The sequence below is a fragment of the Triturus cristatus genome, chromosome 2_1 (genome assembly GCF_964204655.1).
Source record: "Triturus cristatus chromosome 2_1, aTriCri1.1, whole genome shotgun sequence".
Taxonomy (NCBI): domain Eukaryota; kingdom Metazoa; phylum Chordata; class Amphibia; order Caudata; family Salamandridae; genus Triturus; species Triturus cristatus.
The window spans coordinates 519,184,279-519,472,636 of NC_140581.1; positions in this window are offsets into that span (position 1 = coordinate 519,184,279).

The following is a 288,358-nucleotide window of genomic DNA, read 5'->3' on the forward strand; positions in this document are numbered from 1 at the left end:
TTTATTTTACTCTCTGGAAAAGGAGACAAACCTCACTTGAGAGTCACAGCGTGCTCCTGGCTGAGCCCAATGCTGTGTTACACCCACCAGTGCCCGTCGAGTGCCACACACCTCTGTGTTGTATTCCACCAGCTAGTGCGTATGATATGACATTCTCTAGCCCATGTGCACTGTAACACCACCCCGTGAATATGTCATGCCACACTTGCCTTCGCACGGGTTATATTGCCCCATCTAACGTGCCTTCCTCGATGCCTATGTTATAACGCACAGTGCTATGCCATACATATTACAATCTGGGATCCATATATTTGTCACAGTGCATATGCAACGTTACACTAACCATCACATATTTTATAGTACAACTTTAGAGACTAGTTAGGTTACACAACACTGCCCTGTGCATATTACACTCCAAGGCGCATATCGCATAGCACGCGCTAGTGCCTGTGCTTTCTCGCGCTCTCCAATGAATCTGTCATTGCGCACAATGTATTGCATATTATATTTCACGCCCGGTTCATCTTATATCACACTTTTTGGTGCAAAGTTGATACCATATACTATATCTAGTTTTCATTTTCAATCGTGCTCTCAGGACTATGTTCTACATAACACTGCGTCCACCTACCCTTTTCACGGGCATTACATTTTGCGGTGGAGGGTCAGGGGGTGTTTCTGCCAATTGAGCCCGGAGTCACAGCCACAAACGTCCTCTTCTTCCTGAATAAAAGTGAGATTATGCTGCATACTTGTTTATATTTTAAGTAGTTCGCACAGACACACATTTTATAAACAATAAAGTTCCTAATAACCCCCTTCTCTGAACAGCTTGCTGCCCCATCCACCTCCTCCCTATCCTGTGTTTTCTAAATCTATGGACTAGACTCCTCCCTCCTGCCATGCATGGTCTGATGTGCTGCCACTGCCCTCCATTTAGCATGACGTACCAGTCCACTCCTCCTGCCCTCCATTGCCCAATTTTATGGCCCATCATTGACCTCCTGCTTAGCCTCTGTGCTTAGCTTGATGCCCCTATTCTCCTTCCCCCTGCCCTCCGATGTCTTTGTGCATGCCCCTGCTCCATCCATTTTGCCCACCATGTTCCATGGACCTGCCACTCCTATCTACTCTGAGTGTTCTGTTGAGCTACCACTCCCCTACCACCTGCCTAGCATTTTCAGATGACTGTAACCTGTCCCTGCCACCTCCACCCTGCCTGTCCAGAGGCCATGCCCCTATCCCCTTCCTCCTGTCCTCCATGGTCCATTTTACTGCCACACCCTTCTGCCCTCCCTGGTCTGTTGTGCTGCAACTGCTCCTCCTGCCTGCCCCGCGCGGTCTGTTGTGAGGCCCCTTCCCCTGAGCTCTCTTGTCTGTGCCCAGGTCCTGACCCTCCCTTCTATCCTCCATGGTCCTTTGTGCATGCCCCTGCACCCTCCTTCTTGCCCATCATAGCCATTGCGCTGCCACTAACCCTCCCGCTTGCCATGCATGGTCTTCTGTGCTGCCATGGCCCCTCCCACCTTCCCTGTGTGGTCAGCTAGCTGCCCCTGACCCCCTCCCACCTTCCCTCCATGGTCAGTGTGTATGCCATCATAGTCTCTTTGTTGCCCTCCATGGTGTGTCTTGTTTCTAGTGCCTATCCTGCCTGACCATGGTCATCTTGCTGCTTCTGCCCTGCCCTGCCCCTTTCTCCCAGCCCTCTGTTTCCATGTGCAGAATCCTATTCCCTCCCTCCTGGGTTGTCTGTTCCATTGTAATGCCCCTGATCCGTCCCTCCTGCCCTTTATGGTCTGTTATGCTGCAGCTTTCTCTCCTGCCTGTCCATTATGGTCAGCTAGCTACCATTGTCTCTTTCCCCTCTGTCCATGTGCATGGTCCTTTCCCCTCCCTATTGCTTTGAATGGATTGTTGTGCTGCACTCCCGTCTCGCATGCCCTGTGTGGTGTATTGTGCTGCTGCAAACCCTGATGCCTGCCGTGTAGGGTCAGTTTGGTGCACCTCTCCATGTCCCTCCTGTCCCCTGTTATCCGAGTCCATGTCCCTACCCCAATTGCTCCTGCCTACCTTGATCCAATGTACCATACTTGCGAACATTATGAACTTGGTAAGAGGGAGATTTTGAAAAAAAAACTGGGGTATTGATTTTCCCCTTTGAGTTACATTGAAAAAGAGGAGATTGTAGACAGGAGACAGATCAAATAAAGCCCATTTGAGCTTAAAAACATTGGACGTTTCCTGGCTGAAACGGGTCTGTTGGCATGTATGGTTGTAGTACCACTGCTTCTTCCTTCTGCCCACAATGGTCTCTTAAATTGCCACAGCCTCTCTTGCCAGTCCTGTATTGTTGGTTTGTTGCCCCTGCCCTCCTTTCCACTGCCCTCCATAGTCTGTTGTGCTGCCACTGCCCTTCCTGCCTGCCCATTGAGGTCAAATTGTTGCCTCTGCACTCTCCTACCTGCCTTCAATTTTCAGAGTCCGTGCCCCTGGCCTCTGCCTCTCAACAGTATCCCAATGAACAACTAGATTGCTAACATTCTATATTTATTACAAAAGTGTGGAACGCCTGACGTCATCGTGATGTGATCAAAAATGTAATACCTAGAGCATTTCCTTTAGAAATTACATATATGAGAGGGTCTTATTTGCATCAAAATTATGGTTAGTGCTCTAAAAAACTAAAATGAGGACATATTTTCTGAGTTTTCAAATAGCGACAAAGAACTTTTAAATTATTTGTAATCTTTATGTTTTTATCCAGTTGACCACGTGATTAAATGTTGCACCTAGGGGAGAGGATGTGGTGTTACTCCAGAACTGCAGACTTTGCAACTGGGGAACCAGGTTGGAGTTTCTGCTTCAGCTCAACATTCTGTGAATCTGGTCAAATCACTTAATCTCCCCATGTCTACAACCATCATGAATTTGATCTTGTGTGATGTAACCAATGCTCATGTAAAGCACTCCAATACCTGACAAGTCTGCACTATATAAAACTGCAAATATACAACAAATAAGTGTTTTGCACATTTCTGTCATTGGGCTACATGTGGGCTACATCTGGGTGATATTTGGTCTGCATTTGGGCTCTTTTGTCTCTGGTGGCCATCTTGGGAGATTAATTTGTTATGAAGTTTCCTAATTTCCTCATTGTGTTACTTTTTAAATTAAATATTTTAATTGTTACCAGTTTATTCCAATAAAGATGGCTTCAGGTGTGCCATACTTTTGTCATAAGTAAGACAGTAAGCGCTCTAGTTGTTCTTAAGAACACTCTGGGACATTCTGTCATTGGGCTATACTTGGGCTACGTCTGGGTGATATTTGGGCTACATTTGGGCTCTTTTGTCTCTGGTGGCCATCTTGGGAGATTTATTTGTTATGAAGTTTCCTAATTTCCTCATTTACTGCAGTCTCCTCAGTAGGAAATACTTGCAGTTTTTTATTTTGGTTCCATCAAGAATGCATTCAGATAAGTCACACATTTGCCATACATTCTGAATGTTAGCACTCTAGTTGCTCATTAGATCACTGTAGTAAAGCTACTGCTCACCAGGGAAGTCTGCTTGTATTCAAAGTGCATGTTTCAGTCTGCATGTCAGAATTTGTTTATGACATAGAAGAGGATTTGAGAAGTCAAAATGTGCCCTAATTTTTCTTTCTGCAGCACTGATCATAATTTCTATGGCAAAATGAACCCCCTCATTTTGTTCCTTTGTAAATTAAATGTTTTAAGTGTTACCACTTTATTCCAATCAAGATGGCTTCAGGTGTCCCATACTTTTGTCATAAGTAAGATTGTTAGCGCTCTAGTTGTTCTTTGGAACACTCTGGAAAGCTGCAGTAGAACACAAAGGAATCAACTGACAGTCTCTGCCCTTGTTGGATGTACATGTTTTACTGAGAATGTCAGACTTCATTCTCACATGACTGAGAAAGATAATGTGAATTTAGAGAAAATATGCTCACAGTTTAGCTTATAGATCACCTCTGTGGGAAAAGCATGAGAAAATAGTTTTCTCTCAAACATGATTCATGATATCGCAGCAGGAGGCTTTTTCACAAGGTAAAATCACCTTCGAACACACCACAATTCCTAAAATGAGTATGGTACCATCAACAAATGATTTATAATGTAACTAAAGTCTTAAAACCTTCTATTAACTGCAATGCTTTTTAATGAGGTGCTATAATGCATATTGGTCCCAAGATGGCTGCCAACACTTCTTGGATGAAGTACTGACAGCCAATCAGATCTCATGATGAGATGTGTGGTTAGGCTCCGCCCAGATATATCTATCTTTTTAACTCTAATTTTCTCAGGAACTACTCAACGGATTTACACCATTTAAGCAAAAGGCATGAGTCTGAACTGAGGACTACCTTTTTGCCAAATTTGGTGTAATTCCGTTCAGCAGTTCGGGCTGTAGCTGCGTCAACAGGTCCTATGGGAAAATGCATGGGGAAAACGTGTTTTGGGACCCCCCTTTTTTCTCAGCCCCCGCGTGTCGAATCACCGTGAAATTTTCAGGATAGGAGCGGACCGGAGCTGGCCAAAAGTTTGGAAAATTTCGTGAAGATTCGTCAATCGGCGCCAACGTTATTCCAAATAGAATGTTGCGGATTTCCTATGGAAAATAGGTCCTAACTATAACTACCTACTGGCGACTGCCAGTAGGTAATATATATATATATATATATATATATATCTTCAACGTACGTAGATGTGAACTTATGAATAGTAAATGTACACCTACCTATTTGCACTTACCGTCTCGATATTTTGGTCCTCAATATTTTTGACACCATATTCTGTTCACATGATATCTGTGTGTCCGATATTCTGTGAGTGATCCGGGTTTTTGAATGCTTGTCGACTTGAACCTAGCCCCTAACTTTCAGTCACACTGCTCATGCAACTGGAGCTCTAACTGTTGTTCCTTCTTGGCATGTGCTAAGGCTGTGTGAGTGACTGGCAGACATGACACAGCACTGTGAAAGACAAAACAGACAAAGTAGTACAGCAGATACTGGAACTCCCCAGAATTAGGCAGTGAGGGAGACTGCTTATTTGGCCCCTGTACTTTAATATGGGTGCCTCATGCATTTGGAGAGTTGTAGTTTCGATATATTTGACCCAAATGGATGAGCACACATAATAACATTTAACATGTAACATGAAAACCAAATGTGGGAAGCAAGGTGTATTGGCAACAAGAAGCTATGTGGCAAGTTTAAAACAAAGCTCTAACCACGAGATGCAGAACTAAAATTCACGGAGAGACCTAAAATGTCACCTATGTTAGCTTTCATGTGGGAACCATTTAATTGGGCACCAGACTACCAAGTATGTTCATCATCATGAAGATCACATCTGGGTTTTACCACTTTTAAAATTCACCAGTCACAGATTAAAAAAAGGCGGCATGAATGTATAATTGTCTGTTTCTCTCATTCCTCAAAGTGAGAAATGGCAAGTGCATTTCCTACTGACAGAAGCGGAATCCAGCATTCTCAGGGACTTCGCACTGTTATGATCCTAATATTAATTGCATTAATTTAATTGGACTGGACAGCCCATGGCAGTGTTTGCAGGTAACTTCCCCTGATGTGTGTTGGCTGCCTGCTAGAGTGTCAATAGGAGCCCTATGTCTCACATAGGGACCCCTTCTGGGGAAGTTATTTTAAGACCAGTGTCAGGGACACTAGCAATGTAATTACCCCAATGCCATTACTATTACAGTTGTCGGCCCCTTGACAGTTTTATTTATTTATTTCTCTTGTTGGATTAATCCTAATTTCACTCCTCAGGAGAAAATAAAAAGGGGGAGGATTACACTGCTTTGGTTTCAGGGCAAAACACTGCCACGTCTCTAATGGTAACAACAGTTCAATCAGTAATCTGAACCTCGGGGAATGGCTTGAGCCGCCAACAAGATGGCCGCACCCAGCTGAGGCTCCGCAACGTGAGCGGAACAGTCTTGCTGCTCGGAGCCGTTACAGGACCTTCAACTGGCCATGAACCTGCTGTAGTAGGGGAGCAGACGCTGGGGCACAGGTAGCTGTTTTTTTCCTTCATTTTAAGCTGCCTAACGCCCTGTTCCCTTCCCGTCACTCTTCTCTCCTCACCGCCAGCAGCGCCCGCCATTTTGTTCGCGGCGGGTTGCTGCCTTACTTTTTCTGTATTTTTAAATTCCCGCATCGCTGTAGGTGCGGCGTGGGTTTCATGAGGAAATTAATAAAGCAATTATTCAGTGCTTGGAATGCTTTATGTGAAGATTTATGTAGCATTTATGACGCTCTTGCGAGGCCTCTGAGAAGCACTTATAAAGCTTATGTGGAACATTTATGACGCATCTGTGCAGCTTTCATGGAGAATCTGTGAAGTGTTTGCAACGCTTTTGTGCATCTCTTGTGCAACATCTATGAAGCATTTGCGAGGCCTATGTGATGCATTTATAGAGCTTCTGTGAAACATTCATGACACATTTGTGCAGCTTTTGTGAATCATTTGGGAAGCATTTGTAAAGCATTCTTTTTCATCCTACGCTGGAAACAATTCATTCTACACTATGGATACTCCGCCTTTTTCCATCATTGTAGCTATGCTGCGCACCTGTTTTTCCTGGTTCTCTTTCCTCCCATATATCCATGTGGAACTTTCCTAACATATGGGCCTCTACAATAGCAGATTTCTTTACTAAGGCAACTATTACAGCTTCCTTGTGACCAAACTGTACTCCTCAGGACCACCACACTCTGCTTGAGTCACCGTCCATCCTTGTGGTCTCTTCTCATTCGGGACAACTTTGAACAGGTCTGCTGTTCATCTATTTAAATCTGAGGAGACTTTCACTGTCTTTCAAGCTACCAAGCTTCCTGTGACGCAAGTTTTATTATTCAGTTGGCTGGATATTTTTGTATCTCAAGTTCTCTTTGCCTGCCTGGTTTGCCTTACAAGTTTGAGGTCCACTGTCGTTGTTATTGTTTCTCTCGCACAGATCGTTTTTTACAGCACGGCCTTCCTGTACCTATCCTTACGGCAGGTTGTATTGTTAGATGATACAACTTCTTCCTTCTTTCTACCAGTATATCCTTGGTTTTCTTATATCTTCATGGATCCTTCTCCTTCCCCTGTTCCGAAAAATATTTCTACAGCAATGTCATCTCTGCGCAAGGACTCTACTATGGCTGCCTCCTCCAAGCGCCACAAGAAGGAGCCTAATTCTCCTACTAAATCACCACTTCTGATCACTATGGAGGACCTTATGGAAGAACTCAAACTCATGAAGCCTGTTGTTATGGACACTAATGCCACCATTCAAAGGCTCAAAGAGAAATGGTCTAATCCAGAATCCAGGGTCTCTGAGGTGATACCCAAGATGTGATTCCTCACGTGGCAGCCATGTCTAAAGAAATTGCTCTACTTAAAGCGCAGACTGAGGACTTGGAAAATCCCAACAGGCACAACAACCTTTGCATTTATGGTATTCCTGACGGAGAGGAGGGATCGGACATGCTTTCCTTTTTGAAAACCCACATCCCCAAGATTGTTCGTCTTAAGGATGGCACTAACCTTAATTTACAACGTGCTCATTGCATTGGTCCACCATCCGGAGGTTCCTCATCCACTTCATCAACTAATCGCCATCATGGCATAATTGTTCTACATTTGGAATATACCGCATTATTAATGGTCCTCTCTGCTGCTAAACTTAGAAAGCAGATATTATGGTTCGGTAAAAAAAATCTTCTTTTCTCAAGATGTGGCCCGCGCAACTGCTGCTCATCGCAAGGAATTCCTCTCTCTTTGCCATGCCCTTCGAGCAATGAACGCCAGATACGGCCTGGTGCATCCCTGCTTCTTCAAGGTCACTTACAAGGACAGCTCTTACTCCTTCGATCGTCCTGAAGACCTACGTCACTTTATATCTCGTCATAAGGGAGAGGAGATGGACTTTGGAGGATCCTGAACATTGTTTTTTCCTGTATTATTTTGAATCTGTTGCGTTCTCTTTTTTCATTAGTCTGTTACGAAGACCTTGTCTCCCTCTTGTTGCTGCTGATTGTAGTTTGCTGTTTCACAGTTGACTGTTGTATTTTGTTCCTTCTTTATAGGTGGTCATTTCTCACCACTCCTTGTGTTTTTCTCCACAGGTGTTCTCCCGTCAGTACAGATTAATTCCCTTAATGTTTCCTCCCCCTTACCCTGCCGTATTGCCCTCATTGTTTACAGTTGTCTCCGCTGTTTAGTAAGTTTTCCTGACCCCTTTCAATTTTTTTTCCCATTAGTTGCCTCTGTCAACGCGCTGAATTGTTTCTTATTTATAATGACTTGTGTTTCCTTCTTTCTATTTGTCAGTTCCTTTTCCTATGCTCTTTTAATACGCTCATTTTTCTTCTTTACTTTTTGGTCTATCTGTTCCCTTCGTTTTCTGGTTTCTTTGCTGGCTCTGCCGTCTGTCTTCCCTTTGCGGCTCCCAACCTCCACCTATCTTTCTTTCCTTTGGAAGTGTATTCCGCCACTCTTGACTGCAGCCTTCTGGCTACTTGTCAACTTTTCTTTTGTCATCTTTTCATCCTTTTTCTCCCTTTTCCTTTTTATTCTTTCTTTCTTTTTTCCTTTCCTTCTCTATCTCTCTCTCTCTTTCCCTTCTGCTCTATCTTTATTTCCCTATTCACCTCATTTTTCGACATACTATCTTTCCAAATTATGCATCTCTTACCTTCTATATTTGTTTCTCCTTTTTCACATGTATATTCATAATTTCTTACTCTTATCTTACTCTTTGCATTCCCTCTTTTTTCACTTTTTTCATACTCCTTTTTATGCTCATTTGCTTGCTTTCCAGTGCCTTAACCTTACAGCTGTTGGTTGTCTGCATATTGATTTTACAATTTTAGTGATTTTAGTAATGCTCTTGTTGGTATTAATGCCTTTTTTGCCTTGCAATGAATGATAATGTTCGGATTATCTCATGGAATGTTAAGGGATTATGCAACTCAATTAAAAAGCAACGGGTACTTACCGATCTCTCCAAGCTACAATGTAAAATTGCAATGCTACAAGAAACACATCTTAATGACAATGATGTTAATTCCCTTAAAAAGCAATGGGTAGGTCATGTTTATAGTTCCCTATCTAAAGACAGGAAAAATTAAGTGGTGATACTTTTTCATAAATCCCTATCCCTAACAATAGAAAAAGAAGAGAAGGATGAAAATGGACATTGGCTTTTTCTTCATACTATTATTAACGGATACCATATTTCTCTGCTTAACATTCACGGCCCCACTGACATCGATTCACACTTTTGGCAATCCATGTCACACACCCTTCATGCATGCTCTGATTCTAATCTCATACTGGGCGGTGATTGTAATCAGGTCATGGACCCTTTCACGGATAGGAAATCCTCTTCTAGGTATATTCCTAATAAAATGCAAAAGACGTTTGCCGGGACCATCCGTGAGAGAGGCCTGGTTGACTCCTGGAGGATATATAATCCTGACAGTTTAAAATATACGTTTTATTCCCCTACCCATAACTCTACCTCTAGAATTGATTATATATTTTTAAGCCCACACCTTCTTTCTAACCTCTTGCATGCAGAGATTGGCTCTATTCTTATTTCTGATCACGCCCCTGTTTTGATTAGTTTAGACCTTCCTTCCCTACCCTCTAAGTCTCGTCGTTGGCGTTTTACCAATTACCTTCTTAAAGACTCCTCCTTTATTGGACGTTTCAAAGAATTTGTTTCCAAATTCTTTCTTCTCAATGCTAGTCCAGATACGCCCTTTCATACTCTTTGGGATGCGTTCAACCCAACAGCCAGAGGTTTCATTATATATTACGTAGCTGGTAAAAGGAAACAATACCGTGGGTAATCTGCTGCTATGCTATTCTCTATTAAGGAACTGGAACATGCATATTTTTCTTCGAAAAATACCGACACTCTCAAGACTTTGGTTTAAGCAAAACTTGACTTTAATAGGAAGTCTACGGAAGAAGCCTCGGGGACGTTATTAAAAATTAATTCTAAATTCTACGGTGGTCTTAATCGAGCAGGTAAATTGTTGGCAAACTATTTGAAGATTAAATCCCAAAGATGGAGAATAGTCAAAATTATTGATGATCATGATATTCCCCACTTTAAAGATGAAGAGATATTGAATTGTTTTACAGATTTCTATAAACGCCTTTATACTCCGGAGTCTTCTCCTTCAGATGCAGATCTGGACTCTTTTTTATCTCATTACCCCTTCGCTTTTCCCCTCTTCCTGATTGTTCTGTTTTGGAAAAAGATATATCTTTTTCTGAGATTAAATTGGCTTTGTCTATGTTACCTAAAGATAAGGCCCCTGGCCCTGATGGTCTAACTACTGAATTCTATTCCTGCTTTTCTTCCATCCTTCTACCCCATCTTTTATCTCTTTTTCAACATTTTGTTTTTAATGGTGGGGCTAGAGGTTGTTTTCTCAAGGCTATGATTTGTTTAATTAAAAAAAAAGATAAAGACCCGTCTTGATGTGCTAACTATCGTCCTATACCATTGATTAATCTTGATTGCAAATTATTTGCCAAGGTGTTAGCTCTACGTATTAATCAGGTACTTCCTGATTTGATTGGTCCAGAGCAAATGGGGATTGTTAAGGGAAGGACTATTGCTGACATTTCCAGAACTTTCCTTAACATTATACATCTTGCATCTAAGAGCTCGTCCCCAATCGCTGCCATAAACCTTGATGCGGAAAAAGCTTTTGACCGCGTTCATTGGCTTTTCATGATGCGTGCCCTTAAATGGCATAGTTTTGGTCCCTCCATTCTGTCTCTTATCAATCTGTTATATTCTTTTCCAACCACTTCAGTTTTTGCTAATGAATCTCAATCCTCTTATTTTCCTTTACAAAGAGGTACCCGTCAGGGAAGTCCTCTTTCTCCTTTACTTTTTATCCTTTCCCTTGAACCATTTCTTCATTCTCTATGACGGTCTTCCATCTTCCGAGGCTTTCAACATAAAACTATTGAAACTAAAATTACTGCTTATGCGGACCATATCATGTTATATGTTTCGGATCCTTCTACACCTTTACCTGCTTTTACCGAACTTCTTTCTCCCTATGCGGCCTTGTCTGGTTACAAGCTGAATTTTTCCAAATCTGAAGTGCTTCCTTTAAATAAGTTCTGTTTATGGAGTATGTTTGAAGGAATTGATTTTGACCACTACTAATATTACTTGGGGATTAAGTATTCTTCTTCCATTGCAAAAACAATTCAATTTAATTTGGACGAGGTTCTTTTAAAAGTTAACAACATGATAGGTAGATGGTCCCCCCTTTTTTGTCATGGTGGGGCAGATTGGCCACAATTAAAATGATGTTGCTCCCCGTCAACAACTTTTATTTGTACATGTTCCCAGTGAAACTTCCACTGAAGTTTTTTAAAACACTTAATGGAGTTTTGAGTAGATTTCTTCTGAATGGTCGGAAAGCTCGTATTTCATTAGCCCTTCTCTCTGCTCCTAAGGATAAGGGAGGTGTTCTATTTCCTAATTTCTGACAGTATCACTCCTCCTTTTTAATTCGTCAAGTATTACCGTATTTATCCTCTTTGGAAGGCACTCCCATTTCTGTCTGGCATAGCCTTTTTCTTTGTTAGTTAGTTTTACCCATCCTCCTCGCTCTTTTAACTATCCAACGATTTCAAAATGTATTTCCACTTATCATCCCATTAAGTGTAAATCTCACAGCCCGTTGCAGATATTTTTAGGCTCACCTCTCTGGCACAACAAATCTATTAAGCTGTCAAACCGTACTATTTTTTGGAAAACATGGGCTGCCAAAGGGATCCTCCTGGTTAATCATCTAATACAGGATTCCCGTGTTCTCTCTCTACAAGAAGTTCAATCCACTTTTGACCTACCTGTTTCCTCATTCATTAGATATGATTCTTTACGTTTGCTCTTGATGGATCAGCTTTCTCTACTTTCTGGATCTTCCATCCCTTCTCGGGACCCCTTGTTTGAACCTTTATCCACTTTCCCTCTATTCCAGCCTCTCATATTTACAGACACCTTCATTTTTCTTCTCCCAGCCGCCCTAAAAGTAAAGTTAAGCTCTTATGGGAAACTGATTTACAACGTACCCTCTCTGTTCACACATGGAACTCCATCTGAACACGCATACATCACACCTCATGTACTGCTTTTTTATTTTTATCAAAGGTTATTTTTAACTCCATTAGCTCTCTCCAAATATAGCTCAACCTTTTCTCCGAACTGTTGGGCATGTCACAATACCCCTGGCTCTTTAATGCATTCCTTTTTTCTCTGCCCTAGTATCTCCCGATTTTGGTCTAAGTTCTGTGAATCAATTTCCTGCATTTGCTCTGTTAAATTTCCGTTTGATATTTACGCCATATTTTTGGGAAGTAGCTCTGCAAATTGGTTTGGATCTCGCAAGGTGGGCATATTTATGGACTTGTTAATCGCTATTGCTTTCCAGGTAATCACCTCTAATTGGAAAGATGCCTCCAAGTTTCATTCTCTGCCTGGTGGAATCTTCTTTGTTATCTTCACAGACTGGGTAGAGCTTCAGCCACCACTTCTCAACTACTTATTCGTAAGGATGCCTTTTGGTCTCCACTTACCAATTATTTATCTTCATCTGCAATGCATATTTGGGACAGTTCCTTCGTTTGTCAACCACCATGAGTATTTTATTCTTTTCCTCTATTATGCAGTTTTTATTAGTCAAAGGTAATAATATTATTCTGTTTTTAGGAATTAATATGATTACTATATTGTTGTAATTTTAGTATGATACTTGATGAGGATACTACTCTACCTTCTTTTTCTCTCTTTTCTTTGCTTTCTTTTCTCTCTTCTCCCCCCCCCCTTTTTCTTTTCTTTCTTTTTTGCTTTACTTTCCTCTGGAAAATTTATTAAATGCTACTTTGTTTTTAGGTACAATTTTTTAATATTGCTTTTCCTCTCTGGAATATCTTTATATTATTGATAGATTTCTTGTGTTCTTTATTCCATTATATTACATATTTAGTTTGTTACTTTTTGCTTTTTTCATTATCACTATTGTTGTACATCGTACCTATGCCCTTATTTGCTTCAATAAAGCTCTTTAAACTAAAAATTAAAAAGTAATCTGAACCTCCAATAAATGTGTAATCACCAAAAGTGTTGGCCGCTTGGTGATATGGAGAAGTCCCCTGCATGGTAAAGGTCTACCGACCATAACCACAGTTAAGTAGCACAAGCGCCGCCTTGACAGCATCTCAGTTTTTGTGACAGTGATCAATACGGTGAACAGGTCTACAGGCCCACTCGTGCAAAGTTCTGCTGCTACATACCTAACTCACTCTTGTCCTATATTATGTTAGTATATAGCACTGTGCAACATGCATGCAATTGCATGTATGTGCATTGATGTATGTGTGCCTGTGTATTGTGCATTACCTGGAAGACTGTAGGTTCCATATTGGAAACTGAGGGTCTCAGAAAGACAAAAGTTGGAGTAAAACATTCCAGACAGATATGTGAATTGCCTGCATTCCTGAGAGCGGGGTGGAACACACAATAGAGGAAGGAAGAACCAGGTTCTCTGGTGCACTTAAGAAGGGTTCAGTACCTCGCTAAAGGTCACTGGTTAGTGGTGAATGGGCACTTCACAGGAAGAAATGGCACTGATAATGTGAATTATAAAAAATAGGGATGTCATGATTGAGCCCTACATGAGCATGGAGAAACATAGCATGACGTCTGCCTGATGTGACCAGGATTGGGGAATGAGGTTCGCCAGTCTCCCAGCTGGGAAAAGGGACATCACTAAGGAGAATCAAGACCACTATCCCTGGAGCCTTGGGCACTAGTATCTGCCTGCCTGCCTGCTAAGACCACAGACTCCTGTGAGGAGGAAGAAAACACCTGCAGGGAGCAAGTGGTGATCCTGTCAAATGGATACCTGAAGTAGAGTGTGAGATTCTTGGTCCATTTTGAGGACAGTTGCACCAACTGGTCCACCAGCCTGTGTGCTGCTCGTTGCAACCCTCGTTGACAGGTGGGGATAAGGGTGTGTCACTATGGTAGTACACTGTGGGAAGAAGTGGGCTATCACCTGGCCAGTGTTGTGACCCGAAGGGGCTGCCCCCTTATATGTGATGCAGCGGTTCTTGTTGCCAGGTGAGGATTAAGTTGAAGTTAAGGGCCATCACCCTGGTGCAGCACACAGACATTCACCCATGCAGTGTTGTGACCCAAAGGGCCTGTCACCCAGAGTTCGCAGTCCACCTCTCCAGTATGCCAGGTGGGGGCTGCAGTGAAGACAAGGGCCACAGCCTTGGTAAAGCACTGTCACAAGGAAGAAGGCCATCACCCAGTGCAGTATTCCAATTTTCATGACCCCGGTAGCCAGTAGGGGGGCTGTGGTGAAGAAGACAACCATCACCATTGAGCAGTATACACTAGAGCAGCATAGCAGGATGTAATCTGCAAGAGAAGGGCACCTATTCCATCACCCAAACCCAGGAGTACCTGAGTCCAGTCGCCGGACACTGCATGATTGCAGGAACCCTGTGGACACCTGCCACGTTGCTGTAGCCGCCAAGCTTCTGCTCACTGCTGAACTGCTCATGTGCACCCAGAAATGCCGAACCGTGCCTTCAACCAAGAGTGGGTATGATTGATTGCTGGGACCTAACAATTCTAGGGGAACTTGCTCTGAATAAAAGAGCTACATTGCTGAGACACTTTGACTATTAAGAGGCCTTTGCGGAACTTCTAATATTTGTACTTTCTAGTGGAGCATGCAGAATGACCACCGTCCTTAGCTGAGGATTTGGACTCAGGAATGTTCCCAGACAATGCTAGAGTGCCAGCCTTACCAAGACTGCATGTGTTAATTGTTGTGTGCCACATTTCACATTGTGTTCGTATAAACATACTACCTTTTTTTCATAAAAGCAAGCATATGGCTGGCCATTCATTTAGTGGGATTGCTGGGCATTTTTTAAGTTGTGAGTCTGTGTAGGAGTTATATACTAATTACCACTCGTTAACATAGTTTTATTTCAAAATTGATAATGTGTGAATTTCATAGTCTTGTGGATAGATTTTGCAAAAGAAACTCAAAAGATTAGCTTGAAGAACAGGCAAGTTAGATTTTTTTTCTGCGTAGAGAAGAAAAATCTCACTGTTGGAAAGTTAACTGACTCATAAACAACACAGCATGTTTCTTGTAAGCAAATGTACTGAGGGTATGTTTTGTTAGATCAGTGTCTCAACTGGACAGAGATCTCTCCTAAATGCAGAATGGTATACTTCCTGAAAACAAATTAATCATTCACTGTGTGTTAAAAAAGATTGTGTGTGCAAAGAGTAAGTATGGTGCAGGTTGTTATGTTCATGGCTCTATATAAAGTATTGGCCCCGTAAAGAAGGCTAATCTTCAAATTATTGTTTCACATAAGCCAACATATTGGTTTAAAGTAAATGTTTATAAAAGTCTGTGCTTTTAGATTTTCCTGGGTACTGTGCTGAGAAAAGTCCAAATTTCTACACCTACTAAAATTAATAAGGACAGTGGGGTCCTCTATTTGTCCCAGCACATGCTTCCTTATGTAGAAAACTTCCTTCTTTCTCTGAGAAACTGTTGTTCACAAATAGACATTTGCTAATTATTGACATTAAATACAATTATTAATTGTGTCTGTTTTCCTTCATGTGACATATTCATTTATTTTTCAGAGACTTTCATTTTGTGATATTCAAATGGTGACAAACCACCTGGTGCATTTCAAATCTCCCAATATTAACATGTATCAGAATTCAGAGCAATAACTCTGAATTTTAACAACTCAACAATCCTTTATCTTATCCTAATGTCAATGCAAGCCTTTTGTCCATCTACTACATTCAACCACTTCTAATTCTCCAGAATCAATTCCTGCTTTACATTCATTTCCATTTTAACTTGCTCCTATCACCTCTCCCTAGTTTATTTTCTTTCTTTGATTTTGACAATAGTCCTTATATTTTACTAAGTTCATAAAATGATAATTAAATCCTGCCTTTCATTGAAACCCTTTTGGATATAGAGGCCCAAATTTACTAATCTGTTAAGCTGGCTTTGCATTACTTTTGTAATCCAAACCCTGTGCAAAGTCTTGGTGTGGTATTTACCTTCCAACACTAATCACATTTTACATTGGAAGACTGGACAAAGAAATGCAAAAGAACACTATGTGCTACTTTGCATCAAAGGAGTATTCCGTGGTTGGTACATGGGCATTTCCATGCAACCACCTATACAACAACCCATGGGTTTTGGGTAACAATTGCAGAATGTTACGCCTACTCAGGCAGGCTTAATGGATGCAAACTGTATTAATTTCTCCATTTTTTCCAAACTGCCTTTTACAGCATGCATACCAAGTGGCAAAAGTATTAAAGTATAGTTTTTGTATTGGAAGGTTCCCCTTTCAGTAATAAATGTATGCTTGGCAGAAAGGGTACTGCAAGGGTGTGTGCATTAATGGGGAAGAAAAAACATATGTAAAGTTTGAATATGATTCTACACTTCTCACTCAAGAGTTTTTGAAACACACACAAAATATTCCACGAACATTAAGGACCCGATTCACAAAGGTAAACTTATACTTTTGTATAAGTTTACTGCTTTTTTTGGTATTCACAAACTACAAGTTAATTGTAAGTTTACAACTGCAGAGACTCCACAGTGAGAGTGGAGAACACTGCGCATAAAAAGCTAAGTCTGTCCTTCCCCAAAGAATTGTAAAGTTACACAAAAGTGGAAGTTTACCTATATGAATCAGACCCTAAATATTTTACCCATTCATGGGTATAACGGTATGTTCTACACACAATTCTGCACAGCCTGTGATTGGAACTGAACAAAAGTATTCTGCAGCTTGTGCTACAAAGCAGTGAGATAGTGAAGATGGTGACTTCAAAAGGGCTACAGACACACACTAACGTTTTAGGTGACTCAACTGCACAGCTAACAAAAATACATGCCTTAGTACCTGCCCTTCAGAAGTCTAGTTCGTAAGCTCCAACACTTATTGTGCCAGATTCAGCTTTCTTTGTGCAAGACAAAAATGCAGATTTACAGCATCAGCACTTAAATGGATTAAGAAACTCAATGTGGAAATCAATAAAAAGTCAATAACTTTGGGGAAAGGTAGCTGTTTAATAGGATAAGCATCCTTTGGTCCATGTACAGTACACCATGGCCCAAAAAATGAAGGAATTCACACAAAAGGGTACTGAGCAGCAGATCTGACTGCAAAAGTAGCCTATAGGATAGCTGTTGTAACTCAATCCCAAAATAAGACTGATACATACAATTTAGTGGACAATACAAGCAATGTTGAAAGGAGAGCAACATCCTGATAGTTTCCCCTCCAAATAATATTATATATTGTTCTCATACTTTTTATACATGGGGTAGATTAGGGTAGGTGACAGGCATATTCCTAATGAGTGAGCTGCGTTTGATCTAGTGAGGGCAGCTCATGAGGGGATAGCTTCTGTTCATGCTGGCATTAGCGCTACTGTATCAATGCTACAGCAACAATTTTGGTGGTCATACTCACCAAAACCTACAAAAGAATATGTGCATCAATGCAATATTTGTCAACAAATAAAACACTCAACTATTGAAAAACCAGCACCTAATCCCCTTACTATCTCAATTAACCCTTTGGGGTGATTTTCCTTGACCTTATTAGGCCCCTCCAGAGTGTAAATACATATAGATACATATTGGTTGTGATTGATTCATGCTCTAGACTCCTTTGAATTTGTTGACAAAGGCTGCCACTGCTCATGCATTCATAAATACTTGCAGTGTCTGGTAGCAATGTAAGCAGTTCATATCTTTCACTCAGATGATGGTATTGCACTCACTACTAATGCATTTATGGATGCCATGTCTGCTCTGGGAATACTTAGGCATTTCACCTGGAATTGAATGGCATAGTAGAATGAGGTAATGGTAGCCGCCAACAAACCGTGTCTTCCTGTTGTTGTTGGGGAGAGGGAGCCATGGCTAAAACCATCGCACCACTGGGGACTACGAGTCCTGTGACCCTCTTGGACCTCACACGCGCTTCAGAGTGTGATGTAGCCCCACAGCTGAGGTAGCTGCCAACAAACTGTGCCTTCCTGTTGCAAAGAGGAAGCCATGCCTGATACCATCGCACCACTGGGGACTACGAGTCCTGTGACCCTCTTGGACCTCACAGCGCTTAAGAGTGCAACACAGCCCCATGGCGCGGGATGCGCCCGGGCCAAGGGCCGGCCCGTCCACACCCATCGGCCCCCGGAGGAGGCTGGGCTGGGACCCCCTCTGACAGGTGGCCTGGGGTAACCAAAGTCATCACATCAGAGGACAACTGGACAACTGGATATAAAGTATGGGTAAGAGAAAGCTTGGACTAGAACAAATGTGAGGGGGGATTGTCATTATTCTGGATGCCTTTCTAACAAGGGCTGTAAATATCCTGTCACAAGAGATCGAGTTTACTGAGAGCCGACTTTCATTGGAAGAGGGGAAATGCATTACGGACCCCATCTTGCCTTTGCTTTTGCCTGGGGTTTCCATAGTATCACCTGTAAGGAGAGAGAGAGAAAATACTGCTCTGATCCCCTCAAATGGTCCATCTGCGAACGCAATAAATTCTGCCTCTCCTTCTTCACCTAATTCACTCACCCAGCCCGCAGCCAAAAGGAAGAGAGGTGGGAGAAATCTGAAGCATAACCCCTTGACAGCCACTAGGGCGAAGAGAGCGACTACCGCAACAGAGTCATAAAATCTTAAAGTGCAACCTAACCATGATACTAGCATATATTCATTGAAAGATGATGCTGTGTGGCAAAAACTGGAGGAGATGGTCTCCGGTTTATTCCAGCCCATCCTGCTTAGATTAAATCAAATGAAAGAATGTCAATCCATTCAGGGCAAAAACTGACAAACTGGGACAGGCTGTAATGACATGTACGTCAGGCAGGGGCTTTGCAAATGCTATGAAGAAAAGCAGAAGGGGAACCAGATCAACATCCAGATCTTCACCCTGATCTTTACCCAGAGTCTATGGCTCAGCCCCCAGATGTACCATTTGACCCCAACAGAGGGAAGACTAAATCTGTTCCAAGACTGACATCTAACACACCCTGTAGCGGTCATAAGGGGGACCAACTGCAGGATGAGGGGGCTATGGGGGGTGAGCGGGTGCCCTCCATTAGATCTAGCTGACCCACCTGCACACGAGCCAGAGTCAAGCATAAAAAAAGTCAGATCCTGGATCTCCCGCCAGCAGCTTCGCCACTTGCCCTGGTTTTGGTAAATGTTCCGCTGCTAAAAAATTGCCAAAGGGAATCCACTTTACAGCTCATGGATAACGACCTACATTGGCTATTGGCTAAGCACACCCTTGGGCTCTGCAATACTAGGTCCAAGGGTCTGTATTGCCACATTATCATGGCCACGAGGGTCGGAAGGGTGAGCCCCTCACAGAAAGTATACCCTGGTTACTGCATGGTAGTAAATCTAAACGATCAATTAGTAGGTAGATCTCTTTTGACCAGCTTCATAAAAGTACCTTATTCAGGACCCATATTTTTATTTCGCCAATGGAGTATTTTTATAACCATGCCTCACCTCCCATGAGACCATCGGGCAGTATTGCTTCTGCAAAGTTCTCCGCAAATTCCCAATTAACTAATATGACCAATATGGCTAATTTAGGTGACTTAAGACTGAGCTTGAGAAATACATTTGCCCTGCTCACAGATCTGGAGGCTTACGATTGACTACACATTTCAGATCCCAAGCATGACAAACAAGGGGAGATATTGGGGGGATCCCTGGAATCTAAACAAGTCAGGACCGTAACTTCTAATTGATGGACTGGGTTCCATACACTTAGGGTGAAATTAACCTCTTGGAATTTGGCAGGTATAGCCACCAAACTTGACAATGCTCCCTAGCTAGAACTTTGACAGGACTGGATATCTTATGTTTCCAGGAGACTTGGTCTCCAGAACATATCTACATAGACGGGTTCCACTCGTATCAGACTAATGCAGTTCCACCTTCTGCGGGCAAAGCAAGAGGAGGCCTGTTAACCTTAATCTCATATACCCTCCAACTTAAAATTAAAAAATGTGTGTCGCCGTCTCCACAATTCCATTTATTTATTAGTGGAGGAAAATAGCAACCAGGACTGGCTTTTAATGCAGTTTTACAATAATCACTTTGGGGATCTACAGTCAGTGGTGGTCTCTCTAAATTTAGAGGTAAACAAAATTATTAGAACCTATGGGAACAAAGCTATTAATTTAGTGTGGGTGGGAGATTTTAACACGCAGCTCTGCAAATATGAATTGAACAAAATGTGTGGCCTAGAAGGCACTCAGGGAAATCCAATCTACCACTTCACTCACCATGGTTATGGAAATAGCTTAAATAGGATTCTTCATGCTAGAAACCTGGAAATTCTTAACGGAGTGGGCCTATCCACAGGAGAATTTTACAAGACTTTTTCTCGTGGGGAGTATGAGTCTACTATCAACTATATAATAATATCTGATTCTATGCGGGGAAGAACTGAGCATATAGATACTCAATTTTCACCCTTTAGCGACCATGCAATCATTTTTATTTCAATGCTAATAGGAGCAAAAAAGAATAAGTCAGTGTTAAAAATTGCGAAACCAATCTTGGCAAGAAAAAACGGTTACCAATTAAAATGGTCCCAAATAGATAAGACGGAAATGGTTACCCAAATTGTAACAGAAAATATGCAGCTGATCCTAAAATGCCTGGAACCCGAGAGCAATCCTAAGTCACTACTGGTCCTCTTTGAGAAATTCTTGGATGGTTCAATCATGCTTGCTCCAAATTATTAAAAAATCTGCTTATAGCCCTTAAAGAACAACCTGGGGATAGGAAATGGATTACGTCGCTCAGAAAAGTTTACGCGGTGGCAAGGGAAAGGGCATTAAGAGAAGAAGCTTGGGAAGATCTTGAGATAGCATCAACCTCCAAGAATAGTAAAGACTTCTGGAAGGTTATCTATGCCCCTTTTTTTAAAAACAGTACCGATCCCACCTAAGATTCTCATGTTAGTGAAGATCTATGGGTGGCACACTTTGAGCAGATTTTTGCTTCTGGGGACACCCTTGCCATCGATTTACTGACATTACAGCCTGCTCAGAGAGAGCACTTGATATTTTAAGTACAGGAGGTCATAACCGGGCTGGGCAAGTGTACTAGGGGGAAGGCCCCAGGGCAGGATGGGGTTCCCATAGATCTTTTTCTTGAACAGCAAGATCTGTGAGCCCTACTACTAACAAATATCTTCAATGCAATAGCAAAATTTACCCCATTAGACTCTTGGAAATCCAGCATTATTGTACCTATTCACTAAAAGAGTCCTAAAGATAATCCCGGAATTATAGACCCATCTCACTGCTGGATACTACAGAGAAGCTCATGGGGCGTTTATTGCTCAACCAGTTGAAAGAGTGAGCAACCGAGAATGACATCTTGATGCATTCACAGTATGGCTTTCAAAGTGGTAGAGGCACTATAGACCAGTGCCTCAACTTAACCCTGATGATTGATAAATACACAAGAGCTAAGCCCGGCCATATTTATATGGCGTTTATGGATTTGACCGCAGCATTCGATTGCATGAGTCACTCTAAACTATGGGTTATAATGGAAATGATGGGGGTGGACTGAGTAATAATTAGCTTTATTTGCCAAATGTATTCTAACAGCTCTGTCCTCATTAGATTTGGTAAAGATGGAGAGTGCATATGCTCATTTAAAATCCAAAGGGGCATTAGGCAAGGCTGTGTCCTTGCACCTTTTGTATTCTCTTTATGTACAAATGTTGTTGAGGCAGTTCTTGTAGGAGTAATCCTGATGTCCCTGATTTTGAGTCTCTAACTATACCAATCCTTGCACATGCTGATGACACTGTATTGATCACTAGGACGGGGCGGGCCCTTCAATAATTAATAACGGCCTGCTACTCTTTTATGTCCTCACTGGGATTCAGAGTGAAAAAAGCAAGGTCCTTTGTTCTCATTACTGGGTCCCCACTGTTAAAGAGAACACCACACTTTATGATAGTCTCACGGAGACTGTAGGTAGTTGACTCCTTCCCGTACCTAGAGGTCCATTTCAACAAAAAACCCTTCTGGGCACAAATGGTGAACAAAAGGGCCTCAGTGAAAGAGAGGAGTATGGAAGCCATCATGACCTTTGCCAAAAGATTAGGTTCAAAATCCCTTCCAACAATAAAAAATGTTTACCATGCAAAGACAATATCCATAGTAACATATGGGGCAGGCGTTTGATGCACAGTTTTGGTAACTAAACTCCAAGCACTTGCGGACATATTTTATAAGAAATTACTTTCTATTCCCAGTTCGTTCTCAAATTTCATCTATCACCTTGAACTGGGATTACCCTATGTGGCTGATAATATCAAGGTTGCCCCGGTACTTATGTGGCATTCTATATTATGCAGGGGTACTGTAAACTTAACCCAGACTATAATGAAAAACTGTCTAGATCTGGACAACACTTATAAAATTCTTTGTCTCCAGTACGTGAGATCCTCTTTGAACGCACTGGGCCTGGAAGAATTATTTACTACACCCAGTGAGTGCAATAAGTTCTCCAACAAAAACCTGAAATCTATTTTCTTATTTAAGTAGGCTTATGAGCGCCAAGAAGTAAATAAGTTCTAAAGGAAACAGTGATGTTGTATTATCTACCTCCGCAGATATTAATAGGGGATTACTAATATTTAGAGAGTATTGGTAACTCCCAGCCTAGATATATTTGATGAGATTTCATCTGAATCTAATTCCCGTGATGGTGAGTTTCCCTGCATGGAAGTTTAGACATGAAGATCTGTTGCCTTGACCCTGTGATCAGGGATCAGAGCAATCTGACCTCCACATATTCTTTTTTGTGGTTTTTATGAGAAGGAATGATCAAAATTTTTACTCCCAATTTTAAAAAAACTTCATATAAGGCAGAGCCGTCCCGCACAATATGTTTTAAAGAAACTCCCCTGCCCATTTACATGCTTTTAAATAGCTAGCTTTTTATTAGCGTGTTTAAGGAAGAGGAAATTTGATTAATGTAATGTTTAATAAGAGCAGCCATGTGTACTTACGTCCTCTAAAAATACCATATTTAAAGATTTTATATAACGGGGGTAAAATGCTGTTTCTTTTATGGGATAGTTATTAATTCATTTTTGCTGTTTCAGAGACTCATGATGAAATTTGCTTTGTCTCAACCTATTAAGTATTGAGGATGTATGAATTCCCTGATTGTATGTATAAATTATGATAATATTTTACAGTGGGCAGAAATCAAAATCGATTGTAATCTGTGTTAATGTGATTTGGTTCTTTTAAGATGTTTTTTGTACTTTTATGATCTGTATTTTAAATAGATCGAATAAAGTGATTAAGTAACAGAGTAACTGCAGGCCTAAACAAGTCTTGACAACTAGGGAATTGGATACAATATTGACTTGTCTACATAGCCTTTATGAGGTCAGGCAACTCTAAATCATTTGCATAAAGGAGTATTAGGTGGTCACAAACCATACAAATTACTCTTCAGAGTACCAATGTCTGTGTCTTATCTTCAAGTCCCTGGAGAGGTAGCAGAGTTGAAACACCTGATGCTGTTTCTCATTTGAATCTATTGCAAAGCATTCAAGAAACTAGAGCTAAGTTATCCAATGCACACAATTCTGACTGCCATCAACGAAGATAAAGTACCAAAGCTGTTAATGGTTGGCTCCTCAAAGTGGGAGAGCTAATTGGGGAACATAACCAGGACATGCAAGTATTTGGACCATCGTAGAGATCACCTCTCCCAGTCCTTGTGGTAGAAGGCACTTGTAATTTTGCCACCAATTCCTAGTGCAAATATAGAGAAAGGTGCTGATCGATCACATTAAAAAGCACTATGTGGGCGGTTCTGTTCAGCAGATCCCCATCAACACCAAGGTGCTTCCAGGGTAGATCAAGACATCCTCTCCCTAACCTGGATTAACTACCCCAAGAAGAGATCAAATATCAATGCCTTTCTGGGAATACTGAGCCTGCTGTGTCTCGAGCTTCACACCTAGCACTAGCTTCAACAAGTGAACCTGCAAAGTCTACAATTGCAACCTCTGCAACTGTGGTTTATTATGAGCTACCAGCAGATCCTACATTAACACACCTACAAGAAATAGTGTTATACCAAAAGGCTCAGACACAGATTTTGAAAGAAGAGAAATAATCAACACATTTCCAATCAGTCAATGTTACAGATGGCATCTTGTTTGCTGGTAAAGTCCATGCCGTGCAAGAATTGGTGAGCATGGGTACACATGTTATGGCTCCCTGTGTACATCCAGAGGGCACAGAGGCACCTGGGGCCCTGTAAGGCCTCCTTTGTTTCCTCGGGGCCAGGGTTTACATGGATAAGAACCGCCATGAAAATACTGGTGGAGAAGAAACTCCTTATATGCTTGGTGCAACTGCGGCGGCCCCGCCTAGCATATGGATGCCTCTACACCACCGCAACACCACCAGTGAACGGCGGCTCCCTGGAGGTTGCGGCAGGGCAATGGCTGTCTGACCGTTGGAGTCATAATCAGGCAGTTGGGAGACAGCCACTGCTGCGCCCCCATGAGTCTGGTGGTCTATGGACCACCAGACTCGTAATCGGGGGCCTTAGCTCTTTTGGCAGCTGTTTCAGTCAAAATATTGCTCATTGCTTCAAGGTTAACATATGCAATTCTGATATAGCATAACATAGCATGTGTATTTGTAAAGCGCACGTTCACCCAGAAGGGTTTCTTGGCGCTGAATAATAGATGCTTATTGTTGATTAAGAGCTAAGACGAGGAGGAAGCTGTGCTAAGGAACTCTTATTTCACTTCTCTTCCAGTATAGCACAACTACAGAAACACAAACATCTGAAGTGACTAGAAGCATGTCACAAAACATAAATACACATCATAATCAAGTTAAAAAGCACTTGTGTACAAGTACCCTAATCCTTTCCCAAGTATAACCTACTGTGTCAGGTCGAGATGAACGCCATTTGGTCAGTATGGTACTACACTATGCCATGCTGAAATGTCAGAAAAACTTCAGCAAGTGTTGTTTTTAGTAGGGGAGTTCTTGTACCTTGTGCATAGGTATACCAGAGTAGGTTTACGGAGTATTGTTTCTCCAAAACTTGGAGATCAAGTTATCATATACCGACAGCATATTGTGATTTACTAAAATGAGGATGAGTTTACACTGGAAAAACATCAAGAGAGTTAAGTTAAGTTAAGTATGCATTATTAATTTGGTTAACCAGTAAATTAACTGAATTCTAAAGTAAAGAAAATTAGCTTCAATCCATAATGCATCGGAAAAAAGAGTTATTGTAGTATTTACCAGTACAAGAGCAGATCTGCTGCAAGTGCTATCCCAAAAAGGATTTGGTGAAAATGAGTTTTGTTTGGCACCATGCTATCAAGGTACCGATAAGCTTCTAAAAAAACTAAACATACAAGTGAACTGTGTTTGTGGAAATAATCAAGTTTTAAGATGGTCAATTTTTTAAAATCATAGAACAGTGAAGAAATAATATATAAGTCTTGCCTTCTTGAAAAAATGAAATGCAGGATCCTAATGCATTAGTTCCCCGATCCATTATAAAGAAACATGTTTTGAGTGTTATAAATCTGTAACTTTAACAAAGTAATTTTATGTGATTATATTAGAAACTGAAGTTAGAGTTAAATATAGACTACACTTACCATGCTATGCATGTTCAGTTGTAGCATACAAGGAGTAGCTTGTGCTATGTGTTCACAACAATCATGCTGCAGTAGATAGGGCTTTGCACTTCCTGAAATGCTGAACAGAGATTACAGTACGTTTAACCAATTGTCATTCCCACTAAATTAGTTTCATTGGGTATTGAGTTCTAAGCTTAAAGATGGATACATCTCTGCCATAACCCTTGCAAGCTGAGTTTGACCTGACAGGAGTTTAGGGGTATGAGTTCAACTCTCTTACTGGTACTGAGCCTCAGAACTGATATTGCATTTGGACTGTGTTACATACTATTACCTTATTTCTACCCACAGTTTACAGGTAAGAAAAAAAAGAACAGTGAAGATAGTATATGTGGTGTCAATTGATAATTAATACTGCATTATTTAAAAAAACAAAACATAAAACAAAATGTATAATTAGAGTGCGTTTTTAAATATTCAAAATAATACTGTAGTACTGTGTCTTTTACGCTACCTAGATTTTTCAAAATCAAGGGTGACTGCCTCTTTGAAAAAAAATTACTATTTTAAAATTGTGGAAATTAGTAGAATGAACAAATTGAATTATTACTGCATTTTGTGCTTTTACAAGTGAGAACGTATGTAAATAATATTTAGTAGCACTATTTTCATCATCTTATATTAATGTGGTAGTGATTTTTCTTCATGTGGGAGTATAGCACTTAGACCAACTTATAGAGGAATACTGTTATTAAACATGTCACAGTAAGACTGATGAGCAGAGAGTTACAGAGTTGTGTTAGTACTGTGTTCTATATTTGAAATGTAGCTATTAGCAAGATGGTGTTGACTACTGGCGCAAGAGATGGTAGATACAAAGTGGCTTGAATATTCAAAATTATGTCTGTATGATCTTGTGAGTCAAGCTTATAACCTAAAGTATTTTATAGTTCTAAGAGACTAGGCAATGTACAATACATATTAAAGGAATGCAGTTTTGTAATAGTATGCAATGGCACTGTACAGTATTCATTTGCAATGTACCTTGTAATGTGGAATGTTTCTGATTACATTTGTCTGTTTTGTACAGCTCAGAGGTTATAGATTATAAAGATTCTAAACGTATTGTGATGTAGCAGGTGTTCAATGTATGTCCATGTTTTTGCTGTGTCCTCTCTCTTCTTCCTTACAACCTTCCATTATATTCTATATTAAATTTATGACTTTGCTCTCCTCCCTTCTCCTTTTTAGGTCGAGCCTAGGCACCGTGCATGCGCTGTCTGCAATGCTTATTGTTATCTCCTCTATCAGCTTTTGGAATGCCCATGAATTGCCATTTGTTCATTGCTGTGCCATTTAGATATACAGGGTTTTATGGTTGCATTGGGTCTGATTCTCCCTCCTTTGCGTGCTTGGGTCACGCTCAGGCAATTTCACTCATTGTTTGCTTGCATTGGCCATCCCAATATGTCTGCGATTCCTCCTGGTCACCCTAATCTGCCTTTATATTTTGTAGCCTATCAACATTGTTTTAGGTTTTCAGGCCGTTTCACAGAGCAATGCTCTGTTTGGCACCTGCAAAGTGGCAATTTCTGTCCGGTAGCTGTTGAGCTATGCCAATAGCCCTAACTCAAAAATATGCGAGATCTATTGCATTTCTAATGCTTGTTTCTTCTTGGTATTAAGAGTATGTGGTGTTTGAACAGTGTTGACTGCCACTGTGCATCATTTACTTAAAGTGTAACTTAATATACGGAATGTTTTTAATTATCTTAGTGTGTAAGGACAGTTACAAAGTCACAGGTTATAAACATTCTCATAGAAGTTATTCACATTTTTGCTTTCTCTTCTGCCCTCTGCCTTACACTGTCCCATTCCCAGTATACATATATCGTTTTTTGTGCTTTCTTCTCTTCACTTTTTCTATCCCTTTCTTTCTCAAATTACTTTCCTTTAAATTCTATCATCCTACCTATAATTTTTCCTCTCCTGTGCTTTTCTGTGCTCTCTTCAGCTCAAACATTTCTTCGCTCACCTCATGGAAATAAGAGGAAGCTGCTGATCAGTACTGGTATGAAACACAGATGGGAAAAACGGTTTTCATTATTCAAAATGCAATAGTTATCTTTCATCGGGATTTGTGACCAGATTACTATACAAATAAACTAGGGGCAGGATCTTAAAGTTACCAAATTTGGTGTACCCTTGCTTAAAAGCCCAAAGGAGATCTCCAACAGCCCTGGGATTTCTGAATGTGGCAATAACACAGTCCCCAGAGAATTCTTTATGCATCTTCCCAATTTAGCCAACTCGTCATGCCATAACTATCTCTGGAAAAATTTAACCCCTGCACCTGATGTTCACATGGACTCAGTCGATAGTATTGTTAATCAACTCTACAACAGACTCATTGGCTTGGAGATGTAACATAGAAATATCTGTTGGAGCAATAACATAGGGACATACAGCATGTGGCAGATCACAGCGATAGACACTTTTCTGCATTGGACCCACCTGGGCGGGAGGCAGATGAGGAACGCTCAAGATATTTAGGCCCCCAGAGGTGGATCAGCCATCACAGGTTCTCTTGGGCAACAATCATCACTAGTGTAGGGGGTAGAATTGTCAAACTAGCTGTGCAATTGCCCCCTTCCATCATCATCTGTGGCCATGGATCCATGCCTGACCTTGGAAGCCCATGTCTCATTGGCAAACAACGCCCTCCAACAGGACCTATTAGCCATCCTCACATCCTGTTCGATAGATTTCACCTCAAAGCGCTGATCAAACAGCCCTTATAGCTTAAAATCAAGACGGTAGGCAACCTCCTTAGTAAACTGAGCCAAGATACCCCTCATGACCTCATGACCTCTTAATATCAGGTATTGAGGCCCCAGGGCATGATGGCTTATGTGGGTTAAATGTATTAACTATTTGTGCTTGAGGCAACGCACATTTCTGTTTAGAACGAGGTAATGAGACTTGCTTAATAGCCCTTATATTGCTGTCAGTAACACATTTATTCCCTAAGCCCCCACCTACACACCCTGCAGCAGGAATAACAACTGAAGTGTCACCCTCTTTTGGCAGAGTTACTATGGATACTGTAAAAGACATAGATAACCTTCTCTTGGCAAGCAAAACTTATTTTTCTATGTACCCATTCAGTGTGCCATTTTGTTTTTGCTACAGCCCCCTCCATGTTCAGACCTAGCTTTCTTGTAGCCATTTTAAACACACACAGTGCAAACAGGACGTAGCTCAAAGATCAACTAGACATACTAGGGGAACATTAAACAGAAATACTGCCAGGCATTAGAAGTTAATTTAAAAAAAGTAAACAAGTTGGCTGAAAAACAGCCTACTCGGCTGTTCACAGTAGCTTTAATGGTGGCAATGTCAAGAGGATTGGCCCATCCCAGTCTCCTCCGGGCTAGGACGGGTATAGACGGGCCCACTCTTGGCCGAGTCTTCGCCCAGGCATGCCTCGCCGTGCAGTGGGAAATGTAGAGTGCTTAAATGCTTTAGGAAATGTCATGCAGGCGGCTCCTCGACAAATGCAATAGCACTGGATTCTGGGGGAGGAATTCCCACCACAGCCAAATGATTTCAAGGCTCCCGCACCACAGGAAACATAGAGTGCTTACATGCACTAGGAAATGTCTCTGGATGATAGGGGACTAAGTTTTACCCCAGCCAAATGATTCCAGAGCTACTGCACCATGAGAATGTAGAGTGCTGAAACGCGCTAGGAAATGTTGTGTGGGTGGCTCCTCGGCAAGTGCAGGAGCTCTGGATGCTGGGGGATGAAGTACCACCCCAGCCAAATTATATCAAAGCTCCTGTTCCGCGGGAAATGTAGAGTGCCTAAATGTGCTAAGAAATATCACATGAGCGGCCCCTTGAAAAGTGCAACAGCGCTGGCTACTGGGGGATGAAGTACCACCCCAGCCAAATTATATCAAAGCTCCCATTAGGACAGTAACTACCAGAAGCATAGTTTCTTCTTTGTTTTTGATAGAGATACACATGTATATAAGATGAAAGAATGTACATCTAAACAAAAATTAGTGTCTGGAAAGACACAATTAGAAATCAGGTTTTTCAAAGACGTCCGCCAGCTCATGTTTATGAGTGGCTGTGCAGTAATGGTGGTAGCAAAGGACAGTAGTCAATTGAAAAACAAAGATTGTTCTTAAACAAATATACCAGAGGTATAGCTAAGAAGAGAATGTAGACTTTTACAAACCCTTGATCCATGTAGACGAAGTAAACTTTCTAATTTAGAAGAACAGTCTTTGGCCTGTTTGTCAAAAGAGGTGTGAAAGCACATTCCATCATATTTGAACACTAATAGTTCACCACAGTAAGATGTGTAACCTAGTCAGAAAGTTGTACTTCATGAAAAGTCCTGCTCTTCATATAGAAGAAGTGAAAAGTGCTCTATTACATGGGACAGACTGTGATGTAACAATAATTTCAGTAGAAAATTCATATGAAACACTTCGGGCCAGAAAGAGAGAGTGGGGAAAAAAGTAATAGTGAAGATTGACAATGATAGTATAACTTCGGAGAACGTGTTAGATTTGAATGATATTGTTGAATTTGCGGAAATTCCAAATACGGTATGTGTTTGTTGTTGCTGTGCGAACTACAAAGCTCAGATTAAAGACAAATGTCTGGTACAGTGGTTTAATCTAGTTCTTTAACTAATAGCTGAAGAATATTTAGATTTATTTGACTGCAAATACTGCTTCAATAAATTAAATGAAGATAAAATGCACGAGACAGGCATTCATTATAATATAGGAATTGCTCTAATTCCTGCAGCTGAATGTTTATGAGAGTATTGTTATTCAAACTGTGCACACATTCCAAGCTGTAGCTCACCTGCAGCCAAGAAGTGTTAATGTAACACTAAGTGAATTATTGAAAGGGAAAGCAGTTTACCTTTCTCTAGGCTTGAAGGAGAACAGGGTAACATTCAATTTAATCCGAAGTTTGCTGCACCAATTTATTATTCCGTCATATATCGGGTGGCAATGGAAGGACATATTCCGTCATAGATCGGGTATAAATGGAAGAACTTCCATTGATATCCGATCAATGACAGAATAACAAATTGGTGGGACGAATTTCAGATTAAATCGAATGTTGCCCCATTCGATACTACCCTTAGGACTGTGTAGAGTGTGTCCTTTTCTGGAAGCAATTACAGTTGTGCAGTGAGTGGGTGTAATCTGAAAGCTGTCACCACACTAAGGGTGGGCGTAGTTCGCGAAGTAGCACTTCGCGAAGCTACGCAAAGTGAAGTTCGCACTACGCGAGCTACGCGTAGCACTTCGCGAACTGCGTAGTAACATGTTCGCACTGTGCAAGATGTTGTTTTCAATGATTGCACAGTGCGGACAAGCAACCGGCACTGTGTAATCATTGAATATGACATCTTGCACAGTGCGAGCTGTAGTTTTCTGCTGCTCGAGTAGATTTTTACTCGAGCGGCAGCTTTCTCCACGCGAACTGGTAGTTTCTCATCGCGAGCGGTCGCGAGCATACGCGACCCCTCGCAATGAGAAACCTGACCTCCTCGCGTTGGGAATCTCGCCGGGAGGTTTATTTTCCATGCTCGCGATCGCCAACTTGATGTTGCTGATCGCGAACAAGGAAAAAGTCTCGCCGGGATGTCATTTTGCTTGCTCGCGGTCGCCAACTTGACGTTGAGGACCGCGAGCAAGCAAAAAATGACCGCAACACTATGCAACACTACGCTACGCGTGTTCGCACTGTGCTACGTGCAGTTCGCGTAGTGCGAAGTAGCTCGAACTTCGCAAACTACGCGAGCGTAGCGTAGTGCTTCGCCCAGGCCTACACCACACAAGTTCCGATTTTTGGAGGTCATTAATTTCTCCATTTCTGTGACTCATCATTCAGATGTTTTGAGCATATTGTTATGTTTGTTTTGTTTAAGGGTCTTCAGTCCACATAAGAACACTTCGTCCTGAAGATGGTCTTATAGATGTTAGCACAAGACAAGACCGAAACATCGACAATCTAATCCTTTTTAATTTGTAAATGTCTTTCCAGGAATTGTTCATTGCATTTTCAATTATGTTTTCCTTATTTTAGAATAAGAGAAATGGGTTATAGCAAAATATTTTATGAGAAAATATTTGTCGTGAAGAATATCCATGTCAGTCACTTTTGTATTTATGTGATTTATATCTTGTACCCTTTTTTGTAACACATTTTTCTACATACATCTCTAATCTTAAAGTATACACCCATTTTGTAATTTCTGTTCCTGTTTCCCTTTTCCTGTTGTTGATATACTCGCGTTGAAATAATATAATTAATTTTGCAAATTTAGTTACCAAAAGCCACTAATTAGGGCTTTAAAAAAATATTTTAGATTTTATAAGCTGTTTTGACAAAATAATCTCTTTTAGGCATTCTTACCAAATATTGAGCTTGTGTTACCCAGCCTTCAAGGGTCTACTGGGATGGCTATTTCCTTGTTTCGTTACATTATTTAAAAGCAGAAAACATGTTTTACAAAAACTAGGACATTGATCAACATTGGTCTATAGTTGGTGCACAGCCTGCAAAGTCAAGAGAGAATGATTAGTTTCAGAGGGTAGATTCTACTAAAGCAGACGATATCTATGAGTACTACAGTATTCATCTAGTACACTCTGGAGATGTAATGGTTGATTCCTTGGAGCAATATCAAAGGAGAATGGCAAAAGATCATCTAATTAGTGTGGGAAAAGAGTTTTGAAGCCCATCGCTTTCAACTTCTCCTTCTTACATGGGGAGGAGGTCATTACAATGATATTTGAATACAGATCCCTTGCTTTTGAGAATAGGTCGAATAGACTATGGGCCCAATTTGCAAACGTAAACTTAGACATTTTGTCTAAGCTTAGACCAAACATCTACGTTTACGACTTAGCACTCGTACATTAAACATTAAATATCTTTTTCATCTTCTGTTTGAAAGTGAACTGGTTGTTGAATGCTATGCAGTAGTACATATTTTAAAAAGAGGAGTGTGATTCACTAACATGAGTGCAAGAGAGTTTATAAAAAATGTTTTTGGTGAAGATGAAATTGTATAGTGCAACTTGGTGAATCTCATGGCATGTAAACATGGTAAAAATGACGACTGGCACAGGATGCATGCTGAGTTAAAGTGCATTTTACATAATTTAGATGATTATACCTGACTCTTAACTCTCAGCTCTGCAAAGTATTCTTGGGATGAACTCATCTTCAGGCAAGCAAACTCAAATATTGTCAGTATCAATTTCAAGACACTTGTATACTTGTGTCAATGGATACAGCAAAGGTCTGGAGTTATGTCAATCGCAAAGAAGAAGAAGAACCACTATAAGATGGCCAGAGATAAATGGCTATGAGATGGTCTGGAACTCATGAATATAAAAAACGCAGTATCTTGTTTTGAAAGATGAATGAAATTTATTATTTCAATACGATACCATAAATAGTGTGTATCTCATATGGTTAAGATGTGGACACAGATGAAAACACAGGTGAAAATAGGAGAAGAGTTTGCTGGCTTTGTAATAGTATATTATCTGGGATCTAATTTATCTCATACTGTCATTACCATGAGGTCACAGCCTCATACCACATAACACTGCTTACTGGTTCAAAAGAATCTTTTCTTATGTTTTGATATCTTCGTCTTGAAATGTTCTGCAGCGAAAAGATCAATTAATCCTTCATATAGGACTATACACAGAAAGTCTCCAAATTGTTATAGCTTATATGTATTCACTAGTTTGTACACCATGTCTGTCCATGAAGAATAAAATGTATGCTAAATATTACGCAGACATATTTGCACTATATTATAAAGGTGTCTGCATGATGCGGTGAACCCTCATAAGTTACCTACTCCATAGAACACAAAGAACCTATATATCATAGTATATATGATCTTTACCTCTTATTAATACTCGTGGTAACCACCAGTCATGGACCTGGGGTTGAGGGTGTGGTCACCCTTTCTTCTTTTGTGCCTTTTGTGGAACGGGTTACTCCGTCACAACGTGATGGATCTCCCATCCGCCGAAACATAAACCTATTATATCTTATGGGATTTTTATTTAGGCGGACTGGATATCCGTCACTGTTGTTACGGAGTAACCAATCCGCCAAGATCTAAATCAGACCTAAAGTCTCCAAGTCCTCTAATGGTGGCTGCAACATGTCTAATGTTGTGACCAGTCAATCAGATTTTTTGGGTTCTACAAGTCTGGAGCCGCTCCCATGCTACTGAAATGGACAATGGGAAAAAAAGCTGACCCAACCAATCAAAAGCAGCTATTTTTAAATTGTTGGAAATGCAGGTCTACTCTGGGAGTATAGCAGTGCTTTAATGGAACCAACCATCCAGACAGCTCTAACTTTTTTAAGGGTTAATCCTTTCATAACTAACAAATGCCACTCTCTTAATGTATTAATTTGTCAAAGAAGGATAAATAGATTTGACCCAGATCACAAAAAGTACACTTTCTGAGTAATGTTCTAACATAGTGCCACATTTGATATAATTCTGCTCATCTGTTTTTGTATGTATTGAAGAGCACATTTCTTATGGGAATTATAAACGTAAATAGCAGTTTTAGACCCCACCCTGTTTTTCATCCCTGTTTGATGGATCAAAGTGGACCACATTTTTCTTAAAGAAAGCTTTATGCACATTCATCAAACCCTGCCAAACTTATTAGCAGAACAAAACATGCATTTCCTTTGGAAATTATTACCTAATTATGTACTGTGTAATAAATAAATAAATATATACACATAACTTCCTAAACAGACTGACAAACGGACGTCCTGAGATATACTGTGTGTCCCGTATCAAGAGGAAAACTAAAAGAACAAGCATTGAAAATGCAATAGGTCTCGCCTTTGATTAAGTTAAAGCCATTTGCTTTGCTAATGGTTTTGTATAGCAAAGCAAATGGCTTTAACTTAATGAAAGGCGAGACCTATTGCATTTTTAATGCTTGTTATTTCTCCTCGAGAGTTTAGTGAGTTTTCGCCTGAGGACCGTTGTTTTCTATTGTCTGATTGGCTCACAAGGCCTTACATCACAGAGGTGGGTGTTACATGGCCATGTCGACAACAAGATGTTGGCAGCATCTGAGAAATGCATCGTTGTATCATTGTTTCTGGTCTTTCTCTTCTCCGTATACCCAATAAAAGATATGGAAACATTCAGAAACGTTCCTTTATTATTCCTACTCGCATGTGTGCATCAAAGGTGGCTGTTAAGTCTCATTAAAAAGACCTTTATCATGTTTAGCTCTGTGTCACTGCGCAGGATCTATTCACGCCAGATGAGTTTATGAGACTTTCTAGGAATTAAACAATGGTTTCACGTTTGCTTCTCCTCTTCGGAGATATTGGGCAATAAAGCACACTGAAGGGTGAAGAACACATTAGTGGCACTTGTTTTCTCCGGCTGTTTATTTCATAATCTGCTCGTTTGGTTATTGGGTGATGCGAAAATTCATCCTCAGATGGGTTTATGTTTGCAGCTGATGACGGAGTATAAACCAACTGAGCCGGACTTGCCTTAGGCTCCTGACATGGCTCTCGGCTCTCACCTCTCAAGGGGCAAGCTCTGGAGAGAGAACGAAAGAGAGAAGAGAGACAGCGATGGGAGATACAGAGAGAGGAGATACATAGAGATAAGAGACAGAGAGAGGGAGAGAGAGAGGAGAATCAGAGATACATAGACACAAGAGAGACAGATTCAGAAATGCATACAGACGAGAGAGAGACAGCGATGGGAGATACAGAGAGAGGAGATACATAGAGATAAGAGACAGAGAGAGGGAGAGAGAGAGGAGAATCAGAGATACATAGACACAAGAGAGACAGATTCAGAAATGCATACAGACGAGAGAGAGACAGCGATGGGAGATACAGAGAGAGGAGATACATAGAGATAAGAGACAGAGAGAGGGAGAGAGAGAGGAGAATCAGAGATACATAGACACAAGAGAGACAGATTCAGAAATGCATACAGACGAGAGAGAGAAATAGAGGCGGAGGGAAACAAGCTCCCTCTCTGAGAGTTTGTTGTTGAAAAACAAACAACGCTTGGGGCTTGGCCCTCCGAAACATGGTGGATGCTCACCAAAGTTGTGTGTATTCACAAGAGCTTCTATGATGGAGGCTCCTGTTAAGGCACAGAGATGGGAGAGGTGATCCCCTGGTGTGGTAGGCGGTGGTCTGCCAGGGTGGCATATGTCATGTCCCCTCCATCACCCTGTTGGACGGAGGAGCACCGGTCAGTCAATGAACCAGGCCCTTAGCTTCTCTGAGTAAGAAAGTCACAGCTTGGTTTAAGGTATTTTAAGACCCTGATTTGTGTAAGCATCATAACAAGAAAGAGCAAAGAAAGTAAAGCCGATAAAACTCTGAGGCTTGCTGTTTTCCACCAGTGGAGGGAGGTGAATATAGGAATTATTCCAAACTATACAATGATAAACCACAAATCTCTCAAGCATTCTTGCAGCCATTACATTCTCGAACTCAGGCGGGGTAATGGCCACTCACATCAATAACGGTGTTTGATGGGAATTGAACACAAGCATTTACAATGCAATGGTCTCGCCTTTTGCATAAGTTGGAGCTATTGGTATTGTAAATGACAAACTTTTTATTTATGGGTTGGTTTTGAAAACAGATAAATAAATGGCATAGTCATTTACAATGCCAATAGCTTTAGCTCTCGCAAAGGCGAGACCTATTGCATCTATACACACACACAACCCGAGCCCCACACACACAATCCTTTGGTGAATATGTAGTGTTGGAAGGGGTCCACAGGGGGCACAGTGGTGGGGAAACGAGTGGGACAGAGGGCAAAAGGGGCACAAAAGGGAAAAAAACGAGTGGCGCAGAAGGGCACAGAAAAACGAGAGGAACAGAGGGCAGAAAGGCACAAAAAACGAGGAAAAACGAGTGGCACAGAGGGCAGAAGGGCACAAAAAAACGAGTGGAACAGAGGGCACACACAACGAGAGGAGCAGAGGGCAGAAAGGCACAAAAAAAGGGAAACGAGTGGAACAGAGGACAGAAAGGCACAAAAAAAGAGTGGAAAACGAGTGGCACAGAGGGCAGAAAGGCACAAAAACGAGTGGCACAGAGGGCAGAAGGGCACAAAAGACGAGAGGAGCAGAGGGCAGAAAGGCACAAAAAAACCAGTGGAACAGAGGGCAGAAGGGCACAAAAACGAGAGGGGCAGAAAGGAAAAAAAAAGAGGGAAAACGAGTGGAACAGAGGACAGAAAGGCACAAAAAAAGGGAAAAACGAGTGGCACAGAGGGCAGAAAGGCACAAAAACGAGTGGCACAGAGGGCAGAAGGGCACAAAAACGAGAGGAGCAGTGGGCAGAAAGGAACAAAAAGAGAGGGAAAACGAGTGGAACAGAGGACAGAAATGCACACAAAACAAGAGGGAAAAACGAGTGGCATAGAGGGCAGAAAGGCACAAAAACGAGTGGCACAGAGGGCAGAAGGGCACAAAAGAGCCACACACCGACCCACACACACACAATCCTTTGGTGAATATGTAGTGTTGGAAGGGGTCCACAGCGGCGGGGAAACCAGTGGGACAGAGGGCAAAAGGGGCACAAAAGGGGGAAAAACGAAGGGAACAAAAAAAATGAGAGGAACAGAGGGCAGAAAGGCACAAAACACGAGGGAAAAACGAGTGGCACAGAGGGCAGAAGGGCACAAAAAAACGAGTGGAACAGAGGGCAGAAAAAACGAGAGGAGCAGAAAGGCACAAAACAAGAGGGAAACGAGTGGAACAGAGGACAGAAAGGCACAAAACAAGAGAGAAACGAGTGGAACAGTGGACAGAAAGGCACAAAATCGAGTGGCGCAGAAGGGCACAAAAGACGAGAGGAGCAGAGGGCAGAAAGGCACAAATAACCTGCCTCGGTGAGGAATCTAGCTGGGCATGCGGGGGATGGTCCTCTCGTTCTCCAGCTGAAGCGCAAGTTACAGGACATGCAGCCGGACCCCTACTCCGCGGTCCTGTAGAAAACAGCGCGTGCAAGAGATGCCATGAGCGAAAGACTCGCCACGGCGTGCGCGCAACACTCACCCAGTCTGTCTGTGATTGGCTGCCCATGTAGCACGTGACCAGGGGGAGTCACGCGCTTTCCGGGAACCCGCCAGGTAGGACAACAAAACAAACCCAAGGAAAGAAGCGTGGAGGGTCCCGGGCAGCGGAAGCAGCAACGGAGGGGGTGAAGAGCATCACCGGAGAAGGGCAGACCAACAGCAAGTGAGTGCAAGGGAAACAAGAAATGATATTTCGGGAGGGTGAAAGGGACCTGCCGCCAACAAGACTATTGTTGCCGGGAGACAGACCTGGGCAGGAGCCGATTCTGGTCTGGGCACACTGTGAAGCGCGTTCACAAACCAGAATCGGCTCGTGCCCGGACCAGAATCGGCTCGTGCCCAAGTCTGTCTCCCTTGAGAGGCATCACGGCAACAATAGTTTCTCGTTGGCGGCAGCGCTTCGCACTGCAACGCCAGCGAGATCTAAAAAGGATGAAAAAGAACTAAACTATGTTCGAAATCTGAAACAAAGACACTTTGGATTAAGAATACCAGGGATAATTTTTTACTGAAGATATAGAACGAATGGACGAGAAAGTTGGAGTAGGTTTACAAAAACATGTGAAAAAAGGACCAAGAAAAGCAAGAGACAGAAGAGTGAATTAAAAGTAGAAGAGATAATAAAATGCACAAAATCAAGTTTATTTGGAAAATCTGAAGAACGAAAAAATAAGAAACTCTGTGGAGCGTGAAACACGTGTTAAGAATAAAAAAAAGAATATACTACGAGAAAGACTGTTAAATGTGTTGGTTAACACTAAGAATTTCTTTTTTGGTTACATACTTGTCAATATACTGGTATAAAAAGCGCTGGGCAATTTTCCTACTACCCAATACTTTTTGATATACATATATAACACAGTACATAAATGGGTCGCAACCACCTGCCACATTTGGCTTAATTCAGTTCAGCAGCATCACATTTTTCGTTTGGATTGTATATTATGTTGGCCGCCGGCTGCAACTAAATGAAGACAAGAGTAACTGCTTGAAGGAAGATTCACTGTGGAAAAACGGGAGGCCTGTCTGGTTATAGTTGAACTTTGAAACATTTGAACAGTCAGGGTTTGCGTGGGTTAACATTTCCCATTCAGATGCCAGGATGGATAATTACGTACCTGTTTGGGCACGAGTGACAGATTTGACATCCCTTATATTCCATAGGATGCTCACACACTCTTAGCCCTAAATGGAATTGGATTCTCTGAGGCAAGATGAGGCTTTGTGGGCTAACAATGGACTAAAGGTACGAGACTTTGTGGTATGTTAATCCAGAGAAGTGATGGATCAATTGGTGTTACCGAAGCAATGCATGATGGATAGTGTGGTTCGTGGTAATTGATGTACTATATGGAGTGATTATAATAGGTTTAAAATCAAAGTATGGAAGCACCAGTGGTATGTAGTATGATAATTTAATTGTCGAAGTCAAAAGAAACCTGCACTGAGCACTTTTCCAGTGATTTATTTGTTAAAACCACATGAACTGATATGACGCCATTGTGACTGAAGTCTCTCTATATAGTGTTTATGCGCCTCAAGTTTAAAAGGGTGAACATCTGACTGCTTCACATTTGCACATGATTAAGACCGATGGCAGATCGAAACGGGTCATGCATCTATGTTTCTTTGCAATTAAAAGTTGTTTTTTTACTGACTGGCTGGTGGGCTCGCTTTCGCACTGAGGAAGGTGTGTTGAGTTTTCTTATGGAATAGATAGATAGATAGATAGATAGATGGATAGATAGATAGATAGATAGATAGATAGATAGATAGATAGATAGATAGATAGATAGATAGATAGATAGATAGATAGATAGATAGATAGATAGATAGATAGATAGATAGATAGATAGATAGATAGATAGATAGATAGATAGATAGATAGATAGATAGATAGATAGATAGATAGATAGATAGATAGATAGATATCAAAGCCACACAAATGTGGAGCACTCACGGGACACTTTCAATTCGATTTTCATTGAGCAAATGAATTTCAGCGTTCTGCCTTCTTCAGTGCTCATCCACTCAGCCCCAAACATAACGCAGGTTTAAATACCATCAAGAGTACTCTCATTGGGGAAACACAGAAAAATGGCCAGCAACGAAGGACTAACAAAGTCATGGTCCCAATACCAGTCTCACTGGCTGCCATGTTGGTGTGTGTTTTCTTGTTTCCAGCATTATGGTAAACATTTCATTTTTCATATTCCCGGTCCCTCATAGACAATTGAAACATTCCCTCTTGTATAGAGGGAAGAAACTCAAATGCCTGATGTCACTCACACACAGCAAGCCCACTCCCTCATCCCAAAAAGAGGAAAACCACTACTAGATTGATTGACTTGCATTGATACTGGCAAAACGTGAATTGACAATGCATTGGAAGTCTACGTGAGGCCCTCGAATGATTAAATGATAAGGAGAACTGGTTACCGCTCCCTCCTGAATGGATAGCCACCGCCTTAATGCAAATCCCTGCTTGCCGTTGCTCCCAGACACTGTATTACTAAGACCTACCTCCTCCCTGCTCTTTGACCCCTACCTGCCCCCCCCCAAAGAGGTTCAACCCAAGACAACATGCACTCAATGAGGTTATCGCAGGACTCACGTACTACCTCAATGCTGCACAGCACACTAGGACTTCCGAACCAATATGTATAACACTGCTCTAATGTATGACTCTTGCACAAAAACTGTTGTTAATGCTCCGATACCCCGGGTCCGGCCAGCGCTATATAAAACTCCTTGATAAATAAATAAATAAATTCAGTCAGCTGGTCTAGAGAGTAATGTGTTGTTCCGAGAGCTGAAAAGTGGGCGGGGATACGATGATAGGGCTAGAGCATGGTAACACCTTGTGGATTGCTTGTTGGCCCCGAATGATGACACAGGTATGTCAAATAGCTCCATTATTTCTCAGGAGGACCTGGAGAGTGGTAATAATTTGTCCTTGCATGGATCAACTTGTCCAAGATTTTAAGTTGCTGTGGTGAACTTTGAAGATGTTGGCCACTGTGACGCACTACATATGACAGCATATGACAGCTTGGCAAGGGGTAACTGTAGATGGGGGAGTACACAGTTGCTGTTTGCCAGTTAGAAGCTGTAGTGGTCTCATGATATGTGTGAATATGTTTTGTACTCAGACTGCGCATGTCTGCATGTAATTTCTATCCTATTTATTATATGTACTTGCTTAACTGTAATTCTTATCCTATTATTTTTAACCTATTTACTATGTACTGCTGCAGTGAATTATTCAATTTTTGTAGCGAATCCTGGTAACTAGTGTTTTATGTTTGAAATTGAAAAATATACAATTTTGCTTAAAATAAACTAAACACCAAGTCTACTCCCAGTGGGCAGGAGCTTCAAAAATGCTCCTGCCCACTAGGAGTGAGCTTTTGATCTGTTTCCCCGACCGCGGTAATGCAGGCAGGGAAACAGATCAAAATATTGTTCCCACCCACAAGGAACATGGTGGGTGCCTTGGGTGGGCAGGGCTGAAATCAGATTGGTCGGGGGTCCCATGCCCCCCTCTCTTTAACATAATGTCGGCTCCTGGGGATGGGGTCCATGGGACAAAATCAGGCCATGAAGGGGGGCATGCAGCCCCCCTACCTCTATACATAAAGTAAGGCCCGGGTTATAGGGTCCCTGGTGCCGAAATTGGTATGAGGAGGGGGCAGCCTGCTAAATACTTATAAGGTCCCAAAGGCGAGACCTATTGGCTATGCCAATGCTTGTTAAGAACTGGGGGCAATGCCCCAAAACAAGTGCAGCAGCCCCCCTGCCGGCAAGTACATGTCCTGTTCAGAAGAGTATTTGTGTTGTATTACAAGTCTGTTGTGCCAGTGGAGAAGTTCATGTCCTGTCCTGGTAAAATGCACAGTAGCCTCTCTGAGAACTGCAGGTACTGTCCTTTCAAACCCAGGAAATTCCCTACGAAGAGGTGCAGGTGCTCTCTTAAGTACTGAGTACTGAGAATCCCGTACTGGGAAATCTAGCAATACCCCAATAAAATGATAGAAAGCCTGCAGAGAGCTACCTCTGGTGTTACAAAAATCCAGTACGCTGCTGAGTAATGCCAGCACTGGTCATTTGCAGATTTTAAGCCCCACAGCAAAGTGCCAGAAATTGTATTAAAACACAGCAGCCGCGCTGGGGGTGTAGCCCTGCTGAGAAGTGGGAATATGGCCCCATGAGAGGGATAGCGGCCATGCTGCCAGCTGATGGCACTGTGCTATTGAGCGTCACCCTGTTGACACATTGATACTGCCTCATTGAAAGCAAAAGCAAAGCAGCTATTTTGGAATGTGCAATACTGTCCTACTGAGAGCACAACAGTCTTGCTGACAAGTACAATACTATCACATTAAAAGTACAGCGATGCTGTTGATAAGTGAAATACTGTTCTGTTGAAAATCTAGCAGTCCTGCTGGCAAGTGTAATACTGTCCCTTTTCATTGAAGTGCAATAGCTATGTTGACAAGCACATAATATCCCCATACTGTCCTACTGAAAGCATGACTGTCCTACTGACAACTGCAGTAGAGTCCAATTGAAAGTACAGCAATCATCTTGACCCATATAATGCTGTCCCATTAATACTTCATACTCCCTACTGACATGGCAATACTGTCTCTTTGGAAGTGCCGCAGCCATGTTGACAAGTAAATACTGTCTCCTGAAAGTACAGCAGCCATGTTGGCAAGTATCACACAACGCGTTTAATCTTAATACAATCTTCCTGCTTGGTGCCCCAAAGGAAAAAATACAAGTCCGACAGCCAAGATGCATAGTCGTCAAGAGAAGGCTTGGGTTTAACCACAGGGCGGACACGACGAGCTAAAAGTGAAATCACTGGGGAAAACAAGAATCCAGACATATGCAAATCTCGCAAGAAGATCTCTGCTTAAAAACACAAATATAAATACATCCTTCTTCCGGATCCGGAACTCTGCGATAGGAATAAATCTTTTAGCGCGAGCTTTGAAGTTCTTTGTATGTGTCCCTACTTGGGGAGGGATGGCGGACACAGATATTTTAAGGGGTAAGCAGGGGTTTGGAAAGAATAAAAAACAAGAAGCGCGAGCAACAACCCGGGAGTTCTGTGCATGCGCACACGCTAAAAAAAACACGCAAGTGGTGCGCACAAAAGAAGGAGAGGCCAGGGCGCTGAAAGCTGGCAGCTGCGCGTGTGCACGTGTGCACATGCGCATGAACGCAAGCGCTAGTCCGTGTGGCAGCACTTTTAAAAGCTGGCTCAGGCGAGACCTAAAAAAGCACACAAGGGGCAGGTTAGGAATACTCAGACTCTCTAATCCTGGTGGTGGGGTCCCAAAGGGACCCTGGCTGGGGCCATAAATGTTTTTTTAAATTTGCAGCAAATCTACGGAGATTCCGCAGCAATTTAAAAAAAAAAAAGGGTGGGCTCCCGCACTACTTTTTCAAAGCTTCGTGGGTGGGCCAGGTCCAGGGGAAACAAATGTTTATATTTTGGGGAGGAGGATGTGTGAGGCCCCTCTCACTGCGTCATTAATGGCCCTGGGAAGCCCACCCCTGGGGCTGGCTCAGCAGCTGTGTTCTGGGGTGGACAGGGAGAGGGATCAAGTGCACCCCTTCCCCAACAAGTAAAACTAGGGATGGGGCCCCAGGGGCCAAAATCAGCATAGGCATGGGGGCCACATGCCCCTTCCCCTAGTCTGAACACCTGGCATCGGGGGATGGGGTCATCAGGGCCAGGGCCTGTGGACAGCCCCCCCCCACCATGCACGACCAAAGACCCTGCGCAGTGTGGGGTTGGCTGACTTTATGGGTGTCAGCCATGGGCATTGTTGCCAAACCCCCACTGCACAGGCTGTGCCCAGCATGGGGTTAGATTTATGTATTGTAATTTACTTTACATTAAAAGAATCTAGAAATTCACTAAAAACAAAAAGTTAAAATTAACGTTATAGTTAGGTGAAATGGTCAATAACAATGTAACATTTTAAACTAAAAAACCATAGAAATTGGCCAGTTATAGTTAGAGTTATCTTGAGTTACTATTTTTCATGCCCTAAGGTAACTATAACTCGCACCCTCACCATGCACTGCTAATTACCTCACATGATACATCACCCATAGCATTATCACATCATTGATAATATCACTTTTGAAGTGCAATTATTAATGAAAAAATTGTGCTTGGCGCTGGTGAGAGTTATAGTTATTTGAGATAATTCTAACTTTTTCTGGTGAATTTCCGTGGTTTTTAGACTTTAAAACGTTACAGTGTTACTAAATATTTTGCCTAAAAATAACCTTACTTTAGCAATTGGTTTTTACAGTGAGTCACCAGTAGGTAGTTATAGTTAGGACCTAGTTGTTTTGCTAATAACCGGTGCCGTTTGATGAATCTTCAAAGCTAGTACACACCTGAATTGAGCTGCTGAGTGGAAAGTTTCACGCTGATACATCCCCACTGGGGCAGAGAAAAATGGGGGTCCCAAAATGTGTATTTCCATGCAATTTCTGAATTTTGAACAGAATTACAGCCCGAACTGCTGAACGAAATTGGACCAAATTTAGCAGAAGACTAGCTCATGGTCCAGAAAGAGCCCTTTCAGACATTTGGTGCAAATCCGTTCAGTAGTTTCAGAGTTATTAAAGAAAAATGAAACATATGCATCTAGGTTAGCAATTCCCCCTTTGTAAGATCTGATTGCCTGCCAACACTTCAACCAGGAATTTTTGGCAGCTATCTTGGGACTTGAGACTGAGACCGAGTCCCAAAAAAACACAAAAAAACAAAAGGGAGCAGGGACACCCAGACCAGCTAGACCTGATTATGGGGTCCCAAAAACATTTTTTTTACTTTTGCAGTGAAAATCACAGCAGATCTACAACATCACCTCCCCGGAGCCAAGCTGTTGTAAATTATTGGAAAAGGTCATGATGGCCCCTCCCCTTGCCCTTTACGGACCCCAGGACTGCCACCTTCTCCGGGCAATGCCTATGTTTACAAGGGGAGGGGGGCTGTAAAGACCTCACTCCTGTACCCTTTTCTGCTCCATGGACCACTCCCTCCCCGGGGTCAGGACGATTATTATTAGGGGGAGGGTACCCATGTGATCACCCTCATGCACCATTTTCAGCCACAGGGACTACAAACTCCCCAAGGCAGGTTGATTTTGACAAGGGGAGGGGCACAGTGTGGGTCTCCTCCTGGGCTTTTTTCAGCCCTGGGGACCACCAACTCCCTGTGGCAGACCATGCAATTTGAATGGAGGGGGCCCACGCGGCCCCATCCTGGAGCCATTATTTGCCCTGGGGACCACCACCCCCAGGACCGGCTCCCTTTGTCCTGTGGTGCCTATCCTTAGGACATAGTTGTTTGCTTTGACTCAGCTGCAGCTCGAACTGCAGGAAAGAATTACACCAAATTTAATGGAAAGGTAGATTTTGTTTCGAAAAGCACGCTTTTTGTTGTTTTCTTTAAACCCCTTCCTTAGTTTTTGAGAAATTAAAGAAAATTCAAATTTGCATATCTATGGTGGCGAAGGTTTTGCAAATAATGACAAGCTCGTGCAGAGATTTGCAGAGCTCTGATCGGCCTCAAACACTTCAACCAGTAAGTATTGGTAGAAGCCAAGCCCCATGTACTATGAAGAAAAGGAAAGGGTGAAGGGCAAGAATACCCTAACCGCAAGCCTTGGTCCTGGAGTCCCATAGGGACTCCAGCATGGCAAAAAAGCATTTATTTAAATTCATGGTAAAATCCACAAATATTCATCAATGGTTTTGTATGAGTGAAATCTGAGCCTAACTATAACGTCCATGTAACCTTTGGTTTTTCCAGTGAATTTCTAAGGTTTTTTAAATTCAATTTCCTAACTATAACCTCTCAGTTTTTTTGGGTGAATTTCAACATTTTCTCAATTTTATTCCTAACTATAACCTTTGAGAATTCATTTGTGAGTGATTGTATAGGTAGGTGAGTGGGTGTGTGAGTCTCTGAGTGGGTGAGTGGGTGCATGAGTGTCTGAGTGGGTCTGGGATTTTTTGTGTGAGTATCAGAATGGGTCTGTGCGTGGGTCCATAAGTGTCTGAGTGGGTCTGGGAGTAGGTGCATGAGTCTCTGAGTGGACCTCTGAGTGGGTGCATGAGTCTCTGAGTGGATCTGGGTGGCACTACAGGAAATAGCAGGCCCTGGGGACCACCAACCGCCAGGGCCAGCTCCTGCTATGTTCTTGGCTCTAAGAGGAGAGCCACCTGCCCCTATTTTCTCTTTTCATGGGCCAGCCCAGGTGAGGTGGTGGTCCCCAGGGCAGTGTATGGCACGGAGGGGTGCCACACCTACCCCTCCAACATGAATTATACTTGCTGCCCTGGGTAGGTAGCGGTCCCCAGGATGTGGGGGATCCACATGGCCCCCATTAAATATTCATATTAAGCCCCAGGGAGGTCCCCAGGGCTTAAAAGAGTCCATGGAGTGGGGTCAGCATGACCCCCCCAATATGTAAAGAAAGCCCGGGAGAGGTGGTGGTCCCCAGGGCTGTAAGAGCCTTTGGAAGGGGGCCCAGTGCACCCCCTCTATTTGTAATTAAATTCACCCAGGACCTGGCCCACCTGGGGGGTCTAATCAACATAAGCGCGGGCCTGCACTCTGTTTTGTTAAATGCAGAATCATGGAGCTATTGTGTTTCTGCTGCAATCATGTATTTTTAAAAGTGCTTTTTGACCCTGTTGAGGTCACAGGGGGACCCCAGGACCACAGTTAGGCGTTCAGGGGATTTCTATCCTGCTTCCTTTTTTATTTTTACTTTTTTTGTGGGGCTAATGGCTGACAACAATTTCTGGTTGAAGTGTTGGCAGCCAATCAGATTTGAGCACGGGACAGTCGAATCCTCTGAGGAACTGCATCCCTATATATCTAAATTTGGATTTATTTTAATATCTCAAAAATTACTGAATTGATTTACACCAATTCACAAAAAGGTCCATTTCTCAAACAACAGCTAACTTTCTGCCAAATTTGGTGTATTTCTGTTCAGCAGTTTGGGCAGTTGTCATGTCTAAAATCCCAATAGGAATTTGCATGGGGAAAACTTGCTATGGAACCCCCCATTTTCTCGGTCCCTGCTTGATGCATCTCCCTGAAACTTTCAAGACAGCAGCTGTGGTGAGTGTTGCACTCGTTTCGAAAATTGCCCGAGGATTCGTCAACCAGCCCAAAAGTTATTGGCAAAACAACAAATGTTCTTCCTATGGAAACAAGGTCCTAACTACAACTATCTACTGGTGATATATATATATATATATATATTCCACAATCCGGAGAAAACGCTGATGTTGCAAAATCAGGTACGGACCACTCGGTAGGTTATTCATGATGCAGTGCTTTATTATCCAAAGACAGCAGCATGACGCGTTTCGACCGGGTAAACCCGGTTTTGATCACATGACATGCCCAAGACCAAACGTGTTTAAATACTGTAGTGAATTGAACAAATGCTCCTCCTACTACCTCATAGAAAGCAACAAAATACTATAGGTAACACACATTAGCACGCTTCAATTATAGTGTGGCCAGCAATAAGTATAGGTAATGGGATTCACATATCCAAAATGGATCCGAAAATTTCACCACACAAATAAATACATCACAGAGATGAATATACAAAATTCTCGATACTTGTAAGACATAAAGGGCAAGTGCCCAATTCTGTGCAATATAAGAAGCGTATAATACATTGAAAGTAAAACCCAATAGTCAAGTTCACTTAAAGTGCAAGTAGCCATGAGCAGTAGAGAACACAACAGTAAATATTAGTGCTAATAAAGATTAAAATACACAAATCAAATTATTAAATCATAATAGATTCTCTCAAAATACATAGCCAGACGCCAAATAACATTATCAATTAAAAAGAAAGTGCACAGTGCCTATATAAAGTGCAAAAAAGTGCAAAAAGTTAAATGAATACATTCAAAATTCTTAACCAGGTACAACAAGAGAGTAAAAGGACCCATGAGTGCAAAATTCCAATATAATGTGCAAACAGTCACAAAGTTCATGAATAGAAAGGACTAATATCTGTTATCCTTCCAAATAAATGAATAAGACAATAAAGTGCATTAAGTCCCCTCCTGCGCAGCCGATCAATACCCGATCCTCACACCTCAGAATTACTGAATTAAAACTAGTAAAACTAGAAAACTAGTAAAACCAGCTAAAAGTCCGATAAAACCAAGGCATAAAAAGGAAACAGATAAAAACCAACCGAGTGAAAAAAAGGACTTAAAACTCACTCATTGTCTACATAACAGCAAAAAGATATCGCTCATCAGTCATGTAGCTCAGGTTACATGATATAACAAGTCAAATAAAAAATGGGACAAGCCTGCCCCATAGACTGGTCTGAACAATGAAGGACCTTATAAAAAGTTGTAAAGATCCTCTCCAGTATTAAGACCATTAGGAATCTTCGTGTCCAATAGTAAGATATACTGACTCTCTAGCTGCGGTAACTTTCTTTCCCTGTCACCACCTCTCTTAGACCATGGGACTGCGTCAATAACAAAATATCTTAATTCATTAAGATTATTGTGGTGTACTAATTTAAAGTGACGTGCCACAGGGTAGCTGGAGTCAGAATTAACAATGGCACGGAGATGCTGCAAAATACGGTTAAAAACCTGGAGCTCAGTGCTCCCAACATACTGTAGATGGCATGTGCATCGTAATACATAAACAGCATGATCTGTTTTGCAGGTAAACAACCCCTTGATTTTACATAGTCTGAGAGAAAGCGTCTGGATATTCTTGGGTATTGACCCCAAATTTACAGGCCCTGCAGGAACTGCATTTATAAAAGCCAGATCTATTTGAGAGCCAATTAGAGGATTTAACAGTTTCTGGACTGGTCTTAACAAGAGCATCCCTCATAGAGGGTGCCCTTCTAAAGGTGATAGCTGGTAACTCACTTAATAACGGAGCAAGATTAATATCCGTTTTGAGTATAGGCCAGTTTGAATTAAGTATATTCCTCAATTTCATCTCATAGCAACCATACGTAGTAATCAACCTAACTGCCGTATCATCCCTAATAGAAGAACTAGCTTTATTAGATATTGCAATAGCAGTGTTAGTAACATGGGGTGATTCCTTTGTTGTATTATGCATTTTGTTCATAGCAGCCTGTAAATCAGTCATTTTGTAACCACGAGCCAGAAATCTTTCTACAGATTCATTTAGACATTCAATTAAGTCGATTTCGCTGCTGCAGATTTTTTGAATCCTTAAAAACTCCCCATAGGGGATGCTTTTAATGAGGTGACGCGGATGGGCACTAGAAGCATGAAGAATCGAATTTCCAGCCGTCGTTTTCCTATGAAGTGTAGTATGTACAACATTCTCTTTTACATAAACTTCAACGTGAAGAATCTCGACTCTCTTATTGCTAATAGTAGCAGTAAATTCCAGATTGAGCGTGTTAACGTTAATCTCATAAAAAAACTTCTCAGCAGTTTCCCTAGACCCATGCCATATTATAAACACATCATCTATGAAATGCCACATATGGATAATACCTGTTTCTCTAACTTTCTCCAGGGTGTGACCAAGAACATGCTTCTCCCACCAGCCCACGTGTAAACACGCGTAGCTGGGGGAGAAGCATGCCTCCATAGCCACACCCCGTAATTGCTGGTATATCTCATTATTGAAAAGAAAATCATTATTACACAGACACAACTCGATCATTTTCACTAACATTTTGTTATGTTGATTAAATTTAACAGCTCTTTCTGATAAGAATTGCTGAATAGCATACAATCCAGCTTGATGATTAATAGAAGTGTAGAGTGAGCAAATGTCCATTACAATAAATTAAAACTCCGAGTTCCAAGGAACCTCCTTCAATTTGGTGAGGAAATGGCCAGTATCACTGATGTAGGACGGAAGAGCTTCCACATATTCGCGTAGGAAAAAGTCTACATATTTCGACATAGATTCAAGTAACCCATTCTGAGCAAAAATAATAGGACGCCCAGGGACAGGTAATATACATTTATACACTTTGGGTAAGAAATAAAAAATAAAGGGTCGGAGTAATAGGATGATCCTTTTTCAAGAAAAAATACTCTTTTTTACTAATCAAACCCTCCCTTTTCCAATGTGCCAGCTGCTTATGAACCTGATATATATATATATATTATCTAATGGTGGTCGCCATTAGGTAGTTTTAGTTAGGACCATGTGTCCATAGGAAAAGCATTTTTTGACTTGGCTATTACTTTGAGGTCCTTTGACCAATCTTCATGAAATGTTCCCAAAAATAAAGTCAAGGTGGAAAGTTTGGGGGTGATCTGTGCAGTGGGGACCGAGAATTTGGGTGGTGAAATAAGGTTGCATTTGTAATGTTCATTCCCATAGGAACCTTTAGCCACACCTTCAGTCTGAACCGCTGAATGGACTTTCACCAGATTTGACAGGGATGTAGATGGTGGTTCATGGAAGTGCCTTTTGCTTATTTGGTGTAACTCAGTTCAGTAGTTGTTGAGAAATGTTTGTTAAAAAGTATAGTGATATCTCTGGCCATGGATATTTTGCGGAGGTTTCGCATTGAATCATGAATGCACGCACCAACAGGAATGCTAGGATTGGCTGGACGCAACCTTAACAGAAAGTTGCGGCCGCCATTTTATCTATCAGGAATGGTTCCCGAGGCTGAAAATGTGTGTGAAGGACCACATAAGGGGTCAGGGTAGAGATACTCTGACCCCACTGTTGAGCAATGGGGAGTTAGTGTCACAATTTATATGTCCAAAATTCATTTTTTTAATTCTGTGCGATATTCGCGATGACGCTGTGACTGCCAGCACTATTGAATTCCTGCTTTTTTAAAAATGTTTTCACGTTGTGTCCAGGGGGATCACGATTACCAATGTCATTGTGATCTCTGGAGTCACCACAAAAATATAAAATAGGTTTTAGAGATGGTTTTTATAGAAAATTTCTAGAAAAACATGAGTTTGGAGACTACTGTAAGAAACCCTAGTATGTAAAATTCTGTAGTATCCGTTGAAATATGTGTTTTAGACTTTATGGAAATGGCACAATCATTGCAGTTAACAACAGTTGCGGCCCGTGGTGGGAGTGCCGCCGGGCGCTTACGTGGGGCGGGGCAGGGGCAGGGTGGGGGTAGTAAACTACGGATTATGGCCGATTACAGGTAAGTAAACATGTAAATAAATAAAACGAATTTCGTTGCACGTGCTGCATCATCAAATGTGATGCAGCACGCGCAACAAAATTCATTTTATTTATTTATATGTTTACTTACCTGTAGTCGGCCGTAATCCATAGTTTACTACCCCCCACCCTGCCCCTCTCCGCCCCATGTCAGCGCCCGGCAGCACTCCCACCACGGGCCGCAACTGGTTAACAATGTCATTGATAAGTCCTGAATAACCAGAAAAACTGAATAGGTCTGAAAGATGGTTTTTAAAGAAACTTAATTGGAGTTTAAACATGCTTTGAAAGAAGTATGAACATAGTAATATGATTAGTGCAATGTTTAGAATGGATGTTTTTTACATAATACTTTTGGATGTGTTGGTGGCCATTGAGTGTCTGTTTTTGTTTTACACTTTCACGATGTGTCTGCGGGGATCACGACGTCATCACAAATATAAAAAATGTAAAGAAAAAAAACAATGCTTATTAATCTGCTGAAAAAAATACAAGCTTAAACAAATACCCCTAATAGAGCCATTTTAGATAGAAAATACAATTTGAAAACCTTAAAAAATCAATAAAAAAGTCAAAGGTTACATGGATGTTATAGTTGGGAAATAAAATCTGAAAAACCTTAGAAATGCACTGAAAAAAACCAAAGGTTACAGGTACGTTATAGTGAGGGTTTAGCATTTAATTAACCATAGAAATTTGCTGAAAACACCAAATGTCACTGGGGCATTATAGGTAGCTAATAGAATTTAAAAAACATAGAAATGAATTGAAAAAAAACAAAGGTTACAGGGACATTATAGTTAGGTTGATATTTCACTCATACAAAACCAGAGAATTTCATCAGTTATAGTTAGCTGAGCTAACTATAACTCACACCCTCACAATGTACTGCTTATGACCTCACATATAACATCACTCATGACATGGTCAGTGACATCACTGTTGGCATCTCAAATGACATCACTGATGACATCATCCACATAATCTCTAACACACCCACTCACACCCCATATAACCTTTCATTCACCCACTCCAACTTCCACACTACCATTCTCAAAACCATTGACACACCCATAACAGTACTTACACACCTACTCTCTGATTCATAGGTCTACACACACATCCACACATCCAGTCAGTCACCCATACATCCACTCATATACCAATTTGATCACTAATACAATCAACCACTGAATATCCACTCATGCATCCACATAGCCACTCACACACTGTCAGTCATTCATAGAGCTGCTCACACACATACAGTCACTCATATACTCCAACACTCACCTATACTGCCTTTCACATATCCAGGTACTCACCCAAATACAACTGGCACATTCATTCACTCACCGACACACCCATACACACACTCAGTCACCTCTATAGCCCCTCACCTACACACTCACTAACCCAGCCAGCCACTGACTCACTCATCCATGCAGGCAGTCATACACCCTCTCACGCAGCCATGCAGACACTTGTATAGCCACTCACACACTGGTACTCATACAGTCACTCACGTACCCATTCACCAACCCAGGAACTACTGAACAGATTGACTCCATATATGCAAAAGGCACATCCCTGACCTGAGGTCTACCTCTCTGCCAAATTTCAAGTGATTCTGTTCAGCCGTTCGGGCTGTACCTTCGACTAAAGGTCCTATGGGAAAATGCATGGTTAAAACGCGTTTTGGGACCCCCCTTTTTTCTCGGCCCCCGCTTGACGAATCCCCCCGAGACTTTCAGGGTAGGAGCTGAGCGGAGCGCCCCATTAGTTTTGAAAATTTCACGAAGATTTGTCAACCGGCGCCAAAGTTATTCAAAATAGAATTTTGAGATATCCTATGGAAACACGGTCTAAACTATAACTATCTACTGGCGACCACCAGTAGATAATATATGTGTGTGTGTATGTATCTATATATGTGTATGTATCTATATATTCACTGAAAAAACCATAGGTTTCACACATGTTATAGTTAGCGGAAATTTTACTGATAAAAAACCAGTGAAATTCCCCCGTTATAGTTAGTGCAGGCAACTATAACTCACGCGACCGCAATCCTCTGCTGATGCTAATACTGTATTTAGACACTTATTTGCCCATGTCTTCTTCCATACATTTTTAGCTATACATATATTACAAATATTTTTTTTTCATAAAGACACATATGTCATCAGCAGAAGATTGCGGTCGCGTGAGTTATAGTTGCCTGCACTAACTATAACGGGGGAATTTCACTGGTTTTTTATCAGTAAAATTTCCGCTAACTATAACATGTGTGAAACCTATGGTTTTTTCAGTGAATTTGCAAGGTTTTTTAAATGCTAATTCCTAACTATAACGTGTGTGAAACCTATGGTTTTTTCAGTGAATTTGTACGGTTTTTTAAATGCTAAGTTACTTTATGCCATTCGTGGCGTGCGCGCCCACTTAACGCAGTTCGTTCCGTGCGCGCACAGTAAGCACGCGGTGCGCTTCGCGCACCGCGTGCCCACGTTACGCTAGATGGGCCATGTACGCACGATGCGCTTCGCGCACCGTGCGCACATGGAGGACATATGATGCACTTCGTTTTGAAAGGTAATATTTTAATTTTTCGTAATTTTTATAAGCCATGCACAAATGGTGCCCTTCGGGCACCATTTGCACACGGGGTGGAGAGAGTGTGGATAATTTTTTCTTTTATTATTTTTGTTTAAAATATTATAGTTTATCACACCTCGGATAAGCCATGCACAATTGGTGGCCTGCGGCCACCAATTGCACACGGGGTGGGGAGAGTGTGGATAGTTTTTTTTTTTTAATAATTTTTTACCGTACGCGTACGGTAAGCGTAATCGGCGAAATTAGCGAAAAAATAAAAATTGCATTTTTGGCCTTGGGGGATCTTTGGGGACTCCCTCAACATGGCTATGTGTGTGGGAGCTGTCTTAACAGCACCTTAACATGTTTTTTGGCTTTATTTTAAAACCTAACTCTCAGTGCGAGAGAGAAAATGGCGGCCGCCGCTTCCTGGTTTCGGCCGATTCGAATGTTTACTAAGATCTAAGAGCCAATCAGAATCGCGCTCGCGCACGCCACCGTACGCGTACGGTAAGCGTACCGTAAGCGCACCGTAAGCTGGCTCAGATATATATATTGATTTAAAGGCTATTTTCTCAGAATCTACTGAACAGATTTACACCAAACCTACAAAAGGCACTTCCTTGACCTGAGGACTACCTCTCTGCCAAATTTCTAGTAATTCTGTTCAGCCGTTCGGGCTGTAGCCCTGTCTAAAGGTCCTATGGAAAAATGCATGGGAAAAACGCGTTTTGGGACCCCCCTTTTATCTCAGCCCCCGCTTGACGAATCCCCCCGAGACTTTCAGGGTAGGAGCGGAGCGTAGCGCCCACCTATTTTGAAAAATTCGCGAGGATTCGTCGACCGGCGCCAAAGTTATTCAAAATAGAATGTTGAGGATTTCCTATGGAAACGTGGTCCTAACTATAACTACCTACTGGCGACCGCCAGTAGGTAATGTATCTATATATGTGTATATATATATATATTTACGCACACATATATATAGATACATATACAATTGCTGCAGTTGTGTCTTATTCCGAGTGCTTGGCTGTAGATGTGTGTGTGTATGTATGTATGTATATATATATATATATATATATATTCACTTAAAAAACCATACGTTTCACACATGTTATAGTTAGATGGACATTTCACTCGTAAAAAACCAATGAAATTCCCCCGTTATAGTTAGTTCAGATAACTATAACTCGCGCACTCGCAATCCACTGCTCATGACGTCACATATTACATAACTCATGACATGGTCAGTGGCATCACTCATGACATCACTGACGACATCATCCTTGTGATAGAGTGGCGGTCGCGCAAGTTATAGTTATCTGAACTAACTATAACGGGGGAATTTCATTGTTTTTTTACGAGTGAAATGTCCACCTAACTATAACGTGTGAAACCTATGGTTTTTTAAGTGAATATATATATATATATATATATATATATAAGAAAAACTATTCCCCAATCTCCTGTGATTGAAGTGCCAGCACTCGTAATCATGGGTATTTGCATGGTTACACTGACTCCACACACAGACACTACAGGGACGCCTTTCGGCAGTCTTACTGCCTTTCTTGACCTGTCATGTGCCATATCGGTGCCTCTTCTGAAGCTTTACATTCATAGAAATAGAAAATGCCCTTTCAACATTAAATGTGTATGCATTTGTATTTGGGAAAATACTAACTATATACGTGCATGTTGCAAAGCTTCAATTACAAGGAAAAGGATCCCAACAGAGTAAAACCTGCAAATACGATTGCTGCAAGGTTTTTTGCTTCCTGTGCCACTACGAGTCATGTCCTTCAATTCGTCTTTAAGGTTTTTTTCCCATCGTACATTTTCATGTTACGCGCAAAACCCGAACAGTCACGCATTTTCTGTCTATTTAGACAGAATTCTTTCCAGCGCAGTCACCCCATCCTTGTTATCAGCTTCTTCCCTGTACTTCCGTAACCAAGTGCATTTCACTGTTTTACTCGGAAAACCACTAACTCGTACAGTACAAAATATCCAAATATCAGGGAAGAGGACTTACAGTGGGGACTTTCTGCTGCTGAAATTTCAATCCGTGAGTTTAGAGTAAACAGGTTAAATAAGCAGTAGTAAGGTCCCATGATACCACCGCTTATATATATTTATATATTCACTGAAAAAAACATAGGTTTCAGGCACGTTATAGTTAGAAATTAGCATTTAAAAAACCTTAGAAATTCACTGAAAAAAACACAGGTTTCAGGGACATTATAGTTAGTTGGACATTTCACTCGTGCAAAACCACAGAAATTCCCCAGTTATAGTTAGTTCAGCTAACTATAACTCACGCCCCCGCAATGCACTGCTGATGACGTCACATATTACATCATTCATGACATGGTCAGTGACATCACTGCTGACATCTCAAATGACATCACTGATGACATCACCCACGGGAAAATCTGATCCACCTCCTCACACTCCAATATAACCTTTGATACACCCACTGTAGAATACAGACAACCATTTTCAAAACCATCAAGACACCAATACCAGTTACTACATACTCACTCACTGATTCCTAGGCCTCCAAACATATTCACTCATTCACCCATACAATCACTCATACATGCAGTCACTCATCAATAGAACACTATCACATGCGCTCAAAAACCTATACAGATACTCACACACCACCCCTCATCCAGAGTTACTCTCACACCAAGTCAGTCATGCAAACAATCAATCACACTTCCATTTACTGCCCTATACAGTTATACACACACCACATCACTTATTCAAACAGAAACAAATGCATACTTACTCTCTTCTACAATCACTGATAAAAGTACACACTCATCCATACAGCCACTTTCACAATCAATGACTCTCACGTATAGTCATTTATATACTTCAACTTTCACATACACTACCTTTTACATAAGAGTTACTTGGATATGTACCATCGAGACATCCATTCACTCACCAACACACCCGTACACACACTTACCTACCCATACAGCTGTTTCCACATGCACTCTTGAACTCATACACACAGTGAATTAACCACTCAAACATCTATGCACAGACTCACACACCTCCCACCCACACATACACCCAGACACCCATACAAATACTCAGGCAACCAATCGATAACGCAGATAGACACTCATGTAGCTGACCAACCCATGCAGCAGCTTATACAACAACAGACAGACTGATATAGACATTCATGCAGTTTAGTCACTAACCCATGCATTTAGTAAGACACGTTTAATCACTCACTTAAACAGTCAATCCCGCACCTAGTAAATACTCCATTCAGACACTTATACACCCACTCATTCTTCAATACACCTTGGCATATATATAATAAATATTTAAACTTTAAAGTAAAACACAGTCACTGGATGATGTCATCAGTGATGTCATCAGTAATGTCATTTGAGATGTCATCAGTGATGTCACTGACCATGTCAAGAATGATGTAATATGTGATGTCATCCGTAGTGCATTGCGGGGGCGCAAGTTATCGTTAGCTGAACTAACTATAACGGGGGAATTTCTCTGGTTTTGGATGAGTGAAATGTCCAACTAACTATAACGTCCCTGAAACCTGTGGTTTTGTCAGTGAATTTCTAAGGTTGTTTAAATGCTAATTTCTAACTATAACATGCCTGAAACCTATGGTTTTTTAAGTGATTTTGTTTTTTTAAAGCGGCTGGTGCACGAATCCGGAAGAAAATTTTTAAAAAAACTATGGGGTGTATTCTCAAGAACTTATCTCTGAGTTATCTGCACTTTAGCACAGCAAAAGAATTATCATCCCATTCTCAACTTGGTGAAAACTGCCGATATCGCAAGTTTTCCAGCGATAGCTTCCTCAAAAAAACATCGCCACCAATGAGAGCGACAACTAATGGTAATGATATGCAGACTAGGCGTTCCAGTGCAAAAAAAACCCATGAAAACACCACTTCCCAATATTTTCAACAACCAGTGAAATCTGCGATGCGATCCAAAAACAGGTGATAAGCCGCGTTGCAGTTGGAATTTAACATCAGCCTTTTACTGGTGTAAAGCAGGATGACTATCTACAGTATAAAAGGGGGCCCAGCTCAGAACAACATCTGAAGACCAACACAAGTCATAGAGCTACTGACTATGCAGCTCCGACACCCAAGAAGGCCGCAACACCTACTGCCACCAACTCCAGGACCTACCCCTCGGACCTTCCCCCCACTACCACCGAGGCAGCGCAGAACAGAACAGCGGACCTTCACAAAATGGCATGGCCCCTCAGACACATAATAGCTGAATGTTGGGAGGTGTGGGAACCAAGTATGTGTGAAGGAGGCAAGTCACCCATCAATAAAAATGCATACAATGCCAAGTGTAGTGGTAATGTGCTGGACAGACCTCACCATGCAGAGCACAGACCTCTGCATGTGTACATATACTGCTGGTGCTTGTACTGTTGTGGACAGGGGACGCAACCATGTTACGTCAGGCAGTGGGGAAGATCTCGGTCATGTAGCTGTGTCGTCCCCCCTTGTAAGCGGAACCTGAAGCGGAGTGGGCTGGTCCAATGTACGCCATTCCAGCGTAGAAGTGAGAAAAAATAGGCCGGGGCTCTGAGCGTGGTTCACTTCTGGGAAGGCCAACGAGTCTGCCAGAGTAACGGCCCTCACCCTGCCACGAGGCCGCCACCATGATAGCCGGCCTCCTCGACACAGGCCCCCTGCGAACCCAGCGGCACAGCACCGCAGAGTTATGTCTTTACAGACATACTGCCTTCGATGTACACTGCGGACAGCAGGGCTCACAATTCAGATCAAGTCGCGATTGCAGAGGACACAGTCCAGTAGGCAAGAGACATTGCTCCCAGTGCGGCCCGCCCAGACCACGCATCATCGCAGGCTGTGCACACGCTGACTGCTTCAGGTGTCACTAACTCAGTGCACCACAAGTCATCGCCACGTAGCCTTATTGAGGCAGAATTCAGTAGACAAAAGACAATGCTACCAGTGTGGCCCAACCGGACCATGCATCATTGCTGGCTGCGCACACACTGAATGCTCCAGGTGCCACTATCTCAGTGCAACACAAGTCATCGCCACATAGCCTTATTAAGGCAGAATTCATTAGGCAAAAGACATTGTTAGCAGTGCGGCCCGTCCAGACCACACATCATCGCTGGCTGCGCACACGCTGAGCACCTCAAGTACCACTAACTCTGTGCAGCTCAAGTGAACGTCATGTGGCTGTTGGCCTATCCTGTCCACTGGCTCCAGCCTACACTGTGGTTAGCAGGGCTGACAATTCAGATAGAGTCACAATTGCAGATGACGCAGTCCAGTAGGCAACAGACATTGCATCCAGTGTGGCCCGCCCGGACCACGCATCATTGCTGGCTGTGCACACACTGAGTGCTTCAGGTACCACTAACTCTGTGTAGCTCAAGTCAACACCACGTGGCTGTGGGCCCTTGCTGACCGCTGCCTCTGGCCTACACTGCGGTCACCAGGGCGCACAATTCAAATTTAGTCTTGATTCATTAATTTCAGAGTCCAATAGGCAACTAACTATAAAGTCCCTGAAACCTACATATTTCGACAATGTATTCCATACATATTTCATCTTTTGTTCCATACGGCTACACTGCTGTCAGCAGAACTCAAAACTTGAATTGAGTCTTGATTCATTAATTGCAGAGAGCATTGTACTCTATGTCCTCGGATTTTGTCAAGAGGAAGTGACAAAAAGCATTCCTCGATGTCTGTGCTGACTACTGCCTTCCATCTACACTGCGGACAGCAGTGCTCAAAATTCAGATCGAGTCTAGATTGCAGAAGACGCAGTCCAGTAGGCAACAGACATTGCTCCCAGTGTGGCTCACGCGCACCACGCTTCATCACTGGCTGCGCACATTCTGATTGCTTCTGATGCCACTAACTCAGTGCACCACAAGTCACCTCCACGTGGCCTTATTGACGCAGAATTCATTAGGCAAAAGACAACCCTCCCAGACAGTGCAGCCCGCCCAAACTACGTATCATCGCTGGCTGCGCACACGCTGACCGCCACTGTTGCCACTAACTCAGTGCACCACAAGTCAACACCACGTGGTTGTAGGCCCTTGCTGACCACTGCCTCTGGCCTACACTGCGGTCAGAAGATCTTACACATATTCAATCCAATCCTGTCCTGCAAGGACACGCCATCATCACTGGCTGCGCACATGCTGAGCTCTTCAGGTGCCACTAACTCTGTGCATCACAACTCATGGACCCTTTATGATTGACTATTGTGCTGTAGACACCGGATACAACAATGTCACCTCATGCAGCAGGAATACCCCGAAGGGACATTAACAATTTCTTCACATCAGCATGCTCATCTCTGGTGCCCCTACCTCAGTGCACCACAAGTCATGGACCTTTTACGATACAATCTTTTCTGTGTGAATTAAGATCTGGTACCCCTACCTTAGTGCACCACAAGCCATGGACCCTTTATGATTGAAAATGAAAACAAAGGCGAGCAACGGCGGACCAGGTAACCGCACTTCCCTGCTATGTTTCCTTTCTAATTATATCCACAGGTGATCCAGATCAGTGTGCACATGCAACTCCTTCACCTGCCATTGTTGGGTGCCAGCTACCAGGCAGAGAGAGAACTAAAACAAAGTTGGAGTGGTGCAATACTCAGGTGAAATTTCTCAATAAGTCACATTGACGTGTTTTGCTGTGTCAATAAATCATTTATTCTCAATGTCATCCGATAGTAAAAGTTCCAGCCAACGCGTTTCATTCATTTGAAAATGAACTTCTTCAGGGCAATGGATGGTGTGTGATCGGTGGGGAGAGATGGTCCTTAGATCCCCATATGTTATCTCAAGAGCGAAAAACGAGCTTGTTCAGGTGTGCTCGTGGTGTTGGTTGCCAAACAATGTTTGTTAGGGACTCGCAAATTGGTGCGATAATGAAGGCCTCCCTGATAAGGGTCAGCAAATCGTGGTTCTGAGGTGCAGAACGCTTATGTCAGTCCTGCTTGAATCTGAGTGTTCAAGCAGGACTTGCCAGCACCAACCATTCCCTGAGGGCTGGCTTACACTCACCCCAGACGCATCCAGCACAGACATTACTGGACATGTGACCCTGGTAATAAAAAGGGGCTGGGCGCATGTGCCCGTAGCCAGTTCCACTATCTAACTGTGTCCGTGTGTTCATTATGTATGCATGATGGCTCTGGTCCCTACCACATTATATTGTGTTGTTGACTGTGCATGCAACCATGTTATCTCTGGCAGTGGGGAAGACTTCGGTTATGTAACTTTGTCTAGGTCATTCTATGAGTAAATGGGTAGAGACTGGATGATTAGAGTACTGCAAGGAGAGTGTATAGTGAATTTATGAGTGCTTGGGGATTGGTGGAGTGATTGAATAAGTACATATGTTGGCAGAGCCTAACCCCCGAGCATGAGCTTGGCTCTAATTGGCTGCCAACCAGTGGCAACCCCGGCGGAGCGTCAGGATTGCAAACCAAGCCTCGGGAAAGGCCCAGAATCCTGTCTGCAAGATATTCCCAGCCCCACAGCTGGATCATTGACATACGGTGGATAGAATCTATGGAATTCTGTAAGCGTAAGCAGAGTGTGCAGAGCCGGCGTAAGCCAGTCAGGGGGGCAACTAGAGCCAAATTTCAGGGGAGGCTGATGAACATTTTGGGGGGGGGGCTAATTCTTCCAGTCATAGGCAGAGTGGAGATGCAGGGGCTTTAAGAAGAGGTGAAATCACCACAAAGCCTCATTTACAGGTAAATGTTTTTTTAAAGACCTGTGAATTACTCGGGTGCCGCGATGAGAGCTGCGCACCCAGTGCGTTCACACTAGGGGGCCATGCTGCAAGCCTCGCACCCAGCGCGTTCACACTAGGGCGTCGCGATGAGAGCCATGCACCCACCGTGTTCACACTAGGGGGCCGTGCTGAGCATCGTGTTAAGATCGCCACTCCAAACTTTTCTAAAAAAAAAAGCAGTACACTTCTATTAATTTATGTTTGCCCCGAGGACCCCATGCCCTGGGGCATGCCCAATTCTTGAATGTATTTATTAATCATTAGGCCGCGTGGTCCCCCTTCCCTTGTCCACTTCTGGCCCTGTGGACCCCATCCCCTGGGACCTGACCTCTTTGTTGGAGACCATGGGGGGAGCACCAATTCCCCCACGGTCCCAGCCGGCTCCCCACCTCCTGCGAGAGCTGGCATTGCTTTTGGGCAAGAGGAGCTGCTAACATACAGCTCCCCTTGCCCAAAAACAATCCCACAATATAATTATTGGATTGCCCCTGGAACCTAGCCCACCCGGGGGCTCATTTGAATGAAGTGGGGGAGCCCCTGCCTCATTTTCTAAAAAAAAATTTAATCTGGATTTGCGCACCCAGCACGCATTCTGACGTTTAAAAAAAATAAATACAAATAAATTGTGCCTGGGAGTCCTTGTGGGACCCCCTGAGCAGGTCTAGGGGGTCAGGGTATAGCTACCCTGCCCCCTTTTCTTCTTTTGTAATCTTTTTTCGACTGTTTTCTTGTGACTCGGTTCTACCGAGTCACAAGATAGCTGCCAACACTTCCTGGTTTGGAGTGTTGGCAGCCAATCATAGTGAGGCTTGTGGTCGTGGCAGCCAATCACAGTGAAGCGCATGGTCTGGAAGGTGCGTGAACCCACCGCTGCCCCAGATATCGAAACTTTTATTTTTTTAATTTCTCACCATTTAAAAAAAAAGTTGCTTTCTGAATCAGGCACTACCTTTTTGCCAAATTTGGTGTAATTCTGTTCAGCAGTTCGGGCTGTAGCCTTGGCTAAAGTTTCCTATGGGCAATTGATGTTTTGACTTTTATTTTTTGAATTTCTCAGCAACTACTAAACTGATTTACACCATTTAAAAAAAAGGTCGCTTTGTCAACCAAGGTATACCTTTTTGCCAAATTTGGTATAATTCCGTTCAGCAGTTTGGGCTGTAGCCTGTACTAAAATTTCCTATGGAAATTAATATGGAGAAAACACTTTTTGGGACCCCCCCTTTTTTTCTCAGCCGCCGCTTGACGAATCATCCATAGCCTTTCAGGATAGGAGCTGAACTGGATAGACTTTTTTTTGAGAATTTTGCGAAGATTCGTCAAACGACGCCAAAGTTATTAGCAAATCAAAAAATGCTTTTCCTATGGAAACTAGATTCTAACTATAACTACCTATTGGCAACCGCCAGTAGGTAATTTATATATATATATATATATATGCATATATGACTTCAACGTGGTGGCAATAGAGAGCTCATGCTTAGAAAACTAGAAACACATATGTTTATGGAATTTGATAGTAAGGCCCCGAATGGACTCATCACTACAGAGGACCTTCACTATTACTTGCGAAATTGTCTAAGGCAAATTTCCCACTTACCTTTTCAGTAACTTATGTATATAGTAATTCTAATGTAACATTAATTTAAGTAGGTAGTTAACAGGTAGTTCAAGATAAGGTGTCAGCCTCGCTATATCAACATGTTTACAATACCATCTAGTGATCATATAAGATTGTTTTATATAAAACCTTTTTTTTTTAATCCCATAAATATGAATTCAATTTAGAAGTGTTTTTTAGATGTGCTTTTTTTAGTATATTATTTTATATAATATTGGTATTAAGTTAAGACACCATATGCATTGTTATATTGGACACATAGCACTTTCATTGCATTATTTGCACAGTATTTAGGGCATCTGTCACTTTATGATATTTAGTTGGAATACAATACCAAGTATTAACTAGTATTTAGACCTATTTAGTGGTCCAGAACAGTTATCCATCTGTATATTCTTGATTATGATCTTGTTAGCTGCGTTATTGTGAGTGAAGCAATGCATCATGTACATAATGAAAGAGCTTTTATTATAGGGGTTTTTTAGAACAAAATATGTGTAGGACAGTTTACCATATGATATCAATGCATTTATGCTGATACATTGTGTATGTGTTTAACATCACCAATGGTTCATTTGCCCGAGATCTTAACTCAACAGTTGGGGTTTCATTTTGATATTTTAACAATTTTAGCTCTGACCGCCAATACACGCTAGTAGTGTGTTTTTAGATGCTGATTTGCTTTCTACCTTAATAACAATGTTTCCAAATATATTTAAGCAGCTGGTCATAAATTTGGGATATAAATGCATTCATGCTGATATTAATTCGTTTAACTCTGGTGGGTTTTAATATTGTGCCTTTTACTCAGTATTTATTGTGGTATTTAAACTAGCTTTTTATCCATATTGTATTATAGTACCGGCTGGTTCTATAATTTATACTTTGTGGTATATACCGTGACAAGCTTTGCCCTCTGTGTACAATATGACTGATGTTTATATAGTCTTTCTTTTTTTTTTTTTTTTATTTTATTTTTTTACTTTATTCGGTTAAAAGACAATAACCATGAAAGCAACAACATCAATTTACAATTTACACAGGGAAAATATAAAAAGAACAAATCTATTATATTTCATCATTACCCATTGTTTTCCGTAATTTAAAAACATTTTTAAAAAAGCTTAAAACTACAGCGACAGTCAAAACAGTGTCCATTCTCTGAAATTCTAAGAAAGCTGGGCGGCATTTATTTAAGTTCATTTCTTTGAGGAGTGGGATAATGAATTTCCTACGTGGTGAAATATAAAATTTACAAAAAAATAAAATATGGATGTCAGATTGGGACGAGGAGTCATCACACGGGCACATAGGCAAATTTCGCAACCATGAATTCATTTCTGGGAAGGACAAGAGCCTAAAAACAATATTTAATCTAAAACGGGTCAAAAGAAATCGATCATAATTTGACATCGGCAGGGTTAAGTATGGCTGTACTTTATTGCCAGTTAACAACAAGAGATGTGAGGTTACTGTCTTTTTCTTCATTTCCTCTCGCCTTCTCTTTTCCTCGAGGTATTCCATACATAGCTTTTTCAACATTTTTCTGGATATATTACCCATTGAAGGTGGGTCATCAAAATATAGTTGGCAGCCAATTTCAATAAGGAAATGTTTAACATAATTTAGCCAATCAGATCTACCCACATTTTCAAATTTTAATACATCCTGCAATATAGCTCGGTTCATGACACACTCATTTGTTATCCATACCCTATGCCACAAGAGGATGGGTTGTATTCTAATTAAGTCTGATATATGAGGTTGTCCAAATTCATTATGACAGATGTAGGTGGCAACACTTTGGGGTACTGTCAGGACATCCCTCATAAACTTATTCTCGGCTATTTGAATTGAATCTATGTTGGAATACCCCCAAAGACCCGAGCCATACAGAGCTACTGATGTACACGTGGCGTTATATATTGTTAAAATTTCTTTTATCGGTTTCTTGCCCAGCTTTTTAATCAAATTCTTTAAGGCCATTATTGTTTTTAAGAACAAAAGGGTTCTGGCCTTTACAGCACGTGTCCACACCACAGATTCATGGAACAAAATACCAAGATAAGGGAAAGTAGAAGTGTTTTCCAACGGAACATTATTTATAAACATTCTTTTTGTCTGCTTTCCAGGTCTTGTGCCACAGTTCATGGAGAAGGTTTTGCTACGATTAACTTTTAAATCTAAACTCGACATGAACTTCTCAAAAGATATTATCAAGTTTTGTAGGGCCAAGGGAGTGCGAGCCATTAGGACTGCATCGCCCGCATACAAGAGTGCAGGGATAGATCTCTTCCCAACCCTAGGCATATCCCTGCACTCCTGCAGCAGGCGATGCTCAAGTCCATTTATGTACACCAGAAATAAGAATGGGGCCAGGACGCACCCTTGGCGTACACCACGACCCACCCCAAATTTTCTAGTACATTGGCCCCCCCTACCATAGCGGACCGATGCTGTGGCTCCTGAGTATAATTCTCTCAGAAAGCAAATGATGGAATCTTCCACACCCAGCCCTCTCAGGATTGCCCATAATTTAACATGTGACACACAATCGAACGCCGACGTGAGGTCAACAAACGTGAGATACAGACGTTCACCTTTTATCCTCATGTACTTAGATAGCAAAATCATTAAGTTTAAACATTGTTCGACAGTACCAATGCCCTTTTGAAATCCATACTGTAGGTCACTCATTATCTCGTTCTCCTCAGCCCAGCTTTGTAGTCTTGCCAGAATGATTCTCCCAAGGATTTTTACAGATGAGTCTAGAAGGGAGATTGGTCTGTAACATACGCAGCTTTGTCTATCTCCCTTCTTGAATATAGGCACAATGACCGAGATAAACCAGGACGGGTTTAAACCCCTTGCCAGTGTTGCATTAAAGAGTTGTACCAGCATGGGTCCCCAGATCTCCATGTTTGCTTTGTACAAGTCTGCTGGGATCCCATCAGGCCATGCGGCCTTGCCGCCCTTCGTTGCTTTCAGACCCATCATAACTTCCTCCAGGGTTATTACCAATTTTTCAGCCCCTGCACCTATATTACCCATTGTAACAGGATCTATAATATGGCTTGCATCTTGGGACCTATAAAGGTTCGAGAAATGCTCCACCCAGTCCTCCTCAGCAATTGCAATCTCCAAGCGCGCTTTAAACTTGTCATAGAGGAACGGGGTATTTACGGCCCTCCAGAATGCAAATGCATCCTTAAGCTGTGATGCTTCACATAGAGCTTCTAGGGCCTCCTTTTTTATAGCATTTTTTCTATTTTTTAAAACCTCATTATATTTTTTCCTAAAACCTCTTATTTCTAAAAGATCTTGGGGTATCCTATGAATAGCATGTTTCAAGTCATTCAATGCCCTTGTGCAGGCATTGTCAAACCAACGTTTATTAACCTTTGCCCTATTCTTTACCTCCGCCCGCAGACTATTCTTAATTGTGGAAGCTATTATATTAAAATGCTCTATTATCAGCTCATTGTTAGACTTTTCTTCCAGGCAGATCACAAAACTATTTGAGCAAACATTCAACAATTTACCTAAAAACATTTCTGGGACAACCTTACCCCATTTTAGAGTGTACCCATTCTGTCTCCCAAGAGCCACATCAGGAGCTATACATATAGAGGGCACATCCTCATGCCGATCAAAAAAGGGGTCTTCGACCTCCATTATTTGAGGCAGATTGTCACTTAATGGCAACTCCATAATTTTTATCCTATTGATCTTATGGCTGCAACTGTTTGAGGCAATGATGAAGTCAATAGTGGACAATGCTCCTCTACCAATAAATGTGGGCACAAAGGTAGTAGGTTTTTGGGCTATTTCATTTGCATAGCCCAGATCGTACATAAACAATATATCATTTAATAGGTCCCCGGTCAGAGAGTGATCAAAATGGGTTAGGTTTATCTCCTGCTCTAACATTAAGCCACAGATACCCTGTTTGCCCTTTATACAGAGTGGGCAATTAAAATCCCCCCCCATAAAATTATTAATTCCGTGTCGGTTTTATCTATTTCGTGTTGTATGTCCTCCCTCAGCATTTTTAAAATGCTAGGAATTTCTTTTCTCGGAATATTATTATAAAAATTTATAACAACAACATTAACTCCCTTCTTGTTGCTTAAGGTTATTAATTGATATTAACTAGATTTTGGCGTAAAACAAACCTGCTCACATTTGAGCTGGTTTGAGAGGAACATAATTAAACCTCCCTTTGCTCTCCCATATTGGCCCCCACGGCCGGAGTAAAAAAGCTTCTATAGCCACTTATATACACTGGTTCAATAGACCAGGTTTCTTGGAGGGCCAAAATGTCATGTCCATTTATATCAGTTTCCCAGGATAGGTTTTTAATTCTCTCCCTTAATCCTGCCACATTCCAGAATAGGAATGTGAAGGATTTCCTTGTTTCATTTGCTCCAAAATCACCCAAGGAGGCATTGCCCAACACCTTTTCATGTCGCGGGTAACTAACTCCTCCATTATTTCGCTCCTCTTTTAAGTCAAGGTTGCACAAGATCTTGCAACAGTCCTCCTCGATATCAGCACAAATCACTCTTTGGGCAATTTGTACTAGTATAATATCCTCATTACCATCCCAAATCCTCTGTTCTTTTGCGTTCCCCTTGATTTCGTCAGTGTGCCCACCTAATCCTAATGTTTTACTATAACGAGTATCCTTCTTGTGTCAATCCACATATTCAAGGCCTGAAAAAGCATCAAACCGATTGTGAGTTGGTATGTTATAAGCAGGTAGAGCCATACCTCTGTTGTCCCAAAAATGATTATTTCCATAATTAGGGCCTGGGGTGGAAGGATAAAACTGCCTTGGATGGAAATTAAAAGAGCTCTGTGGTTGCAAAAAAGGAATCTGGCTATATCCATGATGGTTAAAGCCAAGCCTATTTACAGGCTGCCTTCTTACCTCCTGATTTATAGGATGCCTTCTTACCTCCTGATTTATAGGATGTTGAACTGGAGAGTATGGATAGAAGTAACTAACATAATGTGTAGAGATGGAGTCACTACTACTTGATTCATACCAATCCCCAATATGCCTAACAGCTCTATGATCTTTAAAGTTTACGATGATTACATCCCCTTTCTTTTCTTTAGGTCGTGACCCCACCCAATTTGAACGCCTAACATTTAAAATTTCCCCATTTATGTAGGCAGGCAAGGGTCTATTAATACGAAGCCAATGAGTGACGTTGTTCCTTAAGGCATGATGATCTTCCCTATTCCCAAAAGGGAGCTCGGGGACACCCGCCATGACAATCACATAAGGGGCAGCTTCTGGCGGTAAATCTACTATTCTGTGTGATTGCCAGTTTTTGTTATGTATTTTCCCGGGCCCATTATCCTTATTGGCCTTGTTTTGCGGTGGTACTGCTTTTTCTTCTAAGATCAAATTATCCCCCATTTGGTCACCTACTTTACTTTGGAGTTGCACCTTAAAGGCAGGCTTCTTCTTCAGCAAGGGAGGTGTTTGTACTTTATTCGCGGAAGGACAAGTTGGCTTTTTCCCGACCTGGTTACATTTTGAAGAGGGAGTAAGACATAGTGGGGCTTGTGTTATTGCTGTCGTCAATTTTGCAGGTATTTTACTGGGGTTTATATTAATTGACCCTTTCGCCTAGTCAGATAGTAAGAGTGTATTAGCCTCTATCTTTTTCTCAATCAAGTCCAAGTGCGTGCTAATCAAAGTCGTCTTTTCTAAAAGGGGCTGCAATAATAATTTTTCCAAGTTTTCAATTTTTTCCAACAAACCACCCTCACTAATAGAACAGTGGGTTGCCATTAAGGGGACCATGAGAGGAGCCAGAGAATCAACCACATCCCTCAAAATTGAGGTTGAACTCCTCTTTTGTATTTTGGCTTGCCGCTTTTTTAATAGACCACCCCCTCTTTTTTTGCTTTTAACCTTAGGTGATGACATATCGTTTGAGTTTGAGGGAGATGCAATGGAGAATCTAGGGAGATTTGGTAACCCTTCATCATCATTCTATTATAAAAACTCGGCAAAAACGCACTGGTATTGGCAAGCGTACTTAACAGAGAATCATCAGTACAGAAACTAACCGGTACTTCTCCTTTATCCTCTGTATCACCAGTATTTAATAACCCAGTATGTTCTACTAAGATGTTTGTTGGATTTGTCGATGGCGATTGCACAGTCCCTAATTGCCCCAGAGAAGAACTTTTTCCGCCATTGACTCCAGGGAAAAGCCCCTTTCATGATTGGATATGACTACTCTTTTTTGATTATACTTCCCCCTACATCTCCGTTGTACTTTTTTATATTTTCTAACCGATCTTAGGGATGACAAAGCATGCTCTATTTCAGCCCTAGAGATGTCTGGCCGATCTTCATACCTCTCAGCATGCACCTGGGCTGTAGCCGTTACAACTTTCCTTACGCCAATAGTGGGATTACTGGGCACAAGTGTATCCGCCACTAAGAGAGGCGCCTCTTCCTGTATCGTTATAGAGGTCCCCTGTCCCAGGGATGCCCTTCTATCATTATTGATCTGATTTACCTTCCTGATCAGATAATTATCCATTGTACCCACCCCAGACGAAATGTTATCACTTTTTCCTTTAGACATCAAGTTAACTTATTTCTACCCACTGTCTGAAAATTGCTACAATAATACAGCCCTAAGACAGTCAGCACTTTTTACCCACATAAGTATTAAAATATACACTCACAGATCGCAACATATGAACATTCCCTGCAGAACCAAAGTCTCTGGCCCAGCCCAGACTCCTCAGGCCTCTGAGGGCCACAGAGGGCCCGCCCTTTGCCCGGGCTTAGCCCGGCGTCCCGCTCGCGTCCTGTGACGCGGGCAGCACAGGCCTTTATACAGCCTCCTGGGGGGCAGGGGATGCCGGTGGCGGCTCCTGCCACAAAGCACCAAGGGAAATGTAGTCCCCCGCTCTGCAGCCGCTGATGGCAGGAGCGGCGGCGGGGGGACTACAGCAATGGAGGAGCTGTCGGACAGGATTCTCAGGCAGACAAGATGATGAGCCGCTGCTGTGGGGCAGAGTTTCGCTGGTTTTTCAAACCTCCCAGGTATGGTTTAATATTGGGCTTACATTAGTCTTTCATTTATGTTCATTGAGAATCACGTGACACACATGAGTGGTATTTAAAAGATGATGGCAAACGCATTTCCGCATGTGATCAAGGCTGCTTTGTCAGTCGAAACGCGTTATGACTGATTCAATGTGAGTAATAAATTGAATCTCGCCAAACCAAAAAGAGGAGTTTGTGCCTTTCTTCATCGCCCCGCGGAGGTTGGAGACGGCAAAGCTGATATTTTCGAATATATATATATATATATATATATATATATATATATATATATATGTTTTTGTGAATGCAGGTTTTTTGTGTGTGTGATAAATATAGGCACACATGTCTATGTATAGAACACACACAACTTATATATATAAAGATATCTACATATTATCATACAGACATATTATCTATACAGACATATAATATATACAATCTCACACACATTTAAAACCTTCTTGCAACTTGAAACCAAATAGAGTCTTTCAGTTCTCTTTATTGTATTGTGCTCAAAAATTCGAATTCACAACTTCTGGTAAGTAGTTTGAATTTGACATAAAGCAGACAGAAGAACCATTTGAACAAACCTGATTTATTATCTTAATCTGCCAAGCCCCATTTTAACCTGAAGCTGTTCTTAAGTGTCTGCACTTCTATTCCTTTTGAAGACGCCTCATAAAGAAGAGAATCATTGAACTCAGGAAGTTGTTGCTGTGCTTTAATGGATGTCAATGAGTTAAGCTGCCACAAAGATAGCGTTGAAATCTTTTATGCAGTTGGCAGTAATACCGCATGTCAGCTTGTAAATAATAAAGGCTGTGGGAGGTAAAACCGCGAAGGCAATACTATTCTTACTCTCCAAGGAATCTGCAAGCAGAAATCAAATTGTTGACTGGTAACTCATAAGTTACATTTCGTTCTGCCTAGTGTTCATGTGCAACTATGTATCCGCGCCTGCACCGTCCGTGGCTTCTTAATAACATGCAATGCTTTCGAAGGGAGTTCAAGCTTTTTAATCCTCGTGTCAAACTCAGAGGTTCTGCTGTGTAGAGCGCGACAATAAGTGATTTAAGAAGACGTCCGTTCAGCAGAAGTTACTGAAATAAATATTTTCCACACAGTCCCTGAAACACTCTCCACATGCCAGTTACAACCTCATAAAAGGGAACAACCGGTATTTTCTTGCCGTCTGTTTACAAGGGGTTGTAAAAGACTTTAAAAGGGTGAGATGAAGGCCCGTGAATTAGCCCCTTCTTCCTCCTGTGCCATGTGCCACTGCAGTGTTTGTTTGTTGAGTCAAGATTAGATCCTGTGGAGGTAGTGACACCTTTTATTGGACCAAATTAAGAACTGCACGCAGCTGCCAGCTACATCACCGAGTTTTGTGAATGGACCATCGTAAGATTCATTACTGAATCCTCATTGGAAATCTGTTAATTAAAAAAAAATATATATATATGTGGCTGTTTATTTAACTTGTATATCCGCTATATACTTTTTGAACAGCTGTGGCAGATCATATTTCGTTGTATAAAGGCATAAACATGGAAAGAGAGTCTGCAGAAAAATATAACAAGCATTTACAATGCAATGGTCTCGGCATTGTTAAAGTTAGAGCTATTGGCATTGCTCATGACATTTTTGTTTATGTTTTTGTTTTTAAAACATTTAAAGAAACGGCATTGTTATTTACAATGTCAATAGCTTAATCTCTCTCAAATGCGAGACCTATTGCATTTGCACCCACACACAGAGCCACACACACAAAGCCACCCACACATACATCCACCCACACACACACACAGAGCCACCTACACAGAGCTATTCACATAGACCAACCCACATACAAATAGAGCCACCCACACAGAGCCACCTACACACACAGAGTTACTCACACACAGACAGAGCCACCCACGCATAGAGCCACCTACAAAAAAAGCCACCCACACAGAGCCACACACACAGAGGCACACACATACGCACACACATAGAGCCTCCCACACACACACACAGAGCCACACACACAAAGACACAGAGCCACACATACATACACAGAGCCACATACACACACAGCCACACACATACAGAACCACACACACGCACATAGATCTAGACACATACACATTGATCTTGGGAGCCAAATGAGAAGTGGCACCGTTGTTTCTAGATCTTTGCATTTATCACTAAAAATTAAGCATTTAAAAAATAAATGACTAATAAAAATTGACAGATGAAAGGTGGAAAAGACGTTTTGAGATTTATGATTTTTGAAGCAGCGAAATACACAAGGATATTGTCCAAAACAGTAACTGGTGATCGTGTAAAGCGCTCGGATACTGTTAAGTCGGAAACCCTCGGGTCAAGTTAGCACTATATAGAAACTGCCGAGACCTAAAAAAGGGCACAGGGATGTGGTCTGTGGCATTCGATAATGTGTTTTATGCAGGGAGTTTTGGGAAGGTACACATTAAAATGTCTACCAACACCAGAGACCCCCGAACCTCACCTGCTCCACTGTGCAGGTTCCCTTGTGAAGGCCATCCAGTACAACACAGGCCAGTACACGTAAGGGGACAAACAATGATAAGTCACGGTCCACCTATATTAACTCCTAACCCTCACCTGCTCCACGGTAACGGATCACTTGTGAAGGGTATCCAGTACCACACAGACCACTACGTGTAAGGAGACATGACATATCCACCTATGATACCCCTGCCCCCCAGCGACCCCCCCCCAACGAGCCTCATCAGCTCCACGGTGACGGATCCCTTGTGAAGGCTATCCAGGACCACACAGACCAGTTCATGTAAGGGGGCAAAAGACGACACATCCACCTATAATACCTCCGAGCCTCACCTGCTCCAATGGACAGATCCCTTGTGAAGACTACCCAATACCACACAGGCCAGTACATGTAACGGGACCACAATGACACGTCCACCTACAATAACCCCCGATCCTCACCTGCTCCACGGTGACGGACTCCCCGTGTAGGCTATCCAATACCAATACCACACAGACCATTACATGTAAGGGGGCAAGCTGACACATCCACCTATAATACCCCGAGCCTCACCTGCTCCAAGGTCACAGATTGATCAGTTGTGTAGGCTATCCAATACCACACAGACCAGTACATGTAACGGGACGTACACAATGACCCGTCCACCTACAATAACCCCCGAGCCTCACCTGCTCCACGGTGGCCAGGTCCATGGCCTCCACTCGGGCCGGCGCCGTCTCGTACTCATCCTCGCTGTTGTAGCCGGCGCCCCCCTCCTCTTCGTGCTGCTGGGGGCTGGCTCCTCCAGCGCCAACCCCTTGCTGCCGCCGTTGCCTCTTGCTGTGTCCAGGTCCGGAGCAGCAGCCACCTCCGCCACTGACTCCGTCTCCCTGGCCGGAACCGCCAGCGTCCCCGACCGAAGATCCTCCGCGAGGTCTGCTGCCCAACTGTGACTGGCCCCCACCCGGACAGGAGCCAGAGGAGAGGGAGCGAGCGCCAGGGGGAGGAGAGCGAACAGCACCACCCGGAGAAACAGGGGGAGGAGACTAGAGCAGCAGCCGGGCAAAGGACCCTGGCTGTCCCGCCCATCGGACTCACGGTCGAGGCTGCCTGTTCCCTTCGGCAGACGGCATGGGCTGAAAGTGCATGTCATAAATCTATTTACTAAGTTCACCGACTACTATTTCATCAGGTTGATAAACTGGAAGCGGATAACAGAAGTAGAAAAATAGAGCACTTGGTCACAAAGTGTCTTTAGGCAACTAACGCATTGATGCCCTCCCTCTCCTTCAATGCGCATCAGCGCTGAGGACATGAGCCAAAGGTGCCCGCGGAGAAAGCGGGTCACTGTTCCGGCATATCCACCTATGTCACCCCTCTCAATAGGCCACTACTTTTAACTTTTGCCAACACAACCTCAGGGGGGGCTGGAGAGCCTGATACGCCATGAACACCGTCTTTCTCCGAGGCAAGTTCAAGCAGAAATGCCTCGGAGAAACGCAGCGGCGGTTTCGAATTCGGGGGCGTATTTTTCTTTTCTCTCCTCTTGCCATTGGCTGGAGGAGATAATTAGAAAAGTTGCAAAAAACACGCCCCCGAATCCGAAAAGGACGGGGCGTGTTTGGAGTGACGACCTCTTCTCCAATGGCTGGCCAGCATTCAAGAGGCCAGCCAATGGAGAAGAGGGGAGAAGAGGGGCGGGTTCAAGCCCCTCTTCTCCAAGTCATTATATCTCGCGAGCGAGACTGCGCAAGCGCAGCCTTCGCTAGCCGAGACCTAAAAATGAAGAAAAAGCTAATAGAAATGTGTGATGGGTGTAGATTCCTAACTGCAGTTATTCATCGCTATCGCTAACTTAGAGGGATGTGGAGGTGGGAGGGTAGGACCACTCCTAAAGTGGTTCTGAACCTCCCAGGGGCCTGAATATTTGGTGCAATTGCTTAAATGATTTGGTCAAGGGGATGCCTGGAAGCAAGTGTGACTACAGGCTCGCCATGTCACCGGGTGACCTATGATGCAAAAGTATTGCCGCATTTGTGTTGCCAAGCAGTAATACCAAGTAGGTGAAAAAATATTTTTATCATTAGCATACAGTGTCTGCAGTCACTTTGCAACAGCACCACATTAGGACTGGAATCAAGGATTTATACCCTTGGTCCTGATGAAAAGCTACAGGGATTGTCTTGAAACATGCAGACCTTTAGAAGAGCAGGTACATTCTAACCTACACTTTCTATTTTTTCCCCGTTTTTTCACTAGACCATCCGGAAGATGGATTAAAGTATCACTTACCTACCTGGCATGTATTTTTAAACCTCCCACATTAAAAAAAACAACACTCCTATTCCTTTCATCATCTAGTGTATGCTACTGAGAGCTCTCCAGTGCTTGATTGGAGCCGGTGGTTTCTGGTGCTTGGCACCAGCACCTAATTGTTAACACCAGTACTTGTGACAGTCTGCCACAAATTGGCATTGTCTAGGTAATTTAGAGTCGAACTCACAACAGGTAATTATTAATTAATATACATTAAAAATTACAGTTACCTACTGCCCAAGCCATTCATATAGCTTTGGGGGCCTGGAATAGCCTGAATTGTCTCACTTGTAGTAGTAGTGTGATGGTTAGTAGTTGTGTTGTTACTATCATTGGCAGCATTGCAGGGTCGATGTGTGGTGCAAGCTGCAGTAGCCCACTGACGAGAACCTTGGCACTTATGATTTTACAAATTAAGCACTGGTGCTCCATCGTAACTCGCAGGTCTCAGCACATCCCGTTCCACTGCGGGACCCTATGATGAAGCATGCCACTAAGGGGCAACTCTGGTGGGTGAGGGTTATATAAGAAATCAATACACATTGAGCACTAATAGTGAACACACTAAAGTCTCATGACTGAGAGCACAGGGCCAGATGTACAGCCCTATTTTGCATGCGCAAGCATGTTTGCGACCTGTTTGCGCTTGCAAAATTCAAAAGGGCCATGTACTAACCCTATTTAGCGAGTCGCAATTAATTTGCGACTCGCTAAATAGGATTAGTGACCCTAGCGTCTCTTCCTAATAGCGAGTCTGAGCCCTATGTATGACTGGTTTGCGACCACAACTGTGGTCGCAAAACAGTCGCATAACAGTCGCAAAACAGTCGCAGACTCGCAAAAGGGAAGGGGTCCATAGTGAATGCAGGGGAAAATATATTTTAAGGGCAGACAGTGGTCCCAGGGACCACTACCTGCCCGAAAATGAAATGAAAACATTTAATTTTTTTTAAAAAATGCATCCAGTATTCCTTTAAGGAAAATGAGCTGCATTTAAAAAAATAAGAAACAGCTTTATTTAAAAGCAGTCCCAGACATGGAGGTCTGCTGAGCCCAGCAGGCCACCATACCTGGGAGGGCCAGCCATTCCCAATGGGGTCGCAAATTGCGGGTGCCTCATTAATATTCATGAGGCATGCAATTTGCAACCCCTTTGGGAATCACAAACCGTGTCTGAGACACTGATGTGCATTGTGATTTGCGAGTCTCAAATCGCGACTCACAATTTGTCGCAGTTTGCGAGTCGCAAATCACAATGATCGTGCATCTGGCCCATAGTATGTTATGTAAAAAATGCAGTTTTAAAGCTGTGGGTAGTGTGAACTTATTGATAATGTGAATGGAAGATGAGCTCAGAACTTACATATTAGATATATCTACGCGCACACACACACATACAAATAGAGGGGTGCAGTTTCTGCTCGTCGTTCCTGGTGATTAATATTTCAGGTTTAGAGGGTTTGAAGTAATTATTTGATTTCCAGTGGCTTATTGTAATAAGCGTTGGTGTCAAACTAGAGTGAAAGGGAACAGGAACTGACTGGGTTACTGACTACAGATGTTCAAAAATAAGCTGCACATCGTTGGCATTAAGAAGCATGTACCCATTGCGTGTAAAATTGTTCTAAGGAGACCAACAAGATTGATGAATGGTAGATGTGACATTATTGATCCCTGTAGTACTCCACATGATACCAATAGAGGATGAGATTTTAAGGGTGGAAAAAATGGTTTGTGTACGATAATAAGAAATGGCTCAAAGCAGCATAGTGACAGATGGTCATAGCCTATGTTCTTTAATCTGGAAAGTACAGCGTCCATATCTCACTTATCCACATTACATCTAAGATCCTCTAGCACGGATATCACAAACATTTCTGTGCTATACCCAAATATAAATCCAGATTAAAGTTGACGGAGAACGCTATTGGCCTCAATATATGGTGGGAATGGCTTGATGACCAACTTTTACACAACTTTTGCAAGAAAAGGTAGAAGAAACTTCTTTCAATAAGGTTTTATCATGGCTGCTTTCCGGTCACCAAGGACCCTACCTTGCCTAAAGGAAGGCTTTAAAAGTGCAGTAATGTCAGCTACAAGGAAGAACGTGATTTATTCCATGATATAGGTGGGGCAATGGGGCCGAAGAGAGCAGGTAGGTTAATCCCTGCCTAGACATGAAGGGCTTGTAAACTGAGATTTCGACAAATGGTAATTTGTTAAGAAGGTCTGCAGCAGTGAAACTTGGAAGGGAATTGTATCGCAGTGGTAGCAGTGACAAGAAGAGCAATGTCATTTTCTATACATAATATTTTCTCAAGAACAAAATTCGACATGAACACCCCTCAAAAATGTTATGAGAGAGGGAATTTGCCCAATTGTGCCTAGGGGTCTGCACAGCAGTGAACAACTCTGAACAGTTCTCTGGATGTGATGACCATTGTGAGAAATTGGCCTGGTATATGCTGTCCACTAGTTATAGTGGGCACCTTGCACCAGTCCAGACAACCCCTTATTGATGATAGGTTAAAGACAACCTTTATTGAAAGCTATCCTAGTGGTAGCTATGGAGAGCAGCCTTCAGGCTAAGTCTTGAAGGAATGTAAAGCAGCTTGTTTTACCAGTCTATAATCTCTTGAATGGCTAAATGAAAGGCAACCACACCAGGTATATATATAAAAGATATGTATTTATTTCTAAACACAACCTATCAGTCTCTTTATGAGGCTAGAGGTCCAAACACATAAGTTCAAATATTACAGTAAAATAGCACAAATACACGTTAGGTCCTTGGGGCGAGCCAAACCATATACTAAAATAGTGGTATAAGAACCACGACTTAACTAGACACAAGCCCTAGAGCCTGTAGAATCGCTGGGACCCCAAGGAACCACCCAAGGTAGTGACACTGTGAGAACACAGCTGCGAGCTCCCGTTAGCTTCTATGGGGAAAGTCAGGGTTAGATTTTTAAAGATTAGGTACACTTAGAGATGAGCTAGGGAGCTAGGACCAGACCCTTTTGGACTTAGGAATTTCTAGGGTCAACACCCGCGGGAGCACCAGAGTACTCGAGTTACCTCACCCAGGGAAGTCGGGTGCATAGGTGTCAAATGGTGTTGGGTCCCATCGTCGTTTTCAATGGGAGCTGGCGAAGAAGTGCTGCTGCCGGGAAGATGCGAAGTGTCCGAAGAGATCCAAGCCTAGATCGAAGATGAGAAGACCCTGAAAGCAGAGGGGACAGATTCTGGGTCACTAGCCAGGGACCAGGGGAACAATAGATGAATGCCCACCGATGTCGGGTGATTTCAGGTGAAGAAGGTGAAGCTTGACTCTTCAGCCACGAGGACCAGGAGGCATCGAGGATGACCAGGAGCTGGATTCGAGCTGTCCCACAAAGGATGTCGAGTGCTGCAGCGTTGGTGCCCGGATGGGACACAACAAGCTTTGGCAACAGCAACCCAGGCAGAAAGGAGAAAGATGCTTTGGTGCAGACCAGCAAGCAACCAGGGAAGCCCAAGGAAAATCAGAGTTGCCTTCACAGGGACCCACCAGTCGACAGACCAGGGATCACGAAGGAGCCACGAGCTTAAATGCAAGAAGTGGGCTCACGGAACACTTGTAGAGTGTAGGTCCACAATCTTGAGTGCACAAGGTGCTCGGGGCTGGGCTACACGTAACCCAAAGCACAACTTCAAGAGATGGCGAGAAGTCAATGCACTGCGAAATGTGCACGGTGATCAGGAGTTCCGGTTCCACATTATTCACGAGGGCTGCGGGTCTCAGCTTTGCTGGGGACTCGGGTCGGCCTCTGAGAAGTCTGGAAATCCTCTTCCTGGGCTGCATATACTTCGGAGTCTGTCGGGAGCTTCGGAGATGCAGACAGGCAATTACTTTGTTGGTGCCTGCCAAGCAGGGGAGTCACTCCTTGACCCCAAGAGAGGTTTCTTCAGTCCTCTTAATCTTGAGTAGAGTGTCGAAGTTCCAGGATTCAGTTGCAGAGTTTCACCCAGGGATATCTAAAGTCCTGTTGCCAGGGGTTCCTTACTTATACCTAAGAAAGGGGTTGGACTAACTCAGGGGACCCACCTATGGGAGGGTTTGGAAAGAGGGGTGGCTACACCCATTTCCTTTGTTCAGTTTCGCGCCAGAGCAGGAGCTGGTTGCCCCTGAACCGGTTTGAGCTGGACTATGCACAGGGACACCAAATGTGCCCCCGATGCAGAACGTCAAAGCACTCTGAGAGTGCTCCCACCCATCCCCAATACACATCAGCCTGTCTGGGAGGTAGTTACACCTCCCTGTGACAGGAAACCTATTGTCCAGGCCTCCCCTGCCGGAGTTTTGGTCAGTAGCAGGAGGCAAGACTCATGTCTGTGGCTGCAGCATCCATTTTGTGATGCCAGGGCTTTTTTAAGTTGGTACCGGGTATACCGGTGCTGTCATGTCTCTCCCTCTAGAAGGGTGGGATCATATTCTCACACCAGTTATTGATGTGGGGGTATGATTCCAAGGTGTTTGACACCAAACACGACATGGTTCCGTGCAGCCAATTCAAAGTTAGCATTAGCCGTTTAGTTATAATGCACTTAAAAGTATATGGTCAGGCTGCACTACTGACAACCCCGGAAGATAGATTCCGAAGGCTGCAGAGGGGCTCAGCTCATACCTGGGCACCCTCTCACATATAACCAAGCACCCTGCCTTCAGGATTGATAAGGCCTGCCATGGGGGTGACTGATAGGTTTCCATGTGCAGTGATAGGTGAGATATAGTGAACCTATATCTCTGTAAGTGGTGCATGCACCACCTTACCCAGGCTGAAGTAGCAGACCTGTGGTGTCATTTTGGAGGGCTTCCCAGGGGTGGCATAATACATGCTTCAGCCCCTGGTAGGCCTCTGGGGTACCTATACCCTGGGTACATAGTATACCATATACTAGGGACTTATAAGGGCACCTCAGAATCCAATCTGTGATGTACCTAAGGTACATGGAATCAATTTAGAGAGGAAGTAGCTAGGCTGGGGTCCTGAATAGCAGGGCCCCAGGCAGAATAAAGTCGAAAAACAGTGAACCACCAGCAAAAAGTGGGGGTAAACATGTGAAGCAGATCCTACTCTCCTACAACCATATTTCAGGGAAAAATTGCCTACATCTTCTAGCCGAAATGATGATAAGTCTGCTGAGGTTTGGAGAGGGTGATAGAACAAGAGTAGTCTAAATGTGTATAACCCCAATTGCATTGACACGTCAGTGTTTCCTCATAAAACAGGTTTTCAGACTCTATCTGGGGTAGTTTGGGGTGGTTTTATAGCTAATTGTCACCCCTCCAACCATATCATTAGCAAACTCTCATCGCAATACTGAGTAATTGGGAGTCAGCATTTGGCCTAACTGAGGGCCAGCAAATTTGTTGAGCCATGATTCTGTAAGACAACAAAGGTCAAGATTAGTGCCTTATTCATATCAGCTATTTCATGGCAAAATGTAATTGCAGTAGAGTAGATCAGATCCTTTAATTGACTGTGCTTGTCTAGGGCTTTTTAAAAGATTCCTATGGTGGTTTAATTTCATGAGAGAGTACATCATAATATAAGTTAACTTTTTAAGGTAGCTTGTAACTGAGTTGAGTATTCAGGCGTGGATGAGCATAGACCGGCTCGCTTTTGGTGCATTGTTGGCCTGCCGAAGCACTCGCTGATGCAGACCTGCAGCACCCACCTCTAAATAGGTTCTGGCAGGACGACACATGTAAGCCTAGTGCATTTCTTGCTGGGTCCTTCCTACATCCACAATAGAAACTGTTGTGACCGACATTCTACATTCAATAATTTGAATAAACGCTCCCATCTAACAATATTCTCACAGAAAGCTTTGGGTTGGTTGAGGGACCAACAAGAAAATTATTGACTTCATTTTTTGTAAACTTAGTTATTTATTTTTATTTGACAGAGTTTTATATAGCACGAACTTGACCCGAATCTGATAGCAGAGCGCCTTACATAGCACCAGTTGCATTACATGAGGACACATTCATTTTTGTTAGGCACAGGGAGATTTGCCCAGAATCACAGGATGTTCAGCTTCATTGCTGAGACTCGAACCCAGTTCCTCAGACTCAAGGTCGACCGCCCTAGCTGTTAGGCCAACTCTTCTCCCCAGTGTTTTCACATCTGGAAAACCTTATGTGTTGCAGATGTTCAGTTGAGTATGTATGACATTGGTATCCCTTCCAATTACATCTAAAGAGTAGCAATAGTTTGTGTCGATTCAGGGCCGGTTCTAGGGCGGTGTGACTGGTGCCGCGGACTCTTCAAGGGGGCGCCTGTTTGAAAGTATTTTATGGTTTTAAATACATTTGCTGCTGCATTGCTGGCCTCCGCAATTTTTCATACAAAAATAAAAATGTCAATTTAACTTGGTGATTAATGTTCTTACTGGAGAGAGAAGGCGTTTTGTCAAGTGGAAGTTTTAACGCATTTTATGGTAGCACAGAGGGTTAATGTGCCTGCTGCAAAGAATGTGTACCATGCGGACCACAAAGTGCATATAGTTTAAATAGGTCAGTGCTTTTGTCAGAGATATCCTTTTGTTACTGGCAGTGCAGATGTCAAAATCCTAACATGCAAGAGTGAGCTAATAACTGTCATCAAAAAGCTGCAAGCAAACTACAAGGTACAGATTAGAGCATTATGATGTTTTCCTCCGTCTTTCATTATTCTAATGTTTCAAAAAGGGTTCAATTTGAAAGAAAATCCTTATTATTAAATGTAACCCCAACCATGGTGTTATGTTTCAGATTCTGAGTCTGTGCTTCTCCAGACCAACCACTCTTAAACTAATCTGTCTACCAATATGGATGACATGCAACTCGTACACCTTGTAGTCCTCTGTATTATGTAACATTTTTCTATACACTGATTTAAACACCTATGTGTGATTGTCTCTGTGTAGTGTTTGTGATGTAAAGTGTCTTGACACCCTACACTGGTAAAGATGGTGCTATTAAATACATCTGAGAGAGAGTGGTTTTGGAGACGTGAGGGGGCACTGTTAAAGGGTAGTAGTGTGGGAGTCTGTGGGGGCACCCATGGGGGATGCCAACAAACATTGTCACACAGGGTACCACCAGCTCTAAAGCCGGCCCTGGGTAGATTAGCCCTTGCAGTCTATTAATTTGTGGAATCGGAAACATACTGGTTAGAGGCATATTTTAAACACAATTTTAGATGAAAATAAATAATTAAAACATGTACTAGGGTCTTCATTCAGCTAGTGGTTTTGCAAACGCAATTCTTATCATTACCTCTATAGATTCAAAAGAAGTCAATTCTCTTTCCCCTTTCACTCAGACCTTAATGATTTTCTTTAGCTCATATTCTCTCGTCATACAAGTCTCTTCATTCTGTATCTATTTGCTACTCTTTTATTTTCATTATGGTAGAGGATGTGACGTTAAGCAAGAGCAAAGGACTTTAGAAGTGGGTAATGACGTTCGAGTCTCGGCGGCGTCTCAGTATCTTGTGATGTGGAAAACCACATAATCTCCCCATGTCTATTAGGAAAATGTGAACCTGTGCAATGTAACTGCTGCTCGTGTAAGGCCCTCCAATGCCTTTGGATCGAGTTTGCTCTTTAAGAAACTTTAATGCATAAATAAATAAAAGAATTTGCTGCATTATCTTCAAATGTTTTACAAAAAGATGGCTGGAATTATTGTTATCGCAGGTATCACTTTAGTGGATACACAGTCAGTGCTTTAAATGGGTCGGTACTCACCGGTACTGAGTACCGGCACTTCCGATTTTTTTTGCCGTCAGTACCGGCACTTCTCTGTAGCCAGGGAGAGTACCGGTACCCTGATCCACAGCACGACAGGCGCAGGTTAGGTTTCTCCTCCAGGACACATTCTGCTCTGCTTCTAAGGAGCATGTAATTATGTGTAATGGGTTAATCTGTATTATTGCCATAAACGCATTTCTTGTGTGTTTTGACATGTGCTGCAACTGGTACAAAAGTCATTAGGTACGATCGTTTATTGCTCTTCGCCCCACCCCTAACCACGCCCACTTGCCACGCCTCTATTCTAATGAGTACCTGCACTTATTTTTTCCCATTTAAAGCACTGCACACAGTTAAATAGAGAAAGAAACCGAAGTGCGAGTATGGGAGATCAGCCACCACAAACTCTCACATAGGACACAGTCCACAATTGTACCTAAAATAACAGTAACTCAGCACTAAATGTATCAAATAATCTTGTGAAATGAATAGAAAATGAACATGGATGATTCTACACAATGCAATCAGTCATCCGAAAGATTATAACATGTCTTTATTCATGATCTTTTCTTAAAAACATCTTTTGATTGTAGCCATAGGCAAAACATTTTGTCCACCGTGGGACTTCTTCAGGGCTAAAAGGACACATACAATATATAAAAAATTTGAAAAGCATCATCTCTGCAAGCAAAATACAAAAGAACACTATAGGACATCCAGTTTAGTCATTCACTATCTGAGGGGCATATTATCAACTCTCAAAAACAAAGAGATGGTGAGGGACTATCACTCTTGTTCCCCCAGATTAAATCAATTAAACAACAAAAGAGTGACAAGGGGATAGGGAGCAAAAAAGAGGCACGGGCAAAAACCAAAAATATTTGTTAAAAGAACCCTCACTCACCAACCTAGTTGGTGACATGCTTCATCATCGGGTTCCCACCAGAGAGGCCGAATGCCTCTCTGGTGTGCTGCGACGCCTGTGTTACAGCGGAGCGGGTTTCTGGTTGTGAAGGGGAGTGAGATTAAAAGGTAAATGATTTTAACCAATGACAAGTTTATTCTTGGCAAATCAAAAACCAATAAAAACGTGAATTGGGCAAGGTCTGGCCAGTGATGTTGACCAGGGCTTGACCAATTTTTAGGTCGACATGTTTCTGCTTATGGTGCCTAATCGGCTAAGCTTTCATCAGGACCAAGGGAGTCCCCACGGCGGTATGCACACTCTAAGGCGCACCCTAACCTGTAGAGATCAAATGGTAAAACTCACGGTTTTACCCGGGAGCCTCCTATTTATCCGGGGCTCAGAAAGTCTGAAATAGAAATAAGACAGACAAACCACATATAAAGAAACATACATAGACAAAACATTGTTGGATTGCAGTTTTTTTTAGAAAAGTGCTTGAGTGAACAAACATTTAATGGAACCGTGCTGTACAGCGGGAGTGGGTGTCTTGGTAGCAATATTAGCTAGCAAGACCGCAGTACGAGTGATTATTCGTTGTATCTAACTTGTGAAAAAGTGGACTGGTATTCACAAGACAAAAAACACTATTTGTGTCTAATTACGATTACTTCAAGTGATGTCAGCACTATTGACAAGGTGCAATCGTAGTGGCTAATTGGCCGGAGTGAATGTCAAACATATAGCGAACTCGTGAAGTGGCAGGCATGCTAAAAACAAGCGTCTGTGGTGTTTGCCAGGCGCCGTTGCTCCAAAGCATGTCTAACATTAAAAAATAGCTGCATGAAAGAACCAAAAAGCCCTCTTACTTATGCTGTTGTTGTAACTAACATCATGGGTCCGGGAGGGGGGTAGTGGGCTATAGTATCTGGCGAGATAAAAAAGCAGATCGTAACTGTTATCATCTGCTTTTGGAATGAAATTTGGAAGGAACCTAATGCGGTGTCTTAGCGGTTCGTCAACTTACTTCCATGCTCGCACACTCCCGCGATCAACCTCGATCTGTCCTCCTCGGCCCGGATCTTGGTAATTGTGCGGGGACTACGGAAGTAAATACTTCCTGGTTCTAATCACGTGATGGTTTCCAAGTACGTATAAACCAATGGGGCGGGTGAATCCGAATGCGGAAAATGCCTTGCCATTGGTTATGTCCTCGTGATTAGTACAGAAGGAGGGGCGGGTAATGACGAGTGTAAGCGTTGGATTCCTATTGGCTCTCCCCAAGAATAGGAGGTTCTTTTGGGTTGGTGCGTTTTATCTGTCAAATGCTACCATTAGAGGCATATACTATCGATGTCTGATCCCCGGTTGTGAATTCTTATGTGCATATGCGAGTGATGCAGATAAACACTCTTTTCTTGATGTTAATATACCCTGGTTGGTATATATCGCATCGTGCGGAAAATCTATGGGCAGCATAAACGGGGGAGTTGGTGTAAATATGGTAATTTATGCTGGCAAAACACACAGAATGCAGTGTGTGCTTAAAAGAACTACACGGAGGCTACTAAGGAGTTGATGTCATGTATGATGGAATCAATTTTTCAATATGGAACCCCATGGAATATTATCATTCAGTCCTTGGAGATGAGTAGATAAGCGGTGAACCCAACGTTGTTCTTTCTCAAATAGCAGTTGTTGGTTATCTGCTCCAGGCCTGAGTTTTTCGATGATCGTCCATCTCATGTCATTTGTGGTGTGGTTCAACTGTAGATAATGTTCAGCCAATTTAGTGCTCAGTTTGCGACATCGGATGGTGCTGCGATGTTCGCAAATTCTCTGTTTTATCTTTCTACTCGTCATTCCGACGTATCTCAGTCCACATGGGCAAGTGATCATATAGACCACATCGGTGGAATTGCAATTGGTGTGCATTCTCTGTATCCATTGTTTGCCTTGTTCCAGTAGTAGGTACTTAGAGGGGGAAGTCAAATGGCAAACACTGCATGACCCGCAGGGGTAGTGGCCCACAATGGGCGAAAGGCCCCACGTACTGGTAATGGACTGATCTTGGTTTCTTTCTTGAACTTTCGGACGGGTATGTACAAGGGAGTCCTTAATACTTCTTGCTCTCTTATAGGAGAATAGTGGCTTCTCCCAATCATGTTTATTACTTGTCAGTATATGCCAATTTTTCTTTATGGACTTGCTCACTGCGTTGGAGGCTGCGTTGTAAGTTGTGACGCAGGTGAGAGGTGTAGTGTCCTGATCACCTTTCTCACAAACTTCCAGAAGAGCTTCTCTGTTCTGGTTGCGAGCTCGTTTGTTACTTTTTGCCAGTATTTTGGTAGGGTGTCTTGATAATATGCCCCTCAATTCCACATGTAACTATGGGGCATATCAGCACCAACCGGCGATAATTATCGCTAAGCGCACTTAGCGCTAGGATAATTATCGCCGGCTAGCGTGGATTTTTATCGCTGAGATAGCGTGCTATTAGCAACGCTTATCTCAAAAGCGATCAAAATCCTAGCGCTAACTGCCAAACATGAGATTATCGCTGGAAACCCAGCGATAATCCCACGAAGTTTGGCGATAGCTTGCTGATAGGGCCTCACATACTTAGCCATGATATCCACCTTCCATAGGATATCATGGCTAAGTCAGTTTCAAAGCATGCGTAAGGAAAGTACAGAGGTTATCGCTACTTTTCTTGTCGCTATGCTGCTTTGCGTGAGGCTTGATAATAGGAGAAATGTCGCTTAGTGACATTTCTCCCGTTATCCTAGGGAGGAACGCCCACTTTGCATCTCATTATAGATGCAAAGATGAGCGTTAGGAATTCAGGCGCTAAGGCAAGGTTTCACGCGATAGCGTGACCTTGCTGATATAGCGATAAAATTATCACCACTTTTCGGCCGAAAACGGCCGCAAAAGTGACGATAATTTTATTTCGCCGCCTTGTAGATATGCCCCATAGTCTGGGAATAAATGGTTTATGATAATTCTTCTTTCATTTATCTCCATTTACCTTTACGTTTCTCTTAGTCAATCGCATGTCCTAAACCCGACACTGTTCTCCTCATCATATGCCTCTTTATAATTTCTTTCCTTTCCCGGCAATGTTTCTAAGCAATTAAAATGAATAACTTCTCCAACTTTATTTCTGATGCCCATCTCAACAGGAAGCCCCTTTTCTCTCTCTCCCTCTCTCTCTCTCTTGCTTCCCATAACCATTTCCAACAGCACAATTGCAACCTGTATCCTACAGAGTTCCACATGAATTATTTTCAAAAGTATAAACGTGTATAAGTGCAGAGCTTTGGTGAAAAAAAACATTCTAAAAATAATCAGCAAAAGAGCACGAACAATGACCAATTTGCACACCTCGCCACACCTACGCCCCAGCACACAAGCGCTTCAAAGTATGTACTTCTAAATCTCAAAACATGGAAATGATTGCTAATAAATCTAGGAACCATAGTCAAACACTCATTGCAAAAAGAAATCCCATGCTGTTATGTTATGCACACACTTTACAAACACTACGCTTAAACTTTATGATAGGAGACTTCCATAATCCAGAACAGCATAATTAGTTCAAAGGTAGATAATAAATGTGGCATGACTGGGCCATCACACTGCACAGTCCATGCCCAGGCAACCAAAGCCCCTCCATCAAGATTTACACAAAGACACCAAACTAAACGGTGATGGATAAACTACTTCAACAATAGCAGATAACACCTTCCTCTCCCATATCTTCAACTATAGGCAATATCCACCTCCAGTGGCTTTCTCATTCCACACTTCAACTATGATGCTGGCTATTAATCTGTGATGTACAGATGTATAGAACATATCGTGTGAGATAAGGCACAGAAAGATCAGCAGAAAAAGCAAAAGATCCAGTTGCTCAGCACAGCAAAAACATTTTGGACTCAATCACAAAATATTATTGACTGGCGCTAATTAAGGGGCATATTATCAAGGAACGACGTTAAAATTATCGCCGCTTTAGCGGCAGGAAACTGCCGCTAAAACGGAGATAATGGGCTTGATCTTATGCCGCAGAGAATTCCAATAGAAGCCCATGTTCTGGTGTCAACATGGGCTTGTATTGGAATTCTCACCGGCATATTATCAAAAGCCCATTATCGCCGCTTTGGCTAAAGCGGTGATAATTTTAACGCCAATCTTGATAATATGCCCCTAATTTCCTTTGTGGTGAGTAAAGCAGTGATTAGAGCAAACAACCTTTACGCCATGTTTTGAAAGCAGATAAGAATGTTTGTGCATATTTGTTATATTGCATTTTGCTGTGATGGTGAGCTGTGTTGTTTTTGCATTGCTGTGTGTTGGTGCTGCTGTGTTGCAATGTGATGTTGTGTTGTACTGAGGTTGCTGATGTGTATTCGTGCTTTTACTGCTTTGCTGTTTTGTGCACTATTGTATTTCAATTGAGTTATCTTCCTTTGTGTATGTTCTTATGTACGTTATGCTGTTTACATTAGAGATCTCAGCAAATGCTGCTACATTTTCATAGAAACACAGCCATGCCTTTATAGTTCCCAAAAACAAGCAAACATTTAACATTGTCTACATTGGTAAGATTGTGCTGCCCAGCAGCTGTTTCAGGTACCAGTCTGCCCAACACGGTGGCAGGGACCGGTCTTAAATTAGTACTTTCGGTTCTCACTTCATGTGTTATGGCCATGGATGTTGATTCTCCAAAATACCAGGGGTTGCTTACATAACAGCACACATTCTTTGACCTTTATGACATCACAGGTATTGACATCATGTGACCTATTAGCTCGCTTCTTTCTAAAAGAGTTGTGACCTTTATCCCAATGATACCCAATAGCTGACATTGCTGAAGTTCCATAATAGCTCAGTGGTTAATGAAGAAACTCACCACAGACACATATCTGTTTCAGATACTATCTATATTAGGGTGCCGACATGATTTTGAAAGAGATGGGGAGTATACTTCCTCTGATATGCTGCAAATCAGTGAAGCGTGTAATCCAGAACTCTAATAGGGGGGCTCAGTGGGGTTCTTCCCTGAGAACATTTAAAAAAAATGGGGTCATAAGGCGCATTTAAAGCACAATTATCACATTCATTTGCTAAATATCACAGTTTCTGAAAGGGCTCTCTTTAAATATTCAAGTCCTTTCATGGAGTGCTGAGACAATGAAACCAGACACTCCCCCAGGAATTGACCCCATTTTTAAAAGAACTTTCTGTGGGTGGCCCTGTATGTATTGCCTTCATTGTACTACTAATTGCAAAAATTACATGCAATACACCTATGCTAAAATGTTGCCAATCATGCGGTCTATAGGTAACAAGTGACCTTTATGCCAAAAATTGCATCTTTGCAAGGGAAGGCTAGCATTTTGTCATAGTTGCCACCCTCCTCGATCCTGCAGTTGTCCTCTCTTATGACATGAATTACATTCAATGTGCCAGCACCAGCACCAGCATTTTTCTACAGGTGCCACATATGTCTAGAATCACCTGGAGTATGCCAATACTGCTGTTTTACCATAGGTGCCCTTTTTGACAAGAATTGCCTTCAGTATGCCCGTGCCAGTATTTTGTGACAGGTGCCCGTTGTGATACAAATTGCCAGCACCAGTATTTTTCCCATGAGTGCCTCTAAAAGCCAAGATTGACCTCCATTGATTCAAAATCAGACTCTCAAGCATAACACCATATTCTTACTAGCACTCAGTTAAATTCAATCATGCAGGCTCATTCTCACACACTCACAGTCATTGATTCATTTGCACTTATTCATTCTCACTCGGTCTCTTGAGCTCAATCCTACTGTGACTTATTCGTGCTCACTCACATTCATTGTCTCTCATTCTTACTTTCACCCATTCATACTGTCTCACTCACACTCACTTGAACTCTCTCATACTCTCATTCTGTTCTTATCACACTCTCGCTTATTCTCATGTGACTCACAAATTCACCCTCATTGATTCAAACTCACTCATATTCACTCTTAATCTTGCTGACTCATACTTTGTCACATACAATCATTTGCACTCACTATCACTCCCAGACATTCTGACTCAAAATTGCACTCATTGTTGCACACTCTCACTTATTCTCACCGACACTCTCTAACACTGCCTCACACTCATTTTTATTCCTTCATTCTCATTCATCCACCCGTACTCACTTGCACCCACTTATCACTGTTACTCTGACTCACTCATTCTCACTAAGTCTGACACACTCTTACTAACTTACTGAGACTCAGTCTCACACATTTTCACTCACTACCTGTCCCTGATTTGCACCAACTCACATTCACTCACACACACATGCTCGAATGTACAGATGCACACAGTTACACATACACACTCTTATTCTCTCACATAAACTCTTACCTGCAAACATGCACATAACATGCCTTAAAAAAATATTTTTCTGCTTACCCTAGCTAACAACGCAAGTTTTTATCTTGCTCCTGGTGTTCCAATTTTTATCAATCAATCAATCAAACATTTATAAAGCATGCTACTCACCCATGAGGGTGAGGCGCTGGGGGGGGGGGGAGAGCAGCTACTGATCGAACAGCCAGGTCTTGAGAAATTCCTGAAAGTCAGCAGGTTCTGGGTTTGCCGCAGGTGAGTGGGGAGGGTGTTCCATGTCTTGGCGGTGATGTGGGAGAATGATCTGCCGCCGGTGGTAGTTTGGCGGGTGCGTGGGACGGTGGTGAGGGCGAGGTCCGTGGAGGGAAGCTGGCGGTTCGGGGTGTAGAAGGTGAGTCGTTCATTAATGTATGCTAGTCTGGCATTGTGGAGTGCTTTGTGAGCGTGAGTGAGGAGCTTGAAGTTGATCCTCTTGTTGACCGGGAGCTAGTGGAGGTCTCTCAGGTGTGCGGTGATGTGGCTGTGGCGAGGGATTCCAAGGATGAGGCGTGCAGAGGCGTTTTGTATGTGTTGAAGTCTTTTCTGGAGTTTGGCCGTTGTTCCGCGTAGAGGGTGTTGCCGTATTCCAGCCTGCTGCTGACAAGGGCTTGAGTCACTGTCCTTCTGGTTCTGGTGGGGATCCATCTGTAGATCTTGCGGAGCATACAGAGGGTGTAGAAGCAGGAGGAGGAGACTGCATTGACTTGCTGGGTCATAGAGAGTGTTGAGTCCAGGATGAACCCCAGGTTGCGAGCATGGTTGGTGGGTGTCAGGGCCATTCCCTGCGTGGCCTGCCGCCAGGAGTTGTTCCATGCGGAGGGGGTGGAGCCGAGTATGAGGACCTCCGTCTTGTCTGAGTTCAGTTTCAGGCGGCTGGTCATCATCCACTCTGCGACGGCCTTCATTCCCTCGTGGAGGTTGGATTTGGTGAGTGAGAGGATCAGCTGGGTGTCGTCGGCATACGAGATTATGTTGAGGTGGGGAGCCCGGACGAAGTTGGCGAGAGGTGCCATGTAGATGTTGAAAAGGGTCGGGCTGAGGGATGATCCTTGGGGTACGCCACAGGTGATCGTGGTGGCTTCGGGTCGGAATGGGGGAAGCGGACTCTCTGGGTTCTGCCAGTAAGGAAGGAGGTGATCCAGTTCAGGGTTTTGTCGCGGATCCCTGCATCGTGGAGACGTGTGCGCAGGGTGTGGTGGCAGACGGTGTCGAAGGCGGCTGAGAGGTACAGGAGGATGAGGGCCACGGTTTTGCCGTTGTCCAGCAGGGTCCTTATGTTGTCGGTGGTAGGGATGAGGGCGGTTTCGATGCTGTGATTGCTTCTGAAGCCGGATTGGGAGGAGTCCAGGATGTTGTTCTCCTCCAGGAAGTAGGTCAGTTGTCGGTTAGCGGTCTTCTCAATGACTTTTGCCGGGAACGGGAGCAGGGAGATGGGTCGAAAGTTCTTGAGGTCCTTTGGGTCCGCCTTGGGTTTTTTGAGTAGGGCGTTGATCTCGTCGTGTTTCCAGCTCTCTGGGTAGGTGACGATCTCAAAGGAGCTGTTGGTGATCTTCCGGAGTTGGGGTGTGATGATGGAGCTTGCTTTGTTAAAGATGTGATGGTGCAGGGGTCTTAAGGTGAGCCGGAGTGGATGGTGTTCATGAGTTTGATGGTGTCTTCATTGCTGACGATGTTCCAGGAGAGCATGAGGTCGGTGTGTTTGGTGGGCGTTGAGTCAGGGGTGTCGGCGTCTGTCGTCAGTGTCTGGGTGTCGAAGCTGTCGTGGATGTCCGCGATCTTGTGGTGGAAGAAGGTTGCCAGGGAGTCGCAGAGTTTTTGAGATGGTGGGATGTCATTGGAGCTGGAGCTGGGGGTGGTGAGTTCTTTCACGATCTTGAAGAGCTTTTTGCTATTGTGTGTGTTGTTGTCGATGCGCTCCTTGAAGGAGGTTCTTTTGGTGGATCGGATGAGTTGGTGGTGCTTGCGTCTGGCATTCGTGAGGGTTGCGTGGTTGTCTGGTGTCTGGTCTTGGCACCACTGATCTTTAGTCTTCGGCAGGTATGCTTGGAAGTCTGGAGGTCGGCGTTGAACCAGATGGCTCTGGTGTCGGTGCACCTGTTTTAGGGTTTCCTGATCGGGGTGAGGGTGTTGGCGCATTCGTCGATCCATTGTCTGAAGTTGTGGGCTGCTGCGTTGGTGTCTGAGGGCTCAGTAGGAGGGCCTCAGGTGAGGGTGGAGATAAGCTGGTCTATGGTGACTTTATTCCAGCTGCGGTGTGGGATTCGTTGCGTTTGGTTGTGCCCGGTGTGTTTCTAGAAGGAGAAGTGGATGCAGTGGTGGTCAGTCCAGTGGAGTTCAGTGGTGTGGCTGAAGGTGACGTGGTTGCTGGCAGAAAAGATGGGGTCGAGGGTGTGTCCGGTGGGGTGGGTGGGTGACGTGACGAGCTGTTTGAGTCCGAGGTTGGCGAGGTTGTCGATCAAGGTTGTGGAGTTGCTATCATTTGCGTTCTCTAGGTGGAAGTTCAGTTATCCAAGGAGAATGTAGTCTGTGGAGGCGAGGGGGTGCGTGCTGATGAGGTCAGTTATGGAGTTGCTGAACTGCAGTCGGGGTCCCGGGGGTCTGTATACGAGGGTTCCTCTGAGGGTGGTGTTGTGATTGACGTGGATCTGGAAGTGTAGGTGTTCAGCCATGCTGAGGGAGTCTTTGGTGTTGGTGGAGATTATGATGGTGTTCCTGTGGACGATGGTGATTCCTCCTCCTGGTTTTGTTGTTTCGGTCCCCGCGGGTGATCTTGTAGCCTTTCGGGATGGCTATAGCTATGTCGGGCGCCAAAGAGGTGTTTATCCAGGTCTCCGTCAGGAAGGCGACGTCCGGGGAAGATGAGTCGAGCAGGTCCCAGAATTCAACGGCGTTCTTGTGGACTGAGCGGGTTTGAGTAGTATGCATCTGAGGTGGTTGTGGTCTGCTTTGGTGGGGTGGGCAGGACGTGCAGGTGTGTGTTGGCAGGTGTAGCTGCAGCTTCGGCAGGTGAAGGGTCCGTGGGTGAGCTTCGGGGTGGCCTGGAAGCAGGTAGAGGATCATCTGGCGTTGAGTGCATGGAGGGTGTTGGCGTCGTAGCGGTGTCGGGTGTTGTGGTGCTCGCGGGGGCCAGGGGGTCTGGTGCTGGGCACGGTCTGGGCGCGGACGGGGCAGACGGGCTTGCCTTAGGCACACCTTCAGCACGCCAGTGCCGTGCCCGATGCGTGCTGTCTGCATTAAGTAGGGTAGGGGAGGGATGCTCAGCTGAGAGGCGGGAAAGGGCGTGGGGAGAGGGGAGGGGCTGGGTGTGCAGTGGTGGGATGTGTGGCAAGGGGACGGTGCGAGAGGCCAAGATCAGGAACGGGCAGAAAATAACACGGAGGCAAGAATCACAGTGGCACAGAAATATAGAAAGACAAGCAGGCAAGCACAAATTACAGCCAAAAAACCAAAGAACAGTACTCAGGGCAGCAGACTCGAACGCGCAGGGCAGGGGGGCCGGAGGCAGCAGCTGATCGCAGGAGCTGTCGGGGAGAGTGCAGGCCTGTGACCGAAGTCAAGGTCTCACGAGCACTCCCCCGCAGCGGTCTGCATTAAGTGGGGGAGGGAAGGGATGCTCAGCTGGGAGGCGGGAAAGGGCATGGGGAGAGTGGAGGGGCCGGGTGTGCAGTGGCTAGAAGTGTGGTAAGGGGACGGCGCAAGAGGCCAAGACCAGTTACGGGCAGAAAATAACAAGTAGGCAAGAATCACAGTGGCACAGAAATACAGAAAAGACAAGCAGGCAAGCACAAATTACAGCCCAAAAAACAAAGAACAGTACTCAGGGCAGCAGACTCAAACGCGCAAGGCAGGGGGGCCAGAGGCAGCAGCTGATCGCAGGAGCTGTCGGGGAGAGTGCAGGCCTGTGACCGACCAATAGTGACTAATAGACTATTATTTGTGATTAATGTAATGAAAAAACAAGTAATAAACAAGGAGCGTTCTTTGCCCTAGGCTTCCCACCTTGGATCACTGACATAATATCGACGACAACAATATCGACCTACCAGAATATCATGTCAAGACTATCGATGTCCAGAATATCGACATCCTATCTACAACATGGTAAGTGCAAAAATATTGAGAAAAAATATATAGGTGCTGATTCCAATCCTGTAAAACCCGGGTACGAATGGTCGTACGGAGCGTATTCTCCATACGACTCGTACCCGGGAAATCCACCTTACAAACCAGCAAGTACGATTCGTACAGAAATACCATTTCCGTACGATTCGTAAAAACTACGTGTGGCTAAAAAATACCCACAATTCTGATCCGGGACATCGCGTACGTGACGTCCGTATGGAGTCAGGCGGCGTTTTACGGACCAGCAAGTACGATTTGTGCCTACGTCACTCCGCACAGCTAATTTTTTACGGCAGCCAAAAACTCCCAGGAAATTGAGGACGACGCGATTAAGGAGCACTGGTATGCGACGGACAGCCATGGACCCCATCCTACGTGTCATCCCGGCCCTCCTAGCCTACGACCTGGTGCACCGAACCCGACGCACACGCTGCAGAAGGTGAGAACAACACCCATGGGTCAAAGGGGGGTGAGGGGCATGAAACATACCCCCTACAAAAATTAAAACATACAATATGGAGGACATACATTACCTCCAGGGTCTGGTCACTTCGGGGGGCGTGTCCACCAATCCCTGCATACCGCAACAACGGAACTGGACGTGTACGCGTACCCGTCACCACTACAATGGTGGAACGGACCATACCCACGCCCTCAGAGTGTGGGTACGGTCCGTACCACCATTGTAGTGTTGATGTAGGGGTACGCGTGGTACGGACCGTACCCACGCCCTCAGAGCGTGGGTACGGTCCGTACCACCATTGTAGTGGTGACGTAGGGGTATGCGTGGTACGGACCTTACCCACGCTCTGTGGGCGTGGGTACAGTCCGTACTACCATTGTAGTAGTGATGTAGGGGTACGTGTGGTACGGACCGTACCCCCGCTCTGAAGGCGTGGGTACGGTCCATACCACCATTGTAGTGGTGATGTAGGAGTACACGTGGTACGGACCGTACCCACGCCCTCAGAGCGTGGGTACGGTCCGTACCAGGCGTACCCCTACATCACCACTACAATGGTGGTACGGACCATACCCATGCTCTGAGGGCGTGGGTACGGTCCGTACCACGCATACCCCTACATCACCACTACAATAGTGGTACGGACCGTACCCACGCCCTCAGAGCGTGGGTATGGTCTATACCACCATTGTAGTGGTGATGTAGGAGTACACGTGGTACGGACCGTACCCACGCCCTCAGAGCGTGGGTATGGTCCATACCAGGCGTACCCCTACATCACCACTACAATGGTGGTACGGACCATACCCATGCTCTGAGGGCGTGGGTACGGTCCGTACCACACATACCCCTACATCACCACTACAATAGTGGTACGGACCGTACCCACGTCCTCAGAGCGTGGGTATGGTCCATGCCACCATTGTAGTGGTGACGTAGGGGTACACGTGGTACGGATCGTACCCACGCTCTGAGGGCGTGGGTACGGTCCGTACCACGCGTACCCCTACATCACCACTACAATGGTGGTACGGACCGAACCCACGGCCTCAGAGCGTGGGTACGGTCTGTACCACCATTGTAGTGGTGACGTAGGGGTACGCGTGGTACGGACCATACCCAACCTATGAATGCGGGGGTACGGACCGCATCACCCGTACCCCTAGGGCACCAGTACATTTGTGATACAAGGCATACACACGCCACAAATTTTGGCTTAGGGCCTGGTGCAGCATATAACCAGTATATTGGGGTGTGTGTATGCCCAGGACAGCAGTGTACTGCACCAAGGGTGCGGGTGGGTGAACGGGTGGCTGCCTAGTATTCTCCGCTGTGGACAGAGACATGTGAGGTGTGGGTGCCTATCACTCCCAGCAGTGGACAGAGACATGTGAGGGGTGGGTGCCTATCACTCCCAGCAGTGGACAGAGACATGTGAGGGGTGCGTGCAGAGGAATACCAGCAGTGGATAGAGACATGTGAGGGGTGGGTGCCTATCACTCCCATCAGTGGACAGAGACATGGGAGGGGTGGGTGCCTATCACTCCCAGCAGTGGACAGAGACGTGTGAGGGGTGGGTGCAGAGGAATACCAGCAGTGGATAGAGACATGTGAGGGGTGGGTGCCTATCACTCCCAGCAGTGGACAGAGACATGTGAAGGGTGGGTACAGAGGAATACCAGCAGTGGACAGAGACATGTGAGGTGTGGGTGCCTATCACTCCCAGCAGTGGACAGAGACATGTGAGGGGTGGGTGCAGAGGAATACCAGCAGTGGACAGAGACATGTGAGGGGTGGGTGCCTATCACTCCCAGCAGTGGACAGAGACATGTGAGGTGTGGGTGCCTATCACTCCCAGCAATGGACAGAGACATGTGAGGGGTGGGTGCCTAGGATTCTCAGCAGTGCACCGAGACATGTGAGGGGTGGGTGCCTATCACTTCCAGCAGTAGACAGAGACATGGGGGTGGCTGCCTATCACTCCCAGCAGTGGACAGAGACATGTGAGGGGTGGGTGCAGAGGAATACCAGCAGTGGGCAGAGACATGTGAGGGGTGGGTGCCTATCACTCCCAGAAGTGGACAGAGACATGTGAGGGGTGGGTGCCTATCACTCCCAGCAGTGGACAGAGACATGGGGGTGGGTGCCTATCACTCCCAGCAGTGGACAGAGACATGTGAGGGGTGGGTGCAGAGGAATACCAGCAGTGGACAGAGACATGGGGGTGTGTACATCATTATCAGATAACCACAACTCCATGGGTGTATGTACGCATCCCTAATTTTCGACTATGTTGATAGTGCCATAACAACACATCACTGACAGCAGTGTCCCACTCCCATGAGGATGGATGTCTTTCCCCCACTGCATGACACACCACATGTGGGTGTGAGGACAAATGACACATGCATACCCACCCCTGGCGGATGCAGCACAATACAGACACACAGATCATGTCACAAGACTGTATAGTCATATCAATGTCTACTAAACTAAGAGAGCCAAAGGGAACACACACTGTCATTCACATCCCAGGACTGATAAGAATGTACAGGTGCTGGGACAGCCACCAAGATGTTGTCTCTCATGGAAGGAATAGGGTGGAGTTCCCAGAGATACAATGCCCATAATTGTGAGTCAGGTGCCCAAATACCCTGCAGAACAAGTACCATATGTGTGCTAGGCTGGGATTACACACATGCATAGTGCGGAAAAGGGAGAATTTCTCCATGAAGGCATGGCAACATACTCAATACACAAGTACAGTGACTAGCAAGGATGGCACAGACGATGCAGCCGGAGACATTGCTGAGCAGGCATGGCCATAGTTGAAGGGATCCGTCACCAACAAAGGGAATGTATACACAGGTCAGCACAACAGTTGTGCAACTCTCTGCAGGGAAGATGTCAGGTGCCACGGAGGAAGGGACACTCCTTGGTACAATGTATCAAAAAACAAATAACACACACGACCAAAGATCCTTTGCAGAGACCTTGTGATGGCACGCAGATCCCATGGTCCACCTCATGACCATCAGACTCGAACCTTTTCCCGAAACATAACACATTACCACAACCCCAACTCCTGGAGCATCAGCACCAACATCAATACCTGAAATGCAATAGTGTTCAAAGTAAAAAGAAAATGCTTTAATCAGCATAATTTTTTTTTTCAAGAACACTATATACAAAGGCCAATGGCCAGTCCAAAATAGAAGTCCTTGGGGGAACACATGGGCACACGTCTCCCCTAGCTTGCCTGCACATTTGAACCCTCAGGTTCGTCGACTGGGGGGGGCATCATGTGGGGAAGGACCAGGCACCGCAGGGACAGGAGGTGTAAGGGTAGGTGTGGTGGGTGCAGGGCCGGACGCCTTCACCACAGGGGGTGGGGCAGTGCCAAAGGTGGAGGTGAGCTCGGTGCTGCACACTTCTGCCAGGGCGTCCAGAGTATCCCCTGCACCGGAAGAAACCACAGGCACAAAGGAGGCGGGGGGGGGGTCGGAGGGATGGGGTGCAGCGCTTCTGGGGGAGGGGGTGGACATAGGGGGGGGACTCAAGTGCCTTGCCCGTTTGCGGGCTGGTGACCCAGTGGGGCTGAGGCCCAGCACAGACATGTAGCTCTCCTTGTCTGACTGTGTGGCAGGGGAGCCAAGGGGAGTGCTTTTGGAGGGACTGGGTAGTGAGGCATGCGGACTCAGACTGTGGCTGCGTGTATGTCTGTGTGCCCCAGACCCAGTGGGTGTGCCTTTATCCTCCTGAGTGTGCGTGCCAGGAGGTGTGTGCTTGCCCTTACGTGTTGGTGTGCTGCCTGTGTCTGGTGGGGTGCGTGCTTGGGAATGTCTGGGTGTGCATTGGACAGGCATGGGAGTGGGAAGTGTGGATGGGGCTGGGGTAGGGGGGACAAAGTCCTTCAGGAGACTCACTGCTGCCGTCAGTGAAGAGTACATGGACCTCAGCAACATCCGTTGGTCAGACATCGCTGCTGACATGCCCTCCATGAACGACACCATCTGTGTCAGCAGTCTGGTGTGGCCATGGAGGACATTCAGCATCGATGTCTGGCCAACCTGCAACTACCACTGAATGTCCACAGACTCTGCAGTGAGGGCAGCAGGGGTGACAGGGGCAGGGGGTGCGGTGCCTGGCACGAAGGAGACATGGTGGTGCCCTGCACGGACAGAAGGGACCGGAGCAACTGGGAGGGCGGTGATGGGAATGGAGGAGGTGGGGACAGATGTTGTGCTGCTGCCAGGTGTTGTAGCAGCCTCCGCCCCCTCGATGAGTTCAGCCTCAGACCCGTCAGCGTCGTAGTCGGTGTCGCCACCAGACAGGTCCTCGGCCTGACTCCCCTCGCCCTCCGTGCCACTTGCTCCCGCAGACTCGCCAGCACTGGTGGCACCGGTGCTGGATTCCTCCTCCAGGTCCGTGCAGGTGTCTCCCTTGGTGTCCTCCGATGATGCTGTGGGCAAGGTGAAGATACAGAAAATAATCAGTCACCTGTATACATCTGACACATGAGTCCAAACAAAATAGGTCACAGTGCACATCAGGCAATGCATCATGAGTAACATCTAGATTACTCTGCACATATATAAGCCCTGTACTCCCCAGTTGGTTGACCCACCATGCAACTTGGAAACAAGGAAAAATAGGACACAACAGCCAATAACTTGATTTAGAAATATACTGAGAAGCTAGTGTCTGGGAACAGTTGAGCACAGCAATACTATGAAGGCATGCCACCTCTTGTTTACTGTGAAAGAAACAGTATTGGTGCACCCAAGGCTAAATAACAGACCTCAATGCTGAAGGTGTCCCCACACTCAGAGACCTGTAAGAGACCTGTAAGTACTTTGGAAAACCAAACAAAATACATTGTGATCCCTTGGGAATCTACATGTTTAGAATGTGGGAATGTGCCACTTTGTGAACAGAACACACATGTGCCTGTATAAAAGAAGTCACACAAGGAGGTGCACACAAAACTACATTTACACAGTCATTGTATGAGCTGCCAGCCTTATTCAAAGAAGCCACTGTTAGAAAGAAATGGGGTTTCAGTAAGTACATATACATGGCACCACGGCGGTGTGGATGACTTGACACTTGTAATTTGGTATCAGCAACAACCAAGGACTTACCCAAATGCCACCACACTGTGGGAACATTGATATGTATAATCTGAAAAACAGTCTTATTCGAACTGTGTCTTTCTTTAAAATGTGCCAGTGTGTCCCCTGAAAGTGTAAAGGTGGTTTCTTGTGCCTTCCTTGGGAGACATCTGTCATGCAGGCACATTATTGTCCTTCACAACAAATCATCAAAGTCAAGCAATGAAAACATGAAGACATGTTGACAGGTGTAGTGAGTGCCAAGGTACAAGACTTCTTGACTAACAACTTGAATCATGCCACCTGTCACATGGCCACCCGTACCATGATGACACAGTTGGCAACACATCTGACCCACTGCCTGTCATGTGGAGTGGCACACATGTCCAAACACATGACAATGCATATGCTAATGGGCCTGCAATTGTGTCAGAATAAGGCACACCTGCACTGAGGAGACACTCTCATGGCAAGAAAGAATGTCCACACAGATGTCAGCACACAAAGACCAAACTACGTAGCATCTGGACCACACACTGGTGCCAAAAATGGATGAGCAGGAATCATGTATTTAAACTTTTGACACATGCTGCAAAGCACAACATGAAAGCCTGCACAACATCACTGGGTCACTGCATGTTGAGTGTCTGTCCAGACAATTATCACACACAGGTCAGACCTGGCAAGGAGACATAAGGTTTGGACATGTAGGCCTCACCCGCACAAACCCCCCATACCTGAGACAATGTGATTGAGACAGATCAAGAAGTGACACCTCTTAATCAGGGTTTACAAAAATGTGCATCAAGAATTCCCAAATGTACTCCACATCACCTCGTGAGGCTGCCAACACATATTTGTGACAAACAACCATCAACAGATAGTTGTAAATAGACACACAGGCACTGCCCAGTGTGAGGATGCACAAGCCAAATGGGGTCACCCTGTCCAGTGGACACATGTAGCACACTTTAGATAAATACAAATGAGGCCAGGGAACAATGCCACAGAGGCCAACTTATGCTGAACACACAGAGAATGGGCACAGTGTTGGGTGATACACATGATTACGAGGCAAGGGTGTCTCAGGGGACTGTAGTGGGCACACTGCTCCATGGTCCTGGAATGATCTGACTGTAACATGAGCAACCGTCCCAGCACTATGCATATCTCCCACTCATGCACATCATGTCTGAGGCCAGAACATCAGTCATGCATGCTGCAAGTCTGTTAATTTGAAACCTCACACTCCTATTTTGAGACTCAGCATCAGTGCCAACAAATATGGACCCCCAAATGACTGAACAGGAAAGGGCACAGGCAAGGTACCAACACATGTCACAGACCACCCCCACACATGATGCAGAAAGCAATGTGCACTTGGATTAACTGGCAGCCTAGATGACCATGTGCAATAGTGATTACACACAGACCAGGGATCACATGTCAAGGAGGGGAAGGGAGGAAGAACAGCACCGGTTGAGTTGGGGAAACAGGATATGCACTGCACATATAAAACCCTGGCAGTGTATCCAGGCGACTGAGCACTTCCAAAAGCTAGTGACACACAACAAACACACATGTACCTACCCCCTCCTTGCTGCTGTATTTCCTGTAACCGCCTATCCATGTCAGGGAAGACCACCGCCAGGACACGCCTCGTCTGGTGGGTCAGGCATCGGCGCTCGCCATGGGGGCGTGGAGGTGAGTCCCCCAGCAGGACCCGGGCGATCCTCCGGGTCCAGCACTGGATGTCCTGCCACTGTTTTCTGACTTGGGCTAGGCGCCGACTGCGACCCTCCAACGATCTCACGGCCCTGACGGCCCGCTTCCAGATCTCCCCCTTCACGTAGGCAGTTACCTGTGAGGATGACAAAGTGAGACAACATCACTACACCTGCTCCATGTCAGAGAGACACACATTTGAACATCTTTGATATGTTGAACAGGGCATAGGATGCTGCCAAGGAATAGCATCTTTGTCATATGGACATTGGCCTCTGTGGAAGCCCCAATGCACTACATGGCATTTAAAGTACACAGGTGGCATGAGGGGTGCGACACACTCCATGATCATGGCAAACACTGTGCATCACAAGCACTACCAGGCTGATGGACAGCACCTCCAAGCAGTTACATGCCCCAGGCTACTGACGCAACCTCAGCAGAGTACACATTAACCCTGGGCGTAGTTCGCGAAGTAGCACTACACGAAGCTACGCAAAGTGCACTTCGCACTACGCGAGCTACACATAGCACTTTGCGAACTGTGCAGTACGCTGTTCGCACTGTGCAAGATGACGTTTTCAATGATTGCACAGTGCGGACAAGCATCCGGCACTGTGCAATCATTGAAAACGGCATCTTGCACAGTGCGAGCTTTAGTTTTCTGCTGCTCGAGTAGATTTTTACTCGAGCAGCAGATTTCTCAACGCGGACTGGTAGTTTCTCATCGCGAGCGGTCGCGAGCATACGCGACCACTCGCAATGAGAAACCTGACCTCCTCACTTTGAGAATCTCTTCAGGATGTTTATTTTCCATGCTCGCGATCGGCAACTTGATGTTGCTGATCGCGAACAAGGAAAAAGTCTCGCCGGGATGTCATTTTGCTTGCTCGTGGTCGCCAACTTGATGTTGAGGACCGCGAGCAAGCAAAGAATGACCGCTGCACTACGCAATGCTACGCTACGCATGTTTGCACTGTGCTACGTGCAATTCGCGTAGTGCGAAGTAGCGCAAACTTCGCAAACTACGCGAGCGTAGCATAGTGCTTTGCCCAGGCTTAGTACACATACACACACAGGCACAGGTCAATCACCTGCCATTGGCAACAGTGGATACAAAGCTCACTCTGCACATGTGCCACTTGCCTGTGGGGTAAAGCAAAAACCAAAGGGGTGTCACAGGTGTGGGGCGAGCTCAGCAAGTCAGACACACAGCACGGCTTACTTCTCACATCAGATGGGTAGAGCTGTTGCCTCCTCCATGCAGCTGGGTGCAACACTTCACATAGACACTCACCAACATGACAAGGAACATTCACACACATCAATGTCCAGGGGGCGTACACATCACTTGGACAATCTCACCACAGCTCCACTCAACTCACACACATCTGTGGGTACAGTCACCTGTCACACCGGGGGGACCACTGAATCACCTCACGACTATAGACAAAAAATGCCACAAAGGATTAGCCAGGCTGAATGTGTCATGCACTATGAAGTGAATGTCACAGTAAGCACAATGCAAGTGAGGAGTGCACACATGAACTACATCATGCTCTGCATGGGAGACATAAGCCATTCCTCCCCCCGGGACCCACTCTAAACAACATTGCATGTCTGTCACACCTGGACACAATGCCAGAAGTGACAGTCACAAAAAAGGCGCACAGTCAAAGGTAGTGGAGTCAGCACTCACCTGCTCCCCTGGTCTCCCATACAGGCTGGTGTACTATGGGAGGATGACATCCAGCAATGCCTCATTCTCCTCCTGGGTGAATGGCTGGGCCCTCTCCACAGACCTTGACATGATGCCAGAGGAAGCACAGACAGCAGCAGTGTTGTCAACAGGAAAGTTGTGCAGGCAAGTTCCCTCTCATGGGTTCTGGCTGACTTGTATCTGTCTTGCTGAGGTGCATTCATTTGGAGGAGTACATAGTGTTTGGTCAGATTCATTCGCATCTTACGTTTACTCCAATTCCTTTCCACATACACCAGTGACAGCATTTGCATCGTTCAAATTTTGAGCATCATGTCAAGTCAACCACCACTTTGCAACATTGTATTTTGTGGCCAACTGACTTTTCCAGGACACCTGATGGAAAAATTTGAACTTAAAACTCTGTATCCATGACAACCAGTATGCATTTAGTGCCTAATACTTGTCCCTTATGTGTCCCCTATGTAATTTTCAAATCCACACACAGGTACGGTGCGTTTCACACGTACCCCTACGGCACTAGTTGCACAGTGCGTTTGACACGTACGTGTAGGCACTGGTAGTACACGTAACCGTATGTGTACTACCAGTGCCTACATACACGTGTACTACCATTGCCTACACGTACGGGTAGGCACTGGTAGTACACGTGTGTGTGTACGGCCCGTACCATGCGTGCTCCTACGGCACCACTACTATAGTGATACGGACCATACTTGTACGGTCTGTACCAAGCGTACTCCTATGGCCACACAACTCTAGTGATACGGACCGTACACATGCCCTCAGAGCGTATGTACGGTGCGTTTCACACGCTTACACTGTTGATAGGATGCGCACACGAAAGGAATGGAGGTCTCAGACTCGCACAAGGATGTACATCAAGTCATTGTCATTGCTGTCCTACATGTGCAGGGCCTAGGTGTGTCAGGCAGTGATATTGCACATGTCTCCTCATGTATTTGCACAATTGATGTGTGATGACCTGTGTACACATGTCATGTGGGATGGGGCACTCTGTGGCACACTTCCCCTTCACACTTTGCACATGTGTGCATGTAGTACAAACGTGTCAAGCACAGCATCACTGGTATGGCACAGTCACCACCACCCGCAACTGTCCCCTGATGCCAGGGACAGGGACACTAACAACTGACTTTTAACGACCAGCGTGTACCAATGTGACTATGTCATGTGTGTGTCATGTGTTCCCATGAGCTTGCTGTTGGTGTTCCGTCAACTGCATCTGCTGTTGCTGCATCCAACATGTGTCTCTGTGTAGATGGGCATTGCACACATCTACGCACACCATGCCACATGTGTATTTCCACATAACGTGTGTCTGTATGCATCGAACATGATATTTTGACATGAGGACATATCTGCGTCATCTCAATGTCTGTGTTTTCTGTTTTCACGTGTACCCCTTCATCACAATGTGTGTGATCTGTACATTTGACATTCCATGTGATCTGTGCGTCTAGCTTGCCGTCAGCTGTCTGTATGAGATGACATCCTTCAAATGCTGATATGTGGATGTATGTCACTCTTGTGATGTCTCTGGCTGTTCACTCACACTGGCCCACAGCTTGTTTCAGGGCATGTCATGTAGACTTGACAATCAACGTGATGGAACGTGACTGCATACGCCGTTACAGATTCACCCAAAAGTTGATTGAGGACTTGACCGCCAAGCTGGCACCACACCTCCAACCACGACACAGGTATCCTACTGCGCTGTCCCCAAGATGAAGGTGATGGCAGCCCTACATTGTTTTGCCACAGGTACGTTTCAATTCACCATAGCTGATGTTGGTGGCATGTCACAGACAATGTTCAGCCGTGTCCTGCATGATGTTTTGGCAGCCATGTTGGAGCACCTGGATGAATTCCTCCATTTTGCGACTCCTGAGGAGTTGACAGGTGTCAAGGGTGATTTCTATGCCCTGGAAGGGATGCCCCATGTCATTGGGTCCATTGATGGGACACATGTGGCTTTGGTACCACCACAGGCACAGGAGGTCGCCTATCGCAACCGTAAACATTACCACTCTATAAATGCCCTTGTGGTGTGTCTTGCTAACATGCTGATTTGCCATGTCTGTGCACGTTTTCCAGGGTCAGCACACGATGCCTACATCATGAGGGGTAGCAGGGTGCCACAAATGATGCTGCGGCTGCACAACGAACGAACATGTCTTGTTGGTGGGTATACTCTGTTTGTCCTGTGTTTTGCGGTATCTTTGTATCTTACGGCATCTCCTGACCCACTTCTTTACATGATGTTTCCATGTAGGGGACTCTGGCTATCCCAACATGCCATGGCTGATGATGCCTCTCCGCAACCCAAGATCAGCTGCAGATCACCGTTACAACAATGCACACGGGCAGACCAGGCGAGTGATTGAGAGGACGTTTGGCCTCCTGAAGAGCCGATTCCAGTGCCTTCACAAGACAGGCGGGTCCCTCCCATATGCACCAGCAAAGGTCTGCAAAATCTTCCTCGTGTGCTGCATGCTGCACAACATGGCAGTGGAGAAGGCAGTGCCACTCATCCTGGAGCAGCATGAGCAGGAACATCCACCCGTGGAGGATGAAGGGCTTGGTCATGAGGCAAGTGAGGAGGAGGATATCCGGAGTCAGCTCATACGCAACTTCTTCTCATAATGGTGAGTCACTGGGTCTGAGTGTGCACGCTTGGAGCCTTGTGTGGCTTTTGTTGCAATGTGTGTGTCCAGCTGACTGTATGCTAAGTGACTTAGATGTGTGTTCTGATGTGTCACTCGAGTGATGATGTCATTCCACTCATTTTAGCTGAGACACTACATTTTCAAATCGCATGGTGACAACATTATTCCTGTAGAGTAAATGACCATGTATGCGGATAACAATCTTTTAGCTGACTTCTTGTGTGTCTGTCATCCACAGGTTCTTGCACATGTGGTCTAGTCGTGTCATCGTTGGCCTCCTGCTATTTCTCATGAGTATTGCAACGTGTGCTGAATCAGCGTTCCATGCACAGACATGGGGAAAAGTCATTTTGGGTGAGGATTGCAGCAAGGTATTTTGGGGGTGTTACGTGTTTGGAATGTGTGGGGACTGCTCCTGTGCATGTTGGGTTACCATGCATACATGTCGACTCACCATGGGGCACATGACATGTAGCATGACTCCCATGAATTGATAGTCAACCTTTGTGACAGTCATCTGGAATGGTTTGTGGATTCTGATGAAGGCATCAATGTGTGTAAAACTTCCCTCAGAAACATACGGGATGCTACGGGTGGACATAGTGTGGGACATCCCCATAAGAGGCTAAATGGGTAATTGCAGCCTCTCTGTGTGCAGCAGGGGGTGTTTGGCTCATCCCCTTAACTTGTGTGCCAGGCCTTTGGATTTACTACATCTGTGTTGTGAAGGGGGTGTCCATTGTAGGTCCCACATGTTCAGCCAAATGACCTGTGAGTCTGTTCATATTGATGCATTTCCCTCAGTGTGAGCCTGAGTAATAAAGGGGTTCTTCACCCTCCAAGGTGCCTCATCTCTGTGAATGCAGGTCTCTTGCCACTTTGCATGCGGCATCTCTGGCATAGTTGTCAAAGATTGTGCATATGAGTCTATGTGTAGTTTGGCTACATGCATGCAGTTCTTCATGGTTTAGAATCTCGATTGTGCATGAAGTCCATGGTTGTGTATGTATTTGGGCATGTTGGTCCCCACGACGGGCCGTCAACGCCTGCTGAGGGTGTGTCTCCTGTGCTCGGCTCGGCCTTCTGTTTCCTGATCCTGTGTCAATCATATTTGGTGATTGTGCATCCATTTTCTATGGGTGTGCCATGGGTAACCGAACACTCCTTCCTTTACATACGCCTGTTGCAGTTGTCCTTTCTGACATCCTTGTCTTTGTGTCCTACTTTTGGCATAGTTTCCAGGACATGCCGCCTGCTGCTGCGGCCCCTGCAGCAAGGGCCCACAAAGTAGCGGGATTCGGCAACACACACGCCTCAAACATGCTCCTCCCTGCCTCCCTCCACCCATTCATTTGGCTGTCATCATCTTGTCTGTGCCACTGTTGCGGCCACACGGTGCCAAAGGCAGGACCGTCAGCACATGCAACGTGCACATTGCACGAACCTCATGTCCTTGCATGACACATATCACACTACAGTCTGATGTTGCGGCCACCCTCCAAGCAATGTCTATCTGAAATTCAACCGCCTGCTCTCAGGCATACCCTAAGCGCACACACGATACCTTTGCATGCTGAGTGTGCAACTCCAACTGCCTACACAGCGCTGCCCCGCCTTCCAGGCCCTGTCACACCAACCAGATCATGTCCCTCCTGCTCCACACCGGCCCCGTCCACCAGCAAGGCCATGGGAGTGGGACTCAAGCCTTCAGCATGTAGTATAGTGGCGTCATATGGCACATGGCCCAGGGATCATCTCTCAGCGTGTCAATCTTCAATGTGTCCAGGACCCCCCTCTCCACCATCACATGCGCACACAACATCATCATGTCGTATGCCATTGACACCCAGGTGCTCCTCACCCTCACCAAAGACGCAGCCATTGCCAGTTCCAACATTCAAGAAGGCATGAGGTCCGTGGATGAATGGCTAAACATCAGCCACCTGAGGCTGGACTTGTACAGGACTGAGGTAATCATCTGATGATTGTCCCCTTACAGCTGGCTCAACTCCTTGTGTCCCACCTGCAGGGGCCCTACACAAGCACTCAGTGGTGTGCATCATGGATTTGTCACTCACATTTGCCATGCAAATCACCAGCATCTGTACCTCATGCTGGCACACCCTCTGCATGATGCACATGATCCACAGATAGATCCACTCCAAGGAAAGACAGACCATCCCCCAGGTTCACGACACCAGACGTGTCAACTACTGCCCCGCCCTCTACGGAGCAAGTGCATCCAAACTCACGGGAAACTTGTCCACATCCAGGGTGCATCTGCACAACTCAGCTTCAACATCCCACACCCCATCCACATCACCGTCCACCTGAGATAGCTGCAAGGGATCACTGTGTGCTGCAGGATGACCTTCACACTCCTCACACACACTCACGAGGCAGTCAACAACCCCAGACCCCAAAATCCACCTTGTAAGTCTGTCATCCAAGACCCCGTTGGCCCAACTCTATGCATCCGAACTTGGCCTGGCCACCATTCTTCACATTCACAACACTCCAGCATGAAGGAGATGGTTCTCCCACCTGGAAAAACATACCTGGGACTCCCACCCCAGGAACCTCCACATGAGCCATGACCTCTAGGCCTTCATCATCCTCTTCCTGATTGGTGTGTCCGCACAGTATTTCAAGCCCCCCCTCAGCAGCTTGAGGCCATCACGGGTGAGTATTGGGCTCCCAGGCTGTATCGGATGATACATTGTGACCCATGTGTGTCCTTTACCGGACTCAGATCCCAGGGTATGGATGGCTGGAGTTAGTTCAACACTCAGGCATAGTTTGACATTTACCCACACGTATGTTGTGGACTAATGCAAAATGACTGCAACATCTCATGACAAATAAATAGTTTTATTCTCGGTTGGGTGCGTGTTTTGCTAGAAAAAATAAGGTGCTCTACCGGGTGCATAGAATCCAAAGTTCACAGGGGTAGATGGGATCCTTGGCATTTGAAGTCATCAGAGTCCAGACCACAGTGTTGGTCATCATTGGTCAGACTGTGACCAGCAAGTCCATGTGGCAGAGAATGTCAGAGAATGATGTGCTGCTGTTGCGCATGAAAGCCAGGTGCCAGGCCAGGTGACCTGGGAGATGTGGATGGTCCGCTGCCTCTCACGGTCTTTTCCGTGGACGACCCACCTTCCTCCGTGGACCCTCAGATGCAGACCTTGATGATGCTTGGGACGCTCCGTCGGACGAATCCTCCTCCTCCTCCTCCCTCCCTGTGGCTGGTGCTGGTCTGCGCCTGGTGTCACAGGGAGGGTTGCCCATGTTGTCGGCGATCTGACGGAGTGAATGGCTTATGTCCCTTTGCACCGCCAGGAGCTCAGCCAGTCTTGCCTCCATCCGTCCTTGGTGTTGTTGCTGACTGACATGTTGCTCAGCCTGCTGATTCTTAATGTCTGTGAGGGTCGCCACTACCTGACTGATGGCTCTGGTGTCACGCCGGTATGCCTCCATGATGTTGCGTACGTGTGACATACCGGTCCCTTCAGCTGTCTGGTCAGGTTCTCGCCTCCGCCTGCCTCCGCTCCCACCACCCCTGCCCACATGAGCCTGGCCTGCCGTTATGGGCACATCAGGTCTACGGGACCCCTGAGGGATGGCAGTGTCGGTGTTGGCTGCCTCCTCCAGGGTGCCCGGCGAACCTTGTCCCTCCAGGTCAGACTGGCTCAGTTGTTCAGTGTGGGCAGGGCTCCTGGGTGTCTCCTGGGATGTGGCAGTAATGGGGGTGGTGGTTGGCACAGATGTACCTGAAGCAGGTGCTGCAGGGGCTTGGACACCAGAGGGGCCAGGTGGGTTGGGGTCACCCGCGGAGTGTTGTGAGGTGTCGCTGCCGGTGTGATCAGGTTCCTCCTGAGCCTGGGACTGTGGTACTTCCCCCCCCAGTGTTTGGGGGAGATCCATGACGTTGCCCTGTGTGTGAGAGAGAGAGACATTGTTAATGCTGTTTAATGCGACATCCATGTTTCATACATATTCTAGTTGCCACAGTTCCTCCAGGTAGTTGTATGTGCCTAGCATTCACATCAATGTTCACTTGTGGATGGGTATGTTGCAGGGGACTGATTGAAATGTTCTCCAGGGTGTTTCACATGTCAAATTTGAGCTTGGATGCTTCTTTGGCTGTGGCTTGATCTTGTTGTGTCACATGTCCATTGTGAGTGTGGGTAACTCCATTGGCTGCCCCAGGGGTGTGTGCTTGTGTAAGGGGTGAGTGATCATCCCTCAACCCAACGCTGTTCAACATCCACATGGCCCCCCTCACACAAGTAGCCCGCCACCACAACCTCAAAAACATCTCCTACGCCGACGACACCCAGCTCATCCTCTCCCTCACCAAGGACCCTCACACCGCCAAAACAAACATCCACAAGGGTCTGAGGGTCATCACCGACTGGATGAGGAGCGGCCATCTGAATCTGAACTCGGACAAGACGGAGGTCCTCATCCTCAGACCCACACCCTCAGCCTGGGGCGACTCCTGGTGGCCGATCACTCTGGGGACAGCACCGACACCCACCCACCACGCACGCAACCTAGGATTGATCCTCGCATCCTCCCTCTCCATGTCCAAGCAGGTCAAAGCCGTTTCCTCCTCCTGCTACGACACCCTACGCACGCTCCGCCAGATCTACAGGTGGATCCCGACTGAAACAAGTAGAACAGTGACACAGGCCCTCGTCAGCAGCAGGCTGGACTACGGCAACGCACTCTACACAGGACTCCCATCCAAACACCAACGGCGGCTACAACGCTTCCAAAACGCCTCCGCACGACTGATCATCAACGCCCCCCACCTCAGCCACATCACCCCCCTCCTGAGTGACCTGCACTGGCTCCACATCAACAAGAGGATCACCTTCAAGCTCCTCACCCACGCACACAAGACACTCCACAACGCCGGACAAGCCTACCTGAACATCAGACTCAGCTTCTACACCCCCACCCGCCAGCTCCGCTCTGGCAGCCTCGCCCTCGCAGCTGTCCCCCGCATCCAATGTACGACCGCCTGCGGCAGATCCTTCTCCTACCTCACCGCCAAGACCTAGAACACCCTCCCAACCCACCTACGACTGACCCAAGACCTACTAGCCTTCAGAAGACTCCTCAAGACCTGGCTCTTCGAGCAGTAGTGGAACCTCCCCTCAGCGCCTTGAGACCCTCACAGGTAAGTAGCACGCATCACAAGTACCCTGATCGATTGTTGATTGATTGACGGTGCCTGCTGGTGGGTGTAGTGTGATTTGGCAGTGGGTCTCCCAGGTGATGTATCTGTCCCCCCATGGAGCATGCTGCCATGTCAGTGAGTGTGAGTTCCTGTCCTAGATATCTGAGCTTGTTGTGTTTGTGTTAGAGTTTGCAGTGGTCACAGGAGGGCCTTGTGCTGCCTACAGCAGGGCCAAGTGTTAGCTACCTTGTCAGTACTTTGCCAGTCCCTGTGCATTGAGCATGGTGCATGGGTATGTACCTGGGCCATATGGGCTGAGGGCAATGGTGTCTGTTTCTGAGCTGTACAATATGTTTAGTGATCCCCACCCTCCCAGCATCCCAGACATCCAGTCTTGGGTTTGTGGTTTGTGTAGGCTGGGACATGGCATGGCCTTGCTTTGTGAATGGGGCATACACATGTTAGTGGCATGAGTGTTGTTTTTGAGTGTGTTTGTGTCCGTTGAGGGCTTGGGGGTAGGTGATTGCATTTGTTGTAGTTGGGGTGTGGATGCCATTACCCCCATGTTACGAAAGTTGTTTGTGTACTCACCAAGCTCGGCAACTCCTTCGACTCCGTGTACTCCCACCGGCGGAAGCAGGGCCATCACCTTCTCCTCCCAGGGATGGTAATGTACCGGTCTGCGGGGCAGCCCACCTCCAGTGATGTTACTCTGGGCGTAGTCCTCATTCATTTTGCGCTTGACTGCCCTCCGCAGATCGTACCACCTGGCTTGGCATTCATTCCTGCTCCTTCTGATGGGCGCAACAGCATTCACCCGATCGACGATCCTCTGCCACAGGCATGATTTTTCAGCTATGCTGGTCAGTCTGACCAATGTTCCAAAGAGCTGTGGCTCGACTCTGATGACTTCGTTGACAAGGATGTCCAGCTCCTCCCTTGTGAACTTTGGATTCTTGTCTGTGGGCATGGTGTGGGGTGTGGGTGTGGATGGTTGTGGGTGTGTGGGTGTGAATGTGTAGGTGTGTGTGTGAATTAGGCCTGCACTAAAATTCCGTTCCGGTTGCGGAAATTGCGATAATTTGACATTTTCGCGTTCCGCGGAGAGCGTGAAAATGTCAAAATTTCCGCAATCCGCATTTTACCGGAAATGTTTTGCTTGCTCGCGCTGTAAAATAATACATTCTCGCGTGCGTGCGATTGCCTTACCTGAATCCCCGCGTTCGCCGACAAGTTTTCCCGATCCGGTCGCGTTCTCCATGAGATGTTGGATTGTTGGTAGCCATTTGCTCTTTCACGACAGTTCACGCTCGCAGTGACGTCATTCATCGCGCGATCACGTCTTTCTTCTCGTGATCATGCACCGCGAGACAAGTGAAAACAAGATGGCCGCGCCCGCGATCAACCACATGGGCAAGTTGGTGAGCCGCGACCATGCAGAAAATACCGCGAACGGGCGGGAAAAAAACTTCCGCATCTTCACGATATTTCCGCATGTTTGCGGAGATTGTTAACATTTTCGCGATAATTTGCTAAAGTGAATTTCGCAAATTCCGCCCACCCCTAGTGTGAATGTGTAGAGGGGGTATGTGTGAAGGAGGTTGTGTGAAGGTGTGTAACTTAAGGTGTATGGGTGCAGTTGTTTGTGTGTGGTGTCTGTCAGCAGTGGGTCTGTTGCAAAGGCTCATGGTTTGTGAGTGTGGGCCCTTTTTATTGGTCCATTTGTGGGTGTGGCTGGGTTTGAAATTTTGGTGGGTGTGCTATAAGAGGTGGTTGTGAGTTTGGGCCTCTGTTTGCCTGTTTGGATGTGCCAGGTCAGTCTTTTAGATGTTTTTTCTACTGTAGACGTGTTTTGTGGTGTTGTGCTAGTCGAATTGACCCTCCTTGTGCTGTTTTACAGTGTCCTGGTTCTGTACGAGTCGTTTTAGTGTATGTAAGGTGCGTACATACGCGATGTTGTTGTACAGTGCTCACATATGCAATGTTGTTGTATGGTTCGTACATACGCGATGCTAGGGTACGGTGGTAGGGTACGGTGCGTCCAAGTACGGGGCTAGGGTACGGTGTTGGGGTACGGTGCGTACATGTACGGGGCTGGGGTACAGCATTGGGGTATGGTGCGTCCAAGTACATGCATGGGGTACGGTGCTGGGGTACGGTGCGTCCAAGTTCGGGGCTGGGGTATGGTGGTGGGGTACGGTGCGTACAAGTATGGGGCTGGGGTACGGTGGTGGGTTATGGTACGTACATGTACGGAGCTGGGGTACGGCGCTGGGGTACGGTGCGTCCAAGTACGGTCATGGGGTATGGCACTGGGGTACGGTGTGTCCAAGTACGAGACTGGGGTACGGTGGTGGGGTATGGTGCGTACAAGTAAGGGGCTGGGGTACGGTGGTGGGGTACGGTGCATACATGTACGGGGCTGGGGTACGGCGCTGGGGTACGGGGCTGGGATAGGGCGCTGGGGTACGGTGCATCCAAGTCCAGGCCTGGGGTACGGTGCTGGGGTACGGTGCGTCCAAGTACGGGGCTGGGGTACAGTGGTGGGGTACAGTGTGTACAAGTAAGGGGCTGGGGTACGATGGTGGGGTACGGTGCGTACATGTATGGGGCTGGGGTATGGGGCTGGGGTAGGGCGCTGGGGTATGGTGTGTCCAAGTCCAGGCCTGGGGTACGGTGCATCCAAGTACGGGGCTGGGGTACGGTGGTGGGGTACGGTGCGTACAAGTAAGGGGCTGGGGTACGGTGGTGGGGTATGGTGCGTACATGTACGGGGCTGGGGTACGGTGCGTACACGTACAGGGCTGGGGTAGAGTGCGGACATGGGGGGGGTACGGTGCTGACATATGGGGGGAGGGGGGGCTGTACAATTCGTATCCCGGGCACAAGTTTACCCGGATACGAGTGGTACGGCGTTCGCTCCGTACAGGGCCTTTTCCATGTGCTTGTGTTTTCGGAAGGGCTGTACGGATCGTACTTGCGCGCTCGGACTTCAGTTTTACGATTTGTATGTAAAACTGTCCGGGGACGTCTCGTAGACTTTTCCCGAAGCGATTCGTATGTATTTTTCACGTACGAATCGTACTTCACCGGTGGGACAGCACTTGTACGATTCGTACGTAAAAAAATACGGATATGAGTCGTACGGTAATTTTTTTTAACGGATCGGAATCGGCACCCATAGTTTTTGAAAATATCAAAGTTATTTTTATCGGATTTTTTAATGTTTCAAAAACTATTGTAAAATAAAGAAAAATACTATCAACTTAAAAATAAATTATTTTTAATTTATTTGTAAATGTAAAAGATTATAAATATTTAATTTAATTTAAAAAATAAACATACATATTTACAATTTAATATATATTTACTTTAAAATAAGTAATAAATATTATTTTTATTTAATTATAACATATTAGAAATATATAACAAAATACCATCAAATATATATACACAAACACATCCAACATAAGTATTATAAATAAAACAATATATATAATAATTATAATATATAAAATATTAATTACATTTTAAATAATAATTTAGTACAAAAGTAGGGACAGTGTTGGATAGCGGAGGGGTTCAAATTACTATTACCACTCCAGCGAGTGCAACAGTAGAGAAAGTGTTGAATAACGGGGGGTTAAAATTTACTATGTCCACTCCAGCGAGTGCATCAGTAGGGAAAGTGTTGGATAGCGGGTAGGTAAAAATTACCATTCCCACTCCAGCGAGTGCAACAGTAGGGAAAGTGTTGGATAGCGGGGAGGTAAAAATTACTATTTCCACTCCAACGAGTGTAACAGTAGGGAAAATGTTGGATACCGGAGGGCTAAAAATTACTATTACCACTCCAGCAAGTGCAACAGTAGGGAAAGTGTTGATAGCGGGGGGGGGGTGGGGGGGGGGTAAAAATTACTATTCCCTCTCCAGCGAGTGCAACAGTAGGGAAAGTGTTAGATAGTGGGTGGATAAAAATTACTATTCCCAATCCAGCGAGTGAAACAGTAGGGAAAGTGTTGGATAGCGGGTGGGTAAAAATTACTATTCCCACTCCAGTGAGTGCAACAGTATGGAAAACTTTGGATAGTGGAGAGGTACAAATTAATATTCCCACTCCAACGAGTGTAACGGTAGGGAAAGGTTTGGATTGCGGAGGGGTAAAAATTACTATTCCAACTCCAGTGAGTGCAACAGTAGGGAAAGTGTTGGATAGCGGGTAGGTAAAAATGACTATTCCCACTCCAGTGAGTGCAACAGTAGGGAAAGCGTTGGATAGCGGGTGGGTAAAAATTACTATTCCTACTCCAGTGAATGCAACAGTAGGGAAAGAGTTGGATAGCGGAGGGTAATAACTTAGTATTCCCACTCCAGCAAAATTATTAACATTAATTAAAAAATAATTAATTATTCAAAAATAATTTACCTCCCACCATATTCCTCTATATACGACACCACCAATATTGTAAAACATGATAAAATTAACATAATTAATTCACAATTAATTAATTAACTAATAACAATTAACAAGCAAATTAAAAACCATTACTAATAAATTAGTTCACACAATTAACACTATAAAATAACTTTAAATAAATATTATAGACAAAAATATTAACATTTTTATTAAAATTAAATTACTTCCCACCCTACTCCCTTATCAACACACAACACACTCTTAAAAAAGTACCCAATTATCATAATTATTGATTAATTCATAATTATTAATATCCAAATAATAATTAATTAATAATACATTAATACCCACATTTAACAATACAAATTATTAAATACATACATATTAATTAATAAAAAACAAATTAATTAATTATAATAAATGACTTCCCACCCCACCCCTATAAACCCACAAGACACTCCTAAAAAATGAGACAATTAACATATTTAACAATTATTTAATAATTGTTAATAACCACTTAATAAATCACTAATATTACATTAATTACCACTTTTAACAATATAAATTGTTAAATACATAAATATTAATTATTAAACATCATTAATTAATTAATAATAATTAAATTACTTCCCACCCTATTTCCCTTTAAACCCATAACCCGCTACGGAACTAAAACGCAAAATTCAATTAAAAAATAATGAATTACTTCTAAAAATTATTAATACATTTATTAAAATTTAATTACTTCCCACCCTATTCCCCTATAAACCAACAACCCGCTACGGAACTAAAAAGCAAAATGTTGTTAAAATGTTTTTTATAACTTATAAAAATGTAACACATATATTAAAATACAAAAGCAATACTTACACAAAAATATAGAACACATACAATTACATTAAATACTAACATCCATTACACTAACTGATAAAAAAACTATATTTTTAACATCGATATTTAAAAAAACGATATTACTCACCTTCAACTCGATATTCTTGTCGACGATATTCTGATTGTCAATATTCTGGCATGACGTTATTTCAACATCGATATTCTGGTAGGTCGATAATGAAAACTCTATATTTTGTCTGTTTACCTCCCACCTCAGGGGCCAGGGGCCCGAAAAGCACTGAAAGGGCTTGCAAGGGGCAAGTTAGGGATCAAAGATGCAACACCTGGATACCCCTAAATGACATCCATGATAGGGCTTGTGGAGATGAGCTTCGGACTTCCAGGCATTACCAACAGTAATGTAGTATTTATTTTACAAGTCTTTTTACCAAATTAGTAAGATTTCTGCATGCAAAATCTAGAAATTATGCATTCAAAAGAAGCAAGTGATTCACAAAGACAGTTGTGTGTATCGCTTATGCATATGAAAACTCTGGTATCTCTCCAGATTTTTCCACACTCAGTGGTGGCTCCTATACGTTTAATCCTAAACATTGATTAGGCGTTGTTGGGGGCACTGTAGGGTAATTATGAAATGTAATGCAATGAGGTAAACATTGTAAATGTCATAACCCATTAAGGAGCAAGGGACATGGAAATTGACCTGGCACAGGCATTGAGACAAGAGGATACAGTCACTGACAAAGGGACACAAAAATTGTAAAAGGGGGAAACAGATACAGGAAGAACGGGCAGAGACATGGGAAAGAGAGAAACAGATAAGGTAACATGAAACCCAGAGTTTAAGAGTACACATACACTGATGGACTAAGCATGCAGGACAGGTGGGGGAGGAGTGACATAGATAGCAGAGAGCTCATAGTTATGGTGACCTAAAAGAAAGATGCAATCTGATGTAACATAATATACGGGAAACCATTCAATGTCACATCAAACCAACATCTCATCCATATAACCACACCAAACTTTAACACGTGTTCATATAATTCCGTAATTCACCATCCAAATCAGCTTAATGCGATATCAACTATATATAAACATATATTTTAATTTATTGTGATTTCCAAAGATAAACAAAAATAAAGCAATAGAGTGAAGTTCCTGTGGACTTTGCCATGCACAGAGTACAGACCACATGACAGTAGGATGTTTTGTGAACTTACAAATGTTGCAGGGATTCTGATCAGAAACAGAACAATGCCTGGGATCACGGGACAACAGCATGTAGGGACTCAGTCACCTTACCACATCAGTGCCTATGGGATTAAATTCAGACTAACTCATAGTGCTTTACCTGCCCTCCTAACGTTCCAGAGAGACAGATAACTTAGCACCCCAAAACACAAAACTCTGAACCCTCTCAGGAGTCGTGGTAATAAGTCATCACCTTTCGTTCTCTCACTCACACATATCCACAATGAAAAGAAAATGTCACAATGAAAGCTTACAATATTTATTGCAACTAACGTGCTCTATCATGCAAAAACTGTTCTGCAATTAGGAGACATATGCAAGTCAATAATGTGATTAGCCCAAAAAGATCTAAAGATCTCTGGGATTAGTGCCGGGGGCCCATACCTGAGAGTCATAATCAGTTGGTTTACATATCTGGCGTGTAGATCGTTCATCTCAGGACCTTTTCTCTGCAAGCCTCATTTCACTCTGTTGTTAGAACGGGAAGTCTCGGCATTATGATATGAAAAACAGCCGCCAGATCTCTCTATTATGTCTAGGTGTTAGGGTCTGACCACAGCAAAAAACTGGGCACAATTTTGGCCTTATACAATGTACAGACTGAATCCCAGCAGAAAAGCGGAATAATAAAAGATGTGCAGCATATTTAAAAAAATAACACTGTGGCACAAAAACAAGCGTGTTTCTGTGTAACATGTGCAAAGCAAAAGCAGCTTATTGAGGTGCCGATCACGATCCGGTAAAAAAATTCCCCGTGCGACTCGTATCCGGTCTTCTTACCGTACGAATCGTACAAGTGCCGTACGAACTGGCAATCACGATTCGCATGGGAAAAAGACCATACGAATCGCATTGGGAATAATTCCCCACACGTCCTCAGGTCGGAAAAAGTGTCCGACACGTCCTCGTACGATTTACCGTACAAACGTGAAAAGCGAAGTCCGACCGGGGAATCACGATCCGTCCCGGGCGTCCGAATGTACAACCGTATGGTTAAAAGACCGTCCGCACCGAACTCCTATAACAACCATGGAGACGTCCAAACAGGTGCCCGGTACGTGCCGTACCCCCCCCAGCCCCCGCATGTACGCGCCGTACCCCCCCCAGCCCCCGCATGTACGTGCGGTACCCCCCCAGCCCCCGCATGTACGCGCCGTACCCCCCCCAGCCCCCGCATGTACGCGCCGTACCCCCCCAGCCCCCGCATGTACGCGCCGTACCCCCCCCAGCCCCCGCATGTACGTGTCGAACCCCCCGTGTATGTACACCCGAGTACTTGTCGAACCCCCCCGTGTATGTACACCCGAGTACGTGTCGAACCCCCCCGTGTATGTACACCCGAGTACGTGTCGAACCCCCCCGTGTATGTACACCCGAGTACGTTCGAGTCGTACCCCCACCCGTGTATGTACACTCGAGTACGTGTCGAACCCCCCCGTGTATGTACACCCGAGTACGTGTCGAACCCCCCCGTGTATGTACATCCGAGTACGTTCGAGTCGTACCCCCACCCGTGTATGTACGGTGCGTATCCCCAGCACGTAGCGTAGCGCTGGGGGTACGCACCGTACATACACGGGTGGGGGTACGACTCGAACGTACTCGGATGTACATACACGGGGGGTTCAACACGTACTCGGGTGTACATACACGGGGGGTTCGACACGTACTCGGGTGTACATACACGGGGGGGTTCGACACGTACTCGGGTGTACATACACGGGGGGTTCGACACGTACTCGGGTGTACATACACGGGTGGGGGTACGACTCGAACGTACTCGGGTGTACATACACGGGGGGGTTCGACACGTACTCGGGTGTACATACACGGGGGGTTCGACACGTACTCGGGTGTACATACATGGGGGTTCGACATGTACATGGGGGGACAGGGGGGGGTACGGTGCGTACATGCGGGGGCTGGGGGGGGTACGGTGCGTACATGCGGGGGCTGGGGGGGGGTACGGCGCGTACATGCGGGGGCTGGGGGGGGTACAGCACGTACATGCGGGGGCTGGGGGGGTACGGCGCGTACATGCGGGGGCTGGGGGGGTACGGCGCGTACATGCGGGGGCTGGGGGGGGTACGGTGCGTACATGCGGGGGCTGGGGGGGGTACGGCACGTACATGCGGGGGCTGGGGGGGGTACGGCGCGTACATGCGGGGGCTGGGGGGGGGTACGGCGCTTACTGGGCCACCTACTCTGGTCGTTTCGCGCCGTACTTCGCATTTGCGGCACTTTTTGGGTGCCGTGAAAATATTGCCGTCCGGACTGCTGTCGGTTCGAATCGTAATTCCTGGGTCGTGAAACGCTGCCTAGAAGCGTCCCGACGTCACGTCGCAGCATTCCCGGATCACATTCGTATGCATATTTTCGTCGGTCGGTGTTTTTTACGATTCGTACGGAAATGGTGTTTCCGTGCGAATCGTAATTCCATGTTTGTAATGTTTTACAACCGGGTACGAGTCGGACGGAGAATACGCTCCGACCGACGGTTCGTACCCGGTTTTTACCGGATCGTAATCGGCACCTATGTGTGCTATTACGCTAACATAAGGAAAAACTACAGTGGACCCTATAGGAGACTCACAATACAAACATATTCAATATAGAAAACGGGTGCAAACTGCATATACCACTGTCATTTCAAACATATGTCAACTAGGCCTGGGCGAAAATTTCGTTCCGTTCGCGGAAATTGCGATAATTTGACATTTTCGCGTTCCGCGGAAAGCACGAAAATGTCAACATTTCCGCATTCCGCAGCTTAGCGATAATTTGGTTCTTGCTCGCGCTGTAAAATAATACATTCTTGTGCGCGCGCGATCGCCTTACCTGAATCCCTGCGTTCGCTGACAAGTTTTCTTGATCTGGTCGCGTTCTCCATGAGATGTATTGTTTTTAGCCATTTGCGCTGTCCCGCGACAGTTCGCGCCTGCAGTGACGTCATGCGTCGCGCGATCACGTCTTTCTTCTCGCGATCATGCACCACGAGACATCTGAAAACAAGATGGCCGCGCCCGCGAGCAACCACATGGGTAAGTTGGCGAGCCGCAACCATGCAGAAAATCTCGCGAACATGCGGGAAAAAGACTTCCGCATCTTTGCGATATTTCCGCGTGTTTGCGATAATTTTTAAAATTTAGCGATAATTTGCGAAAGTGGATTTCGCAAATTCTGCCCACCCCTAATGTCAACCCGCAGTTGGACACGCCTGTCGGAAAAAAGATTAGGCGAAAGGGTCATATCACGGTGCAGAAATAAGCAATTGGAGATTAAAAAAAGACACAAATGCACATACAGTCATAGCCATATAGTCAGAGTGAGGGACAATAGGAAAGCCGTGATCTCCCTCAAGGTGGCCTGTCATCTGATTTAGGATCAATTTGGGGTAGAATAATGTCCCAGTCAGTCAAATTCAACAGTTTCCTTTGTCGGTGTCTTAAAACATAGATTGTAAATTATTCTCCAGCTATATATTTCAGGTGCTTCAGAAGATATCCAATTAATGGCTATACCATATTTTGATATCGCCAATGGCAAGTCCAAGAATCTACAATCTAACACCAGGTATATCACAATGCATCATATCCCATTTGGCCACAACGTATACCATCATTGTTCCAACAGCAGTAACATTATTACTCTATTTCCTACTCGTAGTTTTAGTGAGGGTTAGGAACAACATATCCTGAATAATTTAGGTGCATGTTTTTAATGGGGTTTATCTTGAGTGTATGGATATTGTGTTGCTGGTGACCCACTTGATATCCCTTTTGAATCTTTTTGATATAAAATTAATATATACTTACCTCAGCAACAATATGGATCATCATCTATCCATTTTCAGCTTTCCCATTTGCCCACTTTCTACTGTTGTTTCAGTATTTGTGGATATAAAAATATAGGTGCCGATCACGATCCGGTAAAAAATTACCCCGTGCGACTCGTATCTGGTCTTTTTACCGTACGAATCGTACAAGTGCCGTACGAACTGGCAATCAAGATTCGCATGGTAAAAAGTCCATACGAACCGCATTGGGAATCATTCCCCACACGTCCTCGGGTCGGAAAATGTGTCCGACACGTCCTCGGACGATTTACCGTACAAACGTGAAAAGTCAAGTCCGACCGAGGAATCACGATCCATCCCGTGCGTCCGAGGTTACAACCGTATGGAAAAAACACCGTCCGCACCGAACTCCTATAGAAACCATGGAGACGTGTGCCCGCATACGCGCCCAACACTCCCCCCAGCCCCCGTACGTCCGACACGTACCCCCGTGTATGTACACCCCCACCCGTCTAGGTACACCCCAGTACGTTCGAGTCGTACCCCCACCCCTGTACGTGTCGTACCACCGTGTACCCACACCCCAGTACGTTCGAGTCGTACCCCCACCCCTGTACGTGTCATACCCCCGTTTAAGTACACCCCAGTACGTTCCAGTCGTACCCCCACCCCTGTACGTGTCATACCCCCGTGTACCCACACCCCAGTACGTTCGAGTCCTACCCCCACCCCTGTACGTGTCATACCCCCGTGTACCTACACCCCAGTACGTTTGAGTCCTACCCCCACCCCTGTACGTGTCGTACCACCGTCTATGTACACCCCAGTACGTTCGAGTCCTACCCCCACCCCTGTACGTGTCGTACCACCGTGTACCCACACCCCAGTACGTTCGAGTCCTACCCCCACCCCTGTACGTGTCGTACCACCGTGTACCCACACCCCAGTACGTTCGAGTCGTACCCCCACCCCTGTACGTGTCGTACCACCGTGTACCCACACCCCAGTACGTTCGAGTCCTACCCCCTCCCCTGTACGTGTCATACCCCCGTTTAAGTACACCCCAGTACGTTCGAGTCCTACCCCCACCCCTGTACGTGTCGTACCACCGTGTACCCACACCCCAGTACGTTCGAGTCCTACCCCCACCCCTGTACATGTCGTACCACCGTGTACCCACACCCCAGTACGTTCGAGTCCTACCCCCACCCCTGTACGTGTCATACCACCGTGTACCCACACCCCAGTACGTTCGAGTCGTACCCCCACCCCTGTACGTGGCATACCCCCGTTTAAGTACACCCCAGTACGTTCGAGTCCTACCCCCACCCCTGTACATGTCGTACCACCGTGTACCCACACCCCAGTACGTTCGAGTCCTACCCCCACCCCTGTACGTGTCGTACCACCGTGTACCCACACCCCAGTACGTTCGAGTCGTACCCCCACCCCTGTACGTGTTGTACCACCATGTACCCACACCCCAGTACGTTCGAGTCATACCCCCACCCCTGTACGTGTCATACCCCCGTTTAAGTACACCCCAGTACGTTCGAGTCCTACCCCCACCCCTGTACGTGTCATACCACCGTGTACCCACACCCCAGTACGTTCGAGTCGTACCCCCACCCCTGTACGTGTCATACCCCCGTTTAAGTACACCCCAGTACGTTCGAGTCCTACCCCCACCCCTGTACGTGTCGTACCCCCGTGTATCCACACCCCAGTACGTTCGAGTCCTACCCCCACCCCTGTGCGTGTCATACCCCCGTGTACCTACACCCCAGTACGTTCGAGTCCTACCCCCACCCCTGTACGTGTCGTACCACCGTGTACCCACACCCCAGTACGTTCGAGTCCTACCCCCACCCCTGTATGTGTCGTACCACCGTGTACCCACACCCCAGTACGTTCAAGTCGTACCCCCACCCCTGTACGTGTCATACCCCCGTTTAAGTACACCCCAGTACGTTCGAGTCCTACCCCCACCCCTGTACGTGTCGTACCACCATGTACCCACACCCCAGTATGTTCGAGGCCTACCCCCACCCCTGTACGTGTCGTACCACCGTCTATGTACACCCCAGTACGTTCCGGTCCTACCCCCAACACAACCTCCTAAGTACGGAGCGCACCCCAGGCCCCAACATCACAACCGCATGTACGAGTCGTACCAACCCACACACAAGGACAGCACCGTACAACCAAATGGCCCATGTACACACCGTACACACGCTCAAAACACACGTACGCAACCAGGCCAAAACTAAACAACACAAGAATACACCATACGAATGGCACAAAGCCACTAAACATGGCCAACAAACACTACAAAAACACCTTCACTGACCTGCAACTGCCAAAGACAAACAGAGGCCCAAAACACCACCACTACTTATAACACACCCACCCAAACTTCAAACACTGCCACACCCACCCATGGACCAATAAAAAGGGCCCACACACACAAACCATGAGCCTTTGCAACAGACTCACTGCTGCCAGACACCACAGAACCATACTACAAGCTACACCACACCTTACACTTGCACACCTTCACACAACCACCTTCACAAACACCCCCTCATCACATTCACACACACACACCCACAACCATCCACACACCCCCCCCAACATCCACACACCCCCCCCACCATCCCCACCCACACCCCTCACCATGCCCACTACCAAGAATCCAAAGTTCAGTAACCGAGAGTTGGAGGTCCTTGTTGATCAAATCCTCAGAGTCGAGCCACAGATCTTTGGAACATTGGTCAGAAACACCAGCCTGGCAGCAAAAACAGCCATGTGGCAGACCATCGTCGATGCTGTGAATGCTGTTGCGGACACCAGAAGGACCAGGCAGGAATGCCAGAACAGGTGGTACGATCTGCGGAGGAGGGTCCGAGCCAAGAGGCAGGAGGAACACGACCAGGCCAACGCCACCGGAGGAGGGCCCTCCCGCAGACCCGTACACTACCATCCCTGGGAGGAGAGGGTGATGGCCATACTGCCGGTGGAGGCAGTCGAAGGATTAGAAGGACTCCGAGACCCGGGTGAGTACACAAACAACGCACCTCACATGGGGGAACGGCATCCACAACCAAAATCACTAACAGGCACGCAACCACCACAAGCCATCGCATGACTCAACCACACTCCATGAGCACGCACATGCCACTGCTGCCACCATGCCCCATGCACCCAGCTGGACAATGTCAAGTCACAGGCCACAGAAGACAACAACACATGACACGGTAACCCGGATGGCGGGAGGCTGGGCACCAAGAATCACATAGTGCGACTCCGAAGCAGACAACAATGCACTCTGCCCATATGGCCTAGGTCACAGCCAGACAAACAGTGTGTCCCAACACAGGAATGACTTGCCAGCAAATGGCGGATGCCTTGCATCAACACATGGGGGGGAAGGCACTGTTTTGCACATGACAGCAGCTAATGAACAGCCAACATTGTGAAAGAGTGGCAGCACACACCACCACAGCAGCAGCGCACAGACACACATCACACCCAATGGGTGCCTGGAGATCAGAAACAAACTCACATCATCAAGCCAAGGGCCACTCAAAGATCTGCTAACAGTGTGTGCCCAGGAAGCTGGGCTGAGGTGACAGAGGGTGACACACAGAGGGAGGGAGAGGGGGACAGAGAGGGAGGGAGAGGGGGACAGAGAGGGAGGGAGACACAGGGAGACGGACAGAGGGAGGAGGCTGACACACAGAGGGAGGGAGAGGGGGACACAGAGGGAGGGAGAGGGGGACAGAGAGGGAGGGAGAGGGGGACAGAGAGGGAGGGAGACACAGGGAGACGGACAGAGGGAGGAGGCTGACACACGGAGGGAGGGAGAGGGGGACAGAGAGGGAGCGAGACACAGGGAGAGCAAATCAGCCGTGTGGCGTGTGCGAATGTCTGCTCGTCAGCAGGTAGACTGCGTGCATGTAGACAAGGGTGGCCAGTCCCAGAACCCCCCCTCTTCACCATGGCAAAACACAGGGCCATGTCACAACCTGTTCACGAGCACAACGACAGCTACCTGGATCATATAAGTGTGTGGATCCACTCCACGTGCACATGTACAGTGCTACACGGAAGGCGCCAATGCATGGCTCGCAACACCTGCCCACTCCACTGCTGACTGCAGTCACACTTGACGCAGCAAGTAAGACTGTGCCACACATAGTTAAAGGGGCCATAGTGGTGCCCAAGGGACACACCCATGCACAAGTGCACTGTGAGTGGAAGGCAAGACAGATCCTAATTCCAAGAGGAAATGTGCCAACTTTGAAACTGATGAAACATGGATGTTGCATGGACCAAAATTAACATTGTCTCTCTCACACACAGGTCAACGTCGTGGTGCACCCCCCAGCACAGGGGGGGAACACTCACAGGACCTGGATCTGCAGGAGCCCGATCCCACCGGCAGCGACCACTCTCACCACTCTGTGGACGACCCCGACCGACCTGGCCCCTCTGGTGTCCAACCACCTGCAGCACCTGCGTCAGGTACAACTGTGCCAACCACCACCCCCACTCCTGCCACATCCCAGGAGACACCCAGGATCCCTGCCCCAACACCACAATGCAGCCAGGCTGGCCAGGAGGGACACGGTGTCCCGGGCACCCAGGAGGAGGCAGGCGACAACGCCAATGCCACCCCTCAGGGGTCCCGGAGACACGATGTGCCCACAAGGGCAGGCCAGGTGCAAGTGGGCAGGGGTGGTGGGAGTGGAGGACGGCGGAGGCGCGAGCCTGACCAGTTGGCTGGGGATCCGGTATTTTCCCATGTCCGTAACATCCTGGACTCATACCGGCAGGACACCACGGGCATGGCCCAGGTTGTGTCCACCCTCAATGAGATCAAGGGGAGCCTCGATGAGATAAAGACCCAGCAGGCCCAGCAACATGCGGAGCTACATGCCTGTCTACTGGTACACCAACGGAGGATGGAGGACAGACAGGCTGAGCAAGTGACGGCATTCCAGGGGATTCACGCTACACTCCGTCGGATGGCCGACAACATGGCCGACCCTCCCTGTGCCAGAAGGCGGAGAACATCACCACCCACAGAGAGGGATCAGGAGGAGGAGGAGGAAACATCCAACGGAGCATCCCAGATGTCGTCACGGCCTGCTGCTGAGGTTCCCCGCAGGAGGGCGGGTCGTCCACAGAAAGGACCGTGAGGGTCGGCGCTACATCACCATCTCCCAGGACACCTGGCCTGGCACCTGGCCCACTGGAGCAACAGCATCACAGCATCAAGAGACATTCTCTGCCACATGGCCCTGCTGGTCACTGGCTGACCAATGTTGACAGACTGTGGCATGGACTCTGAGGATTTCCAATGGCAAGGACACCAACTCCCCTACTGAACTTTGGATTCCAAAATCCCGGAAAGACCCTCACTTTGCCCCCCCCCCCCCAATAATAAATCACACTATGAAGAGTAGATGCCTGCTGGTAGCATTATTACCTAACATGTGTCTTGTAAAGTCAAAACATGCCTGAGTCATCTTTTGTCTTCAACCACCCACACCCTGGGGCCTGAGTCTGGCACAGGACACATGGGTCACAGTGTATTAGGCAAGACAGACATGGAGCACCATACACACCCGTGATGGGCCCAACCAGCTGAGGGGGTTACCGAACAACTGTGCTGACACACACATTGAGTACAGCAACAGTCATGCGCAGAGGTCAGGGATCCAGTCCAGTGTCCTGGGGGGCACCCAGGTATGTGTAGACAGGTGGCAGAACCATGTCCTGCAAGCTTGAGTCCGGTGGATGCAGAGAATGGGGGCCTGGCCAACGTTGGATGCATGGGAATGGCACATGTCACAATACCCACACAGTCATGGACATCATGCCCAATACACAGTCTCAGCCCACACACACAGCTTGCATCTTGCCACTCGACACATTGACACATAGCCACAATCAGGGAATACCATGCCAGACAAGCAGGATGCACCGTGGCAACACACCAGCATTGACTGAGAAGAGGCACCTTGGAGGCATAGGGACACCTTTATTAGTCATGTATTCGGGATTGCAGAGGCAACTCGAAGTACACATGAACACATCATGTGGAGTAACATGTGGGTCCAACACTGGCACCCCCCTTCAGCAGCACACATGCGTGTTCGCCATGGAACTGGCACACAAGCGTCGGCTAACAGCTAAATACCCACAGCTGCACACGGAGAGCCTGCCATACACCATAGATCCGCTGATGTCGAAGTCCCACACCATGTCAAGCCAAAGCTAACCGTATGTGTCCGAGGGCAGTGTCACACACATTGATGCCATCATCACAATCCCCTATCCCATCACTGATGACAGTCAACCAGGCAGACCATCTATTCAGGTGTACACAGCTGCATGTCGTGTCCCATGGGGATGCGACATGGCTGCAGAGGAACCAAACATCGACAGGGGCAGTGTGCATACATCGTGAACAACTGCCACACCCAATACACCCCAGATGCATCCCTTACCCCATGGAGACTTCCAAACGTGTCCGTGCCTGTAACACTGAGTCAGCCCACGATGTCCTGTCCATGAGGAATAGCAGTGCCACAACAATGCAACCAGCAGACGGCATGCGCAGGTACCTGGGGATGAGAGACACACAAGAAGTCAGCCACAAAAAGCACAGCCACTTGCATGTGCATTTACTCGACACATGTATGGATGACAACATGCTAGGTCACAATTATGACTGGGGAAGTACAACCATCACTGGCACCATCACTCCAGTGACACACCCACACACACCTCTGACTCACGTGCCATACATGCAGGTGGAGACACACATCACAACGCATGCCACACGGGGCCAAATGCGTGCACACTCAGACACTGGTACTCACCACTAAGCAAAGAAGTCGCGTATGAGCCGAGTCCGGATGTCCTCTTGCGGCTCCACATCCTCCACATCACTAGCCCCATTGCCAAGCCCTTCGTCCTCCATGGGTGGATGGTCCTCGTCATGTTGATCCAGGATGAGTGGCACAGCTCTTTCAACTGCCATGTTGTGCAGCATGCAGCAGACCATGAAGATCTTGCAGACCTTCGCCGGGGCATATGGGAGTTCGCCGCCGGTCTTGTGGAGGCACCTGAATCGGCTCTTCAGCATGCCAAACGTCCTCTCTATCACTCGCCTTGTCCGGCCATGGGCGGTGTTGTAGCGGAGCTGGGCCGGCGTGATGGGGTTGCGGAGAGGTGTGAGCAGCCAAGGCATGTTGGGATAGCCAGCGTCCCCTACATGGGAAGCACATGGTCATCGTTAGAAGTGGTGAAGCGGTCGTGCTGGTAGGCTATACAGAATACAGGACAGACAGACTGTACCCACCAACAACACATGCCCGTTCGTTGCGCAGCTGCATCATCATATCAGGCATCCCGCTATGCCTCATGATGTAGGCATCGTGTGCTGATCCTGGAAAACGAGCACAGACATGTGAAATCACCATGTTGGACTGACACACCACAAGGGCATTGATGGAGTGGTAGTGCTTCCAATTGCGGTACGCCACCTCCCGTGCGTGTGGTGGTACCAAAGCTACATGTGTACCATCTATGGACCCAATGACATGGGGCATCCCTCCCAGGGCATAGAATCCACGCTTGACCTCAGTCATCTGTTCAGGGGTTGGGAACTTGATGAAGTCATCCAGGTGAATCAACATGGCCTCTAAGAAATCATGCAGCACACCGCTGAACGTGCTCTGGAACATGCCACCAACATGAGCTATGGTATTTTGAAAGGTACCCGTGGCAAGAAAATGTAGGGCAGCCATTACCTTCAGCTGGGGTGTCAGTGCCGTGGGATACCTGTGCTGCGGTTGCAGGTGTGGTGCCAGTCTCGCCGTCAACTCCAGAATCAACGGTTGGGTGAAGCGGTAGAGCCGGATGCTGTCATTCTCCTGCATGGCAGCCAAGTCTGGAATTCTTCGGGCAAGAGGCGGCGCTCTGCAGTAATTTGGAAGTGACAAGGAAGAGTGAGTGCACTACGACAACTCATGTGTACTGAGCACATGTTAATCTGTCAATACACACATGCTACATAGGGAGTCAGGTATGTGCTACATGGCCAGGACACGTATGGATGCAAGGTGACACTCCTTCCAAGACCCTAAGGTTCTGGACTTTTAAGAGTCCAGAGGTGCCAGGGAAAAAACACCCGAAGACCCCTGAGTTCCTCCTGTCCCGGTGCACAAATAAACAGAGACACGGGCTTCTCGATGGCGGCGTCAAAGACCAAGGTTTATTTACTGCAGGGACACATAAATCATAGGAACCACACAGAGGCAGAATCTACGAGACTGTTCAAATTGCATTAAGTGGGTTACTCTTTAAATACACGAAAAATGTCTTTAGGCTACATTACACGAATATTTCTCATGCCTAACCCGGTATCCCAAACAAACAGTAAATTTGACATCAAACAATAATTAGTCGTAGGTTTTCGGTGTTCGATCAGGTCCTCTCGACAGTTTTCCATTCTTTGCCCGATCCTCCCCATCATAAAAATCGTAACCTCCCCATTGTAAAAGCCCAGAAGGTAAGGAGCAGAGCCAGGTGCAAAGGATTGAAATGTAGGATAAGAGGTGTTTATGGATCATAAACGGGCATGGCTACCGTCTTCGGCCTTTCAGTCGGTACAACGGACACGAGAACCAGTATAGCAGGAGTGGCCTCAGGCAAGGAAGGTAGCTTGATTCTGCTTAGTCATGCAGCGTCAACCTTTCTCGGGGCTTGAGCTTATGTGTCCTTAACAAGGTGACTCTGCCGAGGTCATCGTCCGTTCAGTGACTATGTGAGGGCAAGAAACAAAATGGATGCCGTAACTAAAATGGATGCCATGACTTTTATGACAGAATGCCCTATTTTCCAGTGAATTCATGCTAGTTGCGCAGCAAAAACACTGTCATGTATATAATGGATCATTTGCGGTTCATTGTTACCAAAATCGTGTCGGTACTACGATACCGAATTCACGGGTTCGGATCGCTACAGAACCTCAGACCGTCCTTTTGCCCTTACATAGGCAATAACTCACTCTATGTCAGAGTCCGTCTCTATGTTCATCAGGTCACTGATATGTTGTTGGAGCATTACTTTATCCCGTGGCGTATCTCTAAAAACAGGTGGTCTTCTTACGCATGTAGAAATGCAGAGATTACATAAGGCAGGACCACACTGAACAATGAGACAGCACGAAAATAAAAATACTAATGCAACACCAGTGACTATCAGAACCTTCCATCCCCACGCAGACAACAGGCTCCAGAACCATCCCATTAATGACCAGTCACCTTCCTCTACATGAATAGAGTCAGAAATCTTATGTAACTTAGAGATGGCCTTGTATACTGTTGGCGCATTATCTGGAATAAAAACGCAGCAACTTGATTGGATCATCTTACATACTCCACCTCGATCTGCAAGTAACACGTCAAGGACCATACGGTTCTGTAACGTCATGAGGCGATCCGCTTGAAGCTCAGCTGTCAGGTTACTAAGAGCACCCGCCGTTTCAGTGATAGTGGATTCAACTACCCGTGTTAGTTGACGTAAGTTTCTACTGTTGGCCATAGGCCCCCAGAATGGGAGGAAACCCTTGAAAAAGTCTCCTGCTTCTTGGCCAGCAGTATCTTCTTTACTGAAAACACCTCTCACAACTCTAGTTTTGTGATAGTTCGGTGCAGCAGTATATGTCGGAGGTAACAGTTGAGCGATGTAACATGAGCCTGAGAAGTCAGCAGGCAGCCATGTGTATGCTCTGTCTTGACAAACAAAATAGGTACCCTTAGCAGCTAAGAATGCCGGGGAAGACTGTGACGGAAAAACATATGTTTCGATACAGTCACTCTTCCCTAGTCGAGCTTTCGGATTCCTCCCATTTCCTTGCAAACAGACTTGACCTTGGTGGGGTACGACCCAGATCGGAGTTGAGCTCTTACGTTTGTTCTCACCCAGAGTAATGCCATATTCCGTAACATTCCAACCCATGTAAACTCGCAATTCATCCTTGGGAATGAACGGAGTATTATTGACATCTCCCACCATGTCGGTGATTCCTTTTACCAAGGCTCTGTTAGCAGAGTTATACCGGGTGGAACGCGGAGGTCGTGGAGGATAGGTCTCTAGGGCATAAGCGAACATGGTCTGAAATGCCCAGAATGATCCATTATAACTAAAAGGCAGAACCAAATAGGGGATGCCCTTGTCCATGGTATGTGGTATCAAACCACACACCCAGCAGTTTGTTGTATTAACCACTAGTTGATGTTGGTGCAAGAGTTGAATGAAAGTGTTATTTATAAACTCAGAGCGTCGAGCTTGTTCGTGGACAGGAAAAGGATGAAAAGAATGAAGAGAAACAACAGTCGGAGAAACCGGAGCATGGGGAGATACTGTAGATGCAACAGGTGTAAAGATCAACTGAATACCAAAAATAATTCCGCCTGCCAAAGTTATGAAGACAATTAGAAGTGTCAGGGTACATTGCATTAGAAAACATTTGCTATACAATATGTCATATAGCTTTGTCTTGTGCACATTTATGACATTAACCCGTCGTAATTCAGGAAGCTCCATCTTCTACAACCGTTCGCAACGGATGGTTTGTACCTGTTAAAAACTTGCCTCTGTTTATCCTGGGAGTTCCCAAGGCAAACAGAAGAAACCGACCTAGTGTCTGATTCCCTGCAAATTAAAACAAGGCACACGTTACGACCCTACGGTAACCCAGATGGCAAGGTGAGAGAAATAATAAAAAACAAAAAGATAAAAATTTTGAGCAAACTTCCTGACTGAATGGAATGCAGTAAGATCAAAACAGTTTTCAAACAGAATGGTAATTATGTAATGTCATTAGTTCATAACATGAGAACGTAGATTATATCTGCACTTTCCGGGTCTTGTCTGGTCTTGAAATAGCTGGTCTACAGGTGCAGAAATGTTCGACTCCACAGGTGACAAATGTTCACTTTGTACGGTACTTGGTTCGGGATTCAAAGGAGTGGTTCCTGCTGGGGTGTCAAAGTTCTGTGTTTCCGTTCGTGGGTGGTCCGTTATGTACTCTGCATCACTGAAAGGGATGTGCCTAGGAACAGGTTCTGTCTCAGATATACCAATTCCCTGTCTAACCCAGTTATCATAGGGGAGTGGAAGGGGGACACGCTTCGTATGGCTGGCGTGCACCCAGTTTTTCCTTCCAGCTAGGCGTACTGCAGTTCTTGTTGTGAGGAGGACCTGGAACGGACCCACGAATCTTGGCTGGAGGTTCCGAGTGCGTTCAAAGTTCCGAACTACCACTTGGTCGCCTGGTTTCAACGTGTGGCCTGGACTCTCCGGCAGTTTAGGCAAGGATTCGAATACCTGTTGATGAATAAGGCTCAATTTAGCAGTCAGATCATGAAGGTAATCAATCAACATTGGGTATTCAATCTGTTTGAATTCCTTCGGCCTAGGGACTCCCCAAACATTAGCAGGGCGGCCGAACACAATCTCATATGGGCTAAGCCCTACTCGAGAGTGTACGGTCGCTCTGGTGGACAATAAAGCTAAAGGCAGTGCGTCTGGCCAAGAGAGACCAGTGGAAGCTTGAATTTTCGCAAGTTTCAGCTTCAGGGTGCCATTGTACCCTTCAACCAAACCCGCTGATTGTGGGTGATTCGCACTGTGGTATTTTTGATTAATACCCAGACCCGCACACACACTCTTCATAACTTTCCCTACAAACTCACTTCCATTGTCCAACCAAACAATCCGTGGCATACCATACCTGGGGAAGTATTCTTTTAGGTGGATTTTGGCAGTGGACATAGCAGTGTTGTCCTTTAACGGATATGCCTCAATCCATCTTGAGAAGGCACAGACTACCACTAGGACGTATTTGAGATTGTTACATCTATCCATGTGGATATAATCCAACTGAATCACTTCAAAGGGACAAGAAGGGGGAGCAAAATGGCCAGTTGGGGTTGGGGTTCCCTTGCCAGGATTATGCATCAGGCATACCATACAATTTTTCACCACTCTTTCTGCACATTTAGTGATTCCATTGTTCTTCCATACTGGAGCTAACATTTTACAGATCCCTTTCGAACTGATGTGCGCCGCTCCACGCGCCATCGTGACTACTGCAAGTACATACGCATCAGGTAACATCCAACGCTGCTGCTCAGACAAATCGACCCAACATCCACTTGAATCCATTTTACCCGTTTTCTCCTTCCATTCATTCTTCTCATTTTCAGTTGCTTCATTCTGGATGCCTTCACACTTTCAATCGTATTCTCACACATTCCTGATTCCGCAATCCATCTTGCAGACGTTGCAACATACATTCGGCTCGTCATGTTCTTGGCCGTCTCTTTGGCGACCTCATCAGCAAACGCATTTCCACGGCCAACATCATCCGTAATCTTCCGATGTGCACTGCACTTCACAATTGCAACTTCATTCGGTAGAGTCAGGGATTCCAATAGATCGCTGACTAACTGCCCATGTTGGATCTTAGTCCCATGGGACGTGAGAAAACCTCTTTCTCTCCAGAGACGCCCAAAATTGTGGGCAACGCCGAAGGCGTATTGGCTATCAGTAAACACATTCACTCTCTTTCCCTCAGCTAAAACACACGCTCTTGTTAGTGCAATTAATTCTGCAGCTTGGGCAGAATTCTGACTTATTCTTGCAGTCTCAACAATCGTACTCAAAGTCGTAACTGCATACGCGGCCGTCACATCACCATTCTGTAGCTTATAACAAGATCCATCGACATATAAAGTGCCGTCTGGATCTAGTAACGGAGTGTCTTTTAAATCAATCCTACCTTTTGTCTCTTCCTCAGTTCTGAAACAACAGTCATGGGGCTATGAATCACTCGACTCCTGAGTAGTCGGCAACAGTGTTGCTGGATTCAATATGTTGCATCGCTTGATCTGAATATGACTTGCCAAAAGCGTCAGCTCATAGCCTGATAGTCTAGCACTGGTGAGGTGCTGAGTTTTCGTTCGATTCATGAGTGTATCCACAGCATGTGGAACCATGACTACTAACATGTTGTTCATGACTAGTCCAGCAGACTGTCGAATAAACACTGCAGCTGCTGCTGTAGCTCTCAAACAACTTGGCAACGCTCTGGCTACCGGATCTAATGTGGATGAGAAATATGCACAAGGCCGCTGTTTGTCACCAAATTGTTGCGTTAATACACTCAATGCACAACCTTCTCTTTCATGGACATATAGAGTAAATGGCTTACTGTAGTCAGGAGTACCCAACACAGGAGCTGAACACAGCGCATCACGTAAGTCAGAGAAGCTCTGTTGACATTCATCAGACCATGGCAAAGGGCTTGGAACACCTTTTCCAGTCAGGGCTACCAATGGTTTCGCCATGAGAGAAAAATTTGGGATCCATTGCCTACAGTATGACGTACTACCCAAAAACGCACGCACTTCTCTTTGTGTGCTTGGTACAGTCATCTGTGAAATTGCTTTGATTCTCTCTGGGGTCAACCTTCTTCCCTCCTTTGACAAAAGATGACCTAAGTAGGTCACTTCTTGGCAACAATATTGCAGTTTAGAAGGTGACACCTTGTGATGTAAGTCTGACAAATGACGTAATAAAGAAATTGTAGCTGCTTTGCAAGTTTCCTTGTCATCAGCAGCCAGTAAAAGATCGTCTACGTATTGGATCAGAGCAACACCATGAGGTAGTACAAGAGCATCTAATTGACTCTTCAATGCTTGGCTGTAAATTGAAGGGCTTTCACAATAACCTTGTGGAGCGCGTTTGAACCTGAAGCTGCGACCTCCTAAGGAGAAACCAAAAATGTCTCTACTTTCCTCGGCTATGGGAATGCTGAAAAAGGCATTTTTCAAGTCGATCACTGTAAACCATGAAGCTGAGGCAGGAATCAACGTCAATAATGTGGTGATATCTGGGACTACAGGAAACTGTGGAATCACTATTTTGTTAACTTCTCTGAGGTCAATCACAAATCTGTAAATTGGAGGTTTGGAAGGGTCAGTACGTTTCAAAATCGGCAGAACAGGACTATTGCAGACGTTCCCTCTAGTTTCCTCAATCACATCTTTCTGTATTAAGTCTTTCACAATCAATAAGAGTGCTCGTTCACCTTCATTCGAAATCCGATACTGTGGGATTCGTGGGAATTTAACATTAGCTTTCAGACTTACCACATAAGGGGGAATTTCCAAGAGGCCTACATCGTTAGGACCAGTCGCCCAAAGAGTATCAGGAAGAGAACGCAGCTCCGGTGGGAGCTTATCCATCGACATATACATTGGAGAGATGACTCTTTTGCCTAATGTGAGCTGTACTCCTGAAGGAGAACAGTACAGTGTCGCGTGCAGGCGTTTCAACAGATCTAAACCAAGCAGATTCTCATTACAACCGGTTGTTAAGATAAGGGGTGCTTCTAGTTCGCATGGCCCAACAGATATTGACAAAGGACTAGAAACAGGATTGTGAACAGGGGCGCCTGAGAATCCTACCGAAGTGTTCGTTAAGCCAGACAAAGGTGCGCCAGGGAGTTTCGCATGCATAATTGAACTTTTTGCCACACCAGTATCCAACAGAAACGGTTCGACCACGCCTGAGGTAACTACTGCGACATAAGGTCCACTCTGATCAACTGGAACTGACACTACTCCCTCTCTTTGCCTGCGGCTGTCCTAGTGCTCGCTTCTTTGAATCTCCTCATTATGATCATAGTAATCTTCAACATGGTACTGTGGAGATCTACCTGTTTGCGCAGATTGTGCATTTCGCTGATCGAAATAATTCGATTGGCGATCAGCCTGTGGTGTCATCGTACCACTTCCTCTACCTCTAGGAGCTTGCATAAACCCAACATTACCTCTCTGAGCTGGGACACCACTAGTTTGTGGGTGCAGTACTGGACATTCATTCTTATAATGACCCTCCTTTTTACAATATGCACACTGATTCCATGCTAACTGTTGTCGCGGAAAACTATAATTAAATCCTTGGGCCGTCCCTTGCTGGAATTGTGGTTGTGGCTGAAACTGGGGTCGCTGCTGTGAATCTGACTGATTCGAACGAGGCGGATACGCCTGTTGCAGAAGAACTTTAGTCTTTAAATCTTTTGTTTTCTTTTCTGACTTTTCCTTCTCTTCTTTCTCTCTGTTCTCGTAATACTGAGCAGTTGCAAGTATCTGTGCTGTTGTCGACACTGCCCATGCACTTTCAGAATCCTTTAACTTGTTACTAAGCTCAGGTAGTAAATTAAACACGAATTTGTCGACAAACAATCTCTGGCCTCCCTCAGTACTCATATCTTGCCCACTGTGGTCTACGAAGGTCTCTTCAAATCTAGTAAAGAAGTCAGAGACGCTTTCGTCCTTCTTTTGCTTGCATGCCGATAATTTATCCCAATTGACTCGTAACGCTGGCATCAGCGTTTTCATTAGAGTAATTATTCTGCCAGGTAAAGCAGCAATCAGAGGTTCAGGTTTGGCACCGCCAACTTGTTGCGCATCTGCCGCTATAATAGCTGCCCAGTCACCTCCTAAGGCGACTGGGTGGTTCTCTTGCCGAATTTTAGCCCATATAGGCTGTGGCACCACATTACCAAATAGCATTTTAATGTCTGCTAAATTCATGACACACGCTTGAACTGTTTGCGTTAACTCTTTGTAATAACAAGCAGGATTTTTACGCGGGTCCGGTAACGCTTGTTTTACGGCTAATACTTCGGCACGTTTCCAAGGGATGTGTATCCACACTCTCTGGAAATGTGCCGGAGCAGTTAAAATACCCAAGTTCCCATCAGCTTGAACTGCATCACGCCATATCGGTGGAACTTCCCTCATTGGATATTGTCCTCGTTTTTTCCTAGTAGTAATCGGTGAACCATCAGGGTCTCTTGTCGCTCGAAGAGGGGACTCATCCCTATAAGCTAAAATCAGTTCTATCGCTCCCCTTACTTCTGGACCTATCACCATTCCTGCGGCAAATTTCTGTTGAATATTTATCAGGTCAGAGGGGACGGAGTCTAAATCATCATCTTCCCATTCTTCACGCACAAGAGAGCACATCACGTCAAAAACATAACGTTGGGTTGGTTCATTCCATTGCATAAAGGTATCTAACACTCTTCGTGCATCATACTTCGCAGCTTTCGACATCCACCTAAGAGCTGTCGAATCTAACGTGTCTCGTTCCTGGGGACCAGGAAACTGGCTACGTCTCTGTATAGAGTCAGAAACGGGGGTCTCAATTAAAGACCTGTAGAGAGGAGTTAAGATATTAGTTACAGAGTCGGTTATTTTCCGACGAACGGAAAGCGGAGTCAGAATGTTCACAGGGTTCGGGGACAAAACAGATGAAGCAGATGAAATAGTAAGCGTAGGAGTAGCAGGTAAAGCAGTTTGCGAAACGACAGGCAAAGGCGAAACGGGCGCCCCAGGAAGAGGGGGTGCCGAAGGAACATTAACCACGGGAAGGATAGGAGCTGGAATCAAAGGAAGTGGAGCAACTATTCCAGGCTGACCAGCAGCTGGCTGTACAACAGGTAGCAACTGTGGTACTAAAATACCCTGTGCATACGGTGGGGGTGAATTCAACAGGTAAGACAACAGAGGATCCTTTTCATGATCCTCCATCGGCTTAATAGGACATGATGGCAATACAGGGTAACATTTATCAATTGCCAAATTATGTTTTCTATTCGCCATCTCCATTGCTTTCTCAGTCTCGTTGACATGCAGCTGCCTAGCAGACTCCATTAAAGTCAACCCTTTCTCTTTCTGTTCTTTCTTCGTTTTCCTAATTTCTCTCTGTTTGGCTTCTTTGCGCCATACGCGAAAAGAATCAAACATTGCCGGCCGGGCTTTTTTCTTGAACAACTTCATTTCTAAATTGTCTAGTATTTCCGTTTCGAAACTACCATGCAGCGGCCAACTAAGGACACCATCTTTTTTGGTATAACGGACCCATACTTCATTATACGCAATAGGACCAACACCATGTTTACAATAGAGCTCATATGTAGGAGTTCCAATCGGAGGGACCAAACACGAATCCTCCAACCGGGAATCCCCGTTGCAACGTAACCAGGACAAAAAACAGTTACTACTGGTAGTCATGACAACAAAGACAAATTCCAACCAAAATGCGCAGAGAACTTAGGCCTACCAAAATGAACCAATACCAAAACAAAGATTATCTAAACAAGAGCAACCAATGATAATCTACGAATTAAACCAAAGCAACAAGGAACAACCAAACTGAGCGTAGCCCACTTAATACTTAACTGAAATGTGGAAGACGTCACCAAGGAGAACCCGTCTACGTCTCGCCGTACTAAGGTCTGCACCTCGGGTCCAAGACAGGGCGACAGTCAAGGCAGCGGTCCTCTGTAGCCGTCTGGGAACGGGAACCCTCGTGGAAGAGATCGTCGGGCCACTTTTACGACATGCAGGGATCGATGAAGCGGGGTACCTCCCTCCGGAATCTTCACACGAAACTTCTCGAACTTTTCAGGCTTTGGACCGGTACCGGATGACGTCGCCCCACGTTGGGCGCCAATTTGAGGTTCTGGACTTTTAAGAGTCCAGAGGTGCCAGGGAAACAACACCGAAGACCCCTGAGTTCCTCCTGTCCCGGTGCATAAATAAACAGAGACACGGGCTTCTCGATGGCGGCGTCAAAGACCAAGGTTTATTTACTGCAGGGACACATAAATCATAGGAACCACACAGAGGCAGAATCTACGAGACTGTTCAAATTGCATTAAGTGGGTTACTCTTTAAATACACGAAAAATGTCTTTAGGCTACATTACACGAATATTTCTCATGCCTAACCCGGTATCCCAAACAAACAGTAAATTTGACATCAAACAATAATTAGTCGTAGGTTTTCGGTGTTCGATCAGGTCCTCTCGACAGTTTTCCATTCTTTGCCCGATCCTCCCCATCATAAAAATCGTAACCTCCCCATTGTAAAAGCCCAGAAGGTAAGGAGCAGAGCCAGGTGCAAAGGATTGAAATGTAGGATAAGAGGTGTTTATGGATCATAAACGGGCATGGCTACCGTCTTCGGCCTTTCAGTCGGGACAACGGACACGAGAACCAGTATAGCAGGAGTGGCCTCAGGCAAGGAAGGTAGCTTGATTCTGCTTAGTCATGCAGCGTCAACCTTTCTCGGGGCTTGAGCTTATGTGTCCTTAACAAGGTGACTCTGCCGAGGTCATCGTCCGTTCATTGACTATGTGAGGGCAAGAAACAAAATGGATGCCGTAACTAAAATGGATGCCATGACTTTTATGACAGAATGCCCTATTTTCCAGTGAATTCATGCTAGTTGCGCAGCGAAAACACTGTCATGTATATAATGGATCATTTGCGGTTCATTGTTACCAAAATCGTGTCGGTACTACGATACCGAATTCACGGGTTCGGATCGCTACAGAACCTCAACCCAGCTACACACGGAGATTGAGAACCTCCCCATGCCACGCCATGGGAATAGCTGTGTCCCAGTGCAAGTGAACAGCCAGACGCAACACAGGAGTGACATACGCCCACACATCAGCAGCAGTAGGATGCCGATTGCAGAGATTGGTAGCGGAACACTGAAGCCACAGGTCACATGACATTACACTAGGACAGCCCACACACCTTGCCGTGAAGGTGCACATGTCATGACTCACCACACATACCTTGTGAAGATGCTGACATGTCCTTGTCACGCTACTCCGTGTCCCATGCATACATGTGCACCTCACATCCGATACCACATGTGGCATGGTGTGCGGAACAGTGTGCAATGACAATCTACACACAGACACATGTTGGTTGCTGCAACGGCTGCAGCTTTTGAGGGTGCTCCAACATCAACCTGATGGGAAGCCCCCACACATACATGACATAGTCACATTGTGCACCGTGGGTAGTGACAAGTCAGGTGTCATAACCCCTGTACCGGGCATCAGGGGACACTTCCGTGTGTTGGTGTCCGTGCCATGCCAGTGACGCTCACCCCAAGTGCGCAGTACGACATGCACACATGTCAAAGGAGTCAAGGGCATGCCTGGCACACATCGCACCATCACACAGTACATCTGTACACATCTCATCATACATCTGGTGCCTTCTCGACTCAGGAGTAATGTTCCACATCACAGGCCGTCACACCTGTGCCCCACACATGTAGTGATGCACAGACGATGCCTCGATGTCAATTAATGGACAAGTATGTCCATCCATGGACAAGTATGTCCGCCCTATCCCTACCTGTGTGCCGCCTGTCACCACTGTGATGTGTGAAAACCGCTGTACTGCTGCCAAGAGGGCCTGTGTACGTTCCCATATCACTATGGGAGTGCTGCCGTATGTGTACCCATCGTGATGGGAAGAGTTGTGGGTTTTATTAATTATCAGAAAAAAGATGGAATTGAATGTTTAAAAATAAAATTTGATCAGATAGAAGAAGTTAAAGACATTTGTCGTTGTTCAGTTCGTTTCATGCTTGTGAAAGATTTATATGTACGTAGGAAGCAGTTTCCGTTTTCTCTAGCATATGCTGTAACTATTCACAAGTCTCAAGGATTGACTGTAGATTGTGCATTTGTGAACATTGGTTCAACTGTGTTCAAAGAAGGTATGGCATATGTTGCTTTGTCACGAGTGAAAACATTATCAGGTTTATTCATGATAGACTTTGATGACTCAAAAGTTAGTGCTGATGCAAATTGTGTAAAGGAGTATAATAGATTAAGAAGAAGCTATGCTCCTCATTTAGGTCAGTATCCTGTGTTGGAGAAATGTGTAGTTTCTCGTAAAAGGAGAAATGAGAATATCTGTAATGAAGATGTAGAGAGGAGGAAAAAAAGAGGAGTGATGTAATTGCAAGCAAAAAGAAAAAGGAAAATGAAGAACAGGTTGTAGGATGTCATTTTGAAAATAGCTCTGGTGTCAACTGCTACGCTAATGTAGTGCTGAATGTTGCATTTTATCTGGAAAGTGTGCAAGAGCAGATAATAGTAAATCAGGGAAAAAGATTCTGTTCTGAGTTGAGTCTCCTTTTTCAAAAGCTGAGTAATGATAAAACTCAAATAGAAAGTGCTACTGAAATTAGAAAACTTTTAGATGTATGTTCAGGACGAACACAGTTTTCTCAAAATGTACAGCAAGACGCACAGGAATTCTTGATGTTTTTTCTTCAGGTACTGGAAGAAGAAGGGGTTCCCATTAAAAATTTATTTGGTCTCTCTTATAAATGGGAACATAGTTGTGAAAACTGTTATAATATATGTGGCTCTAATTTTGATTCTGAAAGGTTTATTTATTTAACATTGCCAGAAAGTAAAACAGTCACTTTTGCTAAATTAGTTAAAGATGCTAATCATAGCATGGAATGCAGTGAGTGTCAATCTGACATGTTTTCAACGTTAATTTTAAAGGAATACGGACAGTATGTAATTTTAATGATGCAACGCTGTAAAGCTGATGGTTCAAAATTATATACTTTAATAAAGAAGTTTACAGGACAGCAATTATCAATTTCAGGAAAAACTTTTGTAACAGTTGCAATAATTTTCCATGATGGACCTACTGTAACTTCTGGACATTACACAGTTTATCTTAAATGTGAAAAAGGCTGGACACTGTGTAATGATTCCCAATTGATTTTTAAGCAACGTTTGCCTTTTGATTTAGCAAATTCCTATCTAATCTTCCTGAAACCTAAATTTTAGAGAGATTTGGCAACATCTGGACAAAACAATTTTACCATTTTATTGGATTACCAGTGGAATTTTCAAAAAAAATTATTTTACAAATTACCATTTGGCCTAATGGAAAGGTAACCAATTGTAATGTGGACTTTTTCAATTTTAAATGAAACTTTGGAACACCAAAAATTTTGAAAAAATCGGTAACATCTGCACAATTTAAATTTTAGAATGTTATTGGATTGCCATTGGAAATTTATTCAAAAAAGATTTTTAAAATTACTATTTGGCCATGCGGAAAGGTAAACAATTCTATTGTGGACTTATTTAATTATTAATAAATCTTTCGGAAACCAAAATGTTACAGAGAATCGGTGAGATCTGTACAATTTAAACTTTAGATTTTTATTGGATCAACATTGGAAATTTAATCAAAAAAGAATTTTAAAATTACTATTTGGCCTAAAGGAAATGGAACCAGATGTATTGTGGAGTTATGTGAGATATATTTTTGTGATTATACTTCTGAAACAAAAATATCAGACGGTATTTTAAAGAAATAAGTATTGATATTAGATTATATTTTTTAAGAATATTATGCATTTCTATAAAGTTATGTTTATGCAAAAAGAGATTGTGGGCTTTTTTAAAACAATCTTTGAGATTGTTAAATTTTTTTTTGCCCGCTGTTAAATGATGAATGCAATTGCTTTCACAATTTATAGTGAAATACAATATATTCTGAAAACAGCAAAAAAAAGGCAAACATTTTTTTTGAAAAATATGTAAATATGTGTACTGTATTATAAAATGTTTTATTAAATATTAATACTTTTTTCTTTTTTTTCAGATTGAGATAGAACATTTTCGAAAACTAGAACCATTTTTAAAGCAATTAAAAAAAAAATTAAATGAATAAATATTTTTTTGAGTGGGTATGGTAAGTCAAAAATATCATGGTCCCTTTTTTCCACTTCTCCACAATCACATTTTCAGTTTTTCATTGTAGTCTCTCAAGGACCTTGTAATGTGATAATTGATTTTTAGTGTTTTTTAAAAAAAAAAAAAAAATTACGCGCAAAAAAAAGTTTTAAAAACATATATAAAAAATTGATGAAAGGTAAGGTTGGCTCTTAAAAGAGCCGTTGTGTTCATGCAGGGACAGAGGAAAGAAAGAATGGGAATATTAGACGGTACGACAAGTGTGCTGATCTATTTTATTGTTCACTAGGGAAATACTGGTCTCCCTATAACAAATTAGATCATGACAAGTGGCGCACCGTATTTCAACCCTCAGAAACCGAGGGTTAATTTCCTGAGGAGAAGAAAAAGGAGATGCTCCCCCCACAGATGAAGGGCTCACCTGACCTGCAGAAGAAGGACTCGGCACTGCAGATGATGGTCCAGGCTGAGCTGCTGTGGATGTGCTTGGTTGATTTACTGAAGGGTTACCTTCAGTAAGTCGAGCATGTGTCCTTCTGTGTACATCCTTAAGGTGTCTCAACATGGTGTGATTCCCGAAGGAATACTTCCTGTCGGGATTCCCTCTTGAAAGTACACGGCCACACAGCTTACAAGTCACTAAGGGTGCATTTACCTTTTGCTGGCCCTCTGGAAAAGAAAAATACTCCCATATGAAAGAGGTCTTTTGTTTCCTCGCTCTCTGCCTCAAGGTAGTGCTGCTAGCCTCACTCTCAGAAGGGCTCTGCTGTTCTGCAATCGTATCACAAAGACAACCCAGCTCCTTCTCCTAAGGGATCACAAGCAGAAATGAGGGGAATGGGTGTGGTGTAGGAGAGTTCTAGAACTGAAAGTAGTTTCAACCAATCAAAAGTTGTGTTTCATGATCACATGACCCACCGTACGCTTACGGTGCGCTTACGGTGCGCTTACGGCAAAAGTACGCATGCGCGTAAAAAAGACACGCGCGCATGCGCAAAACAGGCACACCCCTTCACTTCCGCGTAACGTGCGCGCGTGACATGCGTCTACGCAAATTGCATAAATGAACGCAAACAGCGTAGAAATCTACAGCAAGACGTGCGCTTACCGTACGCACACGGTAAAAAAAAAAAATAAAAAGGAAAAAAATAAATATGTAATACTAATAAATTTTACCTGTTTATTTTAAAAAAATGGTAAAATAAAAACATATTGTAGAATTTTTAAAATTTAAGCATAGTCTTTAAAAAAGGATAGACAATTAAAATAAAAATATGTAAAAAAAAAAAGAGGAAAAAAAACAAAATTTGCATTTAAAAAACCTTGCAAATTCACTGAAAAAACCATGGGTTTCACTCACGTTATAGTTAGGAATTAGCATTTAAAAAACCTTGCAAATTCACTGAAAAAACCATGGGTTTCACACACGTTATAGTTAGGAATTAGCATTTAAAAAACCTTAGAAATTCAATGAAAAAACCAAAGGTTTCACACATGTTATAGTTAGCTGGACATTTCACTCATAAAAAACCATTGAAATTCCCCCGTTATAGTTAGTTCAGCTAACTATAACTCGCGCGCCCGCAATGCACTACTGATGACGTCACATATTACATCACTCATGACATGGTCAGTGACATCACTCATGACATCACTGATGACATCTCAAATGACATCACTGATGACATCATCCTTGTGACAGAGTGGTAGACCTCCTCTCACCCTAATATAACCTTTGATACAAACATTCAAAAAAAGAGACTGAAATTTTCAGAAAAATGGACATACCAATACCAGTTACAACAACCTATTCAGTAATTCTAAGATCCACATACCCATCCACTCATCCACCAACAGTCCTATACAGTCACTCATACATGTACTCACACATCATATGTACTCATACACCTAAACATCCTGTAACACAATGCCACTCATCCATAGAGTTACTCACACATAGTCACTCATGCTAATAAAGAATCAAACATCCATTTACTTGCATATACAGTTATACACACACCACCACACTTACTTTTACAGAAACGTACACATACTTAGTCTTTTAAACAATCACTTATAGAAACACATACATATTCATACAGGAACTCTTCCAATCTCTCACTCTCACATATACTCACTTATAAACACCAATAGTCACATATACTAGTTTAAAACATATGTAGTTACTTATGAAGACACTATTGAGACAGTCATTCACTCACTAACACACCCATGCACACACTCATCTACCCATACAGTCCTGCACACATGCTGTCTTCAACACATACAAACAGTGAGTCACTCATTCATGCATCTATGCACTACGTAATACCCCCCACCGCACCATGAAGACACTCAGACACTCATACTGAGACTCAAAAAACCAAATAATAACCTATATAAACACCCATGTAGCTACTCACCAACCCATGCAGACACTTATACACAAAGTGAGAGACTGATACAGGTATTTACACATTTAAACATTACTCACTTAGCCATGTATTCAAAAAGATACACTTAATCAGTCAGTAATACAATCAATTTTTCAAAAACAAATCATCAATTTAGACACTTATATACTCATTTATTCTTCCATCGACCTTGAGATATACATATATTAAACATATTTAATTTTCAGAAAAACACACATTCACTGGATGTATTTACCAGCATCCTTCCAAGAGAGCCAGGTGTTTTCAGCTGACTTAAACAAATTGGGCGTTTATAGGATAGAGGAGTTCAGATTAGTCTCCCCATGGAGCCCTCTGGTGTCCCTCACATGCTCCATTTACAGGCTGTAACATAACCCTTAAATAGCAAATCATGTAACATGCGAATGACAGATTTAAAAAACAATTTAGCCACGGAGAGATTAGTGACTTGCCCAAAATCAAAGGATGTTGCAGCAACGATGCCAACCCTGCTGGTTTCAGAAGAAATCTGTGCTTTAAACCCCAGATTTCACAGGCAGTGATGTGGTCAGTTGACCATGGCTTCTCCATGTGTACGGATTTGGAGGTGGGAAGAATTGATGTGCTGGGGAGGGTGGAGAGGACTTTTAGACTTAGACTTGACCTAATGAAATGGTGCACTTTTTAAAGCGCCAAGAGTGAGAGTGCAGGCTGCAGGGTTTGCTTTCTTGTTTGGCACTATGCCGGTCTACGCAGTGACTTGTATAGACTGCATATATGAGCTAGGGGGTGGCTACTGGCACAGCGGTGTGCTGGAAACGAGTAAAGGGCCACACATTCCTCAATTATAATGTTAAAATCATGGTCCTATGTGACACTTCATGCCATGGGCTTGCTGCCTCAAAGAAGCACATTATTTATTTATTTGTAAGGTTTTATTTAGTACTGGCTAGACTCGGTGGTATCAGAGCGCTTTACAAGAGCAGGAGCAGTTTAAACAAGCATTTGCAATGCAATAGGTCTCGCATTTATAAGAGTTTGAGCTATTGGCATTGTAAATGACAGTGCCTTTTATTTATGTTTTAAAAAAACCAAACTTAAATAAAAAGCATTGTCATTTACAATGCCAATAGCTCAAACTCGTATAAATGCGAGACCTATTGCATTGCAAATGCTTGTTTTACGGAGACACGTGCATTGAAAAGAAGAATGTAGAACATGTGCACTTCACCGGCCATGCACCTAGTGTATCGATGTAGAAAAGTAATTAGGCGTCCATAGTAAAACAAAAGCGAACGATCTTTCCCCATGTGTTTCAGGGGCTTTGATGTTCCGGTTTGCTCCAGTAAATCACACGCAGTGTGTTGTCCCCGAGTCTCAGGGCAGCCTTAAGATCACTGAATGAAAGGGAAGATTAGAATGCCCGGTCTTGAAGCTGACGAGGAGGGAGTGGGAGGGGGGAGTGGGGGCGGGCATGCTTTACGACGCGTGGATTCTGCTTTAACAGTGCATTAAAGTAGGAAGGGAAGCGGCCGTACGGCCGCGAATGTGAAAGTGATCGCGATCACGATAAAACATCAAAGCGGCGAAAGTGAAAGACAACGAGTGCTTTCAGGCTGCCAAATGGTGCGCGCGCCCGGCACACATGCACAGTAGTTGGCGGCCTGAAAGCACTCGTTTGCACTTCCAAAAGTGCTTACTATAAGTCTCGCCAGAGCAGCGCTAAAGCGCTGTCTCAGGCGAGACCTAAAAATGAATTGTTCAGAGCAAAAAACAACATCCAAGAGCAGGCACATCTATCCATTGTCAAGGGCAACAGCATTTTGGGTGATTCACAGGTTATAAACCTCCAAATAATAAAATGGAGGAAACATTAGGTGTCCTCATCATTAGCAAGTTGAATGGAGCAAGTGTTTTATCAAACTCAGAGTTATGAAAGCTCGCACCAGACCCACCAATTTGAGATCTCTATAGATGGCTGATTGGTTATGCAGACAATTCTTGCAGTGAATGCATTTCGTTAAAAAAAAATGGTAATCACAGTAACCCTGGGCATAGTTTGCGTAGTAGCGCTATGTGTAGCTACGTGAAGTGCACTTCGCACTACGCAAGCTAGCATAGTCTTACACCCGGGTTAATTCACAGCTTTTCACATGTGAGAGCTGTGTCAGGGAGCAGGATATCAGAATAATATGTTGTCTCAATTAATAACAATGTTGCTATCATTGGTCTCATTAGTAAGAGTAGTAGCAAGGGGGGTGGTCTCAATGTTATTGCATAATTGTTGGTCGCAGTAAGTGCCTACATTCGAGCTAAAACAATCCCCCACTTACAAAAACAGCAGAGTGGGATGATGTGGAATAACTTCTACATTTTTTGCCCAGGTGTCTGGTAAACTTCAGTATTAATCCCAGTTTCTCTACTTCATCAAAGGATGTGATCTTGGGCAGGTCACCAGTTATTCGGCTCTCTTGTGTGCCTTCATTGCAAGACATTACTTGCAGGCACAGTGCCAGTACAGAAATAAAGATCACTTGATAGTTGCCAAAGACTTTGCAGAATGCCGAAATATTTGTGAGTTTTCAGTGAGTCTCTACTGTACTAGCTCTTGTTTGCAGTGCGGCACGGATGGATGGACGGCCTCCTTGGTATGTCTCATTAGTCAAAGATATTCTAAGGTGCAGTGGATGTGGAAAGAGACCCTGCTGGGTGTTCTGTTTAGCAAGAACAAGCTGGTGTTGTGCATTGTTGACATGCAAGGATCTTGGCTACTCAGTTATGCCGAATGAGCACTATGTGTAGCTCTTAGTTCTTTTATAGCAGACTACAGAGCGCCAGAACAACAAAAGTAAGTGCCCTGTTTCTGATTTAACTCTTAAAACTATTTTCAAGGGCGTCTAGCTCTGTAAGCGAATAACGAAGGCACTAGGAAACAAAACAACTTACCTAAAATCACACGGTGTGAACAGGAAAGATATATGGGTTTATAATCCATGCCTCTTGTTTGCAAGTTTAGTAATGCATTCTGGTCTGGACCAAACGATGTTCCTGAGAAGGTGGGGGTCAGTCACCCAGGTCAGCATCTCATATGCGGGATTGACTGAAGCACTGAGTTTGGGCACTGATGTACAGTAGCACATGTGACCTTAAAGAGAACAGAGATGGTGACAAGGTGGTGCACACCAGCATCTAAATTATTCTCTATGGAACCAGAGGACCAGCTTTACAATGGAGGCTGTCCCATTAAACCTCACGGGTGATCCTGCCGCAATCGCGTAATCTCCCTCTCTAAGTTAGTTTCCTTGTCTCATGTAATGTGAAGGTGCCAAAAACAATAAGCATTGGCAAAGCCAATAGGAATAGCATATGTGAGATCTATTGGCTTTGCCAATGTTTCTTAGCTATGTTGCAACATGGCTGAAAGTAAAGAAAAAAAGCTGTATGACACAGCCGGTGCTGACTGTGTCATAGAACTTTTTTTTTATTTCATCCATGCTGCACTGCAGCAAGTGCTGATGTACATTATGAATAAATATACATTTACAAAGGTAATAGATCTCACATAGGCGAGATCTATTGGCTTTGCCAATGCTTGTTATATCTAGGTGATATCTGTGCAAGTGGAGCAGGAGCTCAATCAGTGAGTATTGTGATGAGGAAGACTGATGAGGAAGGTAAAGGTGAATGCTATTGTCTGTGGTTTGCTTGCTGGCTAGGTTTCTCTGTGGTCTGTTTCTGCTATTGAATGTGCTGCATCTGCATTCAACAAGGGAGAATGCTTGTTCTTGAAGCTTAAATGTTGGTTCTGACTGAGGGCAGGATATGTTTGTAATGAATGGGGGAGAATTCTGGTGCATGCTATTTTAATGCTGAGTCTTCATACATTTTCTACAGTAATGATTTCACTCATTTATGCGACTTATCTCTTGCTTTTGCCTGCCAGTCTGCCTCCTGCCATCGAGCCTAATCCTGTGCACTTGCATGATTATATGATCCTGATTTGGCTTGTCTAAATTTTGCTGCCTTTTTTTACCTGTTTATGCCTGCCTATATCTGATTGCCTCAGCCTATCAGTCTCCCTCTGATCGCCTACAAAATCTACCAGTCTGCCTGATACTATCAGCAGCATATTCTGCCTGACTAATTGTGCCCATCGGAACTTGCTTACAATTTTTACCTGGCAGCGTGGCTCTGCATGGCCAGAATATGCCTGACAGAATATACTAGTCTGCCTCTTTCTGCTTGCTTGTCTGACTCTGCTTCTCTGACTCTACCTGTCTAAGTCTGGCCTACTCCATCTTTTTTTCAGCAGTTCCTGTATCTGCATATTGCTGAAAGATCACCACTATTACATTGACTTTAGTTTAGTTTTTCTTCAGCAAAATAATCACTGCCATTTACAGCAACTTCAACCAACAAGCGGACCCCACAGACAATCTGCAAACCCCCCTAGTCTTATCCAAAGAACCAATGCTAACTACATGCCCATCATCACTCCAGAAGAAACTGTTGCCACCATGAAGGACATCCATTCAAGGGGCACATCGTACCCCTGCCCCCACCACGCTTACTCCAGAGGACTGCAACCTATCAACATGTTCACATCCATTTTGAATGCCTCCACCTTTTGTTTGGAAACATACAACTGTCCTCCCATTGCTGAAGAAACCATCCATGGGGCCCATTAATGCTTGCCTACTACAGACCGATCTCACTGTTACCTTTCCCGGAGAAGGTCTTAGAGAAATCAATGACAGCCACCTCACTGAATACCTCAATGACCACCAACTCCATGACACTACTCAGTCCAACCACAGCATGGAAATAGCCCTCATTGCCACCATGGATGACATCCATATGATTGGACAGAGGAGACACAGCGGCCCTCATCCTCCTGGACCTCTCTGCAGCAATTGACACAGTACCCCAACCAATCTTCATGCAACGCCTACACGACATCAGAATCCAGGGACACACACTCTGATGGATCTGCTCCTTCCTGACTGGAAGAACCCAATCAGTCAGCCTGGCACTATATACCTCGGGTTACCACAACCTCATCTGCAGAGTTCTGTAAGGATACTCCCTGAGCCTGACCCTCTTCATCACATACATAATCCCGCTAGCCAGCATAATCCGCTCTCATGATGTCAATGTCCTCTCCTATGCTGATGGCACTCAACTCATTCTCTCCCTCACAGACAAGCCGCCTGGCTCCTGGATCAAGTTCAATACCTGCATACCTGACATTGCTCACTGTATAAAGACCAACCGTCTGAAAGTGAGCCCTGACAAGACCAGAAGCACTTCACCGTAGAACTCCACCTGGATGCCAACAGAGCCAGAACCAACAGTGCCAAGAACCTCAGGATAGTTATCAAGAGCAAACTCAACATGACCACCAACGCTGTCACTGCTTCATGCTTCCATAATCCATACCCTGAAAACGCTGAGGAAGATGTTCAAATGGCTTACAATCAGCACTCTGGAAACCCTTCACACATGCCTTCATTACAATCAAGCTCGACTATGGGAACACTCAATGCCAGGAACAACAAAAACTTACCAGTGGGTTGCAAACCACTCAGAACGCTCCTGGCCAGAATCACTCTCAGCCTCCCATGCCTGACATAGCACTACATCTGAAGGAGCACCACTAGCTCCCCATAGACAAAAGATCACAATTAAAACTCCTCATCAACATGTTCAAAGCATTGAGTAACACTGGTCAAGCATAACTCAGCAATTGCATCTGCTTCAACAAATCTTTCAGATACTTTCCCTCATCCAAATCCTACTTTTGCACATCCCACACATATGGAAATTCAGATCCGGTGGCCGAGCCTTCTCCTACATTACTCCTAAAGCATGGAACGACCTGCCGCTACACATAAGAGCCTCCTCCTCACTTCTTGAATTCTGTAAGAAGCTGAATACCTGGTTATTCGAGTAGTCACACCAGGGGCTAGATTTGGCTAGACTCACACCTGCTCACCTGCCAGGATACCCTCCCGGGTGTGCTCTACAAATCCTTTCTCTCTCTCTTGTTTTTGTATATCTTGGCAGCGGACAGCTGTGAGAGTTTTTTTCTTTATATACAGCATTTTTTCTGGATACAATTTAACCATGGGGGAGATTCAAGGGCTATCTTACTCAAATGAGGAAGTGATGCTATTCTGGGGGATCCCTCTTTATTCGCCGATGCCAGCATTGCACAGACGATTTTACAGACTACGGATTGGGAAAAACTGACTGAAATGAAAAGAAACCGAATCAGAACAATACTACATGGGACCATCTTGAAGGAATATCTGAGGAATAATATGGCACCTTAGGGCCTTCTGTTCACGAATGCGCCACGGATCTTTCTAGAAGATCCAGTTTTTAGAAAGTACTGGGCTCAGATTGCGTGGCACTGCACACGTGACTGGATTGTGCTGATCATCAAGACTGCCCTACGCCTCTCTGAGACAATGCTCGTTGAAATTCAATTAACTGAAGGCCATATAAAAACTACTATCACAGGCTACAAGAAAAGACTAGATGAACTTAACAAGGAGATTAATGAGTATAAGGACAACCTTACCCAACAGAAGGTGCAAAAATTCCAACAAGATCTCTAAAGGTTCTCCTATGTTAAGACTTACCCCTACTCGGATCCGGAATACACACCTCCACCAAGATCTGATCATGATTCAGATACTCTACTGGTAGTAGTAACTCCAGCACTGGGAGTGGGGGACAAAGGCAGAGAGGAAAAAACAGAGCACAGAACATGTATGGCACACACCCACCACCTGGATTCCAAGGCCCATACAATCCACAACAACCATATCCGATGTATGGATGGCAACCACCGTTCCCACAACCACTTTTTCCTCCAAACACCTTCAGACTGCCTTTTTTAGGCAGGGGCAGGAGGGGAAGAGGAAGAAGGAAGGGCATGAATCAAGTACACTGGGAAGAAGAGGATCCGGTGGGCAGTTACACACGGAGCAAAACAAGAGAACCCCAAGCAGGGACGAGCAACAGCAGGGTCTAGTCACTAACTTTGCAACAAGACCTCTGTCAAGTATGGAAGAGAGGGTCCTTAACAAATGTTTGGGATTTGTCCCGACCACACGTCTCGACAAGTTCCAACACCATTGCGAATTGGCAGGCTTTTTTAGGAAACTGAGACTTAAAGCCTTCTTTGAAAAACAAGATGAGACACCCTTGGAGGATCCTAATGAACAAAATCCACCTTTACCCCTCCACCACACATGATCCCAGTGGAGATAGCTACGTTTGAACAGGCTGTTTTTAATGACATCGAAAATCTAGATCCTGAACAACTATTCCAAAATATGAGCAAAGAAGAAAACTCTACCTTGGAAAGTTTGAAAGCATGTGACACCATTGTGATAAAGCAAGCGGATAAAGGGGGTGGCGTGGTGGTTCAGGACAAAGTTACCTATCATACTGAATGTCAGAGACTACTTTCAGATGAAAGGAACTACCAGCCATTACAAACTGACCCCACGAATGACCTGAAACAAGAAATAAGAGCACTAGTGGAACACGCAGAATCGATGGGATACATCTCTAAACAGGAAGCAGCCTTTCTTTGCAACAGTGAGGGCAAGACTCCGTACTTTTACATTTTACCCAAAATGAACAAGAACAAAATCCCTCCACCTGGTAGACCCATCGTGTCGGGCATAGGTTCTCTACTAGAACCATTGTCACGTTTTTGCGACTCCTTTTTCAAATCCCTGGTACAAAATACTACTACCTATTTACAGGATACGAAGTGTCTGCTGAAACTACTCAAAAACATCACAGTGGATGAAAACACTATCTTGATGTCCTTTGACATTGAAAGCTTGTATACAAGCATCCCACAGGATGGCACCCTGGAAGTACTACAAAGAGCCCTAGGTGAAACCCCCTGGACACATAGAACACCGAAGGGTTTCATCCTGGAATGTGCCAGACTGGCTTTGAAGAGAAATTACTTTGAATATGAAGGAACACTCTATCTCCAGACAGGGGGTACTTCAATGGGGAGCACATTCGCCCCTAGTGTGGCAGGACTCTATGTCTTTGATTTCGAAAAAAGATTCATACTGAATGCACAGAATCCCTTCTCCTCCAACATTGTTTTCTGGAGAAGATACATCGACGATGTGATGTCCTTGCCATCTGGCAAGGACCGATCGAGACACTAACTGAATTCTGCATATGGATCAACACCTGTGACCAAAATTTGAGGTTCACTTACACGATGGACCCTACTACAATAATATTCCTGGATGTGGTAATCACCAAGGAGAATGGCCGCCTGGAGACCAGAACACACCATAAACCCAGTGCGAGAAATAAGACCTCTAAGGGAGAATCTGCCTTACGGTCAATACCTGAGACTGCGCCGCAACTGTAGTAAAATAACAGATTATCGTAACCAAGCAATGGACCTCACTGAAAAACTTTCAAATAGAGGTTACCCTGAAAGAATTCGCAATAAGTGTCAAAAGAGAGCACGCAATCAACCCAGAGAGGCCCTCCTGGAAGATAGAGTTCAGAAGGATGAAGAAATACCATTAACGTGTGTAACATCATATAATACAGCCTCCAACCAAATGACAAGGTCTATCAATAAGCATTGGTCCATCATTAACACTGGGAATTGACACTGGGAGAAACCCCTATTCTCCCAGGAGTCTAAAGGATATCTTGGTGAACACACGCCCTAAAGACAGTCCACAGGTGGCGACACCAACTGTAACTAACGCATGAGGCCTACCTAATATAGTAGGACATTATCAATGCGGCAACTGTAGTGTCTGCCACCTGATTGACAATACAAAAACATTATCACTTGAACCAGGAAAAATGTGGAGCCAACGGGCTCATACAAACTGTAACAGTACCAATGTTGTCTATTTGATAAAATTCCCATGTGACTTGAAATACATGGGGATGACCTGCAGGAAGGTTAAACAAAGAATCTGTGAATACCGCAGTACAATCAGGTGTAAAAGGACGACAACCAAACTCACCGAACATTTCCTTCAATGTAACCACACAACCAACGACATGAGATGGACTGTTATTGAACAGATAAAAACAGGCACCAAAATACAACAGTGTCTTTTTGAGAAAGAACAACGGTGGATTTATAGGCTATATACTCACAAAGATGACCCGAACGATAATATCCTGTGGCATTCAGTCCTTTCTAAGTAACTTCGTCAATCATCCTTTCACTGTGAGACAGTAATTTTTATACGTGAGAGTGAGGCGCTACACTGTGTCACACATTAATACTTACATTCGGTTTCCACCCAATAGGTCAGCACTATCTGAATGAGAATGAGGCGCTACTTTGTGTCACATATTAATATGTACATTTGGCTCCCAACCAACAGGTCAGCACTGTCTTAATGAGAATGAGACGCTACACTGTGTCACATATTAATACACACATTTGATTTCCAACCATTAGATCACTGTCTGCTCATATATGAACATCACCTGTGTGGCACACCTAGTCTTAAAAATGTCACCTCTAATAATCCTATAGAATTGATTTAGACATACGTGCATCAGTTAACACCTGAACCAGGAATGACCCATTGCTTAACCTACTCCTAAACTTTATTGTTCTTATTTTTCTGATATGAGGCACAAAAACCATTATGGAACATAATCGATTGTTGTTATTATTATCCATTTGCGGGTTGATCTGGTCCTTCTATTACCTCTAACAGTTAATTCTGGGTTGGGTTGCCCCTTTGTAGTGGCACGGTAGTTTTACTTGACTGTTTATTTACTCAGTACAAGTGATACACTTTTTCAGGTACGACATCGAACCTGTTACGTTGAATACCACGTACCCACGACCCCACGTGGGTCACATGACAACGTGACCACGCCCCCGCCGTCCTCGCTCCAGGAAGTGTTCTGCATTTAACCGGCAAAGACGCTTGGATGCTGTAACCCTTGAGGAGCTGAGATGGGTCTCTTAGGCTAGGCGTATCAGCCGGTGACTGGCTCCACGAAGTAAGTACAGCATTCTGATGTGGCAGGGATCCACGGTGATTTCCTTTTCTGACATGCGTCCCATGTGATATTATTATTATTATTAAATTTATTAGGCGCACAGCTACCCTAATAGGGTTTCCCGGCGCAAATACGTCTAAATTTAGACTAGGTAACTAGGCCATTTGCTGAATGAAGAGCTAGGTCTTAATGTCTCGGCGAAATTTTAGATAAGAGGGTTCCAACTTCACATGATTACGAAGGGAATTTCAAAGTTTTTGTCCGAGGTACGAGAAGGAGCGTCCACCCATTCTTGTCAGTTTAAATCTGGGAAGTGTTAAATTACCCTGGGTGGAGGAGCGGAAAGCGCGATGTGGTATGTAAGGGAAAATGAGCTCTCGCAGGTACACTGGAGCTGCACCTTGTTTTATTTTAAAAATATGACAAAGAGCTTTGAATTTGATGCGGTTATTAATGCAGAGCCAATGAAGATTCTGCAAAAAACGAGTAACCAAGGCTCTTCTTGCAATATGGCAGAGAAGGCGCGCTGCAGAATTTTGAACCATTTGCAGCCTCCTCATGGGTTCCCTATTGCAGCCTAAGTAGAGTATATTCCCATAGTCCAATCGGGAAATTATAAGAGATTGGACTACGGTTCTTTGTGTAGAGAAAGGGAGTATCCAAATTATTTTCCGCAGCCATCGTAGTATAGAAAAACAAGTACCCACCGTACTTACTGCTTGTTGCCTCATGGAAAGTTGGCTGTCAATGATGAAGCCTAAATTACGGGCTTGGGTAACCGGCTGAGGAAATGAACCCATTTCTTGAGGCCAATGAGAGTCGTTCCAAAGATGTTTGTCTTTCCCCAAGATGATGACCTCAGTTTTGTCCCCGTTTAATTTCAGGCAGTTGGTGTTCATCCATTTCGAAACTTGGAGTAGACCGTTCCTTAAAGAAGATATCGTATTGTCTTTAGAGGAGGATAACGAAAAGATGATTTGAGTTTCATCTGCATAGGAGTAGAGGGTGAGCCCTGCGTCCTCAACGATGGTAGCAAGGGGACACACATAGATATTAAAAAGTAGTGGACTCAAGGTAGAACCCTGAGGAACTCCATATGCGGATGCTCGAGAGGTGGAAGAAACCCCAGAAGAAAAGACTTGAAATGAACGGTCGCTCAGAAAAGAGGACAGCCAAAGTAGAGCTGAACCTTCAACATCTGCTAACTGAAGAGAATTCAGCAAGATAGGGTGAGACACGGTGTCAAATGCTGCGCTCAGATCTAACAAGATGAGCGCCATGGTCTCACCCTGATCTAAGCATTGACGTAGTTTTTCAGTTACTCCCAAAAGGGTAGTTTCAATAGAGTGGTGCGTTCTGAAACCCGATTGAGAGGGGTGCAGATATCCAGATTTTTCAATGTGAGTGGTTAAGTGAAAGTTGACATGCTTTTCCAGGATTTTTGAAAATACTGGTAGAAGTGAAATAGGGCGGAAATTCGCCAAGATCGAAGGATCGGCATTGGGTTTTTTCAGTAAAGGAATCACCATCGCGTGTTTCCAATCCATGGGAACATGTGATTCACGTATTGAAGTATTTAGGAGATCTCTACAGAGTCTCAGTATGGTTGGGGAAAGTAATTTTAAAATATTAGCTGGTAGAGGGTCCAGAGGAGAGCCTGAATTTACCTTGGATAAACAGTATTTAAATGATTCCTCGTTAAGGAGAGGCCACTGTGTAAAACCCTCAAAAGCCAAGTGAATTAAAGGCAGGAAATTCAATTATTATGTAAATAATCACAGATATGAAACAGAACAAGTAAATGAGACACATGACATTAATTATCCGACAAACATACAAGTTGACACGACAAAGAGCTACAAGGACAAAATAAGTGGAGGGCGTGTTAGCCATCGTGATAAATCAGAACAGGTTCCTATCTCATACAAACCTGATTGTTAGACCTGGCATCTTTTGGCTTGGTTACCCGTCTTATTTCCTCTGACCTTTTTGACTGTGTGCTGAACTTCGTTTTTGCTGGTTTTAGGACTCTGGGCACTTTCCCACTGCTGACCAGAGCTAAAGTGCATGTGCTCCGTGTCTAAAACATAATGGAATTTGGTTCCTCCATGATTGGCATATTTGATTTGCTAATAAGTCCCTAGTACAGTGCACTACATGTGCCCAGGACCTGTAAATCAAATGTTACTAGTGGGCCTGAAGCACTGATTTTGCAAGCCACATGGTAGCCCTTCAAACAAGTCTCAGGTCTGACACTGCTGAGCTTGTGTATGCATTTTGAAACATCCATGTCGACCTGGCAAGTTAACCTACTTGCCATTCCTAAACATTCCTTTTTATGACATGTAAGACAACACCAAAGTAGCCCTAGGTAGCCCCATGGGCAGGCTACAGTGTGCTTAATGCTTAAATGGTAGGGCATGCTTTTGAGTTTTACATGTCTTGGTAGTGAAAATTTGCTAAATTTGTTTTTCACTACAGCAAGGCCTATTGCTCCCATAGGTTAGCATTGGAGTCACCTTGTAACACTTTACAAGTGTACCTTCCATTTGGGAGCAGATAGAAAATTGGAGTTTGGTGTCTCTGGACTCACAATTTAAAAAAATGTCTTTTAGTGAAGTTGGTTTTAAAATTGCAGGTCTGAAAAGGCCTCTTTTAGAAAATTGTTATTTTCTTACCTTATACATTCGATGTCTCTGACTGTCCCTAGAATATACATCTGGTTTGAATGACAGCGGACTTTGTGAATTTACTCGAGACAGTCACACACAAAGGGAGCTGAGGTGCGCCCTGCATATCCTAATGGCCCATCACCAGGCGGATTTTGTGAACTAGAGTTGTGGGAGGAACTGACACTTGCACCTTAATAGGGCTGTGTCTGTCTCCACAAAAAGAGTTGCATACCCCCCTGTATTGTGTCTGGAACCAGGGTCTGGAATGGCAGGGTCCTGTGCATGACAAATACCTTTCTTTGAAGTCTCCCTACTGGACCCCTACTGGACCTCTGACACCATGTACTCAGAACACTTATGAACTGAGACATTCTGCAGGACGAATAGCTGTTGTTATGCCAGGAGAGACTGCCACTGTGCTGCTTGCTTTGCTGTGATGGCCTACTGCTTACTGCTTCTTGCCTGGGAATGAGAGGACTGGACTTTAATGTCTGCATCCTACTTTAAAGTTTCTCCAAGGGCTTGACTGAGCTTGCCTTCTGTAGCTGAAGTCTCAGGGACAAAAAAGACATCACCTGCATCTTGCTACCAGCACCTGAGCTCCTCTGCTGTGAGTCCTGCTCTGCCAAGTGGTGCCAAATCTGTAACCAAGAAACTGATGCATTGACCCCAAAGCCTATTTCAGAACCGGTGCATCCCTCCGAAATCAACGCATCACTGCTGTCTGCACCAAAGCCGTGTACGCCGCTTGCCGAGTGTGCAACACAACAACCTCAATTTTCAGCACAGCCCGACTTTGTCACAGTGCCTCCAAAGAACCTCCACTGAGTGAGTTATGAAGTCCGCCTCACCGAAGTCTGTGATGTACCATTCCGGCTTCGATGCAGTCCGGGCCCTGCATGGCTTCCAACTGAAGCAGCGCCTGAAGCCCAGCAATTCAACATTAATGCAGTGGAATTGACACATCGTGCTCTTGACATCGAAGCATCATCGACACCATGTTGCCTTCAGGAACCAAGGCCTCGAACCATCCACCGACGCATCACCTCTGTGCACTGCGTTGTCCCTGGGCATTAAAGATTCAATGACCTTGCACCGCCTTCAGAAACCGACACATCACCTGCATCCGCTGCGCCTCACCTCCTCTGTCATGCATCTTCTTTGATTTCTGATGCATCCAAGGTATAGTAAGGTGGTCTGCGTAACTCCTGTATTCAGCCCACACTCTATCGCAATCAGATTGATCATCTGGATTTGTACCTGTCAAGAGCAACCAGATTGCCCCAGTTGGAGCTTTTGACTTCTAAGCACTGCATTTTGATTCAATCTCTTAAAATTCATATTTTGACTTGTATAAGTTGGGCTTTTGTTGTTTGGGTCTTGTTTTACTCAGATAAAGATTGCCTATTTTTCTAAACTGGTGTGGAGTACTTTTGTGGTGTCTTCGCTGTGCTACTGTGTGTGTATGCACAAGTACTTTGCACATTGTCTCTTTAGTTTAGCCTGGCTGCTCTGTGCCAAGCTACTAGATAATGCGCACAAGTAAACTTTTAGTGTGTACCACACTTACCCTGACTAGTGTGTGGGTCCGTACTTGGCCAGGGTACATACCTCTGCCAGCTAGAGACCCCATTTATAACACTGATAATACACACAACGCAGACCTTCTGCCAAGCAAGCCTTCTATCCAACTGGCTCACTCTGTCAAAACTCTTTCTCAAATAAGGGGTAACACAAACTCACAGCCGTAAGACATCACAAGATGATGCATTGCGAGCCCACTCATAATATCTATTGAAACCAATGGGTATGACCGATGGATCTCGTTAAAGTACACCGAGCAGCCAAGGAGTAAATCAACTACCTCAATAGACCGACAGCTCACTGGAAGTTTAATAGGCCCAGAAACATCACAAAAAAGGGTGACATTTTAAAAAACCAAAGTGGGTTGGACAATCATCAGATACAACTGAGCCATCAAAAACATCATTATTAATACCTGATACAAGGGTTTGTTAAACTCTCCAGCTTTCTACAAAACACCCCTGGCAAGGAGAGTATGTGCAACAAACGCTTCTTCAGACCAGAATATTTCACTTTAGGGCGACAGGATATCCTCAATCGAGGAAACATAATGAGGCTACTAGCAGAGATCCCGAAGTGAAAGACATAACATCAACAGACTTCCAATCAGTAGAATTCTTGGTGAACGATAGCCCCTCAGGATCAGATCTTAGCTTAACAACCTGGGGCACAGATGATATAGCATTAATCCTAACTTCTATTAACATCTATGGAAGCTGGGGAATAAGGCTTAAGAATTACTAGATACCTGGGGGCATATGTATCAACATCTCCATTTGCGATTCTCAAATAGCGTTTTTTTGAGAATCGTTATTTGAGAATTGCAAAACGGGATGTATTTAAAAAATTGCACAACTTTTGCGATTTCTTAAAATTCCTTAATTGCGATTAGCAAATTGCGAAATCGCAATTAAGGAATACCTTCCCATTCATTCCTATGGGCCAGGAGTCCCATAGCAATGAATGGGAAGTCCTTCTCAATTTGCGATTCGCTATTTGCTAATCGCAAATTGAGAATAATTTCAAAGGTGCAAGGGTGTCATGATGACACCCTGATGCACCCCTGAAATCAGCATCTGTGCACATATGGCGCACATACATGCCCTAAGGGCATGTATGTGCACCACATGGCACTTTGAAATATGCAAAAAAGTGCATATTTCAAAGAAATCGCAATTTACCACCAACTTGAAGTTGGTGGTAATTTGCGATTTCTTAAGGAGAAATTGCACAACTTGGGTGCGTGTTACATTGCATTTAAGAAATCGCAATTTGCGATTTCTTAAATGCTTACGCAAACTTAAGAAATCGCAAATTTAGCGATTCCTTAAGATTGCGAGGCTGAAATGCCTCATACATCTCCTTTTGCGATTTTGTATTCGCAAACGCTGTTTTTTTGTGATTCACAGCGTTTGCGAATACAAAATCGGTTGATACATATGCCCCTAAGATACCAATTTCCACTGTCACAGAGAGAGAGAGAGCTCGGACACTCATGGCAAGCCCTGCTAAATCAGTCTTGTGGGTTGCAAGAAGTAAGTCTGTCGGCCGAAGTGAGGGCTAGCTCAAAAGAGTCAGCAAGCCAACGTGCTCCCAGTGGGACTGGATTCCCTCAGTTTTAAATGCCTCAACGATCCCATGAACTCACCATTTGAAAAAAACAGGATCGGAGCATAAGGGCACGCACCTCCTATCATGGAACATAGCTGGTGTGAAAACTTTGCTTCAAGATTTCTTGCCCCCACAGAACTGGAAACATTTTGATAACATTGCTGTTCAGGAAACCTGGTCCATAGTAGACCTCCAGGTTAAAGGTTTTACCCATCATCAAATCAGATCAAAAGGGGGCCTCTATCGCTGCTTGGATATTAATACAGAAGAATTACCTCATGTAGACCCAGGCCTCCATATTATCAAACTCAGTAAATGGGCCCAAGACACAAGACCCATGGTTCTTCTATTTAAGGTCTATGTCCATATAAATTCAGTCAAGAAAAAGACGCTCCTAGATTTTAATGCTTCATTTCAATTTCATCACAACTGTACTTTGCGTACCGCAGGATATCGTTAACAGATTTGTTCTGCCAACAAATCAAATGCTGCTGTATCATCATACTGATTTCAAGTCTCAACCCAGTCACAAATCGGGATACAAACTGTCTCATATCCTTAGGTTCTAGACTGTCCATTCTGCTATACTGCTTGATTGACTGCAACAGCCTTTCATAAAACGAATGAATCATCTCTTTAGATTCTTGGATTGTTCTATCAATCTTTACCTAATCAACATCCTGCTGTTGCACCTTTCTTTGCAACCAAGTAATCACCTGCTCATACTTTTTCATTACTACAGGTGAAGGACAACAAGTCACTGGATCTCTTTCAGGCTCTCCTTAGGGCCATTCTATAGCTATCTTATATGCTGACCATAGATCACTAGGGACGAAAATTTCAGATGATGCTATTAGGTCAATCCACAACACCTTTGAGATTTTCACAAATCGATAAACCTGTTTGTACCACTCTACAGGCTTCTCTCTCTCAGTCTTGGGAAATCATTTGTAAAAGCGGCAAGATCGCCTCTACACCAAGGTACATGTACACAACCTCTGCTCGGCACTTCCTGCAAAAGGAAAGCTTTGACACTCATTCCACATTTCTCCAGACGGAGGAGGTTTTCCGTTGTTCCTTTAGAGCTGTTTCTTTTTGCCCATCGGTCATCCCATTTGTCTAATGTGCTCCAAATTTGAATGTTTAGAATTTATTCAAGAATTTTGGTCTTCAATCTTGGTATCTCAGGTTCTCTATATCCTGATAAATGAATGCGCGTCTATAATTTTTCTGTAGAGCTTTCATTCATCCTAAATCAACATCATATCTCTGAGCCAATTCAGATAATTTCTCGGGAGTCTGTCTCGCCCCATCTTTACTCATGTATAACAGTTCATTCTGTTGGGAGGTATCTATAAGCGCTGGGATGCTTCCGGGTAGCTACGCGCTATATAAGACTGTAATCATTCATTCATTCATTCATTCATACGATTAAGCTCCAAACTCCCAGATAGAATTTCATCCAATTTAGTTTTCAATTTCACCACATCTATTAAATCTACTTTCACAGCTGATTTTATCGTTCCCTGGTTCACTTCTGTACTTTGATTTCAATTTGAATCATTATTGCCATGCTCTTTCAACCATTGTTCTAAATCCTGGACACCAAATAGATGTTGACTCTCAGAGGTTTCTTTTGTGTCGTGCTGAATTGGGGTGTACTATTTTGTGTTTTTGGAAGAGTTTCCTATATTGGGGAAGCCATACCTGCTAGCCAAGGACAAGACCTTATAGATCTAAATCCATTCTGTAGTGCAGAAGGGTCTGCACTTCCTGCACATTGAGCTCGCATTCATTGGGACCAACAAGACAAATTGTATTCTCTGATTATCTGCTCCTCTTTCTGATACGTTAGCTTCTGTAGAAGGAGGCACTCTCTGACTCTCATTTATTTATTTATTTATTTTATAAGGTTTTATATAGCGCGAACGTGACCCACGAGGGTATCAGAGCGCTTTACAGTATGTATATAGTTAAAGAGACATAAAAGATAAAGTAATATACACGCATTAGATATTCGTCATTACTTACAGTAGAGGCAAAAGGTATAAGATTACATAGGTATAAGATGACATAGTAGACCAGTGGACGAGAACATGATCCCAGAGGGCAACGTCATATTGCAGACAATAAGGTTATTTGGCCTTAGGCCTGCATTGGGATATAAACAGACCAATAGTGTTCTCTTTCCATCCACACAAGGTATCCAGTAATATGCGGATCGTATCGGTGGCTCGAAGCGAGTATAGGGTCAGGACTTAGGACGTAAGTTTGTTCATTAGGAGGCTTTTTACCTCTTTTTTGAAGGCTGTAAGGGAAGAGATTCCCCGAACCAATGGAGGTAGGGAATTCCATATCTTTGGGGCGATCCCTGAGAAGGCTCTGCAACCAATTCTCTTTTTATGAAAGGTTTGTGGTTTCAGAAGTAGAGAACTCGCGCTTCGTAATTGTCTGCATCCTCCGCATCTAGTTTTTGAGCCTGCAGGACTATGGTCATACATAGGGACTATAGGTCCCATGGAAACCGGTACAGTAAGAGCATCCGGGAGTATCAAAGTCAAATTAGTGCCACCATTTCCAGAAGAACCTGGGACACCCACTCCCATATTTCCTCCAGCTATGGTTTGTGTCACACCAGTTGATATAACCCCTACAACTCCAGGACTTGAAGCAATTGGTGCTGAGGCACTTCCTGAGCTACCAATGAGAGTCGTATTTCTCCCACTTTCCATTTGTGTATAATTATATGGAGGTGGACATTAGGCTAACAGTCCATCCAAAAGGCAGTCACTTGCATCGCTATCATTGTCTGCATTTCCCAGTCCCTCTTTTTTCTTATCCTTTCTCTTTCTCTCAGCATCATTTCCCTCGCTTGATATGGCAGGGTATAATCTTGCTCCCTCAATCATGTCCACTCTCCATCTCTTATGTTGTTCATCCCATTTTGCATCTGTGAATGCACTCATCGTTTTCTTCATCTTCCCTTGATATCTGTCTCTTTGTTTTTCGTGCGCTGCACGTTCCCATGCATTAAGCATTTCCAACTGTGTAGGTCTAGGTAAGGGTTTCATTGCAAATAATATCCCTCTCAAATGATCAATTATCATCAAATTGAAAGTACTGTAGCATGGAAACATCAATGCACCTTCTTTCTCTGTGATCTTGTGCCAATTCTTAAGCCAAATAAAAGTATGGAGCCCTACTTTTGTCGCCATATTATGAGGTGGTGCTTCCTTGCCAATTCTAGTAGGTACCCCTACATCTCCTCATATCGTATCTCTTATTGCTCTAAAATCTTATTTTCAATTAGCTATGTCAACAAGTTCAACTCAAATCCAAATTAAGCAAGTTTCAGGTTCCGTGGCAATACAGTTGCCAATAACAGCTCAGTGTCCAAGAAACAGTTTCAACCAATCCCAGCACGGCGTTACACCAACCGACCTATCACAGCACGGCACACTTGTCGTACTTTGCAATTTGGGACCGCGTAGGAGGCAAGGCCCTACCCCTGTCTATCCCGGTATTAGTGAACCGCGAATGGTTAACGCGGTATGTACAAGTGCTTTGTGTAACGTTTTAGCTATGAATGCACTGTGTATACGCTAGTTTACATCACTACGTGGGTTCCATTTTGTATCGGTGGCCATCTTATGGTTGCCCTCACATAGGCTATATAGCATGAAGCAAATACGGGCCTTTTAGAGCACATGTGGCTTTCTTTGACTTTTCTGTGACCTGGGCAGCTTGGCTCCGCCGCCCCAGGTCAAACTGGTCTCACGAGTTCCCCGTCCTCTGGCCACCTGTGATTAGCATCAGGGCTTGACACACCATAAAGTCTTTTCATCCTACACAAGCCTCCAGCTAATCTCTTTCTCACCTGACTGTTCCTGCTTTATGGCTTGTTTCCCAAAACAGGAGATGCTCATGTTTATTGGGACCTATCGATATCTGATGTGGGATCTGAGCCTTGCTGTGTAAATAATTGCGAGCTGGCTTAACTGGAATGTGGGATGGTCATCATGACTCTGCCTTTTCGTTTTGTAATGTATACTTTGAATGACCATACCATAAACCTAGGAATGTATGCCTGAGGCAGGAAATTCTGTATTTAAGGAGAAGCCCGTTTCTGTGATTTTCAGCAGTCTCCTGAGAACATACACGCTGTTGTACTTCTAGGACGCCTGTAATTGGTCTGCAGCCAATAAACTGATCTTTGACTTCACCCAGAAGACTCTGTGTTTCTGTAGGTCTGAAACAGGAAGAACCCCGAAGTCATAGGGTGTGTTCCCCTGCACCGCTGGGCTTAAAATACCCAGTACTTCAGTTGGCGCCCAACTCGGCGTGATTTCAGCGGTACCGGTCCAAGCCAGAGGTTCGTGAGGAGCTTCGTGTGGAAATTCTGGAGGAAGGCCGCCACTTCATCGACCCCTGCATGTCGACGTGGTCCGAAAGTCTTTTCTGCGAGGTTCTCCGCGTCCCGACGGCTACGAAGGACTGCTGCCCTGATTAATCGCCCTGTTTTGGACCCTTGACGATTTTTTGGTAGAGCGAAACAATCGAGAGAGTCTTCTGGTGACGCCATTGATCATCAATATTCAGTTAAGTATAAGTGGAGCGTCTCCTAGTTTGAATTTGGTATCCTTCGGGATCATTTTGATTTGGTGCTTGCAAGTCCCAAAGCCAGAGGACTCGTGTATTCACGAGACTATCGTATTCGATAATCCTTTGACGTTTGAAACTAGACTAGTGAGCGAAGATGCCTGGTTCTAGTGTATTTTGTAGATTGTTTTGTTTGGGTTGTGGAAGGGATTTCCAGTTAGAGGATTCATGTCCGGTTCCTCCAATTGGAACTCCTACTTATGAGCTTTATGTAAAACATGGCGTGGGCCCCATTGCATATAATGAAATATGGATCCGATACACCAGAAAGGATGGTGTTTTAAAATGGCCCCAAAATGGTAGTTTCGATACAGATATCTTAGATAATTTGGAAGTTAAATTGTTTAAAAAGAAAGCCCGGCCGGCGATGTTTGATTCTTTCCGCCTATGGCGAAAGGAAGCCAAACAGAAGGAAATTAAGCTAGCGAAAAGAAATAAGAGAGAGAGAGGTATGTCAGTGATGCAAGCAGCTGTGCAATTTAAAGATAATGAGGAGGAACAAATGAAGGAACAGTTACATAGACAGCGCAAACTAGGGATTGATAAATGTTACCCTGTTTTGTCACCCCTTGTGCAAGATGAGACAAAAGAGAAAGAAAAAGATTCCCTAATGTCCCATTTGTTAAGTCCGCCACCCCCATATGCGCAAAATGCCACCGCACCTCCACAGCTTGTAAATGCGCAGCCTCTAGTAAATATGCCGCAAGCCTTCCCGCAGCTGCCAGCTCCTCCTCAGCTGGCTCCTATCCCTGCAGTGCAGCCCTTTCAAGGGCCGCCAGTTTTGCTACCTGTTACCCCCGCGCTTTCTGCGACTTTGCCTAGCACGTAGCGGTTTCCCGTGGCGCTCCTTCTTACACTACCCAGGTACCTGTATCTGAATCTGTTTTTCTTCCCTCTGTCTATCCCCCTGTTTTCGCCTCAACTTCTCCTTCAGCACGACAACGACTGGCTAATGTAGTTACTAGTTTAATGTCGCCTCTCTTTGGGTCATCTAGTGCGACTCCTGGTTTACAGCGTAAGCAATTGAGCAGTCAGCTACCTGGTCCCGAAGAGAAAGAGGTGTTAGACCATTTGGCGCGTAGGTGGATTGGTTTCCCTTCACTCTATGATGTGGAATCGGTTGTTAACGCTTTTCACCAATGGGATGCCCCAAAACAGAGGTATGTCTTTGATAAAATGTGTGAATTCCTCTGTGAGGAATTGGAGGATAAGGGTGCAAACCCTAACCCACAGGAATTGTGTCGAGTGCGATTTGATTTCGAAACAGGTGTAATTGTGGGCCCCAAGGTAGATAAAGCAGTTGCGACTTTACTGTCCCTCAGAAATGGCGATTGTCAGCAATCATTGTTTGACCAGAATTTCCCTGTGGGGAAGGAGGTAAAAGCGCGCCAATATCCGATGCGTGAGGTTCCCCCAGTTTGGAGACCTGCTGATCCGAATGCTAATCCAGCTGTCCCAGCACATTTTCAGCGTGTTTGGGTGCATGTCCCTTGGAAACGATCTGAAGTAATAGCGCTTAAACAGACATTGCCTGACCCCCGTAAAAACCCTACTGGTTATTATAAGGAGTTATCCCAAACTGCAGAGTCGTGTGTCATGAATTTGGCCGACATAGATATGCTGTTTGGGAATGTGGTTCCACAGGCTTTATGGGGATCCATTCGTAATGTAGATCACGCTGCAGAATTGGGTGAGACATGGGCTAATATCGTTGCTGCAGACGCTAGACAAGTTGGTGGTGCAAAACCTGAGCCTTTGGTAGCAGAGCTCCCTGGTAGAATTATTACCTACATGAAAACTATAATGCCTGCGATGCGCGTAAATTGGGACAAACTATCCGCATGCAAGCAGAAGACGATGAGACAGTGTCTGATTTCTTCACCAGGTTTGAAGAAACGTTTATCGACCACAGTGGCCAAGACATGAGCACTGAAGGTGGCCAACGGTTATTCGTTGATAAATTTGTGCAGAATCTACTTCCCGAGTTGTGTAAGAAATTAAAAGACTCAGAAAGTTCTTGGGCTGTTTCCTCTTCAGCGCAAATACTGGCTACTGCACAGTATTATGAGAATAGAGACAAAGATGAGAAGGATAGAACAGATAAGAAAACGAAAGAACTAAAGACAAAGGTCCTCTTGCAGCAGGCCCATCCGCCACGTGGAGGACAGAGTAATTATAGGCAAACACAAGGTATCTATCAGCAGCCCCAACAGTTTCAGAATAATCAGCAAATGAATGGGTATTATCAATCACGAATCCCTGTAGGTCCCAACCAATGTTCATATTGCAAAGAGGAAGGTCATTTTAAATATAGTTGCCCTAAATTAATGCAGCGTAACAGTAATGCGTATGGAGCAAGAGGTAGAGGTGGTCAGCAAGCTCCTAGAGGCAGAGGGCGTGGAAATGTTCTCCAGAACGAGCGTCCTCTTCCGCCTCAAAATACCATAAATAGCTTTGATCAGCAAGCCAACGCGACTGGTAATACAGCTCAGTACTACAATAATGATTATTATGCAGAAGATGACAATGTAGAAGATAATGATTACTAGGACAGCCGTAGACAGAGAGAGGGAGTTGTTTCAGTGCCAGTGGATCAGAGCGGACCTTATGTTAAAGTAACTACAGCAAATGTAACGGAGCCCTTTCTGCTGGATACTGGTGCTGCAAAGAGTTCAATCATGCATTCAAAACTCCCTGGCGCCCCTTTGTCTGGCGAAATAAATGTCTCAGTAGGTTTTTCTGGCGCCCCAGTTAAGAACCCGATTTCTAGTCCTATGTCACTTTCTGTTGGACCTTGTGAGCTAAAAGCACCCCTCATTCTAACAACAGGTTGTGGTGAAAATTTACTAGGATTAGATTTGCTAAAAAGATTGCATGCCACGCTGTATTGTTCTCCCTCAGGAGTACAACTTACATTAGGCAAGAAAGTGATTTCCCCGATGTATTTGTCTAAAAATGCAATGCCACCTGAATTATCATCCCTTCCGGATGTCCTTTGGGCTACTGGTCCCAATGATGTGGGTCTTTGGAAATACCGCCATATGTGGTCACTTTAAAAGCCAATGTCAGATTGCCATGCATTCCCCAGTATAAGATCTCTAATGAAGGTCAGAAAGCGTTGTTAGAAATTGTCAGTGATTTGATCAAGAAGGGTGTGATTGAAGAGACAAGAGGCAACGTTTGCAATAGTCCTGTTTTACCTGTCTTAAAACGAACGGACCCTTCACAGCCACCTGTTTACAGATTTGTGATTGATCTTAGAGAGGTTAATAAGATTGTTGTACCACAGTTTCCAGTTGTCCCTGATATAACTGCCTTGTTAACTATGATTCCAGCCTCCGCTGCATGGTTCTCAGTGATCGATCTAAAGAATGCTTTCTTTAGCATCCCAATTGCAGAGGAGAGCAGAGACATTTTTGGCTTCAGTTTAGGAGGTCGCAGCTTCCGCTTTAAACGCGCTCCTCAGGGCTACTGTGAAAGTCCATCAATATACAGCCAAGCTTTAAAAGCGCAGCTTGATGCACTTGTTTTACCTAGTGGCGCTATCCTTATTCAGTATGTTGACGATTTACTAATCGCCGCGGATACTGAAAACATTTGCAAAAACGCTACCTTGTCATTGTTGCGTCATTTGTCTGCCTTCCATCACAAAGTGTCTCTCTCAAAATTGCAATATTGTCGACAAGAAGTGACCTACTTAGGTCATCTCTTGTCGAAGGAGGGAAGGAAACTGACCCCAGAAAGAATTCAAGCCATTGCACAGTTGAGTGTGCCAAGAACACAGAGAGAAGTGCGTGCTTTCTTGGGCATTACTTCATACTGTAGGCATTGGATTCCTAATTTTTCCTTGTTGGCAAAACCTTTGTTAGCATTGACATGCAAAGACACACCGAATCCTATTCCATGGTCTGAAGAGTGTCAGAAGAGTTTTTTGGAATTGCGTAATGCATTGTGTTCAGCTCCTGTGTTGGGTACCCCTGACTACAGCAAGCCTTTTACATTGTATGTTCATGAGAAAGATGGTTGCGCATTATCAGTGTTAACACAGCCTTTTGGCGACAGACCTCGTCCATGCGCATACTTTTCATCAACCTTGGACCCTGTAGCGAGGGCATTGCCAAGTTGTCTGAGAGCCACAGCCGCCGCAGCTATGTCTATTCGACAGTCTGCTGGACTAGTAATGGATAATACATTGATTGTTATGGTTCCACATGCTGTGGACACATTGTTAAACAGGACCAAGACGCAGCACTTAACTAGTGCGCGATTATCTGGTTATGAGCTGACACTGTTAGCAAATCATATACACATAAAGAGATGCAACACGTTGAATCCAGCTACACTATTACCAATTCCAGCAGATCTAGATGAGATTGAGCAACATGATTGTCTGTTCAGAACAGAAGAAGAAACGAAAGGGAGAGTAGATCTTAAAGATACTCCCCTGACTGAGTGTGATGGTACTTTATGGGTGGATGGTTCGTGTTTCAAGCTTCCGAATGGTGATACGACTGCTGCATATGCTATCACGACTTTGCACACGATTGTTGAAACTGCGCGTGTGCCACAGAATTCGGCTCAAGCAGCAGAATTGATTGCCCTTACGAGAGCATGCGTGTTGTCTGAAGGAATGAAAGTGAACATATATACAGACAGCCAGTACGCCTTTGGCGTGGCTCATAGTTTTGGGCGATTGTGGAAAGAACGTGGGTTCCTGACTTCGCATGGAGCTAAGATTCAGAATGGCAAGTTGGTGAATGATCTCCTTGAGTCACTGACCCTACCGTTGCAAGTTGCGATTATGAAATGCAGTGCGCACAAGAAAATCACTTATGATGTTGGTCGTGGTAATGCGTTTGCTGATGAACTCGCGAAAGAAACAGCCAAAGATGTGAAGACTCAAATGTATGTTGCAGGCCCTGCCAGATGGGTTGGTGATGTTGGAATGTGTGAAAACACAATAGAAAGTGTAAAGTCCCTTCAAGCTGAAGCCACTGAGAAAGAATTGAGCAAGTGGAGAGAAAGTATGGGTAAGTTGGATGAGAATGGTTGTTGGATTGATTTGTCAGAACATAGGCGATGGTTGTTACCTGATGCATATGTGCTTCCAGTGGTTACTATGGCACATGGATTGGCACACATCAGTACGAAAGGAATCTGTAAGTTGTTGGCTCCAGTATGGCATAATGCTGGAATTCCTAAGTGTGCAGAGAATGTGGTCAAGAATTGTATGGTATGCTTGAAGTACAACCCTGGTAGGGGATCCCCAACTCCAGCTGGTCATTTTTTGCACCTCCATCATATCCATTTGAAGTTTTGCAGCTAGATTTTATTCACATGGAAAGATGCAACAACCTGAAATATGTATTGGTGGTTGTTTGCGCTTTCTCAAAATGGATAGAGGCCTATCCTCTAAAAGATAAAACTGCTCTATCCACAGCCAAAGCCCTTGTGAAGGAATTTTTCCCTAGGTTTGGAATGCCAAGAATGGTGTGAAGTGATAACGGGAGTGAGTTTGTGGGCCAAGTGATGAAGAATGTGTGTGAGGGACTAGGTATAAGGCAGAAGTTCCACGCTGCAAATCACCCCCAATCAGCTGGATTAGTAGAGCGCTACAATGGCGCTATAAAACTTAAATTGGCCAAAATCCAGGCGAGCACCGGTCTTAAATGGCCTGACGCTCTGCCTTTAGCACTCCTATCCACAAGAATGACCGTGCACTCACGAGTGGGACTTAGTCCTTATGAGGTCGTTTTTGGCCGCCCAGCCAATGTATGGGGTGTGCCAAGACCGACGAAATTCAGTGAAATCGAACGCCCAGTACTGCTTGATTACTTGTATGATTTGACGGTTAAACTGCGTGTTTTACACCAACAGGTGCATGATACTCTCCCCCCGGCTTCTGAAGCTCCTGGACACCCTATCGAACCTGGCGCGTGGGTCCTTCTGAAAAAACTTTCAGCGGAAAACCAATGATGAGCCCCGCTGGATTGGCCCTCATCTCGTGCTACTGTCTACAAGATCAGCTGTTCGAGTAAAGGGGAAAAGGAACTGGATCCACGGCGCCCACGTGAAGAGGATCCCTTTGCCTCTGCCGTATGACCAGTGGGTCCAGGAGGGTATCGCAGACTCTGAAACAGACACTGTACCTCGTTTTGTGCCGTTCAGTGATGCACGCATAAAAGGCACAACTTCAGACCAGGAGAGTGACGATATTTTGCAAGAAGCTGTGCCACCGTCAATTCGATTGGACACCCCAGAGCCTGAACTCTTGTTCCAAGACCAAACAGTACCTGGCCGTCTCCATTACAATCTGAGACCAAGGCCTATGGACAAATAAATATTCTTTTTCTTTTACCTTTTTATTTTTTGATAACCAGAGCTCTCCCATCTGAAGGACTTTCTTGATTTTTGTTTTTCGAACCACCATCCGGGTTCAGCCGCAGGGTCGCGGTGCCAAGACTTTGGGGTACAGGCCGAAGACGTTAGGTCGACGGTTCTGGTTGGTCTAGGGCGTTCCCTGGACTGACAGGCGTACTCCTTAGCAGAAGATACTCACCCGCCGCGAGCGGCACGATTAGAGGATGGAGTTTTGTAAGATGGAGAGACTCACTGAGGAAATGAACTTTAAAGCAAGAATAAGTAAAACAATGAGGAGCAAACGTTTTGTATTGTTATGCCTGTTTGTATTATTTAGTATGATAATGTTTACTGTATGATTTGTATTCTTCTCCTCTCAAGAGCCCATTGCCCCCACTGTACAGCCTATACCTCCTCCTACTATCTCCTCACACTCTTTTCACCCTCTGCCTGAACATGAACAAGCTAGACGGTCTGAGTTTGTAAACAACTCGTTTATTCAGCTCCTGCACCAGCACCAACTAGTCATGAATACAACCAATTGCTGGGTGTGTGGTTTAATGCCACATACCATTAATAAGGGTATTCCCTATCTGGTGCTGCCGTATAGTTACAATGGATCGTCATGGGCATTCCAGACCATGTTTCTCTATGCACTAGATGCGTACTCCCCGCGACAACCGCGTTCCATCAGACCTAGCACCAATAATAAAGCTTTAATGAAAGGAGTTGCCGATATGAGTAGAGATATCGATGCATACTCATCCATTCCCAAAGAAGAGTTGAGAGCTTATGTAGGGTGGAACGCGACGGGGTATAGTATTAGTCTAGGTGAAAGACAACGGAAAATCTCATCCCCAATCTGGGTCATACCCCACATAGGTCGGTTCTGTTTGCAAGGTAATGGTCAGAATCCTAGAGCTCAACTGGGGAGAAGTGACTGTACTGAAACGTACACTTTTCCGTCGCAGTTTTCCCCAGCGTTTTTGGCTGCCAAGGGTACATATTTTATCTGCAATGACCGAGCATATACATGGTTGCCCCCCGACTTCTCGGGCACATGTTATATTGCAAATCTGCTACCGCCAACATTTACTGCCGCCTCCGACTATCACAAGACCAGAGTTGTGAGAGGCGTGATTAGTAAGGAAGATACTGCCGGTCTCGAAGCGGGAGATTTCTTTTTGGGTTTCCTGCCGTTTTGGGGACCTATGCTTAATAGTAGGAACCTGAGACAGCTGACTCGTGTGGTTGAATCCACTGTTAATGTTACGGCTGGTGCCCTTGGTAATTTGACAGCTGAGCTCCAAGCGGATCGCCTCATAACTTTGCAGAACCGCATGGTTCTAGACTTCATACTTGCAGACCGCGGTGGGGTATGTAAGGTTATCCAATCCAGTTGTTGCATTTTCATACCAGACAACGCTCCAACAGTTTATCAAGCCATCTCCAAACTGCATAAAATATCTGAGTCCATACACGTGGATAAAGGAGATTGGTCACTGGTGGGGTGGTTCTGGGAACTAATATCTGCCTGGGGTTGGAAAGTTCTGATGATCATTGGAATGATCTTAGCCATCCTTTTCCTGTTCTGTCTGTGCGTACAGTGTGCTCCTGCGATATGTGGCCTCTGTGCTACATTATGTGTAAGGAAACCTGTATCGAGGGACGAGCTAAGTAATAGGATGATGCTACAGCAACATCTCCATGACTTCATGAATATTGACCTAGACTCGGATTGAAATGAGCATAGTTATTGCCTATGTAAGGGCAAAAGGAGGGTCTGTCGTACTTTGCAATTTGGGACCGCGTAGGAGGCAGGGCCCTACCCCTGTCTATCCCGGTATTAGTGAACCGCGAATGGTTAATGCGGTATGTACAAGTGCTTTGTGTAACGTTTTAGCTATGAATGCACTGTGTATACGCTATTTTACATCACTACGTGGGTTCCATTTTGTATCGGTGGCCATCTTATGGTTGCCCTCACATAGGCTATATAGCATGAAGCAAATACGGGCCTTTTAGAGCACATGTGGCTTTCTTTGACATTTCTGTGACCTGGGCAGCTGGCTCCGCCGCCCCAGATCAAACTGGTCTCACGAGTTCCCCGTCCTCTGGCCACCTGTGATTAGCATCAGGGCTTGACACACCATAAAGTCTTTTCATCCTACACCAGCCTCCAGCTAATCTCTTTCTCACCTGACTGTTCCTGCTTTATGGCTTGTTTCCCAAAACAGGAGATGCTCATGTTTATTGGGGCCTATCGATATCTGATGTGGGATCTGAGCCTTGCTGTGTAAATAATTGCGGGCTGGCTTAACTGGAATGTGGGATGGTCATCATGACTCTGCCTTTTCGTTTTGTAATGTATACTTTGAATGACCATACCATAAACCTAGGAATGTATGCCTGAGGCAGGAAATTCTGTATTTAAGGAGAAGCCCGTTTCTGTGATTTTCAGCAGTCTCCTGAGAACATACACGCTGTTGTACTTCTAGGACGCCTGTAATTGGTCTGCAGCCAATAAACTGATCTTTGACTTCACCCAGAAGACTCTGTGTTTCTGTAGGTCTGAAACAGGAAGAACCCCGAAGTCATAGGGTGTGTTCCCCTGCACCGCTGGGCTTAAAATACCCAGTACTTCACACTCTCATGTCACTCTCACTCTACGCAGCTGTCACCCTCCTTCACAATCATTCTAACACTCTTTCACTCCTTTTTACTACCAACAGTTTTAACTTACAATTGTCTGTTCCTATAAAAGAATCAATAGAATCACTCACTCAAAGAACACACACATTCACAAATGAATACCTCGACCAGCGGGAAATCATCTAAATCAGTATGGTTTCCATTCAGTGCAAACGTTTAATTGCACTAATAACAACTTTCTCTGGCATACAAATGTTTCCTGTATCAATAGGGCCATCAGCAACGTCTCACAACTAACCCCATCGAATACTAGCAGACAATTACAACATGCTGTCATCTGCACCTTTATTATATATCCTGGGATCTTAGGCCACGTCAGACCTGATAACAACTTCAACAACTTAATACTTAACACCACATTCACCCGACTCTCACAACATCTCCACCAGACATCATACAATCAATGCTGTGCTGCAATTTAGACATACTCTTCACGCACACATCCCTATTAATACTCACTCCTCTGCCCTTTCAATGCACACCACTGGAACTCCATCTATTCTACACATCTTGATCCTGTATTCCGAATTGGGGCCACTAGGGTTGGGGTCTAGACTAGTCCAAGTCAGGTTCTACTTCCTCTGCTTCAAGAACCAACCATACAAAATCTCCCAGAGTGTCAATCTTTTTGGTAGCATGAGAGGCAGAACGAGAAAACTATTACTATTTAACATCTCATCAAAGTACAACCAATATGGCTGCCCAGGAATGCATTTGACAACCTTATCTGATTTTAGTATTTTTAATTATAAATTTAGAAATAAGTTAATGCAAATCATAATGAAATACAGAAATGTCAAAATAAGTCCAAATCTCCAGAAGAGAACTTTAGGCAAAAATGGAATGACGTGAAATTAGGCTGAAATACATGTTAGGACTCAATTTAACTGCCCACATTGACTAATGTACTAGATTACAAATACGAATCCATTTCTGCAACAAAAAAGAAAATGTAGTTCATATGCATGAATATAATGCAACAAATGATGAAAGTGTTATTGTAATTATACCTACACATGATTAATTCTGGTTGTACTTGTGAATGTCAAATACTAGTTGCACACATCCAAGTTAATAACCTAACAGTAAGACATTTAATTATAATTTCTCCAGTCACATCAAAATATGTAAGGGTTACATAACTTTATTAATCACATTCTATGCACAAATATTTTGTTGTGGGATACTTTGAATATGCAATATCCCACTCCCATTAGTATGAAAGATTACTCTGAATATATCTGAGTGTTGGCTATATATGATTATAATGCTCTCCTAAGTTATCTCAGATGGAATCATTATTACACTTCCTCAACAGCATCACATCATCAAGAATATTTGTCTACCATAAGGCGGGAACAGAAAGTGCATGCCAGAAGCCACTAGTATTACATGATGATAATAGCCCTCCCCACACCGCCACCACAAACAAATCCACCACAGGACAAATCATGCCTCCCACAGGGCAGGAGACCCATGGCTAGGTCCTCCCACTCTGATAAACAATGCATTTATGAGGTGGAAAGAGTCAGGCAGCATGTTTTTTCAAGCTGGCTTCAGTTGTAATAGTTAGGAGTGGAGGTAGTGTGTTGTAGCGTAATTACACAAAATTACAGCAGAATTAAGTGAGAACATGCAGAATTACGTGAGGAGCATAAGCCTGCATTCAGCTCTATTTCCTTGACGCTAGAAAATGATGCTAAATGCAACAGAACATGAACATCAGCATCTATCACCCACTCACGCTCTGTTACTCTGATCTTGTGGTAGTCTTTTTTGCTTTTTGCCCCACATTACTTTAACTTATGCAAGCTGGGGTAATCTTGCATTTTTCATTAAGTTTGCATCATAAGACAGGGCATGATATTCAACAAAATTACTCTGATTACTCCAGTGTAATTAAAATATTGCCAGTAACTCAGTCCAGTCATTGCATTGAGGCTGCAGCATGTGAACAATCCCCTTTGTCCTCTTCATGTAACCACCCTGGCTAGAGACTTGCTCCTACAGAGCCAGGCCCACTCACTGGGTGCTCCAAGGGAGAAAACTCCACTCAAACCGAGAGCACACGCTACTCTATCGCAACCTTGATTCACCAACTCTTCTTGTTAAATCATAATCCTTGCTCAAAACAATTAAAGGTTACTTATCTGGGCTTGTGTTTCCTTACATCCCTGTGTTATATTCCCGAGTAAGGCCAATGTAGCGAAGCAGCTTATTTCTTAAATTGTCCTCACAAATAACATTTTTAGCTGTGACCTTTTGCACACATTTGCACGCACAACAATTTTGGATTTGAGAAAAAGTAGGTCGCACACCGCTCGTCACACCAGCAAGTTGCCCCAAAGGACTGTGGGAAAAGTAGTGGCGACGGCGGGTACGCCTATGCCACAAAATGTCAATAGAACAGTATGTGTATGCGTTAGCCCCATGTGAAAGGAGACATTGCTGGAGTTGCGCCTGTTTTCAGACACACCCCAGCAATGAGTCACTTTTGCGCCTACAGATACTTTAGGAATACTGACATATCTGTACATCCTTGCGACATGGAGCAGTAAATACAGTAAATACGGCACATCCATGGTGTCGCTAGGTGGGATCACTGAAAAGTGTTGTATCCGGTTTTCACACAACGATGCAGCACTTTTCATAAATGAGGCCCTTGATTCCTGTCAGATATTGGTTTTGCATGTGTTCCCTCAATCTCTTACTCAAGGTATTGCTGTATTGCTGGCAGTGGGTGATCAGGCTGTGAATTTGAACTTTGTGGGTAGAACACTCTGCAATGGCAGGACAAATCAAGGTATCATGGCAGAGACAGTGCGTTCTTACTTGAGCAGAAAAAAACAAAGTGCTGACTGCAAACAGCTGCCTGACTACAGGAGTTTTGCGGCATACGATAAATAGAATAGAAATAGATATGTACCCACACAGACTTCACAGTGTAAAAAAAGCACTATGAAATATAAACGAAAGATTGACTGCAATTTCTTTCATAAACACAGTATCAATTCCAATGTGGCAGCTATAATGTAACCAACATTTGCTTTTCATATATACAAAGGAAATACCAATTTAACAACTTTCAGATAACAACACTGCAGTGGGAAATTGTTGCCATGTCATGTGTGACAATCCAGCCATTCCTGCCATTTTTGTAAATAGTTGCCATGTCATGTGTGACAATCCAGCCATTCCTGGCATTTTTGTAAATAGTCGGCCTCAGTGAAATTGAAATTATGCCGGCATAATTACGCTTGTTACGCAAAATTCCCAAAATGATGCTATTACGCCACTTACAATTAGACAACATTTTTGATAAAGAATTGCCACAAACGCACAGGAACAACAGAACAGTCAAGGCTGCAGTGTGCCATGGTTTTTTTTTGCGCTATCTTTTTCTGTGTGAAATGTATCCCCAGGTCAAAAATAGACAGGAGGATACTTTTCTGTCTAACTAAAGCATTAATTGACGGATTTGCACTTTGCGTAAGTACGTATAGTTCCATGTTATTTTGCCAACCTTTCACGTACTTACGTGGAAGCATATAACAGAAGGTTCGCACCCCCTTATGAATTACACTTTTCGAACCCATCCTTACAATGTTAAAACTGAATCTACACATACTACGGTTAACATAACGAGGAATCAAAAAGAAATCTATCCATGAGGCTGTCTTATACTGCTGGGAGTAACAGGTAAACTGTAAGTCACCTGGATGAAGCTCCGGCCATGGATCCACAAAAAGATAATCTTGTTTCATGGAACACAAGATCCCTTTTGTCCTTGGTTTTAACAGTTTTTTCCCTTTATTGAAAGTATCCTTTTTCAGATCCTGAATAAAGTTAAAGTCCCCTCCTAGGATTATCGGGCCTTCTTTGCCTCTAACCAACTCATTAATCTTTTAAAAGGGTACTGGGTCATCATAAATTGGAGCGTAGTAATTTACGAAATTAAATAGTACTCCATTTACCCTCGCAGTAACCCATATCCACCTCCCTTGTGGTTCTTTCTTTATTTGATGTATCTCACAATTAGTTCTCTGAGCAAAATAAATGGCAACCCCCCTCACAGCGAGTCCTGCAGAGGCAAAGAAGGCTATAGAATAATATTTAGTTATATGAAGGTTTGGAGTATAGTTTTGAGGTGAGCCTCCTGAAGATACAGTATCTGAGGAGAAAAAGACGTAAGCCATCTAATCAACCGACCATATTTTTTCTTATTAGAAATCCCAATAACATTTATCGATATCGTCCTTAGATTTGTATCCATATTGCATTAAAGAACACACTACCATTATACCAATTGTATCTTCTGTAACCAGTATCAAATATAATTATTTCTCTAATTCTGCTCACTTTTTCCCAATTATCTGCCACCCCGCCATGCCCTACCTCCCCCCATCCCTCACCACTACCCCGTGAACCTTCCTGCTCCTGGCAGATGGGGGCTTGCCTGCCTTACCCCTTCGTGAATCCCCTATATCCGGTGCCATGTTATTGCACCCTAGTGTGATCCACCACCCCGTCCCACCCCAAAAAAATAAGAGAAAAAAAAGAAATACAGGAGAAAAGGGGAAGAGCAAAAGAAACCAGACACATAAGAACCAATGACCATGCCATCATGTCACACAGTCCAGTCTCTTTACTTCTCCTTAGTAATTTTTTGCAGAAGTTCCTGAGCTTCATCAAGGCGTGTAAACATATGAAACTTGCCTTGGACCAAAACACGTAGTTTCGATTGTTGAGCAATGGCCGTTTGGGCTCCCGGTGCTTTAAACAAGTATAGGACCTTATCAAACTCCTTCCGACGACGCGCTGCTGCTGCGCTCATTTCCGAAAAGATGCGACAGTTAGGAACATTTCGAGAGGAGAATTGTTTCTTCTGATTTGCTCTGGTTAAGATCTGCTCCTTTAGTCGACAGTCCGAAAAATTAGCTAAGATAGTTCTAGGCAGTTTTGAATTGGGGAATGGCTGTGCTGGAACTCTATGTGCCCGTGTGATTGCTAGATCCCCATAGAACTCGGGGAGAACATTCCATTTACCCACTGGAGTGTTTGTGATCCTTCACAGCCTTCGGGGACCCCTACTAGCCACAGATTTGAACGTCGGGAATGATTTTCCAATTCTTCAAGCTTGGTTTCCAGCAAATGTTTCTGCTTTTTATCTATTGAGACCTGCTGCTGCATCGATGTCTCCTGATCTTCCAGAAGAGAGATTCTTGATTCAGCCTCCTGTAGTCTTGCCGGGTAAGATCCAACTACCTCTTCAATTTTTGAGAGACGTGCATGAAGTGCTGCTATCTCTGTTCCTATGACCAAAAAACAAGGTGATGCGAAGGAACAAATCAAATAATATTTTTCTCATAGAATGAAGGAAACCACAAATTATCCTTCACGGAAAGTTAATTAAGTACATGAATAAATCATCTGATATTGATATCAATGTCTGAACATAGAGTCATTTGATAAATCTCCTTTATCAATACTTAAATAAAGATTCACAAACACATAATTCCATAAATGAACATGGATACATTATTCACAAAAAGGAAGACAAAAAAAAAAAAAAACTTCAAAGACAATTAAATCTAATCCTTATTGCCCTAAAGTAAATAATGGATGTAGGTACTACTATCGTGAACATTCCATTAGTCAAAGTCGCCCCATTATGTAGTATTAAGAGGTATTGAAGCTTATACCTCTAGAACTGATTTCTTAGTGCTACATATATCTCATTTCGACAATAGTTCAGATTTCTCCGGGGCTCTTTGTCATCAAAAAAGTCGACGCGTTTCAGCCCAACTTGCTTGTGGGCCTCATCAGGACTAGGGTATATAAGGGAAAATCTTCTGAAACCACATCTATAATATAAATAGACATATACAATATGTATAATAATCTATATATGTATACACTCTCTATATACAAACAAATATGCATATCTACAAACTCTCCGTGAAATGCAGAACCTCTCTGGAGGTGGCGGTATTGTGAGTTAACCAGATAACAAACTTGAAAGTGCAAAGAAGAGTAATTCAACCACCAAGAGAATTCGATCACCCGTGCGGTGTAACGTAATAAAAAAAAACAAATGAGATCAAGCGGGAAGATAAATTAAGCAGTTTGCAAAAACCAATTATAAGGTACTCACACGTTACCAATTTCGCAGTAGTCTCATCATATTCACACGTGGGAATGTCTCCAACACGAGACTGAAATACTGAATAAAACGGAACAAAAAAAGGGAAATGAGGGACTATGGAGAGGACTCAAACTCGTGGTTACTAAGTTGAAAAGGGGTTTATTACTCGAGTCCAGTGTAACTGGATCTTACCTCAGGCGCCAATTATTGCCAGTCCAAAGGGTGTAACGGGGATATCAAAATCACCAACCCGCAAAGTGACCTGCAATGTCGTCAGACATGGTAGTGACTTCTACCGAAAAAGGAGAAAGAGACAACAAAGTGCCAAGCTGTAAACTACGGACACCAATGAATCTATGGACCATTAATCGTTGAATCTATGAAACAAATCCCCTAAAGTGTCGTACCTTAAGTAATCCGGGCTCTATCGTTAAATGGACCTCCTCTCCACACGGTTCCCAAAGCGGAATCACGTACGCGAAGGAAACGAAAGTTTAAAATACTGGAAGGGGAAAACGGACTAGTGCGTGGAATTACGTGTCTCCCAATAGACATAGAGAACAGCGCGCACTAACTCAGCCCAAGTGCATCTAAACAATCAAAAATTTCAAAACCACTCCTATTTAACAACTACGGAGACCTGTGCAGGGATGTGTATATTAAATAAAAGAAAAAGAATAGAATAAGAGTGTGGATCAAGTCAAGTAAACACCAATAGTGAGATATACCGCCACTCCGTACAGTATAACTGGATAACAATTACACAAGACACATCAATATATACATGTTGAGATCTTATTGGACTATGTCCTAGTACATGACAATTATTGTAACTGTATTCTCACAAGGCTATCTCTGTTCCTTGCATGGCTTTCATTTCTCTTATTTCATCAAGAATAGGGTTGAGCATAGCTTTTATATCGCATTAGAAGCTTACCCCTGTCCCTGAATGCTGAGCCTGAGTTTGTATTGATGTCGAGATTCCCTCAGCTCCTACATTTGATGATGATGATGAAAGGTTGGTCAATGGTCAAAAGAGGAGAAGGAGTTCCTGAGCAGCCGACTCGAGACGAGGTTGAGCCTGAATGCCCTGTGCATCCTGTATGCCCTGATCTGAAGCCTGATGTACTTGAGGGTGTGCAGGCAGAAAAGGAAGTGGAGGTGCCTTTAAGTTCGAAAATGACGAATATTACTTAGCTTTGCACCGAGGCATATTGGAAGGATTTTCCTGAGTACTCTCCTGATTCGCTTTTACAACCAGGCTCACCACCGGAGAGTTATTATCCAGACTTTCTCCCATCATTGCCAAACCTGATGATGATGGTGCGCCACCTCTTTCTAATACTTTGGGGGTCAAGTTTAATCATCTTTGACTAGGGCCTTTGACCCCCTCTATACTGGTGACCCCTAGGCCCCCCTCCCCACGCCCCAAAACATCCTCTTCAGAACTGGTTGGACTGGTGGTTGGGGCTGATCCTTGGTGAGCTTTCTGGGCACACTCAGGTCTTGCTGCCACCGAAGCTATCTTCAGCTGTGTAGTGCGAGTTTTAGTCTTAGGTGCCATATTTAGATCTGGTTGGGCCAATGCATTAGTAATTTCTAGATGTTTTCCCATTCTGAGCGCAATTTGTTTATGAAAATAGGCCCCATACTGTCCAGCCTGAATCCTGGGATTTATTTGGCTCTCGAATTTTGTCGAAGTATGCCTTTTGCCTCTTTTCTTGTTAATTCTCCTTTTTCCACCTTCCCCTCCTCCTTACTCCTTACTCCCCAATCTATGACTTAAGAATAAGATAAGAAACAGTCTAAGAGGGAAGGGGGAAAATAAATGGGGTTCCAACTCGGTGAAGTTTTTTTTCCTTCACTCCTTCTTTGTTAATATGCATGCTTACCGGCTGTAGATAATACAATCATGTTCTCTTTTGGAGTCTTGCACCTTTTTACACCTAGCAGGCAGAATGGTACTCCTGGTGCTTCTTGCTCTGCTCTGACTGCTCGGATCCAAGGCTGTCCAATTTGCAGATGATAATCATACAACCGCCAGAAAGTGACAGTTCGAAAGAGCCCGCTATCAGACATGCACATGACGAGGCAGCTCCACAAAGCCTCGAAGATTAGAGGGCCTTTTCAATTAAGAAGCCTGGATCCGAACACTGACCCAGTGGCTTGTTTAGTACTTCATGCATGTAAGGAATACGGAGAGCGCCGAGAGTTACAGCAGACACAGGACCTGGCATATTAAGAGCCAAGTCAAGCCGAGCCGTCACAGCCGCGGTGCAGTGCGCTTCTTCCCCCAAATCCACTCAAAATAGCAGCGGCAGCTACAAACCACCTCCCGAGGTTCCAGAGAACAGCCTGGCATTCACACCAACAGTCAGCTGCTTCACACGCGGGGTGAGGGCGATGATCACCTGAGGCTACGTGTAGGCAGGATACGCCATAGCCTCTCGGAGACCTGCCATCTTTTATTTAGTCCTCGTTATGTTAATTGTATGAATGCTGAAATTAGAGCCAATTTCTTCTCAGATCATTCTTTGCTTATTAATGAGATCAGAATAGAGGGGGTAAGACAGGTGAAATCCAGGTATCGAACACTAAATGGGTAGAAGAGATGAAGGAATGGATTAGGGTATTTTTTCAGGAAAATAAGCATATGGCGACTCTTCTCAATATGGGGGGCAATTAAGGCTACAGCAAGAGGCCAGATGATAGCCATTTTGGCATTACAATCAAAGGTGCGAACGGACCAAATAATTAAATTACAACATGCCGTAGATGTAGCCTTAATGCAGAGGGATAGTTGCAAGGGAGAATACATACAATTGGAACAGCAACTAACAAGAACGAAACAGGAATTAAGGGAATTTTTTATTCTTGAGGAAATAGCCAGCTCCAGGACCTACCAACAGCAAGTATATGAGGAGAGTCAGTTAGTGGGAAAACTCCTTGCCTGGTCAAGCAAAGCCAAACAGGAATCAATGTTAATCTCAGAACTTGTAGAGCCTGAAACAGTGGCATTGATTATAGATAAGGACAAAATTGCACAAGCATTTCTCAGGCATTACCATAAGATCTACGCAACAGAGTTTACGGTATATAAAGAGGTGATAACGCAATATCTGGGAGACATTGATCTTCCATGTCTGACAATGGAACAGGGAGTCGAGGTATATGCTGAAATTACCTCAAATGAAATTAAGGAAGCCCTTGCTTCAATGTCACAAGGCAAGGCCTCAGGAAACGATCGCTTACCTACAGAGTTTTATAAGGTATTTTCAGAAAAATTGACACCTTTCTTCTTGGAGTTATTCAATTTTGTAAGAGTGGGGGGAGAAGTACCTTCTACTTTTATGGAGTCAACAATAATAAGTTTTGTTAAAAAAGATAAGTGCCCTAAAAACGTTAATTCATACAGACCAATTAGTTTGCTGAACGCTGACTGCAAAATTTTAATGAAGATTTGGGCAAATCGTTTCTCTCCTATAGCTAAGAAGATTATTCAAAAAGATCAGATGGGGTTCTTCTCTGGTAGACCTATGTCATCTAACACTGGGTTTTAGGTACAGGCGCTACATTATTTTAATGCAAATAAACTACCTCTTCTTATAATGACGGTCGATGCTGAAAAAGCATTTGACCTAGTTATTTGGGAAACGCTTATCTTAATTCTTACAAAGATCAGGTTCCCAATTTACATTACACAAATGCTAGTGAGTTTGTATCAAGGGGCTCAGGCGCAAGTTATTATAAATTTGCAGATTGCAAGAAGAGCACCTATTCGCATTCTTTATAGAACCCATTGCTGAAAAAATTAGAGCTAACTTGCATATTCAAGCGCCTTTGGAAGGAATGCCAAAACTAAAATTATTCGCTGATGACATTATCTTTTATCGAAAGCCAGAGAAACAGAATATCAGGACTACTTTAACAGAATTTAAGCAGTTTGAAGCTATCGGAGGTTATAAAATTAATCATAATAAAACGGAAATTATATTACTTAATGCTAGTAGTCAAAATTTGCCTGAGTTCTTGCAACAGCAAGCCCAATCTTCATTGCCTATTCGTTATCTAGGGATTTATGTAACAAAGAGTTAGGAGGAACTTTTTAAATTGAACTACTTAGCAATGGCCACAAAAATTAGAAATGTATTATATAGATGAACTCTTCTACCATTCACAATAATTGGTAGAGTAGCACTTATAAAAATGTCCTTCCTGTCATTGCTAATATTTCTATTTTCGAATGTTCCTATAAAAATTAATACAATATACTTCAAACAGTTGGATGTAATGATCCGTCAATTTATTTGGAACAAAAAGTATCAGGAGTAAGATTTCCAGTCCTCCAGCTTGATATCAGACAAGGGGGTCTGGCACTTCCAGAGTTTCGGACTTACTATGAGGCAACTCTGATGGACATAATGGTTAGAATGCTAGATGGTAAGGAATCTCTGGATAGTTTCTTGGTGGATAAGATGCTCTTGGAAGCAGAATCATGTACCTCAGTCTTTATTACAACAGCTAAACGTCCGAAAAAGACGCGTTACAAGACACTGCAGGGGTTAAGAGCAAGAATATGTTCATTTTACCTTACTAAGGCGAATACTGGGAGCTATGAGTTTTTTTAACTTATCGAGTGCAAAACACTGGGCCTTTTTATTAGAAATAGTCAGATAAGCTTCTGGGAAGGTAAAGGTTTGAAGGAGCTAGGTAATTTTTTTGTTGCAGGGAGATGTATAAAATGGCAGGAGGTTCAGGCTAGATGTGGAACCAGTTGTAATTTGTACTTTTTTGGATATCTTCAGATTATCCAATTGGTGTCTTCCATTGAGTGTCTCGCACCCTCTGTTGCCAGCTCTCTTTAGAGCCAAATTAAGGGGTGTTGGCAACTGGTATAGATTATTGTGGGACCAATGAGGAAATCCTGTGGTAACAAGGTTCCTAGATAAAGTCTCCCAAGAAACTCATTGTACTTTCTCAGAATTAGAATGGCAAGAGATCTCATTATATGGCCATAAATTATTAAAAGCTGCTAATTTTAAAAGAATGGCTTTTCTGTCATGTTGGATGTCCTATTATACACCGGCCTCCCTACAAAAGATGTATCCCGAGGTAGAGGACAAGTGTTTTCCTTGTCAACAGTCAGGGTTGGGGGGGGGGCTGGCTCCATATCTTTTTCACCTGTCCGTCTTTAACCCAGTTTTGGGAAGAAGTGTTCTCCGCTGTTATTGAAAGTCTACGGAGAGAACTTAAACCAGAACCAGAGATAGTATTATTTGGGTTTATAAGACAAAATACCCCAATTCCTAGAGGAGAGAGATCATTTATTGCGATCTCGGCTTTGGTGGCCCACTTCCTGATCCTTCAGAATTGGAAGACAGCGAAAATTCCAACCTTTCTTGATGGGTATAGAAAAATGCAACGCACCAAAACCTTTGACGACATTTATGCAAAGAGGGTAGGAGCCACTAGGAAATATATATCAGTATGGAAATTTTTAGATTAAAAAAATAAAATAAAAATATGAGAAGTAAAAGGTCCAGTGTTTTAGAGTAAATGAGAAAAATTGAGTGCGTTGGGAAACATTTTGTTTTTGTATTTCATGGTTGAAATGTTATTATGCACTGCACTTTACTTTATGTATCTAGAGTGCGTGGGATTAGCTCCCCCCTTCAGGAAAAAGCTGTATTTATCTATTCGAGTATGGTAAAATGTTATTATGCACTGCACTTTTTCTTATCTAGAGTGAGTGGGATTAGCTTCCCCCTTCAGGGAAAAGCTGTATTTAGCTATTCGATTATGGTAAAATGTTATTATGCACTGCACTTTTTCTTATCATATATCTAGAATGTGAGGGATTCGTTGGGGGGGTTGCTGGGGGATGGGGTGGGGGGTATTGTGGCTGTATTGCACACTCACTGTGGATTACTCTTGTGGATGCGCTACCTTGTAGCACGGATACTATTGGGGTGAATGCTGTACAGTTGTAGTTCATATGCTGGGGTGATTACTGCAATGCGTCCTGACTTGGTTGGAGGGCGGAATATCGGGGACGGGGATTGACTGCATTTTGTTCTGTGACCTAATAAAGTCTGTTAAAAAAAAAAAAAAAAAAATCTAGAATGTGAGGGATCAAGGTACAATGGTTTTGCACGGCACTTTACTGCTTATTTTGCACATCGTACCCTCGTTGATAGGTATAAGAGAAAAATCTATAGGAGGTGAGTAATGTGGAGAAGGGTTTTTTAGAGATAAGCTAACAGGATAGATTGTATTTTATCTGTTCAAATTAATAACAACTGCTGGTATTATTAAAGATATGTATTGTACTTTTTAATTCTGCTCAATAAAAAAGGGGAAAAAAAGAATCTACACATACTAAAATGTATCATGCGTTGTTTATTATGGCAGAAATAGCGCCTAAAGTCGCAAATGGCATGGTCGCTTGTGTTCTCATCTGGTGGACCTGGCCTGGAAGTTCAATTTGGAGTGAGCAGGACCAAGGCTGATTTTAGTATGGCTGGTTTCCGCATAGAATGGGATGGAGGGGAAATGACGGTCTGGAATACGGCCAAAGTTATTACTTGTGGCTGACATTAATTCAAGCATTCCACCCATCACTTTTTAGTGTTGTTTTTCACTATGTGGCATGGACCAAATCTCGGCGCAGTAAAGTTTTCTATAGATCGAGAAGAGAATTCATGATTTCCTCATTTATGATGGGGGCAACATCATCACGTCTATCATAAATTAGATTTCCCTCACACTGAAATAAAGTGCCCTAGCCGTGGCGTGTCAATGACAAGTGGTATAGTTTGGCATGCATGCGCCGTGTTTGTTTATGTGCATGTAGTCCCCATGGTCTGTTCAGAAATACAAATGATAGCAGTTGGGTGCAGGTAAAAAAATAACAACAAGAAATTAAAACATGGTGATAGTCTGAGCTTTTACGGTGTTAAATAATAGTATGTACTGGTGTACGTTTCAGGACATATTGACCATGGCTATTTTAAGTAAACTGTATTTTCTTAGACGGGCAAAGCTACGCTTATCATCCTGCATTGTGCCATACTGTACTTTTGATAAATATTGCAGTGTAGAATGTAAAATGTCTATTTTATTTTATTTGTGTCTGTTCTTAATAAGAAGGGTACCCATTTGTAAATTTCTCTCTGCAGGTAACAATACGAACTGACCTTTTCCCAGGATTTATGAGTCAGACACGTTTGCATAGGACATTGAACATAAAGCTAACGAGTTCCTTGCATAGATGAACTAGTGACACAGAGCTGAGGGTTACTTAATGTGTGTGTGTTAGTCCCCACAGGCAGGTTTCCATGCACAGTCCCCTCCAAGAGGCGCCACTCATTGCTCACCAAGCTTTCTACACTAAGCGCAATAATGTATACAACCCTCACCTTAGGTACACTATCCAAACACACACGCACCCATGCAAACAATATACACATTTTCCATGGAAAATCACCTTTCTAACCTCATCATCATTGCCATGACAACCCCTCAAGTAAACAAGTAGAGCACACACGGTCATCAAAACACACATTGCAGTCCTGCACGTAGAAGACATCCCAGACCTCATCACAACACCTAACGTAGGCACCATTTTCAGTACAGAAACCTGGTTATCTCCTAGATTCAAACACATCCTTGAAACCCTGATCCACCATGACAACAGCATCCAACACCACAACAGAACAAACGAGGCAGGTGACGCAACACAGTGATCCATTCATCACAATGACCTTATTACTAACCACGAGCACCTTTGAAATCTTGCCCTCCTACTTACCTACCAAGCGACTCAAAATGTCAAATCTGCAGACCGTATTGACGCAATCCCAGCTTCCTCTCTGACATATGTGACCTGCTCATGACAGACCACACCTTCTATTCCAAAAACCTTTTCTTTGGTGACTTCAACCTCACATGAAATGCTGCAACCAGAACCAAGAAAACATCCTTGACTGTATAGAAAGGATGGTCGACATCACAAACACCCGCCACTTCAAATGCACACCGGAGGAAACACCCTTTGCATCACCTACTACAATATGAAAAAATCTAGATATCCTCACAGAAAAGTGATTTGGTCAGATCATTCAAATAGATGCCATCAAGACTGGGCATCCTGCACCTAAACAAAAATCCAACCTAGACCCAGATGAACTAGCCAAGTGTTACTGAAACACCCATCTTCCATTCATGGAGAAAATCATTGAAGAGAATATGGCCACCCAGTTACTTAGGTAACTCAAGATCAATAACCTTAGGTTACATTGCAGAGCACAGACAACCACTATCCAAATAATCACAGACTCAATTTCCTTGTATTCCTCAATCTTTCAAAACCCTCAACGTGACCAGTCACCCAAAAAATCTAATCCTCTTCATTACAATGTTTCAAAAGATGCATACTGCAGTGGGTAAACCCACCCTCAAAAACAGAGACAGTTTACGATGGGCACCACCAGTTTGAAACTCATTCTTGAGCCATGCGGTGTAACTCAAGGTTTAGTTTCCCTTTTGGTGATCTTCATCCTCTGCATGGCACCCTGCCAAATCATTCTGGCTTACAAAGACAACACAATACTTCAAAAAGTGGATGACACAATTTGGTCACCGCCATCCATGCCTGTATGTCTAAAGTTTATCTCAACGGCCCACTAAAAACTAAATTAATTTTATTTGTACCCCAATCTGGATACCAAAAATTCAAAATTGGCTCCCATCAATAAATCAAGATGACTTTGGACCCCTACTGATGACGATTTCTAATTCACTTTGCGTCCAATTTGACACCTCCTTCTAGTATAAAAACCACATGATTCAGAAGATGCAAACCACATGGTATCAACTACTGTTGTTTCATAAACAAGACTTGGGGGCATATGTATCAATGGATACATTTGCGATTCTCAAATAGCGATTTTTAGAGAACTGCTATTTGAGAATCGCAAAAGGCTATGTATGTAGGATTTGCAAATAAGTTTGCGAATCCTACATATTCCTTAATTGCGAATCGCAAATTGCGATTCGCAATTAAGGAACACCTCCCCATTCATCCCTATGGGCCTAGAGGCCCATAGGAATGAAAGGGAAGACATTCTCAATTTGCGATTCTCAATTAGAGAATTGCAAATGGAGAATGCAATTTCAAGGGTGCCAGGGTGTGAAAAGGACACCGAGTTGCACCCCTGAAATGTGCATGTGTGCACATGTGGCGCACATACATGCCCTAAGGGCATATATGTGCGCCACATGGCACTTTGAAAAATGCAAAAAACTGCATTTTTCAAAGAAATCGCAAATTACCGCCAACTTGAAGTTGGTGTTAATTTGCGATTTCTTAAGGTAAATTCGCACAACTTGGGTGCTTCCAGAATTGCATTTAAGGAATTGCAATTTGCGAATCCTTAAATGCATTCGGAAAACAGGGAATCGCAATTTTTGAGATTCCCTATTTTGCGAGGACCTTTTGGGATGCTACATCCCAAAAGGATTTTTCCTGTACGCAAAGGGTCCGATTCTGAGAATCGGCCCGTTTGCGAACATGAAAAATAATTCATACATATGCCCCTAGGTGTCTCTAGCAGATTTAAGGAGGCAACACACTGATAAAAGTACCAGAATCCTACTTCAAGAGAGAGAATTCTCCAATCAGAAGTCCGTCAGACTCAAAAGAAGGAAACAATCTCACCTCCTCTTAGGGAACTCAATAAGCCTGCATACCTTAACAGTTGAAAAATAAATCTGAAGACTGTAAGCACTTGACTTCATCACCTAGTGGCAATTTTCTCTCGTCTCAAATTAATACAGGATGTTAAACACTTGTGCTCTTAAAAGAAGAACATTATGAATTGATTGCTTGAAAGGGTGCGATGACTGTGGCTCTCCCTTTTCCTTCATGTCCAAAACAAATTCTTCAAGGCGCCTTGCTGGTTGTCGAGAGATGGAAAAGTAAGCTCGTATCTTAGACTAGCCCTGTGGTAGTAAAGCTCCAGCCGTTTAACCTCTCAAAGTGCTTACATTCACCAAACTGGTGGCTCTGCATGCTCCTCCGTCTGACTATGGCAGCGGGTCTTTCAATCTGCTACGAAATCAGAGGCCCTCCCCTGTTGGCCCCGCAGCAAGCCGCCCAGCATACTGTGAGATGCCTATCACTGTGGCAGGGATTTTTAATTAAAGTGCTCCTGCCCAGAAGACAGGAGCACTTTTGCTGGAATTTTAAACACAAACACAAACTAAATATCCCTGATGCGCTTGCATTTTCATCCCACTGTACTGCACACATGTTTCAAGGCCACGATGACTCGCAAGGCAGACAGGGTAAGAAAAAACCAGCTTTGGACTGGCCGCCTTAAAGGGTGTGGGGCTTCTGGGCCACGAGCTCCGATGCCAGAAAGCAGGCTGTTAGCCTGCCCCTTGATGCGGGCGAGGAAATGTAACTAGTGTGGACAATAATCTGATCAGTCACTGCTCTATCCCAATCTAAACGAGTGTTTAAGTCTATTTGCCCATTACAGGCATTACCTGTGTGTACCCAGCAGTAGTAGGTACTCAGTATCCAGAACTATGCTTGATTGCCGGGCATGACACCCGCTCTCCATGAGGATACACACTACCTATGCACTGTGTCTGCATCCTGCCGCCTGCGAAGATGGAGCCTATGGGGTGGGGAGGATATCACAAATCTACACCAGGGTGACAACCACAGTTGTTGATAGCTGTCACCGAGGGTCGTTTGTGCTGGAGAAAACACCTGCTAGAACCTAAGGAAATAGGCCTTTCACCCATGTTTTTTATACTTTCGCTATCTTTTTAATACTTCACAATATTGAAAATGCATAATGAGTTTACAAAGTTATAAAGAACACTTAATGAAACAAATACCCTCAATGTTACGCGCGAACAATTGTCGCACTTTATGAACCCTTTAGATGTCTCTGGTGCTTCATAGAACATCTCATAGGAATGTTGGTTTATTTGCATCCAGTCTAGAGCCAGTGGATGATTTTTGATAAATAAGGAATTTGAGATAAGACATATTCTTCACAAACTATCATTAATCTTCAAATGCCCTGACTTAAAAATGAACAAATGACTTGAGATATTTCGCTCGGTTATTTAGTTTAAATGGTTGTTTTCAAGTATTTATATGTTCGAAACTCCCCCTCTCTCTCTCTCTCTCTCTCTCTCTATATATATATATATATATATATATATATATACATACACATACATATATATGTATATATATGTATGTACATATATATAGATAGAGAGACAGACAGACAAATAGATATGGTATTTTGTATGCGTTTTAAAATGTGATCATGTTGCTTGTTTCTGATTTGTACTTTAAAGCTCAGAATTTGAGGAATGAAATACTATTTGGCATGATGAATTGATAACAAGTCAATGTCTCTGAAGGCATATGCCAGGCTCCCGAAGGCAAAGGGATCGAAGTGGTGCTGCTTCGGGCTTTGATCTTTGCTCAGATCAGAGGCATTAGGAGTTATGATATGGCAGTAGTATTTCTACGTGCTGCAAATAAAAATGTTTGACGCTGCGCTGTCTGCAGAGGGGCGACCATCTGCTATAAGAAAATCCCAAATCAATACCTAGAGGTGTAAAAGCGGGCTTGTTTTAACTGGGGCCTACGGGAGTCTGTTCTTAGGCCTTTGGGACCACGGCCATCCCATCAAACCGCAATTACAATGTAGGCGCAGCTGGCCACTTACATCCAAGGCAATTAAATAGGTTCCTAATTTGCTAACGTTACTTTTTAGGCACTTTTTTGGCCAAGCCCTCTCTGAAGTTCAGAAATCCAACAGATTGGATATATGGCGAGGAGGAGGCACCAGTGGGAACTGTCAGCATTAAAACTGACAGTAGATCAATTTGGTATAGAATCTGCTCCTTTTGTCGCATCAAGTTTGCTCAGTAAGTCCCTTTATACTCTTGGCTTTTATATTCGACTTCAATTTATTCTCCGTTCCGTTTGATCAGTCTCTTTATGCATCTGATTGCGCAGGCACAAGGCGCGTGTTATTGCCTATGCCACTAAATTATTTTCTAAATGGCCAAGTAAATGGCCAAGTAAATTGGCAAATTGTTTACTGAGGAGAGGTTTATGGACACAAATACGCTGCAGGGACATTCTGTGGACTCTACTGTCCAAGGGCAGACTTGCGATAAGAATCAGGGCCTGATTTAGAGTTTGGCTGATGGACTAAAAGACTTCACGTTTGCAGCCCTGCCTTTACTGTGCCTGCCAAATTTAGGGGCATATCAACAAGAGCTTTATCTCTGCTTTTTTGGCTTTAAAAGCCACAAAAGGAGAGATAAAACTAGCGCCCTATCAACAACAGGGTGCTAACATGCAAATTTGCATGTTAGCACCCTTTTACTCTACGCTTCCCCTTGCATCTCTAATGAGATGCAAAGGAGGCGTTCCAGAGTAAAATAATAGGAGAAATGTCGCTAAGCGACATTTCTCCTATTATCAAGAATGTCGCTAACCCTGTTAGAGACAAAAAAAGCAGCGCTAACCGCGGTTAACGCTGCTTTTTTACGTCTGGTATTTTTCTGACTTAGCCATGATATCCTATGGAAGGAGGATATCATGGCTAAGTTTGCCTGTCCCTATCAACAAGGTAACGTGAGATTATCGCTAGGTTTCCAGCGATAATCTCACGTTAGCCTGTTAGTGTGAGGATTGTTATCGCCATTGAGATAAGCGTTGCTAATAGCACGCTATCTCAGCGATAAAAATTCACGCTAGCCGGCGATAATTATCCTAGCGCTAAGTGCGCTTAGAGATAATTATCGCCGGTTGTTGTTGATATGCCCCATAGAGTTTACCATCAGCTCTGCTGTGCACTCTGTGGGAATGAATGGACTTCTATCACGGTGATTCATGCAAGGCTAGTTGAAAGATTGGTGCATCTGTTGTTAGTGACAGACATGTACACCAAGCTTTTAAAAGTTTCTTTTTGAAAAACAAACTCCTGAAGTGGGAGCATGTTGTAGAAAAAAAAACGAAGGGACCTAACACCAATGGAAATTGGACTTTTGATTGAGGGGACTGAAAACCCTCCTCATGCTACAACCACAATCTTTGTCAGAGTGAACCACAAAAGTCACTAAGTTAACCTGCACTTAACCCTCTGGTATGTTTGCACAAAAGCAGTCAGGCTTAACCTATAGGCATTGTGTTAAGTATTTATGCAGCACACAAACAGTAATATCTTGAAAACAAGAAACCAATTTAAACAACAGAGTTAAATTCAGTAAATAAAATGAGACCAAAAATTACACGAGTCCAATCAGTCGACCCGGAGATATGCAATTTTAAAGGTTCAAGAAAAAATAGCACCAAGAAGCAGAAATCCCTAACTGTGGGTATCTGGTCGTGCTAGATCAAGACAAAGTCACAAGTACAGGAGGACCGCGATGGAGTGTGGGATGGATACAGGGACCAGGTTCGTCCTTCAGAAAGACTTACCTTTCCACGTTAAAACCTTCAGGTTTTACAAAAGGAGCTCAAATGATGCCAGGCAAGGGCCCGAGACCTGGGAAGTATCGCTTGGGGATCAGGAACTCACTCTAGCAGAGGTCAGCATGGCTCAGCCTGGTCTAGTTGAAGACCCAGGCAGGGCCAGTTGCAGCAGGTCAGCTGGGCAGTCCAAAGGAGTCTTCCGTAACTCGTTGTGTCCCTGTATCTCCGAAGAGGAGGTTAACCAACTGACCCTTGGAGTCACTCAGGTTAGCCTGGGATGAAGGGAGTGGGTCCAGTCTTTCTTCTAAGAGAGCACGCCAGGCCTCAAGCAACAGGGCAGTCCTCTGAGGAACAAGGCAGGCCCCAGGCATTAGGGAAGTCCTCTGGCGAAGGAGAAATCGTGGATGAATGTACTGCATCTGCATAAACCTGGTGGTGCACCCAACTTTATATAGGAAGGACTAATTGAGTATTTGGCTGACAGGGTACCCTTTAGTGATATTTCCAGAGAGCTCCTCGCATTCACATCTTATAAATGCTGCAAGTGCAAGGATAATGTGGTTGAACACTTGGGGGTCTATTACGATGGCTCGTGGACACAGTCCGCCCGCCACCGTAATGGAATGTGGGACCGTCCACCCAGGGTGCGGCAGTGCTGCACATGCAATTAGAATTCCACCGTGGCGGTGGCATCCCCAGCATTGTGGTGAGTGGTGCTCACAGCACCGCCCGCCACAATGCTGGGAATGCACGTTGTGCATTGGCATGCACAAGGTGACAGGCACCGTTCGGTGCCTGCCACCTTGTCCATGCCAATGCAGGGGGGTACAATAGGTACCCCCCAACCCGCTATGGGCCCTCAATAGCAAAGCCCGCATGCCTTTCCATGGCAGCAACGCAGCCATGGAAAGGCTGGTCTTTGCCAGCATGATAATATGGATGGCGGTGTCTGGCAGACACCGCCACCATATAATGCCCCTTTTCCGCCCGGTCGACTCATCGACGGGCGGAAAAGCGTCGGACGGTCTTCCCGTCCGCCGTGGACCCCCCCAGCTATCCTAATATGGCGGGTTGTCATTCAGGCGAGGATGGCTGGTGGATCGCACCCGCCAGGCCGGCGGTGGCTACCACCGGCCAGGCGGGGGCGATCCGTCCACCATCCTAATAGAACCCGAGGTGTTAAAAATCAAGCAAGGAGAAATGCTTTGCATTCTACTTTCTGGAAACAAACAGATTTAGCTAGAATGTACCCCAATGATTACACCATGCTGGGTTCATACAGTTCATACTGTGCTGTTGGTCTCCAGACATTACTTTGAGAAGTATTACTTCTGCCAAGAAATACTTCAAGAATGGATATTACATTGACCTTGACATGGCTGTAGCACCCAAATTGCTAGAACTAAAGATGATAAATTGTTGATTGAAGGGGAGGTGGAGGGGGAAGATTCAGATGGCAGGGTTCAGAAAGGCTTGTTTTGGAGATCTGAATAGTAAAATAGGTATGAGATGATGCAAGGAGGGGTAGAGGAGGGAAGAATCTAGAAATGGCTATTTTGGGGATCATAGGTGTGGTATGGGGTTTGAGATGAATGGGAGAGTGGAGGTAGAGGATATATTGAGGGAGGCATAGGGTGAGAAATAGGATAGTGCATTGTAAAGAGTAGTAGAATGAGATTTGAGACGAGTCAGTGAGTTGAAGTAGAGGATATATTGAGAGCAGTATAGAGTGAGAAAAAGGTTAGTGTATTGGAGAGAGTAGTGGAATGAGGTTTGAGATGAGTCAGAATGCAAGTAGAGGATATATTGCAAAAGATAGAGGGTGAGATATAGGGTAGTGTATTGGATATGCTGACTCAGAAGCAAAGTAATAAATATAAAACATAAATAAATGGATATATATATATGCATAAGGAAGTTTATACATGTAGATTACAGTTAATAAACTCAGATTTTCAAGTGTTCCTGTACATTAAATTAATTTATTTGTTTTTAGTTTATTTTTTATATCAATAGTGAAGCAATTATAAATAGATAGTTATAATAAAAGATTTACGTATGTATGCAGTCACTTATGTACACGTTAAACATAAACTAATGTAACTATAAGTAATATGCACATTTGGGTGCCGACTGCTGATTCCGATCCGGTAAAAAAAATTCCCGTACGACTCGTATCCGTATATTTTTACGTACGAATCGTACAAGTCCCGTCCCACCGGTGAAGTACGATTCGTACGTGAAAAATACATACGAATCGCATCGGGAAAAGGTCTATGAGACGTACCCGGACAGTTTTACGTACAAATCGTAAAACTGAAGTCCGAGCGCACAAGTACGATCCGTACCGCCCTACCGAATACACAAGCGTATGTAAAACGTCCCGTACAGAGCGAACTCTGTACCACTCATATCCCGGGTAAATTTGTGCCCGGGATACGAGTCGTACAGCTCCCCCATCCCCCCGCGTGTGTCCGCATGTCCCCCCATATGTCAGCACCGTACCCCCAATATGTCAGCACCGTACCACCCCCATGACCCCACCGTACCCCAGCCCCGTACTTGTACGCACCGTACCCCAGCACCGTACCCCAGCCCCGTACTTGGACGCACTGTACCCCAGCACCGTACCCCAGCCCTGTACTTGTACGCATCGTACCCCAGCCCCGTACTTGGACACACTGTACCCCAGCACCGTACCCCAGCCCCGTACTTGGATGCACCGTACCCCAGCACCGTACCCCAGCCCCGTACTTGGACGCACCGTACCCCAGCACCGTACCCCAGCCCCGTACTTGGACGCACCGTACCCAAGCCCCGTACTTGTACGCACCGTACCCCAGCCCCGTACTCGGACGCACCATACCCCAGCCCCGTACTTGTACGCACCGTACCCCAGCACCGTACCCCAGCCACGTACTTGTACGCACCGTACCCCAGCACCGTACCCCTGCCCCTTACTTGTACACACCGTACCCAAGCCCCATACTTGTACGCACCGTACCCCAGCCCCGTACTTGGACGCACCGTACCCCAGCCCCGTACTTGTACACACCGTACCCCTGAACCGTCCCCCAGCATCGCGTATGTACGGACCTTACAACAACATTGCGTATGCGAGCACGGTACAACAACATCGCATATGGACGCACCTTACATACGCGAAAACGACTCGTACTGAGCCAGGACACTGTAAAACAGCACAAGGAGAGTCAATTCGACTCGCACAACACCACAAAACACGTCTACAGTACAAAAACATCAAAATGACTGACCTGGCACATCCAAACAGGTAAACAGAGGCCCAAACTCACAACCACCTCTTATAACACACCCACCAAAATTTCAAACTCAGGCCCACCCACAAATGGACCAATAAAAAGGGCCCACACACACAAACCATGAGCCTTTGCAACAGACTCACTGGAGCTATAAAGCACACCCCAACAACTGCACCCATACACCTTAACATATACACCTTCACACACACTCCTTCACACAAACCCCCTCTCCACATTCCCACACACACCTTCACATTCACACCCACACACCCACAACCATCCACACCCTCACCCCACACCATGCCCACAGACAAGAATCCAAAGTTCACAAGGGAGGAGCTGGACATCCTTGTCAACGAAGTCATCAGAGTCGAGCCACAGCTGTTTGGAACATTGGTCTGACAGACCAGCATAGCCGAAAAATCACGCCTGTGGCAGAGGATCGTCGATAGGGTGAATGCTGTTGTGCCCATCAGAAGGACCAGGAATGAATGCCAAGCCAGGTGGTACGATCTGCGGAGGGCAGTCAAGCGCAAAATGAATGAGGACTACGCCCAGAGGTGGGCTGCCCCGCAGACCGGTACATTACCATCCCTGGGAGGAGAAGGTGATGGCCCTGCTTCCGCCGGTGGGAGTACACGGAGTCGAAGGAGTTGCAGAGCCTGGTGAGTACACTAACAACTTACATAACATGGGGGTAATGGCATCCACACCCCAACTACACAAAATGCACGCAACAACCCCCAAGCCCTCACCGGACACCACCACACTCAAAAACAACGCTCATACCACTAACATGTGTATGCCCCATCCACAAAGCAAGGCCATACCATGTCCCAGGCTACACGAAGCACAAACCCAAGACTGGATGTCCGGGATGCTGGGAGGGTGGGGCTCACAAAACACATTGTTCAACTCTGAATCAGACACCATTGCCCTCAGCCCATATGGCCCAGGTACATACCCATGCACCATGCTCAATGCACAGGGACTGGCAAAGTACTGACAAGGTAGCTGACACTTGGCCCTGCTGTAGCCAGCACAAGGCCCTCCTGTGACCACTGTACACTCAAACACCAACACGACAAGCACAGATATCTAGGACAGGAACTCACACTCACTGTCATGCCAGCATGCACCACGAGGGGACAGATATATCACCTGGGAGACCCACAGCCAAATCACACTACACCCACCAGCAGGCCCTGTCACACACACCCCTTACACAAGCACACACCCCCAGGCAGGCAATGGATTTACCCACTCTCACAATGGACATGCGACACAACAAGATTAATCCATAGCCAAAGAAGCATCCAAGCAAAAAATCTACATGTCAAACACTCAGGAGAACATATCAATCTGTCCCCCGCAACATACCCATCCACAAGTGAACAGTGAGGGGAATGCTAGCCACATACAACTACCTGGAGGAACTGTGCAAACTTGAATATGTATGAAACATGGATGTCGCATGAAACAGCATTAACATTGTCTCTCTCTCATACACAGGGCAACCTCATGGATCTCCCCCCAACAATGGGGGGGAAGAATCACAGTCCCCGGCTCGGGAGGAACCTGATCCCACCGGCAGCGACGCCTCTCAACACTCCGCAGATGACCCCAACCCACCTGGACCCTCTGGTGTCCAAGCCCCTGCAGCACCTGCCTCAGGTACATCTGTGCCAACCACCACCCCCATTCCTGCCACATCCCAGGAGACACCCAGGAGCCCTGCCCGCAGTGAACAACTGAGCCAGTTTGACATAGAGGGACAAGGTTCGCCGGGCACCCAGGAGGAGGCAGACAACCCCGCAACTGCCATCCCTCAGGGGTCCCGTAGACCCGATGTGCCCACAACGGAAGGCTCGTGTGGGCAGGGGTTGTGGGAGTGGAGGCAGGCGGAGGCGAGAACCTGACCAGCCAGCTGATGGGACCGGTATGTCACACATACGCAACATCATGGACGCATACCGGCGTGACACCAGGGCCATCAGCCAGGTAGTGGAGACCCTCACAGAGATTAAGAACCAGCAGGCCGAGCAACACGCCAGTCAACAACAACACCAAGGACAGATGGAGGCAAGACTGGCTGAGCTCCTGGCGGTGCAAACGGACATAAGCCGTTCACTCCGTCAGATCGCCGACAACATGGCCAACCCTCCCTGTGCCACCAGGTGAAGACCAACACCAGCCACAGGGAGGGAGGAGGAGGAGGAGGATTCGTCCGACGGAGTGTCCCAATTATCGTCAAGTCCTGCATCTGAGGGTCCCCCGAGGAAGGTGGGTCGTCCACGGAAAAGACCGTGAGAGGCAGCGGACCATCCACATCTCCCAGGTCACCTGGCCTGGCACCTGGCCTTCATGCGCAACAGCAGCACCTCATCCACTGACATTCTCTGCCACATGGACTTGCTGGTCACAGTCTGACCAATGATGAACAACTCTGTGTTCTGGGCTCTGATGACTTCAAATGCAAAGGATCCCATCTCCCCCTGTGAACTTTGGATTCTAGCCACACTGTATAGCACCTCTTTTCACCCACAATAGACGCTCCCCACCGAGAATAAACAAACTTTCTTGAATTAGATGTTGTAGTCATTTTGCATGAGTCCACAACATATGTGTGGGGAAATGTCAAACTATGCCTGAGGGTTGAACGAACTCCAGGCATCCATACCCTGGGATCTGAGTCCGGTACAGGACACACATGGGTCACAGTGTATCATCCAATACAGACATGGAGCACAATACTCACCCATGATGGCCTCAAGCTGCTGAAGGGGGGCTTGCAATACTGTGCGGACAGACCAATTTGGAAGAGCATCATTAAGGTGTAGAGGTCATGGCTCATGTGGAGGTGCCCGGGGAGGGAGTCCCAGGTATGTGTAGCCAGGTGGGAGAACTATGTCCTGCATGCTGGAGTTCGGTGGATGTGAAGAATGTTGGCCAGGGCAAGGTTGGATGCACGGAGTTGGCCCAACGGGGTCTTGGATGACAGACGTCCAAGGTTGGTTTGGGGTCTGGGGTTGTGGACTGCCTCCTGAGTGTGGGTGAGGAGTGTGAAGGTCATCCTGCAGCAGACAGTGATCCATTGCAGCTATCTCAGGTGGACGGTGATGTGGCTGGGGCGCGGGATGTTGAAGCTGAGGTGTGCAGATGCACCCTGGATGTGGACAAGTTTTCCGGGAGTTTGGCTGTACTTGCTCCGTGGAGGGCGGGGCTGTAGTTGACACGGCTGGTGTCGTGGACCTGGGGGACGGTCTGTCTTGCCTTGGAGTGGATCTATCTGTGGGTCATATGCATCATGCGGAGGGTGTTGCAGCATGAGGTACAGATGCTGGTGAGTTGCATGGCAATTGTGAGCGACGAGTCCATGATGCACACCATCTTGTGTGCATGGCCACTGGGTGCTGGTGCAGTGCCCTGGCGGGTGGGACACAAGGAGTTGACCCAGCTGTAAGGGGACAATCCTCAGATGATTACCTCAGTCCTGTAGAAGTCCAGCCTCAGGTGGCTGATGTTCAGCCATTCATCAACGGACCTCATGCCTTCTTGAAGGTTGGTACTGGCAATGGCTGTGTCTTTGGTGAGGGTGAGGAGCAGCTGGCTGTCAATGGCATACGAGATGATGATGAGGTTTTGTGCGCATGTGATTGTGGAGAGGGGGGTCATGGACACATTGAAGATTAACACGCTGAGAGATGAGCCCTGGGCCATGTGCCAGATGACGCCACTGTACTACATGCTGAAGGCGCGAGTCCCACTCCCATGGCCTTGCTGGTGAGCCACTTGGTGATTTCATCCTGGTCCATCCCCTGGATACCAGTGTTGGAGAGGTGTGAGCTGACAGTGTGTGAGCACATCGTGCATAATGCTGTGGAGAGGTCAAGGGGGTGTCCTCACCATTGTTGAGCAGGGCAAAGTTGTCGGTGTTGTTGGCAATGATGACGGTTGCAGTGGGGTGATTACTGTGGAAGACGGTCTTGTGCAGGTTGCCTGGAGCTCTTTGCGTGGAGGAAGTTTGTCAGTTGCTCGTTGACTGTCTTCCTGATGACATTTGCTGGCTAGGGAAGCACGTTGAGGTTCCTTGAGAGCCAGTGTTCCTGCCGTCCATTGTCTAAGAAGGGCTGGGATCACTGCATGCCTCTATCTACCATGGAATGTGGCTAACTCCAAAGATACATACATGACATGCTGGACGGGGGCTACAAGGATGGGGAATGATGTGGTTCAGATGTTGTGTGGGAAGGGGCCTGATGGAGATCCCCAGGGGATGTTGCACATGAGCCCGGTGTTGTATCTGCTGATGATGGAAGTCCAAAACCTGAGGGTGGTTTGTCCCGCGTATAATCGTGCGTTCTGCCTCTGTGTGCCAAGGCTTGCATGTATGTCCATGAGCTTGCAGTGGTAGAAATTTGCAAGGGATTGGCCCAGCCTTGCAAGGGTGGGGTGTCTTTTGGATGGAGAGCTGATGTCAGTGCACTCACGATGCTGATGAGCTCCTTGATGTCCTGCTGTTTTTTGTCCTCGTCCCCATCTGAAGGATCTCCAATTGTCCTTGCTGATGATATGGTGATGGCTGTGTGTGCCGTTTTCCAGGGTTGTAAGGCCACTGATGGTTATTTGTGTTGCAAGCTGTGCACAAGAGTCCTGCTAGACGTGTATGAGTCCAGTAGGTCTGCCTTGTCCCAGGTGGCTTAATTGATGATGTGCGTCACAGGAAAGTCGGTCAACATGGCTAGATTGTTGGATCAGTTGCTGATCCAGTGTGTGAGGTTGCAGGGTGTGGCGGTGGTGTTGGCTCTAGTGTCCCACACAGCATGTCTGTGTTGACTTACATCAAGCATCTTTGGGGGATTGGTAGCGGGGTGTGTGGCAGTGTGTTGCCCGTCGGAGACGTGGATGCTAATGTGGATGGAGCAATGATGGATGCTGGTGTTGTTCTCATCCAGCCAGAAGTTCCTGGCCCACAGCCACATGTATCCTGTGGATGTGAGGGCGTGCGTGACGATGGACGTGTTGATGGCTTAGCGGAATTGTGGATGTAGGGCTGGAGATCTGTAGATGAGTGTTACTCTGATGGTTTGCTGGGGGTTTGTGCCAAACCTGTTTTGTGACCCTGAGTGCGTACTTGGGAATAGATATCAATTCATCCTCTGGGATTGTTAGTGCCGTCCCTGCGGGTGCTCTTGTATCCATCTGAGATGGCAATGAAGAAGTTGTGTGCGGAGGATGCTTTCATCCAGGTCACTGTCATGATGGTGATGTGTGGGCCTGTTGTGTTGAGGAGATAACAGAGTCCAATGGCTTGCTGTTGGACGGAGCTGGTGTGGAGTAGGAGGGACATGACCTGGTTGGTGTGACAGGGCCTGGAAGGCGGGGCAGCGGTGTGTAGGCAGTTGGAGTTGCACACTCAGCATTCGAAGGTGTGGTGTGTGCGCTTAGGGTATGCCTGAGAGCAGGCGGTTGATTTTTGCTTGGACATTGCTTGGAGGGTGGCTGCAACATGAGACTGTTGTGTGATGTGGGTCATGCAAGGACATGAGGGTCGTGCAATGTGCACGTTGCATGCGCTGACGGTCCTGCCTTTGGCACCGCCTGGCCGCAACAGTGGCACAGACAAGCTGATGACAGCCTAATGAATGGGTGGAGGGAGGAAGGGAGGAGCATCTTGGAGGTGTGTGGGTTGCAGAATCGGGGAACTTGGTGGGCCCTTGCCGCAGGGCCCGCAGCAGCAGGCGGCATGTACTGGAAACTAGGCCAAAAGTAGCACACAAAGACAAGGATGTCAGAAAGGACAACTGCAACAGGTGCATGTAAAGGAAGGAGTGTCAGGTTACTCATGGCTCACCCAGAGCAAATGGATGAACAATCACCAAAGATGACTGACACGAGATCAGGAAACAGAAGGCCGAGCTGCGTACAGGAGACACACCCTCAGCAGGCGTTGACGGCCTGTTGGTGGAAGCAATCTGACCAAATACATACACAACCATGGACTACATGCACAATAGAGATTATTATCCATGAAGAACTGCATGCATGTTGCCGAACTACACATACACACATATGCACAATCTTTGACAACTATGCCAGAGATGATGCATGCAAAGTGGCATTGACAGAGATGAGGCACTTCGGAGGGTGAGGAACACCTTTATTACTCAAGCTCACACTGAGGGAAATGCATCAATATGAACAGACTCACAGGTAATTTGACTGAACATGTGGGACCTACGCTGGACACCCCCTTCACAACACGGATGTAGTAAATCCAAATGTACTGGCACACAAGTTAAGGGGATGAGCCAAACCCCTCCTGCTGCACACGGAGAGGCTGCAATTCCCCATTGAGCCCGTCATGGGGATGTCCCACACTATGTCCACCCGTAGCATCCCGTATGTTTCAGAGGGAAGTATTACACACATTGATGCCTTCATCAGAATCCAAAAACCATTACAGATGACTGTCACGAAGGGTGACTGTCAATTCATGGGAGTCATGCTACATGTTATGTGCCCCATGGTGAGTCAACATGTATGCATGGTAACACAACATGCACAGGAGCAGTCCCCACCAATTCCAAACACGTACCACCCCCAAAATGCCTTGCTGTAATCCTTACCCAAAATGAAAATTCCCCATGTCTGTGCATGGAACGCTGATTCAGCAGACGTTGCAATACTCATGACGAATAGCAGGAGGACAACGATGACACGAGCAGACAACATGCGCAAGAACCTGGGAATGACAGACACACAAGAAGTCAGCTAACAGATTTATCTCCACATACATGGTCATTTACTGAACAGGAACAATGTTGGCCCCATGCAAATTTAAAAGAAAGTGTCCCTGCTAAAATGTGCAGAATGACATCATCACTCGAGTGACACATCAGAACACACATCTAAGTCACTTAGCATGGAGCCAGCTGGAGCCACACATTGCAACACATGCCACCCAAGGCTACAAGCGTGCACTCTCAGACCCAGTGACTCCCCATTATGAGAAGAAGTTGCGTAGAGTTGACTCCGGATATCCTACTCCTCCTCCTCCTCACTTGCCTCGTGACCAAGCCCTTCATCCTCCACGGGTGGATGTTCCTGCTCATCCTGCTCCAGGATGAGTAGCACTGCCTTCTCTACTGCCATGTTGTGCAGCATGCAGCACACAAGGAAGATTTTGCAGACCTTCACCGGTGCATATGGGAGGGACCCGCCTGTCTTGTGAAGGCAGCGGAATCGGCTCTTCAGGAGGCCAAACGTCCTCTCAATCACTCGCCTGGTCTGCCCGTGTGCATTGTTGTACCGGTGATCTGCAGCTGATCTTGGGTTGCGGAGAGGCGTCATCAGCCATGGCATGTTGGGATAGCCAGAGTCCCCTACATGGAAACATCATGTAAATAAGTGGGTCAGGAGATGCCGTAAGAGCCAGAGATACCGCAAAACACAGGACGAACAGAGTATACCCACCAACAAGACATGCTCGTTCGTTGTGCAGCCGCAGCATTATTTGTGGCACCCTGCTACGCCTTGTGATATGATGTAGGCATTGTGTGCTGACCCTGGAAAACGTGCACAGACATGGGAAATCAGCATGTTAGCAAGACACACCACAAGGGCATTTATAGAGTGTGTAGGCCCGATTCACAGAACTAACTTAAGACAAAATCCTAAACTTACTACCATTTTGGTATTCACAGAAGGCACTTACTCATTTTGGTATTCACAGAAGGTACTTACTCATTTGGTACCAAAGCCACATGTGTCCCATCAATGGACCCAATGACATGGGGCATCCCTCCCAGGGCATAGAAATCACCGTTGACACCTGTCAACTCCTCAGGTGTCGGAAAATGGATGAATTCATGAAGGTGCTCCAACATGGCTGCCAAAACATCACGCAGGACACGGCTGAACATGCCACCAACATCAGCTATTGTGAATTGAAACGTACCTGTGGCAAAAAAATGTAGGGCTGCCATCACCTTCATCTTGGGGGTTAGCGCAGTGGGATACCTGTGTCGCGGTTGGAGGTGTGGTGCCACCTTGGCGGTCAAGTCCTCAATCAACTGTTGAGTGAATCTGTAACGTCGGATGCAGGCACGTTCCCTCATGGCACCCAAGTCTGGCATTGGTCGGGGGAGAGGCGGTGCCCTGCAGAAAATTGTGATGAATGACGAAGATTGAGAGCATAACAACATCAATGTCAATGAACAGAGCACATGCTCAACTGCTACTACACATCTGCTAAATACAGAGTCTGGTGTTTGCAATCCATCCAGGACACGTATGCTAGCTTGGTGATAGTCCTACGAAAAGCCACCTACACCCGTTGATTGGCAAGTCTACATGACATGCCCTGAAACGAGCTGAGGGCCAGTCTGAGTGAACAGCCAGAGACATCACAGGAGTGACATACATCCACATAGCTGCATTTAAAGGATGTCATCTCATACAGACAGCTGACGGCAAGCTAGATGCACAGGTCACATGGAATGTTAAATGTACAGATCACACACATTGCGATGAAGGGGTACACGTGAAAACAGAAAACACAGACATTGAGATGACGCAGATATGTCCTGATGTTAAAATATCATGTCCGATGCAAACAGACCCTGCTTACGTGGGAATCCACATGTGGCATGGTGTGCGTAGATGTGTGCCATGCCCATCTCCACACAGACACATGTTGGATGCAGCAACAACAGATGTAGTTGACAGAACAGTAACAGCAAGCTCATGGGAACACATGACACACACATGACATAGTCACATCGGGCCACGCTGATTGTGAAATGTCAGTTGATAGTGTCCCTGTCCCTGGCAGCAGGGGACAGTTGCGGGTGGTGGTGACTGTGCCATACCAGTGATGCTGTGCTTGTCACATTTGTACTACAGGCACACATGTGCAAAGTGTGAAGGGGAAGTGGGCCATGTATTGACCCATCACACATGACATGTGTACACAGGTCATCACACATCAATGGTGCAACTACATGAGGAGACATGTGCAAGATCACTGCCTGACACACCTAGGCCCTGCACATGAAAGTCTGCAATGACAATGACTTGATGTACAGCCTTCTGCGAGTCGGAGACCTCCATTCCTTTCGTGTGCGCCTCCTATCACCAGTGTAAGCGTGTGAAACGCACCATACACACTCTCTGAGAGTGTGTGTACGGTCCGTATCACTATTGTAGTGGTGCCGTAGGAGTACGCGTGGTACAGACCGTACACACGCTCTCAGAGTGTATGTACGGTCCGTATCACTATAATAGCGGTGCCGTAGGAGTACGCGTGTTACGGACCGTACACACGTCGTGTGTACGGTCCATATCACTATAGGAGTGGTGCCGTAGGAGTACGCGTGGTACAGACCGTACACACGCTCTCAGAGCGTATGTACGGTCCGTATCACTATTGTAGTGGTGCCGTAGGAGTACGCGTGTTACCGACCGTACACACGTCGTGTATATGGTCCGTATCACTATAGTAGTGGTGCCGTAGGAGTACGCGCGTTACGGACCATACACACACGCGTACTCCTACGGCACCACTACTATAGTGATACGGACCGTACACACGCTCTCAGAGCGTGTGTACGGTCCGTATCACTATACTAGTGGTGCCGTAGGAGTATGCGTGGTACGGACCATACACACGTCATGTGTACGGTCCGTATCACTATAGTAGTGGTGCCATAGGAGTACACGTGGTACGGACTGTACACACACGCGTACTCCTACGGCACCACTATTATAGTGATACGGACGGCACACACGCTCTCAGAGCTATTGTAGTGGTGCCGTACGAGTACGTGTGAAACGCACCGTACTTTTTTTTTTTAATCAAAAATTTACATAGGGGGACAAGTATTAGGCCCAAAATGCATGCTGGTTGTCATGGATACAGAGATTTCAGTTGCAATGTGGCCATCATGTGGGCTTGAAAAGTCAGTTGGCCCAAAAATTACAATGTTGCTAAGTGGCGTTTGCCTTGCTATGATGCTCAAAATTTAAACCATGCAAATTCGTGTCATTGGTGTATGTTTAAAGGGATTGGAGGAAACGTAGGATGCAAATGAGTCTGACCAATCACTCTGTACTCCTGTAAATGAAAGCCCCCAGCAAGACAGATATAAGTCAGCCAGAACTCATGAGAGGGCACTTGCCTGCACAACTTTCCTGTCGACCACACTGCTGCTGTCTGTGCTTCCTCTGGCACCATGTCGCGGACTGTGGAGAGGGCCCAGCCATTCACCATGGAGGAGAATGAGGCCCTGCTGAATGTCCTCCTCCCACAGTGCCCCAGCCTGTATGGGAGACCAGGGGAGCAGGTGAGTGCTGACCCCACTACCTTTGACTGTGCACCTGTTTCGTGGCTGTCACTTCTGGCATTGTGTCCAGGTATGACAGACATGCAATGAGGTTTAGAGTGGGTCCCAGGGGGGGAAAGACTTATGTCTGTCATGCAGAGCATGAAGTAATTCCTGTATGCACTCCTCACTTGCATTTTGCTTACTGTGACATTCACTGCATAGTGCAAGACACATTCAGTATGGCAAATCCGGGGTGGCATTTTTTGGTTATTGTCCTGAGGTGATTCAGTGGTCCTCCCGGTGTAACAGGTGACTGTACCCACAGATGTGTATGAGTTGAGGGGAGCTGTGGTGAGAGTGTCCAAGTGATGTGTACGCCCTCCTGGACATTGATGTGTGTGAAGGTTCCTTGTCATGTGGGTGAGTGTCTATGTGAAGTGTTGCACCACAGCTGCATGGAGGACGCAACAGCTCTACCCATCTGATGTGAGGAGTAAGCCGTGCTGTGTGTCTGACTTGCTGGGCTAGCCCGACACCTGTGACACCCCACAGGCAAGTGGCACATGTGCAGAGTAAAGTATGTATCCGCTGTAGCCAATGGCAGGTGATTGATCTGTGCCTGTGTGTGTGTACTCTGCTGAGGTTGCGTCAGTGGGCTGGGGTATGTAACGGCTTTGAGGTGCTGTTCATCAGCCTGGTGTTGCATGTGAAGCACAGTGTGTGCAATGATCAGGGAGTGTGTCGCACCACTCCTGCCACCTGTGTAGTTTCAATGCCATGTAGTGCATTGGGGCTTCCACAGAGGCCAATGTCGATATGAGTAAGATGGGATTCCTTGGCAGCATCCTATGCCCTGTTCAACATATCATCGATGTTCAAATGTGTGTCTCTGTGACATGGAGCAGGTGTAGTGATGTTGTCTCACTTTGTCATCCTCACAGGTAACTGCCTACGAGAAGGGGGGGATCTGGAAGCGGATCGTCAGGGCCGTGAGAGTGGCGGGGGGTCGCAGTCGGCGCCTAGCCCAAGTCAGAAAACGGTGGCAGGACATCCGGTGCTGGACCCGGCGGATCGCCCGGGTCCAGCTGGGGCTCTCCCCTCCACGCCCCCACTGCGGGCGCCGACGCCTGACCACCCACATGATGCGTGTCCTGGCGGTGGTGTTCCCTGACCTGGATAGGCAGTTACAGAAGGGACAGCAGCAAGGAGGGGGTAGGTACCTGTCTGTTTGTTGTGTTGTGTGTTCACTGCTTTTGGAAGTGCTCTGTAGCCTGGATACACTGCCAGGGTTTATATGTGCAGTGCATATTCTGTTCCCCAAAGTCAACCGGTGCTCTTATTCATCCCTTCCCCTGCTTGACATGTGTCCCCTGGTCTGTGTGTAATCACAATTGCACATGGTCATCTAGCCTGCCAGTTGATCCAAGTGCACATTGCTTTCAGCATCATGTGGGAGGGTGGTCTGTGACATGTGTTGTTACCTTGCCTGTGCCCTGTCCTGTTCACTCTGTTGGGGGTCCATATTTGTTGGCACTGATGATGAGTCTCAACATGGGAGTGTGAGGTTTCAAATGAACACCCTTGCGGCATGCATGACCAATGTTGTGGCCTCAGACATGAGGTGCATGAGTGGGAGATATGCATAGTGCCAGGACGGTTGCTCATGTTACAGTCAGATCATTCCAGGAACAAGGAGCAGTGTGCCCACTACAGTCCCCTGAGACACCCTTGCCTCGTAATCATGTGTGTCATCCAACACTGTGTCCATTCTCAGTGTGTTCAGCATATGTTTGCCTCTGTGACATTGTTCCCTGGCCTCATTTGTATTTATCCAAAGTGTGCTACATGTGTCCACTGGACAGGGAGACCCCATTTGGCTTGTGCATACTCACACTGGGCAGTGCCTGTGTGTCTATTCACAACTATCTGTCAATGGTTCTTTGTCACAAATATGTGTTGGCAGCCTCACAATGTGATGTGGTGTACATTTGGGAAGTCTTGCTGCACATTTCAGTAAAGCCTGATTAAGAGGTATCACTTCTTGATCTGTCTCAATCACAATGTCTCAGGTATGGGGGATTTGTACGTGCGAGGCCTACATGGCCAGACCTTATGTCTCCTTGCCAGGTCTAACCTGTGTGTGATAATTAGCTGGACAGAGACTCATTGTGCAGTGTCCCAGTGATGTTGTGCAGGGTTTAATGTTTGTGCTTTGCAGCATGTGTCAATTGTTTAGACACATGATTCCTGCTCATTCATGTTTTGCACCAGTGTGTGGTCAAGATGCTATGTATTTTGGTCTTTGTGTGCTGACATCGGTGTGGACATTCAGGCTTGCCATGGGGGTGTCTCCTCAGTGCAGGTATGCCTTTTTACAACACAATAGCAGGCCCATTAGCTCATGCATTGTCCTGGGTTTGGACATGTGTGCCACTCCACATGACAGGCAGTGGGTCAGATGTGTTGGCAACTGTGTCATCAGGTAACGGATGGCCATGTGACAACTGACATAATTCAAGTTGTTAGTCACAAGGTATTGCACTTTTGCAGTCACAACACTTGTCAACAGGTCTTCATGTTTTCTATGCTTTAGTTTGATGTTTTGTTGTTGAGAACAATTATGTGCCTGCATGACAGATGTCTCCCAAGGAAGTGCACACCAAACCACCTTTACACTTTCATGGAACACACTGGCACAATTTTAAATAAGGCACTGTTCTAATGAGACTGTTTTTCTGATTATACATATACATGTTCCCCCAGTGTTGTTGAAATTGGGTAGGTCCTTGGTTGTTGGTGATACCAACTTACGAGTGTCAAGCCATCAAGCCCTCCGTGGGCCCATGTATATGTACTTTCTGCAACTAAATTTGTTTCTAACAGTGGCTTCTTTCAAGAATGATGCCAGCTTCTTCAATGACTGGGTAAATGTAGTTTTGTGTGCACCTCCTTGGGAGCCATCTGTTATGAATGCACATGTGTGTTCTGTTCACAAAATGGCACATTCCCACATTCTGACCATGTCGATTGTGTCAAGTATTGTGATTCCCAAGGGGCACACTTTTTTCATTTTGTGTTCCAAAGTACTTACAGGTCTCTGAGTGTGTGGACACCTTTGGTATTGAGGTGTGTTACTTTGCCTTGGGGGCACCACTACTGTTTCTTTCAGGGTAAACAAGAGGTGGAATGATTTCATTGTATTGCTGTGCTCACCTGTTCCCAGACACTAGCTCCTCAGTGTTTTCTCATTCAAGTTTTGGGCTGGTGTGTCCTATTGTTCCTTGTGTCCAAGTGGCATGGTGGGTCTACCAGCTGGGGAGTACAGGGCTTACATATATGCGGAGTAATCTAGCTGTTACTCATGATGCATTGCCTGATATGCACTGTGACCTATTGTTTTTGTACTCATGTGTCAGATGTATACAGGTGACTGATGTTTTTCTGTATCTTCATCTTGCCCACAGCATCATCATTGGAAACCGAGGGAGACACCGGCACGGACCTTGAGGAGGGATCCAGCACCAGTGCCACCAGTGCTGGCGAGTCTGCGGGAGCCAGTGGCACCCTCCGTGCCACTGGCTCCCGCAGACTCGCCAGCACTGGTGGCACTGGTGCTGGATCCCTCCTCAAGGTCCGTGCGAGGGGAGTCAGTCAGAGGACCTGTCTGGTGGCAAATCCAACTACGATGCAGACGGGTCTGAGGCTGAACTCATCGAGGGGGCGGAGGCTGCTACACCTGGCAGCAGCCCAACATCTGTCCCCGCCCCCTCCATTCCCATCACCGCCCTCCCAGTTGCTCCGGTCCCTTCTGTCCGTGCAGGGCACCACCATGTCTCCTTCAGGACAGGCACCGCACCCCCTGCCCCTGTCACCCCTGCTGCCCTCAGTGCAGAGTCTGTGGACATACTGCGGCAGTTGCAGGTTGGGCAGGCATCGGTGCTGACTGTCCTCCATGGCCACACCACACTGCTAACACAGATGGTGTCGTTCATGGAGGGCATGTCAGAATCGATGTCTGAACAACGCATGTTTCTGTGGTCCATGAAATCTTCACTGACGGCAGCAGTGAGTCTCCTGCAGCGCTTTGTCCCCCCCTACCCCAGCCCCATCCACACTTCCCTCTCCCATACCTATCCCATGCACACCCAGACATTCCCATGCACGCACCCCACCAGACACAGGCAGCACACCACCAAGTAAGGGCAAGCGCACACCTCCTGTCACGCACACTCAGGGGGATGTAGGCACACCCACTAGGTCTGGGGCAAAAAGACATGCACGCAGCCACAGTCTGAGTCCACAGGCCTCACAATCCAGTCCCTCCAAAAGCAATCCCCTTGGCTCCCCTGCCAAACTGACACCCGAAGAGCTGGCCATCACCCACACTGTGACACCACCCTGCAAGCGGGCGAGGAAGTCCCCGGCCAGGGTAGTCAAGTCCCCCCCCTGTCTACCCCCTCCCCCACCAGCGCTGCACCCCATCCCTCGCCCACCCCCCCTCGGCCACCCCCCCCTCCGTTGGCCCTGGGGTTTTTTCCGGTGCAGTGTTTACCCTGAACACCCTGGCAGCAGTGTGCAGCGACGTGCTAACATCCACCAATGCCGCTGCCCCACCCCCTGCGTTGGAGACGTCCACCCCTGCACCCACCACACCTGCCCTTCCCCCTCCTGTCCCTGTGGTGCCTGGGCCTACCCCACATGATGCCCCCCCGGTCGATGAACCTGAGGGTTCCAATGTGCAGGCAAGCTAGGGGAGACGCGTGCCCATGTGTCCCCCCAAGGACTTCTATTGTGGACTGGCCATTGGCCTTTGTATATAGTGTCATTTCATGTTTTTTATTTTATGCTGAATAAAGCATTTATTTTTAATTTGCACACTATTGCATTTCAGGTATTGATGTTGGTGCTGATGCTCCTGGAGTTGGTGTAGTAGTAATGCGTTATGGTTCTGAGAAATGTTCTACTCTGATGGTCATGAGGTGGACCATGGTTTCTGCGTGCCATCACAAGGTCTCTGCAAATTATCATTGTTAGTGTGTGTTATTTTGGTTTTGAGACATTGTCCCAAGGAGTGTTCCTTCCTCTGTGGCACCTGACATCTTCCCTGCAAAGAGTTGCACAATTGTTGTGCTGACCTGTGTCTACATTTCCTTTGTTGGTGACGGATCCCTTCAACTATGGCCATGCCTGCTCAGCAATGTCTCCGGTTGCATCGTCTGTGCCATCCTTGCTAGTCACTGTACTTGTGTATTGAGTATGTCGAAATGCCTTCATGGAGAAATTCTCCCTTTTCAGCACTATGCATATGTGTACTCCCAGCCTAGCACACATATGGTACTTTTTCTGCAGGGTATTTGGGCACCTGACTCACAATTGTGGGCATTGTATCTGTGGGAACTCCACCCTAGTCCTTCCATGAGAGACAACATCTTGGTGGCTGGCCCAGCACCTGAACATTCCTATTAGTCCTGGGATGTGCACGACAGTGTGTGTTCCCTTTGGCTCTCTTAGTTTAGTAGGCAGTGACATGACTATGCAGTCTTGTGGCATGATCTCAGTGTTTGTATTGTGCTGCATCCACCAGGGGTGGGCATGCATGTGTTATTTGTCCTCATACACACATGTGGTGTGTCAAGCAGTGGGGGAGTGACATCCATCCTCCTGGGAGTGGGACACTGCTGTCAGTGATGTGTTGTTATGGCACTATCATCATTGTCCACAGTTAGGGATGCGTACATACACCCATGGATTTGTGGTCATCTGATAATGATGTACACCCCCCCATGTCTCTGTCCACTGCTGGGAGTCCTCTGAACCCACCCCTCACATGTCTGTCTGTTAAATGGTAGCGGCAGTTTCAGTCGATAACTTTTCAAGTATTGCCCGGCGGTAATCGCCTCTTATACCATTCGATGATTAACCAACAAAAGAGGCAGGCGCCGGAGACTGGAAGGCAGGAAACAAAGTTTTATTCCATCGGAGCAGAACACATCAGATCGGACAGCAAGGTATCGTCTCGAGGTGCTCTAACCACATCTCTGAGGCCTGGCCTCTTATACACAAGTTTATTGCTTTATTACACGGTTTATTGTACATGGCACATTCTTGAGATTGCTTTGATACATGAAAGAACATCCTCGGAATCCCCGGCTTGGATCCGCTCCCACACATAACTACAGTGGAAGTCCCCACCCCACCCCACAGCTGGACATTCCGCCAATTCCCGGGGGTGTGTGCGACTGGTCGGGTCTCAGGGGGTGGGGGCCTTGATCTACTGTAATCCCTTTGATGTGAGGTGTTTCCCTTACAGTAGGGGCAATAAACTGCATCCGCAGGGCTAGGTGATGGCCTGGGATCGGTCGGACAATCGGGCGCAGAGGAAGGGGGTTATCAAAAGGATGTATGACCATGTATGGGATGAAAGGAGGTGTTGGTCAGGCGCGGGATGTGGTTCCATGGCAGGGTCGCGCAGAAGGAGAGGGTTTATGGCCCATGTATGAGAGAGCGGGGGTGGCCGGCGCGCGGGGGATGTTTGCAGCGCCTGAGGGACGCGCTGGCGATCGGAAATGAGACCATGGTGCCTAAAATGGCCGTCACGCGTTTTCTGCGTGTGGCGCTTGGGGAGAGACAAGATGGCGCAGATAATGTTCAGATACGAACTAAATTTCCACATGTCCACTGCTGGGAGTCCTCTGCACCCACCCCTCACATGTCTGCCCACTGCTGGGAGTGATATGCACCCACCCCTCATGTTGCAGGCCACTGCTGGGAGTCCTCTGCACCCACCCCTCACATGTCTGTCCACTGCTGGGAGTCCTCTGCACCCACCTCTCAAATGTCTGTCCACTGCTGGGAGTGATATGCACCCACCCCTCATATTGCAGGCCACTGATGGGGGTCCTCTGCACCCACCCCTCACATGTCTGTCCACTGCTGGGAGCGATATGCACCCACCCCTCATATTGCAGGCCACTGCTGGGGGTCCTCTGCACCCACCCCTCACATGTCTGTCCACTGCTGGGAGTGATATGCACCCACCCCTCATATTGCAGGCCACTGCTGGGGGTCCTCTGCACCCACCCCTCACATGTCTGTCCACTGCTGGGAGCGATATGCACCCACCCCTCATATGTCTGTCCACTGCTGGGAGTCCTCTGCACCCACCCCTCACATGTCTGTCCACTGCTGGGAGCGATATGCACCCACCCCTCATATGTCTGTCCACTGCTGGGAGTCCTCTGCACCCACCCCTCACATGTCTGTCCACTGCTGGGAGTGATATGCACCCACCCCTCATATTGCAGGCCACTGCTGGCGGTCCTCTGCACCCACCCCTCACATGTCTGTCTACTGCTGGGAGTGATATGCACCCACCCCTCATACTGCAGGCCACTGCTGGGAGTCCTCTGCACCCACCCCTCACATGTCTGTCCATTGGTGGGAGTTCTCTGCACCCACCCCTCACATGTCTGTCCACTGCTGGGACTGATATGCATCCACCCCTCAAATGTCTGTCCACTGCTGGGAATCCTATGCAGCCACCCACCCACCCATCCACCTCTTTGGTGCAGTACACTGCTGTCCTGGGCCTAAACACACACCAATATAGTGGTAATATGCTGCACCAGGCCGTAGGCCAACATTCGTGGCGTGTGTATGCCTTGTATCCAAAATGTACTGATGCCGTAGGGGTACTTGTGATACGGACCGTACCCCCGCATTCCTACGGCACTAATACAATGGTGATACGGCCCGTACCCACACTATGTATGTGTGGGTGCGGTCCGTATCACTATAGTAGTGGTGCCGTAGAGGTACGCGTGGTATGGCCTGTATACACGCCCTGTGAGCGTGTGTACGGTCCGTTCCACGCATACCCCTACGGCACCACTCCAATGGTGCTACGGACCGTACACATGCTCTGAGGGTATGTGTGCTGTAGTGTCCTTACCACGCGTACCCCTACAGCACCACTCCAATGGTGTTACGGACCGTACACACGCTCTGAAGGTGTGTGTACGGTCTGTACCACGTGTACCCCTACAGCACCACTACAATGGTGTTACGGACCGTACACACGCTCGGAGGGTGTGTGTACGGTCCGTACCACGCGTACCCCTACGGCGCCACTACAATGGTGATACGGACCGTTCACACGCTCTGAGGGCGTGTGTATGGTCCGTACCATGCGTACCCCTACGGCACCACTAAAATGGTGATACGGACCGTACACACGCTCTGAGTGCGTGTGTATGGTCCGTACCACGCGTACCCCTACGGCACCACTACAATGGTGTTACGGACCGTACACATGCTCTGAGGACGTGTGTACGGTCTGTACCACGCGTACCCCTACGGCACCAGTACAATGGTGATACATACCGTACACACGCTCTGGGGGCATGTGTACGGTCGGTACCACGTGTACCCCCACGGCACCACTAATATAGTGCTACAGACCGTACCCACGCTATGTATGTGTGTGTACAGTGCGTATCACTATTGTAGTGTTGCCGTAGGGGTAGGCGTTCACGTCCACTTCCATTGTTGCGTGACGCAGGGATTGGTGGACACGCCCCCCAGAGTGACCGGACCCTTGAGTTAATGTATGTCCTCATTATTGTAGGTTTTAGTTTGGGTAGGGGGTATGTTTCCTGCTCCTCACCCCCCCTTGGCCCCTGGGTGTTGTTCTCACCTTCTGCGGCGTGTGCGTTTGGTTCGGTGCACCAGGTCGTAGGCTAAGAGGGCCGGGATGACACGTAGGATGGGGTCCATGGCTGTCCGTCGCGTACCGGGGCTCCGTTTTCGCCTCGGACTCAGTTTTCCGGCATTTTTTAGCTGCCGTAAAACAATAGCTGTGCGGAGTGACGTAGGGACGAATCGTACTTGCTGGTCCGTAAAACGCTGCCTGACTCCGTACGGACGTCGCGTACGCGCTGTCCAGGATCAGACTTGGAGGTATTTTTTAGCCGTACGGTGTTTTGTACAGTTCGTACGGAAATGGTATTTCTGTACGAATCATACTTGCTGGATTGTACGGTGGGTTTCCCGGGTACGAGTCGTATGGAGAATACGCTCCGTACGATGAATCGTACCCGGGTTTTACAGGATCGGAATCGGCACCTCTATGTTGAGTCGTGTCGAGTTTTATGTTGTTTGCATGGCTTCTGGGATGTAGGAAGTCGGAAGTTTGTAACGGTTACGTAGTAGAGCAGAGGTAAGCGCTGTTCTCGGGAAAGACGGAATTGTTGTTATCCTGTAGGTACACAGGAGAAAACGTGTGACGATTGAGGTTGCACAACGCATTGTCTGGGTTCGATTCGGTGACATCGCCGTGTGTTGCCATTAGAGACATTTTCTGTGTGAGAGAAGTGTGTACGATAGCGAAGGTTACCTGTGAAATTCTGGTTTTAGGTATCAGGGATCCAACTGGCATTCCGATAACGCTTATCGCTGGAAAGGTAATAGGTATTCTCTGAGCTTGCTAGAAGGACAAAGTAGAGGGAAGCGCTGCTTTGTTAATATATGCCATAATTCTGTAGTAGGACAGACTGTTCGCTGTTCTCGGGAAAGACAGGATTCTGTGTGAATATACTACATTTTCTTGTGTCAAAGTGCAAGAACGAGATAGCATTCAGGTTAATTGTGAAACTCTGGGTTTATTTCTCAGGAGCATTGGGTCTCCAACTATGTGTCTTAAATACTAGAGAAACAGTTAGCTAGTGCTTGTTAGAAGGGTGAAGTAGAGGGATGTGCTACTTTATCAACGGAAGTAACGATTCCGTAGTAGGGCAGAGGTAAGCGCTGCTCTTGGGAAAGACGGAATTCTCGTGAGAAAGGTCTAATGCTATTCTTTGGTTAGCGAAGCGGACAATGGAGATGTTTTTATGTTGTTACTGACAGAATTGTAGCAATTAAAACAAAAACTTACAGCGGATTTGTAAAGGAGGGGTAGACAGGAGAAGGAGCTGCCGCAGCGGCTGCTGACGTCAGAATGACCGCGCTGGGATTGGACAGTCCATCAGAAATGCAAAACGCTCCGGATTGGTGCGTTAGTGTGCGCCGCGCTAGGAGTGGAGAAATACAGGGTGAAGTAAAACGCTTCCTATTGGAGTGTTAGTGTGAGTCGCGGTGGGATTTGAGAATTGTGACAGTGACGTAGACGCTCCGGATTGGTGCGTTAGTGTGAGTCGCGCTGCGATTGGACAGAGTAGTGGTACAGTCGTAGGGAGAAACTAGTGAGACACGAAAGAAAGGAAAATGTATTACGATCCACCAGAAAAGGAGAAAAAGTCATGGTTTGGTAAAATTAAGAAGTGGTTTAAGAAGGATAAACCGATCATTACTAGGGAAGGACGGTTACTTCCTCCACCGAAAACCCCTGCATCCTTAATGATTGCGAAATATGGGTATCATACCTGTATTTGGTTAGACAACTGGGTTAAATACACTGAGAAGGACGGAGTGTTAGCTTTTCCAGAACATGGTTCATTTAATTTGGCTGGTTTGAGAAATTTGAGAAAAAATGATGAATTTAGAACCGAGACCTAGACCGACTCAATTCGAGGCTTTGTCGGAATGGGAAGACGAAATGCATGACCGAGAAAGACAGAGAAATGGTAGAGGATATAGGTACTTGTTTGGCAGATCGTACGGACATGAAAGGCATGATGATCGAATGAGAAGGTGGCGGAATGCGAGTATGACTGAGGGTTTGTTTCCAGTAAGAGCTGCAGGAGAGAATGAAGGACGAAAGTGTGTAGAAAAGAGGCATAATGTGGAGACGAAAGGGTATGGAGTGAATGAGTCCGAGGATGATGTTCTTGATGATATGTTCTATAAGAATCCAAGCTTTAATCCTGGGAAAAATAGAGGAAATATTGAGGAAGCTGAAAAGAAATTTCCATGTCATAATTGCGGTAGGATAGGGCATTGGAAATCCGAGTGTAAGAATCCACCAAGTACTAATGATGAAAATTCATCCTTGAATCCACAGGTGCAGAATGAGGTGAGTGGTCAACAGCAACGACAACAGCAGGGTGTAACACAACAGAATCAGGTGCCAAAACCACCTTTTCCACAGAACAAAAATTGCCAGAAGTATAGTAAGGAAAATGGATTCTACAACGAAGAACAGGTAAATAAGCCGCAACGCGCTAGCGCTGCTTCGCAGTATTGGCTGCAACGCGATGAAAGCGATTCAGAAGAAGGTTATTGACGGTGCCGAAGGGAGGAAGAAGAGTGCGTACTTGGCGCAGCTCTAGAAGTAGACCAGACAGGCCCATTTGTAGATGGAAAAGTTAATAATGAAAATATTACTTTCCTAGTTGACACTGGTGCTACTCGATCAACTGTTAGATCAGCTGATGTTAAGAATCTTCCTCTCTCGGATGAAATGATCCAAGTAGTTGGGGTCTCCAACAGACAGATTAAAACTTACCTTACAGAACCAGTGAAAGTTAGTATAGGGAAATTTTCTGAAATGCACAGATTCGTAGTGTGTGACACTAGTCCTGTGAACTTGTTAGGTAGAGATTTATTGTGCAAGATGAATTGCACTATATTTTGTACTCCAGATGGAATAGCCTTTGAAACACCAGATGATGATGTGTTGTATAAAATGACATTGGCAAACAGAGAGAAAGAGGTTACAGGAACATATGCTGTATTCAACCCTGACGAACTACCAAAAGAATTGAAACAATCAGTAAAAGCAGAAGATTGAGACTGCACAGGAGAAGATGTAGGATTGATGAGGAATGTAGATCCAGTAAAGATAACTGTAAAAGAAGGAGTATGTTATCCAAATGTCCCACAATATAAATTGACCCCTGAAATAATTGAAGGAGTTACTCCTGTGATTGAGAAAATGGTAAAACAAGGAATTTTGAGAGAAATAATGAGTAGCCCATGTAATTCACCGATAATGGGACTAAAAAAGCCTAGTGGGAAGTTCAGAATAGTGCAAGATCTGAGAAAGATAAACAAAATTGTTGTACCATGTTGTCCCAATTTACCGAATCCATCTGTGATTTTATATCAGATCCCTCATGACGCAGAATGGTACACAGTGATTGATTTGTGCCATGCTTTCTTTTCCATCCCATTGCACCATGACAGTCAGCAAATTTTTGCATTTCGTTTCGTCGAGCGTATTTTGGCGTGGTGCCGAAATCCACAGGGGTATACAGAAAGCCCCTCAATATTCAATCAGCTATTGAAAAAGTCTTTGGAGAGTCTAGAAATGCCTGAAAATTCAGTACTAGTCCAGTATATCGATGACCTACTTGTGGCATCGAAAACTCGTGCAGCTTGTGAGGTATACACTGTAGCTTTGTTGAATCATTTGGGAGATGGAGGACTAAAAGTGTCACCATCAAAATTACAATTTTGTAAAAGAGAAGTCCAATATTTGGGACACAGCATTGAGAAAGGACACAGGAAAATAACCATTGATAGAATCAGGGTCATAAAAAGAATGAGTCCACCAATGACCCAAAGAGAAGTGAGAATGTTTCTGGGAATGGTTGGATATTGTCGTCAATGGATAGGAAATTTTTCATTGATTGCAAAACCTTTGGTACATCTGACAAGAAGTGGAGAAGTGTGGCTCAATGGTTAGAGCAGCAGACCTCGATGCAGAGCACTGGTTCGGGACCAGGGTTCGATTCCCGCTGCGGCAGGGTCTCGGGCTATACATTCCTCGGACCGGATATTCTCGCCTCAGTGCCTATTCTAATCATGGGTCCCACGCTGCAACTCTGGGCAATAGCTTGCTTAATCTCCACAACGGCCCCAACAGCGCTGGGATGCCTGGTTTCACCATGGGGGTGCCCAGGAGTGGACACTTCACATGGAAAGCCAGGAAGGGTTCCTTCAGCGGTATGAGTACAGCGCTGAGATACCCGTGGAGGTGATCGGCGCTATATAAATACCTATACATTTACATGTGAGAGATCTGATTGATTTGAACAAAGAGGAGTTGGCAGCATTCAAGAAGTTAAGAGAAGGATTGTGTGAAGTGCCAGCATTAGGTATGCCTGACTACCTTAAGGAGTTCGAGTTGTTTTGCAGTGAGAGAAATCGATGTGCACTCTCTGTTCTAGTGCAGAAGCATGGAAAACTGAGGAAACCAATTGCATATTTTTCATCTATGTTGGACCCAGTAGCTGTAGCCCTTCCTGGGTGTCTGAAAGCAGTAGCTGCTACATGTCGAAGTTTGGAACAGAGTGAAGGAATTGTGATGGGATACCCTGTGAAAGTGTTTGTGCCTCATGATGTGGCGATTCTTTTAACAAGGAGTCGTACTCAGTATATGACGCACAGCCGACTGACTAAGTATAAAAAGGTCATTTTGGGCACAACAAATGTGAGTCCTGTGAGATGCGTGAATGTGAATCCTTCAACATTGTTGCCTGACGTAGAGCATGTGGAGGTAAGAGATGAAGCAGATGATGATTGTTTGGATGTACTTGATTTTTGTACAAAACCAAGGCCTGACATAGAAGATGACCCTTTACCAGAAAGTGATTATGTCATGTTTGTTGATGGATCTTGTTTGTGAACAGATGATGGAGTGCTAAGTGCAGCATATGCAGTATGTACAGTTGCAGCAGTGATGGAAGCATCCTATTTGAAAGGAGTAAGGTCGGCCCAAGTAGCTGAACTTATTGCCCTGACCAGAGCATGTAAGATTGGAAAAAGTGTGAGAGTGACTGTGATAACTGATAGCCAGTATGGCTATGGGGTGGTCCATGATTTGGGCCAAATTTGGCTGCAAAGAGGTTTCCTGACCTCAAGTGGGACTCCCATTAAGAATGCTGAAGTGGTTGGAAAGTTGCTTGAGGCAATACAGCTGCCTAAGCAATTGGCTGTGGTAAAATGTGCTGCTCATAGTCGCAGTGGTGATTACATTGCCACTGGAAATAAATTTGCTAATGACATGGCACAGTATTGTGCACAAAATCAGAATTCAATCAATCGGGCAACGGAATAAGAATTGGTTTCTTATTTCCCAATATTTACTAACACTGTGGGAACATGGGATGAGGTAAGACAGTTGCAGGAAGAAGCAGGAGAGGATAGAAGTAAAACAGTGGGTAAAAGCAGGATGTGCACCAAGAGAGAAAGATCATGTGTGGGTCTATCGAGATGGAAGACCAGTTATGCCTGATAGCATGATGTCTGCCATGGCACGGATGTATCATGGACAGGGACATATAGGGAGAGATGCCATGATTAGGTCTTTTAAACAGACTTGGTATAATGCCAAGTTTAGGCTTGGGGCAGAAAGTATTTGTCAAAGATGTCTAATTTGTCAGCAGTACAATCCCGGAAGAAAGACAGTGGTGAGTCTAGGAACAATAGGTCGAGAGGGAGGGCCTTACACCAGAATGCAAGTAGATTTCATTGAAATGCCTCCTTGTAACAGGTTGAGGTATGTTTTGGTGATGGTGTGCCTATTTTCCAGGTGGGTAGAGGTGTTTCCAACAAGAAGTAATTATGGAATGACAGTGGCAAAATTATTGTTGAGGGAATTTATACCTAGGTTTGGGTTCCCAGTAACAATTGAATCAGACAGAGGAGGACATTTTCATAATGAGATTATAAAATTGATTTGTGAAGCATTGAATGTACGACAAAAACTGCATTGTGCCTACCGACCAGAGGCTTCTGGTGTAGTAGAACAAATGAATGGTACTATCAAAAACAGAATAGGGAAAATGTGTTTAGCCACAGGTATGAAATGGCCCGATGTCTTGCCTCTAGTGCTCATGACTATTAGATCAATACCAGACAGAACTACTGGTTTGAGTCCTCATGAAATCCTCATGGGACGCGCAATGAGACATGTATTTATACCAGTCAACAAGCTGATGACAATAACCGATGACATGGTATTGGAATACTGTAAAAGCCTGGCTGACGCAAATCATTCTGTATTTCATCAGATTGGAACGGATGCCACCACTCTTGAAAAGAAGCCAGCTCATGATCTAAGCCCAGGGGACTGGGTAAGGATAAAAGTACACAGAAGAAGAAACTGTTTGGTTCCCAGGTGGGGAACACCAAGGCAAGTCATCTTGACTACAACAACAGCTGTGAAGTATGCTGGATTGAAGAACTGGATCCATGCAAGTTATACCTTGAGAATTCCAAATCCAGTTGACTGTAAAGAAAAGAGTATTTTGATGAATCAGAATCCAGTACTGAGTCAGATGACGGAGAGCCAAAAGATAAAGAAGGAGAAAACTCTGTAAGGGGGAGACAGATCCAAGGTTAACTTTGGTCCCCAGAAGTAACTCCCTGAGGAAAAGATTGCAGATTTCTGAATCCAGTTCAGACTCAGAGACAGAACCAAGAGCCCATTCATCCAAGAAAGAACAAAGGAAGAACAAAGAAAAGGACAGTGGAGAGACAATAAAAGAAATCTGTGAGAAGGAAGTGCCAGATGAAAAAATGAGAGAAATCCCACCTGAAACAACACCTTTAGATGGACAGGTGCCAGATACAGAGAGAGAGGGAAAGATTATTGCGGAAGACCCCCGAGGAGGTGTAGGGAACGCCAACATCCAGTTAGAAGCAGGGACAAGTAGTCAGCAAGAAGATTGCGTGACGGAGATTCGAGGAGGGACAGTAGTAGGGAAAACAAAAGAGGTGGAAAAAGAACTCGTTGAAGGTAAAAAGCAAGTTGAAACAGAATCTGAAGAAAGCGAAGATGAAATACCAGAAGGCCGAGTTCTGAGAAAGAGAGCTTGGAGAACTGAAAAGAATGATAAAGGGAGTAAACTGAAAAGAGCAGCCGAAGACAAGGTGTGGCCAAACAAGATAAAGAGACTAAGATATCGACTGACACGTGTAAATTCGCCAATAGCTGAACAGGTGAATCAAGTAACGAGTCAGGAAAAATCGAAAGAAGAAGAACAGACAGAAGTCAAAGAAAACAAACGAACAAGACAACCTAACCAGAAGTATAAATCACCGAAATGGACATATGTGGCCCTGCCTGAAGTGAAGGAAGAGGCGGATAGCCAGGGAAATCCAGAGGTGATTGTTTCGGAAGTGGTTGAGGAAGACGAAGAATCGGAAATCCTGAAAGTTATCTTGTCCGATATTGGAGAAGAAGCGGATGTTCAGGACAACCTGTATGCTGAAAACGAAAGGAAAGTGAAAGATGATGTGATGCCAAACTGAATGAGATAAAGAAATCACTGATGGAAAAACAATAAAATACTGAAAAAGACAAAAACTGGTAGAACCACGTAGGTGCTTAGAAGCCTTGGGTTAGAAACTAGTTGTGAAGTAGAAGAGGCTAAGTCAAAAGACACGGCTCATTTTAGAAAGATGGCAAACATAGAAAGTAGCAAAAGTAGATGTACCTTCCTTAGAAGATGGTGCTATATGTGTTGTTGTTGTACAGGATTATTAATGCTTCTTTGGAGTATTCTTGCTCTACTAATTGCATTCAAAGTTACTGTAGATACATTAGAAGGACATAGTGATAACATAACTAATATAGGGAAAGTTCAAAAGGTAGTTCCAACTAGAATAGATAAAAACTATTTACATAAAGACAGGTCAATAACAGATTTTTCTAACAATGTGTTTTCAAAGTTGCTGTATGAATATGTAAAAACAATGGACGTAATGGATTGCTACGTACGTATGCAATTACCTGCATCTGTATCTGAAGGAGTGACTTATCATCACCTTCCTGTAACATATGGAATAACATGTAGTGTAATAGCTAGTTTATTTTATCAAACAGGTAAATTAGAGTACCATTTTTCAGATGTAGATACTATATTTTCAGAAGTACCAGCAATTTACAAACTAAACAAGGTAAAACCTGCAAAGGTATTAGGTGAATTTTTTTTAGAGACAAATGAACTAACCTTAGAATATATATTTAGAAATAACTTGACTTGCAGTTTAAAGAAAGAGGAGAAGACATTTTTGGATATGGTTGAAGAAAGGAGATTGAAGATGCAAAGAAAGGTTTCAGAAGGGAAAGTGGAAAAAACGGTTTGGGATGTAGAAACGGAGAAACATTTAAGAGGAGAAACGAGTCCAACTATGGCTTTAGATTGGCCTCAGAAAGGGAAATTGTGTATAAGAAGGAATCAGACTGCGTATGACAATTATTTTCTAGGGAATAGTGAGTGCCATGATACATACCGAATCATGGGAGGATGGGGATTTAAAGGTGGAAAAGATCCATTCTTTCCAGGACTGTATTTCATTTGTGGGAAGAGGGCATATTATCGTTTGCCAAACCATTGGTATGGCACATGTTATGTTGACCTGGTTTTTCCAAAGATTTTTCACATGGATAGAGGAGAAGATGGTGTACATAGTTTAGGTAGTTATTTAGCACGTAGTAAGAGAGAATCTTGGACTGAAATTGTGGGTGACATTTTTGGAGCACCGATACCCGCAGTGGGAATATCTCTGAATGCAAACAAAATTAGAAAACTTTCAACAGTAGTGGATCACTTGTCAACAAGCACCGCTGGGGGATTCTTATTGGTAAATACTGAAATGGTTGCCATGCGTGCTATGGTAATGCAAAATCGACTTGCCCTTGATATTTTATTGGCAAAAGAGGGTGGAGTCTGTGGAATGCTGAAAGTTCAACATTGTTGTACTTACATTCCTGACGAAAGTAAAGATTTGAAAATTATATTAAAAACATTACAGAATTGCATAACGAAATTGTACCACTGGAGGTTGAAGGTATTTGGTAGAAGATTGGTAAGAAAATATCAGCTATTAAAGACTTTGTAGTAAAACTAGGTAGTACATTTATAGGTAAGATATTATTTCCATTAACTTGTGTGATTAATATAGTATTAATAATTAGACTAGGTTGTATTTGTTGTAGAAAGAATAAAAACCAGAAAAGAATAAAAAGATAAAACTTAAGGAGAAGGGATAAGAAACAAGAAAGAGAATTTGAAGAAATAGAACTTGAAGAATTAAAGGATAGCATGTATAAAACAGCAAAAAGCGAAGAAACAGGGGAAACTGAAATATGAATGAAACAAGAAATCAATTCGAAATTTCTGTAAAAGGGATACAAAATTTTAAATTAGTGTGGTGATATAATCACCAAAGGGGGGATTGCTGAAGCGGGTAGTACAACATTTTGTATACCCCCCCATTCTGCATGTTTATATTAATCCGAATAATCAATTAATTGTAATATTATTAATTTGTTTGAAGTGATAACTCACCAACTATATTAACAAAAGAATTACACGTGGGAATTGCATCTTGCATGGCTATATTAATTGTAAACTAACTTGAGTACGCATATTAATAGTAGAAAACTAGAATATTGCATGTTATATGTTGCTTTGGTGATGTATTTGTGATTTGTGCTTTATTCAGTGAGTATAAACCGCTCTGAGTGTTGCTTCTGCTAGATAAATACACACACATATGGGTATTAGCAAGGGGATAACATTTTATTATTCATTTCTATGTTTTAATTACATTTTTGTGTTTCTTTTGCTTAAGTTGACCATTTCGGCCTAAACAAGATGGCTGAACGAGACGTTAAATGTGACTGCCCTGACAACACGAGGTTCTGGGAGAAGTGTGCAGGCGTCACCGCCAGCAACAGTGGCCTGGACCTGACCCCGGGAGAACATGTACCCTCCAAGGACGCTCCGGAAACCCATCCAAGACAAAAGACAATGCTTGATTTAAAAACCGGAACCAGCAAGTGCGATGACTTCATATTGCGGACTATGTGAGAACTTCACCTCGCGACCCCAAGTTGACCAATCCAGACTCTCTAAACCCCGATCTTGATACTTTTTGATATTATTTTCATTATAAAAGTAGGTAGGGAATTAGGATAGAAAACGCTACGAGACGATACGCTGAGGTTTTGCTCCTCTTTGACGAACTCGATTTCCTGACGTTATGTTGACGGAGAGGACGGTGACACTGCTGGACAGTTGTTATCCTGAATCTTTGAAAGACTGAATTGCGGCCTAACTTTGCTGAATAAATTCTTCTTTGACTGATTGACTTAGAGGACGACTTTAGCCAGAATAGGTAAATATGATGATCTGAAATGCTGATGATGATTTCTAAATTTTCTTGCAATATAATTTAGATAAAGAATATTTGATTAATTGACAAATGTGTTGTGTTGATTATTTGAATAAGAGAAATGTGGTAAAGAAGTAATGTATAGATAGACGAGCATTATTCATTAAAATCAAATATAACAACTAAATGATCCATCTCCTTATGAGAGGGATATCTTAGGAGTCTGAGGGCAATGTGTTCAAGGGTAAGGGAAAGGTATTACTATCATGTCAGCGTTTTGAAGCGTATTTTCCCTCAGAAAACAGATCAACGGAGTGTAAGTATATTGGTGTTATGGGCCCCGCCAATAGATGTATTTGATTGAATCTGATGCCCAGATAGTTGGTCTGTGCCGAATGGGCAATTTAACATTCTGCGCTGCATCAACAGCACCTGGTGGCTGACTGCCCTCGGAAGCCCACCTACCCCCTCAGACCACGCCAAGAACCTCGGCATCGTACTCAACTCATCACTCACCATGAACCGACAGGTCAATGCCGTAACCTCCAGCTGCTTCAACACCCTCCGCATCCTCTGCAAGACCTTCAAGTGGATCCCCCCTGAGTCAAGGAAGACAGTCACCCACGCACCCATCACCAGCAGACTGGACTATGGAAACACACTCTACGCCGGAATCAACAAGTCCCTACTCCGCAAACTCCAGACAATACAGAACACCGCTGCCAGACTCGTCCTCGGCATCCCCCGACACGAACACATCAGTCAACACCTACAATGTCTCCACTGGCTCCCCTTGGAGAAAAGAGTCACTTTCAAAATCCTCACTCATGCCTACAAATGCCTACACAACAACAGACCCAAATACCTCAACAACAGAATCAACTTCCACGTACCCAAAAGAAACCTCCGATCTTCCAACCTCGCGCTGGCCGAAACCCCGCGCATCCACAGAGCCAGAGCAGGTGGAAGATTCTTCTCTCACATTGCAGCCAAGACCTGGAACGAGGTACAGGCAGACATCAGATGCGCCCCCTCCCTGATCACATTCAGGAAGACCCTCAAGACATGGCTCTTCGGCTAAACAGATCTGTGGACCCCCCCCTCAGCGCCTTGAGACCCTCAATGGTGAGTAGGGCACTTACAATTCCCTGATTGATTGATTGATTGACGTGTGCAATTGATTCACTCGAGTTGTCTACCTCAGTGATGAGTTTCACTGGTATTCCGACGTCTGCTGTCTGGTATCTGCTGATAGGGTCTAGAACCTTGATGTGTCTGGTCTGCAGGGATATTTTGAATGTCCATTTCCTGTGGTTTCATGTGGTCTAAAAAGTGTTGTAGATCTTCAGGGTTGTAAAAGCCTTTTGAGTCTCCATTTTTGGTGATGCGGAAACAAGCTGGTTCAAATAGACCATATTTGATGTTCATTTTTCTCATTTGAGGTCTCATAGAGAGAAATGCTTTTTGTCTTTCGTTAGTTTCTCCTGAAAAGTCAGCTGCTAAACGGATTTCATGACCATCATTTAAAAATAAGCCTTGTGCACGAGCTGCCGTTAATAGTTGCCTCACTTGATCATGCCTTAAAAAACAGGTAATGAGGGGTCTTAGGCGAATGGTTATGTCTTTACGTGGAAGACCAATACGATGTGCACATTGAATTTCAAGCAGCGGATCAAAGGTAATGCCAGTCAGCTTTGGAAGAATATCACATAAGATTGTTCTAGTATTCTGACCTTCAATTTTTTCTGGGAATCCAAAGAAACAAATGTTAGCTCTTCTGCTACGATCTTCCAGATCTACCAGCTTGCTTCGTAGGAGCAATAGTTCTTTATCTCTACTTTGGACTGAATCAAGCCAGCTCTCTACTACTGTTAATCGTTGGTCCAATCCCTCTGTCCTGTTATGGAATCCTACAATGTCTGCCCTGATTGACTCCGCTGTAAGAGAGGATATATTAGTGTCCATATCTTCCAGGCGACGACTGATAGTTGAGATTTCTTGTAGAATGTGTTCCATGGTTTCACCTTGTGCTGGGGTTGAGGTGACTTGAACCTAACTGAAATGAAATGAAAGAAATCTTAGAATGCGCAACTAAGCCCAGAGGCATCAAGGCGCCTAACCAAAAAACATCAAACAGACCAGGAACCAAATTACGGGTATGCCTTGGCAAAGAGCCATGTCTTTAATGCCTTCCTGAACGTCAGGACAGAATGTTGAGTTTTGATTTCAATGGGAAGGGTGTTCCACAGTTTAGGGGCTAAAGTCGAAAAAGCCCTTCCACCCCATTTAACTCTTCGAAAACGGGGCACTGACAACAGGCTCTTTCTCACAGAGCAAAGGTCTCTACAAGGGGCATAGGGTACCAGCAAGTCCTTATCCCCCCCCAGCCCCATGCCCGGATAGCGCCCCATAAGTCAGGCACAGGGTCTTAAAAGCAATCCTGGCTTGGATCGGGAGCCAGTGCAGACTGTTCCTAACAGCTGTAGCTGAAAAAAGCCTGGGGGCATCGAGCACAAATTTAGCTGCCGCATTCTGGGCAGTTTGCAAACGTTGCACAAGGCCCTTATTTATGCCGGCATAGAGAGCGTTGCAATAATCAAGCCGTGAAGCAACCAATGCAACAACAATCTGTTTGCGAGCCTGCGGAGCTAGGTAATGCTTGATTTTCCTGAGAATCTCAATGATGCCCCAGCAGGTAGCAACTGTCCTGTTTACCTGCTGAGCCATGGAAAGAGCGGGGTCGATCAAAACTCCCAAGTTGCGAGCCGAGTCCGTAGGTATAGGACACGCTCCCAGAGAGGGGGGGCCACCATTCAGCAGACCAAATGTCCCTATTTCCACCAAAGACCAGTACCTCGGTTTTTTCCGCGTTCAGCTTCAGTGAATTGTAAATCATCCACTGAGAGACTGCCTCCATGCAGTTCCTGAAGCTGAGAGTGGAGGTACTGCCTGGGTGGGAGAGGGACACCATAATCTGGGTGTCATCAGCGTATGATACCACCTCCATCCCATTAGATCTTATTAGCCTGGCAAGTGGGGCCACATAGATATTAAAGACGGTCGGACTTAGAGCCGACCCCTGTGGAACCCCACATTGCACAGGTGAGGGTGGAGATAGATGCTCGCCCAATTTGACCCTCTGTTCTCTCTGGTCTAGGAAAGAAGCCAGAAGGCTCAGTGCCAGTCCTTCCACCCCTATCTCCCTAAGATGAGATATTAGAACCAAGGGAGATAGGGTATCAAAGGCGGCAGTCAGGTCAAACAAAACCAGGAGAGTGGTATGCCCCTGGTCGACCTCAGTGCGGATGTTATTTAGCACTACCGTGAGGGCCGACTCCGTACTGTGGAACCTCCGGAAACCATGCTGGGACCGATCCAAGAGACCCGAAGTGTCCAAGAAAGCCGCCAGATGCTCATTTAAATGAGTTTCCAGCATCTTTGCTGGTGCCGGAAGCAACGAAATAGGGCGGAAATTCTTAAGGATTTCAGGGTCTAAAGTTGGCTTCTTTAAAAGAGGCTCAACCACGGCACTCTTCCAAGAGGAAGGAAAAGTACCCTCCTGCATCGCCGGGTTCATAATGATCAAGAGCGGGGGCAGTAAGGTTTCCCTACAGTCTTTAAGAACTTTAAGAGGGCATGGGTCCAGAGGGGACCCCGACCTAGTCTTACTTAAAAGCGAGTCCAGTTGTTGTAGGGAGAGCAAAGGAAAATTGGACAGGCTCGCAGAGGAGGCCAAGGTTCCACATTCTATAGGGGATGTGACCGACAAGGGGGGGGGGAGGCATTAATGCCCTTTGCAATTCAAGGGCCGAATAAATGTCGGCTATTTTAGAGTGAAAAAATTGGGCGATCTTATCACAAAGATCCTGGGAGCTAACAATAGGGTCGGGCATTTGCAGGGTACACAGAGAGTCTACAATTCTAAAAAGTTCTCTGGGAGAGGTAAGGGCGGTAGTCAACTTAGAGAAGTACTCCTGCTTTTCTTTAATTACCTCCGCTTTATACCCCTTGAGAAGAAGTTTGTGCTTTTCCCTCTCTTGATTGTCCCAACTCGCCCTCCATAGCCTTTCCTGTTTCCTGCAGCCCTGCCTTAAGAGTCTCAAATACTCTGAGAACCAGGGGGCCGAGGGTCTCTTCCTGGCAGAATAACGAAGAGAAATAGGGGCCAACACATCCAGTGCCACGGTGACGGAAGTAGTTAATTCAAGCGCCGCCGTGCTGACATCCTTCGCTGTGGCAATTGCAATATTAGAAATTAGAGGGGCAAGGGTGTCGTTAGAAATCCTCCTATAGTTTCGCTTAGGTTCTTTCTTGCTAGGACCACTCAGCTTAGTATCTACAGGAGAGACCTGAAGCTCCAGAGGAACAGCTAGATGATCAGACCAGACCAACGGAATAGGCAAGTCTGTTGTTAGCCTAGAATCGTTTGAAAACACCCCATCCAGAATGTGACCTGCCTGGTGGGTAGAGCTTTTAACCAGTTGCTGAAGGCCACAAGCGGACAGCGAATCCAGAAGGGAAAGAGTTTCCCTAGAATCCTGGTTTTCGAGATGAAAATTTAAATCTCCCAGAACCGTCAGTTGAGCGCAGCCAAAATAGGGTTCTAGGAAATTAAGCAGGGTCTGGCTGAAATCAGCTCTGGGTCCTGGCGGTCTATAGATCAATATACCAGCAAAAGGAGCAGCACGGGGAGATATTATTAAAAAGTGTAGGGCCTGAAGGGTATCCGAGGGGGCAGATAGAGTAGTGATGCGACAGGTGTAGGATGTCTTGTAAAGAATCCCCAACCCTACTCCTCTACGTCCCACTCGGTCCATTTTGGCTAGCGCATACCCATCAGGAATGGCATCCACCAGATCAGGCCCAAAGGAATCAGAGGCCCATGTTTCTGTAATAAAAACTCAAGAAGGCTTTCTAACAGACACAAACTCACTGAAGGCAATATTATTCTTCACCAGCGATCTTGCATTGATGAGAAAGCCGCTTTCGCTCACGGTGTTAGAGATGGAGACAGGTTTAATGGAAGGGCGAAAGTAGGAGGCACATTCTGCCGATGACGCGCAGTTTCTAGAGAAACAGCAACAGCAGGAGGGGTCCAACAAAGCCTCAGGGAGGCAGGAATAGTGACACGGTAACCGTAGAGGTCTATGGGCGATTAAGTCACAATGTGAATACGTGAAGCTTACAAGTCTGTGGCCACCATTTCCCCATGCCTTCTCTCCTGGCCCATCCCCTAGCCCATCCTTAGCGCGGACGGTCGCAGATGGGCTGGACTCTGGCGTGACTCCGGCGCGAGTACGATGCGCCCGCTGCGCGCTTGCATAATTGGTTTAAATAGAGGTCTAGCGTGTCAGCCTGACTACTATACCGCTACCCGAAATGGCGCCCACCAGACGTCCCTTCCTACCCCCAAGATGGCACAGAGTATCCGTAACAGCGCGCAGGGAACCCGCTGAAGCCGCGGTGTGTCTCACACGTTTTACAGTGCAGGTATGCGGAGATGGGGTGGGTTAAAAGCAGGGGATAATCTAACAAATATCAATAAAGCATATATAGAAAAACGGGATTTTAAAAGCTAAGAGTGACACGAACTCTGCAGGGATTAAAGCGCAGAATGCCTGAGCGCTATGCGTAATGTTAGTTGCCTTGTCCAAGGCTCACCTACCTGCTTCCCCTCCTTAAATACAAATCTAGCGTGTCAGCTTGACTACTATACCGCAACCCAAAATGGCGCCCGCCAGACGTCCCTTCCTACCCCCAAGATGGCGCAGAGTATCCGTAACAGCGCGCAGGAAACCCGCTGAAGCCGCGGTGTGTCTCACACGTTTTACAGTGCAGGTATGCGGAGATGGGGTGGGTTAAAAGCAGGGGATAATCTAACAAATATCAATAATGCATATACAGAAAAACAGGATTTTAAAAGCTAAGAGGGACACGAACCCTGCAGGGATTAAAGCTCAGAATGCCTGAGCGCTATGCGTAATGTAAGTTGCTTTGTCCAACTACATGAAGAAAGAGAAGAACCTTTCGTAGGCATGTTGTGAGATTGCTTTAGTACTTCGGCAAAGAGGAGTGGTTTTGAAGATTTGCTCCCACGTTTATTGTTAGACATTCGAAAACAATCTGAGTTACTTTGATATAGTATTAGTAGTAGTAGCATAGATCTTAGATTTGAATTACATTTACAGCCCTGTTGGTCCTTGGTTACACCTATATGTAAAACAGACTTCTATCTTGACCACTTCTTTAGTGTTGTAAAGAAGAAAGTACCCAGTTGTTGCGTAGATCCAAATACTTTAGGGAAGCAAGTATTAGTGTTACAAGAATTTCTGTAAAATGTCACCACTTTCACGGAAAAGAGCAGAGCAGACTGTCAGGGAGTCCTTATAAACTCAGGAAGCAGGAATTCTGAATCATGTGGGGGACTGTTTCTTCCAGGTTCTCCCGGTCTCAACTATTCTTGAGTAGTCACAGGTCATCTTTTACCAGCACAAGTCGACATTAAATGCTGCCCAGGTCATACTCAACTATCAATATCCAGGAATTTTTATTTTCACATTTTATCACATACCCCAATTGTATCAATCACAGTAAAATTAGTAAATGAGTAAACAACACAGACCCATTTTACCACACTCGTGTACAGCAGGGATTTCTTTTTTTTTAGTCACTTCCGAACATTGTAAGCATTTTTATTTACTGAGGCAATGAGTAATGTAAAAGGGCATTTTTATAATGATTTACAATGTGTGCACAGTCTCATACCCTATTGAAGCGCCAGTTATGAGGAACGCTTTGTCTCTGTAGTTGCGTCATGCATGGATATTGAGGGCTCCTGGGGGTGCCGCTCGCAGAGCGTGCACCCCCGGGTAGCTTCGGGCATATGGTATGGCCCTGTGGACAGGTAGGCATTGGTGATTGGTCCGTTTTTATCGGCGCGAGCCGCGCGTCGTGAACGTTCTATGTGGTGCACCTAGCTTATGTTGTGAGGCAGGGCAACGAAGTTTGTGGTCTCGCTGGGTCGTTTGAAGCGCTTTTCGGGTAAATAAAATTTTATTGTTTCTGGCAATGGAGTCCGCCGCTTCCGTTAAGGAAGCGCTGCGGGTATTATATGAGGCGGGCAGGGAGGATTTGCTAATCCCCGGCGTACTTAGTGAGGCGTGGGTCGGGCTGGAGCAGCGGGGGCGGCAGGCTTCAAAAGGCGTTTCCGCCGCTGTCGCAGCCTGCATTTCTAGTGATGGTTCTCCTGAGCTGGTGGGCAGCACTATGAGCGCGTCGAAAGACAATTCACCCCCGCTTGCACAGCCGCCTTACAGGTCGTCCTCTGCACCTGCCACTGCAGTAGTATCGAGAAAGGGGAGGGGACGGGCGTGCACATGCGCACTGTCCTCACAAGCTAATGTGGGAAAAAGAATTATAAAAAGACGAGCCGGAGTGGAAACGAAGGGCTCGTTAGTTGCAGAGAGTGTTACAAGGGCTCCACCAAGTGGCCAAAATGAGAATAGGCCCGTTTTAAGGGAGTCAATCAACAAACAAAATAAAGACATTGGTATATTTGCAAAATACACCAGGCAGCAAGATATAATGTCAAATTTGAACTTGCAGGATAGGGATTTATTGCCAGTTATCGCCAGTAATCAAGGCGACACCATCCCGGTAGGGCACAAGTCTCATATAGAGCAAGTTTTTTGCCCCCCATTGCCTAAAACGTCTTTTCATAATATAGAAGAGCCTGCTGTATCTTTTACAAAGGACATGATTGCCCCTTTCCAGTCAGATTCTCACAGAGTGAACGATACCACACGATTCACGAACGCTCCACAGCCTGGCCAACCAGGGCAATGGGTGTGGATTCCTCAAGAAATTAAGGATAAAGATAGGTTGTCGAAACTCAGTCACAGGGGATCCTCACTAACTGCGAGTTCAAGCGGCTCGCAGTCCAACGTGGGCTAATCTCTGCAAGACACAAGAAAGGGCAGTAGAGACGCTACTATCAGGCTTCCAATGTCCTGCAACGCCAGAAACATGGAGGAGGGAGATTTTTCAACGAAATTTCCCACTCCGCTGGACGACACAAGAGCTGCATATTTTAAGAAAGCTGTAAATTGGAGGGAGTTTGATGGGGGTATAGGTGATGGGGTGCAGCCGAGTTGCAGTGGTAGGAGCAAAAACATAAGGGGAAAAGGGGTGGTAGTTTCTGAACAATTTATGGATGACGACGATTCTTTGGAGGAAGGGGAAATATTGGAAGGGGATAATTTACAGAATGTTCATCAAAATGTCTGGGGGAAAAAAGGGGGGGTTGTACTAAAGATTTGTCCAGATTGTATTTTTCGCAGAATAAAATAAACGAGGGTACCCAGTGCGGATCCGGTTCAAGGCATCGCAAGGGAGCAAAGAGCAGATCAGCGGCTGAAGAGCAGGCGCAAATTAAATCAGGTGAGGTGCATACGTTTTTACCCGCAAAGCCTATACGGGTAGATAAGGGAGTGGGTACTGATATCGAACACAATAATTCGATAAATCTAAACAAGAATATACAAGTCTGCGGCGAGGCGCATGATTCGATTGACAACCCCAAAAGTTAGTGAGTTCAGATGATAAACAAAAAACAGAGTCAGAAGACAAAGGTGCACCGAAATATAGACGCCTACCGTATTTGGGTTTTTCTATGCCCCTGGGCGCACATCTAAATAAGTCTACTAAGGATAAGATAGGGAGGGGGGATTTTATTGATGTTTTTAAACTCCTTCACAGGGACATTCAAGCGAAGGAAGGTTCAAAGGAGGAAGCATGGGAATTGTCAAGAAGGCCCAGGGTACCCACGAACATAGACACATGGACTTCCGCTTTTCTTATTTTCGCCAGTGTATACTGCGAAAAATTCCCTGATAGATCGGTGTCACTATTTAAATACTTAGACACAATTCGGAAGGCAGCTTCAGAATTTGGGGGATATTCGTGGCTGCACCACGATGAAGAATTTAGGGCCAGATTAGTTTTGATGCCTGATAAACTATGGGGGGAGGTTGATAATGAGCTTTGGGTACATGGATGTATCCCCAGTGGCCCCCTCTGTCCATGCACACTGCTAGCGGTTTAGCGGTTACCTACCGGCCCTTTCAGAACAGACCCACCCTGGGGGAGGTGGGTAGTTGGGACAAACAGCAGTCAGCCGTATCTGGGGCATGCTGGAATTTTAACAAAGGGTACTGTGCAAGGAACCCCTGCAAGTATAAGCATGAGTGCTCAAAATGCGGAGGTAAGCATGCAGTCTTGCAGTGTTTCGGGGAGCACGCAAATTGGGGACCTAGTCTTCAAAACAGGGGCAGAGGCTTCATGTTTCAGTCTGGAAACAAGGGCTTCTACGCCAATCAAAGTGGACATCCTATGTGAATGATTACGTTTTTACCCTGATTCTCAGGAGGCGGCTTTGTTAGCATGGGGCTTTAAGGAGGGCTTCAAATTAGGTTATCAGGGACCACGTTGTCGCCGATTTGCTCTGAATTTAAAATCTGTCAATGCTTTTCCACAGGTAGTAAGGGAGAAACTGATGACTGAAGTCCGGGAGGGAAGGATGGCAGGGCCTTTCAACTCATGGCCCTTGGATAATCTTATTGTGTCACCTTTGGGCGTGGTTTCTAAAAAGGCCGCTGGAGAGTTCAGAATGATTCAGCATCTTTCGTGGCCTTTAGGTGGCTCTAACAATGATTTTATATCCAGGGACGATGCTATGGTGCAATTTTCATCAATATATTCAGCTTTCGGGATGATCAGGAAGTCAGGGGAGTATTCCGAGTTAGCAAAATGCGACATCAAATCGGCCTTTAGATTACTGCCTGTACATCCCTCTGATTTTTCCTTGCTGGGAATCTTTTTTGAAGGAAAGTTCTTTGTTGATAAAGCCCTTCCTATGGGTTGTGCCATATCATGCAGACTATTCGAAGCCTTTAGCTCCTTTCTTCAGTGGTGTTTTTCATTTACCACAGGACATACGGGGTAACACATTACTTAGACGATTTTTTGTTCATAGGCACAGCCAATTCTCAGCAATGCAAGAAAGCTATACAGGATTTTGAAGGTCTGGCTCAAGATTTAGGGGTACCTCTAGCGGAGGACAAGACAGAAGGTCCCGCTTGTTGCCTTACGTACTTAGGCATTGAAATTGATACTACTAAAATGCAGGCCAGATTACCTCAGAAAAAGATTCAGGAAAAAACTAAACTTTTGGAGCACGCTCGCTCGGCAGCGAAGCTAACATTGTTGGAAGCCCAATGCTTATTAGGCCATCTAAAGTTTGCATGCAAGGTCATTCGTTCAGGCAGATCCTTTTGCAGGCGTTTGGGTTTTTCCATGTCAGGTCCAAAGCTTCCTCACCACAGAGTTAGAAAAACGGCTCAGATGCGAGCAGATTTTGAGGTTTGGTCGACTTTCTTGTTGGACTTTAATGGCATAACACTCTGGTCTCTAGATGAAGATTTTATCTGGGAAATGCAGCTTTTTTCCGATGCTTCTGGGGCCAATGGCTTCGGCCTTTTCTGGGAAGGGAAGTGGTGTGCGGAACGATGGCCGGCCAGATGGGCCGCAGAAAAGAAAAGCATAGCGTTCCTGAAATTTTTTCCTTTAATAGTGGCTTTAGCTGTTTGGGGAACGAAGTTGGCCAACAGGACAGTCTTATTCAACGTAGACAACAAAACAGTGGATGATTTGATTCACGGTCAAAAACCTAAAGATAAGCAGCTGTTGAAATTGTTACAGATGTTCATGTTAGGCTGTCTTAAGTTTAACATTATTTTCAAGGTGAGGCACATTTCTGGTATTTCAAATAACATCGCGGATGCCCTATCTCGATTTCAGTGGGAGAGATTCCGTGGCTTGGCGCCAGGAGCAGACATACGGAAGACTCTGATACCCAGCGAGATATGGAATCTGGTGATGTGAATATGTACCATCTCATCGAGCTCTCTTTAGCAAAGAGTACAAAGCTGGCTTACAGAAGAGCTTGGCTGGAGTTTCTAGACTCAGGTGCTGTTTTCAGAAGTTTTGATGGGGTGGGTTTAGAACAGCGACGAAGGGATGTGGTGCAGTTCATTATGTTTAACATCAATAAGGGCATTTCTTCTACCACTATAGCCGGTAAGTTAGCCGGTATATCATTTTATGGAAAAAATTTCTGGGGCTACGAACCGTCCGCGGGCGAGATGGGAAGAAGAATTCTTCAGGGCTGGGCTTAGACAAAAAAGAGAGGTTCATACAAGAGAGATCCTATATCCCTACATTTGTTACATAGAATAGTCACTGTACTGCAAGAAGTTTGTTTTTCTGTTTTTGAATTTCGATTATTTAAATTGTGCATGGTTTGGCTCTTTTTCGGGGCTTTTAGAGTCTCTGAGTTGCTGGGAAATATAGCGAACAGCGACATAATAAAAGAAAACATATCCTTGATACATTCAAACATAGAGGGCCCGATTCACAGAACTAACTTAAGACAAAATCCTAAACTTACTACCATTTTGGTATTCACAGAAGGCACTTACTCATTTTGGTATTCACAGAAGGCACTTACTCATTTCGGTATTCACAGAAGTTAGGAGTCCTAACTTTAGGACTCCTAAATGCCTTCTGTGAATACCGAAAGTCTTAAAATTAGGATTTTTCGCAGTTTAGTAGTAGTAGAGTTAGGACTCCTAACTTTAGGACTCCTAAATGCCTTCTGTGAATACTGAAAGTCTTAAAATTAGGATTTTTCTCAATTTAGTAGTCCTAAATTTAGATTTAGGACTACTAAATTGAGAAAAATCCTAATTTTAAGACTTTCGGTATTCACAGAAGGCATTTAGGAGTCCTAAAGTTAGGGGTCCTAACTATACTACTACTAAACTGAGAAAAATCCTAATTTTAAGGCTTTCGGTAGTCACAGAAGGCATTTAGAAGTCCTAAAGTTAGGAGTCCTAAACTTAGGACTACTAAATTGAGAAAAATCCTAATTTTAAGAATTTCGGTATTCAAAGAAGGCATTTAGGAGTCCTAAAGTTAGGAGTCCTAACTATACTACTACTAAACTGAGAAAAATCCTAATTTTAAGACTTTCGGTATTCACAGAAGGCATTTAGGAGTCCTAAAGTTAGGACTCCTAACTTCTGTGAATACCGAAATGAGTAAGTGCCTTCTGTGAATACCAAAATGAGTAAGTGCCTTCTGTGAATACCAAAATGGTAGTAAGTTTAGGATTTTGTCTTAAGTTAGTTCTGTGAATCGGGCCCAGAGATTTTTCTTCAGCATTAAAAAACAGATCAGATGGGGAAAGGTGTTAAAGTAATACTACAGGCTGTTTATGCCCCGTCCAAGCATGGCTAGAATTTTTGTCAGTCGGTGGGGCAACTACAAAATGTGTTTTTAGACATCAGAATGGGTCACAGCTAACTGCCTTTCAGTTGTTGTCCGTTTTACGAAAGGCACTATTGAGATTGGGTAAGGATCCAACTAGGTTCGGTACCCATTCCTTTCGTATTGGGGCAGCATCGGAAGGAGTGCGATGGGGATTTGCTATCAATGAAGTTAAAAAATTGGGACGTTGGTCATCAGATTGTTGCCTGCGTTATATTAGAAAGTTGGATCAGGACAGTTAATGTCGTGGAATATTAATTGTCTTTTCTTTTAGGTTGGGCAACAAACTCGGCAAAACATCACCATAAAGTCTGGATGGTCGGTCATTCGTTCATCAAATGGGCAGCCAAGCAAGCAGAAAAACGGCATTTTGGGAAGAATTTGGGTTTTTCTTCCGAGGAAGTGCTTTTGTCCTGGTGGGGAAAAAGTGGTATGAGATGGGGGCAATTTTTACCTTTGATGAGCGAGTTATCTGCAAACAACAAGCCAGATGTGGTCATTTTGCACCTGGGGGAAAACGATTTGGTACAGTTATCGGGATTGGGGCTTTTAATTGAAATGAAAACTGACCTGGAACTCTTTTTGAACACTTGGCCTCATGCACAGTTGGTGTTAACTGCCTTAATGCCTCGTAGAATATGGAGAGGGGCGGACAGATTTACTGCCATGGAACGAGCAAGGAAGAAAGTCAACCGTGAAATGCAACGTTTCTGTATCCTTAATAGTATACATTGGCTTGTCCATAATGAAATAACCAAAGATGACTATCAATTTTTCAGGCATGATGGTGTACATCTATCTTTTATTGGCAATGAGATTTATATTTTAAATATAAGAGAAATGATTTTGAAGATTTTGAATGTACAAGCATGGTGTTGATTTATGCTGTTGAAGCGACAGCGTCTTTTTTCCAGTTTATACATTATATGGCTTGTTTTTCAAATTTTTGGTGCAAGTAAAATTTGCTTATCGCTCGCCCCTTCTTTCTCCTCTCCCCTCCCCTCCTCCTGCCCCCAATCTTTTTCACAAATTTTCATAATTATTGCATGTTTTTTCTTTACATTTACGCTGCCCGGCTTTGGTGAAGGTGGTAGTTTTCGTTGGGTAATGTTTTTACTATTTGTCATTCACTGTTTGGCGACAGTATAGTTTTTCTGTTTTCTCAGGTACTACTGGTTTCTACATTTTTCTTATAAATAAATATTTTCCCAGTTCTAGCGGCTGTGGTGCTCAGGAATCCTTTGGAATGGTTTAAATATGTTGCCAATTTAATATACATGAAAGAGAAGGGTTTTTTTTGGGGGGGGGACAGGAAAAACACCTGAGTAAGGGTTTTTCCTGGTGGCAGAGTTGGAGGAGATCAAGACAGGCAGGAAAGGTTTGGGGGCATTAGGAATAGCTTCGGACAGAGGAAAGCAGGGAGAGAAATTGGAGGCAGGAGTTAGGCAGGAGATGGAGTTAGGGGTTTGGGGAGGAGGATTAGGCCGAACAAGGTGGGGTGGTAGTTGTACGGGGATATTGCTTAGGGGCGGGGGGTGTTAGTTCGGAATATGTTTGATTATGAACTGATGCAATTAGATATCGTCTTTGCCTACCTGTCCAATAAAGCGGTCTTTTACCCCAATTTTGAGTCTTGGACATGATTATTGCCTGATGAGGGCTCCTGGGGGTGCCGCTCGCAGAGCGTACACCCCCGGATAGCTTCGGGCATATGGTATGGCCCTGTGGACAGGTAGGCATTGGTGATTGGTCCGTTTTTATCGGCGCGAGCCGCGTGTCGTGAACGTTCTATGTGGTGCGCCTAGCTTATGTTGTGAGGCAGGGCAACGAAGTTTGGCCCACCCTCCCACCCATAAAATATATATATATTTTTTTAAATGGTTCTCTTTTTCGGTGAATCGTTATGTACATAAAATTGTCTGGGAGGTTGTCGCTTGGACAGGTGGCAGAGTTGGAGGAGATCAAGACAGGCAGGAAAGGTTTGGGGGCATTAGGAATAGCTTCGGACAGAGGAAAGCAGGGAGAGAAATTGGAGGCAGGAGTTAGGCAGGAGATGGAGTTAGGGGTTTGGGGAGGAGGATTAGGCCGAACAAGATGGGGTGGTAGTTGTACGCGGATATTGCTTAGGGGCGGGGGGTGTTAGTTCGGAATATGTTTGATTATGAACTGATGCAATTAGATATCGTCTTTGCCTACCTGTCCAATAAAGCGGACTTTTACCCCAATTTTGAGTCTTGGATATGATTATTGCCCGATATGAAATCTTCATAGAGACGAGCGATTCGACTGACATGGCTCAGGAAATCCGAGGCTTCTGAGCTATCACAAGCTCAGCAGATTCCGGTTACCTGAGCACAAGATGTAACTACTCTTTAAAGGCGCCGGTATTGAGTAGAGCTTGTTTTTTTCTAGTTCGCCGTGCGCTGGCGTTGCAAAGTCCTCACAGGTGCGGCAAATGTACGCGAGGCCTGCCGTGCGCTGGTGTTGCAAAGTCCTCACAGGGGCGGCTGACGTACTCGAGGTCCGAGGCTTCTGATATCTCGCGGGGCATACCAAATTTCAGTTACCTCAAATCCTCTTCACCTCAGAATGAGCTCTAAAAGAGCTCAGTTTTTAGCGAAACTCAGGCCAGCTATACCTGGTTTGTACAACGTTTCAAAAACATCAATGCTGCAGCCCTGGTCACACTGAGAGGAACGCCACCTCCGTTCAGAGTCTGTCCAGCGGCGAAGCTCTCTCTTCAGGTGGCCATTTTCCTTTGTGGCCAAACCAGGCCCCCCATGACAATAGGCCTTTGGTTTCATAAGCATTACATTCTGGTTCCCCAAGAAGAGTTTCATCCTTTATCCCTCTGTTCATTCTAGTAACCATACCAAGCAGATGTTATAACACCTGGACCTCCCCTCTGCACCCTCAACTATGAATTCCTTCCTAATTGTCACCTCCTGGAGACTAGACACCAATACACGAAGTTGATGTGTGTTTTGTCACAGATTCTACTGTGTCAACTCAATCCAAGATATTTCTGAAGTCACACAAGAAATAAGATCAATTGCCAGAGTATCTATTTGCATTTCTACTGCAAACATCTCTCTGTAAAGGTTGTCATGGTGTATTTTAAGGAGGGTGTCAGAAGAGGCCTCTTTTTGGGTACCAAGGCCATTGGTGATTGTTATTGCACAGATACCCTTCAGTTAGACATTGGCCTTGTATATTTGTCCATCTTATTCATCTGCCGTGGGTTTAGTGCATTTTCTCTCCCCGTGCTGGATGTGTGGTGTATCACCAAATAAAAGTAACACTTTGGTCCTGATTACGAGTTTGACGGATGGGCTACCTCATCACGAATGGGACAGATATACTGTCCGTCATATTACTAGTTCCATTATGTTCCATTGGATACTCATAATGCAGCGGACGGGTAAGGGGAAATACAACCTTTGCACAGCCTCTGAAACTTCAAAGTTGCCCCCATGCATTCTCCACAGGTGACCAAAGTATGCTTTTCCACTTGCAGCCGCTGGGTGCCAGGTCATGCCCCAGTCACAAATACAGTTTGTTCACTGTTCATTGTAGTGCTTATCTGGTGATTTCATGGTCAGCTGACCTCAGGAAACTCCTGCCCCTCCATGTCAGAGATGTTACAGTCTTTAGCCTCGGTCCATATTGGGTCCGTGGCTATGCAGCAGTCTGAGTCCTGAAATTCTGTTTGTACAGATGCTCCTCTCCATGCTCCAGTCTCCGGATTGAGGGGACACTGAGGTAGCATCCGATTTCAAACTCTTTGAACCCCTTTATCATTGAAATCAGGTTTGCTCGGTTCATAGGTGTGGAGTTGGGATTCAGTGTGGACTTCAGGCCACAGCACAGCAGGATAACTCCGCAGCAGAAGCCGGGGTAAACATAACCTAACTCCAGCCTGCTCATCCCTGAAATATATGTTTTACATCCATATTTCGTGAATCATTAGTATGCAATATTAGCAATACATTTTCTCCTATATTTTACTAATTCGATACAAATGCTGTATTATGATTGTATTTTTGTTTCTGAGCACAGTTCCTTGCCCTCCCCCACCTCCGCCGCGCGGTATTGGCCAGCAGCAACATAACGACATATAAATAAATCTATATTAATATTTATTTCACTCTCAATTGCTGATTTATCCTATGTCACACTTGCAAGCAACCGGCGAGGAGCCAGATTTATGAAATGCACGGACCAATACTGAGTTTCCTGCTTACATGATTTTCCAGCAAGGAAAGGGTTACTGGTAAGTGTCTGCTTTTACTTAGAGCATGGGACGTCCCTGGAGGTCTGCTGTACATTTGTAACTTCAGTCAGCGCTTGCTGGTGGTAACAAATCACCAGTGATAAATGTCCGCATAAACCTAAGCAAAACAACATCTCGCTTCCTTTTTCCTGCACACACAATTATAAGTAATGGGCAAATGGAAGAACCCATGCAGAGGAAGTTTTCTGAAATAGCAAAAAGCACTCTTTTTATAACCCTGTGTCAGTGCTGATCAGGAGGGACAGATGGGCAGGGGATGGTTCCTTGTATGTAAAAGAAAAAATCGTTATAAAAATGTGTTTAAATAGGCTCAACATGTTTAATTTCCTACCTGGGTGTGGAAGGGTGTTTCATACCATGCCCATCTTAAAAACCATTATGCTGAAATAGGTAAATCAAGGATCGCAATTTAAGAAAACGATTCTTCTGTGGTTTAACTGTATACCTGATCCCTGTAAAGGGAGTGCAAAATGAAAAACAACTGTTTAAAAGTTTTCCATAATGGGATAAAATAGGGGCGATCGACATTAGTGTAAAATAATTCACTTAATGTATTTGGTGTCACATCCGAATTGTTTTTATTGTAAATGTCGTTATACATACGGAATACTGCTAAAAATAATGGAAGATAAAACATAAAAAAACATTAAATTGTGTTATTAAAAATTTACTAAGATATTTAAGAAATTGTGGGATATCATGAGATGGATGACGGAGGTGTGTGCCTCACATTCGTCAGCAGTCGATCCAGGGGTCCTCCGACCACAATGGTCTGCCCAGTAATTGCCCGAAAGTCAAAAACCGTGGTCCACTGTTGAGTGATCGTGAGCAGAGTTCAAATCCAACTCACCATCCCTTACATTCCAAACGTATCTCCTTCACAAGGCACAATGGTTTCCAAAGCACATGCAGGGCTATTTGTGCTCCATTCTATTTGGAATATCTGACTTTAATAATGGGAATTAATACGTGATACACATCTCTGCATGTGTTTGCTCTTGCTTTCAGAATTTAAGCAAGCCCCAAGGGTCCTATTTGCTCAAAACTCTGCTTAATAAAAGAGTAGTCAATTTTTGAACGAACTTGTCGTAAAAACTAAATAACCAACGAAAACTGGGAAAAGAACTACAAACAAAGAATGGTTCGGAACAATGCATGGCATGAATGTACCATGTACAATAGTCTGAATTACACGAAGCTAAGATTCTTTCCATCCTGCTTAGATAATAAAGTGCCCATACTTTCTTTTTGGCCATGAGTATTTGATTAGTGTTATACTATTTATTTTGACACATGTAACTGTATGAACATATATGTTTTGATCCATTATACTGTACTTAACTTAACAGGTGGTTGCATAAACTATTTGTTTGCCTGCTGAAGGATTGTAGGAAGTAACCCTTTGGGCCGATTTATTCAAGAAAAGCCCCTTCCAACAGGCATTTATCTACAGATACATCACTGAACGAGTGTTTACTTTGATGATCGTTGTTAGACCTGGCACCTTGGTGTGGGTCTCCTGGTGAACAGTAGCTTTACTACAGTGATCTAATGAGCAACTAGAGTGCTAACATTCAGAATTTATGGCAAATGTGTGACACATCTGAATGCCTTCTTGATGGAACCAAAGTAAAAAACTGAAAGTATTTCCTACTGAGGAGACTGCAGTAAATGAGGAAATTAGGAAACTTCATAACAAATAAATCTCCCAAGATGGCCACCAGAGACAAAAGAGCCAAAATGTAGCCCAAATATCACCCAGATGTAGCCCAAGTATAGCCCAATGACAGAATGTCCCAGAGTGTTCTTAAGAACAACTAGAGCGCTTACTGTCTTACTTATGACAAAAGTATGGCACACCTGAAGCCATCTTGATTGGAATAAACTGGTAACACTTAAAACATTTCATTTAAAAAGGAACACAATGAGGGGGTTCATTTTGCCATAGAAATTATGCTTAGTGCTGAAGAAAGAAAAATTAGGGCACATTTTGAGTGACTTCTCAAATCCTCTTCTATTTCATTAAAAAATTCTGATATGCAGACTGAAACATGCACTTTTAATACCAGTAGCAGACTTCCGTGGTGAGCAGTAGCTTTACTACAGTGATCTAATGAGCAACTAGAGTGCTAACATTCAGAATTTATGGCAAATGTGTGACATATCTGAATACCTTCTTGATGGAATCAAAGTAAAAAACTGAAAGCATTTCATACTCAGGAGACTGCAGTAAATGAGGAAATTAGGAAACTTCATAACAAATAAATCTCCCAAGATGGCCACCAGTCAAAAGAGCCCAAATGCAGCACAAATATCACCAAGATGTAGCCCACATGTAGCCCAATGACAGAAGTGTGCAAAACACTTATTTTTTTGTGTATTTGCAGTTTTATATAGTGCAGACTTGTCAGGTATTGGAGTGCTTTACATGAGCATTGGTTACATCACACAAGATCAAATTCATTTTGGTTGTAGACATGGGGAGATTAAGTGATTGGACCAGAATCACAGAATGTTGAGCTGAAGCAGAAACTCCAACCTGGTTCCCCAGTTGCAAAGTCTGCAGCTCTGGAAGTAACACCACATCCTCTCCCCTAGGTGCAACATTTAATCAAGTGGTCAACTGGATAAAAAAACATAAAGATTACAAATAATTTAAAAGTTGTTTGTCGCTATTTGAAAACTCAGAAAATGTGTCCTCGTTTTAGTTTTTTATAGCACTAACCATAATTTTGATGCAAATAAGACCCTCTCATATATGTAATTTCTAAAGGAAATGCTCTAGGTATTACAGTTTTGATTACATCAAGATGGCGTCAGGCGTGCCACACTTTTGAAATAAGTATAGAATGTAAGCAATCTAGTTGTTCATTGGGATACTGTTGAGAGGTAGAGGCCAGGGGCACGGACTCTGAAAATTGAAGGCAGGTAGGAGAGTGCAGAGGCAACAATTTGACCACACTGGGCAGGCAGGAAGGGCGGTGGCAGCACAACAGACTATGGAGGGCAGTGGAAAGGGGGGCAGGGGCAACAAACCAACAATACAGGACAGGCAAGAGAGGCTGTGGCAATATAATAGACCATTGTTGGCAGAAGGAAGAGGCAGTGGTAGTACAACCATACATGCCAACAGACCAGTTTCAGCCAGGAAACGTCCAATGTTTTTAAGCTCAAATGGGCTTTATTTGATCTGTCTCCTGTCTACAATCTCCTCTTTTTCAATGTAATTCAAAGGAGAAAATCAATACCCCAGTTTCTTTTCAAAATCTCCCTCTTACCAAGTTCAAAATGTTCGCAAGTATGGTACATTGGATCATGGTAGGCAGGAGGAATTGGGGTAGGGACATGGACTCGGATAACAGAGGACAGGAGGGACATGGAGAGGTGCACCAAACTGACCCTACAGGGCAGGCATCAGGGTTTGCAGCGGCACAATACACCACACAGGGCATGCGGGACGGGAGTGCAGCACAACAATCCATAGAAAGCAATAGGGAGGGGACAGGACTATGCACATGGACAACAGAGAACAGAGGGGAAAGAGGCAATGGTAGCTAGCTGACCATAATGGACAGACAGGAGAGAAAGCTGCAGCATAACAGACCATAAAGGGCAGGAGGGACGGATCAGGGGCATTACAATGGACCAGACAAGCCAGGAGGGAGGCAATAGGGGTCTGCACATGGAAACAGAGGGCTGGGGGCAAGGGGGCAGGGCAGGAGCATCAAGATGACCATGGAGGTCAGGTAGGATGGGCACTAGAAACAAGACACACCATGGAGAGCAACAGTGAGACTATGATGGCATACACACAGACCATGGACGGAAGGTGGGAGGGAGTCAGGGGCAGCTAGCTGACCACACAGGGAAGGTGGGAGGGGCCAATGCAGCACAGAAGACCATGCATGGCAAGCGGGAGGGTTAGTGGTAGCACAATGGCTATGATGGGCAAGAAGGAGGGTGCAGGGGCATGCACAAAGGACCATGGAGGATAGAAGGGAGGGTCAGTACCTGGGCACAGACAAGAGAGTTCAGGGGAAGGGGACTCACAACAGACCACGCGGGGCAGGCAGGAGGAGCAGTTGCAGCACAACAGACCAGGGAGGGCAGAAGGGTGTGGCAGTAAAGTGGACCATGGAGGACAGGAGGAAGGGGATAGGGGCATGGCATGTGGACAGGCAGGGTGGAGGTGGCAGGGACAGGTTACAGTCATCTGACAATGCTAGGCAGGTGGGAGGGGAGTGGCAGCTCAACAGAACACTCAGAGTAGATAGGAGTGGCAGGTCCATGGAAAATGGTGGACAAAAAGGATGGAGCAGGGGCATGCACAAAGACATCGGAGGGCAGGGGGAAGGAGAATAGGGGCAGCAATCTAAGCACAGAGGCTAAGCAGGAGGTCAATGATCGGCCATAGAATTGGGCAATGGAGGGCAGGAGGAGTGGACTGGTACATCATGCTAAATGGAGGGCAGTGGCAGCACATCAGACCATGCATGGCAGGAGGGAGGAGGCTAGTCCATGGATTCAGACAACAGAGGATAGGGAGGAGGTGGATGGGGCAGCAAGCTAACTGTTCAGAGAAGGTGGGTATTAGGAACTTTATTGTTTTTAAAATGTGTGTCTGTGCGAACTACTTAAAATATGAACACGTATGCAGCATAATCTCACTTTTATTCAGGAAGAAGAGGACGTTTGTGACTCTGACTCCGGGCTCACTTGGCAGAAACACCCCCTGAACCTCCACCCCCCCATTGCAAAATGTAATGCCCGTGAAAAGGGTAGGTGGACGCAGTGTTATATAGAACATAGTCCTGAGAGCACCATTGAAAATGAAAACTAGATATAGTATATGGTATAAACTATTCACCAAAAAGTGTGATATAAGTTGAACCGGGGCGTGAAATATAATATGCAATACATTGTGCGCAATGACAGATTCATTGGAGAGCCCGAGATAGCACAAGCACTAGTGGGTGCTATGCGATATGCGCCTTGGAGTGTAATATGCACAGGGCAGTGTTGTGTAACCTAACTAGTCTCTGAAGTTGTAATATAAAATATGTGCTGGGGAGTGTAACGTTGCATATGCACTGTGACAAAGATATGGATCCCAGATTGTAATATGTATGGCATAGCACTGTGCGTTATAACATAGGCATCGAGGAAGGCACGTTAGATGGGGCAATATAACCCGTGCGAAGGCAAGTGTGGCATGACATATTCACGGGGTGGTGTTACAGTGCACATGGGCTAGAGAGTGTCATAGCATACGCACTAGCTGGTGGAATACAACACAGAGGCGTGTGGCACTCGGGGGCACTGGTGGGTGTAACACAGCATTGGGCTCAACCAGGAGCACGCTGTGTCTCTCAAGTGAGGTTCGTCTCCTTTCCAGAGAGTAAAATAAAAATTATTACAAATCCGGCGGTGGATTTGTGTTTTATTAACCATGAGGGGGGTTTCTTGCATAGTTTGGTCAAATTTTTGTCGAATCCCCTTTGAATGGCTTGGTGTGCGTGTGTATTAAATGTGCCCGTCAATAGTTACCCATGTTTGTATAAATAAACAACAAGGGTGTCTACTTAGAGAGTACCCACCGGCGGGGGCGCCGGGATTAGGCACGGTAGGGCATCAGACACGTCAGAGCTTCACTAGCCGTGTAAATACATTCCACGTGGATTCAATGTATGCACAGTCGCCTTTAATGAATATCACGCAAATCGTCATGGTGATAGGTACATACGGTTTGTCCAGCATGTCCTAGGTGTTTCTTTAAATATATATATTTTTTAAATAATAAAAAACAAAGGCCGGCCCCGGGGGATGGGGTCCCCAGGGCCATAAGTGGCCTGAGGAGTGGGGCAACGCAGCCCCCCTCCTAAAGAATTTTTTAAAAAAGGCCATGACCCGGGGGTTGGGTTCCCCGGGGCCGATTAAGACCTTGGGAGGGCCAAATTATTTTTTTTCAACTAAAAAAATTAGGGTGCAGGCTCTGGGGGATGGGGTCCCCAGGGCCAATAAATTAGAAAAAGAAGGGGGGCCACACAGCCGTCCTTCTTAAAAAAAAAAAAAAAATAAAAGACCAGCATCGCGCCAGAGTCCACGCCCCCTCCTTGCAGCACTCTGAAAATGCGCCCCCTGGCCAGTTGTAAGTTGGGGAGTTAATTCCCCTTCAATACTGAGGGTCCCTGCATGCCAACTAGTCCAACAGGTATCTTCAGTATGCGCCAGGGAGCTGCGTTGCAGACAGGTGTTCTGAAGCCACGCCCCTTTTTACACCTCTATGCAACGCAGCTCTGTGGCGCTTACTGGAGGTACCTAGTGGGCTTGTTTGACCCTAGGGACCCTTAGGATTCAAGGGGACTTAATCTCTCAACTCAGAACGGCCACAGGGCGCGTTTACACAGTGGTGAAGGGAGGGGACGGGGCCTGAGGTGACGTGTGCAAACACGCCCTGTGGCGCGTTTTAAATTGGGGAAATAATTCCCTTTCAATCCTGAGGGACCCTGGGGGCTAACTAGCCCACCAGGTGCTTCCAGTAAGCGCCACTGAGCTGCGTTGCAGAGAGGTGGTCCAGGCCATGGCACTTTTTACACCTCTCTGCAACGCAGCTCTGTGGTGCTTACTGGAGGTACTTAGTGGGCTAGTTGGACCCTAGGGACCCTCAGGATTCAAATGAACTTAATCTCCCAACTAAAAACGGCCACAGGGCGTGTTTACACAGTGGTGAAGGGAGGGGACGGGGCTTGAGTTAACATGTGGCCCTGTGGCACGTTTTAAGTTGGGGAAATAATTCCCCTTCAATCCTGAGGGACCCTGGGGGCCAACTAGCCTACCAGGTGCTTCCAGTAAGCACCACTGCGCTGCGTTGCAGAGAGGTGGTCTAGGCCGTGCCCCTTTTTACATCTCTCTGCAACGCAGCTCTGTGGCGCTTACAGGAGGTACCTAGTGGTCTAGTTGGACCATAGGGACCCTCGGGATTCAAGGGGACTTAATCTCCCAACTTAAAATGGCCACAGGGTGTGTTTACACAGTGGGGAAGGGAGGGGACGGGGCCTGAGGTGACGTGTGCAAACACGCCCTGTGGCGCGTTTTAAGAGGTAGTTTTAATCCCCTGCCCTATTATATACTAGGGGCTTACAGAGGAGGTCATGCTAATCACAGGGGGACCCCAACGCATAGTGTTCCCTAGTGTATGTAGGTGTTTTCACTGTATTCTGAGTGCCTTTTAACATAGCACTGGCTCTAGGACTAGTTAGCCAGACATAGGGGCCTATGCATCAACAATGCCATTTGCGATTCCTTATTAGCGAAAAATAAGGATTCGCTAATAAGGAATAGCAAAAGGCTATGCATGTAGGAATCGCTATTCAAATAGCGATTCCTTAATATTCCTTATTACCGAATCGGTAATACCGAATCGGTAATAAGGAATACCTACCCATTCATTCCAATGGGCTTGGAGGCCCATAGGAATGAATGTAAAGCCAGTCTGTATTAGCGATTCGGTATTACCGAATCGCTAATAGCGGGAGCACTTTCAAGGGTGCCAGGGTGTCAAAAGGACACCCTGTTACACCCCTGAAAATGATATGTGCACATATGTTGCACACACGCATGCTCTAAGGGCATGTGTGTGCGCAACATGAAACTTTGAAAAATGCACAAAAGTGCATTTTTCAAAGTTTTTGCAAATTACCATGCAGGTCATCTTCATGGTAATTTGCTCCCCCTATTAGCGAAATCGCTAATTTTTTAACTTTGATGCATTGCATTTAAGGAATCTCACTTTGGGATTCCTTAAATGCAATCGCTATTTAAGGAATCGGTATTTAAGGAATCCCTATTTAAAGAATCGGTATTTAAGGATTCCTTAAATAGCGATTTCTGCTTTTGGGTTGATGCATTGGGATTGGGTATTTTTTCCTTAATACCGGGAGCTATTACCGAATCGGTATTTTACCGACTGGATTTTGGGTTGATGCATGAGGCTGTCAGTTACCACCAGTATCCGTCTGAAAAAGTTGAGGGTACAGGATGATTTTGCAACAAGGCTTCTTTCTGCTCTTCTGTTTGTTCTTTCTGCACGTTATCCTTCTTCCTGCACTTTTCTTCGTCTTTGAGGACTTCTGTTGCTTCTTTCTGCATTTCTTTTTTTTCTTTCTGTGCGTTTTTTCTTCTTTCTTCACATGTCCTATCTCTGTAGGCATAGTTAGAAATTAGCATTTAAAAAACCTTTGAAATTCACTGAAAAAACCATAGGTTTCAGGCACGTTATAGTTAGGAATTAGCATTTAAAAAACCTTAGAAATTCACTGAAAAAACCTTAGGTTTCAGGGGCGTTATAGTTAGCTGGACTTTTCACTCATACAAAACCATTGAAATTTCCCCGTTATAGTTAGTTCAGCTAACTATAACTCGCGCGCCCGCAATGCACTGCTGATGATGTCACATATTACATCACTCATGACATGGTCAGTGACATCATTCATGACATCACTGATGACATCTCAAATTACATCACTCATGACATCACTGATGACATCATCCTTGTGATAGAGTGGCAGACCTCATCTCCCCCTAATATAACCTTTGATACACACATTCAAAAGTAGAAACTAAAATTTTCAAAACAATGGACATACCAATACCAGTTACAACAACCTATTCAGTAATTCTAAGATCCACATACACATCCACTCATTCACCAACAGTCCTATACAGTCACTCCTACATGTACTCACTCATCATATGTACTCATACACCTATACATCCTGTTACACAACACCACTCATCCATAGAATTACTCACACACATAGTCACTCATGCGAATCAAACATCCATTTTCTTGCATATACAGTTATGCACACACAGTTACTTCTACAGAAACTTACACATACTTAGTCTTTTAAACAATCACTTATAGAAACACATACTTATTCATACAGGAACTCTTTCAATCTCTCACTTTCACATATACTCACTTATATACACCAATAGTCACATATACTAGTTTAAAACATATGTAGTTACTCATAAAGACACTATTGAGACAGTCATTCACTCACTAACACACTCATGCACACACTCATCCACCCATACAGTCCTGCACACATGCTGTCTTCAACACATACAAACAGTGATTCACTCATTCATGCACCTATGCACTACGTAATACCCTCCACCGAACCATACAGACACTCAGACACTCATACTGATACTCAAAAAACCAACTAATAACCTATATAGACACTCATGTAGCTACTCACCAACCCATGCAGCCACTTATACACAAAGTGAGAGACTTTATACATATATTTACATATTTACACATTACTCACTAAGCCATGTATTCACTAAGATACACTTAATCAGTCAGTTATACAATCAATTTTTCAAAAACAAATCATCCATTTAGACACTTATATACCCATTTATTCTTCCATCGACCTTGAGATATACATATATAAAACATATGTAATTTTCAGAAAAACACACATTCACTGGATGATGTCATCAGTGATGTCATCAGTGATGTCATTTGAGATGCCATCAGTGATGTCATGAGTGATGTAACTGACAATGTCATGAGTGATGTAATATGTGACGTCATCAGCAGTGCATTGCGGGTGCGCGACTTATAGTTAGCTGAACTAACTATAACGGGGGAATTTCAATGGTTTTGTACGAGTGAAAAGTCCAGCTAACTATAACGCCCCTGAAACCTATGGTTTTTTCAGTGAATATATATATATATATATATATATTTAAAAAACGAATTATGGGTTATCCATCAGACGGGGGCTGAGAAAAAGGGGGGGCCCAAAACGTAAAATATCCATACATTTTACTTAGACTGCTTTAGAGAAGGCTACGACAAAAACTGCTAAATGAAATTACACCAAATTCACAGAAACCTAGATCTTGGTCCACAGATTGTACTTTTTGTGATGCAAATCTATTCAGTAGTTTTTGAGAAATTAAGGGTAAAAAATTATTGTATATTTTGGCAGTTGGGCACGCTAGAGTCGTGTGGGTGTCCTGTGAGAGCGTAAAATAAAAAATGGGGCTCTGTGATTGATTGAGATATCCGTTTTTACCATGAGCCTTCATGCTCTCACGGGAGCGAGAGGATCCTACATGTCCCAGGAGAGTGAGTGCTCGGATTTGCTGGCTTTTGGAATGTTAGAAATTAAATGGCTGCCATTAGTGTTTACTGTGAAACATTTGAGATGTTGTGGAAATGAAGTAAAAAAGCTATGTAAGGAGGCAGCACAAAAGCATGCTATCTCCCTAGATTTAGAGAGGAAGTGTCTAAGGGATATCTACTCTGAAGAAAATAAATGTATATTGTTTTTAACTAATGTTTACGAACACACTGGACTCTTGTAGGATAGTGAATACTACAAAGGAGTAGATGAGTTTTTAATGCACTCTATTAGTACGAATGCATATTGTAGTCCTTGTTTTTGAGAGGAAGTGTGTAAGGGATAAGTACTGTGAATGTTAGAAGGTTAAACCTTTTTTTTTTTTAAAGCAAATGTTACGATCTCACAAGACTCTCCCAGGAACCTGCAAAGTAGGAAGGAGTGGGTGCTGTTTGAATACACTGCTATGCACACTTGTTACTGTATGGAGGAGTCTTTTAGAGATGGTGTTTATCAGACTCTACTATTTATGCTCATTGGCTTGAGAAGAGTTGTGAGTAGAGTGAAGGCTCATTCAAACACCTTACTACGCACACCCGTCATCTGATGTTGAGATCTCAAAGGAGAGGCTAGTCCAGCCACACACTTGACTATACACACCCTTTATCTGAGAGAGAGGTCTCAAAGGAGAGGCCAGTTGATCCACACACCCTACTATGCAAACCCATCATCTAAGAGAGAGATCTGAAAGGACAGCCCAGCCCAGTCCCTCTCCACACTCTACTACGTGCACCCAACTTTACAGAGACAGGTCTCAGCAGAGAGACCAGTCCCTCCCCACACCCTGCTACACACATCTGTCATCTGAAAGAGAGGTCTAAAAGAAGGGGGCAGTCTCCCCCCACACCCTAATACGCACACCTATCATTACAGAGAGAGGTCTCAGCAGAGAGGCTAGTACCTGCACAAACCCTACTATGCACACCTGTCATCTGAGAGAAAGGTCTGAAAGGAGATGGCAGTCCCTCCCGACACCCTACTACAGACACCTATCATTACAGAGAGTGTAGAAGTGGACCTCAGCTAGGCCTACCAGTGCAAGGGGTTCGCCCTTCTCTGCACAGAGTCCTCAGACCAATAGGAAGAAGTTGGCACAGAAACTGGAATAGAAAATACAAAGTTTAATAATCCTCATGAGGTGGAACTACATTCACACAGCACCCTTCGGTATTGAGTGAAGTAGCACACTGAACAGAAAGAGTATGGTCCTTTTATACCCACACAGGGGCTAAAAAAGGCGGTACAAGTACACATGAGAAGAGTTATGCACATAGATGGTCATACAGAAACTGCACAGTCGACAAGTAGGAGGAGTTAACAGTTTGCCAATGCTAGTAAACACATCCTGACAGTTACATACAACTAACAGCTGTAAACTCAACTGGGCATGTGCGAAGGTAGAAGATACTAAGTATAGTTTGTTTCTAGGCAGATTACAAGAGCAGTTAACACTAAAGGAGGACAAAGCACATGGTGAGCACAAGGCAAACAAAATGGCTGCCAGAAATACAAAATGGATTCCAGAAAATGGACATGATTACCTCTAAATACCAGATGGATTCCGCTAATGCTAATCCAATCGCAGCCAATTTACAACAAGAGAGGTCTCAGCATAGATGCCAGTACCTCCACACCCTACAACACACCCACATCATCTGAAAGAAAGGTCTGAAAGGAGAGGCCAGTCCCTCTCCACACCCTACTACACATACCCCCATTGCAGAGAGAGGTCTCAGCATAGATGCCAGTCCCTCTACACCCCACAACACACCCACATTATCTGAGAGAAAGGTCTGAAAGGAGAGGCCAGTCCCTCTCCAAACCCTACTACACATACCCCCATTGCAGAGAGAGATCTCACCAGAGAGGCCAGTCTTTCCCCACACCGTACTAAAAACACCCATCATCTAAGAAGAGATCTGAAAGAAAGCCCAGTCCTTCCCCATGCCCTACTGTGCGCACCTGTCTTAGAGCCGGTATGAAAAGAGAGCCCAGGCCCTCTCCACACCCTACTACGCACCACTATCACTACAGATAGAGAGGTCTTAGCAGAGCGGCCAGTCCCTCTACACACCCTACTATGCACATCTGTCATCTGAGAGAGAGTAATGAAGGAGAGGCCAGTTCCTCTCCACACCCTACTACGCATACCCATCATCACAGAGAGAGGTCTCAGCAGAGAGACCAGACCATCAACACATCCAACTCCGCACACCCGTCATTCTGAGACTAATGACACCTCAAAGAAAAGCTTGCTGGAGACATAACTTGATATCAGAGTTACTATAACTGAGCAAATAAACAATTACTATTGAATATTCATCTCTTTAATCTTCACACACATTTTACAAATATTTAGCAAACTGTGAACCATATCCTGTTTTGTTAGAATAAAACAAACATAGTTTTACTAAAATAATCTCAGAACACAACATATATTATGAAGTCATTCTACCGTACATTAAAAAAACAAAAATAATTAATTTACCTAGTTAGGTGTAATGAAAATATCTGTTTTCACAAAACAAAAACCTGAGATATTCACTGAAAAACAAAGGTTGAAGTAACGTTATAGTTAGGTAAATTTGTCAGTGTGCAAATTAAAGTTTTGAACTAAAAAAAAAAGCTGAAATTCACCAGTTATAGTTGACAGCGCTAGCTATAACTTGTGCCCTCGCCATGCACTGCTTATGACCTCACATATGACATCACTCATGACATGTTCTATGACATCATATTTGACATCACTGATGAGATATCAGATGACATCACCAATTTCATTAGACCGCTCTAATTTGTGATCAATGACTGTAGTAGTAGATTGCAATATATTCAGCTGTTCACTAAGACCTTTCTATAGGGTGGTGGCTCAGTGTACTACACATTTGCAACAGACTTACCTCTATGCTCATACCTTTCTCTAGGATCAAGAATGATTTTACTAGTGCTTTGTGACATGGTGCCTTGTCCACTAAGACCTCTGTACTGGGTTTGTGATGTAGTGACATGTGTAAAACTGACATACCTACCAAAACCTCTATCCATGTTGACAAATGGTGCTGTTGTGGTTTGTGATAGAGTAACATGTATGGTTTGATTGGTTACTTTGGTGATTAGTTATCAGAGCAGTGAATTGCAAGACTATCCACAAACAAATATCTCCTGGGTAATAGCCGAGTGTAGTAGTTGTTAAGCTTACAGCGAGCTATGTGCTGTATGTCTGTCATCCTTCTTCTTTCATTTAAAAAAAAATTGTAATGGTATTTTATGAAGTATATTGAAGTTTACATTTGTGTATGATGTCATCAGTGATATCATCAGTGATGGCATTTGAGATGTCATCAGTAATGTCATTACCCATGTCATGAATGATGTAATCTGTAAGGTTATAAGCAGTGTATGGCGAGGGGTCATTATAGTTAGCTCAGGTAGCTATAACTGCTGAATTTCTTTGGTTTTGTGCATCTAAAATCTGAGCCTAACTATAACGTCCCTGTAACCTTTGTTTTTTAAGTGAATTTCTATGTTTTTTCAAAATTAATTTCTAAGGAGCCAAACACACGCCCAACCGGCATCGTGTAGGAATGGAAGCCGTCCAACTGGTAGTCAGTTGTTCCATCCAACAAATTAGTGTGCGACTGCCTATGAGGCGGTTGGAACCATCCATTTTTCCATTTCAACTTGTGCTGCGGTCAGAAAAAAGCTGCAGCACAAACCGCATTGGTAAAATGGATGTTCTCAAACATCCATACACAGTGTGCCAAGCATGAGGGATATGGATGTTTGTTCCTTCATAGCGGGGGTCTCAGAGGGTTGGGCCCTGCTAGGGGCCCCCAAAGGCCGTTTCTGACAGTTTTTCAATGGCAGTTGGACCGCCATTGAAAGGTTGTCTGTAAGGCACATCGTAATCCCTATGGCGGTGGCTGAGCAGGCACCGCTCTTATTGTAGGGAATTATATTCCGACTGACGGTTGAACGGGCTCCTTGAGCCAGTCGAAATCGTCAGTCAGTCCCTCCACCCTGCCTCCGACTACTGTGCATCTTAATTCAGGAGTCATTCTGCAGCAGCAGAAGTTGGTCAGAGTGCAACCGACAGCCTGCCAGTTGTGATCTGACCGACATCATAATGAGGCCATAAGTGAGATGCCATTTTTGTTGTAGGACATGTGGGAGCATAGACTTTTAGGACATTTGTTATTACCAACTGGATTTTGTTGCATTTGTGCCTTCCAAATGTAAGCCAGTGTGTAAGAAAGAAGAAATTTTGAAAGTACCCTCTAAATCATATGCTAATATGGGTAACCACAAATTCAGACATGTGCAAATAACCACTGCTCCTAAAATACACATGTTGAGCCCATTTCGGAAATACATGGGTTTCCTTGATGCTCATTTTTCACTCTAAACATTTCACCATATGAATTAATCTATACTAGGATCACCATGAAAAACCATTGTACGGTGCAGCTCAGTTGTTGTCTCTTGGTACCTTGGGTTCTTGGAGAACCTATAAACCTTATATATTCCCACAAGCCACAACAAGAAGGGTCTAGTGATTGTAATGGTATATTACTTTTGCAAATTGCCAATTTTGTGACAAAAAGTTACAGATGAAAACGTTTTCACAAAAGGCATTTTTTTCCTACTCATTTTTAATATTTCTTCTATTTCAACAGTTAGATTCTTTGGGAAAACCTTTAGGGATCTATACATCATTAATGCATTCACCAGAGAGAGCTAATTAGAGTAATGCACCCAAGAGACAACTTTATTTGACCCGTTGTCACAAGTGTGGATACTGGCAGATTTATGCGGCCTTTCAGCCTTACAAGGTTGATCAAATGTATAGCAACTTGGATTAAAAAAAACATAAACAAATAGTGCCAAAAGGCCCCCTCTCTGGTGAGACCAGTCAGCAAACACACCTGTTATGTTGAGAAAATAATTTTCAGTAGGAGTAGTAATCAACTTTATTATATTATCCAACTTAAAATAATACCAGTACTTTAAGAACTTACTCAGCAAGGCAGAAATACCCTGCCACCAGCAACCTCTCCTGCCAACAATTCATTCACAATGTTTTTTAAAATCCACAACTGTTTTCAGTATTTAAGAATTCTAAATAAATAAAAAAGTCAATATAAATGATAAACAGTTCAAAATCATTAAGAAGGCAAACAACCATTTTAGTAGAATCGCTCTGATGTCACACACTTACACCAGTTTGTCGGTCAAGGTTTGCTTTTTTTTTTGCAACACACAACCATTTTGTGCAGTCTTTCACATTTTATATGTCACATTTTATATGTCATCAGGCAACTTGAAGCTTCCAGAGAAGTGAGACAGATCATGAGGTGCAAAACTGATGCAGTGCAGTTTTGCATTGACTTTGCACTGATCAGCCTGTGCAAAAGGGCATGAGCTGCCCTATAGCAGATGCAAAAACTGTTGTTTGCACTAGTCATTTTTGCATTGGTCAGTTGGGTAAATGTCAGTGGTAAAATACATTGCACCAGTTTTGGAACAGCGAGCTGTACTAGTTCCTTGCAATTGTGTTTTTTCTTTTCTTTCTTGATCTGAACTTGATGACAATGAGCACTTTTGTGTGTGGGCTGTTGCAAGTTGCTCTATTTTAGTGCAGTACAATGTAACCTTTGGAAGCTACTTAGCGTTTAGAGTAAGGACTAGTTTAATGGCCTGATTACGAGATTGGCAGTCTGACTTCTCAAACGCCGCATCCATGGCCGCAAGTAGACGCATTGCTGGTGGTTTTTAGACCACAGCATTACGAGGCTGATAGCGTGGGTGCGGCGGTCTTCCAGTGGTGAGTAATCGTTTTTTATATCTATCGATGCCTGTCTGTACATTTCGACTGCTCGTTTCAAATGTACACATATGCATGATACAAGTGGAAAAACACCACCTACCCATTGCAGGAGTCCGGTCCATATGTGGCCAGTCCAGGCAATGGCTATATGGTACAAAAAGGACTTACCTGCAGATCGCCGCAAACAAGGTCATATTATTTGGGGTGAAGATGCTGCTGCTAAGGGTGGATCTAAGAAAAGGATCCACATCAAACTATGATGGGTAGAACAGGAGAGGGGTGAGCATGCACCCCAAATCCTTCATTTCCACTGACATGAAGCTGGCGGTCCCACCGCCACAGTCAGCTCGTCGGAAAGCCAACTCGTAATGCAGATGGCAGTGAAGCTCCCCAGTACCACCCTTTGGCAGCTGCTTTTCCCCGACCATGACCCCAGCGGTTGGCACAATGCTGCAGGTGTCGGTGGTTCAGCAGCGGACTTTTCAATGGCAATCCACCCATCTCGTAATACCACCGGTTGGACCGCTGAGCTCGAGGTGGTCAGACTGCGACCGCAGCTACAGTGGTTCATGGACTGCCAAACTAGTAATAAGGCCCACAATATCAACCCAAAACACTCTATGAAAAATGTCTCTTTGGAATTAGTGTGCATCTAACAGGGGAAGGTACCAAGGATTGTGGCTTTTGCCTTGCTACTCCTGACATCCTGGTAGTTTCTGCAGCACTGTCCCTGCCCAAAGTTCTGCCCAGACACTTATTTAATCAATTTTGGGGAAGTTTCCTATTTCCCACATCAATGCATCAAGACACGTTTGGAAAAGTAGCAAGTAAATCACGTCTATGCATGAGATGGCATATGTAGCACACTTCTAGCACTTGTGTGGCCGCGCATTGCATGTGGGTTACCAGCTAAATCAGTGTTTGGAAACTGCAAACATGGCATTTCAATCCTGGCTTCCCCACATTCTATCACTGCGTGATCCTTGACAATATCACCCCGAATCCCAGTTCTCTCATCTCTCAAACACTGGTAGCACATTGTTCATTTTGGAGTGTGCACTAAGCAGTGCTATACAAATCAGTAATGTAATGTAATGTACACTGTGGGTGTCAAAGGGTATGTGGCCCCAGCCACTAGCCCTGGGAGGGACTCTATGCCCCCAGAACTCGCTGGAGAGACGCCCCCAGCCCAGTAGTTGGATAGAGTTGTTCCTTTCGTTGTCCTGTGGTTGCAACAGTCCTGGGCTGCCCAGGGGGTATGAAGAGCAGCAGCAGAAGAGATTACCATGTGCAGAATTGAGCCAGGGAGTGCCAATATCCTTGTCCCATTTCTGTTTCTGTGGAGGCCACAGCCGACAGCGCTGCCTGGATGTAAGGGGCAGCAGCCCCTACCATGCAGTCCTCCATGGGAGCACTGCTCTTGCTCCACTGTCCCCATCACCCAGTCCTGGGCAGCAGTTTCTTCGTTCTCAGTCCTGCTCTCAGAGAACTTTCTTCCTTCTCTCTGCCCTGCTGTCCTGCTTAGCCATACTGCCCTTGCTGCCCAGGATTCCCTTCACCTTGTCCCAGACAACAGTTTCTTTGTTCACAGTCTTGCTCTAAGAAAGATCTCTGCCGTGGTGTCCTTTCTCTCCATTCTACAGTCCTGCAGATGTCTGGGGCAGCAGCCTCTACCCTGCTGTGGTGTTCAGCCACACTGCCCTCTCTGTCTGGTTGTCTGGGGCAACAGCCTCTACCGTGCAGTGCTACCCTGCAGCACTGCCTTCGCTGTCCTAGTGTCCCTTGAATTAGACCTGAGTCGCAATTCCTTCGATTCCAGTCCTGCAGCTCTCTGTCTTGTGCACTTTTACTCTGTTTGGGGCAGCAGCTCCTTCCCTTCAATCCTGCCCTTTCACACTCCCCTCCCCCTCTAGCCCATCTCCCTAGCCTGGCCAGTGCCTCTCTCCTTCTTGTCCCGGATTCCCGTTCATCTGTCCCACGCAGCTGCTCCCTCCATCCAGTTCTGCCCTCTGACACCTCCCCTCCTTCACAGACCTTTCTCTCTGCCCCATTCAAAAACTTTCTGCTTCTTTGCCCCAGGGTCCCTCCTTCATTCTTTCCTGATTCGGCTGAATCAGAGTCAAAAGATGACTCCCAACACTTCCTGGTTGAAGTGTTGGCAGCCAAGCAGATCTTAATATGAGATCTTTGAAGAGGCTTTGCACAGATATCTAAACTACTGAATGGATTAACATTTATTAACAACAAGCATTTGCAAATGCTCTAGGTCTCGTATTTTTCAGAGTTAAAGCTACTGGTGTTATAAATGTCTTTTATCTATGTGTCTGTTTGGAGTGTAATGGATGTATTAACAGAGACACAGCTTCAGCACTGCCTGGAGGAATTAGAATGAGTATTTATCACTGGGACCAGAGAAGCAGCTGTAGCACTCTCTAGAGGTCTTAGAATGAGGAATAACTGATGAGACCAGAGAAGCAGTTAGCAGCACTGCATGTCGGACTTAGAATGAGGATTTACTGCAAGGACCAAAGATGCAGCTGCAGCACTGCCTAGAGGACTTAGAATGAGGAATTTCAGATATTACATATGAGACCAGAGAAGCAGCAAGCAGCACTGTCTAAAGAACTCAGAATGAGGAATTACCGACGGGACCAGTGAAGCAGCTAGAAGCACTGCCTAGAGGATGAAGAACTAGGAATTACCACTGTGACCAGACACACAGCTGCACCACTGCCTAGATTTAGAATGGGAGACTGGCTGGTGGGACCAGATTAGCAGCTAGCAGCACTGTCTGGAAGACTTAGAATGAGAAACTACTGATAGGAACAGAGTAGCAGCTAGCAGCACTGTCTAGAGGACTTATACAAAGTAATTACCACTGGGAACAGAGATGCAGCTGCAACATTGCCTAGAGAGTTCTTAGAAGGTGGAATTACCGACGGGACCAGAGTAGCAGCTTGCAGCACTGCCTAGAGGACTTAGAATGAGGAGTTCCCACTGGGTCAGAAAAGCAGCTAGCTGCAGTGCCTAGAGGACTAAGAATGAGGAATTTCTGACAGGACTAGAGTAGCAGTTAGCAGCAGCACTGTCTAGAGGACTTGGAATGAGCAATTACCACTGGGACCAGAGAAGCAGCAAGCAGCACTTAATATAGGGGACTAAGAATGGGAAATTACAGACCAGACCAGAGTAGCAACTAGCAGCGCTGCCTAGAGGACTTAGATTGAGGAATTACCACTGGGAACAGAGACACAGCTGCAGCACTGCCTATAGTACTAAGAATGAGGAATCACCACTAGGACCAGAGAAACAGCTGCAGCACTGTTTACAGGACTTAGAACGAGGACTTACCACTGGGAACAGAGACACAGCTGCATCACTGCCTAGAGGACTTAGAATGGGGGAGTTACTGATGGGTCCTATTTTCGAAAAGCACCCCCCTAAAGAGCTAAACTCATATGGTCTGGGAGTGAGGGGGAAATAAACCAAAATCAATAAGCAACCTCCCACGTGACCTAAATTACTTTAATGCTTGCTACTATATAGAATAGAAGCAGGTCATTAACTCATGATTTCTCCACACATGAATTTAATTTTTATAAAATACTTTTATTTATTATTTATTTCATTATTCACTTATAAAAAGACAATCAAGTAACAATTATAATTTGCATTGTCATAATTACTTTTAACAATGTTGTTTCTTGACCATGTATCAACAAATTTCAAGAGTACATTTTTTTTATAAAGTGATTACAATGATCTCAATCTGTACAAGGAGAAAACATTCATGATGAGAACACAAGTTCTTCGGATCTTTGTCATTAAGAAACAATTATCAATAAATACTAACCCCACATTTTTACCTCCTTCACATAATCCACACTCGTATCACTGACTCATACTACACACATTCATCTTTCCCAGTCCAGCGTCGCAAGCACAGATTAACAAAATTTGTGTTTAGGGTAAAACCAATAACCCTTAAATGCTATGCTAATATCTGGGACACCATACTCTAAGGCCGACGTATGTTTCAATGGATTTAAAGCATTATCTCCATCTTCATCAGGACCTATTAGTTCTTTTGTTATCTCTTTTTTCTCTTAGAGGTAAACCACGGGGAATCTAAAAACACAGTACTGTTACTTCTAGCTGTAACGTCAGTACACTCCAGCCGGAGTGTGAGTAACCCCTGTGCCTTGAGCGGTCATTCGGGATGTCTGCTGTCAAAAACTAGTTCGAAATTCGGGGTGCCTCCTGCTCATATTCCTTTTTGAAAGAACTCCGATATTGCACACACATGGGGTAAACTTTAATCATTCCAATACAAGGGCTAGCGTCGTTCACTCTATATTTTGATTCCTTTTTTCTGATTTTTATTTAAAATAGATGCCTTTGCTGATCATTTGGATAGGTATTGTTGACCCCACAAATCACTTGCAGCGTATATTCCTTTCTGAAGGCACAGGGGTTACCTACACTCCGGCTGGAGTGTACTGACGTTACAGCTAGAAGTAACAGTACTGTGTTTTTAGATTCCCCATGGTTCAGGGTTTAGGTTACACTGAAAATGTTATGCACTGTGTTATAGAAATATTAAGGGAGTTGGACATGCTATTATACATTCATTTAGATAGTAATGTGTTTAGTGTGTTGGCTATAATCCATTTTGCAGTAGTGATTTGTTTTGAATGTGGAGGTGGCTATTGAATGTCTGCATTTGTTTTGTCATTTTTGTACGTGTTCGCGGCTACTGATATCATTGTAATGCCTGGTGTCACCGGGAAAATGGAAAATAATCTTTGAAGACGAGTTTTCAGGAAACTCACTACAAAAATATGAGTTTGAAAAGTTCACTAATGAAACCATACTGTTGAATATACTGTAGAATGTGTCTATGTATATGTTTTACACTTTGTACAAACCACACACTCTTCGTGACTACCGACGGCACCGTGATGACATCAGCAGTCGCAAATATATAACTTTTTGGTAAAGGTGGTTTTCTCCTCAATTGATCACAAAAAGAAAAATTAAAAGAATATCTTACTGAATATTTAGACTTAAACTTTATTTTTAAAAAAATGTTAAGTGTATTTTACAGTATGTGAAATAAATTTACTGAACACAGATTCTCGACAGTAAATGCGTTAATGTTGTAAGACTCAAAATTGTTTTTAAAATAATACCAGTTATTAATGTACTTTCTGATAAACACATACCAAAACAAACAAAAAAATGAGTGGTATATCATATAAATATAATATAAAATATCCAATAATAGGAAGAAAATACGAGAATCTTTGAGGTTCACTTAAAATAAAATGGACGTTACAATTAAGAGATCGAATTTAAAAAACGTTAGAAATTCACTGAAAAAACCAAAGGTTACAGGGACGTTATAGTTAGGAATTAGTATTTAAAAGACTTTAGAAATTCACTGAAAAAAACTAAGGTAACAGGGTTGTTATAGTTAGGAAATAGAACTTTAAAAAACCTTAGAAATTCACTGAAAAAAAAGTTTACATGGAAGTTATAGTTAGGCTGACGTTTTACTCAAACAAAACAAGAGAAATTCAGCAGTTATAGTTAGCTGGACTAACTATATCTTGTGCCTCTGCAATGCACAGTTTATGACTTCACATATTATATCACTCATAACATGGTCAGTGACATCACTGATGACATCTCAAATGACATCCCTCATGACATCATCCAGTGACTGTGAGTGTTTTAAAAAATGTCTATGAGTGTTATAAATATATACCAAGGTGTACTGATGAATCAGTGGGTGAATGAGTGCCTGTATGGATGATTCAGTGGGTGTGTGACTGACTGTATAAGTGAGTGATTCGGTGTCTCAGTGAATGTATCGGTCATCGACTAGTTTTCTGAATATCTGTATATATATATATATATATATATAATATATATATATATATACACATATATATATATACACACACACACACATGTGCACATGCATATTCACACAAACACTATCACTTCAGATTACTTTGGCACTTTTGAACTATATGTGTATGTATTACTACATTTTATTTATTCTTGCCTTACCCTTTCTTTTATATTTACATTGTGGCACTTGGCCTTCTGTCAAGGACAACATAAACCAAGATGCATTGGACTGAATGCTGTGCCTAATATTGGGTACAGTACATTTAGTGTGCATAACAGTACAACTGCGGCAAAACGGATAAGTATCATTTCTGTGACAATCCGCATTTGGGTTTATAAATCTAATGACTCTATGAAATTCGAGATAAGTTGTAAAATGGTTTGCAGCTTTTCATAGCTACAATAAATCATGATTTTGTTGGATCTTTTTTTTAAACAAAAAAGAAAATAAACAATGCACTTATATAATCTCTGGAACTATTTTTGCTGTGATTTATAGTTGTAAAGTTCATGAAACAAACACCTGGCTAGGCTAAGGGAGTAGCCAGAAAATGTAAATATTCCCCACTGTAAACCAAAGCTCTTATGGTACCAAGCAAGTGAAGCAGGCCATCGAAACCCTCCCCAGAGGAGCTCTCTAGTCTCTTCCATCCAAGCGTCCTTTTATCTTTCCATCAGCTCTCCCTTTTACCCATCCATCTATCCATCATCTATCCATCCATCCTTCACTCCATCCATCAGTCCACCCTTCATTCCATCTATCCATCCATTGATCCTGCCTTTTACTCATCCATCCATCCACTCTTTGACTCAGCCATCCATCCTTTCACTCATCCTTCATCCCTTTCACCCATCCATCCACTCAACCATCCACCCATTTATTCTTTACTCATCCAGCCATCCTTTCACTCACTCATCCATCTATCCATCCATCCATCCACCCTTTCTCTCATCATCCATTCACCCTTTCCCTTATCCATCCATACATCCATCATTCACCCGCTCATCTATCCATCCACCCTCCCTTTCTCTCATCTATCCATTCCTTCACTCATTGATCCACACATCCATCCTTTCACTCATCCATCCATTCATACTGGCAAACCATTCATCTAGCCAACTTTTTGCTCATCCAATCACCTTTTCACTCCATCCGTCAATCCACCCTTTCACTCATCCATCCATCCATCCATCCATCCAGCCTTTCACTCATGCATCCATCCAGCCTTTCATATATCCATCAATTGACCCTCCCTTTCACACGTCCATTCAATTCTTTCACTCATCACCCTTGCATCCATCCTACCATGCATTCATCCAACAATCTATCCATTGAGCCTTTCACTCACCCCATTATCCACCCTTTCACCCATCCATCCATCCATCCTTCCTTTAACTCAATGGCACCCCCACTCCTCCCCCCCCTGTAGCTGATACAGCAGTGGGGTCATGACGCCCTAGTACCTGGCAGACAGCAAATCCTACTTGCATCTCGGCTCCACACTCAAAAATATGTAATTAAAAGTAAAGAAGGGCAACTGAGCAGTAATCAAAACATTACAGCTTCAAAAAGGTGTCAAACAATCAGAGTTTCAATCTACTCACAAAGTAAAGCAGCCAGCAGATCATACCGTGCAAATCTAATATAAAGAAACATTTAAAGAAAACCCCATAGTGCAAAGATGTCTGTATTGTGGTCAGTATAGTTTTTGTGCAGTAAGGAAAGTCTTCCTGCACAGAAACTATTCTGAAAGGCAGTTTCCTCTGCGTCTGTAGAGAGGAGAAATAAAAAATATTCCTCCTCGGTAACGCCAGCTTCAGGAAGTCACAGAATTTTGGGGTAAATCCATGTCAACAAGTCTCTATGGATATGGATCTGCGTCAATGTCCATTGTAAGATGCACAGGATTGCCCATACATCACGCATGGAACGCCTCCTTGATACAAAGTACCACATGGCAACGTATTGTGCTGTCTGACATTAGGTTACAATCCAATACAAAGTGTGATTTCCGTTGAATGGTAAATACCAACCAAACACTTTGTGTCGGGTCTGCGTTAACACAATTGTGCAAAACTGGTGCAAAGTGTTTTTAAAATGGGCCCAAGTGTCTATAGGGTTATCAGAAGCAGCTTGCACAATAGTTTAGAATCATAAAAAAGCAGGACAAAAACACAGTGGGATTTTACTACATCTTCCCAAGGGGTGACGTCCCGCCTGATATTGAGCAATGGGCACGAATTCATCTTGCTCTGTTCCAGCTCGTGCACTTATGGCTCCTTGCACTGCTCTTAAGGCGCTCATCTGTTTTGAGGCATTTAGTCTCAGCATATGAATGTCAGCACACACCACAGCTGTTTCCCACTCCGCAGGGGAGATGGGAAGCCAGCCAACTGCAATCTGTCATCTCGCAAGAAAAGCTGATCTCAATAATAAGTCCCAAGCATTGCTGAATACCCAACTAGCACAACTGCGAGAAGAAAGTTAGTCCTTCGTGATGTCACAAAAACACAGACGATTGTACAATTCCAGACACAAGTATTCAATTTTAGAAAACCCACACGTAGAGACCTTTAAGTCACGTGTTTTACTTATTCGAAAGATTTACTCGAATACTGTAACTAGGCCTGGGCGGTAAATTCCATTCCGTTCGCGGAATTTGCGGAATTTGGGTAATTTCGCGTTCCGCGGAGAACGCGAAATTGCCAAAAAATCTGCGTTCCGCGACTTCGCGAAATTTTTTGCTTGTTCGCGTTCTCAATATGCGTGTTCGCGAGATATTTCACCCCGAGCACGCAAACAGCGATCGCGAACAGGAAAAAAGTATCACGAACAAGCAATTCCGCGTGTTCGCGGAATTTCTGCGTGTTCGCGGAGATTTTTTACCGTTTCGCGGAGATTTGCGTAACGCGATTACGCGAATTCCGCCCACCCCTAACTGTAACCCTCACAAAAAGGATGCATATTTCAAGAATAGAATTTCAGACAAACATCCCTCAGCAAACTTTATCAAACTTATATTCCTGTTTCATTCTATAGAATGTAAATATCGTGTTGTGCAAGGGTTACTAATAATTTTAATCTTTGAAAAATAAGTAAATGGAATATTCCAAACGAAGATACCATTCTCACGACCTTAACAAAAGTCAAGGATCGTTTACATGCACATGATGCTATACTGTAGTTATGCACATTTGAGATTTGCCCTGTGGTTTGCATAAGAACATCAGTCACACATAACCAAACAGCCAAACTGAAAAATACCATGGGCAGATTTCCTCCTTTTCCTACAAGAGTAACCAACATATCAAACACACAGAGGCCACTTCCTCTCCAGGAGCAGTGTCCTGGTGGACCCATATTAGCATGCAGACAGTCGCCTACAGAGGTAAGAGGTCTGTGGCCTGACTCTCTTACAGGAGTGATAAGGTGCACTGTCCACCCATGATGCTGAAATTACTGAGATTGCCTTCATTGTTTCTTGACCATGATCCTTGATGCTTTTTGTCCCCCAAAGTTCTTATTTAATTTGCAACAAATCAACTTGCAAAGGAAAATCAAACATTTCGAGCAATTCTGACTGACTGTTACTCTGTCGCGATGCAGACTTGGGGTCGCGCCATGGTGAAGGCTTGCGCGCTACAATAACGGACACACACACGTCAGTTGAGCACTCGTGTGGGTCGGAAGTCCCGTTTGACCCCAGCCCATTTATTTAAGCCCTCTGGCCATGCCTGGCCAGAAGGTGCTACAATGTATGGGTGTGCTTCCGGGTAGGGGTCCTAAGGGTGGCTAGCAGTGAGCAACTAGACTGCTACATCCCATCCCAAATCAGTTCAAAACAAAACTAAACTAAAGATTGGTTAGCACACAAAATCAGCAAGTCTTTCATTCGGCTTTGGATTTGGCCTCAAATTGTAACGACGTTGACGGGTGGCTAGACTCGTCCTCGGCACGGCTGCGTCTATTTCGCTGGGCAAATCTCTTGCACTGCTGGATTCGGCGCTTGGTCGTCAGCTTGGCATGGCCCAGCATTTTCCCATGCCATCCCGCTGCTTCAGGACAACTCGGGCCTTATCCTTCCGCCTTCCGAAGCGAGGACTCTTTTGAACCATGAGACATTTCGGGTAATGACTTCTTCGCTCTTTTCAGCTGTGACAGAAGCTCCCCTGACTGTCTTAACGATCCACAGCCCTGGCTCATAGGGCGTGCGGAATATTCCTCCACTCCGACGGTTCCTCACCAGGATGGCACATCCAGGCACTATCGGCCATGGTCGTGCTCTTCGCCACCGACTGGCCTTCTCGTTGGTCGCTGACCTTCGGGCTTGAGTGTCTGCGGGATCATATGGCTCTGGCTCCCAGTTCTCAGCCACCGGGATGGTGTCCCGTCGGTGTCCGGACAGCATCAGCGACCATGGGGACCTCTGGGTTGTGCAATGAGGGGTGCTCCGGTACTCTCGCAGAAACTTCTGGAGGGCAATTTCCGGGTCCGACTGTTCAGCCACCGCTATGTGTAAGACTTTGTTTAGGGTCCGCATAAATCGTTCAGCCTCCCCATTGGCTTGGAGCCATTGCGGAGTTATGCGGTGATATTTTATTCCTAGCCGTTTTAGGAATTCCTTGAACTCACTGCCTTGGAATGAGGGCCCATTATCTGTTTTGACTATGTGCGGCAGCCCAAATAGTGCAAAAGTCTTTTCCAGCATCGGTAGCAAATGGTCAAATGCGGTGGAGGGGAGTACTTCCACGTTTGGGTACTTCGTGTAGCCATCGATCAGAACAGCAGTGGTCCGACCGTCCGGGAAACTCCTGAAGTCAAGACTCACCCATGACCAGGGTGACGGAGCTGAGTCCTCAGTTATCCCATAGGCCGGCGATTCTGGGTTTCCAGTGAGTTGATATGCTCGGCACCTGCGCACAAAGTCGTCCACTGCTTCTTCCAGACCAGGGAACCACACCTTTTCCCTCATCCTGGATTTCATTCTTCAAGAAACTGCCATCCCCCAGCTGAGGTGAAATTGTCCAGCCCGGCCTGTCGGCCTGTCAGAGCGGCGCCGAAATGCAACTGACATCTGTCACATCAGCGCGTGAGGGCCCCAAGGCGTCAGCTCGGCGAAGCAGGAACAAGAAGTCGCCGGCCGGTGGCTTAAGGTACCGCCTGACACCCCACACCCTACTGGGAGATAATGCCCCTAGCGTGAAGCGGCAGTGCGCTGATGCTCCTGGTGAGGCCCGGGTAGAGCTCGCGCTGAAGGCGGAGGCGCACGCATGCGCTTCAGCGATCGGCCACGCTCAGCAAAGAATCCTCAAGCCCTGAACCGCGCTATCAATACGTAGCAGAAACGCTGCAGCGCGTGCTGTCAACTGCCTAACGAGGGAACAAACAAGCATTGGCCAGGCATACCAAGCCAAATAAGGAAACAAACAAGCATTAGGAAAAAAAAACACCAAAAGAAGCATAAAACTAAACAAACAAGCATTGGCAAGGCATATCACGTCAGTTGAATGGCACCAACAAGCATTGGCAAGACCAACCGCTCTACCAAGAATAGAGCTGGAAAAAACCTCCCCAAAAAAACAAACAGAGAGCCCTGAGCCACGAGGACCATCGTGCCACGCCCAACTATGACTGAACCAGCTACAACAGCAGCAGCTCCACAGCCAGCACTCCCGGCGGCACCACCAGCGCATGTGCACTCTCAAGTCAGCACGCTCCCACAATTTAGTGAACTGATTGATCCCGCCACCGCGTCACTGAGGTGGAACGTGTGGATTAGCCGCCTAGATAACTACTTTACTGCCACAAGAGAGACAGATGGCGCAGTAAAGAGGGCATTGCTGCTGCATTTTGCAGGAGACGAAATCTACAAATTATTCGCTCATCTGCCAAACACAGGAGCTTCCACGGACTATGATGCTGCAGTTCGAGCGCGTAACGCTCACTTTGACCCCCAACTCAACCCTGACTATGAACGTTTTGAGTTGCGGCAAGCCCATCAAAGGGAGGGTGAATTCAATGGACACCTTCCATGCACGCCTTAGAGAGCTGGCCAGCACGTGTACTGAGGATGACCAAGACAAAGAAGTACAGGCACAAGCCATCCAAGTTTGCCGCAACAAGACCCTGCGGACCCTCATCCTCAGGCAACCGCGCATCTCCCTAGAAGATATACTCTTCCTGGGACGCTCCCTCGAACTATCGGAAGTCAGTGCTACGGCCATGGAAGCAGCACTTAGCCACCCAGCAGAACCGGCAGTGACAGTCAAGACAGAGCGAGTGGACATGGCTCGCTCTCCAGTTCATGGAAGCCAGGGACTATGACCCACCAGGAGACTGCGGCAGCCACAGTGCGGCTACTGTGGGAGAGAGGAACACTCCCAAAATGACTGCCCAGCAAAAGGCAAGATATGCTCAAAGTGTGGAATCCACAATCATTTTTCGAGTGTATGCCAAGGTGGTATGCGAAACAAAGGGACTCCTGGACGAAGACCGCTGGCTAGATCAGTGAGACACCTCTCACTAGATGAGCATGAGGCTTCGAGGATGCCGAAGACACCGACACAACGTATGCCATACATCGAGGACTCATCCACAGATGAAGAGGAAGAATGCTACCTCATATCTTTCGCGAGTGACCTCAAGCGGAGGCAGCATCCCAGCCCACATGTGCCATCAAAATCGCAAGGTCCCCCGTCACAACCCTCATCGACACCGGAGCATCGGTGAATGTCATGGGGAGTCAACACTACAAAAAACTCAACCCAAGGCTCGTATCTTCCAAGGTGAGGATCCTCACATATAGCAGCCAAATACCACACCCCCAGAAGGGAAAAATGACCGTTCAAGTGAAGTCAGAAGACCGCAAAATCACAACGATGTTCCATGTGGTCGACGGAAGCAGCTATACTGGTAGGAAGTCATACCGCAGAAGACTTAAGCCTGATAACATTCGCAAACACCGCAAAGACACTACAGACAGAAGACATTCTAGAACTATTCCCACAGCTGTTCAAAGGCTTGGGGAGCATAAAGCGACCACCAGTAAAGCTACACATCGACACATTGGTAAAGCCGGTTGCCCTGCGACACCGGCGCATCCCGTTTCACCTACGACCGCTGGTGGAACAAGAGCTGCAAAAACTTGAGCAACAAGGAGTAATAGAATTAGTCACTGGACCAACCCCCTGGGTGTCGCTCATGGTTATAGCAGAAAAACCGAAGCAACCCAGTTGAATAAGGCTCTGCATACACATGAGAATGCCCAACCTGGCAATACGCAGGTAGAGACACTTGACACTGACGGTTGATGACATACTAGCTGACCTCAATGGGTCCCAGTGGTTCTTAAAACTGGACCTCAACGCTGGATATCACCAGTTAAAATTAGCCGAAGAAAGCAGGAACATCACCAAATTTTCAATGCACCTGGGGCTCAGGCGTTATAGAAGACTGAACTTTGGGATATCGTCGGCCGCGGGGATTTTTCAGAACGCCTTGAGGGAGATTGTGTTCAGTCTTCAAGGGGTGCTCAATGTCAGCGATGACATTCTAATACACTCAGCAACACTTGAGGACCATCACGGTCGGCTCCGAGCCACCTTCCAATGCCTTGCAGATCATGGGGTGACCCTCCACAAAGAGAAATGTCAATTCTTCAAAAAGTCCATTGAATTCTTCGGATACGTGTTCAGCCAAGAAGAAGTGAAGGTCGACCCCAGGAAGTCTCAAGCCATCCAGCTTGCTCCAGCACCCACAACAGCTTCGGAAGTTTGGAGTTTCTTAGGCATGGCGACGTACTGTGGGAGGTTCATACCCAACCTCGCCACCATTGCAGAACCTCTGCGAAGCTTGACGAAGAAAGACACCGGATGGAGATGGGGCCAAGAAGAAGAAGAAGCGTTCCGCAAGGGGAAGTCAGCCCTGCAAGAGAAGAAGACCATGGCATACTTTGACACCACACAACCAACGGAACTGATAGTGGACACAAACCCAGTGGGGCTAGGAGCCCTACTGATGCAGGAAACAGAACCAGGGACGTGGGTCCCTCTGGCATTCGCGAGCAAAGCATTGACTGCGACGGAAACCCGATACTCGCAAATCGAACGAGAAGCGCTTGCCATCAAGTGGGCCTGCAACCACTTTCATCTATATACCTACGAGCACCCGCTCCGTGTGGCAACTGACCATCAGCCACTGCTCCCGCTGTTCAAAGGTACTGCTCCTCAGCCGCCACCCAGAAACGAGAGATGGGCGATCCAGCTTCAACACTATCAACTAGAATTGGTTTACCGATCTGGCGCAAAGAACCCAGCTGACTTCTTGTTGCGCCATCCGTCTGATCCCATCCTCGTCGCCAGTGTCACGATGCAGACCTATCGCGCTTGGGGTTGCGCCATTGTGAAGGCTTGCGCGCTACAATAACGGACACACACACGTCAGTTGAGCACTCGTGTGGGCCGAAAGTCCAGAGCGACCCCGGCCCATTTATTTAAGCCCTCTGGCCATGCCTGGCCAGAAGGTCCTACAATGTATGGGTTAGCTTCCGGGTAGGGGTCCTAAGGGTGGCTAGCGGTGAGCAACTAGACCGCTACATCATTGTTTCTTGACCAAGATCCTTGACGCTTTTTGTACCCCTAAGTTCTTATTTAATGTGCAATAAATAAACTTGCAAAGGTAAATCACACATTTTGAGCAATTCTGACTGACTGTAACTCCACTCAGGTATTTTATAGGTGGGCTGCAGACTAGGGGGCTGCTTTCCGAGCTACATAGACTGCTATTACCCATATATGAAAGACTACAGCTTAGGGCTGTGCTGGAGCAGAGTTTTCATTTAGAAAATTCAGGGGCTTTTGAAGCTCTAGTATGTCTATGCGTTTTATTAATTATTAACAAATAACAAATTAATTATTTGTCTTGTGCAAGTGTGTTTTTATTAATCAATCCGTTTGTCTTAACATAAGAGAAAGTTATACGAGGGTTAGCATGTGTGTGCTGTTTTTGTTTTCTAAAAAATAACGTGCATATTTAAACGTTGCTGTGTGCTGTTTATTTTGAGCACAAAACGCTGTCTGAATTAATGCTTTTTTATGTCGCAAAAGCTAGATAAATGCATACACATAAGGGTATTAGTGGGGTTAACACTGTTTAATCATTATGCTGTAGTAACGTTGTTCTTATTTCTTTTAATTGAGATGGTCTATTGTGGCCTATGGAGGCTGTATTAAGATGGCTGAATTTTGAAGCCTGGCCTCGAGTGAATATGTGAAAGACGTGACGAGGGAGACCCCTGCTGGAAATGGTCTTGAAGTTGACTGACCATGGTCCTTCTATGAAACTTTCCATGAGGACAGCAGCAGTTTTTGGGAGTTCTCCAAGAGAAGTGAAAGTGTCCTTGGCAATCTCGAAAGACAAAGGAGCCTTAGAGGAAAACTCTGAACTGTGGCTCGATGGCCGAGGAGAAGCCGGATTAAATGTGATACATGTTTTATTTCCTTGGTTCCTGTTCCGTAGTCTTCGCTATGTGTATTTTCCTGAGCGGAGGTTCACAAATGTTGCAATGTTGCATCCTTTCCTTCTTGCTCTGCTCAGTGATTCGGTGTATTTTGCAAACTTGATGAGTGTTTCCATTGTAATTTGTACTATAAAAATTATTAGCCTAGGGAGGGCTTTGCCACTTGCCATTTTACCTTTGCCGCGGGAGATTGCGTTGCTGAGGTTCGTGCTGAGGACTTCGTCTTGAAAGACTTTACCGAGAGACTTGTCCTGACCCGTTCTGACACTTAGTTAGAATAGGTAACTATGAGAAATGATTTATTCTGATTGATTTTACCTTGACTAATTTTAGATAAAGCAATATAATTTTAAACATGGTGTTGAATTTTCTTTCTTGTCAATTATTGGGTTTATATTTTGATCATTATTGTATATGTTGTGTAGATTATGTTATTGATTAGGACAGTCACTAAACCAGATCTGATCGACCTGATATTGATGCAGGGTGTTTAGGCGTTTTCTTTCCACAGGTTTATTGCTGGTAGAGTATTTGAGCGTATGTTAGTGAAATGGGCCCTAGCGTATGATGAATGTATGTGCGTGTAACTGTGTGATTACTCTATCCGTGGTAGTAGGCATATTTTAGATACCCTGATCTCTATCAATTTCCTGGTAGCAGAGGATGGTTTTAGATGGTTGTCTTGATCTGATAAGATTGCTTGTACATTGGCTTATTGATTATTGATTTTATTTTGTCAATATTGGTATATGTACTAATATTATATGTTGAAGTTGTCATGTTGAGTTATATGTAGTGCTTCTGGAACTTGGGAGCTGTTGTAGCAGTTCCGTAGTAGGGCAGAGGGAAGTATATGCTGCTCTCGGGAAAGACGGGATTGTAAGGAATAACGTGTGACAATTGAAGTTGCGCGTTCACATTGTCTGGGTTCGGAATCAGTGACATTGTCGTATGTTACTATTAGATATTTCTGGTATGTAAGGAGTGTGTATCGTAGTGAAGGTTATCTTTGAAACTCTGGTCTTAAGTCCCAGGGATCCGTAAGGATTTCCGTTAAAGCTTATCGCGGGAGGAGTAATAGGTATTCTCTGAGCTTGTTTGAGGAACTGGGCGAAGTTGCTTAGTTAATGTATGTTATAATTCTGTAGTGGGACAGATTGTGCGCTGCTTCCCGAGAACAGGATTCTGTGTGCATGTACTATATTTCCTTTGTATGAATGTGCGTGAAAGTTTGTACATTTAGTTGATTGTAAGACTCTTTGGACAAGTCCTAGAGGAAACAGTTAATGAATGTATGTTAGTAGGGCAGAGTAGAAGAAGTGCTACTGTGTCAATGAAAGGTTTCTTGAAAAATAGACTCTCTTTTACTATTCTGTGGTTAGCGAAGCAGACAATGGAGATGTTTTTATGTTGTAACTAATAGATTTTGTAGAAATTTTGACACGAAGTCTACAGAGAGATTTTGTAAAGGAGGGGTAGACGAGTGACAGAAGACAGGGACAAGCGACTGCAGCGACTGTTGACGTCAGAAAGTCCGCGCTCTGATTGGATAGTGGATCAGAATAGGGTTCGCGCTAGGATTGGTGCGTTAGTGTGAGTCGCGCAGGGATTGGAAGAGCTGTTTAGTGACGTAGACGCTCCAGGATTGGTGCGTTAGTGTGAGTCGCGCTGCTATTGGTTGAAAAGCTCGTATTGTATATTTATAATACGGAGAGAGTAGAGAGTTTAAGTAAGCACTAAAATGTATTATCAAGAGGAGAAAAAGAAAAAAACATTCTTTGGGAAAGTTAAAAAATGGTTTACCAAGGATAAAGAGGTTAAAACGAGAGAGGGTGAGTTGCTACCTCCAGCGAAAACACCTGCATCCTTCATGGTTGCGAAATATGGATTACATACCTGTATATGGTTGCAGAATTGGGTTAGGTATACTAAAGAAGATGGTGTTTTAGCATTTCCAGAACATGGTTCATTTAATTTGGCCGTGTTGAGAAATTTACGGGAAAAGATGGTACGTCTGGACCCGAAGCCGAGCCCTACGCAGTTCGAGGCTTTAGTGGAATGGGAAGAGGAAGTTCATGAGCGAGAAAAGCAAAGGTCTGGAGGGTATTACAGGAACATGTTTGGGAGGAGACATGATCGTGAAACACATCATGATCGGATGAAAAGATGGCGAGATGTTAATATGTCAGAGGGATTATATCCTATGAGAACAATTGAAGAGGGAGCAGTTGGAGTTAATGAGTATGATGATGAGGTCTTAAATGACATGATTTACAAGAGACCACCTCCATATAGACCAGAACCAGATGAGAGTACACCAGTTGTTTCTCCGATAAGAGATACAGTCTGTATTATTGAAAAAGAAAAAGTGACACCTGAATCAAGAAGTAGTAGTTCTTTCAGGGAGAGAGAGAATCGAAGTAGTGAGGAAAATGCCAGAAAATTAGCAAAAACGACAACAGAACTGACTGAGAAAATTAGGGAGTTAACGAAGAATCTGGATGCTGTTACGGTGCCTGTAACAATAGGTCCGGTTATGCCTGTGTTTGACAAACAGAGAGCAGGTGAGAATGGACTGGTGATTCCATATGTTGGGAATAATCTGACAAATTTAGTTGGTCCTTCAGGAGATTCAGATAAAAGAGCAGAAAGAAGTGACCTGAGACAAACAAGACATGACACATGTAGTGAACTATTGGATACTAGTGAACCTGGTTGTTCAGGGATGCCGATTTTAAAACCGCAGAAAAGAGTGGTTCCAGTGAGAAAAACTGCTGAAATAACAGTTGATGATTTGAATGATTGGATGAAGGTTCTTCAGAAAAAGGATAAGGATTCACAAGTTATTGATGTGGCTAGGTTACGTATAGAATTAGAAGAGCTTGTGACAGGAACAGTTCCAATAGAAATACTGAAGAGTCATCATGATGGTGAGCTGTTGTTTATGTGTAAAAGTGTTACCTGGAGAGCAAGGAATGCACATGACAGGCTAAGAGCAATAGCAAATGAGCAAGGAGTTGACATTGATAAAGTGAAAGCTTTACAGAGAACTTACAGGATGGATTTTACAGAGAAGGACATTGAAAATTTGAATGCTTCTGGGAGAACAGGACAGATTAAAGAAATGGTGGCATTACTGCGAAGATGGGGTGATGTTGAAAAGTGGAAGGATAGGTGGTATAAGAAAAGAGAGGAATCTGTAGATAGAACAACTTATTCAGCATTTCCAGTAAGAGAAAAGGAGAAACCAGTGGATAATTATCCTATGAGAGAAATACCTGGAGGAGGATATGTACATGTTCCATGGACCAGACAGGATATTTTATCATTTACGAATGATTTCTAGGGGTGGGCGGAATTTGCGGAATTAACCTTCGCAAATTATCGCGAGAATGTTTAAAATTATCGCAAACAAGCAGAAATATCGCGAAGATGCGGAAGTTTTTTTCCGGCATGTTCGCGCGATTTTCTGCATGGTTGCGGGTCGCCAACTTACCCATGTGGCTGCTTGCGGGCGCGGCCATCTTGTTTTGAGTTGTTCTCGCGGTGCATGATCGCGAGAAGAAAGACGTGATCGCGCGACGCATGACGTCACTGCGGGCGCGAACTGTCGCGAGACAGCGCAAATGGCTAAAAACAATACAACATCTCATGGAGAACGCGACCGGATCAAGAAAACTTGTCGGCGAACGCAGGGATTCAGGTAAGGCGATCGCGCGCGCGCGAGAATGTATCATTTTACAGCGCGAGCAAGAAACAAATTATCGCCAAGCTGCGGAAACCGGAATTTTTGACATTTTCGCGCTCTCCGCGGAACGCAAAAATGTCAAATTATCGCAAGTTCCGCGAACGGAACAAAATTTTTGCCCAGGCCTAATGATTTCCCTCGATTGAGAGAAAAGCCCGTCGAGTGGTATAGGCAGGTAGATAGGTTTGTGAAATTGTCAAAAGTGCTGTGGGTTGACCTGAATAGTCTGTTTGATATAATTGTTCCAGCAGACTTGTGGACTGAGTGTAAAATAGTTGTGAGTTGGCCTACTGAGGAATATCCAAGAGATCCAAGAACAGGGGCACCAGATCCAGAAGTAATGAGGAAGTATGATCAGGTGATGGTATACCTGAAGAGTAAAGTTCCTCCAAAAGAGACAGACTGGGTTAAGATAGATCGAACACAACAGGAAGCAAAATAATCAGTTCATGCTTTTTACGAGAGGCTGATACTGGCTTTTAAACAATTCAGTGGAGATGAACACCTGGGTGACAAAGATTTGAGTCACTTTGTATACAGATTTGTATATGGTTTGAGACCTGAAATTGGTGAGAGAATTCGTGAACACACAGTGGATTGGCAGAGTAAAAAAGTAGATGAGATTTTGAGACATGCAAAATACTTCAGTGATGAAATTGAAGCAAAACAAAGAAAGCTGAAAGAGAAAGCAATGTGGGCACAAATGAAAGTTGCAGAAAGACAGGAAGCACAGTTAGTGGAACAGGCGAATAATCCAGGAAATAATGCAGGAAATAGACCCAGATATGCAGGAAAAGGGAAAGGAAGTCTTGAGGAAGCAAAGAAAAAGTTCCCTTGTCACAACTGTGGCCAGCTGGGACATTGGAGATCTGAATGTCCTAATCCACCATTAGTGAGTAATGAGAGTAAACCTTTAAATCAACAGGTGCAGAACCAGAACGAAGGGAATAATCAACAGCAACAACAGAAAGTTGTGAGACAGCAGAGTCAAGAGCCAAAACCGCCCTTGCCGCAGAATAGAGGGGTACAAAAGTATAATCAGGATTCAGGATTCTACAATGATGAGCAGGTAAACAAACCAAGACGTTCTAACAAAGTACAGCAGTACTTGTTAAAGAGTGAAGGGAGTGAGTCTGAAGGTGATTATTGACGGTGCCGAAGAGAGGAGGAAGAGTGCATACTTGGTGCAACTCTAGAAATAGACCAGGCAGGACCATTTGTGGATGGGAAAATAAATGAGGAGAGTGTTACTTTTTTGGTAGACACAGGTGCGACAAGATCAACTGTCAGGTCAACAGATGTTAAAAATCTTCCTCTCTCGGATGAAGCAATCCAAGTAGTTGGTGTAGCCAATACACAAATCAGAACACGTCTTACTGAACCAGTAAGAGTACAGATAGGGAAATTTTCAGACATGCACAGATTTATTGTCTGTGATACGAGTCCAGTGAACCTGTTAGGTAGGGACTTATTGTGTAAGATGAACTGCACAATTTTTTGTACACCAGATGGAATAGCTTTTGAGACACCAGATGATGATGTTTTCTACCGAATGACTTTAGAAAATAGAGAAAGTGAGTTAATTGGTGCATTTGCTGTGTTTAATCCGGAGGATTTGCCTCAAGAGCTGAGAGACACAGTGAAAAGAGCAGTTTGGGATTTTACAGGAGAGGATGTGGGATTGATGAATAATGTAGATCCAGTGAAAATTGCAGTGAAAGAGGGAATTACATATCCTAACATTCCTCAGTACAAAATGACACCAGAAATAATTGAAGGGATAACTCCTATAATTGAGAAAATGATTCAGCAGGGAGTTTTGAGAGAACTACTGAGTAGTCCGTGTAATTCACCAATAATGGGACTGAAAAAGCCTAATGGCAAATTTAGGATCGTACAGGATCTGAGAAAAGTTAATCAAATTGTGGTGGCATGTTGTCCTATTGTGCCAAATCCATCAGTGATTCTGTATCAAATTCCACATGATGCTGAGTGGTATACACTATACAGTGATTGATTTGTGTCATGCGTTCTTTTCAATTCCATTGCATCATGACAGCCAGCCGATTTTTGCATTTAGGTTTGGCCAGCGTATCTTAGCATGGTGTCGAATCCCACAGGGGTATACGGAGAGTCCTTCGATATTCAATCAGTTATTGAAGAAATCGTTGGAGAGTTTGATTATGCCTGAAAACTCAGTGTTAGTGCAGTACATTGATGACCTACTGGTGGCATCGAAGACACGTGAAGCTTGTGAAGTGGATACCATAGCTTTACTGAATCATCTGGCAGATGGAGGGTTAAAGGTATCTCCAGCCAAATTGCAATTTTGCAAGAAAGAGGTTCATTATCTTGGACACAATATTGAAAAAGGTCTGAGAAAAGTGACTACTGACAGGATCAGAATAATCAGAGAAATGAAAGCTCCAAAAACCCAGAGAGAAGTGAGAATGTTCCTGGGTATGGTGGGTTATTGTCGTCAGTGGATAATTAATTTTTCCCTGATAGCTAAGCCACTGATTAAATTGACAAAAAGTGAAATGACAGATCCATTAGATCTGGATGCAGAACAATTGGCAGCATTTGAAGAGCTCAAAAGTAAAATGTGTGTGGCTCCAGCTTTGGGTATGCCTGACTATGAAAAAGAATTCGAGCTGTACTGCAGTGAGAGAAATGGATGTGCACTTTCAGTGTTAATCCAGAAACATGGACAATTGAGAAGGCCTATTGCGTACTTCTCATCAACACTTGACCCTGTAGCTGTGGGTTTACCAGGTAGTCTGAAATCTGTGGCTGCAACATGCAGAAGCCTGGAACAGAGTGAGGTGATCATAATGGGTTATCCTGTAAGGGTATTCGTACCTCACAATGTGGCAATTCTTTTGACAAGAAGCAGAACTCAGTACATGTCACATAGTCGGTTGACTAAGTACGAAAAAGTGATACTGGGTGCATCAAATGTGACTCTTGAGAGATGTGTGAATGTGAATCCAGCGACACTCTTGCCAGACATTGAAAATGTGGGTATAAAGATGGAAGATGATCATGATTGTTTGGATGTGCTTGAGTACTGTACGAAACCGAGACCAGACATAAGGGATATTCCCTTACCTGAGAATGACCATGTGTTGTTTGTGGATGGATCATGCTTGAGGAATGATGATGGTGTGCTATGTGCAGCATATGCGGTGTGCAAAGTTTCAGAGGTCATGGAAGCATCACCATTGAAAGGAGTGAAATCTGCGCAAGTTGCTGAATTAATAGCATTGACAAAAGCTTGTGAGATTGGGAAAGATTTGAGGACGACTGTGTTGACTGATAGTCAGTATGGATTTGGAGTGGTGCATGATTTTGGCCAACTTTGGCTACAAAGAGGTTTCTTGACATCGAGTGGAACTCCAATAAAGAATGCTGAAATGATTGGTAAATTGCTTGAGGCGATACAGCTGCCTAAGGAGTTAGCAGTTGTAAAATGTGCTGCCCATGGTCAGGGGGAGGATTTTATAACGATTGGAAATAGGTACGCCAATGATGTTGCGCAGTACTGTGCCAAGACCAATCAGTCCATTAACAGGGAAAGAGAAAGGGAAATGTCTTTTCTTTCTGTGATGTTTACTAATGTCCTAGAGACCTGGGATGAGGTGAAGCAGTTACAAGATGAGGCAGGAGATGAAGAGAAACAAGATTGGATTAAGGCAGGATGTGCTCCAAGAGAAACAGACCATGTTTGGGTCTACAGAGATGGCAGACCAGTGATGCCTAACTCTATCTTGTCGTCAATGGCAAGGATGTATCATGGCCAGGGACATTTGGGGAGAGACGCGATGGTGAGGTCGTTTAAGCAGACCTGGTACAATGCAAAGTTCAGGACAATTGCAGAGAGCATCTGTCAGAGGTGTTTAGTTTGTCAGCAATTTAACACTGGGAAAAAGACAGTGGTGAGTCTGGGAACAATAGGTAGAGAAGGAGGTCCTTTTACAAGAATGCAGATTGATTTCATTGAGATGCCCCAAGTGAACAGACTGAGGAATGTTCTAGTGGTAGTCTGTTTGTTTTCAAGGTGGGTGGAAGCTTACCCGACTAGAAGAAATGATGGATTAACAGTGGCAAAGTTACTGTTGAGGGAGTTGATTCCTAGATACGGGTTTCCAATTACAGTTGAGTCTGATAGAGGTAGACACTTTCAAAATGAGCTCATGGGTTTGATTTGTGAAGCATTGAAAATACAGCAGAAGCTACATTGTGCATACCGACCAGAGGCTTCTGGTGTGGTTGAGCAGATTAATGGCACGATCAAGAATAGGATTGGAAAGATGTGCTTAGCCACTGGCATGAAATGGCCAGATGTTTTGCCTCTAGTTCTGATGACAATGAGATCTACTCCAGATAGAACTACTGGTTTGAGTCCGCACGAGATAATCATGGGACGTGCTATGCGCCATGCATTCGTGCCTGTCAATAAGTTGGTGACAATAACTGATGACATGATTTTGGATTACTGTAAAGGCCTGGCTGACGCAGTTCATTCTGTGTTTCACCAGGTTGGAGAAGAAGCTACCACACTTGAGAAGAAGCAAGCCCATGATCTGAGTCCAGGAGACTGGGTGAGGATTAAAGTGCACAGAAGAAGAAATTGCTTGATTCCAAGGTGGGGAAGGCCGAGACAAGTTATTCTGACTACAACGACTGCAGTAAACTGTGCTGGAGTGAAGCACTGGGTACATGCAAGTCATACTCTGAGAGTTCCAAACCCAAAAGAAGGGACTGGTAAAGAGTATTTTGAAGAGTCAGATTCCAGTGATGATGAAGATACTGAAGATACGGAATCAGTGAGAAAAGAAGCAGAGAGAGCTTCAAGAGAATCACTGCGAGTATCAGAGAGAAGATCAGATTCTGTAAGAGAGCCTGAAGTTTCAAACAGCAGTGAAGGAAAAAGAAAAGAAAAAATAAATCACATAGAGACTACTCCTGAATCAGAAGAGGAGGAGATTGAAGAACCACTTGAGATTATACTTGAAGAAGTAGGGTCAGAAGAAGATAGAGAGGGACAGATTGCGGAAGACCCCCGAGGAGGTGTAGGGAACATTCATGAGGAGCTAGGTGAAGGGACAAGTAGACAGCAAGAAGATTGCGTGTCGGAGACCCGAGGAGGGACAGGAGTAGGGAAGTCTCAAACAGTGGTGAAAAAATCTGTGGAGAAGAAGAAAGCTGCTGGAAAACGGAAACAAGAGGCACTTGAAACAGATGATGAGGATGAACAAACAGAAGGTCGAGTTCTGAGAAAGAGAACTTGGATTGGAGAAAGGAGTAATAAAGAAACAAAGCCGAAAAAGGTGTTAAGAGGAGATCGTTGGCCTAACAACAGAGTTAAGAGGCTGAGATACAGAGTAATAAGAGCAAATTCATCGAAAGCTGAACAAGTGAATGAAGTTTCGAGTCAAAGTTCAAAAGCTGAAGGAGAAGAATCAAAGGAGCCAAACGAACCAGTAGAAATAAAAAGAGTAAGAAGACCCAACCAAAAGTACAGATCACCGGAATGGTCTTATGTGGCACTGTCTGAAGGAGGAAAAGAAGAAACAGTGACTCGAGATAATCCGGAAGTGGTCTTGAGAGAAGTGGTTGAGGAAGATACTGGTGAAAATCTGAAAGTACTCTTGACTGACATTGGAGAAGAGTCGAGTACTGAGGATCTTGATGTTGGAGATCTGATACAATTTGATGTTGAAGAAATTGAAGTAAAGAATGACAAGTATCCAAACTGAGTGAAAGAAGGATTCACTTGGATTAAGTGAACGAAGAGATCATTTGGATATACTGAAAGCTGAAGAATTGCTGAAGAATTGAAGAAAGTCAAACAGTAGTGGAGTAGTAGGGGCTAAACTAAAATGGCTAACATAGAGGATAATAGGAATAGATGTGCCTTCTTTAAGAGGTGGTGTAGAATGTGCTGCTGTTGTACTGGATTATTAATGCTTCTATGGGGTGTTTTAATTTTATTAGTTACTTTTAGAGTAGAGTTTGGAATGAATATAGAAAATGTGACAAATGTAGAGAAGAATTCACAAAAAGTAGTTCCAATTAGAAGTAGTAGTTACATACACAAAGATAGGTCAATGAATAATTTTTCTAGTAATGTTTTTTCTAAACTGTTATATGAATATGTGAAGACAATGGAAGTAAGGGATTGCTACGTCTGTATGCAATTACCTGCATCTGTTTCAGAGGGTGTTACTTATCACCATTTACCAGCTACATATGGTATTTCCTGTAGTATTTTAAGTAGTGTTTTTTATTTGTTAGGGAAAATAGATTATAAGATGTCTAACAGAGATAGTATTTTTGGGCACTTGCCAATGAACAAAGAGCTGAATCCAGCTAAAGAAGCTAACACTTTTGGTGAGATTTTTATTGAAGAAAAAGGATTAACATTAGATTACATTTTTAAGAATAATTTAACTTGCAGTTTGAAAGAAGAGGAGAGAGCTTTCCTGGATATGGTAGAAGAAAGGAGAGTGAACATGCATGAGAAAGGGGGAAAATATGAAGTGAGTGAGACAATTTGGGACATTGAGATGGGAAAAGAGTTGAGAAATGAGGCTAGTCCAACTTTAGCTCTAGATGCACCACAGAAGGGTAAGCTTTGTATTACCAGAAGGAAATCCCAATATGATACATATTTTGTGGGAACTAGTGAGTGCCATGATACATACTTCATTGCGACAGGTTGGGGTTTCAGAGGTGGAGAAGATACGATTTTCCCAGGAGTGTACTATGTTTGTGGGAACAAGGCTTATTACAAGTTGCCTGACCATTGGTATGGCACATGTTATGTGGGCCTGGTTTTTCCTAAGATTTTTCATACAGATAAAATAGGAGATGTAGAAGATATTAACTTATTAACACGTTTTAAGAGAGAAACTTGGTCTGAAATTTAGGGTGATATTTTTGGGGTTTTGATTCCAGCAGTGGGAATTTCTTTAAATGCTTATGGAATTCGGACACTGTCCACAGTGGTTGATCGCTTATCGACAAATACCGCAGGAGGGTTTCTTTTGGTGAATACGGAATTAAGTGCCGTACGTGCCATGTCTATGCAAAATCGACTTGCCCTTGACATTCTATTGGCTAAGGAGGGTGGAGTTTGTGGAATATTGAAAGTTCAACATTGTTGCACTTACATTCCTGACGAAAGTAAAGACCTGAAGGTCTATATCAGAAATATTACTGATTTGCATGAAGAATTAGTACCACTTGAAGCTGGGAGTTTGTGGACTAAAATAGCTAATAAAATGATAGCTGTTAAGGATTTTATTGCAAAAATAGGTAGTACAATTATAGGTAGAATATTGTTTCCCTTGTCTTGTATAATTGTGGCTTTGTTAATAATAAGATTGGTGTGTGTGTGTTGTAAAAACAGGGGAGGGAAAAAGAAATTGAATAAAGAAAAGAAAAATAAGAAGTTGAAAAGAGAACCTCAAGAAATTGAACTAGAAGAATTGAGGGAGAGTGTTTATTTAGAGACAAAGAGAGATGATGAAAGAGTGACTGGTATTTAATGTTGTGTAAGGGGAAAAGACATTTCTGATTTCTCCTAAAATGGGACTAAAATTTTCACAAATTTTTTTTGGGGGTTTATTTGGTGATAAAATCACCAAAGGGGGGATTGCTGGAGCAGAGTTTTCATTTGGAAAATTCAGGGGCTTTTGAAGCTCTAGTATGTCTATGCGTTTTATTAATTATTAATAAATAACAAATTAATTATTTGTCTTGTGCAAGTGTGTTTTTATTAATCAATCCGTTTGTCTTAACATAAGAGAAAGTTATACGAGGGTTAGCATGTGTGTGCTGTTTTTGTTTTCTAAAAAATAACGTGCATGTTTAAACGTTGCTGTGTGCTGTTTATTTTGAGCACAAAACGCTGTCTGAATTAATGCTTTTTTATGTCGCAAAAGCTAGATAAATGCATACACATAAGGGTATTAGTGGGGTTAACACTGTTTAATCATTATGCTGTAGTAACGTTGTTCTTATTTCTTTTAATTGAGATGGTCTATTGTGGCCTATGGAGGCTGTATTAAGATGGCTGAATTTTGAAGCCTGGCCTCGAGTGAATATGTGAAAGACGTGACGAGGGAGACCCCTGCTGGAAATGGTCTTGAAGTTGACTGACCATGGTCCTTCTATGAAACTTTCCATGAGGACAGCAGCAGTTTTTGGGAGTTCTCCAAGAGAAGTGAAAGTGTCCTTGGCAATCTCGAAAGACAAAGGAGCCTTAGAGGAAAACTCTGAACTGTGGCTCGATGGCCGAGGAGAAGCCGGATTAAATGTGATACATGTTTTATTTCCTTGGTTCCTGTTCCGTAGTCTTCGCTATGTGTATTTTCCTGAGCGGAGGTTCACAAATGTTGCAATGTTGCATCCTTTCCTTCTTGCTCTGCTCAGTGATTCAGTGTATTTTGCAAACTTGATGAGTGTTTCCATTGTAATTTTTACTATAAAAATTATTAGCCTAGGGAGGGCTTTGCCACTTGCCATTTTACCTTTGCCGCGGGAGATTGCGTTGCTGAGGTTCGTGCTGAGGACTTCGTCTTGAAAGACTTTACCGAGAGACTTGTCCTGACCCGTTCTGACACTTAGTTAGAA